This window comes from Scomber scombrus, chromosome 10 (genome assembly GCF_963691925.1).
Source record: "Scomber scombrus chromosome 10, fScoSco1.1, whole genome shotgun sequence".
Classification (NCBI taxonomy): domain Eukaryota; kingdom Metazoa; phylum Chordata; class Actinopteri; order Scombriformes; family Scombridae; genus Scomber; species Scomber scombrus.
Genome location: NC_084979.1, coordinates 5,361,825 through 5,650,182, shown reverse-complemented (window position 1 = coordinate 5,650,182; position 288,358 = coordinate 5,361,825). Strand labels below are relative to the sequence as shown.

General features: G+C 39.7%; 11 protein-coding genes across 19 annotated transcripts; 8 read left to right on the top strand and 3 right to left on the bottom strand.

The window, feature by feature from the left end:
- The first annotated feature begins 32,209 nt into the window (after nucleotides 1-32,209).
- On the top strand, nucleotides 32,210-84,519 carry tns2a (tensin 2a). Of its 6 annotated transcripts, none has more exons than XM_062427941.1 (28): nucleotides 32,210-32,442; nucleotides 46,480-46,585; nucleotides 47,183-47,220; nucleotides 63,620-63,658; nucleotides 64,165-64,203; nucleotides 65,356-65,405; nucleotides 66,270-66,450; nucleotides 66,757-66,807; nucleotides 66,926-67,048; nucleotides 68,544-68,608; nucleotides 69,062-69,145; nucleotides 70,689-70,801; nucleotides 72,628-72,688; nucleotides 73,196-73,271; nucleotides 73,661-73,790; nucleotides 76,095-76,160; nucleotides 76,342-76,458; nucleotides 76,754-78,340; nucleotides 78,594-78,759; nucleotides 78,980-80,187; nucleotides 80,304-80,435; nucleotides 80,577-80,672; nucleotides 80,826-80,903; nucleotides 81,108-81,185; nucleotides 81,663-81,831; nucleotides 81,964-82,032; nucleotides 82,313-82,342; nucleotides 83,049-84,519. In XM_062427941.1, the coding sequence occupies exons 1-28, from the start codon at nucleotides 32,314-32,316 to the stop codon at nucleotides 83,182-83,184; spliced, it is 5,217 nt and encodes a 1,738-aa protein (XP_062283925.1). In that variant the 5' UTR covers nucleotides 32,210-32,313; the 3' UTR covers nucleotides 83,185-84,519. The 6 variants fall into 6 exon arrangements, with proteins under 6 accessions (XP_062283925.1, XP_062283923.1, XP_062283924.1 ...); XM_062427939.1 differs by having other exon boundaries at nucleotides 66,267-66,450; XM_062427940.1 differs by having other exon boundaries at nucleotides 64,162-64,203.
- A 149-nt stretch (nucleotides 84,520-84,668) lies between these two features.
- Nucleotides 84,669-91,349, bottom strand: tmem106c (transmembrane protein 106C). Its single transcript, XM_062427944.1, has 8 exons — nucleotides 91,270-91,349; nucleotides 90,738-91,002; nucleotides 89,904-89,967; nucleotides 89,658-89,817; nucleotides 89,014-89,154; nucleotides 87,701-87,750; nucleotides 87,503-87,556; nucleotides 84,669-87,302 (listed from the first exon to the last, which is right to left on the bottom strand). Exons 2-8 carry the CDS (start codon nucleotides 90,949-90,951, stop codon nucleotides 87,134-87,136), a joined length of 852 nt encoding a protein of 283 aa, XP_062283928.1. The 5' UTR covers nucleotides 90,952-91,002; nucleotides 91,270-91,349; the 3' UTR covers nucleotides 84,669-87,133.
- Nucleotides 91,350-102,179: 10,830 nt separating this feature from the next.
- Nucleotides 102,180-112,703, bottom strand: gss (glutathione synthetase). The gene is made up of 13 exons (XM_062427075.1): nucleotides 112,579-112,703; nucleotides 111,869-112,010; nucleotides 111,313-111,458; nucleotides 111,004-111,079; nucleotides 109,537-109,676; nucleotides 109,002-109,118; nucleotides 108,527-108,607; nucleotides 108,123-108,200; nucleotides 107,923-107,992; nucleotides 106,131-106,325; nucleotides 105,654-105,735; nucleotides 104,621-104,810; nucleotides 102,180-103,881 (listed from the first exon to the last, which is right to left on the bottom strand). The coding sequence occupies exons 2-13, from the start codon at nucleotides 111,998-112,000 to the stop codon at nucleotides 103,758-103,760; spliced, it is 1,431 nt and encodes a 476-aa protein (XP_062283059.1). The 5' UTR covers nucleotides 112,001-112,010; nucleotides 112,579-112,703; the 3' UTR covers nucleotides 102,180-103,757.
- Nucleotides 112,704-113,040: 337 nt separating this feature from the next.
- zgc:103759 (U8 snoRNA-decapping enzyme) lies at nucleotides 113,041-117,927 on the top strand. 3 transcript variants are annotated; one of them, XM_062427078.1, is made up of 5 exons: nucleotides 113,041-113,071; nucleotides 114,359-114,490; nucleotides 114,634-114,674; nucleotides 117,027-117,252; nucleotides 117,351-117,927. In XM_062427078.1, the coding sequence occupies exons 2-5, from the start codon at nucleotides 114,359-114,361 to the stop codon at nucleotides 117,594-117,596; spliced, it is 645 nt and encodes a 214-aa protein (XP_062283062.1). In that variant the 5' UTR covers nucleotides 113,041-113,071; the 3' UTR covers nucleotides 117,597-117,927. The 3 variants fall into 3 exon arrangements, with proteins under 3 accessions (XP_062283062.1, XP_062283061.1, XP_062283060.1); XM_062427077.1 differs by lacking the exon at nucleotides 113,041-113,071 and adding an exon at nucleotides 114,105-114,179; XM_062427076.1 differs by lacking the exon at nucleotides 113,041-113,071 and having other exon boundaries at nucleotides 114,228-114,490.
- A 2,038-nt stretch (nucleotides 117,928-119,965) lies between these two features.
- On the top strand, nucleotides 119,966-148,335 carry arhgap4b (Rho GTPase activating protein 4b). Of its 2 annotated transcripts, XM_062426828.1 has the most exons (24): nucleotides 119,967-120,175; nucleotides 128,327-128,687; nucleotides 130,183-130,354; nucleotides 130,443-130,605; nucleotides 131,980-132,042; nucleotides 132,148-132,321; nucleotides 132,852-132,980; nucleotides 133,262-133,483; nucleotides 134,512-134,613; nucleotides 134,720-134,905; nucleotides 135,651-135,735; nucleotides 135,835-135,862; nucleotides 136,118-136,214; nucleotides 138,352-138,412; nucleotides 138,571-138,648; nucleotides 139,858-139,986; nucleotides 140,680-140,785; nucleotides 140,900-141,127; nucleotides 142,050-142,105; nucleotides 142,483-142,654; nucleotides 144,114-144,218; nucleotides 144,448-144,558; nucleotides 146,330-146,432; nucleotides 146,841-148,335. In XM_062426828.1, the coding sequence occupies exons 2-24, from the start codon at nucleotides 128,618-128,620 to the stop codon at nucleotides 147,066-147,068; spliced, it is 2,868 nt and encodes a 955-aa protein (XP_062282812.1). In that variant the 5' UTR covers nucleotides 119,967-120,175; nucleotides 128,327-128,617; the 3' UTR covers nucleotides 147,069-148,335. The 2 variants fall into 2 exon arrangements, with proteins under 2 accessions (XP_062282813.1, XP_062282812.1); XM_062426829.1 differs by lacking the exon at nucleotides 144,448-144,558 and having other exon boundaries at nucleotides 119,966-120,175.
- Nucleotides 148,336-149,854: 1,519 nt separating this feature from the next.
- On the top strand, nucleotides 149,855-154,578 carry cav4b (caveolin 4b). Its single transcript, XM_062427840.1, has 4 exons — nucleotides 149,855-149,995; nucleotides 150,669-150,913; nucleotides 152,259-152,446; nucleotides 154,182-154,578. Exons 2-4 carry the CDS (start codon nucleotides 150,674-150,676, stop codon nucleotides 154,363-154,365), a joined length of 612 nt encoding a protein of 203 aa, XP_062283824.1. The 5' UTR covers nucleotides 149,855-149,995; nucleotides 150,669-150,673; the 3' UTR covers nucleotides 154,366-154,578.
- Nucleotides 154,579-155,508: 930 nt separating this feature from the next.
- Nucleotides 155,509-169,922, top strand: fam50a (family with sequence similarity 50 member A). Its single transcript, XM_062426894.1, has 13 exons — nucleotides 155,509-155,753; nucleotides 156,576-156,660; nucleotides 156,964-157,063; nucleotides 160,832-160,953; nucleotides 162,860-162,936; nucleotides 163,448-163,514; nucleotides 163,652-163,713; nucleotides 163,815-163,891; nucleotides 164,470-164,524; nucleotides 166,485-166,533; nucleotides 166,647-166,717; nucleotides 167,396-167,506; nucleotides 169,427-169,922. Exons 1-13 carry the CDS (start codon nucleotides 155,643-155,645, stop codon nucleotides 169,433-169,435), a joined length of 996 nt encoding a protein of 331 aa, XP_062282878.1. The 5' UTR covers nucleotides 155,509-155,642; the 3' UTR covers nucleotides 169,436-169,922.
- A 42-nt stretch (nucleotides 169,923-169,964) lies between these two features.
- si:ch211-207e14.4 (interleukin-17 receptor D) lies at nucleotides 169,965-184,157 on the top strand. Its single transcript, XM_062426593.1, has 14 exons — nucleotides 169,965-169,994; nucleotides 170,238-170,342; nucleotides 170,481-170,564; nucleotides 177,038-177,122; nucleotides 178,017-178,175; nucleotides 178,778-178,896; nucleotides 180,431-180,554; nucleotides 180,823-180,861; nucleotides 180,992-181,137; nucleotides 181,282-181,356; nucleotides 182,034-182,100; nucleotides 182,423-182,593; nucleotides 182,711-182,883; nucleotides 183,609-184,157. Exons 1-14 carry the CDS (start codon nucleotides 169,965-169,967, stop codon nucleotides 184,155-184,157), a joined length of 1,926 nt encoding a protein of 641 aa, XP_062282577.1.
- Nucleotides 184,158-186,414: 2,257 nt separating this feature from the next.
- Nucleotides 186,415-194,969, top strand: sars1 (seryl-tRNA synthetase 1). Its single transcript, XM_062427761.1, has 11 exons — nucleotides 186,415-186,563; nucleotides 187,647-187,717; nucleotides 187,862-187,942; nucleotides 188,099-188,257; nucleotides 189,581-189,724; nucleotides 189,987-190,142; nucleotides 192,078-192,299; nucleotides 192,412-192,541; nucleotides 193,371-193,528; nucleotides 193,635-193,764; nucleotides 193,962-194,969. The coding sequence occupies exons 1-11, from the start codon at nucleotides 186,428-186,430 to the stop codon at nucleotides 194,126-194,128; spliced, it is 1,554 nt and encodes a 517-aa protein (XP_062283745.1). The 5' UTR covers nucleotides 186,415-186,427; the 3' UTR covers nucleotides 194,129-194,969.
- A 6,657-nt stretch (nucleotides 194,970-201,626) lies between these two features.
- LOC133988137 (glutathione synthetase-like) lies at nucleotides 201,627-210,880 on the top strand. The gene is made up of 12 exons (XM_062427689.1): nucleotides 201,627-201,761; nucleotides 203,703-203,848; nucleotides 204,113-204,188; nucleotides 204,602-204,741; nucleotides 204,840-204,956; nucleotides 206,110-206,190; nucleotides 208,415-208,492; nucleotides 208,975-209,041; nucleotides 209,196-209,390; nucleotides 210,101-210,182; nucleotides 210,347-210,536; nucleotides 210,647-210,880. The coding sequence occupies exons 1-12, from the start codon at nucleotides 201,627-201,629 to the stop codon at nucleotides 210,768-210,770; spliced, it is 1,431 nt and encodes a 476-aa protein (XP_062283673.1). The 3' UTR covers nucleotides 210,771-210,880.
- Nucleotides 210,881-227,823: 16,943 nt separating this feature from the next.
- pim1 (Pim-1 proto-oncogene, serine/threonine kinase) lies at nucleotides 227,824-232,073 on the bottom strand. Its single transcript, XM_062427682.1, has 6 exons — nucleotides 231,656-232,073; nucleotides 231,285-231,391; nucleotides 231,108-231,158; nucleotides 230,563-230,929; nucleotides 229,846-230,022; nucleotides 227,824-229,731 (listed from the first exon to the last, which is right to left on the bottom strand). Exons 1-6 carry the CDS (start codon nucleotides 231,735-231,737, stop codon nucleotides 229,517-229,519), a joined length of 999 nt encoding a protein of 332 aa, XP_062283666.1. The 5' UTR covers nucleotides 231,738-232,073; the 3' UTR covers nucleotides 227,824-229,516.
- Nucleotides 232,074-288,358: the final 56,285 nt, after the last annotated feature.

Sequence of the window (288,358 nt, the reverse complement as noted above, 5' to 3'; positions counted from 1 at the left end):
AGATGATTACCGCCTATGCTCTGCTAAAAATACAGCGGCGCAGCTCTCTGGTGTGCATGAATCTACACTAAAACGAGTCTTTCAGAAAGATGTTCCAAAGCCAAGTTCAACACGTAAAAAAGTGTCCAGCTTTGCCTATGATGAAGCAAACTATTAATCTTCATGATATATAGCAGAGCACATTCTTTTTCCTTTCACCGAAAGGACCTTTTTGACTTCAATCTCTTTAAAAGAAACAGTTTCATTAACCTTGGCATTCTTTGAATGAGTAACCAACTCACATTCCAGAGCAAAGGGTAAATGATTAAAACTGTAAATGGGACTGTGCTGCCCTGCTACTAAAGGTCTGTTACATGTCTTTCTATCCAACTGTCAAGCAGATCCCAGCTTGCATGGGACAAAGTCCTACAGAATATCACAAAAGTACGATACATTACATTTTCATTGGTTTTAAAAATGTCATAACTGTACAAAAAAAATTACCAAAGAAATTTCTTTTTTATTCTTCTCATTCTTTCTTTTTTAAATGCAAACTTTACTCAGTATTTTACCTACAAGAAAATGAAGAATCAGCAAAAACTACAGACATGTGTGAGGTGTAAAACCAGTGGAGTTTTTAGCAGCACTCAGTGCCAAGTTGGAGCTATAAACTTGTGTACTCGAGACCACAGACCCGGCTCCACCCTGACTTTTCTCTCCAACCTCGCTCACCCCCTGTCCACATAATGCAGGGTGGCCCATAGATTTATGGAGCATAAATCATCATTTTAACAAGAGACATGAAAGCCAGGCAAGAATATACAATTGCTGCTGTTGAGATAAGTCTAAAATAAAGAATAAAGAAAGTTAGCAACGCTTATCTGTCAGCTAGGCCAGACCACTGACTTTGGTCCATACTAATACCTTTGTTGCTTACTCCATGTTCATCAGCATGCTAGACATAGACTCACCCAGTACTTTATTTGGAACAGCAGTACACCTGCTTATTTATGCAAAATATTCCATCAGCCAATCATGTGCCAGCAGTGCAATGCATTCAATCATAGAGATACAGATGAGGAGCTTTTTTAATGTTCAAATCAAACATCAGAATGGAGATAAAATGTGATCTGAGTGACTTTGACCATAGCATGATTGTTGGTGCCAGATAGCCTAGGTCGAGTATTTCAGAAACTGCTGATCCCCTGGGATTTTCATGCACTACAGCCTCTAAAGTTTACTTAAAATGGTGTGAAAAACATCCATTGAGCAGCAGTTCGGCAGCCGGAAATGCCTTGTTGATGAGACAGGTCAGAGGAGAATGGCCACGTTGGTTAGAGATGACAGAAAGGCTATGAGAACTCAAATAAACAAACTGTGGTGAGCAGAAAGGCATTTCAGAAGACCATGGCGGGTTCCACTAAAAAATTGTTTAGAATAGTATAGTATTGAAGACCACAGCCAAGAATAGAAATCCGAGGATAGAGTGGGCACATGCTCACCGCAACTGCACAGTTTAAGACTGGAAAAACTTTGCCTGCTTTGATGAATCTCTATTTCCACTGAGACAGCAGATGGTAGGGTCTGAATTTGGCATCAACAGCATGAATCCATGGACCCAACTTGCAGTGTGTGTTGTGTCCAGGCTGCAGGAGGTGCTGGTGGTGTAATGGTGTTTTTTCTTGGCACACTTTGGGCCCCTTAATACCATCAACCATTCATATAATTAACCATTGTTTGAATGGCACAGCCTATGTGAGTATCTTCCAATGGTTACTTTTAACAGGATAATGCACCAGGTCACAAAGAAAAAGTCAAATTGGTTTCATGAACATGACGCTGAGTTCAATTTTTTTTTTTTACATTGTATTCATACTGTGCCAAATCACTTTTCACATAGAGAATTCAATGTATTTCAAAGTGTTCCCCAGTCACCAGATCTGAATCCAATAGAAAAGCTTTGGGATGTGGAAGAACGAGAGATTTGCAGAATCAATGTAAGGCGGCTGACTAATCTTCAGAAATTACAGAATGTGATGCAATCATGTCAAAATGGACCAGAATCTCAAGGGAATGTTTATCTTGTGAAATATATGTCACTAAGATCTTAATATGTTTTGAGGGCAAAGGAAGGCCCTACCCAGTATTAGTGCGATGTTCCTAATAAAGTACTCATTGAGCATATTTCTACCATAGGGTTTCATTGTGCTTACAGTAACTTACTTTATACTCTGCTTAAGCTCATTATGTCATGATAGAATACAGAATGTGTTTATGCTGGACAGATTTTACCACACAGCCCCAAATATCTTTACCCCATGAACATACAAACCACAGACATTTAAACAAATTCATTAATTCAAGATTCATTTAAAATGGTCTGTTTTCTTTCAAATGTGGTTGCCTCACTTTTAAATGCCAGACAGAAAAATCACTGGCAAATATGTAAATTATAAACCTAAGATGATGATGATAGAAAAGGCATCTGGCATCCAGATCATTACTGGTAGATGTGGTGACCTGAAACCTGAGTTGTACTGGTCAGGCCTAGCCTAGCGTAGCCTTTTGTTTGCTTTGCAGTGAGTATGGCAGCGTTTGATTTGGACAAGTCTGTGGTTAATCCTACTTTGTCTATACTCTAATTTATCATTCTATACATGTTTTGGTGGTGGATGCATTGGCTTACCCCAATGTGCAATTAGAATAAGTCGAACTAGACAACTAGTTTTAGATTCTTCAGTTATGAATTACTCTTACACTACAAACTGTACATTTGCTCTTATGGGAGGGGATCTAGTGCTGTAGTGTATATTTTTTTCTCTGTGCTCACCTGTGTCTCTCCCCAGATTCCACCCTTCCTCCTCCTCACTGCTGCAATGATTGTGTTAGTACAGCTGTGCTCACTTGTTCATCAGGGTTTGGAGAACAAAATCCAGGAGGGACGAGCAGACTAGGCCAGTGGGTCTGTCGGCAGCTTTTATGCTGTGTGTTGAGTGTAAAACCTATCTTCAACTCGAAATGTGTACTGATGTCGGTAAACCTTACTCCATTTTTAAGGGAGGGTGTTTAATAGTGCTTTGTCCAGCATTTGTATAATTTAATGGTTAACCTGTTTTTCTTTATCTAGTTCTTTCTTTTATAGAAAGTAGACTTAAGTTATCAGTCTTTTGTACATTTCATTTACATTGTTAATAAACTCTTGATTTTTTGTTCATAATATTCCATTTCCTTGCTTCTTTTCCCCTCCGTTGTATGTTTATTCTCGTATGCTGGATTAATTTTGGGGACATAACAATACTTTTGATTTTATTTCCTTGGCTTCTGGTTGGATGCTGATGTTGGATGGGATTCTAATTTATAGAAAGAACCAAATAAAATTGGGATCATTTTGGGACATTCACAAGGTATGTTTGGCTTGGGCACAAAACAAGTGGCAGGACTTTTGGCAAGATCAGTCGTCTCTCTCCTAACAGTTTTTCTAATGTGATAGTGTGACAGGAAGTCATGCTGTGGTTCTTAAATGGTTTTAATATGCTCACACTGCCAACTCAGGACAAGAAAAAGGTTTGCTCAAAGAAGAAAAAATAAATTTAAACCACCACCTGATTTTGATGAGTTTTTCATGATGACTATGACACTTTGTACAAAGGCCGCTTTATTTCTTTTCATTTAATCCCAGATAATCCACTTACTGCAATGTTATTTGTGAGAGGGCTCTAATTATAGAGACCTGTTTGGGAATGTTTTTTTCTTTTCTTTTTTTTGACAAGAGGAATTCCATCACAGGAAGGGAGGGTGTGCATTTAAAGAGATCCAAAGGTTGGAATGACCCTCTGTCATAACAGCATGCCCGGGAAGGGTTCACACACGAACATATACAAGCACACACACACACACACACAGTTCAAAGACACGCACAGGAACACCTGCATACTTCATTTTCCTGCGCTTTCCTACAGCACAAAAGGCCCATGTAACATAATCTTGACAAAATTTTAGCTTGTTTGCGCGGGTGACATCTCACTAAATCTCACTTAATGAGATGGAGAGTAAGAATGGGGTGTGACTCTGGGAACTCAACGACTGAGGCTTCTCTCTAATGGTTAGGAGTTGAACAAGGGGGGATTTAAGAAGGGAATGAGGTCTCCAAATATACCAGTGAGGGTTGGATGGGTCCCAGAATGAATCATCTGTAATGTTTAGTTGTTTCCCACATGATAAATAAATACTGTTTTTCTTGTTAGCATCTCCCAACAGGGCTGGATGGGAATATGTTTTAGATTCTCCCCATTCAGTTTCAGGCAGGATAGCTCATTAAATTTAGGACTGGATAAGCACAAAACAACTTAATAAGCACACTGTGGGTTTAAAAAAACTTTTTAAGCTGTTAAGTTTAGCAAACTAAAAGTGATTAAGGCTGGGAAAGATTTTCTTCATCACATTGGATCCAAAGATAATACTGTTTTTATTTATGCCCTTGGTCTAAATTGTAATTGTATATTTCTGTGAGTTAAAGGACAGTTTCACAATTGTTCACATCTGCCTTAAAACAACAGTCAGGTACCAGAATGAATATGAAACAGGCTTTTGTTGCTTTAATCATTCCTGACTCATTTGGCCAGCCAGCCAAATGAGTCAAATCAAGTCTTCTATGTTTCAACATTACAGTCTTTTTAGTGCCAAAGTCTTTTTGTTACTATACTTCCAACACAGCTGAACAGGGAAACACTAAGGGGGAATTTGATGCTAAAAATACTGTAAATGTGTCAGATATCACTTGATATGACTAACTCAGACTGCTGAAGACTCATATAAGCTTCACATCTACTTTTAAATGCTTTTTTGCAAGTCAGTAGGATTAATCCTCTGGGGACTACGAATGAAAAAAATAGTTGTCGTGTTATATTTCAGTCTGGACCAAAGCGCTGCATCTACAGACTGTCAATAGACCAACACTGCCACCTCTAGAACCATGCCGCCATTGTGATTAAAAAGGCTAAAAATACTGTTTATAACAAACTTATAAGACGATGGCTATTTTAAACAAGCATTAAAATATATGTAAAACACCAACTGAAAAACAAACATACTTTATCTACAGTATATGCAGATCACAGCGTCACAGTATGCTAAAGGTGTGGTGGATCTGTATCTATCCTTTAGTCTTTACATGAAACTTTTGTCCTGCACCTGCTCTGAACACAGGTGGAATAGTCACAGAGCTTCCCAGCAGAAACACAGCAGTCACTTCCCATTTCAGTCTCTCAAAGCACACAGTAGGCCTTAGTGTCATTATTCATCCCCCCATTAAAACACTCTGAGAAGCTTGTTGTTTGTTGCTTTTTGTGAAAGTCCTTGCTCTTAAATACCACAAGAATTCCTTCCGTGAAGAGGTATTCTCCTTGAAACCTTTTACTTGCCCATATATTCTCAGAGAAGAAAAAAGCCACAGGATGCTCACATGACATCATCATTTCACACAGGATGTTTTTTGGGATTGGGAGGGTGAGGATGGGGGTGACCGCTGAGTGGCAACAAACTCAAAAACATAGAAAGAACAAGAAGCGATTAATCTCACTGGCCGGTGGTGCACTTGTGGGTCAAAGGTTAGGTTCATTCAGGGATTCTGTTTAGCTGTGTTTACTCGGTTGCCATGGTAACATGCTGACAGGAAGAAACTGACAAATTGTATGCTAAACACTGAAGCAAACAAAGACTTGGGGTTTGTTTAGGTATTTCACAGGGGAAAGATCATATCTAACATCTGGGCCGCATATGGAGTGTCTGTTTTCCAAGTAAATCCTCGATATTTGTAAATGCAAAAAAATCTATTCAATTTCATGTGTGTGCCCCCTCTTGACTTTTAATGTCTGCTTTTGTCTGCTATGGCCAATTGTGCATGACGGTCCATCTATGATGTCAACAGAGGCCAGTCAGCGTCTATCATCACACTGATACCTCCCCATGACCTCACAGAGTGTGGAGGCAGTGACAAAACCTTCACAGTCCTCTGCAGGCCAGTCATGCATGACAGCTTTTAACTCCTGAGGTAGAAACAAACACACAGGTTCCCTGGCAGCAGTTTTCGCCAACGTTATAGAATAAAATACGATATGGGATTGTACTTTTTGTGTAATCTGAGTCTACGTCAGGTCAAGTATTAACAACTACCAACATCTAGTGGTAAACTTCCACCCTTTCCCCTATTCTTTAACACATCCTTTCCTGTGGAAGTGTTGTCCCCAAGGGAGCCACTTTTAGCAATGACTAATAGACAGGAAGTGCCACAGTCTGCTTCTTTCTTCTGTAAATGCTATACAGGATATGCTGATGGATTTCAACAAGTGCTACAGGGCAGGGCACTCTTCTCTGACATGACTTTCATTTCTGAAATAGATAGACAGACAGTTGATATGTGACTAATGGGATCTTACAGTCAAAAAAAGCCAGTTTACGCAGCTATTCCTCATTTGGCTAATATTAGCACTTCACTCCCCCCTTGTGTCTGTGTAACTCCAGAGCGAAACAAAAGTCTAGTCATTACACAACCCTCAAGAAAGCAAATAATACTCTTCAGCTGTCACAGCCTGAAGGAGAAAAAAGTATTTAGTTATAAATCTTCATTTAATCATCAGGATCTAAACTGTTTCCTTAATCCAAATCTCCAAAAACAGCCCTCCTCAGACAGCCCGTGCATGCTGATGAATTCTACCAGGTCAAGCAGCAGTGATGCAGCTCAGTGCTGAGTCTAGTCCTTCCCAGCAGCTGGCTTATTTGGCCTCGAATTACTGTGATATGACCAAAAAAGGCCTTTCAGTGCTCGCTGCTACTGGGAATCCGCCTTATCTCTCACCCACATGGAGTTGGACTGTTGCAAAACGCTACTAAAGGTCAACATGAGCCGCTTGGAAAAATTGCAACAAATGAGGAAGACGGGATAGGTTGGATAGGAGGTGACACTGGTCACGTGTACACATCGGGACTTGTGACCTTTGAAAGCAAGCTATGAAAATGATAGGATCATTCAGACTTAAACGCAAGTTGTTTAATTATTAACTAATCTGCCTGATTCAGAAGATGTATGTGGGAATGAGAAATACTGTAAAAATGTGAAAGGTATTTTATCTGTCCTGGTAAACATTTACAAACCCTGCCAATATCTTGATGTGACAAATATGGCATTTACATTATAAGAGTTACGACCTCATCTGAGGTAAAACCAGACGGCAATCTTTTCCTATCCTTTCCTATGTTAAATGTTCTGTCTTATCACACTGTGCAAACAAGTCCTTTATATGATGAAGAACAACTTCAAAAGAGTGTGAGAGACTGAGGCAGAGTTAGAGCAAACTGATTTAAATGATAGTAGACAGGCTGATTACATCCTCTGAAAGAGCATCAAACTTTCAGGCTTGGCCCAGATACTGTGTTCTTATGTAATCAGACTAAAGAGTGCTGTGGTCTTCCTGTGGTCTTTGGGGCCAACTTTGTGCTTTTGGACACAAAAACCTGAGGCTATGTAAGGGAGATTCCCGGAGTGATCTCATTGTAATGGCAGCCCGTTAAGTTGACCCCTCAATGTTTTGTCATGACTTTACCTAATCTGGTGCGTCTCTTGGGAGTTGGCTCACCTCTGCATAGCCACAGCTCCTCGTCCTGTTCAATTTAGGCTGCCTAACTTAACAACAAGCCATCCTTATAAGAGCAGAGAGGAGAGTCCAACTTGACCGTGCTTCCCATTTGGGAAAGTGTGAAATAAATAACCTTGTATTTAGTTCGCTTCTGACGCAAAACGTGAGTATAATGGTAAACAGATATGACAGTATTAACATTTCAACTTGCCTGGTTCAATTCATAATGACAGACGATCTGTTCCGTTTCAGGCCACCAAATTTCAAAAACTAGAACCAGATGTGTGATGCAAAATCAGACTGAAGAAAAATATCTTTCTACGCATCATTGTAATGTTGCCCCTCTTTTAGCCACTCTAGCAGCAGGGCTCTAGAGATGTCTATGTTGTTCAATTGCTCAGCCACTTTTAGACTGAATTATCTCAATATTGAATGGATTGACATGACATTCTATACATAGCATTCATGGCCCCCAGAACATGAATCCTGATCTGACTTTTTTATCTAGCGCCACATTTGGCTCAGAGTGAAATACTAAAAAAATTGGATGGATTGACATTGTGTTTAGTGGAAAATAGTGTGAATGTCAGCACTCTAACCTGCAAAAACCCTGCCTATACCTCAGCATGTTACTGTAGGATTGTCATTGCAGAATGTGCTTAAACCTGAATTAATTGAAGGTTTTTGGGGTAAAGTTGATGCTGTGAACGTAGTAATAATAATAATAATAATAATAATAATAATAATAATAATAATAATAATAATAATATAGCACCTTTCACAGAAATAAAATTAACAAGGTGCTTCACAGAATACAAAAAGCCATAAACCATAAAAAACGTGCATTATAGTTAGGTGCTGGGCAGGTATTGTATAGTTGGTTTATCAGAGCTTTTACTTTGCAAACAACTGCCTGCTGCTGCTGGAAACAATGCTGATGAGAACGGTGGGAGTGAATCACAACACTTAAGTTGTGGGCCGTAAAACCAAAACAATGAACTGAGGGACAGTAAAAACACTCCGTAGAGCTAAGAGGAACAGTAAACTCAGTAATCCCCCTTAGGTATGTGACTACTAGTGTTCCGCTTTCAAATTACACATTGTCATCTGACCCACTGTTGATATAAAAATATTGATCAGAGTACCCTTGCATATTAGAACAGCCTAGTAGAACTGCTAGCGTGTCGGAAGAGTCGTTGTCTCATTCTACACAACCAAGATATTTCTGAATAACCTTTTTATTATTTACAATATGTCACATACCTTCAATGAATACAGTATTTAAATATATATCTGTGTTGTCCATCCTCACTTGAACCACAGTATGGGAGTGAGGACCCACTTTAAATCTACTCTGGCTTCTTGCCCATAAATTTTAAAGACAAAAAGACATTTGTCTCAATCTAAGACACACACAGTCTAATTGGACCTCACCCAAGATAATGTCTGCCTAACTTAAAGCTGAGATCATTGTCTGCCTCCTCCAGACACAACAGTAAAGAAGAAGCCCCAACCAAGGCCTGGGCATGTCAGACAACAGCATACTGACATGTCAAATAATTGAAGGCTATTGAACATAAGCAGTTGGGTCTTACTACTGTATCTTATGTCGGCAAATTAAGGGTTTAGATGAAAAGAAATACCCACAGGTAATAAAATTGGATTGCATGACGTACAACGGTCTCAAAGAGGGTGTTAGTGTGTCACGTAATGCAATCATTACAAGAATGTTTGGGAAGTCTTTCCAAAATAATGATGTCAGTTTGTATAACCAAGCACCTTCCTCCCAATGACATCACTCCATGATACTATAATCCCACAAGCTTTCCTAGACAAGGGTTCACACAGTATGTATGTGTTCACAGGTGATGTAATCCACAAACCAGGCAATGGTATCAGCTTCACAAATATATAAACTGACCACTTTTAACTTGAACTTTAAACTTGAACAGGAATGGTCTGTGTTAGACTCAAATCAGGCTTAAATAAATGGGAGGCTATAAAAGCGACATCTGATTCCTCCTTTCTCTGATTCATGCCTTATTTCACTTCAAGCAGAATATGAACCAAACTGACATTTCCGTGAGCCGGACCTCTGGAAAACCTCATGAGACCTGTTTGCTTGCCAAGTGTGTTAAAAAAAAAAAGGAGAGAAAGAAGAGGGGAGTGGAGGGTACGGAGAGGAGAGACAAGGGAGTTTGAGAAAGTGTTGAGATAAGGGAAGAAATAATGATGCTGTTCATTAAATTGACTGAATGCTGTCGTAAGCCTTTCACTTGAACTGCTTCATGTGGTGCGTAATGACAAGGTTAATAAGTTGCACCTCTGCAGGGAATCATTGTAGAGCTATAATTCATTCATCAAACATTACAACAATGCTGTCAGAGTATGTCCACATGAAATTTAAAATTATTTTACCAGACATAGATTCCTAAAGCAATCATTTGAAAAATTTGGAGAAATACACTTATTTGTTTTTGGTGAGAATTAGATAGGAGGATTGATACCACTCTTTGAGCAACTATATTGCAATTAGCTTAGCTTAGCATGAATGAAAACAGCTATCCTGTTAACATGTTGAACCTGGTTTGTTTAATCCCAAGTGGAAATTTAGTTTCTCAGGTTATATGCTGGAACTATTTCTATTTTTAAGATAGTTTTTATGCTAAGCTAAGCTAATTAACTCCACACACATTTTTTGAGAAGCTAAATGGGCATTGTATCCTTATTTCACCATTGTTAGCTTACATAACTCAAAGAAAACCTCTATTTAACCTTTACGGTTGTACAGTTGCCAAGTCATTACCTTAATCATTTTGTTCATGATCCCATCAGAGCTCACAGTAACTCCCATTCTTACATTTATAGGCTCATTGTTTACAACTGTAAAAGAGTGCCGCCTTTTGTCATTTTTATGAGATGTTAAATCTGCTGGGTTCAGTGCATGTGGACAAATCCTCTCTCTTTTCTCAAGCTCTGTGTCTGCTTGCCTTATATAATGCTGACAGGGATGCCTTCTGTGGGGTTTCACACCATGATGCTACAGCAAATAACCCTGTCTGCAAGGAATGTTGGACACCTGCAGGTTTAAAAGTCTTTATGTACACACACGCATGAATTTTACCATCACACAGGAAGTTGTCCGAGTGGATTACAAGCATGGCATTAAGAGCCTTCCAGGCGCTAAATTATTAGTGTTTATTTCACTTCAACTCCTATAAATCAAATATTACAAAGATCATACTGTATCCTTCCGACCAAACTCACCAAAATATTCAATAAAAAACTTTGGAACAATTTAGCTGATTCACTTGTTCCGAATGTGCCGTAAAGGTTTGCAGACAATATAGTTCTTTCACTGGTTGGCCAGAGCCCAGCCTGGCTCGCCTAGAGGGGGTAATGTGGTTGGGTGAATTTGAATTTCTAAAAGCCCTTCAGTCCGAGTTCAGCAAAGAGTCTTTCTGAATATGTTCATGCTTAGGAATCTAAGGGATGACCCTGCCAGGAACCGCATAGTAATCCTACTCAAATCAAACCGTGTTTCACCCCAGGACGTGAAACTGTAGTCAGTCAATGCTGGAGCAGAACAAGATGCAACTCCAATTTTTAAACATTATCACTGTATAAATTGGTCATGGAGGTAGTGTGCACTATTTTATATCAATCTGGTATTTTTTATGTGTATTTTATGTTAATGTTTTTATATTTCTTTGTATTAAGTACAGTAATGGTGTGGAGGATGGAGTTAGTGTCCCATCCCAGTCTTTAACATTTGACAATTGCCTTTTTATTAACCATAACCATGATCTATTCCCAACCTTAACAAAGAGTTTTAAGTTTCCTAACCCTAACTATACATTAACTATATTTTATTTGCCATTTTTGTCTGGCAACAGTGTATGATTCTGACCACCTTCCAGATGTTTGTCTTATATTCCCTTTCCTTTAAGCTGTTTCTGTCTCCACCAATCAGGGGAAATATCCATCTCCTTAGCTTCTAAATGTTAACTACCGACCTAAGTTTGTTTGCTGTTTTGTACTGGGAAGGAAGTTCACATTGAGTTTGTTGGGGAGGGGTTTGTTTGGTTGGTTTGGTTTTTTGTGGAAAGTAGCTGCCTGTAGGGAAACAAGGTTGATGAGAGTGATGAAAACTTCAAAGTCAGAATACAGTTTCCCTGTTGTCGAATCACAAGGAGCAAACCCTCTCAGTTAGTTATTTAATACAATAAAATATTGATAAGTGCAGCAACAAAAATGTGTTGGTCCTTTGTTAGCAAATATTTAAAGACTATCAAAGATAATTATTAATGATTAACATCTATAGAAATTATTAATAAAAAATAATAATAATGGGGCACCACCCTGAGATCAGGAAGAAACACAGCCAATCGAATGATTCAGTTGCACAAAATGTACTAAGCTATTGATTTGAAACCCTGATTTGTAACAATAACCAATATTACCATAGCAACAGCAAGTTAATGTTGAAGGATTTGGGACATGGGTTATGTTAAGGAAAGTTTGTAAGATAAAGGGCTGCCAGGTATAAAAAGGGTTATTTTAAAAAAAAAAAAGGCCTTGTCGCTGGATGTGATGTATGTAAAGCATATAATCATCAACTTAGAAGTGTAGCTATACGCTAACCTGACTATAAACATACAACCATACATGTACATCAGCAGCTGGGTGCTAACAACCGAGGACTATGGGAAATTGAGTTTCTGAAGGACTCCCTTTATTTCTTAAAGAGTTAAAATGTGGTTGGCCTGTGAGACCCAACAAATGCATTAGTATTATTAGTAGTATTGGGCAGGTGTATTTACTAGGAGCAAACGTTGTGGGAGGACATCTGTTGCACCTCCTTCAACTGTTCATTGACATAACCTCAAACACATCTCAACACATCATATATTTTATTAGACCAGGTATAATACATTGTCACTTATTGTGTAGCTTATATATGCGTTCTGAATACAGATGAGCTGATGATGTAAACTTAATAGGTTTGATATAAGACTAATTATGAGCTGCTGTTGAAAGTTTCGGCCTAGAGTTCAATTGGGAGGCGATGATTGAAGCTTTGTCACTATTGCAGTTTAGTATTACTCTCTGAAAAAAGACTGAGTTTAATCTGGCTTGGTCTAAATAAGGTTTCTGGAGATGTGTCACTACATGACTCTGCCTAAGTTCAGTTTTTGGAATAAAAAGAAGTTCTGAGGAAAAAGTGACAGAGTGAAAACCACTCTGGGAAATTTTCCACGGAAAAGGTAGACACATAGCCAACACACACACACACACGCACACACACACATGCATGCGCACACAAAGCACAATAATTTATGTCTACCCATCTCCTTTCCAAGCTCCATGTGTTTTCAGGTTAAACAGTTTACTGGCAGATGTGTGGTAAAGACACAAGAAGAAGCGTTTCAGTAATTAATTTTGAACTTTAAGTTGGCCAGATACAGAATAAACTATCGCACACACACACATCGACCCATCATATGTTTTCAGTACAGGGAACTGTACACATAGTTCAAAAGTATTGTCTCTCTGTCTTTATTGATATTACAGGGGTAAAAAAAGGTCTTCTTAATTATCACGGCATTGGAAAGAATGTCATTTGTTACTAAAAACTCTTAAGTAAAGCTTTAGAAATAGGGCCAAAAACTTGCCACGGATATTGTACCACCAGTCAAGAATTTAGAGAGCTATCAAGCTCCACAAAATATCCTTCTGTGTGGTATACATCACAGCACTGTCAGGCTAACTAATACGTTTGTCTGGAGGTATTAAAACACACTTTCATCTGTATTAGTGTCAAGCTCTCTCTCTCTCTCTCTCTCTCTCTCTCTCTCTCTCTCTCTCTCTCACTCTCCGTCTCACCCACAGAAATGTCACATCCCCTACAATAAAGATCATATTTCCTGTCTAGCGCTGACAAGTAACTGACTGGTATTTGTGTTTGCAGCGGTTGTCATGACAACAGTAAATGAATGGGAAGTGAACTGTCCATGTGACGCTGCCTCGTCTGTCCAAACAGTCCAAAAACATATCAGGGTAAATGATGAATTTCTTTCACAATACTGTAACATTTCTCTGTATTCATTGAATAAACTTCCCTCTCTTTACTTATGTTCACCAATGACGCGACTAGTCAATTATTAGCCAGACAGAAAGCGATATGTCTAGTGGTGATCACCAAACAAAGTCAGGTCATGTTAAAAAAAACATTTTATTCCTGGGTGCAACATTAATAAAACATTTCAAACTGACAACTCAACAGTAGTTCAGACCTTTAGCCAATGCTGGAATGTGTGGGGGTGCCACTGTTGTCAAAACAATGATTGAACTGTTTGGGAGTTACTAAGACTTTCAGGCTTTGGTTTTGATGACCAGAAGGAAAAAATTGTGAAGGAGAAGAAAATCCTCTATAGCTGGTATTCTTTTCTTCTCTCTCGGCCTCCAATTTCAGGTTAACCCTCATCTTCATACAGACTTTAGCCCCTATAAGTGGACTTCCCCATCCAGACATGCATTTGCATGTACACAAAACACACAACTTGGCCTTTAGGAACCATGCAAAACCTGTTACTAAAGAGATTATGGTCAGGTTTTGGGCAAAACAGACAGTCATTGAGCCAGGTGGAAGTAAAATGAACCTGACAATCCTGTGGCACCTCACCTTACTCCAGTATCACTTCAGTCACAGGGTACAATACAGCCACAGAACACCTTTAGTCATTCAGTCAAAACTTTCATTCATTCAGTTGTATAATAGTAGAAATAGTTTAAAGAATAAGAGCCTAATACAATAATATGACATATTTTACCATAAATGTAACAGGTCAAGATGCATTAAAAAAGTACTAAGTTAAGCAGAGGTCAATAATAATTATCATGGTATATTGAACTGGCAGCAGAACAGACTGAAATAAACTGAGAGCAGAGGTTCAGACAAATACATCTAATGGAATAGTCAGTAAGTGAAATAGCTTCCAGTTTATTACTTTGCCTGCACTGCCCCCTAGTGACGGTTCGGTAAATGTGAAGGGAGGTTTTGCTGAGTTCAACCACAAGATGACGCTGTAGTACAGTGCCTGATGATGTGGTCTCAGGATTCACCGCAGAATACAAACAGTAGATAGGTAGGTAAAGTAAGAAGAAAACATCATGATCACACACAAATTAACATCAAACATGATTATCTAAAATTCATTCTTCACCTTGGAAACAGTTGATAATAGTACTTAGTAGCTATTCTGGATTGTCTTGCCCTATATCAAGGAATTTTGTACTTCAAAAATTAATAATAATAATAATAATAATAATAATAATAATAATAATAATAATTTGATTATGAGTTATATGGTGATTATTTTCAAAATTATCATTCAGCCTATAAAATGTCAGAAAATTGTGAAAAATTACCCATAAGTGTTTAATTTACAATTAAATAAAATGGAGAAAAGCAGTAAATCAGTTTGGGACTACAATGATTAACTGGTTATCAAAGTAGTTGCCCGTTCATATTCTATCCATTGACTAATCAATTAATCGACTAATAGTTGCAGCTTTAACATGACTGTAGATGGACCATGAGCTGAGGTTGTTATGTCAATTGCTGATTCAGAAGTCAATAATCAACTTCCAATGTAAACTTTTAAAGGTAAGAAATCTTTAAAGTATTCCCCCCAAAAAATTGCATAAGAGAACACCATGTAATGCAATTGAAAGGTCCAGAACAACTACTAAATGGACTACTATGTAAAGGAACTGTTTTTATTAAGATCAAATCTGTGCGTAGTCTAACAGATGTAGGTGACAAGAATCTCAATTGAAATTTTCATTATTCTCAATTCTGTATAGAGGCCAGTGGCGGCTGAATGAGAGAGCAGCCTCAGGTCATGTGCTTGTCAAAAGTTTGAGGGCATGCATTGACTCCCATTAGGCCGGCGCCCCGCATACAGGAAGTACATATAGAAATTAATAAAATACAATTTGGAATCGATTTATAATGAATGCTGTCTCTCACTCCATCTCTCCCTGCATCACTCTCTCTCTCTCCCTCTCTCTCTCTCTCTCTCTCTCTCTCTCTCTCTCTCTCTCTCTCTCTCTCTCTCTCTCTCTCTCTCTCTCTCTCTCTCTCTCTCTCTCTCTCTCTTTTTCTCTCTTTCTATCCCCCACTGCTCACGCATTGATGCAGCTACAGTTCACTATGCTACCACAAGGTGGGAAGACTGTTCTAGCAACAGCGTCACCATCACCGCCACATCCCTTCCTCTCTGTGCCACTCCTATCTTTTAGATTTTTTTTGCGAACTGCACCCCCCATAATCAACATTATAAAGTTGACTTCCTTCCCAACTGAGTAAAGTCAGATAGTGGAGAAACTGACTGAGCACTCAGCACTTGGACTAATAGACCATGACAAAATGATCAAAATGATCCTGTGCCTTTGTGTCTAAAGCCCAACGCAGCCTGCAATGTACCCAGGCCTATGAATGCAACCTGAGCGTCAACCTTCATTCTCTGCTGATATTTGTGATTGCTAGTGTGAAGACATGATAGTGGATTATAATCACAATAGAAGGGTCAGTAAAGTAATCTCATATAAAAGCTGTGATCAGACATTTCACTTTGTTGCAAGACATCACAGAACAACGAGACTGAAGGTTCTACACTGGAAAGAAACAATGTGCAGCATGTACAAACCAGACTCAAATGCTTCTGAATAGTTGGTTGTCTTTGAATGGGAAAAAGTCAAGCGTTTCAATCACGTGTCATCAGAAAAAGCATGCTGCAGTGTTACTTAACATACCACTCTGACTTTGGCTACACCAAAAAATGTACAGTAAAGCTATTGTTAAGGATGTGCAAAGAGGTAAAACATAAGCCAAAAGAACATGCACAAAGCAAAGAGAGTTCTAAAGAGAAAGAACTCTGTGATGTTTCTAATATATATAATCCAAGATTTCAGAGAGAAAAAATCCAAACCTCACCAAGATCAGTCAACCATTACAGCTGTGGAACACAACACAGTATGTCAGTATGTCAAGTGAGTATTGACTAGGAGTTTAGCAGACCATTTAGCTTAGGTGAATCAAAGCTCAGAATTTATGTTTCAAGACATTTTAAAGGACTTATCTTGTCTGGTCAACATGTTCAAGGGCCAACTGTGCCGTATAGAAGCAGGAAGGCCTACAGGAGAGTAGTGAGAGGAGAGTGGAGGGCTGTTAGCTTGAAAAATGTAATCATATAAGTGTCTGTCAGGCAGCATGTATGCTGTATTTTCCCCACTGACCACACCTTGTCACAGAGCTGAGTCCCTTTTCCTTGACGTTAATACCAAAACTATCATGGCTGTGGTAGTTTACTCCATGTGTGTGGGCCCTCTGGCTTTGCACATGGTCCTCAGGTTTATGTCTTGTTTTGGGCTGTTGTGTTTGTGTGTGTTTCCCTGTTCAGGTCCAACACCAATGACCTGCTGACTGACCATTTCATACCTTATATTCATATATCTGTCACAGACCAATATCCCAGTCATATCACAAGATTAATGGAGCCAATTCCAGCTAACATTGGGTGAAAGGTGGGGTACACCCTGGACAGTTCACCAGTCCATACTAGGGCCAACATAGAAGACAAGAAAACATTCACACCTATAAGCAATTTATAGTGAGCATTTAACCTAACCGACGTGTTTTTGGTCTATGGGATGAAGCTGGAGTAACCATACAAACTCACAGACTCTGTACTGTACATGAGGGCTCCAGCCCAGAACCCTCTTACTGTGAGGCGACAGTGCTAACCATAACACCACCACAGTGCCTCACACAGGAAATGCACGCCTGAAGCGAAAGGTCAAATGAGCTCAAAATGTCTTGGCTGGTGAACAAAATGGCAGTCAGAGAAGACAAAGATAAGATGAGGAAAACCGTAAACAAAACACATGAGGACAGGGAATGGGAGTCTGCAATGAGAGGAGAGGTGAGTAATGGAAAAATACCACAAAAAAACATTAAACAAAGAAAACATGACCATGTGAAACTGGAGGAGACATGACATAAGCAGGAAATGTCTTCATGTAACGTTCAACTGATTCTTATCTTTTCTGATTATCTATCAAAACACTTTCTTCTTTCAAAGATTAGTTTATATGGGTCTTATACAAAATATGTCAGACTTTACTGCTTCACCTGTAGATGCAGTATTACAGTAGCTGTGTAGTCATGGCTCTGCCAATGCAGAGGTGAACACCTGTTCCTGCCCTGCTTCATAACTGTTGAGGTGATACCTGGTCAATGTGGAATTGGTTGCTTTTTAATGTTTTTTTGTTTCTGTGCTGGTTTTAACAAGGGTTTTTTTCTTTCTTGTCATGTGTCTGGGTGTGTCCAGCATGGGTGTGACTCCCTCAGCCACCTACTAGGAATGTAAACATGGTTCATACAGTATTTACCTTTGTTATCTCAGACACTAGAACCAGGGCCTATATTTAATAAGCATTTTGAACTGGGTGAATGATAAGACAAACATATTCAAATAAATGATGGCTTCATTCACTAGTAACAGGAAATTATCTATGCAGACGGGGTCCACCCCTTTTACTCTACCCATCCAGCCAAAGAGCCCAGTGCCTTCAGCTGGGTTTAAAATGATTCTTTGAGTGCTAACATCATCCCATTCACCAGTAACAGTGGACTATCCCAACTGCCTCAAACAAAGGTTTGCTGAATTACCAGTATAAAAACTACATATAAACTATACTAACAATGAGCACTTTGTTCTAATGTTTATATAGTTGTGGTATGCATGCCAGTCACCCCTCTCTGTCATTGAGCCACCACTTCAGGCATACACAAAAATGAACTCAGAAATGATGAAAAATAGTTCATAATTCAGTACTACATAGTTCACGGTCATTTCACATTTTCAAATGTCTCACCTTGTTTTACACAGACTTTTAAAACATCACTGCTCTCATAGCTCTTAAACAACTGTGCCAATCACAGTTAAACATGATGACAGACAGAGTAGATTCTTTTATCAGTTAGTTGCTGTAATATAAATGGTGGTGGTCAGGAGAGTGCATTATGTTGCAGCCTGCAGCTGATGACTCATGAGTAGGACCTCCCTCTTTCTATGAGCTTCTAAATAGTCACTCAGCCAAATTTTCCTCACTTCTAGAAATGGAATGTTGCTGTACTTACCAGTTTGATTATTTGGGCCAAACTCTCCTCAGACTTACCAATTGTATTCTGTTGGCATGTTTACTGAATTTGTTAAGTGTGACAGGGTCAAAAATGCATGATATATATTGGTTTTTATATGACTTTGGCTGATATGAACTAAATCTCACACTCATTGACAGTTATTAACAAGTACCTATGTATGACCTGTATGATAGGCTAGCATTAATGGTGTCAGTGTCATAACGTTTGAACAAATTCATTGAATCCTTCTGTGTTCACATGAGTTTGCAGATGTGCTAGGCATCTAAATGTGTGTCATGTGACTGATGACTCTGTGTTCTTGTACATGTCAGAAAACTGACATGATGCTGGTCTGTGACTCGACTGACAGACAAGATGTTTGTGTCTGCTGTCACAGCTGACAAACTTAGCCGACTGAAGAACACATCATTAGGCTGAACTATTCTTCTCTTCTATTCTTTACTCTATTTAGTAACTGTAATGAGGAGGACAACGCCCAAGTTATACTGATGCGAGATGTGACCGTTTAATGCTTTTCTTTGCAATACATGATTGTAAACTGAACGTCTTTGAGTGTACAACTGTTGGTCAGACAAACAAATACTTTCGAAGATGTCACTTTTGATTCCAGGAAAATGTAACAGGCATGTTTCACTATTTGATGATTTTAGTTTTGGTTGAAATACAAATCCAATTCATAAAACATCAACTTTAAATTGATTACAGCAGAGATCAGATTTAATTCTACATTCATAAACCTCAAGTGAAAGCAGAAATCACAAACAGTAAAAAGGCTCTCAGCTGTTTTGTGTAACGTATGTTGGTCCTAAGTTTAAAAAAGATGTTTTTTTTTCTAATGCTGGAAAACTGATCAGAACTGCCAACACGTCATACCCCTTTCAACAAGTCTTTATTATATCAAATTCAAAGAAAAGCTCCAAAACCAACAAGGTAAATATGCAGATAGAGATAATGACCAGCACATAAATCCAATTAATTCATAAATTAGTATAAATAAGTGATTTCTCTTTGCAGTAGTCCGTCCAGCATCTGCAACAGTTCTCACTCTGGAATATCCTGGGTACTGTTACTTTCCTGTGAAGGAGAGAAAACATGAGATCCAACTGTTAGTGATTCTAATTGCGACCCACAACAAATATTCTAAACTCATATAACGATAAGAACTCTGTTAATTCTTTAACCTTCTTTTTGAAAAGCACAATTCAGATAGCAACAATGCAGACTGCAACAACGAGGCAAACTATAACAAGTTTGAGATGGCTCCTCTTGTGAGTAGCGGGGTCATGTAGAGGTCCAGCACTTGGTTTCATGGGATCAGCATCTGTGAGACAACAGAAGACAACAGCTTTGACACTGACATGAAAAGATAGAACAGGTACTGCTGCACATGTGCAACAATGTTATGTGAGCTCCATAGATCTGATGGTAACACACTAACATCTACCTGCACTTGTATGATGTCAAAATGACATGATATCAAAGAGTACAGGAGGGTGAGGGGGGTGTCTTTAGGAGAATGGAACACATAATAACATTATAACAACAACAATAATATACAGCAACACTAGACTTGATACCAACTGAGGAACCAAGACAGCCCAACACCCCATTACTCCTGACACACACACACACACACACACACACACACACACACACACACACACACACACGCACACACGCACACACACATACACTGAACACAATTATTTGACATTTTAAAATACTAACCCAAAACAGTGACATTGTACTCGACAGTGTACACTGTGTTGTTTTTAGCAGTAATCCATCCTTTGTAAATGCCACTGTCAAGGACCTTGGCAGATGAGATGTTGACAGAGCCTGTCATTGTGTCCGGTAAGAGTCTTCTAGCAAACCTCTCTGGGGGGTTCTGGCACACTTTGCCGTCATCCCACATCAATGAGGGTCTCTTGTTCTGGGCCTGCGCCAAAAGACCAGTGAAACTGCGAGATACCCATTGGTCCACTGAATTCACTCCACAGATGGATTTGTCCTCCAGACTTCACTGTTAGTGTCTTTGTCTTTATTTCACTCTGTACAACTGCCAAAATGACTGGCACTGAGAGAGAGAGAGAGAGAGAGAGAGAGAGAGAGAGAGAGAGAGAGAGAGAGAGAGAGAGAGAGAGAGAGAGAGAGAGAGAGAGAGAGAGAGAGAGAGAGAGAGAGAGAGAGAGAGAGAGAGACATGTCAATGTATGCTTTAGAAGGATACTTAACCCTAAATTGCTCCACAGTGTATGAATGTGTGTGTGAAAATTCAGTCCCTCTACCCCTTTTTTAGCATTTGGAGCCAGGTGGTACCAGCATTTCACTTTTTAGGACTGCTTGGCTTATATTGTGTTGTATTCATAAAATTGCCTGAAACCTGTTTTAATTAGTGTTCAATAAATTGTCCTTCCAGTGGCAGAATTCACATCTCTGTGTTTCATTATCTGTGTGGATCCCAACATCAATTTAGGCAGAGAGGGTGTTGCAACATGCTGTGCTGTGCCACACCTAAACACACACACCAGAGCTGTCACATGCTCTCAGACACCGTCTCACACTCACTGCCCCAAAAAAGGTATCATGATAAGCAAAAGGAACACATTTAGGTTTTCTGGGCCTTCTAACTCCAGGTAGTATAGTTCAATATTAAGACCCACTAACTTCTAACCAGCCTTGGTTACATATATACTGTATGCTACAAAGTCTTTATAGTGAATGACTGCAGCATCACTGTTCAGTTACATGTAGGTACTTGCTATGAAGAGAGCCCTGGTAGCAGGGGAAGCACTAACAATATCTGAAAAATAGTGAAAAGATGAGCAGGGTGGCTGGTTTCCATTTGTTGTTACAGTAGCGTAGACTACTCTTTTCTTTTCTTTTAAATTATTTTTGGCTGCCAGTCTTTTGGTTTAATGTTTGTTCCTTCAGATAACATCTGATCACATCTCTGTTGAACAGCTCCACCTGGGTGGCTGTGTTATAAAAATTGGATTTTATTCATTTATCTTTTTAATTGTATGTTTTATGCTTCCAATTCTTGCTGTCACGGATAAGGTCACACTTTCATATGCAGGTGTGTCACCATTCTATCTCTGCTTATTACTGAAGACAAGTGAAAAATACTGTTGGAGTTTTCAGTACAATCAACGTCTGTTCAGCAGCTTTAAGATACAAGTGTGCTACTACTGCAATAACTTGTTTGTCTAAAAAATCTAAAAGAACTGTCACATGATGAAGAGTTTCTGCACCTGTCTGAGTTCACAAGTTTTCAGCTTTTATCAAACAGAATGACATAATGACAGATTATCACTTGATCATAATAACAACACAGAAGTTTAGAAAGCTACTTACATAGAATTGCAATCAACACCATCCTGTTAGAAAGCATTGTGTAGAGCCTCTCTGAATGCTCCCCCCCCCCCCCCCCCCCCCCCCCCCCCCCCCAGGAAGCAGAGGGAAGGCAGAAGCAGAGGGAAAGTAAGAAAAATGAGGAAGTGGAGGAGGTAGTGCACTACTTTCAGAGTGAATCACGTGCATCTGTTTCTTCAACAGACACTGACATATTTTCCATCTAGTGCTTATCTTGATAAAGCATGTAACAAAGCATGCTTTATCATTAATGCATTAAAATCTCAGACTGCAACTGTCAGAGAAGTGAAATAATCACAACTTCTTATTTATAGCTCTGGCTGTCACAACTCTCTCTGCTAGAAGAAGTTCTCCTGTCTGGAAACTGCTCGTAAGTCTTCCTGTGAGGTAGGATTTTTAACTGTAATGATAACAATGTGGATCTGCCATTAAACTATCTCAGTACAAACATGGCCTTATAGTCATTACATGTTAAATGGCACATGGACTGTACACTTTTCTAGTCTTTTCCACCACTCAAAGTGCTTTTACACTACATGTCACATTCACCCATTCAACACACACACATTCATACACTGATGGAGCAGGAGCTACCATGCAGGGTGCCAACCTGCTCATCAGGAGGATCCAACTTTCACTCACACATTCATACACCATTGGTGCAGCCATCGGGAGCAATTTGGGGTTAAGTTTCTTGCCCGAGGACACTTCAACATGTGGATTTGAGGAGCCAGGAATTTTATCATGCCACAGCAGCAGGAGATTTTATAATTTCTCTTAATCAGCTCATCATGAGTCTGTTTTCAAGTGGCCCAGATTAACCAAAATGTATGTGAGTTTATTACTTTCTCATCTGCTGAAGGAAAGGCTCTACCACATATGTCAATCATCTTGTGCAAGTTGTTTGATCTTTCGATTGATGGATGATCGCTCTACCTCAAGAGCCACAGTCGTCCCTCAATACAGTAGTCTGTCAGAGGGCTGCAGTTCATTCACACACACTCAATCATATGATTGAACATGAACAGTAAATTGTGACTGTGAGAAAACAGTGCACACAGAACACAAACTATTCTATATGCTTTTGTAAACTAATACTTGGTAGCCTAATTTGGGGAAGTTAGTCTATAGAATTTAAGACAGAATTGAAGTCTATGAGTGTACATGTGAAGAAGGTCCAGATCTGAGCCTGCTGTGGGTGTGGAGAGATTTAGGTGTGTGGTTGTGTATACTTAGCAGGAAATAAAGAATGTCTTAAGTTCTTCATCCAACATTAGCACACACTTCCTAAATTCTTGAAACATCTGGTGTCATGGGTAACTTTGATAAAGCCTTGTAAGAATTCTATTGTGTGGTTAGCCAGAGAGCTTAGTATTGTTTTACTGTTTGACTCTGTACACCAAGTGAGCCTTTTTTCTAGTTAGTGTGGGGTTTTTGTTTATTATTTTTGGCCTTTTAAGACCCTGACACATTATTCACTTCCATTTCTGCAATTTAGTTTATCTCTGTCAATCATTTTCTGTACATAAATGTTCATCTCGCTTTTTAACCTCCCAAATATGCCTTAGTAGTAAAAAGGGAGAAAGAGACAACGATAAAAAAGAAATTGTCGGCAAACAATAAAACACTTAAACTAAACTTCAGCTTAATAAATACAAACGTCTCAGACAGGAAGTGGCTTCTCACAGATTTCAGACTTCTCTATGCTCAGAGATGTTGATGACAAAGATAATGGGGTTTCCGTCTTTGTACTGTATATCTTTGGGTTGAGGACTGTTGTGGACAAAAGAACACATTTGAGTTGTCATCTTGGCCTTTTGGAATCAGTGATTGACACTTATACAATTTTACAGATCAAACAATTATAACATATATAACAACGATTAATAGAGGAAAATAGTCAACAGACCAGTTGCTAATTTGCTAGTTTATATCTGACAGATGTAATGTGTAATGGCTCATAGAGTCTATTTGTGTGAGGCAAAAGTATGTGAAACCTTTCTTTCAATAACTGGTGTGACCCCCTTTAGCAGGAATAACTTAAGGAAGGACAAGCGGTTTGGAATATGAATGAATGAACACATAAACACATAGATAAAGTATGTCCTTGTTCCTTGTCCTTCATCTCCCTAAGCGTTTAGCCCGTACCTCCTTAAATATCAGTATGGACTGCCCCCTTCAGGTCTTTCAATGATATTTCTACATAATTCAGGACAGAACTTTGACTCAGTCATTCCAAAACATGAACTTTCTTCTGCTGTAACCATTCTTTGGTAGACCAACATGTGTGTTTATGGTCATTGTCTTATATTTCAGGACCCACTTTCTTTTGAGCTTCAGTTCACAGACAGATACCTTGACATTTTCCCGGTAGAACAGCTCAATCAATGATTGCAGGCTGTCCTGGTCCAGGACCCAAACCCTGATCCTGCCTCCACTATGTTTGCTCATTGCCAACCAAAACACTTCTCATTCATTTGGAGCTAAATCAAGGTATGTTTTCTTCATTCAAAAACAGAGATTTGAAACTTAAAGTCCAAGTTTTGATATTGAAATTTGAAGAATAAAAAGAATGTTTTTTTGTTTTTTTTAAACACCAAATGAATTATTTTATTTTGAAGTTATTAATTTTTGTCCAAATGCTTTTCTTTTTACAGTTTCAAATCTCATTTTTTCAAATCTTTCAGGTCAGTTTTTTTTTCAGTTTCAGACTTTTGACTCTGATATTACTTTGGGGGCCTGGTATGAAGGGAGAGACGATTCTTGTGATGGACTATATTGATGGCTGGTGTTCGTAACATTGGGACATACATCAAGGTAATGTGTTCAGGTGGAGGATTTGCCGTAGTTAAGTTAGAAGCATATGGCTAGCATTTGCTAAGTTAGCTTCAAACTATAGCTAGCTGTTTTTATATCGTTTATGTTGCAGCCAAGGACTCAGACACGAGCGGGAAAGTGAAGATTTCCTGCTTTAAGAAATAAAGACACTGTTAATTACAGCCCTGCTTGTGACTGAGTCTCAGTCTCAGTTTAACCACAAGGGGGCGCTACATGCTTACTAACATACACCAACTACTTTTATTTTCTTTTTTGGTTTGTTTTAATCATTTAAATTATGAGTCCCTCGTCAAAGACATTTTGTAAACTGTAAAAGGAATATAAGCCTGGTGTTATTTTTCAGAAATGCAATTAGAGATATATTTTATCCAACAACACATGGTCCAGCATTCCCCTCATTGTCCACAAAGTTCATGAGATCATCAACAAGTTTTTCATGCCACAGCCGCAGGAGATTTTATCATTTCTCTTAATCAGCTCATTATGAGTCTGTTTTCAAGTGGGCCAGATTAACCAAAATTTATGAGAGGAGTTTATTACTTTCTCATCCGTTGAAGGAAAGGCTCTACCACATGTTTCAGTCATCTTGTGCAAGTTGTTTGAATGTTACCTAGAAAACAAATCACATCTTAAAACCACGGTGAGGTTAACTGTGTAGCAGAGTGGAGCCTCTTTTATGTTCACACAGACCTGTGGCCCCAATTTCATGATACCAAGTTATCTAGTAAAAATACCAGCAAAAAACACTTGCAGAGTGATTTTACAACATCATTTCTAGACTTTTTCATCCACATTTTTGCTGATATTTAAAGTTCTTTAAAATGAGTAATTGATTTCATATCAACCCTTGGACAAATTCTGCTACCAATGTTATCCTTTCTTTTTATTTTGAGTGATTAAAAGCACAATGAGAGAATTGTTCTTTTATTGAACAGCTGCCTGCACTTAGATAAACTGTAAGCACAAAGACATTTTCCCAGCCTCTCCTCTCTGTTTCCTATGTTGGGTCCAATCCACTGGGATAGAACGTCAGCGGGTTCTGCCTAATCCATGTCAGGATGCCATCTCCAAAAAAAAAGAAATGGCTGTCATTGCCGTTGTGTTCTCGGAACAGAGGTAATAATCTTCTCTTTTTTTTTTACGCAGAAATGATATTGATTATGACCCTTGAAGTATGTGGATTGTATGTTGAGCTTCAGTCATTCCACTTAACCCCCTACAAAGAAATGATTTAGTGCCCAGCGCTGCTTTAAATTCAAGATTTTGTGTTTTTGTGACTATCAAAAAGCAACGGTTAGATATTTTAGGAAATAAGCTTATTTGCTTTCTTGCAAACAGTTAGATGATCTAATGCTTGACCTTTACATATGAAACTACAACCAGCTGGTAGTTAAAATGAAGACTGGAAAGTGGGAAACAATAGCCTGGCTCTGTTCACGGGAAGGTTCACAATTTTGGGTTGCAGGGGCCTAAATGAACAGTGAAAGAGGTTTCCCTGTAATCATTCCTCCTGTTCATACTGGCTTCTAAAGATCTCCTTCAAATGTACTTTCAATGTATGTGATGGACAAAAATGCATTCAAAAGTAGATGTGAAGCTTGAATAAGGCTTCAGCAGTCTGAGTTAGTCATATCAAGTGGATATCTGACACATTTACAGTGTTTTTGGCATCAAATTCCCTCATTGTGTTTCCCTGTTGAGCTGTGGTGGAAGTATGGTAACAAAGAGAGGGACTTTGGCACTAAAAAGACTGTAACGTTGAAAGATATTCAGATAAGCTTTTACATACTTTTTTGCAAAGAATGGGGACTGTGGATTTCCCCATCACTTACCTTGTATGTGCATAATGAAGAGATCTTCTAATGGTCAGTATGAACAGGAGGAATGATTTCCTGTTTCAATCTTCATTTGGCCTCAGGACTGTTGTTTTAAGACCAAATTTAAAAATTGTGAACCTGACCTTTAAAGCTAGAAAAAGTCCACATACCAGCACCTCAAAAGCTCAATAATTAACGTGTTATGTAATGTTTGTTTAGTTTTACTGGGGGGTTATGTGTTGAACTATGTCTTGGCTGTATGCAGCGTCTTCCTGAATAATCTGCTGGTCCCTGCACATAATAGAAGATAATGTGTTAGTGTAAAAATAGATTATTGTCTAAGTTGGTTCCTACACCATACTAAAGTGAATGGAAATGTCTGCCTTGCAAGAAAGTATATTCCAAAACACTACATAGCATTGAGAAATGTTCAGAGATTTGACATCACAGCATGTTGTTGTTGATGATGCATGCACAAAAAAATAGAAAACACTGACTGCCCTCGCATACAGCATGTAACACCATGTGGGATGCCTCATTTACTGTATCGGATGACGTGAGGAGTCTTTGTGTCTCCCTTGTTAACCAGTTTATGTGAGGCACTGATGGTAACAGTGTTTTTTAAGATGGTCAAGCAGGTGTGAAAACCGGAAGTTAAGAAAAGTCAAGAGATACAAAGTGTTGGAGATTATGTGGAACTGATAAAGCTGACCATTTCCATGTGTTTTGGGGCTGTCCATTCATTGGCAGCTACTGGCAGGAGCTGAAGAAGTGTATGGATAAAATAGTGAAGGTAGACCTTCCACCTACATTTGAGGTATTATACTTGGGGAAAGTGGACATAGATTTTACAAGATTTAGGGCCAAATATATTTATAGAATAATGTTGATTGCAAGCAAAAAAGCGATTACCAGAAAATGGATGAAGAATGAGGTATCTAAGGTTGAGGACTGGGTTGAGGTAATACACAATATATATGTGATGGAAAAGTTATCTTTCTCTTTGAGACTGGAGGTGGACAGATTTAAAAGAATTTGGGAAAACTGAATAGAGTACATAAAACCAATTAGGTCAGACTTTATCTGAGATGTACGACATGGGAAAAAAAACCCTAGTTCATAGCTACAGAGGTTGAAATATTCAGTTTCTTTTTTATTTATTTTTTATTTTACTATATTCGCTACACTGGTAACATGGTAAAACTCTGTTAGTTTAACTGGTCAAAATGCATGCTATGATGTAAATAACTACTATGTCCTGGGCATCATTTTATGTGTGTATATGAATAGGTAAGGTTTTCCTTTATTTTGATTCAAAGTAAAAGACTGAGGAAGAGTGTCATGTTTAATTTAAAGATACTGCATTTGAAAAAACAACAACAACTCAGTCATTGTGTACCAGTTGTATGCAGAATGTATGTTATAATGTTCAATAAAAAGAACATTTCAAAAAAACAAAAGAAAAAAGAAAAGTCAGGAAATTAAGAAAAAAGTTTTCAGTGATGAATTGGTAAAATAATATTGGCCAAATTTGAAATACCATAGTAACATAGCAGTAACCTCCTGACTGCTGTAAGAATTTGGCCTCACAAAACCACCCCTGCTGTACTGTAACTTACTGTAGATTTAAAGCATGAGTGATTGTAAACTTTTATTGGCCACTTTTACTGTGCTTTCTATTTGAACCTGTTGATTTATGCAGCAGAGGAAAGAGAAAGCAGCACTGGATACTATTTTCTAGCTGCAGGATCATCACGGTGATTTGGATATGACAGATTTCTAGCCTGGCTTGGCTTTTATTTCAGTTTCCTTCCATCCTTCCCATGATGACTAAGCTAGAAGAGCGAGACACTCTGTTTCCGGCTTTTGTATTCAGCGTGTGCTCGGTGTCAAATCTGACGTCAATCTCTAACACGAAAGTAAATCCTCCCGACGATGACATTTCAAGGTTTATCTGCACCACACCTTTATATTTTTCAGCAGTGATGTTTCAGTTTCTGTAATATCGTTGACTTTTTTTGTTTGTTTGTTAGTTTCACAACAGCTTGATTTATTATTTAATCCAATTTTTAAAGACCTGGTTTTTATTTTTTCCTGATCTTGAGCCTGTGACGCCCAATGTGGCACAGAGGGCAACACAAATGTGAAATATCTAGCCTAGCTTGATCCCATAACTTTTCTCCAGTATGTACCTTGATTTTTAAAAAACTTTTAGTTCAAGAACCAGATAAAATCCTGATTAACTGAAATGCAGCTTGGCAACGACTGAATGTGATTTAAAGGACAATATTTGTGATATATTTTTAACAACTAAAACCTAATGCACTGGTTTGTCTCACAATTCTTTTTTACTTCACTTCACTCCCTGTGGCACTCAGTCTATTGGTTTCCTGCTAAATACCTAAATATTTAAAAACAGCTCATCATTTCATGGCTTCTTTTTTTTTTTTAAAGACACTAAATCATTTCTTAAAACAGCTGGGCTTTGTAGTTTCAAGCGAACGTTACACAAAGAGAAGGTAATGGTACATTTGTTTGACTACTTTTAATGGCAGATTTAAACATGATTGATGCTTATGGCAGCAGGCACACAATATACTACAGTCCCCATATTCAACACAGAGAAGGACCATATCAACCAGTGCAGCAATGTGGAGTCTTTGACATGTTTTTAACATTACTGGACAACAATGGAGCTTTATAGCACAGAGGAATAAGATCTAGACCAACCAGACTTGTTCGGAGGACCAGTTTCTTTGTTGGTGTTGATGTTCTTGTTGGACTTGTTGACCTTCAACAGACTTTTCCTTTAAATATAAAGTAGCATTAAGGTATTTTTGCTCACTGGGGGGCAATAAGACTCCAAAACAAACCCAGAAAAACACAGCTGTGATGCACCATCAGTGCAGTATATCAAGCTGTCTGTATGTTGACTTGCAATAGTCCTCCTGTCCTTTCAGTCCTGTGGATCTTGCACTTAGTGAGATGTGAGCTTAACCAGTGCACACACACTCTGCATGGATGTCCTTGGTCTGCAGCCCAAGAACTACTGACACACACACACACACACACACACACGCCACACGTAATGAGGTTATGGGTAGTTCAAGACTGGCCCATGAACACAGATGCTTGGACACAGCGAAGGGGCCAAGGAGAGGGTGAGAAAGGCTTGTTTAGCAAAAAAGAGATGTGGAAGTCTGTTTAATAACCTTGGGAAAGTGTAACACATGTTTACAACCGCTGTTCATCAGCTTGAGAAGTGAACATACATCCTCAGAGAGAAGACGCTGCGATATGGAACAAGGCCTATAGATAATTTGAGTAGCGTCATCCCTGACATCATCGCAACTGTGTCTATTTCTGTACTCCTTTGTTTCTTTCAGCATTTGTTTCTTCAGAATACAATCCCCCTCCTTTTCTCACCGATTCTCCATATTTGGACTTGGTTTATCTTGTCTTTATAGCTCTATGTTATACTTTCTTTCCCTCTATCCCTTTGTCCTTTCCTCCTTATCAACACACCCCCCCCCCCCTGTTTTCATCTTCCACAGATCTCTCATTAATCTCCTAGGATCCAGACTAAAAGTGATTTCTGCCAAGTCTACCAACAAGTGCCAAGTATGTTGCAATAGGAGATGCCAAAAAAAGACCAAGTATTAGATGGTTTTGGTATTTGTGCCATCTACTTTCTAATCAGACGAAATCCTACTTTTTGGCTTTGACGTTAACTGTTCAGTCTTCCTAAACTAACTCCCGTCAGTCTCCGCGTTTTCCATATGCAAAGCTAGGAGTCTGAAGGCACCTGAGTTGATTACAAGGAGTTAATTTCATGGCATGTAAAACCAGGAGGGGGGTTTGTTGTAAATGCTGTCTGCACTCTGAGCTCATGTCTGAGACCTTGCCTGAAAGTGGAGACATACATCGAGGGGGAGGAATCACGAGAAAACGAAAGGGGGGGGGGTTGGCGTTGACCGGTTGGGTGGGATGGATGGATGCATGGTAGGGTAGGGGAAGGGAGGGTCGAGGCTGAAGGAAAGGAAGGACACCTGGAAAGCTTGTCTGGGGCAAAATGTCTGCAACAACAAAAAACGCCTCTGCGTTCGAAGAGGCGGGAAAAAAAAGAATAAAGAGGGAGACACAGAGAGAGAACGAGAGAAAAACAAATGAGAGGAAAGGGGAATGTAGAGAGTAAATACAAAGATGAGAGGAGGAGGAGGTGGGGCGGGGGGGTGCTTTTTTGGAGGCACATCAAGAATTTGCCTTTTAAGGGGTACAGTCTCACTCTTCCAAGCCTTGTGAGCTCTTGCGCAGCAGCCAAAACACTCAAGAGAGAAGAAATAAACAACAGCAAAGAGACTGTGAGGGAAAGAAACATGAGTAATGTTAATATTTTTCACACCCTGTGGCAATATTAAAATTGCAGGGGAACACTTTAAGTTTTATTTTTTATTTTCCATCACTATCGAGATGTAAATCATCTAAACAATGACGAGGATGCATCTGACTTTCGTAGATACGGCATCACGCATTGTCACACGTTAGGTGAAAGAGACCTTGTTTACCGGCTGTTGCATTGTAAACAAGGGAAAGCTCAGTCCGGTCTGAATCACTGGCTTACCAAGCATCCTAACAGCTGCCGTCACTGTTGTGGTTTCTTGGTTTGTTTTTCTAGACAATACCAACAGTGAGTTGCCTTAGCCGAAGGGAGAGACTGCCTGTATCTAGGAGCAGGAAACAGAGGGGAGCTGAGGAGGAGAGATGGGTGGGGGTGAGAACAGAGAGGTAATTGTATATGTAAGAGTGAGGCAAACCTAGTAGACGGGTAGAAGAAGGAGGAAAGGGAGAAGGGAGGCAGAGACGTGTTTCTTGGGATGGCAGGATTGCAAAAGAGGACGAAAAGGAGAGAAAAAGGGTGAAGGCAGGATACAGCTTTACCAGATTTGGAAGATGAATCATTGAGCATCAGCATTTGAGTCAAGGGTCACATGAAGGAATTAAAATAAAGTAGGGGAAACCAAGTGAACCTAAGAAAGTTAGGGGTGTGAAACAAAGAGGAGCAGTGAGAGGGGGTGGGGGAGGCAAAAAAACGGGGAGTCCACATGTGTGACTGCAGCAGGGCCGAGTTGGAGAGAGAGGTGTTTTTTAAAGTGTGTGTAGAGAGGAGAGGAGGGGGGAAGCCAGCGAGAGAGTGTATCCTCCCCTCCGTCCCCGTAGCAGCTAGGCTGAACGAGAGCCAGGAAAAGGGGAAGGGCCTCCCTCTCCTCCTATCCAGCTGACAAAAACAGCTGCCCAGGAGCCCAGGCTAGAGCCTGTTTAGAGGACGAAGGGGAAGAAGACAGAGAGGGAGAGAGGAGGGAAGACAGAAGGGAGAGAAGAGAGAGAGAGAGAGAGAGAGAGGAGGAGGAAAAAGTCCCCAAATCCAGGACCCCTTCACCTATATGGGTTGCGTCCTGAGTTCGGACTGGTGTGGGGAGGAAGAGGTGCAACCTGTGCCGGTGGTCAGAAAATCGTCTGTGAAGAGAAGGAGCGTGGAGAGGAGTGACAGTGGCAGGATGAGGCTGACGAAGGTCAGTGTGCATGCAGTGTTCACGTGTGTGTGTGTGTTTGTTTGTGTTTGTGATGAAATTACTGATAAATATGTTGACTGAAGCTGGGAATGCATTTGTTTATATTGACATCCATCCACAAAGTCTGTGTTTGTAGGCTAACTGCAATCTTTGACAAAAATGTATGAGATTTATTTATTAGAAATTAGTTGTTATTTATGGATAGGTGGAACTTAAGTGGAAATACACATAGTAGGCTACATTTGGCATATTATGCTACATTTATTAACATCTATAGTTATAATTGCAATAGCCTGTGCTCTTACAAAAATCAGTTATTTTAAAGTTTTACCATGAATATCTGAGAGGAAACAGCTGTCTTCTATTGAAAGGTCAAAGGTCAGCATGAGCTGGCAAATATCAGGTCCATGTGTCACAGAAGCGTGCCAACACATCTGTCATTCTTCTTTAATTTAAGAATATATATCTAGTATTGTGTTGCATGAACAGGTGATTTGGCACTAGAAGAAGTTGTTTTCTAAATTGGATTCTTACAGGCTGTGTGTGTGTGTGTGTGTTTTATTTGATAATGATGAAGATTATGTGGATTACGATGGCTTCTCCAAGCTGGGGCCACATCTGTCTAGATACAATAGCAGTGTTGTGATAGCCTAAGCATTGCTGAGGAATTACCATAATGTCAACAAAGGCAGTCTAAGTAGTTAGCTGCCTGAAGGGATCTGTGCTAATAGCCATCAAGAGAAGCTTGAGAATCTTAACTTCTGTGCACCAGTTTACAGTCATGAGTCCTGGTGGCTTTTTATCCAGATGTGGAAAGTTCTGAAGATGTTTGTTTGCATTCTAAAAGTGACACATGTCTTCTGGCATCCATGCTTGTTATCCAATATTTGTGTGTGTGTGCATGCTTGGTTGCACCACAGTCCCAGTGGCTCCATATCACATGCGGAGCAGCGTGGGAATATGGAGCCCTGTGGACTACGTCATCCTGCAGTAACTGACCCCTCTACATGGGTGTGGGAACCAGTTAGATCCCACTAGATGAGAAGATGTTGCCTCATCTATTTATGGTCTTTTTTCATGTATTTGTTTTTCTTGTTTATCTCGTTTTCATCCTTCTTTTTTCCATTTCTTTTTTGCAAACAATCATGGGTTGCATGAAGTTCTGTAGTTCATAAGCATCAGTATCAGCATCAGTGAGAATGTGACAAGAATATTAAGATGAAGCGTTTAAAGTCTTAATACCCTGGCAAACATCATACACATGCAGACTCATGCCAAGTACTAACTGGAAACACTTGGCAACAGGAAAATGATGTTCCACATGCATTTCTCAGTGTGATTACATAATTTGCGGATGATATGTCAGTAACACAGGAAAGGGATGCTTCATTTCAAGGCTTTTAACAAAATATCACAAAGTGAATCTCTTTGATACATTTATTGTACTGATTCAGTGATTTCAGTGAGTTGTTGAAACACATCCATCAGAAAACATTGGATTCTGTCTTGATTCTGTGTCTTTAAGGATTTGTTGGTATTGGCATTGCAGTATTTTACAAAGGTTGTATTTTTATCATTAGTTTCATTAGATTTCTCCATATCCTTGGCATGAATCCACATTATCTATCACCTTATGCTACCCAAATGTGCTTTCCATGCTCAACACATGCCAAATATGCTTCTTGGACAGCTGTTGATGTAGAGTAGCTGTGCATCAATAAACAGCTCTCTATAAATGGATTCTTGAAATAAACAGTTCCTGACAGTGAGCGTTAATAGTCTGTAACTGTTTTCTGTTTAAGTTCATATGGTAAATGATATGGAATTCATGTTGGACAGTTTCACAGTAGATGAGCCTTTGACTTGATTGTTCTGATCTGTCCCATTGTGTGTCATATGATCCCAAACAGACCTTTGGCATTAAAAGTTGAATGTGTTAAACATCTTGGCAGCCATCGTGATAAACATGTATTTAATTCATCTGGATGTGGAGCCAGGGTTTCAAGCCTGAGATTCATTAATGTACTCACTTGGCAGTTCAACTTTGATTATGAAAGCTTTTTCTGTCACAGCTTCCAGAGACTCTTTAAGCCACGCTAGCAGCAATGTCAGTCAGCTGGTCAGTCCAACACTTTGGTTCAGACTAAAATATCTCAGTAACTTTCGGATGGAGTGCCATGAAATTCGGCACAGGCATTCATGTTCCCCAAAGGATGAATTGTAATAACTTTGGTGGCCTCTGGACTTTTCATTTGGTGCCACCAAGTGAAAAATTGTATTTTTCCAATACTTTGGTTCATGACCAAATACCTGTAAAGCTAACAACATGGCATCAGCTAACATGCTAAATTAAGACAGCGAAACATGGTAAACATGTCTTGATAAATATCACTGCTTCAACGTTGTCTTTGTGTGCGTATTATTATGGTTGTCATCAAAGCACCACTGTGCCTCAGCTGCTTTGAGTAATTCCGCTCTCTTTCGACACACTGTTTGTCCCCGTCGAGGATTTAAAAAAGTAAATATAATCACGCCATTTCTCCTTTCTCCACCTCCTCCTCGTGGTGTCGGGCTGTAGAAAAACACTGAGACCTGGCATGGTGACAGTGGTTGTAGCATTATATGTATTTGTTCAGCCTCCCTGTAATTTCTCATGAGCAACAAAGTTTAGATTGGCCATGACCAACACTGAGGCCTTGAGCCACAGGCATTCTCTACAAACCCAACCCAACACAGGAAGGAACACTGACCGACCAGGCGTAAATATAGACCCCTGCAACAGCCAGAAGAGAATAGAAGAGAAAAGAAAGAGAATAGGAGTGATTTGTGCACTCCTGCATGTTAGCAAAAAGGTGGATTTCTATGTAAAGTCCAATCTCAGGAGGAGGTTGTCACACACTAGATTCCTGTGGCTTGAAAACAATGACCTGTCCCCAAACTGTGAGCAGGATTTTAGGAATGCCCGTTGTTGTGTGTAGTGGGCACACAGATGAAAACTGATAGATGGAAAAAGGAAAAGACATAAACCACTTCCTACCCCCACCTACCCTCCAAAATATCCCAGCACCGCCCTTTAAAAGAAAAACACCTCACAGCAAACTATGCATGAAATATTTTCTTCTCTTACTCGTAAAAAATGTCGAGCTTGACGTTCGTCCAAGTTTTGAAGAAATATGCCGAGAAAATGTGTTTGGGAATACGGAGAGATTTTTATCGAACTCCTCGGCACAGTAAACGCGAACATGTGCCTCATTTGTGTCATCGCTATCTCTCACCGTTTAGTTTGCTCTTCCCACCGCTTTCTCACTCTTTTCTTGCTCCTTCGACAGCTGCACCTTATCAGCCTTTGGCTTTAGCGCTGTCTTACACAATCTGTCCTCAAGTCAAGCCACACAGCCCCCTTTTTATAGCCTCCTCCCCTCATTTCCTCTTGGCTCCGGTCCCTACTCTGTCCACCTCTTTCTCATTTACCTCCAAGCTCGATCCAAGTCCCCCTCAAGCTTCCTCGAGACTCTAAATTCACTGTTCTAGACATACCAGACAAAAACACACCTGGCTTCCCATGCAATATTTCATGTGATGTTTACTTGACATCAAGCACCTTGCATTTGTCATTAGAGTTGGTCTGAGTATAGCCAAAGCTTGACTCACTCATCAGTCATTCCACTTGTCTGCCATATAAAAACAGCTCCCAATTCCACTCTTCTCTTCTCTGTCACAACAACTTCACCCGTTTCCCCATCTCCATCTTCTTTCCAACATGACCCTCCCCCACTTTACTCACCGACTCAACCCCTCATTCCAATCCCAAGCGCCAACTTCCTGTCTCTCTCCCTCTCTCTCTTTCTCTCGTGGTCACCCCAGTGTTTTGTTAGTCTCACATGTGGCCTCTCCACCCCTCCCATTACCTTTTTTTCACCTTCCTACTTTGTTCCCGGCTACTAAATCCATCTCAACTCCGTCCTGTTCTCTCCTCACTCTTCAACCATCCAAAAGAAAGAGAGCTGAAAATTCCACAAACAATGAAACTCCCCAAACTCTCCCAATCCATCAGTCCCCCTTTTCTATCATGAGCCGGAAATTCCTGGGTTATAACTTAGGAATGGACTGCATTACTGTGTATGTCATGAGTCACAGTCACGTTTTGCACTGATTGGCAGTCTTCATACCTGCACGTCAATCTAACACATATGGAAGCGACTAAGAGATTGAAGAGGCAGACAGAAATAATGCTCTGTGCATTAGGAGTCTGAGATGGAGGATATTATGGGGTAATAATTTGAGCATGGCAACTATAAAAGGAGGGTATTCCCATCTGCATACATGGACCTATATAGAGTATAATCACAACCATAAGCACATATAGGCAGCTTGGCCAATCATCAAAGCTTTAGATCCCTGTGTTTGACGTAAAAAAGGTTTTGGCTTGTTGTAATTATATTGAATCCACTCATAGCTGTTTGGTTAAGCCATCAAAAATGAATACATGCAAAGTTACATGATAGATGTTTTCAGACTGATTTCAATCAAGCATTGCCTATTGTTCAACTGTTTCAGAAAGCTGGTTGGTGTCGGTCTGTATTAATTACTGTCTGAAGCTGAGGGAAGAATCTCTGACTTCAGAGCATCTGTGTCCAATAAACATTATGATTGATATCAAGAGATGCTTGACAGCACAGCACAGCTCAGCCTCATCTGGAGCTTTTCTCTTACTTCACCACTAGGTGCTGCTACTAACACACTAGTCAGTCAGCAGAAGTGCCAATACAGATGCTAATCAAGGCACATCTGTGTTTGTGTGTGTTGGGGGTATATAATGAGAGAATCAGGGCACTGACCACACACTGCCATACATCTGACTAACATACTTTTGTTACCAAAGCAGGCTAAAGTAAGATTACATTAGTGTACTGCTTGTACACACGTCTGTAATGTTTGATGAAGGTTTCTTGGAGGATGAAAGAACAGAAGAGGGGGCCCAAATCACTTCAAACATATGGGGCTCATAATTAAGACCCCTTAATAGACTACATGCGTGTATGTGCTACATTTCTACATGTTTATTTACATGTTCAGATCCCATATGCTCTCTTATGATCTTTTTGGACGTGTAGCTATAAGTATGATTTGTGACATCATGACTAGTTTGGGAGCCAATCAGAGACCAGTATGCAATTTAAACAAGTGTTATGTTTAAACTTGAGGCCCCCAGTGCACATATACTGATAATAGAGTAGGAGACATCTTTTATCCAGCATTTAAACATTTGAAATGAAAAATGTCATAGCTCTAACAGAGTAGATGCCCCTTTAAGAATGTACTACATATTAGACTAAGTTTATTCCATTTTCATATGTCTTAAAACATGTTTGGAATCTCTTAACTACTGAAATGCCCATAATACTGGACATCTCTCACATATCAAAAATCAATCTATAAATAGCCTGCTGTACAGGTATCATAATGTGATAGAATAAACCACCAAGAAGGTTGACGTACATTCGTGATCGATCACCTTAATCCTGCTGGTGGGTCCTCTAGGAAATACAGTGAGTAATTCAGCCAATCGGGATCGGGTATCCTCACGCTCCCCTCCTGTTATCGCCCAATCAGGGGTCGTAACTCCAGTAATAGTACTCCCCACATGCTTTTAGCTGCGTGTGGCTCCACCCCGCAAGCCCTAGCACTGAGGGTGGACCGGAGTAAAGAAAACAAGTTATCTCATAGTCGCAGGCCATGTTATTGATGGCTTTCCTCAGAATGAGAGGCAGCTTTTAAAAAACCAGGGGGCTATGATTAGCGGGAAAATGAACAAGGTAAGCTCACAAAGTCTCATTAGTCTGGAAAGAGAGAGAGAGAGTTAGAGTTTGGTATTGTTTGTCTTAGATGACTTTAGTCAGTATTTAGAGTGTGTATGAAGGATTCAGGGGATGTATGATGCTGGTTTCATGTGGTGCCTGCTGCAGTTGCGCACTTTGGGAATATGACTGCTTTCTGTATGGACGCCACAACTTTAAAAAAGAGTTTCGACAACACTTTGTCAAATATTTAATGTTTGACTACTTCAGGCTGGTTTTATATTAAAACTTACTCAATACCATATGTTTTTGAAGGCGGCGGCTCCCTAGCATGAAAAATAAGCTACTGTACGTCTGCGCTGTTCAATTAGCTTTGATTTGATATTACCTCTTCACTTACACGTTCCCGCGTTTAGATACTTCATGTTTTTTTTATACTTTGTGGTTACAGTGTAATAGTTTTAAACCTCAGAGGGACTTGTTGCTGTTCTCTGGGAAGCGGCTCGGTGCGTCGCACTTCATTAAAGTGACATAAAATGTTCTGAATGGGGGTCATATGATGTATTAGCAGCCCCCCCCCCCCCTCTATCCTCAGTGTTACTGCGTCAGAACCAGTCAGTCACTGTTAATGTCGCTAAGTCATGTTGAAGGAGGAAAAAAACGGCGTCACCAATCATGTCTGCGCGCGTGCACGGTTTTGACGCAATAAGAGACGCTTTAATTAATAATGATTCTAATTTAAAGTGCGTAGCCTGAGCTATTTATAGCTTTGAGCTGATTTTTCTGCGTTTATCCACTAAGCTTGCTAGTGTGTAACAAACTGTAAATCTGAACTGACCAAGGAGAAGAGTTGGAGAGGTGTTTTGACTTTCCTCAGCACTTATGTCGATCAGTTTTTAACTTAATGGAGAACTAGGCTAAAGTTTGTTTTTTGTGTGTGACGCAATGTAAAATGTGCCAAAAAAATTTAGTTAAAGTTTAATTTGGTAAAAAAAAAGAAAAAAAGAGTGACTCGTTAAAGAAAAGCACATTACAGTAGAGTGATTGCAATTTGTTGCTTCCAGCCCTGTCAGATTGTGATGTCAAGCTTGGGTTGAGTGTGTGTGTGTGTGTGTGTGTGTGTGTGTGTGTGTGTGTGTGTGTGTGCTGTGCAGTTTTCCTAAGGGCACTTTTAAGATCACAAGTTGGCTAAAAGAATATGTGCTTAGTGTTTTGGTCCACACTTCATACTGTAAGTGTGTGTGTTAGTGTGTGTCTGTGTGTGTGTGTGTGTTTGCACGCCAACGCTGATTAATGACTCTTGCATGGCTCATACGTCGGCTAATTAGTGTTGGCTCCATATCACGATCCCTTGTCAGAGCTCCTATCCTGCTTTGCTGCATGAGGAAAAGTGCTATGGATTAATAATAAGATAACATTGTAAGACCCCTCCAACCTTTCCTTTACTGACAGCAGTGTGTTTCATTAGCAAAATTCATCCTATGTGAAACATATTTGATGCATTGGGTTAGCCTGCCTTTTCAGTTCAAGTCGAGAGATTGTGGTGAAGAAAAATCGCACTTTCTTGGAAAACTTGGGGAGGAAATAAAAATGAGTAATGACCCTCCAACAAAAACTACTGTTGCCTTTCAGCAAGGTACGTCCTGTATGCCCTCTCCTCCTTCAGACATGCTTGATGACTAATATAATACTGTTGTTGTGCTCCGTGTACAGCATCTATATTTCTATTTTTTGGGTGTAACTGAGATGTCTGACGGCCCATAAACGGCACACGAGGGCTGTGTTCGCTTGCATGGGAGACCCCCTCTTCGCTGCCAAGCCAAGAGGCTGAAAAAGAGGCTGTTTCACATTCCCTCAGTTCACATCTACAGTAGCAGCTATTCACCCTCACCTGGAAAATCCTGCAGTGTTAAAAGACGACACTGAATGATTCACACCTATTGCAACGGAGGAAGGAGATTTGGATCTGATGAGATCTGGTACTAACTAAAGTGTTTATAACCATCACTTAATTTTGATCCCCGGATGATGTCATTCACTTACTGGGGCCACATCACAGCTCATTTTTGAGGTGAAACAGATGTTGTATTTTGCCAGTAAATATGAGCAACTACAGCAGGGGGTGTTGGTGGCGGTATATGTTTGTGTGTGTGTGTGTGTGTGTGTGTGTGTGTGTGTGTTTGCAGCACAAGTCCTGGAGAACGGAAGTATATCACGACGGCGTACTGACCTCACCTCAGGAACAGGCAGTCTCTGTTCCCTCCACTGCCTGGCTGCCCCACCCTTCGGACACACACACACACATACACATGTATTAACAACACACACATGCTGGCCTTGATGCCAACAAATGATTCAGGAACCCAGATACCGGCCCATGTGAGATACTCTCAATGGAGGGTGGGATTTAAGTACACACACGCACAAGAAGTCACAAACACACCCATGAATGACTTTACGTGTGTAACCAACACACTATAATTAACAACCATTGCAGAATTAACAATTTGGGCTTGTGTGTCATTTGAAGATAAAGTGCAGTGCTGATTGACATTGAACTTTCCCCCTCGCTAAAATAGAGCCTTTTCTATTGAAAACTGAGGGTCAAGTGTGTAAATTCCTTCAAGGGCATTAAGAACCCCCCCCCCCCCCCCCCCCCCCTTATTGCAGCAGACTGAGTCTGTGATTGTCAATGGGATAACCTGCTTTGCACTCACACCATTTGCACACCAGATGCGATTTGACCTGACAAACGGTGCCCCCCCTTTATCCATTATAGAGCCGAAACACTTATTGAGTCAGTCAGTTGAGAGAAAATTAAGTAAAACAAGAGAAAATTGTAATTGTAATTTTTCACTAGCTTTTTTTCTGACATTTTATAAACCAAACAGCTGTTAGATGACTCCAGAATTTTCTAGAGTAATCTATAGACAGCATAATTGTTAGTTGCAGCCCTTATTCTTTATCAGTGAAAACGACAACCATAGTAGTGATGTCACAGTGCAAAAAGCCAATCAAATTTAAATGTAATTAGTTTAATTTGATGTACAAAATAGGTTCTGCGTGATCAAATAATGTTAAAAGAAACCAAGCTTTTCCTCCAGTGCCTCACAGCAGAGCAGACTGAAACACCTGCCGCTGTAAATAACAATCAAAAGATCTAAAGAGCCATTATAAGTGACAGGCATAGAGTTCTTCTAATGGTAAAATCAGTTTGAAAAAAAGACTTTCTCTTTAATGGTGCTTTCAATGTGTGCCCTCACTGACCATCTGCAGCTGAAGCTGAGGTCACAGTGTCCAGTCTTGCCGTCAGTAATGTACCACTCCCACACAATGCCCATCATTGTCTAAATATCAAGACTATTTTTAGATAGAAACAAGAGGGAAGGAGCAAGAGAGTTTCCAGGGATCTGAATGTGTGTGTGTGTGTGTGTGCATACGAATGGCTCCCTGTTTCTGTTTATTTGTTTTTACATTTGTATGCCTCCGCTTCTGTGTGCATCTCTTGTATATGCGTCCAACCCCCCCTTCATTCAATCCAGCTACTGTTCTTTGACAGCTTGGCAGACGTACAGCGAGGAAAGGGGAGGGATTCCTGGTTAGAAAGCATCTCTTTGACTCCAGAAACCTCTGGTTACCTTTTTTTTTCCTGCCAGAAGTCTAAAAATATTAGAAAAAGGACCTTCTTGTGTGCGTAGCAGATGTTGTAGAAGAGGTAGGGTCTGTCCTGGTGCACGGGTGGACACAGGCACGGGAAGAGGAAAGGGAAGGGAAGGTTGTCTGTTTCCACTGACTGTCTGCAGGGATACGCATCAGCACGTGAGTGTGTGTGTGTGTGTGTGTGTTGAGTTTTCTTCCTGAGGTCTCAGGTAGCTGTTTACATCTTTGTCACTTCTGTGGAAATTTGGGCAGGTCCCAGCTAGTGGAGGATGTGTAGTTTAAATGGACACTTGCACTGTTTGCTTGTGCAGGTTTGTCCATCACTAACAAATCAAATCAAGGCATATCTTTATTTTATTGTTATTTTAAATTCTCTTGTGATCTTCAGCTCATTTCTCTTCGGGAGCAGAAATGATCTAACCAGTAACAGCTTCTTTATTTGTTCAGAGACAGTGCTGAAGAACACATGTTTTACCAGAGGAAGATGTTTTTTATCTATTACAGCCGTGACAGTAATTACTATCCCGGGGACCGGGTCCAGCATCACAGGTTGTTCTCATACGCTCACTCTACCAGCTGTTTTCTTCTTCCTCTGCTGTAATCCGTGAAGTTGTTAACGTCCTTCACTGGGGTTTCCTCTGCTGGACTCCCAGGTTGAGCTGAGTGGACTGTTTCGACAGATTGGAACTCAGTTTTGCATCATGTGCACTTGTTCTCTGGATGTCTCCTCATGACACAGGACTAATACCAAGAAGTTTCCAGCTGTAAAACTGACAATTGTTGTGAAGGGGGCCTTTTGTTTTTCTTAGTTACCATAACTACACATATTAATATTAAATACTTCATAAATAAGTAAATAAATAAAGTTAAATAATGTGAATGTTAAAGTGCACCTCTTTTTTTTTTTTTACCAGGGTAGTGGCAACTGCAGTCTTAGAGATGGATTAAAAAAAAGGTTAGTCAGTCACTGTTAAAGGTGAAATCTATATATTTACATATTTTGTTGCCCTTAATGGCAGAATGCTAATTGAAATTATGCTGAAATTACTCTAACAAAGATGCCAGAACATCCAGCATCTCATTGGCAGATAACGCAACTATACCCCCCTGCACAATGAGAAGAAGATATGCCATAGTAAAAGGCTTTTGTTTAGTTATTTTACATTACTTAAGTTTTGTAACATATGATTTTCCAAAGAGCGGTATTTCTATGCACACCTGGCTAACACACTTATTTATGTAATTGAACAGCTAGCTACAGGTTGTATTATTGGCCATTATTTTACTTGTCTAAAAAAGTGTAATTTTGGTTGAATCCTGTAACTTTCCAAAGCTAATTTTCCACAGTGGTAATACTCCTTTTAAATTCTTAGTGTGCAGAGGATTGAGTTGCAGCCTGTATTAATTTGTTGAAACTATTCCAAAAGTTGAAAAATGTATCCACTACTTTCTGTAGGTCTCAGTGCGAGAGACTACAAAAATGGCAGAAAATCTGTGCTAGTTCTGGATTGAACAGAATCATAGCAGTAAATAGCAGTAAATGTGTCTCAACACAGTCAACTGTACAGTTGAAATAATAGTCAATTTCCACAGGGTGTATTACACATGACAACACTATCTCACCTCTACCTCCATTAAGTAGCTATTCTGGAGCTTTTGATCATATCACATGCTTCATTAGCAGATGGAGTTTTCTTAGTCGTCATGGAATAACAGGTGTTCAAATGTCCATTTTTTGGTGAACCTGAAGGACGTCTTGTCCATGTTGCTTTAAAATATGAGTTTATTCTACTAAATGGACCTTGAAGTGAGACTGTTTTGTCAGCTGATGTTTCCAAGGTCAAGAATGAAGTTTGCTTCAAGTGTTATGCTTGTATCTGTTTATTCCAGTTATTTCATTTAGGTTCTACATTTTTGATACCATATTTGTTTTCAGAACTTTCTCTGGATGAGGTTGGTGGAGAGATCAAATCTGAAACTTTTGGAAAACTCAGCGGTTGCGCTAAGCACTTGGCTAACATGTCACCCTGAGGAATAAGTGGTTGCTATGGATGTTGCATTTGATACAGAAAACAACTTGACAATTCTTTTAGTAATTTTCTACGCCTTTATCGGACAGCCAAGTAGAGATATGACAGGAAATGAGGAGAAAAACAGATGGGGGGGGATGACTTGCAAAGGTCCCCTTGCTGGGCGCCAAATGGGGACATTGCGGCTTGTGGTCGGCTCAAACCTCTGACGCCGCCAGATGATGTCAGGTGCATGAAATATAAAGTGGACTCGTCTACGTAAGTGGAGATTTACTTCGTCATCTCTTCACATGAACCCAAGCGCAGTAGCTTATATTGGTGTCGATCCATTTGAGACCTTATAGCACCAAGTGGCAGAGTCGTGACTGTCTAATCATGATTGTCAGCGGTTGGACTGCATAGTGGTCTTGTTTGTGTCTGAAATAGGAAGAATCCTGTCAGCCTCTTCTCTGTATTATATGTGTTTATCTCTCAGCCCACATCACCAATGTGGTTTAGCTGACAGTAACCGGTTGCTTTTTTAAACTCAGTGTGGGCCTCATGGTTGCACACACACACACAGATTATTGCGCAAGTTCACAGATGAGAATGAGGACATACTATAGATGGATCAGCAAGTACATGAAGGAGCTTGCGAGATGAAGCCAGGTTTTCTTTTGTGACTGTGTGTCCACCTCCTGATCCGAACACGCTTGGTCTCTGGGCCATGAATGTCAAGGCAGAGCTAATGAGCAAAGAATACATGAGGTAGCTGAACTAGTCATGAGGAGCGTTTGTTGTGTTTGGGGTTCAGGAAAGGGCGGACTTGGAGTAAGACGGAAGAAACGCCAAATCATGGATTTATCAAAACAGGATCAAGATAACGTAAGATAACACGAAACTTTAACGAAGCCTGTAGAGATTCTAGTCTGTTACTGCAGAATAAGTTGCTAAAATGAGAATAGGGCAAGTCAGACTGAGTCAAATGAAAACCCCATCGTAAAAAAATATGCAATTTCCGAAAGCAATGACTGCACACTTTTAAAGAGGGACGTCAATCTCCTGACCGCACCATATTACATAACAGACATCAAGCCCCAGAACCACCCACCAGGTCTACCTCCACCATCCACGCTCGCTGCGGTCATAGTACACTTGTACTGGAGCCACTGAACACGGCTGGCAGAGGGTGATGCCAGGCAGGCAGCTGTCCAAACACTGTCCAGTCCCTAGCGCAGAGTCAGAGCAGCAGGATAATGGAAAAAGTGTGCAAACAGCCCTATTTCTTTGTTACCAAGGAAGGAAAAGCACACAGGGAGCAAACAAAAAAGCCTTTATGTGTTTGTATCAGTTTAATTATACAAAACTATGGAAACACAGTCAGACAGAGTAGCTTCCACAGCATCATCCCTTTCTTACATATAGCTGTTTTTTCATGGTGATGACGTTCATGTGCGTTTGCGCTCATATTTACATTTAGGTGAGTGAACACATTCAGCCAAATGTTCTGAAAGAAGCACTGAGCCTGTTTCCAAGAATATGTGAGCTTCCTCTGAGCATGACATTGCTTGTTTGTTCACATCCCCCAGCCCACCCCCGTCTATTTCCCTCTTCCCTCCCTCTTCTTCCACTATGTATCCATGCATGAAAACATGCTTAGCAATCCCCGTACTTAGCCCGTGGTCATTAGCGTTCTCATGTTCAAAGCCTCGGTGAAGTCACGTCAGGCCCAGTAGTCTGCGGATCTGATCCCATGTTGGGAAACAAAGAGGCACTGGGCGGGAATGGCTCCCATATGAACTAATACACACATACAGTGATGTACACACTAACACACACACACAGTGACAAACATGGGGATAAGACAGGAAAAAGTGGTGAGACTTCTTTTATGTTCTCTTGCTGTCTTTTGGGAATTAGACCAACGCATGTGTACCTTTTTTCTCTTTCCGAAACCTTCGCACGCACACACGCACACACACACACACACACACACGCACACACACACACACACACACACACACACACACACATTGAGGATTATAGTGGGGTATGGGTGGGAACCACAAGGATTATTACTGGAAGACAGTTACACAACCAGAACAGAAGTTAAACAGGCAAAATCGGGAGAGAATGAATGTAACACACACACACACACTCACTCACACACACACACACACACACACACACACACACACACATACATTCACTGGTCATATGTACAGGTTAGAGCCGACAGGCCTAAGCTCCTGTCATTATTTCACTCCTATAACTCAAGCATTACGTTCTTTCTTACTTTCTGTCTTTTTCTTGGAAGGAGTCGCAGCAGTCAGACCACTTTGTGTGTCTTGTTTTCATCCTGTAAGTTCGAAGGGTTGACGGTTAACAAACCAGACGTAACGTTTGCCAAGTCAACCTCTTGGACGAAGGTCAAACAAGGATTCTTTGTGAGAGTTTGCAGGTCTGCATACTGAATTACCACGTCTGGTCCTGTATCCAATTACTAAGTTTTAATCTCATTTTCCTTTGTGTGTGTGTGTGTGTGTGTGTGTGTGTGTGTGTGTGAATAGGCGGGGAAGGGAGAGCCCCATGTCTTCAAAGAAAAGACCTTCAAGAAGAAGCGGCAGTGCAGCGTGTGTCGCCAGAACGTCGACAACGTAGGCTCCTTCTGCAGAGGTAAATGTATTACGATCATGTGTTACAGTTGAGTCACTCACAGCTGATGGACTCCTACAGACTTACGCCCAGGATGGAGGAATCAAAAGAAGCACACGCCAGCTCCATCATGTAGTGTTGTAAAAATAGACCCAATTGGACGTGTCATTCCAACAAAATTAGTAGTCAAAATATACAAAATTGCTGCTTTTCTGGAGCGCTAACGTAAATCAACTCCAGAAAGTACCACAACGATGTATGCTAACGGAATTTTTTGGAATAGTAAGGCCACATGCTTACATAGAAATCAATACAGCAGGTATCATTTTGGCATAGTCTTTGTGTGTGTTCCTCTTTAGAATATCAGACATACATGTAGTAAGAGGAGAGACTAATTATACAGTGATATGACAGGATTATACCAATATTTTACTTGGATTATGATGTGTAACCTGGCATTCGATGAAGATGGAGATCATAGTGAGCATGTTGACCTCACGACTTTGGATGTAGTTTTCATGCTTATAGGTAACATGACAATGCAGCTGCGACAGTACTCATTGTGTTTTTCTTTTTTCCTGTCATCCCTCCCTCCTTCCCTCTTTGCATTCCTCTTAGTATGCAAGACAGCCACCCACAGGAAGTGCGAGGCCAAGGTAAGGATTTAAAGTTCGTCTTCAGATCTATTTTTTTTTGTGAGTTCATCCAAAACAAACCTTTATTTCCCACAAACTGTGATGCAAACTGGGAATGAAAGGAATTCACATGGACTCAAGTCAGTGATCTGAGGACTATCTTATGAAGCAATGTCAAAACAATCGGATAATAAATATGATAAAGAATACTGGGAACATTTTGGGGTTATATAAACATTACACAGCTAAAATTAAGTTTGAAGCAGACTGCAGAAGTGGGAAGGAAACATGTTTTATCACTTAAATATGAGAAATATGAAACATAGTAGTGACAGGAAATGCTACTTGTTAGCTATAAATATACAGATAATATAAATAAGTATAGTGAACCTATCTGTCATTGAAATTATATAATCTGTCACCAAACATTTCTCTTGAGTCATCTTCTCTACGGTTGTGGTGATAGAAATATAATTAAATATAAATTTCATTACATTAACACAACATAATATAGTAAATCAATCAGTGTCAATGGCTGTATTCATTTAAAATATTTGAAGCTAATGTGCTCTGGTGCTCAACTCTAATTCAGGGTTAAGTTCAAATGCTGACCCACTGATCATGAGTCAGCATTTGAAACAGGCCATTGGGAGATCTGTGTTTGTTAGTATTAAAGGGGCGGAACTGGACAATAGGAATATATATAGGTCTTATCTCAGTTGTACAATTTAATAGTTATTCGCACAGTGAGGTGTGAAAAGTCCCATGACGGTGACACTGTGAGGGCAGAAGTCTTGAGATCTCCGCTAATGTGAAGGCAGCTCCGTCGCATTCCTCGCACAAACCCCTCCCTGCTGCCTCAGTGAAAGAGTCATTGATGGAGGGATGGTGTAATGAATAGACAGAGGGATGCAGAGGGGGAGAATGCCAACCAGTGGCCAGAGCGGTGAAGAGGAGGTAGAGGCTGAGGCAGGGAGCCTTGGCAGGCAGAGGGCAGAGGCATGCGGCAACGATGAGACTCATTCCTCCAGCATCCCTCCGTCCTCTTCTCTTTTTATCTAAAGAAGGGAGGAGAGCCCTCGGGATGAGTTCAGAGATGAAAGGGTGGCTTTGAAAAGGAAGACGCAATAAAAAAGTTAAATACGTTATCAAGCGTTTCAGTGCAGCTTATGATGTTATCCTTGCTTAGAGTTTACAACATGGTTTTCTTCTGGACATACAGTTATATTCTTTGTACTATAGTCCTCTAGCTGTTCGTTTCATTATGATGAAGTAACTTAAAGGAATATTTAGGGAAACCTAAACCTAATTATTTGGAAAATGCACTTATACACCTTCTTGCAGAGTTAGATAAGTAGATAAACACCACTCTCACATCTCTACGTTAAATATTGGATTAAACATTATCATTGGACGGAGGCAGGCTAGTGTAGATATTTGCATTCCCTAATTCGCTATAGACATTCCGTAGATAGGTTGAGTCACTAAACGGCAAGAGACATCTTACTAGTTTTTCTAATGTTTTTCTCCTTTTGGAAAGAAATCCTTGAAATGTTGCATGGATTTTATTAAAAATTCAGATTTATGACAGTTCTAGAGAAAGGCTGGACAATCCCCTTGTTGAGATTGATTCCAGAAAGCAGCAGGATGTTGTTTGATAGCTTCACTGTAACCATCTCATGCGTGGTTGTTAGACAGTGATATCCATCGCTACTGCCCAGGAAGGGAGAGGTCGGATAAGGCAGGGCGTGGGGGTCTGGCTGCTGTGTCCACGTTATCTAACCTCCTATGTGAAATACTACAAAAATTCTGAAATGCATATGCAGAGACACGGTTCTGTTATACACCTAAATAATGGATCTCAGCTGTCCGCCTTGCTTATTAGCTTTAGTCTGTCTTCAATAAAGAGAAACGTGGATTGTGCTTAACAGCTGTTGTCACCTGTGTTACAGGTGTTTTAAGTTCAAGGTCTTTACTCACTTGCACTTCATTCACATTTGGCAGTTTTTATATATAACCTCGTGTTGAATCAGCCACCTCAACCCTCCTACGTGAACATATTTACAGTCTATGTGTTTGTATGTGTGGTAACACACATCTGGGGGACTGCCGTCTGTCATCTGTAAGCTATCCTTTTCTCACCAGGGTTCTATTTACATTCACACCCAGCTGGCGTTGCCGTAAGCTTGGTGACAAATCCTCTCATTACCACACTGTCCAGTTTCCTGTCAATGTGTCTGCTGGTTATGTGGGAAAAAAACACATTTCTTAAACGTCCCTCCCAGAGAGAGCGATTGGTGGTAATAGTTTGACAGACTGTATAATTCATGTGTTTCTTTGCTTTTTCGTTGTTTTGTTTTGTCGTCCTCTCTCGATCTGCTCCCTAATCTTTGCCCACAAGGTCAACAGCCTCCAGCTGGCCCATCTCTATTCTATTAAAAAACGCCAGAGACTCTCTCTCACACACAAACAGAAGGCCATAAACAGTTTTATTTCAGCATGTTCTTCTCTCAGAGAACAGTTCCTCCTTATCTTGATCCCAAGTGGAAAATGTAGTCCACAGGGAATTAGGGGGTGGGAGAGGGTGAGTGGGGCCCAGGGGCAAAGAGATGGAGAGAAGGTTGGGGCAAGACAAAGAGATTGGGGGAGGTGGGGACAGTGCGAGGAGGAAGGATTAAAATTTGTGAAATGCAGCCCATGACGAGTTGACTGGGCTGTCTGTCTAATTAGGCAAGAACAGGCATTTCCGCCGGTCAGAGAAAAAAAAGTCCATCAGTGACTTACTGTCTATCTGCTCTGCTCATAGACTGAGTCACACAGGAAATCACAGCTTCACTGACTGATAGTAGAGCTGATTGGCAGAGAAAGATTCATAAGACTTATATGAAACACTGTGACTGAGTGAGTGATGGACATCCAAACTGACTGATGTGGTGACAGTTTGTAACCTAAGTATGGACTGAAGGTAACAGCAGAGTTGCTTTGTGTGATTAAAAGCACATGTTGGTGTTTCATTGGGTGTATTTTGGAGAGGAAACAAACCCAGTAAAACACCAAATGATTACCTTGGAAACCAATTATTAGTTTGCTCAATAGTGTTTATGGTTCAGAGCTGAATGATTTGACCAATCCGACCAATATTGCTAATGCTAACTACAACGTAAACTACAGCTTTAAATAAGATATGATTGTTCCAGGCTGTATCATGAACTTATGCTGCTTCTAAATGAATAGTAGCAGTGTAAGTTTGCTTGACTAACAACCAGTTTAACTTACATTTACGCTAGCTATATCTTTGACATCAATTAAAGTAAAGTATGTGCTTGAATGTTTAACAGGAGAACTCTGTTACACTGTTAGATATCGACAAATGCTTAACCTGCTAGCTAGCTGTCTGAAATGAACGTGAGCAGACACCTAAGCTAGATTGTATTAGCTATTGTGAAAAATGAAATATGATACAGTGGTGTTTTAGCATCGACAAAATTAACTTTGTTCTAAAAAAGAAAAAGAGAGCAAACAACAGCCAAGAGTTTCTCATTTTACAGAAAAAACATTAACTTGCTACAGCTGAGGACGTTTTCCAGCAACAGTTGACATTACAGCCACCAAAATCAACAGACGCTGGCTTAAACTTTAACTTCCAGCTTGTTAAGACTCTATTATTTAAGTTATAATTAAAATCATGTCTCTTGCCATTTGAAAATTATAATGTTGATATAAAAATGATTAATTGTCCAGTTCTAATGAGTAGACCAACAGATCCAAATTCTTAAGATTGTCCAGTTCATAGCACAGACTGGAAAACTGGTGAGCTGATAAGCCATCCTACAGATGGTGTATGTTGGCAGTGCAGGGCTGTGTATCACTGTAATTACAATCCCTGCTTCCCCTCCGTGTATCCAGTTTCCTCCTTGTCAGTCGTCTTATCCACCGAACATGTCAAAATACATTTTACATGAGGCTAAGCTGCGCTCTGCTCCTCTTTACAAGAAGAGGATGTACAATCAAGTACAGATAGATAGAGCGGAAGTGGGGGAGGACTCGGGGATGAGAGGAAGAACAACAAACCCCGCCTGATGTTTCTCTAACATAAAACCCCTTTCATCAGGACAGCTGTGGTTAGAGCCCTCCACCCTAGCCCCTCTTCGCTTTTAGTAAAGAAAATGCATTGTAGATGAAAGAGGCAGACCCAAAAAAACCCCCAATGTTTATTTCTCGATTGGAGCCGTTTTCTTTAAAGCCGTGGTGCATATATTTATTTTTTCATGGCTAACAGGCAGTAAATTCACTTCTTCCAACTCCATTCGACACACAAAAACTGCCCCGAACAAAGTCATACAGCAGAAACATAACATAGGAAGCGATGAGGAGATGGAATGATGGAGTAAAAAGCATAGTACGTGTTTTTCCAACATGCAGCTCAACATCACATTTGACCCAACATCCCCCTTACCCTTCAAACTTCCTATCCACTGGAAACCTCCTGGTCAGATCTCTTCCTGATGGTTGCAGTGATGTCATTGTTACTGAAGGAATATGTCACACATGTCAGCCACAGCTTAGTTTTGAAGCAGTTTTAAAAGGATACATCTGGTGATATTCAGTAACTTGCCTATGTCCAATCCCAGTGGTTCCTTCTAAAGATGTAAATCAAAAGCAAAGGAACAGTCCATGAATATGTAATTTAATAAAATAAAATAAAAACTTAAAGATCCCATTCAGACATGTATGAAGATATAGAAAGTACTCCTCACATACATCATTCGGCACAGTAAAGCTCAAACATCCAGCTGTAGTAGCAAGAAGAAAAGCAGAGGACTTGAAATCATTTTCCTGAAACAGCTGGATTTCGTACAGAAGTTTTACTCAAACAGGAGTAGAAAATGCTGATTTTGGGGTCTATTTTCAGCCTCAGATAAGATGCTTTACTCAGTATTTGTAAGGCAGAAGGATGTCATACTTGGGATTGACCCAGTGTTTTGGTCTATTTGTTGGATTTGTGAATAATAAGGAAACTAGACTATAACCAGCCTTATCTTGGTAAAAACAAAAAAAAGATAAAGTATGCACAGAGTTCTTGCGTTTGCTTAAAAAACGCTGATATTACTAATTCAATCAGTTTACTGTAAGCAAGCCTCTGACCCATTTCAGCAGGTGGTGGAAAGCATCACAGAAATGTTGTTTGGGGTGATGTGAGTGAGTAATCTCTCGTTAACACTTTGCGGCCTTGAGCTCAGTCCTCTGGTTTCCCCTCCTGCAGTTCCAGCACTTCACCAAATGTTCAGGGAGTCAGCATGAGTCATTCATGATAACAGCATCCAACTGTATCGTTTTAACATGAGCGGGACCGAGTCTGGCTCCGCACGGCTAAAAGGAGTCACCACTTTATCACGGACAGCTCTGATAATTGCAGAGATATGCCGGTGTGTTTTGAGTTCATGCTGTGTGCGCATGTGTGTGTGTGTGTGTGTGTGTGTGTGTGTGTGTGTGTGTGTATGTATGTGTATGTGTGTGTGTGTGTGTGTGTTTGTGTGTGTATTAGTGCGGTGTGCGGCCTTAACCAGGGAAGAAACAAGTGAGCGATGTTGATGAGAGTTAAAACCATAAGCATGACAGCTAACTTAGCCAAGTTGGTACACCGCCAGACCGCTGTGTGTGTGTGTGTATGTTGTGTGTGTGTATATACCAGCAGGGGCAAAAGCCAGACTAATTGGCCAGTGGGTTTGGTCTGTCTTGCATATAACACAGGAAGGGACAGTTTGGGTATCTCTGCTACCACGAATCTTAAATATTGACACCCACGCTGGTGCAGGACATGAGTCACAGATCTGTATGATAGCTACTGTAACTACTTGGCCTGGCTTTCAATTATTCACATTATGAGAAATCCACGGGAGAAAAAAAAGAAGCCTTATTGAGTTAAAACTTTATGAATTTTAATCTGAAGTTGGAGAAAATATGTAGAAACGTCTGATATCGATCTCACTAAATGTAACAAAAATCATTCCAGATGTGCGGCTGTGACTGATGGGGTATCCCTGCAGATGTGTCTTCTTGTCTAGCATCCTGTACATTTAAATTCATCACAGGACGACAATGAAGACTTTCCCTGCAGGGCCGTCTTGTGTGTGTGTGTTTGTGTGTGTGTGTCTGTGTGTCTGTGTAAAGGGAGACTGGCCCAGAAGCACCTAATGTACAATCTCTGTTTGAAGACTGTAAATACGTTTCTGTGCGTACGGTAAACACTGTTTAGGCTGCAGGAATGCTGCAGCTATAGAAAGAGGAGGGGACACGGTGCTTTTGGGAATTGTGTGTGTGTGTGTGCCTTCTTATCAGCGGGATGAATGACAGAGATGAAGTTGAGGGAAGCTCGGCCACAGAGGGCAGACAGGGAGGGAAAGACTGCAGATCTGTAATACTGCTCTGTGGTTGGTTCACAAGAGATTTTTTCCGTTGTTGATCTCTCCCGATCTCATCCCAGCTCATGTCTTCCTGCTTTGTTTATTTACCCGTGTTTATTTTTGTCCGGCTTTCCAGCTTTCGGCACTTGTTTTGCTCCGGAGGAGGATAAAGATAGGTGGCTGCAGTTTTCTGTGCGTGTGCTCCGGACGACCTCATGTACACGCACCCATGAAACCCTCCATGCAAGCAAGCAGCAACATGTGTGCATTCTTGTTTGTGTCTTCCATCTGCGCAGCTTTTATGGGTACATATCTTCAGTATATGTGTATGTGTGTGTGTTGTTGGTGTAGTCATAACTGTTGACCCTCAGCTCCATAACAGGGAATTGCATCCCACTCGGTCATTAACGCTCCACCGCAGGGACCCACGTGACCCCTGCAATATCTCCAGCCTCCCTCTCAGCTGCTAGGAGCGAGAACGAAACACGGACAGACAGAGACCCCTTTCTTTCCTTTTGGGGTCAAAAGAAAGTGTGGGAACAAGAAACAAAAGAGTGTGAGAGGGGGGTGAAACATGTGCTGAACAGTGAGAAAAAAATGTAGAAAAAGTAAGAAAACATAGATAAACGCTCTGCTAGCTGGCCTCACATAGAGAAAAGCACTAAAAGTGTGATATGGCACTTTTAGTGGGAGGTTTTAGGTGTTGGTTTTGCTTATCCATGGCCTTGAACCCCCTTATGTTAGGCTGTGTGCTTTCTGGTTTTCTCATGAAGTCCACCTTGTCATGATTAAGAGGCATTAGACATGTGGGGTGCATTTGAAGGATAGTTATACGGCTAAGCCAGGTAACTCTCAAAACTGCCATAAAATGAGTCCTGCAGGTTTGTGCAAAAGGGAGACCATCTGCATTTTTGACTGCCAGACATACATAAAAATGTTTTGTTTTTTTAAAAGTTAGTCTTAACATTAAGGCAACGCTGTCAATCTTCACAAAGGCGAGCGAACCTCAGCCATTTCTGTTGGATGATTCTCTTGGAAAGATGCCACATGGATGAAACTAACTTCGGAAATGAGGGCTCAAATCAGAGATACTTAATTGCAAAAGCATGATGAACTGTACTTTGGTAACTATTACAATAATCCTACTTGAGTGTACATATAACACACATGAGAACCACTTCCCGAATGACCGATCCTTGAGTGACATTCCGGTACAGCTGCAGTCAGCGAGCATGTGAAAAAAGCGGGATTCCTATCAGCTTTGTGAGAACTAAATTGCTCCCCTAAAGGCCTCCTTATATTGTGGGATTGTATATTGTGGATATTGTCTGAGGCAAGAGCTGACAACCGTGAGAGAAACGTGGTGAAATCTTTGGTTGCCAATCCAAAAAACATTCACAACTTCCTTCCGACAAACAAAGAAACCAAAAGACGTCACAAATTCAAGACGAAGTTCTGCTGCTGACCCCACATCTAGAAACTAAGAGAATATGACATGAAATGATGCAGAATGCCAAAATAATTGAGGCAGAACAAAAAATAGTTTTGTGGGACTCTGACGAAGGAGAAAACCGTCCGTAATTCTGCTGCGTCTTCGAAACTTAAGGGAAACACAGATTGATGATGACGCCTCTGCTCTCATATACACTTTTCTGTTTATATCGCAGCGCTACGGTTCGCCTCGCATTCGTCACAGCCCTAAATTGATATCGTACAGTACTGACACAGATTACGACCCTGATTTAATTCGGCCCATCTTGCACAGTTTGACATGCAGTAAACTTACTTGTTGCCGCACAGTCGAAAAGTGCCTCAACTCCTCTTTAGCAGGCTATGAAAAACAGAGTGGGGCAAGGTATTATTTTCCACCCACATAAAACCATAGGGCTTCAGTCAACAGGTGGATGTAACGTTATGTGAAATTAGATAGAGCGTGGGACTGCCGAGCACTTCACTTTGAACAAATTGGTATGAAAAAGCATTCCTGCTGCTCCCTTAGCTCCTTTTTTTAACATGATTTCAAGTGGCTCTGACAGCTTTTAACATGCATTCCTTTAACCGTTCATCCATTTGGAATTTGAGGAATGACAAGAAACAGGTTTAAGAAATAAAGATATACACCAGATCGCCTACACTCGTGACAAGCATGAGTCATGTTGCCTTAAATGAGCTCTCTGAGAGTGTAGTTAGCATCTTTGGTACATTAACCAGAACCTCTGTTTGAGAGGAGGCAGCTGTTATTATAACATGACTTGACATCAAATTAGCAGAACAGTAGTAAAAATGACCAATATCATATGCATATTTCCTCCGTTTTGGTATTCTACTTCTTCTTCTCTGTACAGTCTATCCTGTACACATTTCCCTCGGCAAAACACTGCCCCTCCAATCCCCTTCCGTGCCTCCTCTCAGGTGGGTCCAGCTGGTGACCCCCATAACATCCCTCCCACCCCCCCTTCTTTTCTGTATTCCCTCCATCTCTTTCCTCTGCCAGCCCTCTGTCTTCAGCTTGGAGGACTTTTATCCTGTTCCTCCTTACAGAACAGATGTTGTTGGGCTTCTTGGCATGAACTGCCTGCTTCAGGTCCTTCCACAGTATTTCTGTAGAATTAAGGTCAGGACTTTGACTTAGCCATTCCAAATTATTAACGTTCTTAGCTAGCTTCCTTAATTTAGAGCAGCTTGTGTGTTTGTTGTCTTTGTCTTTCTTCATGACGCACTTTCTGTTGAGCTCCAGGTCATGGACGGATATCTTGACCTCTTTTTCTGTAGAATTTGCTGGTATAACTCAGAATTTGTGGCTCCATCAGTGTTTGCAAGCCATCCTGGTCCAGACGCAGCAAACATGATACTACCGCCACCATGTTTCACAGATGGGATGAGGTTCTTATGTTGGAATGCGGTGTTTGCTCAGCGCCAAACAAAACGATTCTCATCAAAGCCGAAAAGTTTGATTTTGGTCTCATCCATCAGACATTTTTCCAGTTGCCTTCTGGCTCATCCGCGTGGTCATGAGCAAACCGTAGACGGCAGCGATGTTCTTTTTGGAAAGTTGTGGCTTTCTCTTCATAAGGCCAACCATACACACCCTTGACGTTCAATGTACCCTTGATGATGGACTCATGAACATTGACTGTAGCCGCTGCAATAAAGGCCTTTAGTTTCATAGATGTTAGCCTTAAGTCCCTTTTGACCTCCCACACTATTACATGCATTGCTCTTTGTGTGATCTTTTTTGTCCAACCACTCCTATTGGGGGTAACACTGGTGTTGAATGTCTTCCATTTCTAACCCCTATCTGCCTGATAGTGGACTGGTGGAAACCAAACTCTTTTGAAATTGTTTTGTAACCCTTTCTAGCCTGCTGAGTATCAGCAACTCCTCTTGTAAGGTCGTCAGAAATCTCCTTTGTTCCACCCAGACACACTTCCACCAACCTGTGTTGTGAAGCTCAGACTTTGACCGTGAAGACTCAGATTTCTCTTCTTTCAATAAATCAGGGCCTCCCAGAGTCACACTTGATTGTCATCCTATTAATTGAAACTCCTGACTCTAATTTCCCTTTAAAATCAATTGATAATCTAGAGGTCTACAAATATGTAAAATTGGATCATTTTCCTCAATAAATAAACTAAAAAGTTTAAGATTTAGGACTTATTTGTTTAACTGATGTCTCTTTATCTAGTTTTAGGACTTGGGTGGAAATCTGATCACATTTTAGATGATATATATGCAGAAATAGAGCAAATTCCAAAGGGTTCAAAAACTTTCAAGCAGCACTGTAAGACAGCTGTCCTCTGTGGCTCACTTTCTGATGATGGCGATGATGAAAGCACACAAGGTCATGGTCAGCATCGGCTCGCGCTGCTGATTTGTTACAGCTTTCATCAATGTGCTCTGATTGGGTCTCCCAAGGGAGTCTTAAGGAATGGAGAGACTATTTAGGCCGAAGGCTAACCATCAAAGAAAGTGCTGCGTTCAAATGTAACCAAGGAGCGAGAAATAGTTTGACCAGGGTCAGGACTGGTACACAGTTGTAGTGACTATCATGTCTTAATACCTACTCTAAGTGCAGCTATGAATTCCTGCTGTGAGAATGCAGGACTTTGTTTCATTGCTCTACAATTTATGATATTGTCCATCTCTGTGTTGCCTTTTAACTTATTTGTTAAATAAGCTAAAAAGAGACACTTCATTAAAGTATCTGTCTTTCCTCTCAGTTCAATTCTTGGAAGTAAAGGAGCATAAAGTTACACACTAGCTGCTTTGAATCATTTGATGCCTGTAGCACAAACTATACACAGTTTAGACAGAAATAGCTCATACTGCTGTACCTGAAATACCCGTGTCCCGAAGCAGAAGTAGTCGATGGGGCATTACTTTTCTTTTTCAATGAAATAATAATAATTTTGATTCGAACATAGCTCATGTAACCTCAAATGCAATGTAGAATTGTAGGTATAGTTCAACATATTTGGCTGAGGCTTAGATGAAAGGATTGATGTCTCTACACTAAATATGACGCTAGAGTCAGCAGGCAATTAGCTTAGTTTAGCATCAGCCAGAAGCAAGAACATAGCGAGCCTTTGTCAGTGCAAAGCTTAAAAATATACATACCAACAGATGTTACCAACCAAGATGTTATATTTGTTTCATCCAATATGAAAAAAGAAGTAAAAGCAAAAAAAATGTGGTTTTACGGTGAGTTACGAGCTGGAACTTTTTCTTTTGCCAGGACAGCTAAGCACTTAAGTAACAAGCTAACGTTACCCCGACTCCGTTGCAGAGTCAGCAACAGTCTCACCTTTATACTCAATATTTCCATTTATGCTTTCCAATCCAACATGCTTCCACACTTTTCTTCTCAGACAGCTTGGTGACATGATTCTCCAATCAGCACGCCAGTTTCTTTTGTTAAAAGCAGTAACATAATAAATGTACCTCATTTTCTTATCATATACTCTATTCACACACATACACTAAATTACTCTCAAACACACAGTCGCAGGCTCTCACAAACGTAGCACTCACATACCCGTTTCTCACAGTAATAACATACCAAGGCTACTACCTCACCCCCTAGTTATCCCTCGCTGAGCCCACAGCTCTTAAGCCATGCATTGAGAGGAGAGAGCTGTGCATTATCCATTAGCTATGCTCCTTCTGGCTTTGATGGATCAAAGAGCATGTAAAGAGCTAGAGGAGCAAGGGCCACTGCTGCAAAACAAAACGGACTGAGAGGAAGAGGACAGAAGGGCTGGCAGAGGAAAGAGATGGAGGGAATACAGAAAGGTAGATCAGGGGAGGGAGGGGGTAGGTGTTGTGGGGGTCAGGGCTCTGAATGTCACCAGCTGGACCCACCTGAGAGGAGGAAGGGAAGGGGAAGTTAGTGGCACTGTTTTACTGAGAGTGAATAAGAGGCTGGGGGAAACATGTACAACATAGAATGTACAGAGAGGAAGAGTAACAACAAAATAGAAATATGCATATTGATATTGGTCATTTTTATCATATTGGTTATAAAGTCTACTAATACTTTTCTCAAGCTACTTTAGTGTTTGCTTTGCCATTTATTAAGATGATTTCAGGCATGTCACCAGCACTTGTATCCAAAGCAAGTTAGAACAAGCGAGCGAGTGGTGGGTCTTTGTCTTTTTCAGGGATATTTGGTTACTGATGGACAGAGGGGGATCAAACCTGTGACCTTTTAGTTTTAAGACACTTCAAGACTGGCACCGTGAAGACGTAAGAGCAACGGTGGAGGTTTTAAAGAATAGTGAAAACGTTTTAAGAAAACAAGGTTGGAAGTCGGAAAAAGGTGAGAGGAAGCCAAACAGGAAGGGTTTTTATTAGAAATAGATTAGGGAAGAAAAGGCAATGGAAGAAAGAGGAAGGAGGTATTGGAGCAAATGGAGGAAGAGAGGATAAACAAAGGAAGAGAGAGGGTGATTAGGGGAAATTAGAGTGATGGACAGAACAAGAGGGACGAGGTGAAAAGTAGAGGGAGAGGGGAAGAGGTAAGAAAGGTAGTAAAGGTCAGAGGAAGAGATATGAAAGAGATAAGGACAAAAAGAAAAAGGAAGTAGAAAGTATAAGATTTAAAAGAAAAAGGAAAGCCACAAAACAGCAGAATAGGAAAAGAGAAAGGAGAGAAGAGAGATGCAAAATACAGCGATTTGAGAAAAATGGGAACAGAAGGAGAAAATAGGGAGAAGTTAACTTGCAACTGGGGAATAGGCGAGAGGAGAGGGAAAGGAGGCATGGGGGAATAGAAAGAGAGGGAGAGCAAGATGGGTGGAGGTCTATTAGCAGGAAGTTTGTGCGTAAGTGTTGGCCTGGGGAGATGGAATCTGGTGTGGTGTGTTTGTTCTGGCTTAGCAGCCGCCCTCTGCAGGCCCCTTCACTGGGCACCAGGAGAGAGAAAAGAAGAATTAACAGAGGAGAGGGAAAGACTGGAAATTAGAGAAATAATTTCATACTTTTGACACATGCAGGATGAAAAGGTGAATAAAGGGTGAAACTACTGAACACCGATACATGCTGCAGGGTGCAAAAACTGGATAACGGTAGTCATAACAACTTGAAATTCGAAACAATGTGGACTGTACTTGCGTGGACTCATTCCAGTATTGGCTGAGCGAGGAGAAACTGGAATCAGTGGGTGACTCCAGAAGGTTTTGATTTTTCTTATTAGAAGCTAGTTGGATCGCTGCATTTTCCAACAATACCACCAAATTTCATCACGAGTTCTGCGGCGTGGCTTTCATTGAACATTGTGCATAACATACAGTATAGCACTTGCCAAACCTCCCAGTTTTCCCAGGACTCTCCGGTTTACATTGTCCTCTTTTATGTCTTGGGTTATGATTTCTTCAGTAATTCAACTTTTACACAGCACACTCACTGAAAAAAGTATTTCTTTATCATCATAAGCTCTAAATTGCACGTGCAGTTTTACCGATCCTGATTAAGTGATATGATGTTGAACTTGATGTCCAGATTAAACGATGATGAATGATGAACGTGAAGTTGTGGAGCCGCATTTTTGTAGTTACGCAACATCACTGGACCGCCCTAAGTAAGATACGGTGGATAAATCTCATCCTGCCTTGAGTTTATTTAAGGTGTTTAATTAGAGGGAAGGCAAAGACAAAGACGCAGTAAATTCTCAGCACTGGGTGGAGGGAAAGTAAGAGTTGAAGACAGTCGGATGAATGGATGGAAAAATGCTGAGCAGGCTTAGTTGACTTTGATTGTGACTCAAGATGACAAGAGGATCCATAATGATACTGAGAGAGGATTTAAAGCCTTGAGAGGTTACTGAATTGTCTAGCCTTCATGGTTACCGGACCTCAACCAAAACTTCACTAAGACACTTCGTAAGTTGTTTTGTTGTTGATTTTTACTTGAAATCGTTGAGTTGACTTTTTTTGTGTGATTCGTAAAAACTTCGCAAAATCACTCTGGTAGCTACTGTGCTAGATTCGTAAAACAACATTCATCATAAACATCTATATTTTTATTCTTTCATATTCGTCGAACAATTCCTTTTGAAAGCACAATATCTTTCGGGTGGCAATAGACGATGTAAAGCATACAGAATTGTTTGATCCTCTGTTTTTGAGCGTGTCCTCTAACTGGTTTTACATCAAAGTGGTTGTATGATATCTGACCCCATGTTGCTGCTGTGTGCAGTGGCAGGGAACGAACATGCATCGCACGATACCTTTTCACCATGTTAGCTCTGTGGTTTGAGGAATTGTTTTTGGGCATTTAATTGTGACGTTCACTTATCTTCTCCACCTGTTGAATGTGGCTTTGCAGTGAACCGTACCGCTCTGATCTGAGATAGAGGTGCACGTCTGATAAAACACACTCGCTGAACCGGTTAAGGATTTTGCACTCAGCTTCCATTACATATAAAAAAATGTATTTGTCACAGCTGTACTGAAACTTAATGTTGAAAATGTATCTAGTTGTATTGCTAATAATAGTGGCAATTTAAGGTCATTTTCAACAGTTGCATTAAAGGTTAGTGAGGTTTGGGGAAGGTGCCTGTGTTTCATGCTAATCTTTAGTATGAGTGCATGCACAGCCAAACAAACAAGCATATACTTGCTCCCAATACCTGGTGTTCAACCCTACACCCGACTGTAGATGTGCTACATATTCAGTTTCTGCAAAACAGTGACACAGAAGATACCTTTCAGTCCTTCCGTCTTTCAGATGCCATGCCTGAAAGTTGGAAGGACTGGCAGTTATGTCGGCCTGTCCCAGATTGACACAGAAGACTGGGACAGGAAGGAGGTCATTCATGCCATGATTGTTCGAAAACGAGTCGTTAAGAGTGACAGAAGTAGGATACAGGATGTAATGTTCTGCTATTGCCCCGAAATCAGGTCCTGCAACATTTAGAGATCATGAACCCGATTGAAAAACACATTTAAGTTTTGTATATCACTGTACAGTCAAACTCACTCTCTTTTTAAACTGGGACTTTTTAGGATTGCAGCATTCACGTAAAAAAAAAAAAAAAGACTGACCTGATCCAGTCAGACTGAATTAAGAGAAATTAGAGCATTATGCAACCCAAACCTCCGTGGTGGTGAATCAGATTCAGGCTGAGAATGAAAAAGAACCACAACACAGAACAAGATTTGAGATTCATTTCATCTTCATTTACAGACGGAGATGGAAATAAACCATTAATTCTCAGACTTGAGTCATACAGGAACAGAGTCCAGTTAGTCATTTGATAGCTGATACTCAATCTTTGACTTCAGCCACACAACATGTCTCGATTTAGCTCTTTTATCTGTTCCTCGGCCTTCCTGTTGATGTCTGTAGTTAGTTACATATGCGCAACACTGAGTGACTAAGTTTGATTCTGAAGAAGAAAAGGAAAGAAAGATTAACAAGAACTGTACAACAACACATACACACAAACACACACTGTGGTGACACACCCCCAGGTTCAGGACCTGTGTAACTTCCTTTTTGTGCACAATGAGATTAAACAAGCCCTTGCCCTTTTCCTGTATCCAAATAAACAGTCCAAAAAGGGCTGTGTTGCGGGAACACTGCCTTGTATTCGTGTCTGTGTGTGTGTGTGTGTCCGTGTGTTGCGTGAGTTACGTAAGCATGACTGTGGCCCAAAGCCTCCTTCATTAGGGCTGCTGTTCAGCTCCTGCTTCCTTTGGTCACAGTTCATTGACCTGTAGGCCCACAACAGACATGGGAATCGGATGTGTCACTCTCTGTATGTGTGTGTTTCTGTTTCAGCGCTCCTCCAGCTGCACGTTCGGCCCCACATTTGCACATACTTTACATTTCGTAAACAGGCTCTCGAACATCAGCTGTACTTATTTGGCACTTAAGTGCATCAAAGTAGTTTTACAGACGCTATCAATCAATAATGTAGCTCTTAAAAATGACAGAGACATTCAGGCCTGAAAGTGGTGAAACAGTATCTTAATCTTAGATGGGCAACATTCCCCACAGTAGTTGACAAATGAAGATATAATAAGATAATGTCACAATTGTTTTTAGTTCCACAACACTGAGGCAGTCACTGTTACTTGTTGATGGTCCGAAATTCCTCTGTAATTCATAATCTCATTAGGACAGTTTTGTGTTTTCTTAAAGGACAGGTTCCCAGTTTTTCAAGTCTGTCCTAAAACAAGTCAGGTGTCTGTATGATGTAAGGTTAAAAAAAAAAGCTCACAAGTTAACATGTTATATATTGTTTGCTCATATTTCACGAAATGTTAAAATACTCCTTCAAGGTGAACTTGGGGTTGAGTAGTTGGACAGACTTTGTTTTTTTATTTGTGGCTTTTTCCATCTTTATCTTATTGTCTGAGGAAGCATTTGCTCTTAATCATCTCTGAGTGGTGACCCTGACATCTGCCCTGAAGCAAAAAGGATGTTTCCTTTTTTAAAATGCATGTGTGCGTGCATGTTTGTGTGTGGGGCTCCGTCTTGGATTCACATGTGTCTGTCTTTGTGTGTTCCAGGTGACCTCGGCGTGCATCCCAGCTCCCTCCAATGATCTGGTAAGTCCCCTTAATCTACTCATATCTTGACCTCAAAAGCTTTCTATATACTAGACTAGCTTCTCCCTCTTGGTCTATCCTTAGTTAGAAGGTATAGCTTTCCAAAACCACTGTATGGTTTCCTCCTGCCGAATTCCTTTTGGGAAGCCCAACCCTCAGCCCAGTTTGAGCACGGTTCATTCCCGGAGCGCTGCGGGATTCCAGTCCCCAAGAAAAAAAAAATGTTGATGTTGCCATAGGAAGTAGTGATGTTTATCCATTAGAGAGTCTGTTTGTTTAATTAACTCTCCTTTCCTTCCTCTGTATCCTCCTCCTCTTTTCTCCTTCTCTCCTCTCTCACCTCGTTTCAACCTCTTCCCTTTACCCTAATTCCTCTTATCATTCTTTTTGTTCCTCATCCTGCTTTCTCTCCCCCACCTGCCTCCTTTCTTTAAAATCCCCCTCTCCCATCTCCCGTCTCCTCTTTTCCTCTACGTTGTCACTCCCTCTTGCTTCGCATCCAGCAGCGCAGAGGGACCGCTCCTTCTCGACACATCCAACACCTGGTGAGCACATTTGAACCTCCGTCGTCTCTCCTTGCCTCTCTGTATCCCCCCCCCCGTATCCCCAGTGTCAGGCTATCTGTCTCGGAAATCGCCAAAAACTGTCAGGATTGAACCATTTGTGGCTTCATCAAATTTGATTTAACACATATTAAACAAACCAAAGTGAGAGCAATACCAGCTCTTAGAAGACATAATGTTCATTACATGCCATATTATAAAATTGTCTTGACAGGTTTGTTAATGATTCTCCTTGGGGGCTTGAATGCACGCCACAAATTTAATGACTACTCGTAAATGATGAGCTATCTATACTGGTATTTTAGCCTGATGGTGGCACGAAAATATTAACAGACGAGACACGCTAGAAAACATTTTCGTTTGTTTCATTCGAGTGAATTTTGATGCTTTTATGATACATCCATGGTATAATGTTAGGCACGTTTACCATCTCAATGTTAAACATGCTAAACATTTGCTAATTAGCTAAAATGCCACTTACCTAGCTAACAAGATCACTCTCATACTAGCAATGTTAGCACGCAATATTCATAAACCAAAATGTCATGTCAAACTAATTAGAAACTGTGAAACTAATTAGAAACATGAATAAAAAGAAACCTGTAGTGGACAGGTTTAAAATGTAAACATTTAACATGCTTACAAAAAGGGTATAAATGAGAGAAAAAATTAGAAACTAATGTGTTAAATAGTCACTTTACTCAATAATTTATGAGCATTTAGATGGCACAACACCTTTCTTCTCTCTTCCTTTCAAATGTTCATGTATGTATGTATTTTGACGATTCATCTTGAATTCTAGCTGACACTGTGAGCCCACAATTTGCCGTTAGCTAGTGAGCAGTAGTAGCTAGCAGAGTGATATTACAGGTCTTTGTTTACATATTGAAAATAGCCTGGTTGAGGTCTTATTTATTCATGTTTCCTTCATCCTCCTCCTCCTGATTAAAGCAGGTGAGGGTGGAGGCTAAAGATGCTCTGACCTTAATTTCACTCTGACGTGATGTTGGTGTTTACTGATATCACCATGATTAGGCCAAAGCACTAATAGACAAAATATGTGATAATCGATCGATTATTACATGTGATAATAATTTATTACTAATTGTATTTTTACATTTTGCTTTTCCACAGGGGTCCACCAAGTCTCTGACCTACACCAAACAGAGGAACACCCTGCCGAGGTAAAAGTCAACTCATTCATTCTGTTACAATGAAACATGTTATTGTAAGATGAGAAGATCAAATGATGATGAAGATAAGAAGAATCTTATTTTGGTATTGGCTGCATGTTTTATGATTTTATGATTTGATAAATATACTCTTTATATTGTTATGTACATTTGGAACTACTTCCCACTATGTAGTTTGTCTGTATTGTCTGTCTTGTCTGTATTAGTTTAGATTGAGCGGAGTGATACGCTGCACAGTGAAGTCATGGATCAAATTAGTTGTCTGTGTTATGGCACTGCTATTTTCTGGCTTTTTACTCAAGTTGCTCTCTGAAGAAGCTTACCCACGACTTGAAGTAGGTTTAATTAAGGTGACGCTAACATAAACCCAGTGTTACATTATTGAAGCTGTTTTTCTGTAGAAATCCCTTAATGCAAATAATGTCTGCGGGTTTCCACATCAGCACTGCTCTAAATTCTAATCAGTGTCCTCTTTGTTTCTGCCTTCTTTCACTTGTTCCTCAGACTAATCGCCATCTCTCCCTCATTCTTTCCGGAAGGTTTACTGTCAACCATGTGATGGAGCAAGCTGGCTTTTGATCTGACCCACATGTCACACTCAGTATCCAGTTTCTCTCTTTTCTCCCTTTTTTCCCTTCCTCTCTCTTTCTCTTTACCCATCTAGCCAGAGGTTTCATTGACCTGCATGAAGGAGCGCGTTCGTGTTGAGCTGATGCAAATGACCTGTAGTAACGCTCATGACCCATGTCCACCCTCTCTCTCTCTCTCTCTCTCTCTCTCTCTCTCTCTCTCTCTCTCTCTCCTCTCTCTCTCGCTCTCTCTCTGTCTTTTCTGCATGACCCGTTCATCCAGAAGCTTCAGCGTGGACCGTGTGATGGAGCGAGTGATGGAGCGCCACTACGACTTCGACCTCACCTACATCACAGAGAGGATCATCTCTGTCTTCTTCCCCCCAAAGCTAGAAGAACAGCGGTACCGGCTTAACCTGAAGGAAGTGGCGGCCATGCTCAAGTCAAAACATCAAGACAAATTTCTGGTGAGGGAACAGAGACAGTAGAGCAGTACAGTTACAGTAGCTTTCACAAGCAGTCACATAGTTTGTGGTATTTCGTGCAGTGGTGATCTTGCCTCATCCTTACCTTATTCGGTTGAATTCAGCTGCAGATGTTTGTTGCACAATAGACAGCAAAAGCCACAAAATACAGTTATAAACCAGCAAATAAGCAGTCTGTTTGTTTTGTTTTTTGTCACACCCATAATAAAATAAGTAAAATGGTAACTGGTTGGATACATTGTGTGGTTGGATGTGATGCAGTTATACAAAACATCCTTTCTATTCCAGCTCCTGAATCTGTCAGAAAGGCGCCACGACATCACCCGACTAAATCCAAAGGTAGAACTTCTTCTTCTCGTAACTCTCGTAACTCTGTGCTGAAAATTCTATTTGCGGCCTTTAATTAAATCTCCTCAAATCACATGATCCTCTCTCCTCCGTCTCCATCCACCTCCAGGTTCATGACTTTGGCTGGCCCGACCTCCACGCCCCACCGCTGGATAAGATCTGTGCCATATGTAAAGCCATGGAGACGTGGCTGACCTCTGACCCCCAGCACGTGGTGGTCCTGCACTGCAAGGTCAGAGTTCGGGGGGCCGCCTGGGGTTTTTCAGACGGACCCCCGTCTGTTTCCCAGGCTCTGAAACAAGCAGATGTATCACAATACAATAATGAGAACATTTTTATAGCAACATATTCTGAATTATGAATACTATTAATTTTCTAGTTTTTAATGAACACAAATAAACAACAGTAAAAAAGACAATTTAACATATTAAGTAGCTTACATAACAACTAGTTCAAGTAAAGGTTATATGAAAAAAGCAAGTGCATAAAGGAGGATGTAATATTATAATTTAGTTTTTAGAGAATATTGCAAGCATTTTAAAAATGTGACTTATGTCATCACTCTTGAAACAGACCTGCTACTCTATAATATTACCACTGATAATCCTTTTGCTCTAAGGGAGCATTTATACGCATTTATTGATTAACCTTCATGTAGTTGGTTGCCACAATATTACTAATTAGAAATGATAAACACTTTCCTTCCTAATTAGAAAAGCTTCTTAACAGGTGGTTTATTAGAAAGTGGTGGTACTTGTGATTAGCTGTGTGCTTTTATTACAATTCTTCCACTTAGCTGTGAAGTGTTTCAGATGACCACTTCATCTGATGCTAATGGAGAGATTAAGGCACATTGCCTGCTATTTAAAATGCAATAAATTGACCCACTTATTGCAAACATAACTTGAATGAAACCAAAATTACAGAGTGCACCATATAATTCAATAAGTGTTTTCCATGTTTGCCAGGAAATGAAATGTACAATCTATATGAAATTCTGTCAAGCTAGTGTTTAAATTCCTCACCGTAACGCATCATTTAGTGATTCATTTATGTCAACTTTTCAGGAAATCTGTGGCAACGTTAACTTTTCCGCAGATACCAGACACTGACCAGCTAACATTGAGGGCGACCGAGCTCCCACGGCTTGTCTGGATGTTTTATTTATTGGTTTTGGTCAGGAGAATTTAAATACTAAAACCAGACTACTTCTGTGGTCCACTGAGTTTCCAGAACATTCCAGCTACAGGCAATTCTTTCCCAGCTGTGGATCACGCCAGGGACGGGAATAAACAAGTTTATGTCAATAAAGAATCTTCCATTGAGGGACACACGCTGCAAAACAAGCTGTAATTTGTGCTCAACGTGTGCAGATTTCAGCCTGCTTACTGGTATCTGGAGGGGTCACACTAGGAATTGGAAGCTGGAATGTCTTTGGAATGTGTCAGGAAGTACGGAGCGCCTGGTGTGAAAAAAAAAAAAAACCCCAGGGAGCTTTTTAATTTGAACTCAATCTGCTTGTCCACATCCCTCTCTGTCCCTGCCTCATCTCCATCTCTCTGTCTCTCTTGCTTTCTGTCTCTATCCAAAAATCCACCCTGCAGCCAAAACTTTAAAACTGTATAAATCAGCTGTCTCCGTACCAAACCACAGAGGGGATGAAATCAGCATGTAACGACTTCATGAGTTTACACCACTTTTACTGTTGTTGTGTCTCAATCCTACAGGGCAACAAAGGTAAAACAGGCGTGATCATTGCAGCCTACATGCACTACAGCAAGATCTCTGCAGGGTGAGTGTGTGTGTGTGTATGTGTGTGCATGAAGCATCCAAAGCCACAATTTGACAGTTTCTTGTTCATCAGAATTTCTGCACATGGAAAATATTAAAGGTTAATGAACCGACGTGCAGAAACATATTTGATTTAAATTCCAATACTTCAATGCCCATGCCAAATATGACTACAAAATTATTACTGCGGTATATCAAGTGGCTGATGTGCGTTACTTCAAGTATATGCAGCACAATGATTTCCATTCAGACTTTGTTGATAAGTCATTTGATAAATTAAGCCCTGTGGATTTTTTGCAAAGGAACAGTGGAAACTGGTCTATCCTGTGGCCAGTGCCAGCTGTATCCTCTCCATGTACTTTCTGGCATCTAGAGTCTGGTGCAAGTCCCATGATGGGAATTGTTGGCTGAAAGTAATGTGTGCCTCTGTGTGTTTGCATGCATTTATGTGCAGGGCGGACCAGGCTCTCAGTACTCTCGCCATGAGGAAGTTCTGTGAAGATAAGGTGTCCTCTTCCCTCCAGCCGTCCCAAAACAGGTAGAGGCCACGGGATGATCTGAGGGGTAACTGGGAGGGGGTAAAGGGATGAGGAAGTGGGTGAGGGTATCCCACATAAATGCATCCTTCCTGCATCCTGTTAAAGGGAAAAGAAAGAGAAAACAGCTTTTGGCTTCAAGCAATACATCTGCACAACTGCTGGATTTGATTAATCTTTAACTTAAGGTCAGAAATGTTGTCATGTCAAAGCAGGAAAAGCACAGGTGTAAATAATAAATTGGCTGAATTCCATTCAGCTGCTTCAGTCTCATTGTCCTGTGTATTGGGCTCACTGTAGCATTTGGATGGAATATCCGATATAGCCACAATTCCTATTTCTCAAGATGTCTGCCATGAAAAAAAAGGGCGATGGAACAGTCCAAATAAATGCAAAGACGCTGCTCCTTGAGTGCAAAGAAAATGATTAAAGTAACGATAAATTTAGGATGATAAAGTGAAATATCAGAAAACAAAGAGTTACCATCCCAAATATAAGCAATGAAATCATTTAAAACAATCACAACACATTTTGTCAATAAAGAAAAAGTAGGCTAGTTTAACTGCATGTAACCATCTTTTTATTCATTGCAAAAAAAAGTCCAGTTGACAACACATTAGACCTTAGATAGCAGTTAAATAAATAGTTCAACATTTTAGGACATTTGTTTGCAAAAATGTTACAAAAACCACTTGACTTAGCAAATTAATGTGATTTAAATTTGATTAATTAACACATTATATCTTGGTTGTTATGTCCTTACACAAACAATTACAAATCTCCACTCCATCCTCACAATGACTCAGCAGGAAATCATTGACCCAGCCAAGAATGTAACTCCCTGTAAAACCACAACTTGATTTTTTTCACACTTGTGTTTGTGTGCAGATTAAACAAATGAGAGATAATGTGTTAATCAGTCAAATTTGGTGCTGCTGATAGGCAGTTTAAAATTTAAAAAAAAAGAGCCAAGCCAGCTGTTTCTCCCTTCGTCCACTTTTTATACTAAGCTATGTTATAAACTAGCTTCATATCTAGTGTACAAGCATGTGTGGTGTCAATCTTCTCATCTAACTCATGGCAAGATATCAAGTTTGCTCTTCCCCCAAAATGAAGAACAAGTCCTTTGGTTTCTTTTAAACATAAATATACTTTTGGAAATTCTAGACTCACTTACAGTTACCCAGAAAACTAGTGTAAAGAAAAAGAGTCAAGGACTGTCTTAAATTAACTTTAGCTTTGACATACGCATGAAATATTTCATCACCTAACAGTGAGATATTTTAAGTAAACAAGATAGTTTTTTGTTTTCTTTATACGTCCCTCTCATCCTTTTTGAAGAAACCAGCATTGCTGGCTATCTGGCAGCAGCATCGTCTGCTCCAGGGCTGTTTGCATTTTTCCTCTCTCTTTTAAAGATGTTTGTACTTGATCTCAGTCTCCATCTGTTATTGTTATTCCCCATTTTTATCACACTCATTTTATATCATCAGCATCTTTCCCTCTTTTGTTCCCTCTTTTCACTTTCTCTCTCTCTCTTTTAAGGTATATCTATTACTTTGGAGGCCTTCTGTCTGGGGCGATCAAGATGAACAGCAGCCCGCTTTTCCTCCACCAAGTTCTCATCCCGTCACTCCCCAACTTCCAGGGTGAAGGAGGTGTGTGTGTGTGTGTGTGTTTGTTGTTCAAAGCAAATCACATTTATCTTCCTGTCGCTAATGTATGCATCTCCATGGTTACATCCCAATTCCCAATTTGTGGCATTCATCAGTGTCTCATTCTTGGAATTTACTCCTAGTTACAAACAAAATTTAAGATCATTCCAGGTCGGTCATACGTGACATAGATAGATCATCTCTGTCTTCACTGTGGAGAAACACTTGTCTGACTTATAATGAATAATAATGCCCTAATGTAAATGAATAACTGAATGTGAATTAATATCTCTGTTACTGTCACATGAGTGCCTCCCGTCATGGATCGCTCTGCTTTAGAAAGATGTTTTTTTTATTCCTATCACAGTGCTGAGCTGCTCTGACGACACACTGTTATTACTAGTGTCTAACTGTTTTGGGTTTCCTACAACTGATTAGCGAAAGCAAGACTTCTACTCTATTTTTTGTTTTTGTTTTTACTGTTTCTGAACTTTTTTTGTGAATGAAACACACCCACAAGCAGAGCGGAACATGGAGCCTTATATGGCAATTTTAGTTAGGCGTGGATTATGTTAACGATCACATCACATGAACAGGTGGCATTTAGCAGACTGAAACGAGCGATTTACGACAAGTGCGAGGCAGTTTAGACAGTTTGTTTAATCAGACTTGGAAACGTTCCAGAGAAAAGTCTGAGTTTTAGGATAAGAATACAAAGATGTTCTTGCATGGGGTCCATTAATCTTAGAATGATACACCAGAACTGCCTTTGCTCAAGTCTTTTATCAGACAGACGTTTTCATTGGAAATCTGTCAGTTATTGGACACTGCAGTTTAATACTGAGAGGAATAACAGAACCAACGTAAGTTTGACATCAGTCCCAAGTTTTAGATTTCTTTTGTTTCTGCATCAACATCTCGTGGAAAAAACAATATTGGATGTGTAATATATTCCTCTTTTATTTGGGAGAATCTCTTCTTCACATATTTTAATCAACCATCAGAATCTTTTCCTTCCATGCCATGTGATGCTGAAAATCCAACTTTATATTTACAGAACTTCCACTTTAGCTAAAACATTTAAGATCCTAAATGATTTCTACAAACTATGAGACATTCTCATCACATCCTGGATTATTGAGTAATGAATTCACAAACTAAATATTTATAAATACAGACAAAGAATAAAGAAAATAAAGCGATTGCACAGCGTTGTAAATCCACCTACAAACTGATGTTAGGATTGGTATACACAGTATGAATAACACATTTGCAGATGTTTGTCAGACAGTTCATTTTAAGGGGAAACATGGAAAGGCGTCTGTTATGAGTTTTAGTATTAATATATGATGTTATTGGGCACTACGTCACAAAATATGTAAGAGCAAAGTATAAGGCAGCAAAAAACATTCTCTTAAAACATGATTGGTTAGTTTGTCTCTCTTGCATCTTCAGTGGAAGGGAAATTCAATGGAAACACAAGTCTGGGCCAGAGTCTGCTTCCATATTCTGCTCTGCTGTATGTGTGATGTGATGTTTGTGTTGGCATGATGCTCTAACATGCTTCCCTCCTGAATCACAGCAATCTTACCCACTGCAAATCTCACAGACGGTCACATTCACCCTCCACCCACACACACCCACACACACACACACACACACACACACACACACACACACACACACACACACACACACTCACACACACTCATTTGTTTATCTTTAATCTAATGATCATGTCCAGAAGGAGGGGGTGGCAGTCAGCACATTCCTCTGTATTCGTGTTGATAATGCTCGCTATGTCTAAATCTCTGCGTCTCTTTCCTCAGGTTACTACCCCTTCCTGAAGATCTACCAGTCCATGCAGTTGGTCTACACTTCAGGCATATAGTGAGTCTCTATCTCGCTGTCACACGGCCATATGATAAGACGCACAGATAAGCCGGAGTGTATTTGTTGGCTCGGGACTGTTTTCTTTCTCGAGCTGAGGTTACAACATCGTCAAAATGTAATTAAAAAGATGGGAGGGGGGAAAATTAAACAAAGGACATCATCATCTTCTATCAAGCTTTTAGCTCTTATCTTGTTTCAACCTTGCATATTTCTAACATTTCCAATTTAATTAATGGGACGCCAAAATCCGTGACCCAGCAACTTCAATTCAGGTTTTTCAATCAAAATAATGCTTAAATCACTCGTTTAAACAGATTATCGTAATTATACAAACACGGTCGCGATTATGTTAAGATTAGTTGTCCGCGGCAACGTACAAACAAACGAATCAAACTTTGTGTGTCAGTTTGTCCCTGTTTGGTTACAAAGTCTGTCAGCTCGTGTCCCATGTGTGTTTTTGTAGTTATCTAACAAGCTTGTTTGTGTTCTTTGTGTTGTCTACAGTGACCTTCAAGGCACTGGAGGAAGGCGACTGTGTGTGAACATCGAACCAGCTCTGCTGCTGAAGGGTGACATCATGGTGAGTTCACATGGGAAGGAAATGACAGAGGAGCCCAGATATGGGTGGGGTTGTAATTGTGAGTGTTCTAATGCAGAAACACTTTGCAGTTTTTTGTAAATGTTTCAATGCCAAAAAAGAACAATAATGAAAAGCTGATAGTCCTTTTTATTTTTTATAAAAAAAATAAAATAATAATAACCTGAAATTTATAGCTCATTCCTAAAATATAAATTTAAGTCTGACTAAGAGTTTGTCACTCTGTCACCACACATCTCATAATCATAATTTGTCTGCTTTTGTGCAGTTAAGGTGCTGGAACACAAAGCCTTACATTTACAGTCGCAACCCCACATTATGCTGCATGTAGTTAGATATGTGCTTCTGCCTCTCTCTGCCGCCCTCTGCAGGTCAAATGCTACCACAGGCGAGCCCAGACCGCTGACAGAGACACGGTGTTCAGGCTGCAGTTCCACACCTGCACCATCCACGGATCCCAGCTCTGGTTTGGCAAAGGGGAACTGGACGAAGCTTGTATTGGTACGTTTATGTAGGTGGTAGAAAAAGGAAGCGGCAGGTCACAAGTTAGAAATCACAGGCTGTGAAGTGGTTGATTTGTAGGTGAGAGGGCAACGTTTTGAGCAAGACAAAGCAAGTCACCCCTTTTAACCCTGTACTTATATTAGATAGAAACATCCTCTGGAATAGAGCAGGTATTCTGTGTAGCATGGGCCACCGACAATGACTACAATTGAATCTGCATCTTTTAAAATTAGCGATAATTCATATTTTTAATTATCACCCAAATTAACAGTTTCCCATTGCACTTTATAGTGTCTTTAAACAACAATGCAAAACAATATTAGGCAGGCAAATAGAAGAAAATAAAATGATGAATAAATACAAGTAAAGATTATGATGAAGTTAAAAACATTTGCAATCAATTAAAATAAGATCTGAGATAAGGCCTTAGAACAGCTGTAATGGCGGTCAAGAATCTAATTTTAAGGCATTTTGTTTGTGTCCGATCTGAAAAATCAGTTACTGCATGTTTAAAGTGTGGCTATGTAACTTTTACTGAAGTAATAATTATGGTAAATCCTTAAACAGAGTGTAACAGTAGCACAAGTTAAATGGAGTCTTGAAGTCACCAATCTGACCCAGTAATGTCAGTTAAATACAGAAATATCTATCCAGCTAGCTGACGTTAGCCACTGTAGGCTAACGGGTCATACCACACGAAAGTAAGTCTTTAACTGTGAAATCCCTCAGTGTGTAGACTTGAGCGAGGAAGCTTTTTATTTTTTAGTAGTTGTTTTAAAAGTTACATAGTTTCATGTTAAATGTACAAGAACAAATTACACAGCTCCCTGAAGACCAGCGTGGATTTTGCCTCATTTTCCTTCCTCTGAGAGTCTTAAATTGTCATTTAGGCACAATTTGTTTATACTGGTAGGATAATCACCACTCACACACACACAAGTAATAGACTTACATTGTGGAAATGTACTCACAGTGGTCTGGCCTCATAATACCGTGGTTGAACAAATCCCTAAACAGTAGTAGCTTAATCCCCATTCTGGAAATAATAACAGCTCTCTGGAGGCCAGTGTAGTGAGAAAGAGCTGCACTGTAGAGAGGGAGAGGGTTTCTGTAACTGTGCCTGTGAGGGTAAAGAAAGAGAGCGCTGGTGTCTACTGCTTAAATCCATAATAATCATGCTCATTACCTCATTTCCTCCTTGGTTTCATTTTCTGTAAAATGACAGAATACATGCAGCCGAGACGCACACCTGTAAAAATGTGATATTCACTCCGATACACTAAATGCAGCATTACAAATGTACATATGTAAGTCACACACATCTGTGGAAGATATTAGTATGTTTGATAGATTGGAGCAGAAATTATGTTTGATTCCTTTCTGGGGGTTCCCTGCATCGCAGAAGCACCGGCACGCTTTCATAAATCTGGCTCTCATAAGGATATGACATTTACATTTGGAGAATAATATATAAAACTCCATTTCCACCATAAGTTCCAGGTATTTTGGACCCAGAGGAACTAATCTCAGAGACTTAACTTGGATCTTTAAAGTCCCTGTTGTGGAGTCCTGTTTGCGTGTCCATCACCATCTGAGGAACCGGGTAGATCATGCAAATTAGACCCATGAGAAATTTAAAAAAAGATGGCAGCATTTAGAGATGGAGGATGAACACATGTTGTCCTGTTGTTCTCTGTATTTACTGAGTTGGATGTAATGAATGAATGAAAACGAGAAATGTAGAGAAGGAAAATGAATCAGAACCTCATCTGTCTTTGCAGTATAACATCTGTTGAGTGTTTGACAGTTTTATTTCTGCTTAGAATGTAACTGCTATAAATCAATCAGAAAATAATGCTCTCTCTCTCTCTCCCTCATGATCTAGCTATCTGTTTTTTTTTCTTTCGCTTTTTTTTTTTTTCAAGTACTGTACACGACAGTACAAGACAATGCCTTACTTTTAACATTAACAAACAAAGAGAAATGTCCCCCAGATTGATACGAAAGCACTGCCTTGTTTAAGCTATGCAAGTTGAAGAAGCCCTGAAAACCCCATACCCAAAGTTCCTCTGCTTTTGGAAAGTACTACCAATCTCCCTGGAACTCAGTTTATCTCTCCAGTGGAAACACAGGTGGAGGGACTGAGTTCCTCAAAAGGTTTTTAGTTCCTTGTGAAAGTTCCTGTGGCCGAAACACAAGAGAAAAAGAGAGCGATTTACTATTAACTTTGAGCATTTAAATATGTTAATGTACCATTCCCTCTATGTTTTGTTGAGCATTTTTTGCTTTTCTTCTCTCCAGATGAGCGTTTTCCATCTGATGCTACAGTAGAGTTTGTCTTTTCCTCCGGACCTGAGAAGATCAAAGGTTGGTTCATCACTTCAAAGTCCTCTTCATGTCTGTTCTACTTAAAAAGTTCAGTTTATCTTTGCTAAAGGGATAGAAGACAAATTGATGTAAATGCTGAACTGGAATCTAAATGCTTTGGGTTAAGGAAGGAAACAAATGCAAATGAATGGAAATCTAATGTGTGTTTTTCTTTCCTCAGGCCGCGAGTACCAGAAGAACGACCCAGCCGTCACGGTAGACTACAACACTGCTGACCCAGTGGTTCGCTGGGATTCCTATGAGAACTTCAACCAGCGATACCAGGACAGCCTTGAGGGTAACACACCAGCTGTTGTCTTTATATCCCATCTTAGCTCAGTTTGAGGTTGTACTGAAAGGAAAACTAAGTCAAGTAACTTTATTTATTTATACAACAATTTTAGAAGAACAAAAGATGACCAAAGTGGTTTACAGGGACTGAGAAATAAAATCAAATGAAAATACAGACAAAGCTATGAAGATCAAATTAAGTGTAGAATAAAATAAATAAAAATGGGATACAAATCCTAAAAATACAACAGCATTGCAGTGACTGTTCATTCTTCATTATTATCTTTGTCCTTTTGTCTCAGATATTGCCCACACCAAAGGCCCTCTAGATGGCAGTCTCTACGCTCAAATAAAGAAGCGCAAGGGTCCCAGCTCAGGTTCTCTTACCTCAACCAATGGCAGCAGCCAAGGTGGAGGCCTTGCAGAAGATCGGCCTGATCATCTCAACTCTCAACGTTCTGACTCCGCCCTCTCAGCCCATTCTAGCCTTTTGAACCAATCATCACAGCATCCTGACCGCCAGGAGGAGCCCATTCGTCCGCCACCTCCGACCAGACAGGAACGAGAGGATCTTGAGCGCCTTCTCGGAGGCATAGAGGGAAACCGGGACGGAGAGCGGGAGACCGCCATCTTGGATGATGGTGATTCTTTGCCCTCAGAGCGAACTGGGACGCTGAGGCTGAGTCGGTCATGTTCCTGCCGGGATGGTTACCGGTCCCAGCGCTGCGCCGAGCCCGGCTGTGACCGCACCCTCCTCATGCCTAATGGTTACTGCCTCGATCGGGCACCCGGCACCAACGGGCACCACGGGGCGACCCCTTCTGCCAGCCCCAACTCAGCTGCTCCACCGTCACACATGGATCTGTGCCAGCACTACAGCCCCCACCCTCACCCCCACCAATCCCTTCCACCTCCAGATCTGGTGTGGGATCGCCAGAGTGGCCCGCCACACCACCTGCACCGCTCCTGCTCAGAGGCTTCGTCATCTCGCCATCTCTGCCCTTACCCAACACCAGACCTCACCCCTCACCCTCACAACCACCCCCACCACCACCCCCTGTCTGCATCGGGTCGCCTCTGCTGTCGAGAGGACGACTACGGTCCCTACCACCACCCTCCTCCACCTCACAGCCACCACCATCCCCACCCGCACCACCCCAAACCGTCCACCAGCCCGACATACCATGACATAATGTTAATGGATGGTCTGCCACCTGCTGGCTGTCTTTGCAGGGACTGCAGCATCAGGAGGGAGGACACAGCAGCCTATCACACCCTGAGGCTGGACCGAGGCGACAGCTTCCATTGGGACAGAGAGGCGGAGCTTCAGCAGAGAGAAGTGGGGCTTAGGAGAGCCAGGGAGCCAGAGTTACCAAGAGGAGGGTCAGACCTTCACTGGGAGAGGGATGCTGGACTGAGGCGAGGCAGAGAGTTGTCCCTCCACTGGGAGCGAGACAGGGAGGCTGAGCTGCAGTGGGAGAGGGACAGAGAGGCTGAGTATTGGCACAGGAGGGCCACCGTAGCCTCCTACGGCCCACAGGGTCACGATCTCCCAGCGTTCACCTTCGACCCCTTGCCATCAGGTCACCCAGCTTATCCAGAGGCATCGAGGTCCCACGCTCATTCCCACCTGGACCTAAAGTACAGCAGCAGCAGCAGCGGTTACCAAACTCCCCGCCAGGTGTACCCCTGCTCGCCTTACCAGCCCTCGCCGTCTGAAAGCAGGGGCTATGCCTCAGGCTACCAGTCTGAGTCCACATCCCCACTGCCTCCCGCTTCCTCCATGACAGGGCCCTGCAGTCATAGCAACGGACAAGCCGAGCACAACCACAACCATCACCATCACCACCCTGACTCTCAGCAGTCATACAGCTCTGACTCACACACTGGTGAGTCATTTCAAAACAGAGTCACTCAGAAATGTGTTTTCTTTCCCCAATGAGAATTGGGAGGAGATGAATTATCCATAATCAACAACAGCATGCAGGCAAACATTACTGCTTAACTAGATGGATGCCGTACTCATTACTCACATTACTCACAGTTGCCTTTTCTTGGGTTTTTACACAGGAATCTAAATGATATCAAATTAACCAAGGTTACTTTTTGATAAAGTTGTGCATTGTTCCCTTCTATTCTCAGATGGCCTTCGTAGCTCTGGTGAAAGTATGGGGTGGAGGGATCACATTACCCATGGTTCCTTCAAGAGGATCCACAGAGAGGGCCAAGGCCCATGCTCCACACCTTCTGACATGTCTGGACCATCCACTCCTGTCCACACCAGCAGTCCTCTGCGCACACAGGAAAGGTATTCCGCTTTTACTCTTTTACTAAGTTAAAGAGTAGTGTGAGCTGGAAGGTTTCAGTTGAAGTCTGTATAAGTTATCATCATCCAACATCCAAGCCAGGGTAATAATACAGACTAGGCGTTTGTGGTCACTCGATGACTAGAGATTCAGGAGGTAGAAATTGTAGCACTAAATCACAAGGAGGTTTTTGACAGTAATATTCATGTCTGTCTGTTTAAGTCCTAGTCCAGGAGGAAGAGAGTATGAGATCCGGACCACGGACATCATCAGCAATGACTACGATGCGCCCCAGCCCCATGATGGACATTACCGTGGTGATGTTATCGTCCAGGAAAGCCAAAGAAGCACCACAGACCCGTCATCCCTGCCACAACCCGCCAAAGATACACAAGCACACACAACCACACCTATTCAAACAGAACCCCACAACCACTGCCCTGCACCAACAGACCCGTCCCCCTCCACGCCCCAACAGCAGCACTGCTCAGATAAACCCTCACCTTTGTCAACGCAGAACAATTCTTCTTTTGACTCTGTGACACCAGCCATATCAAAGCAGGGACACTGCCAGGCCCCTTCGTCCCCCGTCCATGCTTCAGCTGCACCAGATTTGCACCCCAAACCGTGCCCTCTCACTCTGCAGACCCCCCATCCTTCAGAGGCCGCTGCTCTGCCTTCCACCGTGACGCAGGCGGCATCACAGCCTCAGAGCCAGGTTGCCGACTCTGTAGGACCGACCCCGGTGCAGGTCAATGGACCGTCTGCAACCAGGCAGTCTCTCCCAGAATCCCCAAAACCCACACCCAACTCCACAGCCGCCCCTGCATCCCCCGCCCCGGCTTCACCGTCCCCCCCTCAGCCTGCATCCAGCAGCATGGAGGGCTCCCCCATCTCTGATAGCCCTGTTCCTGGGTTTGCCACCTTGGGCAGGAGGTTGATGTTGGGTGGTTCTGACCAACACCATCCGAACCACATCCAGCAGCACGGACCCCCGCATCACCACTACCCAGGCATGGAGGGACACACCGCTCCTCTGGACACTAACAAGAGGCAGTGCTACTCCTCTCACAACCCACAGCTCCACCCATCCTCCTTCTCCAACTACTCCACTATCTCAATACCCCTTCCTCATCCACAGCCGCCTTTGCCAGAGAAGCGTCACCCGCCTGCCCAGCCAGGTTCACCCAACAATGGGGTGGGGACTCTGAGGCCAGCAGGAGGCCATGCTCCTTCTACCTCCACTGCCAGCACCACCCAGCATCAGCACCATGTCACATTCTCCCCTACAGTGGGTGAAATTGCACCCCCTGCAGGCCAAAATGATGTAGTGTCATCAGTGGAGGCTGAAAATGGAAATAGGGTCAGTGTGAAGTTTGTCCAGGACAGTTCAAAGTTCTGGTACAAGCCGGGAATCTCCAGAGAGCAAGGTAGATCTGAAAGATGTTTTTTTCCCTAACTAATGACAAATCTGGTTTTCTTTCTAGAATTACAGTTTATAAAATGAATCATTCCTAACATGGACATTGGTTTTGTTTGACTGTAGCAATCGCAGCTTTGAAGGAGAGAGATCCAGGAACCTTCCTGATCAGGGACAGTAACTCTTTCCAGGGGGCTTATGGCCTGGCACTGAAGGTGGCTACACCTCCTCCCAATGTCAACAACCACAGCAGTAAAGGTACAAATGATTGTTTCTATCATTTAGACAATGAGATTTCATTGTCATCTTTTCGTTCCTACTGTTCAGCTCCATCAGCAGAATGTCCTTGTTTGACGATGATGTTTGCAGCTTGTTAACAGTTAATCTCTGTTTTTACAGTGAGCGACCCTCTGGAACAGCTGGTCAGACACTTCCTAATAGAAACAGGCCCTCGTGGAGTCAAAATCAAAGGATGTCAAAATGAGCCTTACTTTGGTAAGTTTAGGATACTTTCATGTATCATTCATTTCTAAATCCATTAGTATTAATGTGACAACTTAAGGAGAGAGTACTATTTATCATGTTGCTTATGGCAAATGAAATAAACTGTGGTTTACTCATCCTATCCATGTTCATCTGTATCTACAGGGAGTCTGTCTGCATTAGTCTACCAACACTCCATCACACCCATCTCTTTGCCCTGCGCTCTGAAGATCCCAGAAAAAGGTTGGTACTCCTAAAATTCATAGTTTTTTGCATGGCAGCCAGGATAAGTTAATGTAATAATACCCTCAGATGCATTTTGGATGCTCCTTTAAACACACGCCTTATAGTGAAAACCTCAAAGCTGCAGGAGATGCACTTTGACGATTTTCTAATGTATTAAGCACTTTTATCTGAAATAATTAAGTCTGATCTCCATGTTGTCAGATCTGATAGGAGATGTGCAGGAGGTTCAACCGGTGAGCAACATCAGCACGGCTGCTGACCTGCTAAAACAAGGAGCAGGTGAGTTCATCATCCTACCTTCTTTCTCTACTCCAGTCACATTATTATGTACAGTATATACTTATACATATATCCTCTCTACAGCAGTAGTCTCTAACCCTGCTTAATTATTAGAATAAGGTGTGTTAGAGTGGGGAGATACCTTAAACATGCAGGGCATTAGCTCTCCAGGAGCAGGGTTGGTGACCACGGCTCTACAGTCTCGGGTGTAGCTGTTATTTTTTTATACTGTTGGCCACTTGAGCAGCCTGTTATATAAAGACAATCTATCACAGGAACCAGAAACTATCACCTCAACCAATATTACCACAAATATCATATCAGAAACAGGAAAGATATTTTTAAAGCTGCAATTAATGACTGTAATAGACATAACTTCATGCAAACTTCACTTTTAACATAAGTTCATTTATTTAAAAGACGACACTATTCATGCTCATTCGCCACATTTCTAATTTTTGTTCCCTCTTCCTTCAGCCTGTAACGTCCTCTACCTGAACTCTGTGGAAACCGAGTCTCTGACCGGCCCCCAGGCCATCGCCAAGGCAACAGATGCTACCTTGGGTCGTAACCCGCGCCCCTCCGCCACCGTGGTTCAGTTCAAGGTGACATCGCAGGGCATCACACTGACCGACAGCCAGCGCAGGTAAGAGACATCACACCCATAAATGAATACTCTAATTCTTCCTTACAGTCATTGATTGATTTACCATTTAGCAACCTCTAGTTATTATTAACAATGGTCTCCTATGTGTTGCTTTATTTGTGCTGTATCTAGAGTTTTCTTCAGGAGACATTACCCAGTGAACAGCGTAACCTTCAGCAGCGTCGACCCTAAGGACAGGAGGTAGGTGATAAAGAGAAAAAGAAGTGTCTTATTTGATTTCATAGCTGAACTATAACTAACCTAAAATCAGCAGAAATCATAGACACACAACTGCAATCATTCATTCATTGCCACGAGCCCTCGCATGTATCTGGATCTCTCATTTGTCAGTGCGTGTGGATGTTTGTGAGCATGCCTGCTGCGGCTGAATCGTGCAGCTGCATCAGCTTTTGTTCTGCAGCTCAGCCTGCATGTGTATGTCTGAGTCTGGTTTCTGTTTCTCTCTCTCTCTCTGCTTTAGGTGGACTAACTCAGACCGCACCACTGTTAAGTAAGTGCTCTGTGTTTGGTGAATGAGAGGAAGTGAAAGTGTAGGCATGTGTGTATTTCAAAGAGGCTTCATATGGTTCATTCGAGATGTTAGAAGCCTCTGCATGGTGTGTGAACCTTGGCAAAATCCTTCCAGCAAAACATGATTTAATAATGAAAATCAAATCTTACATGACCCCATGTTACATCATACTAATTCATCATTGTAGTCAACTCTTAACCTTTGCTATTGTCTTTCTGTTGACCATGCAACTTTTTCCCTTCTGGGTCAAAATTGATCCGGTCTGGTTTAACTGTTTATAAAGCATAAGATATAAGTTATCAGACCTTTTAACCAACTTCATTCCAACTTATTACCACACATATTTTAGGAAATTATGCTCAATAGGCCTCATTTAAATGAAATAATAAATATTTTTTGAGTTTAAAAGAAAAGCAGAAAATATGAATTACTTTAACTAAATTTAAGATTAGAGGAAAATGTGTTGATTGGTTATCACAAACTGGTATATGTCAAAGTTTAGTCAGGATACTGTTTTGAAAGTATTTCAAATGTTTTAATGGCGGTCAAAAATGACCCGAGGACAACAGGAGGGTGATGGAATTGCCTTACTGATGAGACAAATTCACTATTTGTGTGATCTCATTAACCTCCGTCTTGTTCTCTCCTTCTTTTTCCTCACATCTGCTTTTCCCGCCTCTCCCAGGGTGTTTGGGTTCGTAGCCAAGAAGCCGGGCAGCATGGCAGAGAACGTTTGCCACCTGTTTGCCGAGCTGGACCCCGAACAGCCCGCCTCAGCCATCGTCAACTTTATCAACAAGGTCATGTTGTCACGCCGATAGACTAGGACAAAGACAGGAAACCAAACTCAGAGCACACGAGCAGTTGCAAGCAGCATATAGTGTAAACGCATTTACTGTACATGAACGCACCTGTTTGTTGTGCTGTTCTGAGTTTTGGGCGGCAGCACAAATTTTATGATTTCAGTCGGTTGAAAATATTCCAGATCGTTTCAGTTTTCAAATATATTTAAATATTGTTGGATGAAAAATAGACTAAATGAAACACTGTGTACAGACAAAGCCATGCCATAAAATGTTACAACTCCTCCAAGGATGAGGAAGCTTCAGGAGAAAACTCAACAATCCATCTTCTACATATAGCAGGGGCCTGTATCATGAAGTGGGTTCACTGTAAACCGAGGTAGACTGCCATGGTAACCTGTGCTGTGAATGCTACCGTGCTGCAGAGCAGATTCAGTTCAAATGATCACATTGAAGCCTGTCGACAGTACGCCCACTGGAAAAACTGACATGGACAAAAATGACTGAGCTTACAGTTAAGTGACAAGTGTGACAGAGTAGGAGAAACTTTTTATAGATCAATAGAAACACTCTGCGTGCCACAGTATTGTGTTTATTCTGAGTTTGACACAACACACTAAAGACTAACTGCTTTGTTTCAGTCAGATCAATGATATCAGAGATTTATTTCATTTTCTTCCAGCCTTTTTTTGCACTGGTATCTGTACTTTTACTCTGAAAGTAGCTAAATCAGCCTTACATTACATTAATTTTATTAAGTGTGTCATTTTGTTCATAATGAGACAAAAGAGGACCAACATGTATCAAATAAATCATCCAGTTATGGATAATGTAAACTATTGTCATACTTATTATAGCCTTAGCCTCAAATCTAGTAGTTGGTTGCTTTTCCTTTTCTTTCTATAAAAACAGATAAAGAACATGAACAAAACAAGAATACGTTTTCAAAAAGGAGCGGGAAGAAGTACACACTTATAAATTCCTACCCCTTGCTTATTACTCTACTCCTCCATTAACTCATGTATAATAAACAAATATCCCAAATGTATTTAAAACCAAAGTACTCACCCGGTGTCAAATAATAAATAATACTTTGACACAAGCCAATCATGTTTCTGATTGGCTTGTAATCAGGAACTCTTTTATGTGGACGTGCTCATAGGTGGATCAAAAAAATCCAGAGTAAACTGAGCTAACCAGTAATCCAGGCTTATTGAAGCTAGATAATTTAAAGAAAGTCAGACTTAGTTGAACTTGTTTCGTGATACAGACTCCTGGTTAAATGATGGTTGAACGCAGCTTTTTATCCTCTTGGTCAGGCCGGTGTCCGGTTGAACAACGATAGAAATACTGAAAGGAGCTTTAACGGCTGTGTGGAGCGCTTACAAAGAGGATCTTTCCTTGCACTTGTTCGAGGGCACGGACGCCCTATAGGATCAACATTTCACACATAATTAAAAACAAACAGCAGGTGTTTATATTTTGTATTTTTCTTGGTTTAAAAAAAAAAAAAAAGAGACCAAAGCCCTGATGATGATGTAATTTAGTTTCTATATGTAGAGGTGTTCAGGTATCCAGATGTATGTACAGCATATTTACAGCCACTCTGCAGCACCTTTACCATGTAACATACACAAACACATGTAATCACAATTGACAATCATGTTTTTTTTGTTGTTGTTGTTTCCATTCACACTTTAATCATCGGAGCGAGCGAGAGAAATAACTCTCTAACGAAAGCAAACACGAATGTGAGGTTCTTTTAAACTTTAACCAGTGTGTGTGTGTGTGTGTGTGAAAGAGAGAAGGAGAAGCGTGTGTGTGTGTTGAAGGGTTTTGGTGCGTTAAGGGGATTCAGGTGGATAAACGGTAACGTCCGACTCTTAAAGAAACGCGAAAGTGAAAACGGGGAAAAAGCTCGACGAGGAAGGACGTACAGTGTTAAAGCACCATTGCCGTGAAATGTTTGGCGTTCATTCACCGGGTCACGCTTTTCGTTTGGTGTGAGCGCGTTCATTATTAAACTCATCCACATGCACGACTGTCACTTATCCACACAGTTAACAGAGCGGAGACACACACAAGCAAAGACAGACGTACTTAACCAAAGACAAAGCACTCTTGTATTAATAAGCTTTTTATCCAGCTATATTTTTGTACTTATTGCTTCTTGTATTTTTTACTACACATTTATTTTAGTGTGTCGCCTGTTTTGGTAAAAAGCTAGAAAAAAAAAACACTACTTGTATTACAGCGATAATATATTGTGGTCTGTTTTCTCTGTTGATCTCTTATATTATGTAGTAATATATTTTCACATGCAGCTATAGGACCGCGTATGAGACATTTAAAAAAAAAAAGGAAGCGTTTTGTTTTGAAAAGGATATTCTGCTATTTTGTATGCAAAAAAAATGAAGAATAGAATTAAACTGAAAATGATGTGGTACCTAAAATGTGTCTGGGTTGGTTATTTTAAAAAAACAACAAACTAATTCTGGTGTCTATTATTCATTTTATTTATTCACAATCCACATGAATGACTTTTTTTTAGAACTTGAAAATATATACTGCCCTTTAAAAAAAAAAAAAATTAGGTAAAATCATTTCATGATGCAAAAATGTACAGAGAACTTTCCCTTTTAAAAAAGTCAAATCAATTTCTTTCAATACCTGTTTCTATGGTGGAAGTGGAGCTTATAAATATACAGAGTCATTTGAGAATACGTGATGATGTAAAGCTTCAGTCAACCTCTCTGAGATCATTTACTGACTGGTTTGAAATGCTCTGCGGAAGCGTCCAAGGTTTGATTAAGCCACAGAGGAGTTGAGTTAAATACACAGATGTGAATACAGATGTTACATGGTGTAAAATCTAGTGTGTTCTCAGTCAATCTTCTATCTGTTCCATGTCTAAATGCTGTTGGCAGGACATGCTGCACATCTGGACTGTACGCAGATGCTCAACAGAATATATTATATGAGGTACAAATGTGCTTTTCAGTAATTTAGCTAGGAGTGTCAATGAATAAAAAAACACTAACCAGAATACTCTCAGGCTCACATCAACACACAAGCTTTGCTGATGCCTTCAAGCAAATCTGGAAATCCTAAATCTAAAAAAAAAAAAAAAAAAAAAGAATCAGTGTGTTTAGACTTGCTGAGAGGTACCCCGGAGTAACTTTATCACTCGTTTAAAAACGTCCAAATTTTGTAAATGCCAGTTTCAAATTTAGTTAAATAACACAGCAAAAAGCATTAAGTTTATCAATGTGTATCATTTTCCAGATACTTTAAACACAATCCCTAAATGATCCCTCCTGCAGTTGCATTAAATATTAATTCCAAAACATCAGCAGCCTCTCAGTCTACGCAGTGTTAAAGTGTCTTCAGGTCGCTCCGGCTGTGCTGAAGAATGCAGCAGACGCAGACGGGAGCTCTGCAGGGTTAATTAAATTAAAGATCGCCGACTCTGGAGCTTCATTGTCAGCGAGGAATGTCAACCGTGATCCCTTTAAGACAAGAAAAAGAGCTTTCCCTCTCTTGACATTTGTCCTGCTTCCAAAACAGGGCCGGAGAGAGAGAGAGAGCTCGTTGTCGGTGACTCACTCGTTTGCCTCATGTGACTCATGAGGTCAGCGAGTTATGAAATAGTTTGAGAGGTGATGAGTAAGCAAAGCAGAATATCACCTAGCTGCCCTCGTTCCACGTGGCGAGAAAAACATTCGATTCCCTTCTTCTCTTCCCTTTCTTTGCCCATACTTGTTAAGGAAGACGCTTCATTCAATGGCACGAGCTGTTACTGTTCTGTGTAAGCTTAAGAGAGAGAAAAAAAAGCACCATTTGGGTTTTTTTTTGCTTCTGCTGGTGGTTCCATCTGCGAGAAGGAAAAGCAAAATCCGTCTGGGAAGTGTGTGCTGAATGATCCATCCCTTCCTCTGTTAGGACTGTGGTTCCCCCCTCCCCCCCGTCACAGCAGAGGGGGGCTGAGGGATGTGGCTGGTGAGCGGTTGGAGGAATGGTGCCAGTGCTGGTGGGTTTTCTGGTGGTACGTGGTGTTGGAACCGCAGTCTATGTAGCGATAGGCCTCCAGGCTGTTCTGGGAGGTTCGTACCATGTATGAGGTTTTCACCGCCGTCCTGAAAACAACGCGGGATAATACAGAAATGAATGAAAAATGCATCTTTTCCCACACATCTTCTCTGCTGTATGATTCAGAAGTGATCAGAATTTTCACACAAGCAGTGACCTAGAGGAAGTGGTTTGTGTAACATTGTTGCTTGATGTTACCAGCATGACACACTGATTAAGAGAAAATAACAGAAGTAACAAGACTTACTGCATAAACACCACAATGTTGTGGACCTTGATGCTGGGCATGGTGCAGAAGGCACTGGGAAAAGACACAAAGAAAGCTTTTAGCTGCTTGTAATGACTTGTGACTCATTTTGTCATTTACTCTGCGGACATATTTGGAAGATTTCTACATTACAGTGATTATCAGCTGTTTGGATAAAGATTAAGCAGAGGCTCTTACTAGACGTATGCTGCGCTGCTGCCGATCTCAACGCTGACGGTGTAGTTTACCTGCAGAAGGTTGAGAAACAACACAAACAAAGCACTCCTGTGTTATCATGGGCTGAAAGGGGAGTTACGCAATGACTAACACACAGATCAGATAAGCAGTGAAACAAAGAGGTGAAGAGGTGATGTGACCTTTTCCTGTTTATACTCAGTTTGTTGCTGTTTTTTTTTTTTACATCGGTGTGTTCAATCAGTAATCTAACAGACCACATCCTGTAGCCAGCACACCTACAATGTGCTGTACAGTGAGGATGACGCTCTCTTTGTATACTGAACTCTGTACAAGGAAGCTGTACTGTCTCTACAGCAACAGTGATACTGTTTATTATGTACACAAATACACAATATTCACTGTGCTTTTGTTCCTGGCCAGTGATGGAAAACAACTAAGTACTGTACTACTTAGGTGAACTTTTCAGGTACTTTCCATTTAATACGCTACACTACATCTCAGAGGGAAATATTGTACTTTCTACTCCACTACATTTATTTGACAGCTTTAGTTACTTTTCAGATGAATATTGGACACAATGGATAATATAACAAGCTTTTAAATACAACACATTGTTAAATATTAAACCAGTGGTTTCCAACCTTTTTGTCTTTTGACGTCTTACAAAAAGCAGTGTGTAGTCAGGCTCACATTTCACATGTCTATGAGTTGTTAACAGCTCCACCAAATAGTGATGTTTCCCTCTAAACTTCTCACATGGTTTCATTTCAATAAATGTTCAAATGATCCAATATTTCAGCAAAAAAGATTAGAGAAAAAGTCCAAAAACTGAAACACATTTGTGTATCAGAACTTAGTTTTTTTTTCTTTCCTCTCCCATTAATCATCTCACCTCCCCTCACATTTATCTGCTGACCCTTTGGAGGGGCCCCACCCCTAGGTTGGGAACCACTGTACTAAACTAGCTAACTGTATATAAAGTAGTGTAAACTAGCTCCACCTCCAGCAGCTACAGAAGTAACATCCTGCTCTAACACTGATGCTTCACTATTAATAATCTAATGATGTCATATATAATAATATATCAGTCAGAGGGACCAAACCACTACTTTTACTGTAATACTGCATACTACATCACTCATAATACTGCACTACTTTTACTGTAATACTGCATACTACATCACTCATAATACTGCAGTACTTTTACTTACATTTTTTTTGTAGGACTTTTATTTGTAAAGTAGTATTTTTACATTGTTGTATTGTCCATGTTACTTGGGTAAAGGATCTGTGTGCTTCTAACACCTCTGTACCTGTCTCTCACTGAGCGGCAGGATGGTGGTGGTGTTGTCCAGCTGCTGAGTCCCGATCACCGTCTTCATGTAGAGAACCTGACAGTTCACGCTCTGCACGAGCACCGAGAAGAAGTTTGGGTTGCTGAAGTTCAGCGTGCTCTGAAAGAAAGAAAAGTAAATAAAGTATGAAAAAGTACATGTTGAAATTAAAACAAACATTGCGCAACTTTTTTTTTGTGTGGTTAAAAGTACACCCGCCCTGTTTTTGCTCAATTGAAATTCTGGTGCTGGGTGTGTTTGTCAGCACGTTTACATGCACACACACACAGGAAGTGACAAGGAGAACAGCTTAAATTAGACTCTGTTACTTCTAGTTCAGGCGTCAACATCGTTCTACATCTTTGACACAGTTATAAAATAGCAGTCGTGATGATGCTGATCACATTTTTATCAGTCCTAGGACATTATGAGCTCATGGCAAAGTGCTGACAATGCAAAAAACATAGCAGAAGAAGAAAATAACAATGGAAGTCAAATGCAAGCCAAAGGCTGTGCTCCTAAACTCCATCACTTACCATTTACGCAAGGCTTTAATCACATGATATTTCTCCCACCACACATATCTTAACTGTTAGCGGAATGTGTCGTTTGCACAAACCTACCGTCATGTTCATGAGGACCCTCTGGTTGGAGTGGTCGAAGCGCACGGTCACCGAGCGAATCCCGTCATCCACCACGACCACCGAGCGAGGGAAGAGGAAGAAGGCCACGAGCGCGGAAGCCAGGAGGCAGACCACAACCGACAGGACAACATATAGTTTCCTACAGCAAAGAAAATATAGGTTCTATGTTTATATATATAAAAATAATGATACATGTTACAGTATATGTTGTAACTGGTTACTTACGTTCTTTGGGGCTGTAGCCTTTGGTCACTGTATGGAATCAATGCGACCAGTTCATTCACTTGACCTATCAGAAAAAGTGATAACAAGTGATGTAACATATCGATTAGTGTTTATCCTTAAATACTTTTGGATGCATGACAAAACCTGCAAGAGAAGCTGTGTCAAAAGTATTAAGTATATATTCATCATGTTACATTGCTTAAAAATGTTAAGTTTGTATTCTTATTCAGGTGTGTCTTCAAACAACAGTCAGCTGATCATATGAACGGTGAAAGAGGATTTCCTAGCTGTAATCGTTTCTCCTTCAAATGTGCTTTCAATGTAAGTAATAGGGTCCAAAATCCACAGGGTGTCCAAACAGTCATTTTATGCTTATATGAGGAATTCCCTTGTAGTGTTTCCCCGGACAGTGTTTACCTGTTGAGCTGTATGGAAGTATAGTCATAAAAAGAGGGACTTTGGACGACTGAAGCTTCATATTAGCTTCAGATTAACTTTTAAATACATTTTTTACACAAAAGGAGGAGGCATTATGAAGGGATCTTCTAATGGTCAGTATGAACAGAAGAAAAACATGTTTCAATGTTCATTTGGGCTTCTGTTGTTTTAACACAGACTTGAACAATTGTGGAACTGTCCTTTAAGGCTCCATACATAGTAATAGTATTGGCAGCTTGTAACATTACATGATGAGCCTGTGACAACCTGCCCATGACCGCACTTCTTTTTAACACGTCTGATACTGAATATGAGTGTTAATTGTTGCACCTGTATTAGTATAAATAAGGTAAAAGTATACTTTGCTGTGGTAGTGTTTGAACGCTTTCTTCTCACCTGAGGGTATCCGTCCAGTGCCTTGACATGTCGGGCATGTTATGCTGTCTCTCCCGGTGAACTCCACGTACGGGAACTCTGCTATGTCCTCCCGTCTACCGAGCCCATCCAAAGAGTCATTATCGGAGTCTCTATCCTCTCCCCGGTGCCCGGAGCTCTGCCTCTCCGGCAGGAGTGACAAGCTGCTGCCGCTGCGAGTCCACCGGTTCCCCATGGCGCCTGCGGACGGTCAAACCGGAGTTTGACACCGACTACAACGCCCCAACTGCAGGTGGACGAGAACGAGCCATTGGGAAAAAATAATACAATATGTGAGTAAACTGAATCAGGGGCAAAATGGCAGCTGTGATTTACAGAGACTGGCCTCGCGTCTGCCAATAATAACCAGTATAATGACGTTAAATTATCTGTCCCTGTGCTAGCTGACGTGCTAACAGGTGTTGTAAAAGTTAGCCTTTAACTACAGCAGACTGTAAGCGTCTGTAGCGGTAGTTAAAGCAGCTGCTGGTTTCATTACACACACTTTGCTTACCTTTCAGACTGAAGGCGTCAAAACTGCCATCACAAAGTCGTATTTACACCAGCACACACACACACTCATATACGCGCGCGCACACTCACACGCAGCCTTCTGTCACACCAGTGTCTGTGTGGCCTTCACGTGTCCTGCGTTACTTTTTCTATCCAATATTCAATCATCCGAAACGACTCCTTGGCGCATCCAAGAGTGGTTATAGCGTCCAGTAGCCACATTACGTCAAATTTATGGAGTCAAACAACAGCGCCCAGTATGTCAGGCATGCAAGTTATATTTATTATCCAGCTGTTTTGCCGTTACACACAATTCTACTAGTATGTTTGACACTGAATGGTTTATTAGTTCTTACGAGATACGATTAACACAAATCATACAGAAATTCAGCCAACATTTCAAATCACATCTTCCTCCACGTGGTTAAAACTTTCTTTGGTTTTTCAAATAGGAAAAAATAAAAAAAATAAAAAATAGGACACTCAAGTTTCCCGAGAAAGTGAAGGCAGTATTTTTACGCAGCTGCTTGTGGTGGGAGAGCAGCTGCTGCACTCTACCGCCCTCTACTGCTGTGGATGCAGGAAACACCTGCAGTGGTTTCAGAATTAGATACTGAACAAAAGGAGCATAACACAACATCAGAAAGTTTATTTTGTGGGTTTTTTTCCCCCACTCCAGCATTTACTTCACTCCACAGTTCATCCACCTCTTTTTTTCTGTGTTCCACCATTCTGATTGAAGGATTGTCCTGATGGAGAACACTGCACAAAACAAAGGGACTGGATTTAATTAATAATTTACCTCTCCAGCTCATCTCTCTCTCTCTCTCTCTCTCTCTCTCTCTCTCTCTCTCTCTCTCTCTCTCTCTCTGTCTGCAGCATGTTATTCTGAAGAAGAACAAGAAAGAGGAGACAGAAACAGTAAAAATGCACTGCTAGACATTACAAACACTTGATTTTTATAAGAGTTGGTATGAATTCCCTTTCATAAGCCATTAAAATAAATAAAAAATTAGTCACACACCTTGGTTTTGTTGTCCAAAATGTCGGTCCCACTCAGAAACAGGAAGAGAATGCGTTTGCTCTTCTTCTTCACTGCCTTTTCTAAAACAGTATTTATCTGTTTTGTGGGTGTGAGATGTGAAAGAGAGGTGACAGATTACATGTCATGCATCTTGACAGGAAACATACACCAAACATCATATGAATATAGAGCTCATATAGTGGATACAAACTTGGTTTCCCATGAGAATACAATACCAGCAACATTTAACATGATACATTAACATAATTCTATGTTTATTATTATTTGAACACTGCATATACTTTATAAAATATGAATATGTGCACATTCCCAGCCAAAATATATATTATATATTCAGTTTATTATTCATGATTATTTATATTCTTTCTAATTTTGCATCGGTAGTCTCTCTTAACTTATTATCGCTTAGCCTGCACACACACTTTATTTGCAGCAGTTAATATACGTTGTAAGTGGCACAGTAACTGCTAACTTTGAGGTTTTCAGCTGGTTCATCCAGCGTCTGTACTTTAATCCATCAGGGTGGAACACCTCTGCTCACCTAAGAAACTACAATTTAGAGAAAGAACCATACATGAAGCAAAAGGGAGAGTGGTGTTTTAAACAAGGAGAAGACCAAAGACAGCACTGACATGACAGAAAACCACAATATACATATGTATGAAATTTGTATTTATTTTGCTACAAGTCCAATTATATGAAAAACTCAGTTACATTTAATGTTGGAAGTATAAGTATCTTACACCTCTTACCAAACTTACCTTAAAAAATCAGAATCAATGTTTACCTTTACTGAAAAAGGGATCTTATTGTCATGTTCTGCAGTGTCACTTTCCAGATGTTCAAACTAATGCTCACATGAATAATGCTGATTGCATTTGAGTTGATGATCCACCCCAGCAACCGTGTCTAAGACGCTTCCAGTTCACACATCTTTCTCTGGGCATAATTAGAACACTCATTCATTGCAACACCTGAAACAAGACTTTCATAGAGGAGTTGAACCATTCACTAACAACAGATGATCTAATACAATAATGTGTTACAATAATGAATGTTTGACATTTCAAGTGAACAGTATTAACTTGGCTGCTGCAGTTCTTTAGAACCCATCATTTATCTTCTTATCATTTACTGTCAACACCTAAAACATTGCATCCATTGACCTATGTCCTGTCAATAAAATCATGATGGGATACTTCAGTAAAAACAAAGGAGAACAGTACACTGCTCAGAGAAACGCTGGTACATTTGTTCTGGTCTTGTTCACACACTGTACAGATGTGGAGTAAATGTATTGCTGATCATATTACACTCACTTTTCTTTACTTTGGAAGAAAATTATTGTTTGGATTCACTGAATACCACAGTAATCTTGGCTTGCAATTGTATTTGATTCATTAGTTTATCTTTTTATCCAAACAAAAACTAATTTCCTAGATATTACAGCTTTACAAGATTGTTATGTAACTGTTTATTTCCCTTATTTTGACCTTTATTTTCTTTCCATCCTTGGTTTCAACTGTGGTCCTTATTCTCAAGTTGTATACACAAGCACTTTAAACATGTTAACACTGTACTGTATACTTGACTCAATAAAGATATGCAAAACACAAACAAACAAAAAACTAAACAGTACACTGCTCAGCTGTCATGGTGAACATAATTACACCCAATAGCTATGTCCAAATTGCTACAACTGACAAGGGCATTTTAATTAATGCTGCCAACATACTTGTTTACATACAGCTATCATTAGATAGTATATATTGCACTTGGCATACTACACCACTGTAAATTACTGGTAATATGTTTCAGACCTTTATTCACCTGCTTAGCTAAGGTATACTGACTGGAAAATACTTAAATATGGCGAACAAACACAACAATACTGTTTAACAACTGCTACGGCCGCATAGTTTTAACATAAACAAACAGCCTAAATGTTGCTGTATAGTTAATGAAATTGATGCCGAACAAAATAGCGGTGTGGAGGAATTAATTAAAACATGTTTTATATTCTATTATTTCTATAACTCAATAAAAAATGTCAATAAAACAATAAATACTATGAATTTCCAATGAAGTCAGTTTAACGTTAGTAATGACGCAGGACGTTGGTTGCTATGGAGCGTCTATATTTGACCAACTTGTTCCAGAATCATCATTTCACTCTGAAACTTTGGAGAGAAAACTTCACTCGACGATTGTTGAAAAACTGTTCAAGCTAGCAGCGATTTACAAACTCACAGTGACCTCTACCCGACTCTGTTACCGGTTCATCATGGAAAATGTGAGAATGTAGCAGTTTAACATCATTAAAACACTGTTTTTTTTCAGCCGTTTTATTCGAAGCCTCAGCTGAATTTCGGCGTCGAGGCGTCGAATGTTCGACAGCAGCTACTGACTTTAATGCAGTGTCAAGTTTGTTCAGTGAAACATTGAAACTAATGTTACATCTACAATACTAAAGTAAAAAAAATCACTGTGTACACTGCTGACATGTGAAGACAGTAGCCTAAGTGTTCAAAGTCCTTCAAAAATAAAATATTGCTTATTAAACAGCTTCAGTAAATTGCTGAAACACTCAACACTTCAGTCTAACTTGTAAATTGCAAATTGATGGTTTAAAGATGCCAAAGTTTCTCCTTTCAAACTGATACTTCATCAAGATAAAGCCCTCATTCATAACTTTATTAGACAATTTATAAATGATCAGTATTTGTGTAGTTATGTCAACTTTAAAGTGATAGTGCTGCAAAAACAGAAAAACTGTTATTGCATTTGTCATGATTAATGTAATCAGACGCCCACATTACACTAAAGCAGGTTTCTCCTGCTGTAATCATTCCTCCTGTTCATACTGACCATTAGAAAACATCCCTTCATAATACACTTTTAATCTAAATGATGGAGGACTAAATCCACAGTCCTCCTTCTGTGGAAAAAATGTATTTAAAAGTTTATTTTAAGCTAATATGAAGCTTTAGTCATCCAGATGAGTCAAATCAAGTAGATATGTCTCAATTTTAAAGTCTTTTTTAATGCTAAAGTCCCTCTTTTCCTTCTGCCACCATCATCATCATCATAATTTGTTCACTCGAGTTGTGTTGTGGTACAGTCCCATTCTAATCTGTACATCAATGTTTACAGATGTGTGATGTGCCGACTCACCTCCATGACCACGTCTACTGGAGGAGAGAGCCCTCCAGGAGCCAGAGCAGCACCGACACCACCAAGGTAAAACACTTGACCTTTGACCTTTCCTGTCTGGGATGCAGACAGTAAAAGTGTAATTCCTGTTAGATGCTTATTTGAATTATTATAAGGAATGGTGTCTTTATTTTTTGTAACAATAATTATTACATTTCAGTGACTATCAGGTTAATTGTCCATAACATCAGTGAATATATGTTGGCTACATATTATAAAATGTTTATGTAGGATTGAGGGGAAAATTAACACTCACAGTCACTTTAAGTGTCATGTTGGTAACACTGGTACAAGTATGATGTTGCAACATAGGGAAAGTTTGAAAGCAACAAATGTAGACACTGAAACTGTCTTTTTTAAGACATCTAGTGGTGGAAGAAGTAAATAAAGTTGACAACTTATTTACTTTCCACCACTGATGATATCTACAGTGTGTGAACGTGGAACATTCATGAAAAAGAAGCATTAATGCTCAACAAAAAACAAAGAATTTGATTAATAAACCAATCAAAATCATTATTACTAATCAATTATTTAAGTTTTACATTCATTTATTACTCTTTGAGCCTTTATTTGACTTGAATTAATAGTTCTTGATACTTTTTACTGACATTAAAACAACATCAAAAAACATTCTGTAAAGTTATAAAGTAGCAAAAATAAAATCATCGCTCAGTTGTTGTTATGGGGTCATTAGTGTCACTTTAGAGTTCAGATCCTGCCTTTGTATCCTCTGACTGACACAGTGGATCACAATGGACTGAAGGTTGCATAATGGACTCAGTATCACAGAAATTAAACATATTAGCAGAAGGGGGGTTATTTAATTTCCTTTATCTTACATTAAAGTGATTATTTGAATTTGACCTGAAGAGTATCTAGTAAAGTTTTACTGTGGAAGTCAGTGGAGATAATGTAGAGGAGAGAAGCTTTGTTCTTGCCAAGCCTCAGTTCATGAGGATGAGATGGACATCAAGTATGAAGTAAGATTTTCATCATCAGTGATCATCAGATCAAACATCACAGGATCATCCCTGATGTGTCCCTGCTGTACAAACAGTACCCAGCACAAGATATCTGTTTACATAAGACATTACACTTCCTCCTCTCCACTGTTGCCATGGCAGCCAGTCACGTCACAGATCCAAGTTGTTAAGATGTGTTCCTGCTTAAAGAAGTGTAACTCCTCATATCGTCCTCTCCTCTTCTCCTGGGAGCAGCAGCTGTTTGTACTACAGGCAGCTGATCTACTGATTGTTTGTCCTCCTGCAGATCTTCAATCCGTCTGGACGATGACGTGTCATTTTGCCGACTATGCGTTTGGTTCCGCCACGGTGCGTTGTGCTTTACTCTAAGTCATAAGTAAGTTGGATGTGCGGCTGCTACTTCAGAGACCAGTGGGAGTGCTTGTATGATGTCCCCAAATGTCATGGAGTAGTCCTCAATGCTCAATACACCACTTGAGCATTGAGGAAATGCTCAAGTGGTTTAAGTAAATACCACTTGAGCATTTCCTATAGACTAAGTGTACTTGAAAACTCCTATAAATGTATTTTAAGGAGAAACAAAGTGTACTACTTAAATATACCCTACATCACACTTATAATGTACATGAAATGTGCTAGTAAGAGAGTAAAAGTACATTTGGGTTAGGTTTAACTCATTTTTTAAACTAATTTTACCAAAAAGTACACTATATTTCCATTTTAACCTAAGTGTGGTAAAAATATATAAAAAATATAATAGTATTTCATGATTTCAGTCTATTTACAATAAGTACACATCCATATAAATGTACTTGAAACATACATTGCAATATTTGAATACATTTTAAATACACTTAAGTACATATATACATATATATATATATATATATATTTCACCTGGGCAAACATTAGATACATGTTGCTGTGGCCAAAGTAGCTGTTCAGTAAAAGTTACAGTGCCACTTAAAGCAGCTGATTTTACAAATTCACTCAAAAATATGACTCCAGTATGTTTAAATCACAATGACTTGTAATGATTGAATGTATTAAGTAAGTCTACTTGTTTCATTGAGTCTCTGCCATGATAAAAAAAAAGGCTTCTGGTGGTTGTTTAATTATTAACAGTGTAGTAATAATACAGTTGGAGTCACCTCTGTCTATCTGTCTGTGTCACTAACAGGCTGGTGGGAGCAGGAAGAGATGGAGGGAGCAGGACAGCAGCTTCAGATCCTCTGAGGAGCCTCCGGAGAGAAGATTCCGTGAGGACGCTGCTGTCCTGTCAGAGAGGAGCCTCAGTCCTCAGCCCTCTACCTCTACTCCACCAGCCAGCCTGGAGGGTGTCCAGCTGGAGGTAAGCAGTCTATTCTGATCCATCATATATCTAAAGGCTGTAGCTGAACTAGTCTGACCTAGTTCTTCCTCTCCTCTGGCAGCAGGACATCCAGGTCAGAGTCCCCCAGGAGCCCGTGGGTGACAGTCAGCAGGATGACCTCACGGCTCCGCCCGCCTGGCCCAGCCCTTACGGACCCCAGCCGGGTGGACTCTCCCCCTCTGCTTACAATCTAATGGCAGAGATGGTGATGGCCTGGATGATGGACTCTCCCTACAACCCCGAGATGTAACACACACACACACACACACACACACACACACACACACACACTGCACACATTGCACAAATGGTGCAAACATTGTATCCCTTCTTTCTTCCCCTTACCTAAAAAAAAATATTTTTAAATGTATAAGTTTTAGCATATATATAAGTTGATAAGTTTAAGTTCTTCATTCCATTTTTTTTTTTTTAAATAAAGATAAGTTTTAGGTCTTTTATTCCTTTATAGTGTATTGATAAGTTTTAACCATTTTATTCCTTTATAGTGTATTGATAAGTTTTAACCATTTTATTCCTTTATAGTGTATTGATAAGTTTTAACCATTTTATTCCTTTATAGTGTATTGATAAGTTTTAACCATTTTATTCCTCTACAGTGTATTGATGCTTTAACCATTTTTTTCCCCTTTTAGTACATAGATAGTATATAGGTAAGTTTTTTCCCTCTTTTCTAAAAAAACAAAAAGCAAACCGTAGATAAGTTTTAGATAGATAAGTTTTAGATAGATAAGTTTAAGTATTTCATTCTTTTTTATTATATAAAAAAATAAAAAATAAACAAACCCTCATAATATATAGATGGGTTTGAATTAATGTATGCCATTTATATACGTTAGAACTGTTTATACATGTGTAATATGTAGGTAAGTTTGTAGGTAATTCATTCCTTTTCAGGATGTGCATAAGTTGTGTTACTCTGTTGTTGTTTTACACTTTGTTTGGAGAAAAACAAACATGATAAGTGATGGTAAGTCTTTACACACAGGCATGTTTAACCAAAGATTTTACATGTTTATTCACACTTAGTATGTAGACTAATGAGACTAATGGCTAAAAGGACAAAAGATGTTTAAGAGGGTCTGTAGACAATGTTCCATTCAAACCTTTTTACTGTGCACAGCTCAGTATTTAATGGAAAAGGAAGTGAAAATGTTGCTCCATACTAATTTCTAAATAACAACTACTTTATTTGTTTATGCCTCAATATATTAAATGATGAGAAAGTGTTTGATAGCTTATTTAACAAGTGTCTTGTTATGTCATGATATTACAATATGAACAGTAAGAAACAAATATTGTGATGGAACATTGTCAAAGGGTCAGGGTTAGTGAGGGACAGACCCTCCTAAACATCTTTCCTTCTGTTACAAAGAGTTCAACACAGCTGAACTCGTTACAACACAACAAATGGCAGGTTTTGAATCTTGCGTGGGACGTCGCACTCATGACTCTTCCAGTGACAACACTTTCTGACCAATCAGTGGCCGGCAGTCTGTTGACATGTCACATTTTAGTATGTATGCATTTTAGATAGTACCAGGTACCAGGTACTATCTCTAATAGAAAAGCCAAAAAAACGAGTCGAGTCGAACCGAGTAGTGCTAGAACTGTATAATGGAAAAGTCCCATTAGTCAGCAGTGATCAAATGACTAGCAGCTCATAGATGGAGTAGTAGAAGCTCTTAAAGTGTAAAAGTCATTTAATTAAACAAAATGATTTTGTAACTTGTGAATAAGCTAAATTGCTTGTATGTTTGACTTTGAATGAAAAGTAAAGATATTTAAGAGGGTCTGTAGACAATGTTCCATTCAAGTCTTTAGTTGCTGTTGTGCACTGGTCATTATTTAATGACTTTAAATGTGAAAAACATGATCTGTTAATGTTGCTAATTACCATCACCATACCACTAATGACCATCAAAGTTACTTGGTTATGCTTAAAGACATTGAATTATGCACAGTTGAAAAAAATGGCTGAAAACAGATCAGTGTTAACAGTTTGTTAATCTGGTGTCTTGTTATATCATGACATCACTATATGAAGAAAGTGAAACATATTTGGATGGAACATTGTCTAAGGGTTAGGGTTAGGGTGGGTTAGACCCTCTTAAACATCTTTCCTTCTATTTCTGTCAAACGTAGTAATATTAGCAGACATTAGTATGACTGATATTTCAGCTGTAGCACTTAAATTATATAATAATTAAATATCATTTGAAGTTCTTTATGGACAGAAAAAAAACATGTTAAGTTTTGGATGGGATCAATGAAGCTGATCCTATTTTATAATGACTGTAAAAGAAGGAATGGGTTTTTACAGGGTTTATGTTTTGGATGGAACATGGTGTTAGGGTTAGGGAGGGATACATCTATTGAGATCATTTAATCCAGAATTAAAGTTGCAAAAGGAAATTTGTCATTTTACACATCAAATATCTTTACATGTACTGGGCAGTACTACTGCATGTGTTTTAAACTGTTGTATGAAGTCCTTTGTGGCTCCAGAGGGAGCTGTGAAAAATCTGATGAATTCCTTCAAGTGAAATTAAATTGATTCAGTTTAAAAAGAGAAACATTAATTCTACTGATGAGCAGCTCAATTTAAAAAGAGGATTTAAAAAAGTGATGAAAAGTATGAGTGGCGATGTTATCAGTAGCAGCAGCTGTATCAGTAGTATTAGACACATGTCAGCTGTTGTCTCTGTAGTAATGACAGACTGTAAACAGTATTAGTAGCTGTGATGGACGTCTTGCTGACTCATCACAATCAGGAGTGATAACATTACTAACAACTAATAGTAGCATTTAAAGTGTTTGTAAAGACTAAGTTGTATCCATATTATTTAGTGTCTTGTGGTGAACTGGTCATAATAACTTTGTAAAAGGAGGAAAGATGTTTAGGAGGGTCTGTAGACAATGTTCCATTCAAACCTTTTTACTGTGCACAGCTCTGCATTTAATGGAAAAAGAAGTGAAAAATGTTGCTCCATACTAATTCTAAATAATAACTACTTTATTTGTTTATGCCTCAATATATTAAATGATGAGAAAGTGTTTGATAGCTTATTTAACAAGTGTCTTGTTATGTCATGATATTACAATATGAACAGTAAGAAACAAATATTGTGATGGAACATTGTCAAAGGGTCAGGGTTAGTGAGGGACAGACCCTCCTAAACATCTTTCCTTCTGTTACAAAAAGTTTAACACAGCTGAACTCGTTACAACACAACAAGTTTACATAGAACATTTAACTACATATATAAAGCAGCGCTAGTTGGAATAATTGTAGCAGCTCTATTAATAAGATAGTAGCGTAAGCAACAGCAGCACTGAAACATCATTCATCGGTACCCATCTACTAAGCATCAGTGTTTTAGTTTAAAAATAGTTATGTTTAGGACTTTTTTTTATGAAACAAGTTTTATAATTTTAGCCTTGTGTTGTAAAATGATAACAAGGAATGGATCTTGAATGTTAATAGGTAGATTGTTTGACTTTTAGACGGAGCCAGGACTGGAGAGCCCTTTTCCAGTATTCATGCTAAATTATGGTTGGGTCTTATTCAGTGTATAGACACGAGGGTGGTATCAGTCCCCCCCATATAACTCTGTAAGAATAAGTGCATATCCTAACATGTCAAACTATTACTTTCAGTGACAATTCTGTGTTTTAAATAATCTGGTATATTAAAATAAATCATGAGAGATAAACAACACTGTTACAGATTTTTTTTTCTTACATTTTTTTGATTGAGTATGGTAAGCAGTTTAAAAGTGTTTTTTTGTTTTGAGGGGAGTGACTTGGTTCATTTTCCTTCACCACATCTTCAGATTTTCAATTCATGTGTTACTGTATTACACAATCAGAGTATTAACCCTATGATACATTCTAATGCAGTGTAAGATCCCTTAATACTGTTTCTTTCTACATACTGTTGAACCTAATAAATATGTTCTTCAGACTTCAGGCACACTGCCTTCACCATTCAGTGATATTCAGGGGAAAATTATTTTTAAATTTTGAGGCACAGATTTATAAGACATACAACTCAATCATTAAAACCTTTTGCTGTGGTTAATGCATTATTTGATCCACTGTGTTAATGAATGTGAAGAGGAAATAACTACTAATGACAATAATTACAAAAAATGCTTGGTGTCATTTTAGCCAGCAAGCAAAATGTCACAGTCTGTATAAATACTATTTTTGCCAGTGTAAAATACCAGCTGTTTAATGAAACTTGATTTTTTTTTTTTTTTTAAACAAACCGAACATGACAAGAACCAATCCAATAAAAAAATTCAAAGCACTGCAGTAAATCTCGAGTATCTTTATGAAACTTAAAGTCCCCTCCACTCAAACATTTGACGAATAACTACAAGCATGAATCGTGACGTCACAGCTTATTTGGAGCCAATCATGGTCCAGTATTCCACATAGAGAAATGTGATGTGGAAATTTAAAGGTTCTCATGCATTTACACAAGTAGGAGAAACTCTGAATGCAGCTGTTAAACTGTTCATAAATTCTGGGACTAGATGACATCTTCAAAACAAGGTCATCTTTTCTTGTGGAAAAAAAAACATGTCAGACACATTATTATTCAAAGCAGAGTATTTATATGTGGACTGGACCTTTAACATAATCAGATTTAATTAAAAGGGTTGTTGGAGACTGTGATATACTGTGAGCTGATTCCTGACAGTAACACTGAGTGCTTTCATTGCTTTAGTGACACCAAACCAAACCAAACATGTTGTAGTAACACAGGAGTTCCACAAGATGGCCATGTTTCTAATGATTTGTATGCTTTATGTGCACACACAGACTCGTGCACCCAATTATAAAAATATTCCACCAAAAATCACTTGTGATTATGCTGCTGAAGAAGTTCATACTGAGACTTTTTATTATAATATTACAAGATATACTTTTGAAGATGGACAAATTAGAAATAATGATGCGTCACAGCGTGCACGTAATAAAGAACCGGTCTTAACTTCATTGAGGTAAATAAAGATTTTTTAAATATAGATTTTTTTAGACATAATTCTGAACTGAGCATGTTATGTTAAACATTGACTGCATTTTCCTTTTTTTTTCTTTTTTACAGTGCTACTATATATATGCCGCTCTTGAGTGTGTATTTGAGAACAGCACTCATCATATCATCTATTGTTAAAAAGTTGGTCCTCATTAACTCTGGAATCACCGACAGGGTTTCTATCATTGTACTGCAAGCTCGACAACCTGCTGGGCTTACACAGATTCCCTGCTGTGGTAACTTCATTACAATGTTTTTTCAAGATGTCTTTTAAACTAAAAAGTGTTATACAAGTGGAGTAGCTGCTTTAAGGAGAAGCTCATGCAGGTTTTAGAGAGAGAGAGAGAGAGAGAGAGAGAGAGAGAGAGAGAGAGAGAGAGAGAGAGATACATTAGTAATTCAATCCAGTCCCTTTGTTTTGTGTAGTGTTCTCCATCAGGAAAAACCTTCAATCAGAATGGTGGAACACAGTAAAAAAGAGGAGGAACTGAAGAGTGAAGTAAATGCTTTCACGTTTAGTTTTACACTAGAAATAAATCAAAGACGTTGTCACCACTAATAGCTGCAATTTCACTCTAGAGATTGGAGGCTGTGAGCAACATGTGAGCCTACACTCACACCACTTTCACTCCACCTATCTTGCATTAATTACATGTGGGACACATATTTTCACTTCATTGATTTGTATGCTGTAGCAGCCACAGTACAGTTACAGTGCGATTCAAATTTAACCTCTATTTCACTGGTGTCCTTTAATGATTTTGGTTTTTGTTGGAATCCCAGCAGATGAGTGTTGCATTGATTTTCAGACAAGGAGAGGATTGTCCAGCACAGCCACTCCTGCTGCTACACCACCATCTGAATGTTCTGAACTCTTGGTTCTTAGCAGATGACCGATGCACTCGTTCATCACCATGTCTTTACCCTGCCTGTAAAGTAAGAAAGACAAATGACAGTTACAACTAGTAAATGTGGAATTATTTCATGAAAACTGGACAGGATTAAAGGCAAGCAATACAGTTAAGAGACAGAACAGCAAAAGTTAAATTTTGGCACCAAAAATAGAATATGATCAAATAAATAAAAAAATTGGTGTAACTTTAAAGATAAAATGTCTTAAAGTGAATACATCCACTGTTAGTTTCGCTTAAAATCATTCAGGAGTGTTTCATAATGTCACTGTTTTGAACTGTAAACACAGTCTTTCTAGTCTGCTGGTTCTGTTAAAGTCTACACCAAGAAGTATCTCTACACAAAAGTACATAATCTATCTGCTTAAAATTAAATGATATGATAATTAGTGCACTATATCAGATTTGACTGAACTTTGGGATGTTTGCTTTTGTGCAGAACGAGTATTGTGGATTTTGTTCCGTGTGTCTTATAGCAGGCTGAGGAGTTAATCCTGCAGAGAGGAAGGATTACAGGGAGAGACTGTCTCTGTGCTTATAGGCAGCGAGTAGATAGACTTCATAATTCTACACGTATCCTTTAATAAACATGGTATTATACTCCATCTGCTTGAAATGCAGTTCTGAATAACTTAGAAACAGCTTCAGCTGACATGAACAAATTAATCCTGTAAGCAAAACAAGTTTAATCAAATCTCATCTGACACAAAAGCCGTGCACAAATAAGTTTTATACCAATGCAATAGTGATTACTGACCTGACATACACTCCAAATGCACCCAGCTCACTGAGACAGGTACTGACTTTGAGGGGAGCGTCTTGTCTCAGCAGGTAGTTCTGTCCGGGGGTGGGATGGATTTTATCCATCAGAATATAGGCTGTCCTCTCTGTACTCTCCTTCATTCCCTCCAGGACCTGACAGATCTCTGATCCATAGATGTTGTTACCTAGAATAACAACAATTGTAATGAAGTGTGGAAAACACTGAAGAACCTGACTTTATATTCCTATAGTATAGTATTTTACACACAAGAACTTAATACAAATACAACAAGCTGCTAGCTGGAATATCTTCGTATGACTGTGTGGCTCTGCAGCCTTACATGATTATTGAATATAAAACAACCCGGACCTGAGGCTTGAGTCAGACTTGCTTGCTTTAACAATTGACTTATTTAAAACTCCATATAACGCGAGACTCGTTTTGCCCTACAGTAATAAACTCCAAGTGTAATAAATACTGGATGGAGTAATGGTGTAAATGCTTCTGAGAGTATTTACCATGTAAGACACTGAGATAAAGGAGTGAAAGAAGAAAAGTCTTCAGAATTTATACAACTGCTTTATCATTCGCTTATCATTTTCTATAAATGTCCACTTCACACTGCTATATTTTGTGGTCTAACACAGGATTACTCTTTAAACACAAAACATGCCCTCTGTAGCAGTGCTGATTTCCTGTAGTTAATGTGGGCAAACTATTCAAACTATAAGTATAAAACTATAAATAAATAACAAAAGCTTAAAATATACTAGAACTACAACTGTGACTTTTCACCCTGACACACTTGTGACTTCACTTAAGACTTGACGCTAGCTTGCCTCTAATGATGTGAAAGTTGATCTGGACTCAGACTCAGACAGTTCTGTGACTGACTGTCAGCACAAAACAGCTACCTTGGTAGGAGTGAGGATTGGTAGCTTTCATTCTGCATGTATATCCTTCAGTGGAGGTAGGGACACTCACGCATGGGGAAATTAATTCACAAAATATGTTTCTTTTATTGTACCTCCTCCCTCTCGCTGAGGCTTCAGGACAAACCGGTCTGGTGTTGCCAAAGCCATCGCTACCGTTTCGTCTCCCTCTGAGCCCTGAAGACATACAACAGGAAAATAAAACATACCAGGACATGTTAGAAGAATGCAACAATCTCACTTTTATATTTTCTGTAGAAAATGAAAATGTTTTTGTGATATAACTGGAACAGTTGACATTTGGTTGATGTCTTATCCGTGTGTGTCTGATGCAGTCTGCTCTCACTACAAAACATTTGTTCTTAAAGACCCAGTGAAACAGAAGTTAGAGCATCTTTAACTTTTAGTGAAACTGAATATTTAGGCCATGTTCAGTTACAAAATCCTCACATCTGATTGGACTGCTAAAAACTAGGCAGGGCTTACGAGTTTTGGATAATACAGATAGAAACAGAGCTACATTCCATTTTCCGACTCCATGTTCATACTTGTGATGTCGTTATTTCTCTCACCATGTCAAGACTGTAGAGGCCAGCGAACGTCGCTCTGATCTGCTGCACCATGTCAGGCTGGTCGGGGAAGAACTTCTCCAGGACTTCAGGTCTGGCGAGCACCTGCTGGACCTTCTTGGTTCCGGCCAGGTGAGTGCTGATATCTGGACATTTGACAGCCAGAGAACGCTCCATCAGAAGACGAGTGTCCCAAGTCTACAAATCAAAAAGCATAATGTGTTTCTTTCCCTCTGGAAAGGATTCTGATACAGCCCATTTATTTTAACCAACAGACTCTGATTGAAGGTCAGTACAATGCAAATTATTACTTTATGTTTAACAAATCAGCAATCCATTCATATGTGAGAGAAACAATCATTATCAACATCATTCACATTTTTGTCAACTCAAAAGTGAGTCTGCACAGCATTCAGGGTGTTTGGTGCTTCATATATTTGCTCCCTGTTGTTCCACATTCATGACAAAACAGAGCACAGCAGAGCGTAATGAAGTTTGTTTTTCTTTGACTGTGATGGATGGGTGGGGGGTTACCCCTAGCTGACACTGACAGAAGAATAGAGTGGAGTACCACACAAAGCCACAGTGGATTTTCTAAGCTGCTAAAAACATGACACTGAGAAACCTGCATCAATATGCTACAGTTAAGTGGACCATCAGAGTCAGAATAAAATTCAGCAGACTATACCTTTCATTCAGTAGTGATTTCCTACATGGCTTTGGCTTGAAACCAATTGTAGTTTCTGCTCTTGTTCCAAAACAGTCATTTAGATAAGAATGTCTGATGATTTGTAGTTCTGATCAGATATTTACACTAAAATACAGCTCTGCACTTAGAAAATTTGCCTGAATTAACAGCCAAGAACTGTCTACTTTAAAATCTTATAAAGCTTAATCAAAGAACTGATTATTCTGCATATTCATGTCCAATGTGTGCAACTCTAAAGCCTCTTTCACACTGGACAAAAAATCCCACTAACACCCACTAAGATATGGCTTTTGTCTTCAGAGGGAAAGGGTACAATCAGCATTCATTCCTGGGTCGTCAGCTCTGATCGGCAGTGATGGAAACATGACACCCGAGTGGAATTTACAACCCTTTTCCGGCTGCTCTTTCATCTGTTTCTATCCGAGGAAGTCTGTAAACACATGGGCTGCTCCAAAATCACTGTCACTACTCCCTACATAATAAACACTGAATAGTTCACTCAGTAGTAAGCAAGAGTTCAGACACCAGCTAATGGTCGTTTTGTATCGTCACCATCAGCTGTAGAGTAGCCTGATAGTAGATTTCATATCTTTAAAATGTGGAGCAGTGCATTGTTGGATTCTGAAAATAGAAATCAGGAAGAATTGAATTATGGGTATCTGTAATCTATATCCAATCTAATTATTAACTGTTTAAACAACTTGCCATTCAGTTGCCTATTTTTAAGCTAGTTTACCCATATTCCAAAACCTGCATATATTCACTAATTTTGGTGAAAAAATGACAATGTTTTGATTTTCTCATTTGTCAAATCTACTTGCAGTCAGTTTTTACTCTGTTGCCAACTAAACTCTTCAAGCCGATTTCACCAGACAGGGATTAAGTTTAGAGACTGGACTTGTTTCTTAATGGATATTTTCATAGAGTCTTGTCTTTAGTTTAGGACTAGTCTTAATCTCTGTTTGAGAAAGTGGACCTTAAAGGTGGTGGAGTCTGAGAAAAAGAAACAGCACAATTTTCCATCTTAACTGCACTTCGTCAGAACATAAAATGACTAAAACAAGGAATAAAGAAATTAGGTAAGACCTCTTCAGAAATGTAGTTATCAGGCATGTAACCATTCCTGTAGTACACCACTGCAACCTCCTGGCCATCACTGAAAAAAAAAAGAAGAGTAGCATAAATGCACAGTAATACATCTCCTGAACATATATTTTTAATGTATGAATGTATTATTAGTTCATAAAATGTATTAATTTACATTTAACAGATAAAAACAGACTTACACAAACAGCCTCTTGTCCTGATCAAGAGACCCTTTTTTATGGACATCATCAAACCGTTTTCTTACTGTGGGAATTTTCCTGAAACACAATGAAAACGTGTGCAGCGTATTGGTTTTAAAAAAGCTTCACTTTTCACATCATTCACAATACAGGCCAACATCACTTTTACCCTGAGGAATAGAACAAATCTAGTATAGTGTTATACACGCAGGGGGAGACATTATAAGGTAATGGAAGCTAAGTATGTGAATAAACGCTAAGTGAACAGAAAGAGAAAGACAAACATCAGCATATTTCAGTTAGCCAGGAGGCATCAGGGAGTCATTGGGCATTAAAGTTAGCATTACTTTTACTTTCATATCACATATAATATTGAGTACGGCTGTTCAGCACTCAGTCCTCACCTCTTCCACAGTTCGTTCTCAATGAATCGCTGATCAAATATGTTCCTTTGGCTCTCTTCCACCAAAAACATGACGACTGCTCTGTAATGACAACAAGTGCTCCTGTAAAACACCCTGACCGCTATCTTAAAACATTATTCCTAACATTTGGATACTCTTTACAGTCCACAGATTTCACTGGCAACTGATCAGGGACTATTCATGCATTTATTTCTATAGATTGGACTACTGCAATGCTTTTTTCACTGGACTACCAAAGCAGTCACTTGATAATATCAGTCACCTGATCATATAAACATGATGATGATGGTAATTTTGTTATTGTACGATAAATCGATAATGTAATTATTGTGACAGGCCTAGCTGTAAGTTAAAGTGAGTCAATTGAACAGTGAGTGAGTAATGTCTGGAAATCCATTAGTCAATGACATGTAGTTTCATAGGATGTAATTCAGTGAATGTACTCATCTCCTACCTCTCTGATCCATAGAGCTCCCAGGCCTTGGCAACAGCTCTGGCCTGACCAGCTGCAGGGTTGTTGTCAGGGATACGCTGGCTCTCTTCAAGCCGGCCCGCCACGTTAAGGATGTGTCTGTCGAGCGAGAAGACAAATATTTATGGTTTACTACTGCCTTCCAGCCACACTTCCTTTCACTCCCTGTCATTTATTTCTCCGGCTCAATTAAAAAAGCAACAGCACACTGTCATCTGCTTGGGCAAAAGATTTTACACAGAGGGTGACAGTGATAATGATATGATATTATATGATATGGAAGACAGAAGAGGAAAAAGAGGGACGAACATACTGCATGAATTGGTTGACAGTGGACTGATTGTCTGCATAAACTGGGTTGCCATTTCTGTTGAGCTCCAGTAGGTAACCCATTTTGAGTTAAAGTGCTGATCACCAAAAGATGACACATTTTTTCATGACAGTTATGAAAATCATCACAAAACCCTCACGTTACAAATGAAACACTCTACAGGTGATTTACTAATGACTGACATACCTGTGTACATCTGGCGTGTGTGACGAGAGACCTCCAAAACTAGCAGCAAAGGTGTTGATCTCTATCTGCTTCAGAGATGACGACCCGTCTGCTCTCTGGTCCAGCATGTAGTCAGACCGATTGATACCCAACATAATAGACTGGAAAGAAGGCAGAGAATCCATTTTTAGATCACTTAGATCCAATAAAATATTCTGAAATGAATGTAATGATGAAGGCATATTGTTGAACACTGTTCTTTTGTTATTTTAAAAATGGGCCATGGGTGGTCAACAGGAAATAAGCCACATTTAATATTTTTCACTTGCATAAATAAGTACAGTAAACTGAGATTCCCAACTAATATCCAATAAATTAGTTTATAACTTACATAAAATGCTATTCCAAGTCTTTCAAATTCAGATTCCAAACTGTCTCCACATGTTTCTCTTTGTCCTGACCCTAAATTTCTCATCTCACCATCCATCTTAGACTCTTTACAGCTAGACTGACAGCTATTGAATAATCAGCCATTGTGAACGTGGACACTATCTGACTTGGCCTATACGACCTTTAAAAATGTGTTCTCCCTTTTGCCTATTCATGCAGTGCAAGTCTAAGGTGCCCTATTAGACTAAAATGTCATGGCTAAACCTTCAGTGCCAAATTTACTCAGCAAGAAAAAATACTTGATTGCAATAACAAAGAAGACAACTATTTATCATGATTTATAAAAAATAAACACTGGCATGTTATTTCTCATTAGCAATATATGTTTTTAGATCAAGTGTAACATCATAGTGGATAACTTTACAGCTTAAATTGTAAGACATGCTCTCAAACGTATATGTAATTATTCTCTATGTCCTCCATCTGAACAGTGAGTCAGTATTAAATCAGGCATAGAGATGTTGTTGAAACTTTGAAACATAATCACTAACACAAGCAAACATGTCTTGGTCCCAGTAAGATTCTTTCTAAATGGTTATTTTAAGACTGCAATGCAGAATTTTTACACTTTTCAATGAACATCTGTTACATTCAAGAATTTGTCAAACGAGATGACACAATGCTGATTAAGCCTTCTTATTCTGACAAGTCATTCCACGAACATTGTGTGACGCTCAAATCAATTTATCCACTGTTTTACAGTCACTACAGTAGCAACGAGGTAGGAAATGTTTTTTGTATATTCTCACAGCCAGAAAGGGGAGACAAAAGTCCTGAACTCGAGCTTTAACTTTATATCAACTTCACTTTTTGGGGTATAATTATTATTATGTTATTATTATTATTAGTAGAAGTAGTAGTAGTATTATGTGCAAATTAATTATAGTAATTTTTTTGTTCATGGTAAGACATCAAAGCCTCAGACCCCAAACTAACCGATTTTTAAAATAAAACAAAAAAACATCAGTGTCAGCAAAAGCTCAGTAATTAACTTACATGTAGATCTACAGAAGCAAGTTTTCACATGTGCTCACATACCTGAGACCTTCCTTCTTTTAGGATCTGTTGGTGGATCCTGAACAACCTTGCTGTGAAATCATCAACAGCAATGGTGCTATAAACAAAGAACACCACTCTGTGAAAATCCTGAGAACCATTTCAATCAATATGTTGCTTGTAAATTCTATTAATAAATGTTATATGAAGATATATCCAGTCAGATAATGTAGAAATATTGTGATCTTTGAGGGAAACCTTTGTTATGCTGCTACTTCAAACTACACAGTATAGCCTAACATGCGCACAAACTACACAGGACAACATCAATATAGTGTGTACATATTTTACCTAGCAAGAGCCTCTTCCAGAAAGGTTGAATCCTGGCTGATCTTGTCCACCAGTATGTTGTAGTGTGTTTGCAATGACAGAGCCTGGAGGAACACGGCTTTTGGCACAGGCGTAGGGAAGAGTGTGAATGGAGCGTAGGTCACCAACTGAAAAACAAAATAATTGTTAGTTTTTTCCCCCGCCAAAAACACAACACAGGACATAATTTGCCTACAGGGGCTTAAACAAGGATCTGTCCGAAATCCTGCACTAAGCAAAACAAATTCCTAGCATGACTTTGCATTGAACAGGCCTGTTTTAACAGCAATAGTGTGACAGCACTGTGGTGTCGTGTCCTCTGTTATTGGCTGCGGCTCATTTTGTCAAATCAGGCAAAATCCTTTTTAATTTGCTCAACAAATCAAAGGCTGTTTTTTTTCTTAAATACATTCAAATTCCAACAAAGCAAAACATATTTTATTGAATACTGCATGTATGACAGTATGTTTCATGTCGGGCAATACTAAAGTATTATGCAGTCATGTTCAGTGTAAAAGTCAGTTAAAAAAATTCTCACCTCTGATGAGTTAGGCTTTTCTTGGATCCTCATTAGGACACCTTGCAGAAGCGCTGCATCTTTTGCCACATCTGCCAAGTCTTTTATTAACGTGGTATTCATCAACACCTCGTTTGGTATACCCTGGGCCATTCTCAGTCCCCTGAGACAATTAAAAAAAACTGTTAAAGTCAGTGACAAAAGAGGAACAAAAGTCCAAGAAAACACAGGGGCGGGGAACACATTCACTACAACTAATGGCACTACTACTGAAATAATGTTAAAAACTGTTGTTGTGTAGAAACCTGTAGCACTTATTTTGCACATGACTTTATCAGAACGCTTCACATAAAGGCAGAAAAAGCTCTAAAGTAAGCAAACATAAGTTTTTGCATACACAAGACTAATTACGGTATTACACTTACGAACATACCTCTAAGTTGTTACAGTGTCATTAAACAGTGCATAAAGACTTAAATGTATTAAACAAGTATTTATTATTTCTCTAAACATATTTTAAGTACGTAGGTTCACAACCCTGTACGTGGACTCACTCTCTCTCTATATATATATAATACATGCAGTGTATGACCTATGTACACAGCTCACCGTCGGCTGCTGATACATTAGCTAGTTAGCTGTCAACACTCACGCTAACATGTTTTCCCGGGCTTGGTGTCCCATTTGAAAGGTTACACACGCATAATGTTTAAGTCTGACAACAATACTACCTTCTGAGGCGCACTTATATCCTTGGTGAAGCTCCAAGTCTTGTTTTTGGCAAAAACAAGGCTCCGCTGCCACACTAACACCGTCATTCACGTCTATGAAGCGGAACTGTACTGTGGTCTCAGCATTCACGCTTCACCACGGAGTGTCTCCAATTGGCTGGACGGAACACGTGGTATACTCTGCCTGAGCCAGAGAGAAGTACACATCAGTCAGATTTTAGTGTTGCTCGGCTCCACGGTTCAGGTGAAAGTGCCGTGCTGACTAACAGTGACACAGCAGTTTAGTGAAGGCGCTTGAGCAGAGGCGTTACTGTGTGAAATAATTTTCCTAAATGCGTCCCAGTTTACCTGCTCGGGTGGCTTTCATTTCATTTTAACAGAGTAGCATGCTTTAACCCGTTTTCTAAAAAAAAATGTTTTTATATCAGAAAAATTGCTTTATTTAATCCAGTTGCCTGAAAAATCACATGGATGGTTCCATTCAACAATCTTTGCAAGTATAATCATCACTTCTTTCATTGAAACCAGGTCGAAATATTAATGAATGCAGATAATGAGAATATATTTAAGAAAACAAGCAATATAGTAGCAGCAGCAAAAGAACATGAGCTGGCGTGGCAGAAAATTACTAACTGAGTCAATGTGTGAGTATTAATGGGGGAAAAAACCCCGTTTTGAATCGAGTGGTCCACTTATTCAACATTTATATTCTGTGTATGTATGTGCACGGCAGACCCATTTAATGCAGACCCCAACAGGTACAAAACGTAGGCCTACTTGGCAGCAACTGAATATGAAATATAAAAATCTAGCTCATACAAGGTATAATTTCATTACAAGCAATTGTGATGTTGTTTAGGCTGCCCTACCTCATTAAACAATATTCAGTGGCTACATTCAACGTGTGATGTATGTCAGTAGTTATGCTAGTTAAATCTTCTAAGCAAAAAAGGAAGTCAATTTTCAGCTAACCCAACACAACCAGTATTTAATATTGTATATTTGAAAGCAACACCTAAATGCCTTTATACATACAACACTACAAAGTGTAAACAATCCAATACAACAACTCTCCCATAAATTCTATATTTATGAAGTTTATACATTTTCAGATTTTATTGACATTGTCAAGAAGGTGATAATGTTTTATTTATTAATGAAGTCATAGTGATTCGTAGTGGTGGTGATGTTGTTTGTTTTCGAATAGTATGTCATGGTTACATATTTATTTCAAGGGAGGACTTTCAGATTTGATAGTTCATGTAAATTGTCAATATCAACAATTATCAATATCAGAATAAGAAAGAAAAGATAAAGAAGTGAATAAAAACAACAACAACAAAGACACCAAAACATTATTTTAAAATGTATTGTAATTATTGTAAAAGATATTTGCAATGAGCTACATAAAAAATGCCTATCCAGGATAGGGACTTCCCTAGTTGTCACCCTCCTCCACACCAGCAGAGGGAGCTAAAGCGTTTTGATACAAGTCATGAAGATCTTCCTTTAAACTTCCTGGTTTTACACACTGCAGCTCTCCATGAGCTTTCTGAATGCAAGCCCACAGGTTTTCAAGCTGATCATTTGGTTTCAGGCAGGTCTGTGCAAAGAATTCATTGACTCAGCATGTGAGGGAGGGAGAGAGGGAGGGATAAACAGAGAGAGCAAATATATTTGGATGGCAACACATGACAAGGGGCGCTCATCCATAGAGATCAGAAATCTCTGAACTGTGTCTGTGTGATACTGCCCTGTGTGTTTGTTTGTATACTTGTAGATGGCGAGTGGACAGCTGTCGAGGGCGGAGGCATTGGCGTGTGCAGGCTGTAGGCATGCATGCCACGTGATGCTCTACTCTGACACCAAAACTCAGCTGTTTGGAAAAATTCCCATTAAACATATCATACTGGTGAGGAGGAACATGTGATCAGGTGTCCTGTAGGAGTGGTGTAGGAACGGAAATGGAAATGTCTCTTTCTTTGAATGCATCTTTATGTTTTCATGAAAAAATGTAAATCTCTGGGGGTGTTTATGTGTGTTTGTGTTCCACAGATGCAGATGCGCTTTGATGGTCTGCTGGGTTTCCCTGGCGGGTGAGTCTATCCTGGTGCTGCTTTTGTTATATTCTGTCATGTGCACAGGTACATGTAGCTCACATTTGTCTCCTTTTTTTCAAATTTAAAAGAGGAGCCCTGTCATAAGATATAAACCTTTCTGGCACAGAGTAAACATTCAAAACTTGTCACTTGAATACACATACCACAAGGGTAAAATATGCATGAGATAGATTACTGTTGAAGCGGCCTTATCTTGCTTTTAAAAACCTGTAATTGTCAGACACATTCTGCTTGATTAGTATTCAACTTAACATGAGTCACTTGTGCCTTTTGTATCTGTGATTTTCAGTAGTTGCTGCCAGAATTTCTAAGGGCTCATTTGCCAACACGGTAAAATTATGTAACAAGGCAAGAAGAAAATTCTCAAAAGTCATGATTACATATGCAACACAAAGGAAAACTGCATTAGAAAACAGTGGAGTCACTTGGGCCTTTGTATCTGTGATTTACAGTAGTCTCTGTAAGAATCTCAAGGTATTATTTGCCACCACAGCAAAAATTACATAACAAGGAGAGAGTCGGAAAAAGGGTGATGACAGTGTCCTAGTTACATTCTACATATTAATTCTGTTTTTCGCAGTTAGTACACAAAATCTACATACTTAACACGTTTATACTGACAGGAAATCATACAATAAGTGCTCCAATGCATGTCAATCAAACTGCAACTTTGGAATGCCACTGTCAATTGAAATTCAGCAAAATGTTTAACATTCAGTAACTTTTTTTGTTTTCTCAGTAAAAGTGATTTGTTTTATTCATATTTCATTTTCATGAAAAGAAAGAATTGTAATAACTTTGGTGATATAATCATTTTTCACCCAGCACCCAACATAGTAAACTGCTGCTGAACATCCGCGTGTTAGCATTATCATCGTTAACATACTGAGAGTAGCATTTAGCCCAAAGCTATGCCTCACAGAGCAGCTAGCATACCTTAGACTCTTGTTTTCTCAATAATTTTTAAATTTATTTGTATTTCATTTCCATGCAAGAAATAAACTAGTGTACTGTAAACTTTGCTGATACTGTCGTTTATGACCAAATAGTACTAATTGGCAAAAGTTAGCACGCTGACACGCAAAACTAAGATGGTGTACTAACATGGAAACCTGCTGCTAATAATCAGCATGTTAGAATTGTTATTGTTAGCATGCTGACAGTAGCATTTAGCTCAATGTTATTCCTCACAGAGCAGCTAGCATACCATAGACTTGTGTTTCAGTATTGGCGCTGAATTAACATGTTGTGGACACTACAGCACTCATTAAATTATGTTTAACAACACATTTGCTTACCAATGTCGATAAGTATTGCTTATAATGAAAAGTTTTAGCCAGATATAAAGAGAAAGGTTAAGCAGTAGACAATACAAATGCTTGTGAGGTGTTTCTGCTATTTTGTCACTCAGTCATATGACATGGGCTCAACTCTTGGATTTAAAGATTGAAATGTTCAAATTTTCTGTCTGTCTTAAACCAGCAGTCAGGTGTCTATGTGAACAGTGAAACAGGTTTTCCTCACTGTAATCATTCCTCCTGTTCATACTGATTATCAAAAGATGTCCTTCAAATGTGCTTTTAATGGAAGTGAAAGTCGACATAATCCACAGTGTGTCCACAGTCATTTAAAAGTAGATGTGAAGCTAATATGAGGCTTCAGCAGTCTGAGTTAGTCATATCAAGTGATATCTGACACATTTACGGTCTTTTTTAGCATCAAATTCCTTCTTAGTGTTTCTCTGCTGAGCTGTGGTGGAAGTATAGTAACAAAAAGACTATAATGTTGAAACATAGAAGACTTGATTTGACTCATTTGGACGACTGAAGCTTCATATTAGCTTCAGATCAACTTTTAAATACATTGTAGCACAGAAGGAGGACTTTGGATTTTTTCCTCCATCATTTTAAGTGTATTATGAAGGGAGGAATGATTACAGCAAGAAAAACTGGTTTAATGTTTATTTGGGCTCCTGACTGTGTTAAGACAGACTTGAAAAATTGTGAACCCGTCCCTTAAGTTGTATTTTCACTAATGCATTACCAACAGATACTGATTAAAAACTTGATATGGTAGTTTAGTTATTGTGTGCTATTTCAGAACATTTTCACATGCCTCTAACTTGAAGATCCAGTGGACTTGTGACTTTCTTGTGACTTGAGGCAGGAGCGGCTGCTGTTGGCCTTTTCGAAACCCAACAAGCATTTCAATCAGCTTGATTTATTCACTTCTGCTCTGAGGAGTCACAGGAGAGCAATACAGCTGACATTGTTTATCTACGTTCATATCTGATTCTGAACTTTGACCCCCACACCTCCCACGCCTCAGGCTCGTTAACCCAGCGGAGGAGACCCTGGAGGGAGGACTGGGCAGGGAGTTGCTGGAGGAGCTGGGTGTGGCTATTCCTGTATCGATAGAAGATCATGTGGACTCTTGCTATGCCCCTGAATCCTCCCGTCTTATCACTCACTTCTATGTGAAGAAGATGGAGGAGGAGCAGATTAGGGAGGTGGAGAGAGCAGCTGCGTCCACAGCAACAGATCACGGGCAGGAGGTAATGTGTCTGTGTGTCTGTGTCTGTGTGTGTGTATATGTGTGTGTGTGCTATTCCTCATCACCTATCTCTCTCTTTCTCTCACTCTCTCTCTCCAGGTTCTGGGAATGGTCAGAGTCCCGCTCTACGTCACAAAAGGCGGGGGAGGCCTTTCCTCTTTCCTGTCGCACTCGTTCATCGGCAACGCTCGCTCCCAGCTGGTGGACGCTGTGCTGCGCTTCAACCTGGTGGACCCCGAGGAACTGCACAAAGTTCTGGTGTGTTCCTTGAAGACACACGCGCACACTGCAGAGGACCTGCAAGCAGCCCTCGCGCTGACGGAGGCGAAGAGGAAACGGTTTTGAAATACACCTGCACGTGTACTAGCACATCCTCTCGAGCACGCAACGAGATGCAGTTTATTGCCCGTCAGCGACGTGGCTCTTTCAACACAAACCTTCACTCACACACACACACACACACACACACACACACACACACACACACACACACACACACACACACACACACACACGCACACTTAATCCGACACACACACACACACACACACACACTGTCATACTGATTCTGAGCTGGTGACTCATAATTAACTACTGTGCATCAAACAGTTTGGGGAAAACATGATCAACTGCTTTACCATTAATGGAAATAAAATCATGTACACTGTCAATCATATTCAAGCATGATATTTTTTTGTAATTTAACTCCTCTGACTCATCTGTGTTGCTGATAGAAAACACCTTATTTTAAGTCATCATATTAAGCATTTATAGGCAGTATATTATAACACTCTATAATGCAGTTGTTTGCAAATATAAGTGTTAACTGGATCTGGCTATATACAGATAATGACTGACAGTATAGTAACCGCAGTGTTAATATGTCTTCACACTTGTTGACTAATAGTGTGCAACTGCACAACTACATTATGTTCCCTATAAACCATAAAACCATATGTCAAATGTTTATATGCTGCTTATAAATGTGAAATAGTGGGAATTAATTGCTACCACAAAATGAATTATATGATGTTAAAGCAATTTATTACGGGGATCAACACCTTTATATCTATTTGATCACACCTTTTTATATCTTAATGTTGTGAAAAATATGAGTGATTTAAACAGGGACTCGTGACACTTACTTATCAATCTTATCTTCAGCAGCTTTCAAGCACTCAAAGTAACAGACAAAAAAAAAAAAAAACACCCCCGTCACAATACAAAATGTGAACAGAAACATAGAAGGCATCACACAGGGCTCTACCACCTTATATGGTAAAAGAAAAAAAGGCTGTCTGTGGTGCCAGGATCAAAAGAGGGCACGACTTATCAGAAAAATACCCACATCTCAATCAGGTAGAATTTCTTCTCCTGTCTTTGTGCGGCTCCGGGTTTTTCTTTTTGTTCGTGAAGTTGCAGCACAGTCGCCGTTGCAATCCGAGGATTAATTACGTCCGTGACATACTATATAGCCTGCAGCCCAAGATTTGATTCTGTTTAAGTGTACCCTCGGTGCACATAACACGCCTGCGCCAGATGTTAGTAACCTCATTCCCAGACAATATTGCTGGCGGTGAGCATGGGCAGACACGATGCTGCCCTAATGTTCATGATACCTACTGTACATTTACCAATTGTACAATCTATCCAATTCTTTTTTTTTGCAGGTAAATCCAGCTGACATCTATTACTGTTGTGATGCAGAAACACAGAGAATGCAACACTTCTTTATCTTATATTCATCAATCGTGCACCAGGTTTACTACATTGCTTGTTTGATGAATCGGGCACATGAAAGAAAAAGGGATGAGGGATGCACTCAGCTTTTTTTAAATTCATCTTTAGAATACAAATAGATTTCATTATTGCATATTACAATGTCCACACATGCAGATTGACTCATCTTTTGAGCAGGTGTTAATTGAATTAGGGATGCAAGTGGCCTGCAAATCATTTATGAAGGAGTGTGTGTGTGTGGCACAATGTGATCTGCTGTCGATGGGTATCTGTTGATCAGAGTGTGTTTTTGTCATCTGTCAAGGAGGAAAAAATGCACCGCATCCGGTGCAACAGACAGGAAGCTAAGGAGACTGGTAGTGCGAAACACTGATGTCTGTGGTTGTTATCATGTAAATGTGTGGGTCTTTGTGTGTGTGCGTGCTTCAGGACATGCCTCCTTGAAGCATGCATATCTGCGTGTGTGTGTGTGTGTGTGTGTATCATTGCATCTTGCACAAGAGTGTGTGAAGAGGAAAAGGATACTGTCATGTGATGGCGTTGTAAGGGCGAATAATACAAGGTCATCAGAAAAACATTTGGAGAGAGAGAGAAAGGGATGGAGGGAGGGCAGTGCGGGCGAGGGCGAGGGATGGAGATGGAGAGAGAGCGGGAGCGAGGGATGCTGAGGGAGAAAGACGGTATATTCATAGCAGCAGCGGTATTTATAGCAGCCCAGAGGAGAGGAGAGAGCTGGGGGTGTGGCTTGGGTTGTGGCTTTCACACTGCTTCACAAGGCAGAGAGGCAGAGAGAGGGAGGGAATGGGAGGAGAGAGGCAGCTCTGGAGCGAGTAAGAGAGAGAGAGAGAGAGCGGGGAGGCTATTTGGCGTATTTGGCAGGAGAGGGAAGAAAGAAAGAAGGGAGAGGGGAGGGCTGTTTTTTGAGTGTGTGCCTGAGAAATGAGAGAGCGAGCGAGCGAGCAAGAGAGTGAGAGGGAGGGAGGGAGGAGGGTACTGAGCTGAGAGAAATCTGTCAGATTCAAACACACTGCTCTCTCTGTGAGTGTGCGTGCGTGTGCTTGTGTGTGAGAGAGAGAAAGAGAGAGAGAGAGAGTGTGTGTGTGAGATAGAAAGAACGAGGGATGAGAAGAGAGGAGGAGAGGAGCTGAGGAGCAGATAGAGACAGCAGAAGACCATAAAGTCAGGTATGTACAACTGTCACGAATCTAATAACAACCTGTGTGTGCAAATATATTTACAGTATGTGTGTGTGTGTGTTTGTGTGTATAAGAGTGCATGCATGCTTGTGTAAATGCGTGATTAAAGTGACCATCTGTGTGTGTTTATATATAGTTCAGTGTTTTTAAAGGGACACTGTATTCACTTGGGGGGGTTTTGTAAGTGGACAAATGGATGTAGGGTACTCACTGTTAGGGGTATCAATTATGTAATATGTGTGCACCATTTTCAGTGTTGATGCACTCTGTGTGTGTGTGTGTGTGTGTGTTTACATGCTTGTGTAATTATGCTTAGGTGTCTATGTGGCCATTGTGTGGAGCCCTGCTACAGTGTCTTGGCCATATGGGGTGATTTACAGCCATTGTAAATATAACTCAACACTGCTGTGCTGTCACAACGGTGGAACCTTAATTCCCCTTCCTGGCTTATCACCTACAATGTATTGACAGCTGTTATGATGGGATGAAGATGAGCAAAGACCAAAAAAAAACAAAACAACAAAAACAGGCATCTCCTCAGTAGCATTCCCTTTGTGTTGTTGGTTTACAATGTAACGACAAAGATTATGATGGTAATGTAACAGAGCAACACGAGCTAAGACGTTGTAACCTCAAATGCTCTTAAAAGACGACCACATTTTTTTTTTTTATCTGATGAGTTTAGTTAAGCCTCGAAGGAGATCCAGAATCAGCATCAGGTTTATCTACTAAGACGTACAGTGTGTCTGTTCTCAGATTAGGACTGTCCATTATGGATGCACGTTGATTATAATCATAGCAATGTTGGTCACATGTTGAAATACTGTAAAAACCATCAGAAAAACAAGCTGCAAGTCCCAGTATGTCTTCTTTGTATCAATAAGGTATGTATTTCAAGTGATGCTTCTTTATCTCTACTTTCATTACACTTACATTACATTGCAACAGAGAGTGGGATCAAAACCAGCAGTGCAGTAGAACCGACACTAAATGGATCTGTAATTAACTGTCGTAGAAAAATTTCAATGAAAACGTTGATATAGAACAAAGTAAAGGCTTTTAGTAGCGCCTTAGGAGCGGATGTGGCCAGTCTGACAGCCTCTCTCCCCTCTCACACTGCCACACTGTCGGGCACTGTTTTCATTTCACTTTTTTAATCCCCCCACCCACCCCCCTTTTTTTTTAAAGTTTGCCCTCTTCCAGAACCTACAGGTATGCATTCTGCAAACACTACCTGTAAACGATCCATCCAACACATAAAACTCCACCACTAAGACAGCTGTGGAAATTTTTTGGTGCCCTGGGTTGAATTTTGCAGGCCTGCCTGATGCAACATTGCCCCTCAGTGCTATGTGCCATGCCCGAATCTGAAAGGCACTTTATATCTTGTATACTTACTAATCTGCAGTGCCCAAAGCTGTTAAATTCCACCCTTTTATCATAAACATGCACCCTTTTGCTATATATGGTCATACTTTCTTTTATGTGATGCATTATGTGCAGTTAAACCTTGAAACTAGACTGTGGTGTGTATTTTGGTGGTGAGTACCAGGATACTCACCACCAGGCAACTGAAAACTGTCTGTGATACTTGAAGGTATACGGGGTAATTCTCTACAGATGGGGTATGAGTGAAAACCTGAGGTAGCATATATGATTTCCTGTTTGCTATGGGAGCTGTGGCACAAGAAGCACCTCAACAAGAGAGAAATAGAGAGAGAGTGTGTGTGGCAAGAAGCAAACTTTGTCAGTGATATGTTGAATTTGGACTTTGCAAAGCTAATCTCGCATCGCATTATATCTCATTACACGTTCTAAATAAAAACCTTGGGGCCGGATCCAGCATGAAGGCCCTCTACCTATTGTAGTGTCACTTTGGCTGTAGGAGCTGCTTTCAGATCTGCCTTGAAGTCTGTTGCTGCGAATGAATGAGCTGATGTGTCAGTTAGCTTCCTGTGGTTTAAAGTTGATCAGCGTTTTGTGGTAGCACGGCTGTGGGAAATTACAGTGTCAGGTTTTGATTGGTTGTGTACAAGTCATCTCTTATGTCATTTTCTCACCTAGAGTTTGATGAGAAGATTGTTACCATTCTTATGCCTGCAAGCTAAATTTGTTCCCGCAGGTGTTTAATTTGTGTAATAGGAACTAAGCTAGCCTTGCTCTGTCCCATGGTGACAAAATCCACCTAACAGCATGTCTTAAGTGCACTATTCAAGTTTCGCTCAAGGAGAAGTCTCGTTCTGAAACCTAGATTTGAGATACTGTTGAAATATGCTAATTATCAGTCATTGGTGAATATTTAACCGATTTGACAACAACTCAACTTTCACGAAACTTGTCCTTGAGCATGACTCGGTTACACACAATAAAAAAACAGACCTGATCAAGCGAAAGATAAAGAGAAACGTATTATTTTTCAGTATGGTCCTTTCCATAATGTCATCAGACACTTGTAATAACAATCTGAACCTATCGGAGCCAAAATAAGCACTTTTAGTGGACGTATGTTGACAGGACGCTATTGCCCCAAAGGATTACATTACAGCCCGTTTCACAGCTGCCGGCTGAAACGCTCTCACTCAATACTGGACCAATTTCAAAAATTGTTGTCCACACAAGTCACTTAGACACAAAAAGATTGGAAAATAGGGTCCAGGTTGAAAAATATTGAAGATATGACATCAAATATCATGTTTGTTTAATCTGTGCAACAACAAGAAAAGGTTGTGGTTTTATGAACAGTTACTCCAACAAAACTAAGCCAAGCTAAGCTAATCGTCTCCTGGATGTAGCTTTGAATTAGGCGTATCAACTTGTAACTCTCAACAGAAAAGCATATGAGCAACCCCCAAAAATGTCATATTATTCCTTTAAGTAAGCAGCCTGTTGTTGGAGGAACCTGTACCATTATAGCCAGACATTCCATCCATATAACATAATTTGATAAAGAAATTACATAACAGAGGCCAGCAGCTGTTGCTCCATAATCAGTTGAAACTTATTTAAATCACCTACTGAAATAACCTCAGGTCATTATGAGGTCTGTAGAACAAAAGCTCCTGTAAGCAGGTCTTAGGTCTGATCTGTCATTGATAACTCCATTTCATGTCAGAGCAACACCTACATCTCACTCAGTAAAGTAACATGGTGTACATACAGTATGAATCACCCTCAAATGCTTTTATACAGATTTTTTCATTGGATTTTGTATTCAGCATGAAGCCAAACAGAATCGAGCAATCTCCTCGCTTCTTCCAGCTGTGAGCTCCATCTTCTCCCAATCATGTCTCTGCCTATGAGAGCCTCTCCAATCAGTCTGTCAGACAGATGAGTGTCACACCTGACTATACCTGACTTGTGTTCACAGCGGTGAATGTAAAGCTGTAACACGTCTGACAGCGCAAATTAGCATAAGATCATGCTCGACACTGTCATGCATCCTTTTTAACATTTCACTGCTTATCTGTGAGCATACTGCACTGATAAAGATGATTCTGTGCGCGCCGTTACTGTTTCCCAAAAGTCAACATTTAGGGAAGTGAGATCATCTGGCCACGGGTCTCGTTGACACCCATGTGTTTTGTTTTGGGTTGTTTTTTTTGACACTGCATTACTAATGCTTTGGCTTTGCTCCAGGTTTGCAGGGATCGGGAAATGATTTTCTACTCATAGGAGGCCGCTGTTAAGTGATAATGCGCTTGTAAGATTTTTTTTTTTTTTTTAATGAGGACACGTTTGTATATCATAGCAAGAAACATGACACTAGATAACGTTCTACACTAACAGGGTCAATGTAGCACACTGTGGTTGGCTCTCAGCGATGTCAGGAAATCCCCATACAGAATCGGCCATAACATCAAACACAATATCCTTCTTGTATCCTGTATTGCTTCTGCTGAGTGCTTCTTTTTTTTCTTCAGAAGAAATTAGTGGAAAATCCCCTCAGTGGCAATAAGGATCTATCTCAGTGTGCCACTTGTGTCCTCTCTTGTCTTCGGTCTATTTTATATTCGCCACGTGTACCACATGACCTCCTTCTTTCAATTACCTCGACTTTAAGAATGAAACACTGTTCTCTGATAACCTCTGCCTCTATGCCCTTTTTACCCTTTTTTTGCTTCTCCCCCTGTCTCGGTTCTTCTTAGTCTTTTGCTGAATCTCTCGCAGCCCCTCCTCTCGCTTTCTCAGATCATTTACATTCGCTTTGTTCTGTGCAGATTAAGGTCGCACGCTGATGAAGGCCTTCGGGAGCCTCCAAGGTCTCAGGGCCCTCTTAACCCAACTCTTAGTAGCAGAAATCTCTCTCCATTTGTTCGTTGTACTTTTCCATTTACTCTCTAGCTCAGTCTGCAACTGTCACTGCATCACATCCACTACACAGTTTTGGCTGAGGAAATGAAAGTAGACGTCTAAGAGCACTTATTACATTCTGACTGATAAAATGAATATGCAACATAAAAAGATTCCATTTACTCTCCATTCTCTGAATAGATACAGCGCTTCTAAACAATGCATTGAGTCTTTCAAAACAGGCATCAACTGTGGGTTACAAGAGACCACATTAAACCAGAGCAGTATTAGGCCACCTTATATCAGGTTAGTGCTAGAGTGTGTGTGTTTTTATGGTCAGAGTTTTGGTTCAGTTACTGTTTTGGGTTTTAACCAAACCAAATAATTGCTTGCGGCTGATTGAGGAAGATTGTTTCCAGTGGGCACCCATTGCAGAGAGCGGAAATCTGTTGAGAAATTTACACAGGATGTGGAAAGCGAAGTTGCCTCTGTGTGTTTCTCTATGTGAAAGTATAAAAACTCATCAGTAGAGCTGGCACTGAACATCCTTGCAAACAGCCGTGTCTCATGCAATGTGAGCGTTTATTGTAATCATGTGCATGTAGTAATAATTTGGCAAAACCTTGTAGATCTAGGACACATCTACTGTACCAGCAGTGCAGAAATCCTTGAAAACACCCTCTTAATTGTACTTCAAGACATAATCTTCTTTTAAAGGGGTACTCCAGGGATTTAGTATTGCATTTTGATTTATTCAGTATTGCAAGGGGTGAAGCAAGGTTGTGTCCTAGCTCCAGCACTCTTCAGCATGGTGTTTACTGCCATGCTGCAAGACTCATTCCACAACCACATCACTGGGATTAGCTTCATCTACTGTTTTGAGGGTGGGCTATTCAGTCTGAGGAGAATGCAAGCCAAAACCAAAGTGGAGGAGGTCACTGTTCAAGAACTTTTGTATACTGATGACTGTGATCTGGCTGCTGGCTCAAATTAAGAACTACAGGCCAGTGTGGACCACGTCTCCTCAGCTTTTAACAACTTTGGCCTATTAATCAGCGCAAGAAAGCCTGAAGTCCTGTACCTGTACCTGTCCTGGGAACCCTACATTGAGCCAACCATCTTTGTGAACTACCAAATGCTCCAGCCATTGACAAGTTTATGTGCTTTGGAAGTACCCTGTCTCATGTTGTGCAGATAGATGATAAAGTGAACATCAGAACTGTCAAGGCCAGTGCAGTCTTTGGATGTCTGTGTGACTCTGTATGGAAAAGCACTGGCATCAAGCAGGAGACAAAACTGAAGTTCTACCAGGCTGTTGTATTACCAACTCTTCTATATTGGTGCAAAGCCTGCACAGTCTACCAGGGCCATGCCAGGAAATTGAACCATCTTCACCTGAGCTGTCTGAGGAAACTGCTGAAGATCAAGTGGCAGGACAGAATCCCTGACACTCAAGTCCTTAGCAAGGCCAACATTAGCAAGGCACAGCTCAGATGGATGGGCCATGTGACCAGAATGCCCTGCACGAGACTGCCAAACAAGTCTTCATTGGCAAGCTGAAAAATGGCAAGCGAGCACAAGATGGCCCCGCAAAGCATTACATGGATAACCGTGAAAGCCTCCTTTATGAGTTTTCGATTTGATCTGAAGTCAAAGATGTTGAGATAGGTGCAGACCTCTGTGAGAGCAGGACAAACTCCTGTATTATGTCAAAGAGGCAGCAGTGGAAATCTGCCAAGAAAGGACTTGCATCCGCATCCACCCTGACCTGACCAGTGTACCATGGAGAATTCTGGGCTCAGTTTCAGATCGGTCTGTTCAGCCATCTGAGCACTCACCAAACCCCAACATAACGAGATGTGACATGGTCATCACCAACTATGATGAACAAACATGAGTATTGCACATCCATTAAATTGAAATGGTTGAAATCAATGCAGCAGAGGCCAATATCTTTATTTTTAGTTGCCAATTTCGTCCCAAAAGTGCTGGATCATACACTTACCATAATGCAACTGATTCCCAGTCTTTTCATTAGACTCTACGACATATCTTAAAAAGCGGATGTCTTTAGTTGATAACGCATGCTTTCATTGTCTCCGTAGGCAATTTTAAGTGACTTACAGTTGGACCACTTCCATGGCTTGGATGGCCATGAAGCTCTCTTTTGTTCTTATCTTATCTTTTGTTATCTCGTTTATTGATTATAAGTCAAAGGTTCAAGCCTGTCTGCATAAAAACAGAGACAGTCGAAAGTTGAATTATTGTCGTAACATTATCCAGAAATCTCCCATGTTTCTATGTTGAGTAACTCTCAGGTGATCATTAAAAGAAAAAAACTGACAGGAGAAATCACAATGGGGGAAAGAATCGAGTTAACCCCATTGACTGTAAAGAAAAAGAAAAAAAAATTAAAAATGGACATAGCCACTGGGACGTCGTTCATTGGTTTGTGGCCTCCCGTTTTGAAGCCTTGAGTTTGGCTTTTTGACTTTTGTCATCTTGGATATTTGGAGCCAGGAATGACAATATTTAGACCAGAGGGTGGCACTGACCGTAACGCCAGCTGCTAGCTTGGTTAGCACAGTAGCACACATTGTTAATGCTATTTTTCACAAGTGAAAAACAGGCTTAAAACCATATTAAAACAAAATGTACTTACTGGAAACTGGAACATCTGACTTCTTAGAGGGTCTTTTAGTACAATCAAGCACTGAACAAGACTTTTTTAAGTGACCAAATGTTACAATTTACTTTCATGATTTAAAAAATACAGTAAAATAGCGGCATCTATGCCTATATTCTGTGAATCTGGAGGTACACCATAGTTATGTTACCATACCAGTGTTGTCATCGTAGTAACAACTTGTCAATCACAACACAGTTATACATAAAGCATACCCTGATTTATCATCTATTTTACTCTAAATAGGACCATAATTTACAAAGTAAACATCATGCTGAATTGAAGAAGATTTGCAAGTGGGGACCATAAACTCAAGTGAGAAGTAGGGTAGCTTTCTGATACAATCAGACTTCTTTATGAAGCCTGTAGAGTCGCCCCATGCTGGCTATTAGAGAGAATGGCGGTTTAAGTCACTAGCCACTTGGTTAACCCTGTTTTACATTTACTAGTGTTATTCTTTCAAACTTATCCCCCCAGAGACACATAAGACATTTTCTCAGACTGAATAATAACTCTCATGATGCGTAAACTATCTTTGATGTGTAAAATTGGTGTACTTCCCTTTTTAATGTGAGTAAACAACATAAGTAAACCGCAGAGCGATGGTTAAAATTTACCAATATATTAGCAAACCACAAGTTGAGCCCAAAACAGATCACTTTCAGGTTTTAAATATTTTACATCCTACTGTGACTCTAAATGTATCCACTTTGTCTTATTTCTTTGACAAATCCCATTTGACTTTGTATAGGGACACTAACAATTTCAGAAGCTTGTTTGTATGATCGTTACCTTTAGGGCCATCCCCAACCTCCGACCTTGAGGCACTGAATGTCCTTCATTACCGCTCTTACTCATCACCTCTCATCTTCCCATCCCCCATCATTCCTCCCTCACATCTCCATCAGTCTGCCCTCTTACTGTCCGTTCTGTGCTCTGCCCCCCACCACGCTGTCCCTCCTATTAAATCTCCCTTCTCTGGTGTCACTGTCCCTTTCTGTCTTGTCGCCCTGGCCTCATTTGTACCCTTCCTCTAGCTCTCTCATTTTCTCATTCTGATCTCAGTAAATCTTCCTCTCTTGCCCCCTGTTGTCGTCTTCCATCCATCCACATCCTCTCCCTCTCTCCCTGCTCTTACCATTATCCTCTCTTCTGCCGATCAGGACAGTTTACCTATGGATCAGCGTTCAATCCAGAGACCCAGGGGATTCCATGGACAAAGCGACCCCGACCGACTTCCCTGCTGAGGACAGCCAATCGACAGTGATGCTGATGTGCATGCAACTGTAGATCTGCAAGGCCAAGGGGTCAGGGGTGAAAGGTCACAGACTACAAAGCCGGAGCAGGCACTGAGGTCGAAAGGTTTCTGCAAAGGCGACTGTGAGGCTAAGAGAAGAATCGGGGGTTCAGGAAGAAAAGGGTCTCATTGACAAACGAGGGTCAGGGGGTCAAAGATGATGACATCACATGGAAAGCTGAGGAGGGAGAAGGGGAGTCTCGCTGAGTATGAATCACAGATGAAAGGTAAGTCGCTCTGTGCGCATGTGTGTGTGTCACGTGCTTGTCTCTGTGTACATCCGTGCCCTTTATTGCACCTCTGTTTGTGCATGTGCAATTACTTGCATGCATGAATACATATAAGTCAGCAAATTCATTTAGCATTCATGCATAAACGAGTGCAGTTGTTCCACTCAGTCATCCAACCCAGCAGTCACCCAGACTCTCTCTCTGAATATATTTGTGCACACATGTGTACTCAAACATACCCATGTTGTCAGAAACGGATCAAATCACCCTCGTTTGAGGACAATCCATGCAAAGAGTTTCTTAAATCCTCTCGACCTGTAAAGGAGCAAAGATTCCTTTAATCCAAGTGAAACCATGAACATGAACAATATTGGCATTACAAGATGCCACATGACAACAGCAGTGTGTGTGTGTGTGCGTCCGTGTCATGTGCTGTGTTTTGGAGGTTGCATGCCGTGGCTGGCTTGCTCTGTACTGTACTACAAGGGTGTATTTATAGCAGTATTAGTGATGCTGTCTCCTCACATCCAGTCAGCCCCGAGCTGTGTACTCACACAGAGACAGAGAATAAGAGTAAAGAGGGGAAAGAGGGAGCAGGCAATGAGTGTGTGTGTGTATATGTGTGTGTGTGTGGAGGGGAGGAGGAGGAGGGGGGAGGTAAGGAAAGAGGTGCAAGAGAGGTGAGAGAATGATGTTTTTATTACACTTTTCAAATCGGTGCAACACTGGAGTACACATGCTCCTTTTTAAACCTTGCATTTAATCTTATGTTTATACTGTTAATCAGCTGTCAAGTTACTTTGTAAAACAAAGGCGATCACACACACAAAAACACACGAATGATTCAATCTCGTGCCCTAGAAGAAAGACTTGTTATTATTGATTAGGAAGTGATTTGTTTAACTGTGTCGATAAAGGAGATTATTCAGGTGAAAGGTGCAATTTGAAAAGTGAAAAGGCACTGCTATATTTTATAATTTTATCATTTCTTATGAATTAAATTATTGTTTTATTGAATGATATCTCAACACATCATGAGCAATAATTACAATATAGTAGTCATGTAGTATTATTATATGTTGAAATAGGTCAAATAATGCCATGTAAAGTAAAACAGTGTTAGATATGTTACTATATACCCATGGTAATAATAAACTGATTGTGTTTGCATGTATTATTTGCAATCACAAGTGCAAATCATTAGTTTCATATGCATACTGTTTACAGATACTACATGTGGATTAAGTGTGATCTACATGTATTATTATGTATGTTCATGCCCCTGTGGATGATAACAAGATGGTCATGATCATGTGATCGCTGTGTTCATCCATGTATATTCATGTGTGTTCTCGTGTCATTCCCTGTGTTTGCATATGTCAGTTTGTGTGTGTGTGTGTGTGTGTGTGTGTGTGTGTGTGTGTGTGTCTACTCTTATAGACATGTATTTGCTTAAATGACTGTGATGTCTCTCTGTATCTGTGTGTCCCAGACCTGCGGGCCCAGCTGACAGACCAGATCAAGATTTTAGACTCTCAGGTGGAGGTGAAACAGCAGCAGCTCTCAGACCTCTCCGAGTTCCTCCGCCGCCGAGGAGACATTGAGGCAGAATATGCTCGTGCTCTCGACAAACTCACAGAGAGGTTCACCCACAAGACTAAGAAGTAAGCGTGTTTCTTTTCTCTCTCTCTGGCGTTTCCTAGGTGTTTCATTATGGCATATTACAGTAAGGACTTGTGTTTTTTTCTCCAGGAAGGAACAGTGGGGTCAGTCTGTGTGTCAGGTCTGGACCGTTTTGCTGACTCAGACGCGTTTAGAGAGTCGTGAACATGCAGCGCTGGGTGACACCTGCTGCAACACACTCACACAGCGGCTGGTGCACAGTACTGAGGATACAAACCGCCTGCACAAACGGGTGAGTTGGAGAGGGCTGCTGTCGTTTGTACGAACAGACACACTGGAAACATACACATATACACACCTTCGCAGGAACAGTTCCATTAATAGCCATCACACATGCCCCCCTCTACCCAACCTACTTATAATCCATCTTGAAGCAAAAAAATCTTGTTTTTGCATTTTGAGGCTTATGACGTAGGTGGTCATTTCTATCCTAAGAGGTCATCCTTCTATTAGCTATTTATATCTATATAACATTTTGCTGAGAAAATTCAATGCTGAGTGATGTAGCAAAACTTCAAGAGACTGTTTTAAGCAGCATTAATATTAAGATCATTAATATTAAATGAATGATGTGTGCTGTTGATGATTTAATGACGTGTAATAAAAAGGAATATTCAGGAATATTTTGGAGCATAGATGAAGAAAAGATGGAGCGGCTTTCTAATGTTAGTGTCTTTATGTTGGCAAATTTAGTTTTTAATGTCTGGGGGGAAAAGTCTTTTTTTGTTTAATAGTGGTATTGAAAATCACATGTGATGCAGGATGTGGTCTTTTTTGTTTAATGGTGTCTTGTAAGTGTATGACACAATAATCAAATTATTCAGAAGCACTCCAGTTGTAAGAAAACAGCAATCTTGTTTGATAAGACTTCTGGTGACTGTTAGAGCAAAGCAAAATAAGCAGACTGTACAAAAATCAAGTATCATTAGCAATCAACTTCCACTCTTATCAACAAACCACATTCTTCATTTCCTGTAAGAAAAACAAGCTATTAGTGCATAAATTCATAACCATAGATTTCTTGGCCTGTTATCTGTCGAGGTGCCGCAGTGGCATCCACAGCGTCTTTCATTCTACACAAGAGTCATCTTGCTCAAATTACTGGTTGTCAGACTCATTCTCTGTATGTTATCATGGTTAAAAATGGAGCACAATTTTTATCATGCCTCTTCAGAGCAGCTAAAAGGTGTTGTTGGGCCTGACGCCAAGAGGAGAAAGAACTTTTAAGCACTGTAAGCACTCTATTCAACGCTTAATTGCTAAAAGTCAAAGTGGCACTATGCCGTTGTACTAGATTAAATTTAAAAAAAAAACATTGATACTGGCTAAATGAGAGAAAACACATTATTTTTCGACCAGGATTTAGTTGCTTAAAATGAGCTGAACAGTACAATTGTAAAGTGGTGCACCACTGTTGTTCTGTAGGGTTATTCAGCTTTGCTAGATTCATATTTAGTTAGCAGACATAAAAGACAGATTCCAATTTAACAATAACTCTTAGAGTGAAAGTGAAGTACTATATCTCTCAAAATGTCAAATTATTCTAATAAAATGAGGCAAAAGTGTTCAATGTTTTTGCCTGACAGTATAACTATGCACATTGCAGAGCAAAGAAGTTGGTATCCAGATGCAGGATGAGCTGCTAAAAGTCACCACTGAGCTGCAGACGGTGAGCACTTGATAATAATAATTGTAATAAATAATGTAATAGACACCGACATGGACGATGCTGACAAGGAGTTAATGTGTTGTTTGACGGCATGTGCGGATGAAGGCTCTGAAGACATATAACCAGTACCACACAGACTGCATGATAGCTGAGGGGAAGCTGAAGGATGCCGAGCGGTTGGAGGAGAGACACACCGGAAAGACGGCTGAGCTCGGCCCCGGCCAATTAGTGGGACAGAGGCGAAGTTCTGTCAAGAAGATGGAGAGATTAATGGAGAAGGTGAGTGTGTGTAATAGTGTGTGTGTGTGTGTGTGTGTGTGTGTGTGTGTGTGTGTGTGTGTGTGTGTGTGTGTGTGTGTGTGTGTGTGTGTGTGTGTGTGTGTGTGTGTGTGTGTGTGTGTGTGTGTGTGTGTGTAAAAGAGAAAGAGAAAGAACAGGTCACAGGAAGTCTTGAAATGAGTTTTTACACAGGACAGAGCATTTCCTGTTCCTGTTGTTCTGTCTGTGTGTGTTTAGATGTACAGAATTTAAAATTCAATAAAAGCCCATTGTCTTTCTATATTTTTTTTTGGAGTGAAATGGGCATGTGATGCTCATATATCAAAATGTGTCATTTTATCCACACATGCTCTTAGTTTTCTTATGAATGCAATCCTCTCTTGTTTTGTGTGTGTGTGTGTGTGTGTGTGTGTGTGTGTGTGTGTGTGTGTGTGTGTGTGTGTGTGTGTGTGTGTGTGTGTGTGTGTGTGTGTGTGTGTGTGTGTGTGTGTGTGTGTGTGTGTGTGTGTGTGTGTGTGTGTGTTTCACAGAGGCAAGGCAGAGTGCAGGAGAACCAGCTGAAGTGTACCAAGGCTCGAAATGACTACCTGCTGAATCTAGCAGCAGCCAATGCAGCCATGAACAAGTACTACCTGCAGGACGTCAGCACTCTAATCGACGTAAGAAACATGCAATTTGTGTTGTGTGTGTGTGTGCTTACGAGAGTAAGATTGTTATTTTCAGCTACCTTTTTGTGCCATTTTCACTGCTATTTCCTGAAGAAAAACTGAGATATTATGGCAGTTGAAACGACAGTAGAAGTAGTGCAGATATTTTTGAGTTCATAAGAACTCACAATCAAAAAATATCCCTTTGTTCCCTCTCCTGCTCCATCTTTGCATGCTCGCTCCCATCCATCCACCTCCTCCTCTTTTCTCTGCCGTTTCCCCCGTCCTTGCAGTGCTGTGACCTGGGTTTCCATCTGTCCGTGGAGAGGGTCATGAAGTGCTACCTGACCTGTAAGTGGCGCATCCAGAAGACGGAGGAAGCGGGGCTCAAGCAGCTGGAGTCTGCTGTGACATCCCTGGACCAGGGTGGAGACAGGGATGCGTTGCTCCAGCAGCACGACACAGCATTCTGCCTTCCGTTTAGATTCAACTACCACCCGCATGAGGGAGACCAGGTAAAATCACTAACCCTCTGCTAGTAGTGAACGGTTTACTAAATCCCTCCCTCAAAGAACAACTGTCCATTCACAGCTCAGCAGCTGTAAAAACTAGGGATGCACCGAAATGAAAATTCTTGGCCGAAACCGAAAACCGAAAATGAGGAAACCAAGGCCGAAAACCGAAAACCGAAACACCGAAAGAAATTATTATGCCAATTATTAGTACCATTGCATTTATGGCTATGACTGTGTACTAACCTCACTAAAATCAAGGCATTGCAATTCAAAGAATAAATCAATTACAAAAGTATGAAAATATTTATTTAGCAATGACATTACAACAATGCACAATATAAAATGAATTTAAGTTATCAATATCACTTAGTGTCACACTTGGTGGAGGGTTGCGATCGGTATTGGTCTAATAAGCAGCAACACAGAGCTATAAGCACGCTTTACTCTCACACGCGCTGCATTTATAGTCACACAAACACGCACACCTTCTACTGTGCTGTGCGCTTCTCCGTCTCTAAGCGGGTTCTCCACATCCATCGCGGCCCGGATCATTTCTGGTGCTTGCTGCTTTAATCCCACATCCATGTAATGATCTTTATAACGCGGATCAAGTACAGTCGCAACGAAGTGCAGAGGATCCAAATAGATCTCAGTGAAACGTGTGGTCACAGACTCTAAGAGTGTACTACACTTTAGTGCTGCAATTAAAGGAATAACGTCTGCTACAGATGCATCAGAGAAGCTGATCTCTTTAGTTAGCTGTTTCGGCCGTGTTGTTTCGGTGATAAAAGTATTTCGCCCGAAAACCGAAAATGCACTTTTGGGCCATTTTCGGCCGAAGATTTTCGGTGGCCGAATTTTCGGTGCATCCCTAGTAAAAACTGCTGAAACATTGGTCATGTGGCTGTAATTAGAGTGATATTCGCTACGTTAAGAGTTTGGAATAGTGTTTTTGTATCACCTGTAGGAATCTCAGGAACCTCATAATGTCATATTGTATCATACTGTATTTTGTGTGTGTATTTCAGGTGTGTGAGGTGAGCGCGGAGAGCCAGGTGAGGTACGAGATGGAGACCAGGTTCCAGCAGCTTCAGTCTCGACTTGCTGCCGTTACCTTGGAAACAGAGGAGGTTAGATAATCATTCAATGATCTATCCATCCATCCATCCATCCATCCATCCATCTCTCTCCATGTGTCAAAAATTGAACTCTAAACAATTTCTTTCTCTTTCTCAGGTCAGCAAAACACTTAAAGCCACACTCACCGCCCTGCTGGACAGTATGTGTGACAGCGACAGTAACCCTTCCACGGACGTGCCAAGCAGCCAATTGCATGAGCCCCCCGTAGGAACCGCCGCCCCAAAACTTACCCTTGCCAAGCGTCGAGCCAATCAGCAGGAGACAGAGACCTACTATTTTACAGTGAGTTATCACAGCTGGATAGAAGCCGATTGATTGTAGATACAGTATCTCCAAAAATATCTTTCACTCGAGTATTACAGACATATATCAGGTTGATAATGTCCTCTAAATCCAAATTTGACATTGGCCAGTTATATATTCTTTAATTAATCAGGGGAAGTTGTGAGTATTCTCTCAAATAAGTTGCTTGGAAATAATTTTATGGTTCTTTTGTATGGTACATAACATTTTAGAGGTATTTTCTAACCCAAAAAAGATTCAATTCAACACTGTGTGGAATCACTAAATCAGTAGTTCATTTATTTCTTGTTACTTTCTCACAGAATTTAAATAAACAGTTAATTTGTGGATATATTTACAATTTCATTAGAGATTTCATTTGATGTGTTTGTACATCATTCAGTTTGAATAGGTACTTTTTAGTTGGCTCTAAAGGATATTGAATAACTGTATGTGCATCCCAAAGAGAAACAAAAATGCAGAAAGACAATTTAAGTGGTATCTGTCACACTGACACAGTTCCTTAAACAGTTTGACTGCCTCGGCTTCCGCATTAAACAAGGGAAATGTCATTTTGGTGGAAATGAATCAGTGGTTTATTCATTTATTTACTTATAACCCTTTGAAGGAGTGATGGTATTTGGCTGGACAATTGAAGTTTTGTGTAGCAAATGTATATATTATCATGATCATTGCAGATTTCCAGAAAATTCATTATTTTAACTCTTTTTTTTTTTTACTGTAGAAAGTGAAGGAGTTCCTCACCGGCAGTTCTCTGACTTCTAAACTTCAAGCCAAACATGATCTTCTACATGATGCCATACAGAAAGGTACAGATGATGCCTAGATGTTTTTAAAATGATGCCACTGGTATTTGGTCCCTAAACTAAACCTTACTATTTCACTTGTATTCTGTCTCTTTCTTCCAGCCGAGGCCGTCGACACCGACCCGTCCAGGTAAACAGTGTATTTACACAGCTGGGACTAAAGAGAGTATGACTGAGAGAGACATAGAGAAATGGAGAGAGGAGAGCAGAGGAGACAAGAGAAAAGGATTGAACAAGGCTATTTTGGACAATTTATACATGACAAGCTGATTTTTGAAAAGGGGAAAATACATAAATTGATACTAATGACAGCAATTAGAAAAATATCTTTAGATCTTGAGTATGTTAAAACGGCATTATGCAGTTTATCTATTATATTTCCCAGAACGCAATGTGCTCGGTCAGTACGTGTACGGAAGTCCAGACCTGTTTCCCAATTCTGCCACAAACTCTTCACCACAGACATAGTCTCCTACATAGAGGTAACACTCATACACACTCACACGAACACACACACACACACACACACACACACACACACACACACACACACACACACACATATGCATTTACCCCCTTTTTTTATTTGCCTGCTGCACTGCTCTGCACCTCTGTTCAACCCACTAGGGGAAATAATTCGGTAAATCCTGCCAGACTGATGCAGAAAAATGGGGGGGTGGGGGGGATTGTTGCAGCACATGCACACACTCACAGTCCACCCCCCACCCCCCCAGTGTATTAAATGCTGCCTTCATGTGTACAGTCATGCTTATGGCTTATTGCTGGCTTTCTCTCCTTTCAAATCCACCCCCCCCCTTCCTCCCCCTTTTATCTCTTCCTCTCTTGTGAAAGGGATTAAAATGCACTGGCCTCTTTGCTGCCTCCTCTCTCGACTCCTCTATCGAGTGTGTGTATGTGTGCGTGTGCTTATGTGCGCCTCTTCCCACTGCTTCTAAATCTTTATGCCCTTATTTCTTACTCTCCCATTTTCTAATCTATGCTTTTTCTCTGTCTCTACTCTGCTATGCTTGGGTTGGTGCAGAAGACGAAGGAGAATGTCTCGGACACAGGTACCAAACCTCCTCATTTGTGACTGCTTACAGTATATGATCAGGGCAGCTACACTGAGGTCATGTCATTTGTATTTCTTCTGGAAAAGTAACTGAAACTGAGAGTAGTTTGACCTAAGTGGAAAAAGGCTCATTTGCTCTCTTGACAAGAGATAAATGAGAAGATTGATACTGCCAGTTTGGAGGAATAGCTAGGCTTTGTTCAAAAGTAACTAAAATTAGTTTGTTAATTCCCCATAAAACCACCATTTTTCATTTTTACATTTCTGTTTTTGTACAGAAGATGGAGCCAAGTTGCGTCCCCCTCTTTGTGCTAAATTAAGCTAACAGGCAACTGGCTCTAGCTTTATATTTAATGGACACACCCCCGACTGTATATAAATATGGATGTAGCAAGGTGTAATGTCACCCGTCGGTTTGCATTGGAGACAGTTTGAAGCCCAGTGTTGCAGCTTATAGTGAGCACCATCTTATCCATTTGGAGCCAGGACCTTCCAAATATGGGGTGCGGGGTGTTGCTTCGCTACCTCAGAGCGGAGTGAACTCTAGCTTACTGAGAATTTCGAGAGGTTGAAGCCAAGATAGAAGTATCTTACAGTGCAATGCCACCGACAATGCTCTGTACTCAGTTATCCTGAGTACAGAGCATAATTATTTTGAGAGCACAACAGATGCTGGCTCTAATGACTCCTATTACAATACCAAATAAATGTTTTAGTCATTATAACCTCAATCTCTAAATTAGGCCCTGTAATATGTGTGCTGGTTGTCATTTCATTAATTATTGCTCTGTTAATAAGATTTGTAGACTTACAGTAGTTTGATGTCTACCATGTGGGTGTTGATTGACAGTTTTGATCGACAGCTAGCAAATTACTTGACTATGATACCCGTCCTGTTAGCACAATTTAGCTAAAGTAACTTATTAAAGGGTCCGAATGTAGTGATTGAGACCATAATGACTTGAAAAGAGACTTGGAAAAAAAGGATTTACTTAGTATTTCTAGAAAGAAGTTGATGCTTTGAATGGGTCAGTTGGAGCCAGCATCTAGAGGCCATTGGTGGTATTGCACTCTAAGGTACAGTCTCAAGCTGTGGTATTTGCTGCTTGGGACAGATATGAGACTTGTATTGATTTTTTCATTTAACCTAACTCTTGTCAAGAAAGTGAATGTCTTTCACTTTGTATTCCTTTGACCATGGTGGATATGTTTTCATATCTTTTCTTCTGAAAGAATCTCCTCGAAAGAACTCCTCTATTTAAGCGGTATTTCAGGTTACAGCAGGGGCATTAAATGATTTCCATCTCGCATCAACCCAAACACACACAAAGCATTTAGTCACTTTATCACTTCAGTATTCCGTAGCTATTTTAAACCATGCATTCATTGTTTCCCTCACATTTTATCTCCCTTTGCATGTTTTTTCTTACTGTGGCTGTTATTTTCTATATTGTTCTTGCCTTCGTCTTCCCATGGGTCTTTTGTTACTTTCTATCTCGCTCTCTAACCCTCTCATCTCTCCTTCTCTAATCACCTCTCTTATTCAGAGCTCTGGGCAGCAGATTCCTGTGGTGGTTGAAAGCTGCATCCGTTTCATAAACCTTCATGGTGAGTCAGTCTTTATGCTATAGCACTAAACCATGCTGAGGGAGCTTTGGACACTGAATACATGGAAGTATTTGTGTAAGTGTGTGCAGTCATGTGTACGGAACATCAGGCATTTATGAACATTTGAAATAATGTGTGTTTGTATGTTTTTCTTTCAGGTCTCCACCATGAAGGAATATTCAGAGTTCCTGGATCGCAAAGGGAAGTCAACCTCATCAGAGATGCATTTGAGAGAGGCAAGTGTTTACCTTATCTTAGAACAATCTTTCTCCTATAGAAAGGGCTATCCAGGATCTATACTGGTCCAACCTTTTAGTAGCACCTTGTTGCTAATCTCCAACAAACATAATTAGGGGGGCGAGAAGCCAGTGGGGGGGGGGGGGGGGGGTCATGTCCTTTGTGGTGCACTACTGACTTGTACTTGTCAGTTTGTGTGCCTGCACAAATATAAAATAGTGCAAAACTATGACAGTGTTACACCCTAGACTACACCCAGGTGAAAGGACGTAGCAGCAGCCCTTCGGTTCAACAGTGGAGTTAGAGGTAGAAGGGAGTGTTTGGGGTTAATTTAAGGCCGGCGTAGGTTGTGGAAAAGGCAAAAACCCCTAACCTCACCAGTTGAGCACGGGGATATGCATGCGCTTCATATGTGAAAGCAACACAACAGTGTTTATTACTGAACTCATAAACACCCACAACTTCCTCTCAAGGCATAAACTTTAGTTTACAGTAAGCGGTAAACAGGTCCACCTCTCACCTGTTTTAAGTTTGCCACAAGTGTCCCATCTCCCTGCTTGAATTTGAGTCATTCCGTGTTTATTTCATTGTCCACCCCCAAAACATCCCCAGTCACCAGTCCGTCAGAAAGCCAGACCGCCATCTCTGAACCTAGTGCAGAGTGACAAGCAGTACCAGGATGCAGAGAAAGCTCAGTATCTGACCTGAAGCCAAAGGGATGCCTATAAATCTATCACTGATTTTCACTTCTGGGAGCCAAGTTTACTTCCACAGATAACAGATTGTTTTCCTCTTATTGTCAAAGCATTTGATTTATTGATTACTCTCAAGATGTGCAAATTATTTCAACAAAATATAAAAAATGCTTCTAAAATACAAGTCTAAGTCCAATATTTTGTTTCTGGTATAGTTTCCACTAAATCCTGAGGAAGTAAAATTAAGCGTTTTTTTTTTTTTTTTTTCATACATGTCATTGCATTTGTTTAGCTAACGTTGTGTTATTGATATTGATGTGTTCAGTTTTTGTGTTTTTGACTTGTGTGATATCCTGGGTTTTTTGGCACTTTTGGGACTCCATACAAACATGGTCTTGTTGCATGTATGTATGTATTCAAACATGCCACTTTATATTTATATTGAAATAAAATTCCATCTACAGTTGATACATTGATATATTCATCTCACCTGTCTGTTTTACCTTCCTGTAGGAGAGGATCCTCTGTCCGACAGTGAGTGTGACCTGGACTCTGTGGCCGGTGTATTGAAGCTTTACTTCAGGGGCCTTGAGCCTCCTCTCTTCCCTTATGACAGCTACTCTCAGCTGCTGGAGTGTGTCCGTAAGAAACCCTTTATATATACTTCCGTGTCCGTGTGTGTTTTCAGATGTTGCTAACCCATTGGTTTCACTTGGGTTTTCAAGTCTGCTTTCAGTTACTTATTTATATCATTTGGTTTCTGGATGCTTATTGCCCTTCAGTCAAGCTTTCTTCTTCATGTACAGTAGAATGTACATGAAGAAGAATGAACCCGCGTCTAAGCTGCCAATTATTTAAGAAATTCTCCCCAACAAATGCATGTACTGTTGATGCAAGGTAGTGCAACTTCTACACTGTGACTGTTTTGTTTGCTCTCTGTTGTTCTCTCTCTCTCTCTCTCTCTCTCTCTCTCTCTCTCTCACTGTCTCCCTGTTCTTCCTGTAGGGTATACCCAATTCCTTCTTTTCCAGTACAGAAACTCTGACTCACAATATTTGCACAGCTAACCAACGTTGTAAACCTGCCTGCAGGTTGTTTACTCCCCATAAATATATGTATATATTTCCTGTCAGGAGCTTAATAAATCAACTCAACCACCACACCTCAGTAGTCACAACATTTCTTTTTGTGAGTCTTGGAGACGTTGGAAGACGTTTGTGCATTGGGCACAGTTTCAGTTTAATAAAATGGGAACAAATAAAACTTGTTATATCAGTTGCTCCCCGTTAAGGTTTCATCTTGCTCTCTTTCTCTTTCCCTTTTTCTTATTATCAGAAACCGAGGCGTTGACGGAGAAAGCTGCCCAGATTAAAGCGATTGTCTCCACCTTCCCACGGCCTCTCCTCATCGTAATGCGTTATCTTTTCGCATTCCTCAATCAGTAAGCCACAATATAACCCGACGTGGGATATTCATCACTTGCAATATCAGCTACAGTCACGAAATCTTGCATCCATGCCAAAAATAACTATTGTGTGTGTGTTTGTTTTCACAGTGTGTCTCAGTATAGTGATGAGAACATGATGCAGCCCTACAACTTAGCCGTTTGCTTCGGTCCGAGCCTGCTGAGGGGGGTGGAATCTGATGATGCTGTTGCTAGGCAGCCACAGGTCAATGACCTTGTCAAAACTATGCTCCTCCAACATGACACCATTTTCCCTGGCCAATCAGAACTACCAGGCCCGGTCTACGAGAAGCACATGACACTGGAGCAGGAATACTGGTGAGAGATGAGACATTGATATAAATGTATTTTCATTTTTGCCTTTGACAGCTGACAGTGCCTAGAGACAGGACACAGGGGCAGAGAGAGGGGCGAAACATGCATCAGAGGTCTGAGGGCAGAGTTGAACAACAGGCGCTGTAGTTACATTGTATGCATCTGAACCAGGAGGCTAACATGGCACCACATAAACATATGTATTAGTTATGGTGTGAAATGCTGTTAACTTCAATTATATAAATGTTGCAAACATTAGCTTGAAATCATGGAGCCTTAAAACTGACACATTTTGTAAAGAAAAAAAAGCTGTAATAATAATATAATTTTTTCACCTTTACCATCAATCAGTTTGGAAAACTAAACGTTATATTTTTTCATACACTCCAGTGCAGTCATTTACTGATGTGTCCATTGATGTCCTGTTTTGGGGTTTTGGGACTCCATACGAAAATGGTCTATATTTAAATGCAATTTCATCTACAATCTACACTCATTTTCCTGATAAGACTTAAGGTCTAAATCAATGATTGACTGGTTACAGCCCTGCATTGCTCCAGAGATTTTGTTTGTAATGTTAGAATTTAAGTCTGAAATATTTCCAAGTATGTAGAGTAGCTTCCCCTGACCTCAGCCCTCTTTTTTCATAGTTCATACTCAAGTTTATGCCAGGCCAAAGGCATTTCTCTGCAGCTGGCAATGCTTTGTGTAAAAGACACTTAATACTATTAAGCTTGGGGTAGTTTCAGTTATTCGGTCTGTTGTTTTCTACAGAAAACTGTGGTTTAGAGGGTAACTTTTGTAACCTCATGGCGGTTTCAAATTTTCTAAGGAAAGTGTGGCATTGCATAAAACTCTGTCTGTGTCGCTAACAGAAGAGGAACTTTGCTTGACCGCTGACTTTATTTTTACTGCTTGTCTGCAGTGAACCAATCACAGAGGAGGGAGATGGAGAGACTGAGCATCTGCCCAATGAGGATGGTGAGGAGTTATTGTGTAGCGCGCACACACACACACACACACACACACACACAACAGACAAAGACTTCAATGAGACATAGGCGACTAACCACTCACCGTACTTCACATAAAGGCACCACAGATATGAACGTATATCGAACCTTACATTTACTCTTTTTTGAATTAGCCCTTTAATTTATAACCCTCAGCATACATGAATCATAAAGCTTTTGTATCAGATTAATTAAAGACAATTAATTTGCCTGAGTTGATTGTAGCTGTGTGTGTGTGTGTGTGTGTGTGTGTGTGTGTGTGTGTGTGTGTGTGTGTGTGTGTGTGTGTGTGTGTGTGTGTGTGTGTGTGTGTGTGTGTGTGTGTGTGTGTGTGTGTGCGTACAGAGTTGGAGGCAGTGGCTATGTTCGACTACACGGCCAGATCTCAAGCCGAACTGTCATTCAAGCAGGGAGAGATTCTTATCCTTCACAGCAAGGCCTCATCTGATTGGTGGAGAGGCGAAGCAGGAGGGCTCAAGGGTCTCATTCCTCACAAGTACATCAGCTTGCTGGAAGGGTGAGTGACGTTTCTGATTCTGTTTCTGCTTCTACCGGCCATTCAGAACCACGGCCAAGATACAATTCTCCTGATGATCTAAGTTTTAAATGGACTGTTGAGCACTGGCAGATTTTTATGTGGCTCTTGGTTTCCAGAGCTACTTGTATTTACCTCCCAAATGAGTCAAATAAAGTTTCTTGGGTGCCAAATTGCTTGTATTTGCCCACCAGGACGTCCCTACAATGGAAGCTAAATCAGTTTTTCCCAAGGACGGGAGAGATTTGTTTAAAAGAGCCAAGAACAACAAGAAATACTCATTCCTTTTTTTTTTCTTTTTTTTTTTCTTTAGTCAAATTTTATCAAATTTTCATGACCACGGAAGATTAGAATGGGTGGAATGTTTTTATGAATACCACAGTAACAAAGCTACATTTACTATAAAGGAATGGCCTGGCATTTTGGGAAAAATGCTTATTTGCTAGATTTGAAATTAGATGAGAAAATATGAAAGATTACTCTCATATGTGTATGTAAATGTAAAGTGGTAAGCTTTACAGGTGTTAGCAGGTGAATTTTGGCCAATGTAAGCTAAACGTCTCCTGGCTGTCGCTTTATATATAACAGACATATGTAAGAGACACACAATGTTCGAAATAAGCAATAAACATTAAATTCATTCTTTTTTTAAATCACCTGATAAAAGTGCAGCTTTGCGACAAGCAGGATCTCATTTGTTGTTGTGTGTCAGGTTAATGCAACATGATTTCACACATGTGAATATCCAGGTTTACAGCAGTTACAAATAGCAGCTATTGGAACAAGTGATGGAAAAATAGATGTAACAGAAATGTTGCATCTCAGCTCTCCGCACAGTCTGATACCAAACCAGGGCCAGCTCAGAAAAAGTGCCTGAATGTTGCCAAAATCACACTGAACAGGTGCCACAGTTTTAAATCGTTTTGGAACCACTGGTTTAGACAATCAGAGTATATTAAAACATCCATTTTTATTACATTTTAAATGAGTTTTATATTCTGTTCTTGTGTGTGTGGGTGTTTAAACTGCATATCTAACTCTTACACCATTTCAGATAGGTAGTGTAGAGGATGTATGACTAGAATGTGTAAATACTGTATAATACAATATGATATAACACCACTAAAAGCAATAGACTGAGAAATAGCCATGAATTTGAATCAGAGCTACACAGTCTCAACAAAAATTGAACATTACAAATTTCACAGAGGTAGTATTTTTGTAGGGTGATTGCATTTGTATTTAGTTTAAGTTTCTGCTGTATTTTTTTAGTCTTAGAATAAATTCAATAAATGGCTGCACTTAATTTCACTCCTGCTTCTTTTCCGTCCTGCAATTACTTTGTCACTGAATGATTATCCCATATTTAAACTTGTACTGGTTGTTCTTTCTGCTGTGAAATATATGCTCAATATATCTCTCTCTTCTTCTTCTCCCTCAGGTCAGAGCGAGGGAAAAGAGAGGAAGGAGGAGGAGGAGGAGGAGGAGGAGGTGGCAGCACTGGAAATCTGACAGTAGAAGATCCACAGACGGAGAACACAACTCGGTATACACACACACACACACAAACACACACACACACATGCTACAATGCACAACTGCACAATGCCTTCAGACGAAGACGCGTGTAGTGATAGATGTAGAAGGAAAAATACACATGCGGTCAAAAATACTCACTTCCACATTATTGCATGCAGCTACACGCACGTACAAACTGGCTCACATGAATGCACACGGCCGCACAAATTACAAAGTTTCTGTGCGCGTCTCGACAGGATGCGAGTGAACAGTGACAGCGCTTCGTTGCCAGGGAGACAGAGAGGAAGTGAGGGGAGCCCCAATCGAAAGCAGCCGCCAACCTCCCCGGCCACACGTCACCTGCCAGTGTAAGACAGGACTCACACCTCAGACACAGTGCATATATCCATGTAATCTGTACTGTATGAATATACTGTACATCCTGCATGACTCATCACAATATGTAGAGGTTTGTAGCCTCTTCAGATATAGCAGATAGACTAAACTAAAGGTAAAACATTCAGCAAAAGGGGGAAAAAACAATCAGTATTTCTACATTGACAATAAATCAAATGACTACATGACCCCTTTACCTCTACGGTGCATTTTAGCCTCTTTTAGCTAATTATTTTGGCTTTATGGCCTACAAGCTAACTGTTTTGGCACAATCTCACCACTCTAAATAGTGTTTTCAGCCAAAGCATGAAGCTGTTTTCAGTGTAAAAAAGCTCTCCAAATCCACTGTAACACTGCTTGCTGAGCAGCAAACAACAGACACAGTTAGCAACTAGCTGGTGGATGTAGCAGAGCCTTTACGGCGTGAACACACCGAAGAGCCGCGAAAAAAGCAGCATGCCACAACAATATCATTTTTCTGCGACGGGGGGGCGTTTACCTTTAATTTTTTGTCATTCTGTGTGCCGCAGTAATAAAAACTACCAAACTTTATTTTTTCAATGGAAAAGGAATTATTTTAAATAATATTCTTGATAAGAGATTATTTGCACCACAGAGAGACACGTCACTCTTTCTGTTGCTCTGGTTTATTTGAGGAGTAAAAGGCGCTGCTCTGCCCGTCTGTGGGTGCATCACAGACCGGGAATGATTATGATGTCACCTAAGTGCCTGACATAAACAGGCTATCCAAATATTGACCCACATGCAAATATAACATCTCAGTTCAAAACTCACTAGTCACACTGAGCAGACTGGAAATCTCTGTCCATACAGCTTCTGTTTCCGCATCACTATAACTGTACAACACGTTGTAGTATAGTAGTCTATGTGATGTGCAGAAACAGTCACAATAAGTTTATCTTCCATTGTTAAATGTGTTTTGGGCAGTAATACATTTATTGAAACATACTTATAAACATCAGACGACTCTGTGTATCGATTGGCTGCAGGTTTTCTCTCGCCGCACAAAAACTATAAACTATTCAAAACTTTATTTTGGCCGAGAGACTGCATGGCTGCTCGCCGCAGGCCGCTTTTCACCGCTCTTCGGTGTGTTCACGGCGTTAGCAGCTAAGAGCCAGTTATTTCACTCAGGAGTTAGTGGAGAGCAAAAACAGAGCTAAAAAAAGAGTATATATCAGATTTACATTCATCAGGTGGACACAAAAAAGACTTCCAATGAGTGTTAATGTTGCTCCATAACTGCTAGATGTGTAAATAACAAAAGTTGCTAACATTAGCATATGAATTTAAAAGCTGATATTTTGTTTCTGCTGCCCCCAGGTGGCCAAAAATGAGTTATTACAAGTTTAAAATTAACGTGTTAACGGTAATCAAATATAAACCATAAATACTACACATACCAGCTAATGAAAGGCACCATTTCAAACTGTTCTGTACAAAGCATTCAGCAGGATGGTAGTGGTGTTGACAAGTGCCAATTTGGTTCTTATGGGCTGTTAAAGAGAGCCTACTCTGCATTTAATTTTGATCTCTGCTATGAGAACAACATATTGTCAAATTTTCAAACCTATATTGCCTTTAATGAGTCAGACGTAAAGCTTTAGTAGCCAAAACTATAACAGTGTTTAGATCATATTTGACAATGAGAAATCAGCTTTTATCTATATCTTGGAGTGACCTGTTTTGTCTTGCTTCTGTTACCTTTTACCCGTATTTCAGGTCTCAGGAGCGAAGACACACTTTGGACACTGTAAGACCGGGTGGCTTCAGACCCCCAGACAGACCTCCATTTGTTCAGGCAGAAAGATCAACCGTGGACAAGGTTAGTAGTTCATCGTCATGCTACAATATACTGTAGATATGCCACCTGCAATGCCCTCAGCTAATTCTGTTGGCCTACTTTCTGGGAATTCAGTAGACAGATGGACAGACATCAAAGGAGGCTAGAAACACATTTAGGTGGTGTAACACGTTTAGGTCCTGTGCCAAAAACCAGATTTAATTTGTGTTCTAGGTAAACTCTGCTGAATCCAACCCACAACATAGACTGATACAAAAACATATTCTACAAGGTTTAACCTCTTGGAACAGGCCCATCGTTTGGTATTTACATAATGTCGGCTTACAAACTACCTGTTGTACCTGATTAATCTCCTTCTAAATGAATGTGGATGGCCTTTGTTCGGTTAATTTCATGTTTCCCACATTCATACTTCTCTCTGCCCCTCAGGAGATGATCAGTCGTCAGATGAACTCGGTGTTCAAAGAACTCCTGTCTCGCCAGCCTCCCATGCAGTTGCCAAACCTCGCCACCACTGCTGCCCCTGCCACCCCTGCTCCCTCTTCTTCTTCTTCCTCCTCCTCCTCCTCCACTTCCTCTCTTCCTCAAGCTGCCCCTTCTGCCAAAAAAGTAGGATTCGGCCTGAGAGGACGGGCCCTTTTCAGACCAGTGGACTAAGACAGAGGAAAGGATGACTGAAATGATTGATTTATTGTTTGACGATGAACAATATGCTGATGCCTATCATGCATTTGGTGAAGATCTTGGTTTATTTTTATGACACATGTATAATATTTGCGTCTCTGCCATCTCATAGTGCCACTAGTCTCAGTGCCGTATTACAGTATGTCTAGTGTGTCTGTTTTCCAGCCGGTTTTGGTCGTTTTTATGTTTTGGTCTGTTTTTGTTCTCCAGGCTTTTGCAATTTTTTGGAGAATCAAGGATGTGACATCACCAGTGATCACACCAGACGGACCATTAATAGTGGTTGCCATTATACTTACATTTACAGCAAAAGACTTAAGCTGCCCCCTAGTGGCAGGTCTGAGATCAGCTCCTCCTCATAATGTTTATTTTAAAAAAAGAAAAACTGATCTCGGGCCTGTGTCTAGGAGTGCCTTCACGCATTTGAACTCCTCACATTAATTTCACTTGAAAAGACCTGCTAGGTCTGAACCCTGCATATATTGTGTTACAAAAATAGTGATCCAAGAAGATATTTGCTGGGAAAACTGTATGCAGTGGGCTCAATATTTTATAGCAGCATGCAGTGTTAGCACACAGAGAAGACACACACACAGATGGAAAAAACACATTCCCCTTCATATGTGATACATGGCCTGACGCACAGGCCAAAACTCAGGGCTTTTGCAGAGTTAGAGACGGGCTAACTCAGGTTTGGCTTTGAAGGAATAAGTTAGAGAGATTTCTCACTCAGGGCTTTGGTTGACTTGCTTTTTCAACTGGAAACTGTGCCCTAGCCTCAAGAGCCAAAATGCCCCCCCCCCCATATCAGAGGATTCGACGAGTTCCTCTGCTTTTTAAACTGTGAACGCAACGGCGACATTTTGGAGCCACAATCGAAAAACTCTTGTCTCGTTCATCCATGCATTCTGCCCCCCCCCCCCCTCCTTTGACAAAATATAGCACCATCCACACATCCCATTCAAATGTGTTTGAGGATTTTTTTGAAAGTGAGGTGTACAATGTTAATTACTTTGACTCCAAAAGCATTGGAACTGTTTTACATATATGGCATCTCCCTTCTGTCGTGTTTCAGTATCGGAAACATAGAAGTAGTCTTATTTTCAATGGAATCTGCTTCTATGATTAAAACACCATGTTATTCTGGATCATTGTTTGAGGATGTCACTGAATTTACTGTGTCAAATTGTATATGTGGTTAAAAAAAATATGAATACAATAAAGATGATAAAGTGATGAATGATTGAGAGGGTGTCCGTGTTTTTAAATAGCAAAAATGAAGGGTCAGATCTAGATATAGAACAAACCTACACACTCACATTCACTCACAATGAAGTCAGAGCTTCCATGTGTAAATTTAAACTCTGTAACAAACGTAACTACTGTCTTCTAAAATCTATTAAATAATAATTTTCTTCACCATAACATTAGCCAGTATGAGTTGCCTGCTACAACAGAGCTGGCATATTCTTAACTTTTGAAAGTTCATTTAAGTTCTTCACTAGATGTGATTTGGAACAGCCAACTGCTGCAGTGTTAAATGTGAGTTGCATCATATATCAATTGGTAACAGTTACATCCATCTGATAATCTGAACACCCACCCAAACAGGCTGCAGTATGTAAGTCATAAAGTAAATATAAATGCTGTTTAAATTTAAAGGGTGTGTAAAATGTAATGGAATCTAGCAGTGAGGTTGCAGATTGCAACAAACTGAATACACTCCTCTTCCAAGTGTGTAGGAGAAACTACTATGGCCATAAAGTTCAGGAAAATTGCAAAAAAAGTTTGTTTTTGTCAGTTCTGGGCTACTGTAAAAACATGGCAGTGCCACATGGAGGAGGACCCACTCCCTGTGTAGATATAAAGGACTCATTCTAAGGTAACAAAACACCAATTGTCCACTAGAGGCCACTACATTCTACACACTGCACCTTTAATTGTTTGTAACATATTAACAATGTTCTCCTACAATATAAAACAGATTTTAACAAGTAATCCTTTCACATGTTAACTACTTTGTACAAAAGTGAAGCTAATTTGACTTATAAATGCCAAAGACTGGGCAGGGGTAAGAAACAAAGATGGTGGAGGAGATGAAAGACTGAACAAAAAAGATGAGAAAGAGAAAGAAAGAAACTGATGGAGAGAGAAATGAAGATAGGAAGATAGATAACCTAATAGCTGCTCAGTCAAGCATCTTTCTATCTTATCATACCAAATTCCAGGACAGTAAATGACCATTTCATACACTAAAATGTATTTTTAGTTATTGGCAATTTTCTGTTGCCATTTATGAGAAGCAGTAGTATATATTTTTATATGTGGACCCCCACCCTCCACCCTTCCATGCCACCTCTTGCCCCCATAATGGTACTGTTATATTCTGACTCACCGCTATGTAAAAGTATTCAACAGTCAGTATCTTAGAGTGAATTTGCACGTATCCACTGTATCATTAGTTTGTGTGTGCGTGTGTGTTTCGTTGTTTCAGTTTCTGCACTCCAGTGTTGTAACGTGATCTTTTAGACCCATCCGCTCCTCCTCTTAAAATAACCCCTTTCCACAGACACACACACATACACACACACACACACACACACACACACACACACACACACACACACACACACAAGAAATAAGAGGCACTGTACCACATTAGCACTTCTGCCGCTCCAAGTCAGTGTCAAACAGTGTAGGTGCCTGTCTATGTGTGTGTTTGAGCGTGTGTGTTCGCATGTGTACGCCTCTGTCCGGGTTCTCATATGCCAAATCAGCTCCGAGGGACATTGTGATTAAGCGGTTGAACTGATCTCATTGACATTTTAGATTAGCACTCTCTGCAGGGCTCCCCTGCCCCGTCTGATGTCACTGATACAGGATTAAGATAGCTCTGTAAGGTAAGTCTGGCACGAGTGATTATTTCTACTCTTGATGACCTTCTTGTGAATCTGCTCTGATGATTTCTTTACAAGCATATAGATTACAGCTATATTGTGCCACCTTGCAGCATCAGTATCATGCATATTGTCTATCTAATACATGCAAGTTGGTAAAAAAAAAGGTCTTTAAATCAACCGTTAAAGACTTTTAATCAATGTGGCTTAAAACTCCAAGTTAGGATTGCATTCAGCAAATATTTTTGAATCCTTCATTCTTTTTTTATTTAAGTGAAAGTCTTCACTCCAATTTAGCACAACAAAAATTGGATTATAAAGTTATATGCTGTGTATTTTCCTGAGTTGAATGCAGATTGACTATATGCATTTACATTTTACCAGTGTCATTTTAAAATTACCAGCTGCTATTTACAGATTTTGGTGTGGCTTCTTTTTTTGGTGGCTAAAGAACAGGTGGAAGTGCCAGTTACACTTGACACGCCTGCAGTCTGTTGGAGGAGTGTGTGTGTCTGTGTGTGTGTGTGTGTGTGTGTGTGTGTGTGTGTGTGTGTGTGTGTGTGTGTATGTGTGTGCATGGATTTGCAGCATGAATATCAAAGTCAAGATCAGAAGAAAGCGATCTTCTCTATGTTCTTCTATCTTTCATGCATTTTAAAAGACGTTCTTCCTGCAGTGAGGATGATGATGGTGAGCGATGACTGTCTGGTGGAGTGTCGGATCGATGACAGCGATGAAGAGGATGAGGGAGAACAGATAAACACTCCCCCTCCTCCTCCTGAGTTTGCATCCAAAGCCTCCACTCCATTGTCCAAACCCCCCACCCCTCCAACAGCCCCCGCCACACCCACACCCTACCCCACTCCTACCCCCAGCTTACTTGTCAACAGGGACCCTTACGGCATCAACCAGCATTTAAAGGTCCCCCCCCCCCCCCCCCCCCCCCCCCCTCACTATGAATCAACAATGTCTGCATGATCTCAGTTAGTCATGGTGGGGGTATTGAAAATGAAATCCACATTTCCTGCCTGTCACACAGAGAATGTTTAACTTTGAGGTCAATAGTTTTTTTCTTTGGCTAAATATGAATAATATGGTGAGATTAGATTTTTATTGACTTTAACTTTCTGCTTCATCTGTTATTAATAATAACGATGTCCAAAGCGCTACAGTATTTGCTTTTCTCTTTAAAATTCCTCCATTCTCTCCCTTCTGTTGTATCCAATACAGCTGGGCCCTTCATTTTATCTACAATAAACACTTTCCTGGTCAACAATCCCACAAAAAGTTATATTTTCACAATTTGTCCCTAGATCACTCAGCTCTTTTAAGCATAATCAATGCCTTACTGCTGTATCTAGACTCCTGAAATCATGCCATTTCAATTTCTGTTTCAATTAAAAAACGCTGCTGCATTTTATAGAGGCAACCAATCCATACTGTGGGATTATCTCAGAGTGTGTAGTAGACAGTAAGAATAAGACCTTAGAGTGGTTACATAGCAATCGTTTCAATTTTTACCTGCAATGTTTATCTTAATTCCTCTACTATTGTCTCCTGTGGTGTACCGCAGGGTTCCATTTTAGGACCTATTTTATTTGTATTTAAAAAAAGGTTCACATGTGGTCTTTTTTTAAGAAAATATAACATTGCTTACCGTTTACGCTGATGACAAACCGCTTTATGTTTGCTTAACATTGGGTGAAGCACTTGACCTTCAGTCTCATCTAAGTTGTCTTGAATTGCAACAGGGGTTTAGGTCAATAGACATAACAAATGTCTCTCTTTTGGAGATCTTGAGACCATCTTTTATGCTTTTTTCTGACTTTCTTGACCACTGTAACCCTTATGTGGGAGTCAATCAGTCATCACTAGCTCACCTGCAGCTGGTGCAATATGCTTCTCTTCCTTGATTCCCTGCAAAATGAGAGAAAGTGTTTTTAAAGCTCTGCATGGACAAGCTACATCTCCAATCTCCTCAGCCCCTGTTCTATATCAAGACCCTTCCAATGCTACTCCTAGGCATAGGAACCGTTTACCTTACCTCAGCTTTTTAAAGTCACATTTGAGTCCTTAATTATTAATATAACTATTTAAATGTATTTGAACTTTGTTTGTTAGTTAATTAGCTATTTATTTTCATTTCAATTATTTAATTAAATGTTTAATTTCTATGTAAAGCATAACATATCAAAACAACAATGAGATCTATAAATAAACTGACTTGACTGACTGGAACATCCTCTCTTTTGTTTCCTGTCTGTAGGTGGAGGTCAGTGACGTGCTGGCTGAGCCCGCCACGCCTCGCAGCATAGACGAAGTGTGGTTTTACAGCATTGTCGGCTTCGAGAAGGCTCGTATCTGGTCATACCGCTGCCTCTCACTGCTGTTTGCCGTGCCCTTCGCTCTCCTCTGTGGCATTTTTCTGGCTGTTCTCGCCTGTCTACATGTCTGGTAAATGCATTACAATGTACACTAATTTACCTAATACCAGAACATACACAATAACAGCACAGTTGTTCTAAGTGGGTCAGGTCCCAAACAAACATTATAATGTAATGGGTCATATTGAGCAATAAGTGGCCAAATCACTTACAGCTTTTTTCTGACTTCTAAGAATAATACACATTCTCTTAAAACAGTAGTTTGACACTATTTGCCTTTTGTGTCTCCAGAGGGAGCTGTGCAAAATTTGGTAAATTGCCTCAGGTGCAGTTTAGATGAGACAGTGTCAGTTGGGGCAGAAGACTACACGTTTAACAGTGAAAATACTTTGGGTGTGTGAAGGGAAAAAAAACAAGTGAGGTCACCAAACATGTGGAGCTCACTCCTCAGCTGGAGGCTATATCGGCTTGTAGCACTATTAGAAACTAGCTACTTGCAGATCGCACCCAAATATGTACAGATCATAAAATGTAGTTGTATTGTGGTTAATGTGGGTGGCAGGTTTTGGCAAGGAGGAGGAATGCATATGTGGCATGCCTGCTGCCAGAGATAAATCATCATTGTTTATCTGATGTACTTCTCAGATAACATGTAACCACATTAAAAAAAACGTAGACATTTACATAAACTATGTTATGAACAGATTAAATAAGCAATACATATCAAAATCACTGTATTAAAACATCTGTTTAATATGCAGGTAATCTCAGCTGACATGACAACTCAGTGTTGCTAAGTGTCACACCACCCTTAGCAGAAAATAAAGTCTCATCACTGACATAATTAGTCTGTGAACGGCTTAACAAACAGGTTTAGGTAAACAATAAAACAGGACAAGGACCTGCAGGATGTTCTCTCTCCACATCAATAGCATGTCCCATTATAATACCCAAAACCTGTTTGGGGTTTTGTTTGTCTGTTTTTCTTTGTATATCTTAATTATAAGCTTACTTTAATTGAAGAAAATTAAATACATTTAACATATAATTTACTTTTATTTATTGTTTATTTCTAGAAAAATGATTTATCTGTAAATCTGTTCAGCAACTGTTGGCACTGAGTGACTGGGAATGAGCCTTTATTATTTAACTTAATATTGATCAAATATAGCCTAATATGATATGTTATGATATGATACGATAAGGTACAGTGTAATATGATACTATACCATACCATACCATATGATATGATACAATACCATATGATACGATACGATACCATACCATACCTTAAGATACGATACAATACCATACCATATGATGCGATACCATATGATATGATACCACACCATACCATATGATACGATACGATACCATATGATACCATACCATACCATACCATATGATACGATACGATACCATATGATATGATACGATACGATACCATACGATATGATATGATATGATATGATATGATATGATATGATATGATATGATATGATATGATATGATACGATACGATACGATACGATACGATACGATACGATGCGGTGCAGTGTGATACGATTCGATACTATACAATACAGTACTGTGGTGTACAATATGATACGATATGATACAATACAGTGGGGTGCGATACGATATGATACAATATGATATGATGCGACATGACACAGTACAGTGTGATACGCTACGCTACAGTGTGGTACGATACGCATACAAACTTCAAAAAAACTAGTTCCTCCTCCTGCTCAGTTTTTTTGACAGTTATTAAACTCCCTCTCTCTCTCTCTCTCTCTCTCTAGGTTTGTAGTACCTTGTATACAGCTGAGCAACACCTTCCTTCCATGCCTGAGGTCATTGTGTATATGTGCTGTCAATGAATTCATCTCTCCCCTGTGTTCGTCTTTGGCTCTCTGCTGCAGCCAAATCGCCATTTCACTGTCTAACAAGGACTGGCATCAAATGAAGGAGAAAGAGACTGTATGAATGTGAGACATGAGTGAGTGAGTGAGTGAGTGAGTGAGTGAGTGAGTGAGTGAGTGAGTGAGTGAGTGAGTGAGTGAGTGAGTGAGTGAGTGAGTGATGAGACGAGTGGCTATTTGATATGTTTTCTATATGTAAAGCTAATTCATAAAAAATGTATTATTATTATAATTGTTTACACTGATTTCAGATGCATGTCTGAGGAAACTGTACTAACTGCCAATAAAATAGATGTCAAAAAATCCTTTATGTTGTTTTTTTGTTTGTTTTTGTTTTAACCATTATGTGAATTGATTTTTTTACACAGGAAACACATTCAAAAATTTAAGATAAATTGCATTTGTCATTCATCAGTTGTTGAAATATGTGTAACACATGGATCTCAGATGATGTTGATATTCTAAAATTGTTTGCAAAGAATTGCAATGGCAATTATTATGTAATTAAAGTAATGTATCAAGTAAAGGTAAAGAAGCTTATCAAGTGTTGGTTTCAGCTTATCAAGTGTCAGAATTTTCTCATTTAAAGACATTAAATTGGTCTTTGTAAAACAGATTAAACACTCATAACAATGACTTAACATTGAATGCAGCTCTAACACCTAAATGGCCATAGCTATTTTTTTACATATGCATTTTGGCAATTTAAATATTGAAAATATCCAAATGTTCTTACTCTTGATTGACTTGTGAATATATTCTTGACAATTTACATATTTAGGTTTTCAGATTAGGTTTTTAGATTAAGAAAAGAAAAGAAAACAATTACTAACAAAAGAGAAATGTGCAAAAGGAGCCAATAAAACCCATAAAGGCTTGTCGAAGTGACCCTCCTATGATGAGACATAACACACTACTTTAGAGTAAATAAATGTAGACAAATACATATAAAAGCTAAACAAAAACATTAAAAAAAAAACTAGTTACAAGTATAAGGAAAAAGTAAGAAAATGTACCGATGCATAGAATATGATAATGAGAGAGGTTATGATGCTGTATTATTTAATTGATCCAGAAAGAAGCTGCATAAAACTTGTTTAATCGTTGGTGGGCGGGTTCATAATTACGAGGTTTCATGAAGCACCTGAAGGCAACATTATATAGTTTCGCCATTACCCAGCATGCACTTCACCGTCGCCATATTTCTTGTTGTGGTGCACCGGGAGGAGTAGCTTCACACTTCTGAACATTTTGGCGTTTATTTGAAGTATTTCTCTTCTTTTTCTGTCGCTACTGTTTTCAGAGTTCTTCTAAGAGAGCTTGAAACACAAAGAAGACAACATGGCGCAGTACAAAGGAGCTGCGAGCGAGGCTGGAAGAGCCATGCAGCTGATGAAGAAACGAGAGAAAGAAAGAGAGCAGCTGGAACAACTGAAACAGAAGATAGCAGAGGTTAACTTCTTACCACAGATTATAACGTGTTATTGCGTGTGTGTGATATTTCCAAGAGATGATTTAGACCTCTCTCTTTTGCCAGAAGTGACTCATAGTTGAGTGTCAGTAAACACAACGTGAGCAGACACGTTCACTGACTTCATGTCAACAGTAAAGTCAGTCAGAGTTCACACAACTAAAGTTACATTTTTACAACATTTTATTCATACAAAGTATCACTCATAACATGTGTGACACTAATGCAATAACAAAACAATTAGGCATCATAATGTTGTAAAAAATAACATGACTTCACTTCAGTTTGTTGATACAGTCAACATGGTAACAGGATAAAGTCAGGGTTAAAGTAATGATGATAATAATAAATAGCTAGAAAAATAATTTCAACAGAAAAGTCAGACAATAAAATCAAATCAGTGCACTGAAACAGTAAACTACACTGGGAATTTTATAATTATAAATAACTATAACTAACTAAAAAATACATACATTTCATTTGAATTAGGAAAAAGGATCAAATATACATTAAGTGCTGCCTATATATAGCATATAGCATATAATAGCAACACATATTGGACAACATATACACTGATGCCGATATCTGCACGTATATGTCTCTGATATATCTGTATCTCTGTGATAGACCAATATCAGCCGAAAGTATTGGCTAACCGATCAATATCGATCGATATCAGTTGGGCTCTAATGCCAGTTGTATGTGCTAATTTCTTTTTGGTTATACTTTTACTTTACTAAAGGATCAGAATACTTCTTCCACCTCTGCTTCTGTGCTGTAACATTATCTCCGTTTTCTTACAGGACAACATGGTCAAGTCCAACATTGATAAGAAATTCTCTGCTCACTATGATGCAGTGGAGGCAGAGCTCAAGTCCAGCACAGTCGGTAAGTATGTTTGTTGTTGCGACTCTCCTGTAAGCTGAGCTGGAAATGCTGGACCCAAAAAGTTCAGTATATGACAAGGTTGTCTCAGAAAGAGTGAAGCATTACAGCTGCACTCACAGCTTAAGTAATGACACTTTGCAAAACTGCACCCCCAGGAAAGCAATATATAGATGAAACCAATTATTTTAACAACGGCATGTGAATTTAATTAATCATATACTGTATTTGATAACAGTTTTGAGACTATATATCCCCATGAGTCTTGTTGTGAGGCCTGATTCATGTCTTTTATGTCTCTATCAGGTCTGGTGACACTGAACGATATGAAGGCCAAGCAGGAGGCGCTGGTGAAGGAGAGAGAGAAGCAGCTCGCCAAGAAGGAGCAGTCCAAGGAACTCATGCTGTGAGTTTGCTCACATTCACATTCCGCTCACATTCAAACTGTAGTTTCAGTAGTTTTTACTGTTTGGTTTAAACCAATTCAGTTCGGTGAGGCGTGAAGACCAGCGAGGCTTTCAGACCTCTAATCTGGCTGATGGCCTTTTCATTTCTCATCATGCTCCTTCTCATTTTGCTTTCAGCCTACAGCTGCTGCATGAAAACACATTTACTGTTCTGGTGCATATAAATTAATTCATGTTACATTTCTGGGAGCAGAGACACACAATTGACTCCCTGAAATTTTGACTCGACACACAAAATAAAAAAATACATGGCTCCAGCTAGCAGTTATTTTTTTTATTAATTATTCTGTAGATTCTTTTCTAAATAATTGATTAGTTGTTTGGTCTACAAAATGTCACAGAATGGTGAAACATGTTGATCACTGGTTCACAAAGCTGAAGGTGACGTCCTCAAATGTTTAGCTTGTCTCAAAGTTTTACTGTCATAGAGGGCTAAAAAAAGAGCAGATATAAGAGTCTTATTAAGTCAGAGAATTTTGACTTTAAAAAAAATCGATTATCAAAATAGGTGGCATATAATTTAATAATTGACAACTTGACTGATCGTTGCAGCTCTAAGAAAATACACACCCAAGTCTTACACATGATCTCTCTTTCTCGCCATTGAGTTAAAAAAATGATGGCCAAAAGTATGTGCACACGTGCATCCATATACTTGCCTGGAGCACTTTATCATGGTGTGTGTTTGGCTTATTTAAAGTAAATCTCTATGCTGCAGCACTCAGTGATATGTTAATATGATAGTTTACGTCAAACTTCGTGGCAGCAGTTTCCTGAAGGGCTTTTCCTGTTTCAACATGACAGGCCTCATCGCCCAACATCTGTGCCTGATATCATTGGTGCTCCTGCAGCCAGATGTCAACATCTGGTGGAAAGCCTGTTAAATGCTGCTATAACAGCACATTAATGCCCGTTACTTTGAATGATATGTTGAGCTATCATGCATGGGTGTAACAGCGCGTGTCTACATGCTTTCAGCCATGTAGAGTACAAATAAATCATATATCATATACAGTACTGTGCAAAGGTCTTTCACTTTTTAATTTCAGTGTTTACTTTCTTAAAAGGGGGTTCAATATAAACTGACACTGATGTAGTGAGACAGAATAGAAACAGTTTCTATCATAGTTCAGTGTTTTGCAAAGATTTAGTTTGAGGTCTATTAGAGGACGTTACGCACAAAAAAGTGCCTGAGGTCATTCAGGAACTGGGTAGTTATATAGTTTTCAAGCAGATAATTGTCTTATTATTAGCTTGAGTTTGAGTTAAGAGTATATCCACATAATTTAGAAATAATTAGTCCCCAAATATACACCCATACCTGAACTTACATACACACATTTATACATATATATACATATACACATACATTCAAATATATATCAATTCAGCAATAAAACAGCAAAACAAGTAGATGGATTCAACTTTTAAAAAAACAATATATAATAGGAAAAAAATAAACAATAATAATAATGATAATTATTATAAGCAGCTTTTTATGTATATTTGATCCTTTTTTAGTCTTTCAAATTTAATGTTTTTTTGTTCTATGTGTTTTTTTATTTATAGTTATAATCATAACATTTCCTGGGAAGTTTTCATTTTTTACAATAAAGTGTATTGTTTAAATATAAAATATCACACCTCCATTATATATCTTTGTCACAAGTGTTTGTTAACCACATTTGAGGGATCATTGCAAAAAATGTGTGTTGAGATAAATATATATATTCTGTAGGATTATCGGCAGATATATCGATATCAGAACTTTTTTACTCCCTAATATTGGTATCGGCAATCTGTCCCAAAGATCCAGTATCAGTCGCACCCTACTATCAAGACATCTATATAAATAGCTCTGCTTCTAGTAAAGAACTAATTATGTGAATGAAGAAATTTGATGTGCTCCAAGAATTGTCTTTGATGTAGAGCGGCAACGATTAGTCGATTAGCAGATCAGCATTTTTCAAGCTAAAATAACAAAATATTTGCTGCTTCTCAGACAGGAGGATTTACTGCATGTTTTTACCATATATGATAGTAAATATAATGTTTAATGAATAGAGAACAAGCAGTTTAAGGACATCACACTGTCAATTTGTGATGGGGAGCCTTTCACTTCTTTTTGATTTAAAAAAAAAATAATCATTGGTTGCAGCCCTACTTTGCATCTTCATCTCACTGTTCCCAATGTGGTTTAGACTTTGTAATAATTGTAACCTCACAGGCCACACAGCTCTTGATTTGTGACACGTGGCTTCCAAATTCAAGACAAGTACGAGCACAGAATACAAGCTGACCTCTGTTTCACTCACAATTTTTTAATTTTAAGAGATATAATCAGCAGTGAGTGGCATGAAAAATCTAAAGAAAACAAAAAAACCCAAATAAAAGCAAATGACTTGGACGTTGATAATGAGCCTAATAAGGCTAATAAATCCCTCCATTCTTCTGCTGTACCTCCGGCCAAATGACCTGATTCCTCAGCTGTTGTTCTTTGCTTATGTGAAAGAGCTGTTGCCAGGCTCCTCACAACAAAATAAAACCAAAATCACACCTGTCACACCTTTCATTGACAGTGCCAGGGTGAGTGCAGCAGCGTATCTGCAGTCATGCCAACATGCACCCTGTTTCTGTTTCTGCTGAATGACAGGAGCTGAGCAGGCATAGGCTTGTTTAACACTCCTGGGAAAAACTTAAGCTGTTGCTGGAAGTGGAAGTGCTGCTGGTGGGCCAGTAGGTGGCCGTCTTCCCAATACCAGACTCACTGTGGTCATGTTACTTATGGCAAAGAGTAGGGGGTTCCCTGGTGGCCTGACTCTCTCCTCATTCCCACCTGATCATCCCCCCTGTGTATTTTTGCAATTGGCTCAATGATTCCCTCCCCACTACCCCCTCAAACGTGTGTGTGTGTGTGTGTGTGTGTGTGTGTGTGTGTGTGTGTGTGTGTGTGTGTGTGTGTGTGTGTGTGTGTGTGTGTGTGTGTGTGTGTGTGTGTGTGTGTGTGTGTGTGTGTGTGTGTGTGTGTGTGTGTGTGTGTGTGTGGTGAAGTGTACTGATGCCAAATGGCTGTCATGCATTACCCAGCTAAATAAATGGCTATATCAATGTAATCCATGATAATTATTGTCATCATCAAGCTGTCAAGAGGAGAACCAGAATCAGGTTTTTTCTGGGTACAAGTTCAGCTATTGTTCAAGAGACTCTTTAAGGACAGTGGGCTTGTGTGATTCGGTGATGGGCCAGTTAGTCAGTAAATCAGTAGAAGAAAAAGCAAAAGAAAACACAGGAGGTGAAGAGAGACAGTGGTAACAAACAGTTAACCGGTTTAACGAGCAGCTAATTTGCTTTTGGTGAACCAAATAACACACACACACACACACACACACACACACACACACACACACACACACACACACACACACACACACCCACACACACACACACACACACACACACACACACACACACACACACACACACACACACACACACACACACTTACCTTCCTGCCAATAAACATGCACCCAACACCTGAAGCACTTAGTCTCACTCTCATCTACAGCTACCACTGATTTCCTTTTAGTGTGTGCTGTGTGTTGAAATCAGAAAGAAAGCGTGAATACATTGTGCAGTGATAGTATGTGGTGTGTGTGTGTGTGTTTCGGTTGATAATAATGGCAATTTTATTTCTCTCTCGTTTGCAGCAAGCTCGAGAAGCAGAAAGAGAAGAAGAGGAAGGAAGAACAGAAGAGGAAAATAGCCAGTTTATCGTTTAACCCCGAAGACGAAGACGAAGAGGAAGAGGAAGAAGAAGAAGATGATGATTGTGAGTATATTTATTCATTCCGTTTATTTCAAAGAGACCAGGCAAGTTAGTTCTCATGCAGTGCAAACAGATTATATTGCTAGTCTCCAACTCTTGTCCTTATTCAGGCTTTTAGCAACAGAAAGAAAGTAAGAAAACAAAGTAAACAGGTTACAATCAATCAATAAATCAATCAATCAATCTTTATTTGTATAGCACCAAAATCACAACAAAGTCACCTCAAGGCACTTTACACATAGAGCAGGATCTAAACCGTACTCTTCAGGTTTTCATTTTAAAGAGACCCAACATTCCCACATGAGCAGCACTTAGCGACAATGGCAAGAAAAAACTCCCTTTTAACAGGAAGAAACCTCAGGCAGAACCAGGCTCAAAGTGGGAGAACATCTGCCTCGACCGGTTGGGGTAGATAGGAGAGAGAAGAAGAATAGGAGAGGAGAGAGAAGCACATTGAAAATCAACATTGAAGTTAGAAGCTCTGGGACAGGAAACCGTCATCCCGTCGTCTACAGGCCCAGATTACCTGTGAGACGAGAAAGCACAGACAACTCCGGGGAAGAAGTTTAGGTTATTGAATGCATTAATAGTATATGAATGTTAATGGATATAGATGGATAGAGAGAGAGAGAGAGAGGATAGAGGAGCTCAGTGCATCATGGGAGTGGGAGTCCCCCGGCAGTCTAAGCCTATAGCAGCATAAACTAGGAGCTGGTCCAGGACAAGCCTGGCCGGCCCTAAGTATAAGCTTTACCAAAAAGGAAAGTTTTAAGCCTACTCTTAAAATTAGAGAGGGTGTCTGCCCTCCGGACTGAATCTGGGAGATGGTTCCACAGGAGAGGAGCCTGATAACTGAAGGCTCTGCCTCCCATTCTACTTTTAGAGATACTAGGAACCACAAGTAGGCCTGCATACTGGGAGCGCAGTGTTCTGGTAGGTTCATAAGGTACTATACGCTCTTTAAGATATGATGGAGCCTGACCATTAAGAGGTTTGAAGGTAAGGAGAAGGATTTTAAATTCATTTCTAAATTTTACGGGGAGCCAAAATGGGAGTAATATCATCTCTCTTTGTAGTTTTTGTCAGAACGCGTGCAGCTGCATTCTGGACCAGCTGGAGAGTCTTTAGAGACTTGTTAGGACAGCCTGATAATAATGAATTAGAATAATCCAGCCTAGAAGTACCAAAATGCGTGGACTAGTTTTTCAGCATTATTTATTCCAACCCTAACCCTAAAAATACATACAGCTCTAATTTAGCTTCAGGTAGCCTTTAATACTTGTATTAAAAACCATAATATCTTGATTAAGCACTGACTAAAAGAGACCAACAGTGCTGACAAACACTTTCAGATGTATGCAGTCTCTCATTTTTCAGTTCAGATAACCAAGATAATTCCGTCCTAAATCAGTCTGGCTCAGTCTAAACCAGAGCTTCATCACTAATTAAAATAAACAGATTAAAAAACATCAAATCTTGAAACAGGATCTTGCAGGGATTAAAAATGACGGAGAGGCTGTTGTTGCAGCATAAAAGCTCCTTCCCAAATAAAATGTGTTTCAATTTGGAAAGTTTGGTGATTTGTTGCGTAAGTTTTAGAATCAGTTGCTTTTTGAGTTTTCTTTCTTTTTTTTCCACATTCACCCTCTTTGTTGCCCATTTATTGTAGTCATTCTAAGCAGTGATAATGCGCCTGTCATACTGTTTGTCACAATGATTGTCAACCGTAAGAGGCTATTCATGTCACATTGGTTAAGCAAGTAGTGTCCTCCATTCCTCACTGTGTACGTCCTGAGTGGAGACTGCAGAAGTGAGCGGCGCCGCTTATATGGAATTAAAGGTAAATAACTCTGGCAGGTATTTTACAGCTCATTAATAATAAGATAAAATGTTTGAATTTGTCTGACAGATTTTACTTCAAAGAAGAAGAAACTGGGGAAAAATCCAGATGTGGACACAAGTTTCCTCCCCGATCGAGACAGAGAGGTGAGCTCAGACGCAGTCACGGCATCATTTCTCTACTTTGTGCCAGAAGAAGATTAATTAGAACATCTGTTACTACTTTTAGAGTGTTACATTTTTTTTTTTTTTGCAAGACGTGCAGTGTGCTTATTATAATTACATTTTAGGGTTGCCTTCTGGCTGCTATTTGAGTTTCAGAAGCCAACACCTTTATTTACATTCTAGGTTTTAACTGTGCAACAGGTGGATTTAAATTCCTGTTTTACATGGCACGCTGTAGAAAAAAAATTCAAGCCAATGATTACAGTAAGAAGTAACTATTGATGACTAAGTAAAACCAGCTAGACTAACAATTCTCCATGTCGGCTGTATTTCTCCAATCTACATTTCACACCATTGAAACTACCACACATACTGTATTTTCGTTGCCGTAATCATTTGTTTTTCTGTGTGTTGAGTCCGATCTCTAATGTCATATTAACGCAGCACGATGCTCTAATATAAACTGACATTCTCCATTCATCGATGCGTTCAGGAGGAGGAGAATCGTCTCCGAGAGGAACTCAGGCAGGAGTGGGAGCTCAAACAGGAGAAGATTAAGAGTGAGCGTCTTGATTATTTGCACACACACATAAACATACACACACCTTGCTGTTACTGTAACTGAGTCATGCTTTAAGTCATGTGCACACTCACGCTTACTCTCAGTTCAAATACTGATTTATATCTTTGTTTTCAGGCGAGGAGATAGAGATTACTTTCAGTTACTGGGATGGATCCGGACATCGTAAGACTGTCAAGGTAAAGCAATGACTACATGTTCCCCTTGTAGAGGAGTTCAACACAGTGGATACCCTCATCATGTTTCCTTTCATGTCTTTCTGTGTTTATTTCCCCTGCAGATGAAGAAGGGTAATACCATCCAGAACTTCCTGCAGAGGGCCCTGGAAGTCCTGAGGAAGGACTTCAGTGAGCTGAGGTAAGAGAATCTGGCTTTATTCTGATTCTGTCAAAATTACTATCCACAACTTTTCTCTATGGTACAACTGTGGCACAGTACTATTTGATATTACCACTCAAATCAAACTCACACACACACAGGGCCTGACCCATACTGGATTTTATTTTATTAGGGAGTGGAAAATAAAAAGCAATATTGATATATTGGCTGATTATTTTTTATATCCAGAATATATACATAAACACACAGGTTTTTGAAATGAATTAATGCCTTTATTGTCATTGCAGGTTCGAAAATGTGCTGTCTCCATTCACTCTGCTCAAAACACACACTCACATACACACACATAAAATAGAATACCTGTTAAATAAGGTAAAATATGATCATAAAGTGCTGTTAAAAAAAGGGATAGGCTAAAGTGCATGTGCAGTTATTGCACATAAATCCATGGTGATGCAATTAAGATTGTTGTGGTGGTCATATGTGGTTATCAAACATATAAATGACATCAGTGCCCAGAAACAGTAAACTATTTTGGTCATTTTTCCTTCTCGATAATATGCTTAAAACTGATTTCTTCTTCCTTCTGTATACAGGTCCGCTGGAGTAGAACAGTTGATGTACATCAAAGAGGATCTGATAATCCCACATGTGAGTAAGCGAGCGCCTGAATGACACACCCTCAGAAACCTGTAGCTGAACTATCTCCTCAGTTTGTTTTCATTCGCTCCGTTTCACTTCACCTCATTTAACATTTAAGTGTTTGGACAAATTCAACACCTCTGATATGCGTCTGTGTTCACAACACAAAGGACATACGTGCCTTTACAGTTATGGTAGCGGGTCATGTCTGAACAATCCCCATATCCACTTTTACTTGCATGCACAGACAGAAAAATATGCGTCTTGTTTCCACTTCCAACATCAGCGTAATAAACCAGCGCAGTGCCCGTTAAAGACGTGCCTGTTCTGGCTGCTACTTCAACACATAATACAATGAATGCAGTTAATACACCAATAACACAAAATAAACTAATATTCTGTTATAAACAAGTACACTTATAGTAAATAGTCTTTTCTCATTTCAAGTAAACTAAAATAAGGGCTGTGTTTAAAAAATAAAATAATGTGCATCCCAAAATAAAGTGCATGGATCATACTGGGCTATTAGATCGGATCCTATTTTCTGTGCTTTTACCTGTAGTGGCGTTTCACAATCGCCACGGTTACGGAGCATATGAGACAAACTGGTTTTGTGGTCCTGTGGAAGTAACTTCAGTAACTTGATGGGTAACTTCAGTTATTGTGTAATGGGCTTTTGAGCGCTTCCTAAAATGAGGATGACCTATGCTCAACCGTGTACCTGAACGCCTCCTGTGAAAGTGGTCCATTCACTGCTACTGTTGTTACCTCCGATCTAAAGAACTGTGGAGCTTCACAATTTCCACAGTCTCCGATATGAGCCAAACTCAGCATATGAGACGAAGTGCCTGAACACACACACACACACACACACACACACACACACACACACACACACACGACTACAGTCGTTGTGCATTGGGCTCTTAGCACTTCCAAAATGCAGGTGACTTACGCTCAACCATGTACCTGAATAACTCCTGTTCAGTCACTCGCTGCTGATCTGCTAAACGTACATTCTGTCTAGACACGGGTTCAGAGTGTCCACTCTTGTTTAAAGGCACAGTTGTTGTTTTTTTGTCTACTTTCCTTTCATTAGAGCACTTTTCTCTGACTCGTGTCACGTCTCGTCTCTGGTCTCTCCTTCACATTCAGCAGAGCCCTGAAGCTCCACCCTGCTCCTTCACAGAGCACAGTGGCGTAGTTCACTAATATTAAGTTTATTAATATTAAATGTAGTGCGTAAGGCTGAACAATTATGAAAAAATATCTAATCGCGATTATTTTTGACTGATATTGCAATTACGATGTGATTTGCGATATCAAAGGTAATTAAAGATCATTTTTACATCACTTTTCATTTTCATTGAAAAACTGATTAAAATGATTTTTGTTGGGATCTGTACAGAACAAAGATGTTTTCTTGAGCCTTTAACAAAAATTGCGCCTCCTGTGATTATTTCAGTCGGCCATATTGTGATTTCGCTACAATTTCAATTCATTGATCAGCCCCAGTATCTCCATTGTTCGGATTGCACCAAATTTGACACTGCACTCCCAGCCACACACCCGCCTTGGTGTATGGCTGTGTGGAGTCCATAGAACGACCGGTTCAAGAGATACGCAAAGGACATACATACAGTGATTCCTTCCTTTAGTAGAGAGATATATATCATCCCTATCATCATCTCTTTTATACAAGGAAGAGGAAGTCAGTTAAATAAACTTTGAGACACAGTAAAAACTATTTTCCTCTTGTGACAGATGCCAGTAAAAGTGTCTCAGACAATTATTCAGATATAAGACACATGCTGAATTGCTCTTTTAACAGCATGAATTCTTTGATGTGATGTATCACTGTTTTTTTTAATATCCTGGTGTGATTATTTTTATGGTTTTGTTTTTCATTCGTTCAGCAGCTGTGTGAGTTTTTGAAATCCTTAATATTTTATGTCTTTGTTCCAAACAGCACCACAGTTTTTATGACTTCATCGTGACCAAAGCCAGAGGCAAATCTGGTAAGTGAACACCGATAGCTTTCAGATATTCTGAACTGTAAGTAGCTGTTTTTATGTATGTATGTAACATATGGAACAATGTGAGGTTGATTTACCCCCCCCCCCCCCCCCAGGTCCTCTTTTCAGCTTTGACGTCCATGACGACATTCGACTGGTGAACGACGCCACAGTAGAGAAAGACGAGGTCAGGATTAAACTCACTCACAACTCTCGCATTCCCTTATGTGCATTGAAACAGTTATTGCAATAATTACAGCAACCAAAAACTGCTCCATTGAACATCTGGGTACATGAATATTGGTTTAAGATAGACTTGAAAAGGAGCACTTTGGTAGCTGAGTAATTACCATGCATGCCACATTAAGGCAGCGTCCCTGGTTCAGTCAAGGGACCTTTGCTGCAGGTCATTCCCCTCTCTCTCTCCCTGTTTCCTGTTGGCCTCTCTGCCACCTACTATCAAATAGTATTTGATGTTAGTATTCATAAATGGGCCACAAATATATAGTTTAACGTTTTAGAAACACTCAGTTATTCCCAAAAAAATAAATGTTACTTAAACGGAAGATAACAGTGCAGTGGTTTGGGACTATTTTAAGCTGCGGATTAATACACATTTATCGCTTTACTGAGTGTTTCTGGCAGCAGGATGGTGCAATTTGAGTCGAAATAAACAACAATGTATGTGTGTTGATGTTAATGTAGGAACATGGCAACCAGTCAATACGTGTTAATAGAGTCAATTCGTTTAATCGGAAAATAGAATAGAGCAGATTTATTCATATTTCAGAGAAGGGATTTGTGAGAAGAAAATACATTTTAAAGCCATATTAAAGTTAACCCAGTTGTTTTCTCTTTCTTAAAGTCTCACGCAGGTAAAGTGGTGCTGAGGAGCTGGTACGAGAAGAACAAGCACATCTTCCCCGCTAGTCGCTGGGAGCCGTACGACCCCGAGAAGAAATGGGACAAATACACGGTGAGGATTACTGCGCGTTTAAATGACGGAGGTTGACAACAGCCATTAACTGCCAGTCAGAGGCTCAGTCATCAGTTCTGTTGAGTTTTAAGGAATTTAACCTTTCCGAGGAGGCTCTGAACTCAGCGTAACCTCGCCGTCATTGCCTCTCTGTTGACGTGAGAAGCTTTAAAAGCTCGAGGCTCCCCAGATGTACTGTTCATCCTGACTGAGATACCGAGAGGCTACATCACACAAACATGTCGTCATTCGCCATGGAGAAGAGAGGGCGGGGGGCGGGGCTACAATTGAGTAATATAATTTATCTGTTCTATTCATGCCATTGTATCATGACTACACTCATTTCTGATTAAGTCTATTTGACATCTGAAATACTTAAGAACATGCTGGCAGAAAATAAATCAAAACTGAAAGTAGACTGGATATAAACAAGCTTTTTAGAGTTTATTCCATTTTCCCCCAAGAGCGCACTAAAAAACTCAGCCAGCCAAAAATACGAATAACAAATGACTGTAGGATTCAAATCACTTTGTTCCGCTCACACAAACATTAGTAATCACTGACCGTGTAATTGATTTATTTGTAAATTTCGTGCTCACAGTCAGTGGAGATTTGTTGGCTACATCTACCATACACCTCTACAACCAAATGGCAATACGTCAAAACACACTCATCACTATGTAGTATACACAAGCTGGATGAAGGAAGGAATGAAAAGGGAAACAGATGAGATAAAAAGGAGATTGTCAAATAGAGGATGAGAACTCCTCAGATACTCCACTGACAGTCGTGTTCAAGTTTTGTAAAGAGAAGACAATATGGCTCTCTTTTAAAGTATGAAGACTGGATTAGTGCTTGTTTAATATAAATGAATCCACACAGTCACTTCTATATGTGACCTCAAGGGAGATTTAAACTTTAACTTAATTAATTGTTGCCTTTTTCTAGCTGGAACTACCATCCATGAACAGAACATTTGTTGCCCACCCACTCTGTTGTTTTCACTCATTATTATTCAATTATAATATAATTGAATTTCTCAATAGTTTAAATGCATTATCTCATCACTTTCTTCACATTCCACCATGATGAATGTGTCACTGATACAAGCCAAGACCCAGCCGGATGTTAGCCAATAATATCAAGCCCATTTCTGTCTTCTTTATTTACCCCCCAAACTTTATAGTGTTTGTTTCTGTCATATGACATATTCTCACTTTCTTTAACCCTTTACATACTGTTCATATTCTGACTCATAATTAGTCTCTGCACCGATTCACATTCATAATCTTAATCTTATGGAAAAAACACATTCATAATCACTATTTTATTTGTATATTTGCATATATAAAAATGTGTATCAAATGCACACAAAAAAAAAGTATTTTATTTCTGATTTTGTATAATGTGGTTCACAGTAAGGAAAGTACAGCTAAAAGAAATGTGTATTTGATGTTTTTTTACAGCTCTCAAATGTAAAAATGGGTCAAATTTGACCCTTAAAAGTATATAAGGGTTAATGCAGGAGGCAGTGACCTTTTATGATAAATAACACATTCACTTTCAATGATAAACATGTCATGAAAAGTATTGGAAGTATGAACTTTTTATGACTCCCCTTTGGCATACTGAACTGGATGAACAGCTTCGCTCCAGCTTGTTGCCTGTATGACTGTTGTGGAGAACCCTGCCCCAGTGTGGAGCTGCCAGCCTGTTCCTGCAGGGGCACGCTCCCTTCTCTCTAATCACACAAGCCCTCAGTCCATCCAGATGCCTGGCAAACACACACACACACACACACACACACACTTTGTATATCTTAATTATAACCTCAGAATTGCAATCATCGGAGCAGGGACGGATCTGATTATTTATTGGGAGTAATGAAGCATTTAATTTTGATGTGTTTTTGTGTTTCAGATCCGGTGAAAGCGGCCGTCTCCTCCCCTCTCTGGAATCCTCGATGCAAACATTTCTTTCTTTCCATCCTGTTTATACTTATGTTACAACATCAGTGCTTCATTACAGTTTGATATAAACTATTGATTCATGATGAACTTTTGTTTAAATATTAGCCACCCCCTCCCACACCCCCTTCCTCCTCAATTTGCCAGTGTAATATTTCCTGTGAAAAAAACTCCACATTCATATGTATATAGCTCATTAATATGTTGTAGTATATGTGCTGAATAAAAAAGAAACTCACTGGGCTCAAGAAAAAAAGTCTACATTATTTTAGCATCAACGTTTGCATGCATCTAACATACAGGCAGTTTGGGTAAGTACACACGGGCCCCTGATCAGAAAGGGGCCCTCAGGGCTTGCTCCGTTCTCTTGATGTTGATAATTATGATCACTGTCAAAAACCTAGTATGTCCAAAATATAATATGTGAATTAAAATCTTGAGTTACATGGTTTCAGTATCCAATCAGAATAAATTAAGTTATTTGGGGGGACATGAGTTTCAGCCCAAGGGCCTCTGTGGGGGTACTAATGCAAATTTTGAACATTGAAATTTTGTTTTAAAATCTCTTGTTGAATAGATGTTTATGTGTGTGATGATGTGGAATGTTTTTTGGGTGTTTTTTGTTTTTTTTTGTCTCCGGCTGTTGACCGAATGTGTTTGGCCCCGAAACTTACCCCACTACCTTCTGTTCCTCCAGCACAAATTGCGCTTTAGTTGGGCAGCGCAACTGTTAAAACACGCTGTCTGCACCTCCGCCCTTATAGCCTCCAGACACCACTCCCCCCTCTGCCTCCTCTGGTTCCTGTCACTCCTCTCTCACGCACCGTCGAGGACGCATCCAGATCTCACCGTTGTTACCCCCGCTGAGTGTATTAAACGGTGGCCCTTCAAGTCTTCTGTGAGTGTGTTTGTGTGTGTGTGATTTTTAAAGCCCTGGTGCTCAAAGCAGAGGACAGTGTCATGTTGGCTGTAGCAGCATGTGGACGGTACTTCTTGTGTTGTTCCAGCTCTGTCGGCCGCTCCGGGCTCAGGATGATGTCTCAGACGCAGCCATCACTCCTCAGAACTGCACTATGAGCTGTGTCCAACAGGTAAGCTTGACTGTCAGCTTAACACATGATTTCTTACTTTGTAACACACAACTGTAATATTATAAGTTTCCACAGTAACAGTAGTGAAAGGGATTCAAATATCCAAAAGCAATTACGCTGCGTAAATGCGTCTTTTTATCAGTTCAGGGTTGTGTGCGCTGCAATCCAAACGATCCAAAAGATAAATGAAGGATGGGGGAGTAAATGAGGGAGAGTTGGACACTTTAACAGCTGGAATTAATGCTATTATTTTGAATTTGTCTCAATCAAAGTTACAACTAAAAACACCCGTTGTGAAATGTGTGCGCGCAGCAAAATAGTACGACGGTACAGGAATGTGAAACCTGTCCAAAAACACGTGTTGTGCCGTAATATGCACCTTTGTAGTGTAATGCCCCCCTACGGCAGGGGTGTATAATATTGCTGAACACAAAGCCGATTCAGAATCACCTAAACTGACATCAACCAGCTGAATATCCTCTGCGTAAAACTGGGAATGAAGCGCGCCAACGACAAGAAGCCTTGAAGCCGCACACAGCAGCACTGGATGTTTAACTGATGCTGTTATGGGACTTTGAACCATCACAAATCCTGATGTGAAGGACATTTGCACCCTCTCATGACAGCTGGCCTTCCAGATGTGATGGTCAAGGTGTGTCTATACGCCCAAACCTCTTTTGGGGGGATTTATTTAGGCTGATTTGCACCAGTAGTCAAAATAATCATTTTCATTATTGGCAAAAGACAATTAAAACAAATAAAGGGGTCAATTAATAGGCTGAAACTAAATGATTTGAATTGGAGGAAGGATGGTTTAGATCTATTTATATATAAATCAAATTATATTTTTTAGGCCACCCAGATTCATGTTGCTGGTGAACTGAACAGCAAAGACAAACATATGTCTTCTGCTGCTGTCAGTTATCAAACAAGAGAGCTTCTGACAGCAGAATGTCACACAGATAAACTGCCTCTGTATCCACAATCAGCCAGCCATGATGAAATTGACTTTTTCCCCCGCATTTGAGACAGACCCCGAGGAAAAGAAAAAGAATTATTGGACCATTTGAGGTCAGGATGGGTGGGGAGGTATGAGGTCGAGACTCTGACCCAGTTCTCCAAAACATTGACAAGAAGCAAAATACCCTTCTGATCCCATCTGACACACCTGTGGAGCAGTTTTTTGCTTTAGTTGGTTTGGTTTTCACCTCTAGAAGGAGAGCAGAGGTTTGACGAGCTGCTGCTAATGACATACAGTTTTTGTTTCCTTATTTAATAGTTGAGCGCAGAGAGACTGGACACATATCAGCCTTAATGTAGTGTTTTATGCTTTATATTTAGTAAAACCATTAAATACTCTTTATAACAGAATATGCAGGAAAAACTAGTTTAAACGTTTTATTTTTTTATAGTAATATAACAAGTAACAACTAATTACTTTTGATGCCAAGTAACAAGTAAAGTTTTTATAACTTTTTTAAGGGGTAATAAGTGAAAAGTAACTTAGTTCACATCCTGAGTAAATTGCTAAACTCTGTTAGGCCTCTGGTATAAAAGCACGCTCGTCTTCTGGAGCACTTTCATTTTATATCCTGGGTGGTCTAATCCACGAGGATTTCATGTAGTCAGACTCCCACTGCTAAAGCACACCTGGATTATACTCTGAGTGAAGTCTGCTGGTTCTTCTCCAGCACTGTTTCTGTGGAGGAGCTGCCAAGAAATGTTTTATTTTAATGTATTCTGGGCTGCAATCAATAAGAGACAGAATCTGATTGTGTGTGTAAATATGCAAATTCACATACAGTCATACATAAGTGCATAAAAAAGAGGCTGATACTTAAATATAACAGATGAATACAACACAGTAACACAACTCATAAGATTTCTGCAGGCTGAGGATAAAACATAAAATGCATCAAGACAGGATATAAAAGCAACTCATGGCAAAATAAAAAGTAGACTCAAATAGAGTAAAAACAGGAGAATATAAAGTTCCAGCGCAGAATGATATATTAACCGTAAAATTGTGATTTAATAAAAAGCAGATGCAAAACAGAAAAGTCTCAAGCTGTGATTAAAATGAACAGAGTTGGAGCGGCCGTGCAGTCTTGTGGGACTTTGTTTAGGCTGAAGCTGCAGTTTATAATACAGATACTTTTCATAACATGTCATATTTGATCTCAGAAGATAACCAAACAATACAAAAACAACATACACATCCTGTACCATGTTCTTATGTCAATGTTTATGGCTGGTTGTATTTTTTCATATTTGTTCAATATGTCATTTTCACATTTTTTTTTAACTTGCTACGTGGTTTTTATGTTGTCTACAGCTGTTTCATAAAAGCATTGAAATATAGTCTTCACTTATTGTTTTATGAACGTGTAAATTCCTCTCCAATAATAATAATAATATAGGGTTTTTTTGCTCTAAACATAATTTGAAGTATGTTAAAGTCGACCAGACCTTTACATTTTTGAGCCTTTAATTAAATACATAATGAGTTTGTTGGTTTTTTAAAAGTAGTCTCATTTACAATTCTTATGGCTCATCGTAGTTCATCTTTTAAATCTCTTCCTCAAACTCACTTTTATCGTATGGCTTTTTCTTAACTGTTGTTGTGTTATAATTTAATGTATATTCTCAATGTTTTTACTTTGGATATTTTACTTGCATTCTGTTTTAACTGTAAAGCGCTTTGTAACTTTATTTTAAAAGGTGCTCTAGAAATAAAGTTATTATTATTATTTTTCATGAGCTTGCTTTTTGACTTAAGCAATTCCCAAAGATTATCATTTTAGTTTGTAAGAGTCAAACCAACTCTTCAGTATTTCCACTCAAAGAGCATAATAATGTATAATCCAATCCACTTTATTTATATAGCACAATTTTAACAAACACAAGGTTTTCCAAAGTGATGCACAACAAGATAAAACACAATAAAAAGATAAAGTACACAATAGAGAGATAAACTGTTTCAAGAGCCAGGAAAACCACCACTGCACATTATTGATTTTCTATTGTTTCATAAGGCTGTCCTAGTCTTAAACTCATAATGCTGTTCACACATTATTTTATGATGTGAGGAAATAATGAAGTATTTTATACAATATTTTTTCCAGTATTTCAGAGATGTTTAAGTAGAGATTACACGTCTGTCTCCAGCTTTATATACTGTTGTTGTGACTTGAGCTGTTTTCACTTTGCTAGCCACTTTAAACCCATTACTTCTTCTCTGACAACAAAACCTGTACTTAAAGGATTGCATCAAATTTTTTCCAGACCAGATTCTGGCTTTGGGTTTTACTCGTTTGTTTTACAACCTTCTATTAGCCTCAGATCGATTTTGGAAACTATTTTCTCATTCCAACAAAACTCGAGTCCACGTCGTTGACCACAGATTGTTTCCTCCTCTCTCTCTCTCTCTCTCTCTCTCTCTCTCTCTCTCTCTCTCTCTCTCTCTCTCTCTCTCTCTCTCTCTCTCTCTCTCTCTTTCTTTTGGCTCCCGCTGTTTTTGCACGTTGGGAAAGCGATTGTTTCCAGGAACCTTAAAGTGTAATTTTTGCTTTTTACTGTTTGTTTTTGCGATCGTGTTCAACCGTTAGTGGTTACCAGTTTGGAATGTGTTAGAGCCCCTCTAGAGTTACGACATAAATCTGAGGGAATAACCTTTTTTCCAATTTGTAATCTTCTTCTTAATCTTTGCTTTCTTAATGTGAGTTACTGGAACTGACTTGATCGCAGATACATCTGATGGGTCGTGAGTTAAAAGTATTGAAAACAGAAGAAATACATTGCAGCTACACAAAATAATGTTTTGTTTTTTTTAGACTTTCTTCTCTTTCAGAACTTTTGCTCATGAGTTTCTGGATATTTTTTATAGCTTAAATCCTCCTAAAGACAAAAAAAGAAGAAAAACTCATTCTTGATTTAAACAGGGTTAGGAACCAATGTTACCAGATGACATAACCTACATGCTATTATTCTCAGACAGAGCTTTATTACTAAACCATCATAAACTTGAGTCTCGTGGCCTGTGTTCAGCCTCTAGCAGAAACTTGTTTATGTCCATATTGAAGAACTACATGCACAAAGAAGGAATGCACAGCTGTCAACCTGGCTGAACTCTAAGGTTAGTGTGTGTTCCACGGAGCGCTGCTGTGACTGACACACGCTGTTGTTGTGATGGTGGGCAAGTTTCACTTGTTCTGTATTGAGTTTCTATAATTTAACCAGTGTGTATTGAGTGTAAACCACACCGAGTTTTACACTGGAAACATTTTTGCAGGTGTTGACTGTTATGATCCTTTTTTAAAAATCATTTTCACTATTTCATAATCCCCCGAGCTGCCACAGAATACTTTTATTACACAGTATGTGTAATATGGGATTTATTTTGGCTGTATTGAAAAGTCTTCCACTTGCTGTCAAAGTGTCAGTGGAAGAATTCATTTCTGCATTACGCTTTAAAAATGTTGGTTGTGCTCTCTCATCAGCTCGCATGCAAGAAAGCATTTACACTACAAAGAGCTTCTGACAGTCATTACCTAGCCTTACACACACACATGCACACATACACACACACACACACACTCTACCTCTCTCATGCCTGAAGCAGAGATACTATTGCTTTGTTTTCCCCCCACCTGTCAGTCTAGTTGTGGTCTTCTAAACCTGAAGGACAAGTCTGCAGTTTGTATCGAGTGTGTGTGACTTTTAACTCGTCCTGTTTACTCTGTTAGAACTTCGTAGCAATGGTTTGACTCAACAGTAACAAGATTCAGAACTCACGATGGATGCCTCTTAATATGCGTTAATGTCAGGAACATCCAGAAACAGAACCATATCGTTTTATCATCACTGTGGTTCATGCTCCCCCCCCCCCCATTCATTCGTTCTGACTGCGCGGTCAGTGTTGATGGATGGTTTGAGCCGTTTATGTAAAGTAAGTGCAGATGTTTGGAAATCAAAGAGCCTTTTTCGGTCCGTGCTTGGCTTGTTATACACTGCGGTTCATTCATCTTGTGGATGGACACTTCAAATACGCACATCCTCTCTTATGATATATGGAAGTTCGGACGTGACTGCAGCTGTTGTTTTTTTTTTAATGAGTACATTTTTGAAATATGTTTCCCAATGTGCTCATATATCCACAAAAGGTCGCAGCATAGTAACAGCAATTTGTCAAAGCGGCAGATATTTGGAGAGTACAAGGAACACTCAGCACAGTTGATCCAAAGCGCTTTACAGCACACATAAAGACCAAATTAAGGATATGATATCAAAGAAGAACTAATAATATAAGTCAAATAAAATGAAAAATAATCTAAATCTCATGAAGAGCATTGTTAAAGGCATCAGTATCCTTCACTGACGGTGCATTTCATGAAATTTGGGGGCTGCATAGCTTTCAGAAACCAATCAGAAACCAGCTTGAATGTCAGATCGTCATTCGTATTTCATATTTTGTAAAGGTCCAAAACTGTCAGACACAGCGCACCCAAGTCCAACATCAGGAACTTGCGGTGTGGTGAGGTTTCAGATGGTTGACTGTTCGACAAGTACCTCAGTTAAAGCATACTAACACCTTTACGTAAGGAAGAGTTAAAGAGTATACATTTGTTTTAAGTTGACTCTTGAAAACTTCAATAGAAAGGGAGGTATGGCAGAAAGAAGGGAATTCCATAGTTTTGGGGCAGCTTTTAAGAAAACCACGTGACTGTAGCACTTAGTCCTGGATCTCCAAACAGACAGGAGGAGTCTTTGGTCAAAGGTCAGGTCTTGGACAGGATCTCTGCAAAAGTGAGCGTTCCGTCCTTTTTGAGCTTGTTAAGAACATTGGCAAGTACCCCAAGTTAGATCAGAGAAACAGTGAACTGATCTAAACTTGGAAAACATGTGGAGCTTATTAAAAATTGATTTAAGTACCTGATTCACATAAATTGCCAGCTTAGATTTTAAAATGACATCAAGAGTAGATGAAGTGTAAGAAACACCTCATAAAGCAATACACTTCATAACACCACAACCTGAAACCTCCATGACTATAAAGTTGAATCAGCGCCTCTTTAAGGCAGTTTCAGTACATTTCTTTTAATGATGTTATTAATTGCGAGGTATACAGCTTTTTCCCCGCTCTTTAAATTCTAATTTCGCTCTCGGGCAATCAGAGTGTTTTATTCCACATTCTTGTCTCTAACCCAATCCCCTACACTCTTGGCAGCTGAACAAGGAATGTACACAGTCCTTGACTTGTTTTGACCATTTATCTAATTTAATGTGATTTTTAAATTGAGGTTGGCAAATGTACACATGCTCTACCCTCTGCGTGTTCATACATATTTTAATAGTTCATGTGACCTTTATGTATCCAAATTGTTCAATTGACATGAAATTGTTTTCAATGTGCAACGATAAAAATGCATCTACAAGTGCTAAATCTAAATCTGTTTTTGCTATCTCCTCTGCAGGGAGGTCCTGGATGTGAATACTGCAGAATAACCAGAAATGATGTGAAAAGCATTCTGGGCTTTAACTCCATTGAGGCATTTGGAAGTAAGTCTGGTTCAGACAGGCTGCACTCACCAGCCTAATGCTGACTAATTACACTGATAAACTGTGTTAAAGCGCCAAATACACCTACAAACTAATAGGTGTAGTCTGATGAGAAGATAATGTGTTTTACCTCTTCCTCGTAGAGTACCCTGCTTGTGATGAACTTAATTCTTAACACAGCATTAGCATCACAATGAACAGATGTCACATTGTTTGCACTTTTGGATTAGCATGCAGGCAAACCTAAAGAGCAAATAAATAGACGTATATAAGACCTGTTGTTCTTAATGAGGTCATGCGAAATTAATGCCAAATGTATTGCTGCGTTCCATTTACCTCAGAAGTTGGATGTCGGAGCTGGGAATGACCTCACACCCGAGTATGATTTGTTCCGGTTTAGAAGTCATAAAAACCAGTTGTAGCCAGGTTAGCCAGGTTAGCCATTGTTAGCGATACCAGTTAATAAAAACACCTTTCGCTTTATTTTGCTCATACAAAAAACTGTAGCAACACGTCCACTGATAGAAGTTGGTCAGTGCTGTGTGTACGACTGATTTAATGAGACACAAATAAGACAAAACTTCCAATAAACAGGATTGGTTGACCCACCACTTGGGTCCAGAGTAATTCATGGTCCCCATACTATGAACCCTACTGACTTGGGTGATCTCCTGACTTCTCCTGTAGCCTAGCACCACCAAGTCAAAATGTGTCCGATACTTTGGTATTTACTACATTTACATACATAACAGTACATTGTGTTTCTAGCTTGGTCATTGTAATTAAGATGTTAGCCTGGGTAAACATTACCTGTTAAACCTTTTCTTTTTACATTACAAGAATATCTTCCCACGGATGCCATTGAGACTTTATGTCTATGTGGACTCTCCTCAGGTTGTGTTCCATGGCCATGTTTTGAGCTGCTCGGAGAAAATGACCCTAAAATCTGTCAGCACTACGTACAAGCACCCAATGATGTGACGGTTGAGCTTGTAGACGATCCAGACCCTATATCTGATACTATTGTAATCTCCTGGAAGCCCAGTTACTATGGTACGTCACATTTACCTTACATTTTCTCATTTGGCTTTGAGTTTATTTAAAGTGAGTTACAAGACACTCGAGCATTAGACAACAGCGATTTGACACGGGTGGAGAACTAAAAACACTCTCCTCTGTATTTTAAAGCAAATTAAAGTGAGAATGTGGGTGTTGCAACTGTTTTAAGGACACAAAACAGGAACACATTTCTAAATTGGGTAAGACTCCTGCAGTGGATTGGTTTTAAGACAGTTTTGAAACTCATTTATCATGTTTGACATGAGTAACCCTCCCAAAGTAATTTTTCACATCAAAGTCTGACATGAACAAGATTTATTTCAGGTGGCTTTCATGAGAATTGTTGAAAGGTTTAAACTATGCCTTGCACAACAAGAATTCTTTAAAGTATGAGAGACAGCTGTTCAGACTACTTCAACTGTATTATTGAAGCTTCGAGAGGTAACGACGTAACAGATTTTTTTGTCGAAAGCTTAATTGACTATGCATGGGAGTGGTGCGGCACAAATATGTATTTAACATCAGAGTATATGCGACATAGACGATGGGTTATGTTGCGACGGTGATTTCACAGTCTGTTTTTCTGTTCGCTGCAGGGATCGCCTTCCTTCGAGGCTTTCAGGTGTCTCTTCAGTCTTTGGGAGGGTCCAGTGTTGCTTGTCAGCTCTTTCTCTTTCACCGTAACCTCTCCCTCCCGACTTCACATGCTCAAAAGGTAGGAGGGACCCCCCCATTGCTTTGGCCCTTTGACCTCTGTTGCGGTATGCTGTTTTTGACATCTCCAAGCTCTCACGGTTTTTTACTCACAGGAATGTTAAAGTTAATTACTTCAACGAATAAAATGTTAGAGGTTGTTTTTTTTAACCTTTGTTTCACACTTCAAAGTCCAGTGAGAGAGGAAACATGGGTATAGTGACCTGCAACAAAGGTCCGCAGCTGGAATTGATCTGTTTTTATCTGAAACAGGATTATGTGAACTAATTGAAGTTGCCAGTAGTCTTTAAACAGAAACATTTCCTTAAGGTTTTGTGGGATTATCTCTTCTTTTGGCTGTCACGATTTGATTTAAGTGCTGCTTTCTGTGTGTTTTCAGTTTTAGTGTTTTTGGGTGAGATCATAGTGAAATCCCCCTCCACACAACTGAAAATAACCCTCATCCTGTGAGAAAACAGCTGTGCATTTTACACTGAAGATTTAGCAAAAGCTGTAAATATCACAAGAGGAGCCATGTAGAGAAAAGCCCATTATTCATGAAGCCTTTTATTACAAGTGTGTCCTGCAGGACTTCACATACCATATGTGAAATCATACACCACACTATATTGGATAAGTAGACATGTAAACGCTACGTGAACCAGTGGTAAAGAGGAAATTAGAGCCACGTTGAGAAAACATCCAATGAGAACATCAATGTAATGGATACAGTGTGCCATTGTTACTCGCCACAGAAACTTAAAAAAAAATGCTAATTATCAGTCAAAATGAATTTTTATGGTTATAAAGAGTCTTGATGAATGTGGGTTTTCATATTTATGTTAATTCAGAGAAGCTAATCCACTGAAAGAGAGAGAGGCAATGTTTTGGTTTTACTTTGAAATCATCATCAGGAGCAGGGTGGGGTCAGGAAACGGCAGGGAATACAAACCTGTGTGCCAGGAGATTGCATCAATTTAGGCTGATGATGTGTTGCAGTCCCACGCAGTTTGAGACGTAGAACGATACATAGTCACATTTTTGGTGACTCAACAACAGGAGCGGCAGTCACAATTAAAGGTTGTTTTTTTATTTATTAAAGATCTAGCTGTGTATCCATCTGATGGTAAATTTAAGTTATTTTAACCTTTCTGTATATATATATATATTTAATTTTTCTGATTAAAAATTACAGGACTTCATCTGGTAGACAGTTGTGTCAGAAAATGAAATTGAATAAAAGGAAATGGAAACTGGGAATTTCTTTATGACCTTCATATTATTTATATTTTACAGAATTTTAAATTACATTTTTAAATATTTTTTCTTTAAATATATTTTAAAAGGAAAATAGAATTATTCATTCATAAGGAAATATGATGCAAACACTAATATATTACACAATATATCTTTCTGGCTATAAAGCAGTTAAAATGGATTCTCCTCAGTAGTTAACAAAGCAAATGTTAAAACTTCTTATCAACAAAACCCATGTGTGCAGAGTGTGCTTAAAGAAACAACAAGGTCATAACTACTACTGCTGTTTACTCCTGCAGGTGTACAAGTCGGACCCTTTCGCCCGCCTCTCCCTGGGAACCCAGTATGCTGTTACGGTCATGGCTCTGCCAGTGCCTGAGGAGTGGGAGAGGTTCTACCACAGCAAGATCTTTTCCACACGCTGTAAGACTCCTGAGCCCCAGGCCAAATAACATCTCATAAGACACACACACACACACACACACACACACACAAGCACACATACAAGCATGTAGAGTTTGTGGATTCTTCAAGGTAACCAATAAAATCCACTTCTGCTGGCTTTTTAGTGCTGGTGATAGTCGTTAAAAGCTCTCATGCTTGTCGACACTATACAATTTCACTTTGGCATCACTTTTTCTGTAACAAAAAGTGATGGATTTATTTTAATTTGCACATTATGGTTTTACAGCGTGTGCAGAGAAGAACGGTCTTGAGCAGTGCAAAAAAGGTGAGAGGAAACACACATTCACATTTTCACTGTCTCCCGTATTTCCTCAAAAAAACTCCAGTCTGGTGCAACATCTGCAATGCCTTTTGATTTATTCTCATTCGTCAGTATTTTCTGGTCTGGTTTGCAGACTGGTATCCCAAACATGTTGAGATCCAGCAGAAAGGAACCGTCATCACTGTGACCTTCAACCTTGCTCCGTCAAACCTTGGCATCAAAAGCTACTTCTCATTGTGCTACGCAAACGGCATGAAGAAATACATCGAGATAACTCCTGTGAGTGGCTCTACCTTCTGTAGCTGTAAATGTTGCTGCTTTGTTTTCATTTGGTGGATAAATACCATACCTCTGTGATTTACATTACAGTACATAGATCAACTTTAATAATTGTATCATTAACAACTGATTTAATTTCCTTAGAATACCAACAGAAACAATACTCACCACAGTTATCAGCTGAAGGACCTCGAAGAAGGAACCAATTACACTTGTGAGGTAAAATAAAAGTGGATTTTGGATTTTGTAATATATAAAACTACAACCACTGCCACCAAAAGACATTGAATTAACAGTTAAAATAAATAAATAAATAAATAAAATTGTTAAAAGTTATTTGTTTCTTTAACATTTCTTGTAATTTCACAAGATAATCTCAAGGTCCATTTATTAGCTTTCCACCACATCTCATGGACTTCATTGGCAAATGGAGTTTGAACAGTTGTCCCAGAGATGGAAAAGTTATACAGAACTCTGTGAGATGGGGTTTAATGTTCCGTAAAAAGCAAGTGGACCTTGAGGTAGCTACCCTCATCAATGTTTTTATATTGAAAATTGATCAAATCAGGGTAACCTCAATTGGGATGCTTGTAGCGACAAGCCCACAGGGATGTGTCACTCAACTCTGCACTTTCATTCAGCCTTATGAAGCACTTTAGCGTCTTTAAGCTCAATGTGAATATTGGATTCCAGAAACTCCAAATTAATGCAAATATAACCTCATATCTGCTGTTTGGTATCAATTTAAATGGTAAAAAAATAGCCTATGTCAGTGTTTTGTTGTGCTGCCTCCTAGTGGCCAAACAATGAATTCATGCAAGTTAAAAATTATTATGTCAAAGTACTATTTCCAAGGTCGAGAATGAACTTCACGCCCAACATTTCTTGTGTCACAGATTGCAGCTAACGAAATGGATGCAGTGAGGAAAACGTTCAGTGTTCAGGTCGTGCAGGATCGAAAAGGTAGTAGAGGTTTGTTCCTGCTGATCCACACAAACAATTAAGATTTAAGATTCACTTTATTGTCATTTCATTGAGTATTTGCATATGCAGAATGAAACGAAATACTGTTTCTCACCAGCTCATGTCAGTGCAATAAAAAGGCAATAATAAATAAGTACTAAGAAATTATCATACCATACTTAATGCTAAACTTAGCTAATCTCCATAAATAGCATACAGACATGAGAGTTGTATCAATCTCCTCATCTAACTCTCTGCAGAAAAGCCTATAGTTAAAGGTTTTTACATAATTGTCAACCAATCACAACTGCCCTTTCCTCAGATGAAGCCATGCCACCCTCCGCCACTCACGCCTTGGCTGTGGCGCTTCCACTGAGCCTGGCTGTGGCAGCCATATTTGTAGTCTTACTGGCCGTTCTTACCAAGAACAAGCCATATCCGTGGATGAAGAAACTCTACATAAAACCAAATGCAAAGACAGATCAAAGCTTGGGTAAATGTTGCATATCATGAAAGTAAATGTAATAAATCATCTTATCACTTCCTGTTTGTCTTTGCTGTTACCTCAGCGTGTGAAATGCAACCAGATTTCTTTTTGTCACCCGTTCAGATATTATCAAAGAGCATCAAGAGAGCCGGGCCCAGGAGGAGGTTGTAGTAATGCCAAGACACAGAATGACCCCTCCTCGTCTTCTGATTTGCTACAGCAGCTATGACGGACCTGCCCATGTCAAAGCAGTCATGCAGTTGGGGTCCTTCATACAGCAGCACATGGCCACTCAGGTAGTGGACTTCTTTGTAAAGAATGTTTGTGGGGTATTTCATGCCTTTACAAGATGGCAACAGTTGAGAGATGCTAGGAAACAAGAGAAAGAGATGTGCCAAGGGTACCTGGCCAGATTTGAACCAGTTTATGTTCGATATCATAAGGTCAGATCTCATTTACTAAATCTTATGTTTGTAAGATTTAGTCTTAAAAGGATCATATCATGGGGATTGAATCAGATAGGTAGAAACATTCAGACATATCCTGATATCACTATTGTGAAATCTTTCCAGGGTGCTAATAATATATTCTTTTCAATTATTTGATATGAGATAAGGGTGGGGGTCAACTTCTTGACACCCAGGGGAGGCTAGAAGAACCCTAACCCGCTGCTCCTTTGCATTGAAAGGAGCCAGCTGAGGTGGTTTGGGCATCTGGTAAGAAGCCTCCTGGATGCCTCCCCTTAGAGGTATTCTAAGCATGTCCAACTGTGAAGAGGCCCCAGGGCAGACCCATAACATGATGGAGGGATGAAATATATCCCCCCTCGCCTGAGAATGCCTTGGGATCTCCCAGGAGGAGCTGATGAATGTTGCTGGGTAGAAGGATGTCTGGGTTTCATTCCTCAACCTAATGCACCACAGTGACCTGGCCCTGGAAAAGCGGCAGACGATGGATGGATGGATGGATGGATGGATGGATGGAGATCAGCTTGTTGTCAACCTGTATTTTTTCTTCCCAGGTGTTTCTGGACCTTTGGGATTCTCTCAGTGCGGCTGAGGAGGGCAGCATGGCCTGGCACTGCCGGCAGATTCGTGAGAGCGACTTTGTCTTGGTGATCTGTTCTCAGGGCCTCAACTACAGACCTGAGCTCCCACAGCAAGAGAGTGGTGATGAACATGAGGATGAAAACACAAGGCTGCCCTATGGGTCCAACAACTTCAGCTCCGATGCAGCTGTCCACCTTATTGGAGAGGAGGTGGGGAGAGCCAAAGCCAGAGGGCAGGACCTTTCCAAATACATGGCAGCCATTTTTGAGTATTCTGATGAGACGGACATCCCCACTGAACTGAGACTGGTATCTCACTACACGCTGATGAGCGACTTACCGCTGCTTTTCTCCCACCTCCATGGAGTGGCTCTCCATAAGCCAGGAGGTTACCTGAAAATAGATTACATCTCAGAGGAAGGTTTTACTAAACTACCAGCTGGAGCTGCTTTGCAGTTGGCTATCTACAAGGCTGGGATGGCCATGAAAAAAAGGGAGCCCCCTGTGGAAGGAGGAGACTAAACACTAAAAAAAGGAATCCACATATTGTTGGTAACATTGAAAGACTGCACTAGTCCTGTCACTATAACTACTTTTGTTGGACGATGTATTGTTTCAGAAATAATCACGATAAACGATAATATTGTCATTTGAAGATCATTTTATACCACTGATATAATGATAACGTAATAGCATAATAAATACAAGGGGGGCGGATAATATGAAGTGTGGCAATATTGAGGTAAAAAACATGATCAAGATCATGTCAATCTATCATATCTATAAGCCGATATATAGACATGATGATGTTGATAATTATTGTGACTGGCCTACACTGCATAGAAGATAGAGGATGATGGCCAAAAACCAGCTGGTTCCATGTCTGGCCATACAGGACGATGTTTGGGAGCTCACAACTGGAGGGCGACCGTACATACACAATCCACAAACTACTATTGACATTCCCTCAAGCAACTGACCAACTAACCACCTCTTCTTCAGCTATGCTGCAGTGACAGCCACTGAGCACTATGACCTCTGATATGTATTGATGTATTGTGTGTGTACAGGAAGGATTTGTTCAAAAAACGTCCAGTAATGTATGTAATGGTCAATAAAGCTATTTAATCTTACAAAATGTTAAGTATTAAATGTAGTATAATATTTTCTGTTCATTTTATGTAAAAATGTATCAAAATATCATTTGTAATATACACACTGTACATAAATAAACTATTAATCTCACAAAGTAGTTATTCCATGAGAAGGTTTGCCTTAAAGTGCATATTGAGCAGTATATCCATGCATATTTAAAGCCATGCTTATAGGCTATTTATACATGTACACATCTACATTTATATAAGAAAGGAGTAACAGGTCCTATCATTTTTTTCATTTTATGCTGATATATTACTCATGGATAAATGTTGTGAGTTGTGTTTTGTATTGTATTTGTGTGACAGTATGGATTTTCTTTATATCCGATTATCTAATAAAGCAAAATTAAAATGACTTTCTACTCCACTACATTTATTTGACAGCTTTAGTTACTTTTCAGATGAATATTTGACACAATGGATAATATAACAAGCTTTTAAATACAACACATTGTTAAAGATGAAACCAGTGGTTTCCAACCTTTTTGTGTTTTGACGTCTTACAAAAAGCAGTGTGTAGTCAGGCTCACATTTCACATGTCTATGAGTTGTTAACAGCTCCACCAAATAGTGATTGAGGGCAATTCAGTTCTACAGCTTATACAGTCCACACACACACACACACACACACACACACACACACACACACACACACACACACACACACACACACACACACACACACACACACACACACACAACACACACACACAACTCTTACAAGCAAGCAGCAACATGTATGAGGCAGCAGGTAAGCAAATGGGCACAAGGAACACAGGCAGCAAACACATTCTAGCACCCTCACGTTGCCCATAACGAAGGATAAAGCGGGGAGCCAGGTGGAAAGAAAAGAAAGATTTAAAAAACTGTTATAATTCACGCAAGCTTTAAAGAATGTGACGTTCAAAAATCAAAGATTACATAAAAAAGTCAAATATATGCATACTACATCACTCATAATACTTATGTACTTTTACTGTAATACTTTAACGACATCACTCATAATAATTATGTACTTTTACTGTAATACTTTAACGACATCACTCATAATACTTATGTACTTTAACTGTAATACTGAATACTACATCACTCATAATACTTATGTACTTTTACTGTAATACTTTAACCACATCACTCATACTTATGTACTTTTACAGCAATAATTTAACTACGTTTTGCTGCTAAAAATATACTTTTATTAAGTAGGAGTTTTCATGCGGGACTTTTAATTGTTGTTGAGTACTTTAACATTGCTGTATTGGTACTTTTACTTTAGTAAAGGATCTGCAGACTTCTTCCATCACTGTCAAATGCATTATGTAAGACTTCATAACCCTCTGGTGCTAAACAAGATGTCTTGCTGATGCTGTGGGTTGCCAGGCTGGAAGAAATCCTATGATATTTTGTGTCTAAAAATATATTTAGTGACACATCAACCTTAACTGAATACAATACATTCGATTGAATTTTAATTTGTGTGTGTGAATGGGATTGGTTTATGATTTATAAACTTTAAAAAATTACGTTGTTTAATGAAGTAGCTGTTTGGCTTAGTTCTGGCACGACCTGGCATCCCGGTGGTGGGAGGCGTCATCACTGTGAGCTCAGTCATTCTTCTACAGGCAGCGTGGAAAGATGGTGCTCGACTTGGACCTGTTTCGGACCGATAAAGGTGGCGACCCAGAGATCGCCCGTGAGACTCAGAGGAAGAGGTTTAAAGATGTCTCACTCGTTGATAAACTGGTGGCTGCAGATTCAGAATGGAGAAAATGTAAGCGCCTTCCTGTTCATGTTACTGTAGCTAATGTTAGCGTCACGTCAGCGTGTATTCGCCGGTGGAGAGCAGCTAACGCCAAACTCCATTACAAATCTAGGCATTTTCAATGTTAGTTTGGTAATACAACAAACTGTTAAAGCCTAACTGCGAGATTGGAATATCTGACACATGTTGGGGACTTGTTCTTCCATTCGGCTTCTTCAAATGCAAAAACAGCACGTAAAAAATGCACATTTATCACAAATTACCTTTAAAATGACAGCGCTCTGCCGCCGCAGTATGTTGACGGCCGCCACACTGCAGTGGTGTATAAAGCTTTTCAGAAAGTTAACTATACATTCAAGTTTTACCATTTTATCCATGCCGAACATACAAGTGGACACTATTTAAACAGGGCATACAACAATTTATCTTTGACCAGAAGCGAATGACTTTAATTAAGTTTGACACAAATTGTATGTCCAGGTTTGAATGGAGTTTGGTTTGATGCTCACGCAATTGGGGCTAATTTTAGCAAAGCTAGCGCAATTCAACGATACCAAAATGAGCCATATGGTTATCCTCTATATAGCTAACCGTAATTAACTAACACTAACCTTCTATTGGGACATTCTAAGCTGTTTGTTGCTACACATTTCCATTATTTTAAAGACATTTTTAATACGAAATGCCGGCTAATGCTGGGTTAGCTTAGCGTTGCCGGTTAATAACGTGCTATCTGATGCAATCTCAGCCAGCACCATGTCAACTGAACCTCGCCCTATAGTTTAGCTACTGACTGTATTATTATGATCCAGCTCAATGATGCCAGAGCTTCTGTCAGTTTATTGCTGTTACTATTTAAGTGATAATAACAGTTTGTTTATATCTTGATCATTGTATTTGGCTGTGTGAGGGTGAATTGATCCTGTCAGCAGGTTACTAGACCTGCTCCTGCAGCACACACACACACACACACACACACACACACACACACACACACACACACAAACACACACACACACACACACACACACACACACACACACACACACACAGAGTTCCATGATTCACTGACTGTCATATACCTCCCAACAGGCCGCTTCACTGCAGACAACCTCAACAAAGCAAAGAACCTCTGCAGCAAGAGCATTGGGGAGAAAATGAAGGTACAAAGAACATAACATGAGTGAAGTGTAAAATGAAAGAGGTGTCTAGTATGTGTCCATTGTTTTAAATGGAGATACCTGAGAAGGAGTGCAGCAGTTTTAAACTGTGTTTCCTTTCTTTAACTCCTCATGTTGTGAATGCAGAAGAAGGAACCAGTTGGGGATGATGACTCTGTACCTGAAGAAGCACAGAGCCTGGAGTCCCTAACAGCTGAAACACTATCGGTACGATTTTTTCCCCGCCTGTGTGGCAGCATTTTTACATGTCATTAAACAAATTGGTATAAAGACAAACATAACTTAAATCCCACAAATTGCTTCATTTGTTTCTTTGCTCCTGTTGTTTAATTTGATGATGTTTCCTCTCCTCTGCTTCATCAGGCCCTGACAGTTACCCAGATCAAGAAGGTGCGTTTGATGGTGGATGAGGCGGTGGAGAAAGGTGACAGTGAGAGGTTAAAGCTGGAGGCAGAGCGTTTCGTTTACCTGAGGGAGATCGGCAACCTCCTGCACCCATCTGTGCCCATCAGCAATGATGAGGTGGGTGTTGTTTTTACAGTAAAAGTACAAGATAAATTACACGGATTGGATTTAAAAAGACATTTGAAGTGGCTTTTGTCTCTTTTTTTTTTTTTTTTCAAATGTCAGTGCCCGACCCTTAAAATTACTGATGTTTCTTCACACTGCACTAAGATTGAAATTAATGTGATAATCTGAAACCAAAAGAGAGAAATTTATATTTCAAGTTCTTTGGTTTTGTGATGGCGCCCCCTAGTTTTGCGTTCATTCAATTAAACTTCTTTCCATTATCTGTCTACATTGCTGCAGATCTTATTTAAATCCAGCTAATTAAATCTTATATGAAAAAATAACTCTACTTATTATTGTGGTTACTTTAAAGTAGAGCTCAACTGATATGTTGGTCAGCTGATATTGACCTATCACAGATATGTTGTCTGATATGCACAGATTTGATTTGATTTTTTTTTTTACACTGTTTTAGTTCTATTTGCAACATTTAACTTATATTTGATTATTTTTTTAATTTAAGTTTAATATATATTTACATGTTTTTTCTTGTTCTGTTTTTTTATTATTTCTTTTTCTTTTTTTCTGTTATGTAGTCTATTCTACATGTAATTCTTTATTGTGCTTCTTGTACAGCTGTACTGATTTGACTGATTGACACAATTAATGCATGCAGATTAATCCAACAATTTACACACTTATGACTTATGGAAAATAAGTTTTTAAATTCTGTACAGAAGAGGAGAGACTAACTTGCATACACCCAAGTGAACATTCTATATAAAGATAGGAAGAGCTACAGAAGCCTAAACACATACTAATGTCTCCTCCTGTTAATATGTCTGCATGTACACTCTGCCCCTAACTCTTTAACTTAACTTCACTCTTTTACAGAAAATCACCGTTGCCAATTAACCTCTACAATACCATAATATAGGCCGATAATATGGGTTGACCGATATATCGACCAGGCTCCAATATTCTGTAAATATGAAAGTATCAGCCAATGTATTGATATTATTATATTAATTAATTGTTATATTAATTATTATTACTATTATTATTATTTTTACTACATAATATCATAATTGGCATCAGCCTCAAAAATCCAGTATTGGTCTGTCCTTACTGTGAAGGAATGGAACTATTTTCATAACCCTAACCCAATTATTATTCTTTTTTTTTTGCTCTCCAGAGATTTAGATGATATTCCCTCAAACTACTTTTTATAGCCTGGTGACAAAACTTTTTTTTTTTTTTCAACAAAATTGTAATTCTTAGAGATGCTAAATGCTTGGTAAATGACAATATGATTTATGTCATCATATGAAACAGGATGCTGACAATAAAGTGGAGCGTACTTGGGGCGACTGCACCGTCCAGAAGAAGTACTCCCATGTTGACTTGGTAGTCATGATTGATGGCTTTGAAGGAGAGAAGGGAGCCGTTGTGGCCGGGAGCAGAGGTTACTTTTTGAAGGTAAGTTTAAACATAAGCTGCAGCACATATACACACACACACACATACACACATACACAGTACATGAAGGAGTAAGTAACCGCTGGCAAGCACAAACAGGCCAACATTCTTTCTCCTCATAGTATTTTTTCCCCACCAAAATGACACATTTAATCCCACAGACCCACCCAACAAAGAACCTGACGTTCTGCTTTCTGATCTGCAGATAGAAGAAACCAGCTGTTAAGATGTTTTCTCTCTCTGTCTTTTGTGTTGTCTTCAGGGGCCGCTGGTATTCCTGGAGCAGGCCTTGATCAATTACGCCTTAAGGATCCTACATAGCAAGAAGTACACCATGCTCTACACACCATTCTTCATGAGGAAAGAAGTCATGCAGGAAGTCGCCCAGCTCAGCCAGTTTGATGACGAGCTGTACAAGGTACAGAAGCTTTTTAATCGTAGTTGATCATTGGCATTGGCATCACGCTTTAATATAAATGTATAGTACTCTACGCTTCTCTAGTCCAGCCAGAGTTCAAATTCATGGAGTCCCAACACGTGCTGCTCCAAAGCTGAAATCAGTATGAATGAAATAAGTGTGAAGACCTTTTGAATAACAAACAAAACCCAAGTTAATGAATTAAACCAATTTTCATGATGTAAGATTTAGCACATATGTCATATGATACAAAATTAACCACAGTAATTTCAGACCTGCGAACCTGTACGCATTTTGCGTAACAGGTATGCAATTTGACATCTAAATACGCTGGTACGACTCGCCTCTCTAAACTACGCAAAAAGCTGACATGTGAGTTCTGTGGGAAATATAATGTGCGCGTGCAGTACTCATGTCTGACAGCACGATGCAGCAGCGCGGTGAAGCAGTTTCCACCAATCATTGTAGAGTAGCGGAGAATAACGAGTCTGTCGAACCTATAGCGTAACATCCCCGCTCCCCCTGCTCCCTGCCTCCTCCCCTCTGCCTCCCTCCCCGTTCCCTGTTCCCCTACTCGCTGCAGCTGGCAGTTAAAAAGGTAAACTGTGTTTCCGAGTCTGTGTGTCAGCAGACCTGCCAGCTTTTGGTAAATGTGAACCGTTAATAACGTTACTTTCACTGTGAAAACATTCGAGCAAAGTCTATGTGAAAAAAACATAGATTTGCGAGTTTTTTTTGCCACTATCATGGCAGTTGAGGAAAAGACAGGGAGGGACAGAGCAGCAGACCTGACAAAAAGAAGAGGGTCCATGTCTCCCCAGAAGTTTTTTATGAAATATCAAGAACAGTGGCCATGCTTCCGACCCTTTAAAGTCCCATATCATGAATTTTGCTCAGTGTGCAATTATGATGGACATAAGCCACCAGGGATCTGCAGGTAATATATACATTAGCCTCAGTGATGTGTGCTTATGTGCTGTAACCCAATTTAATTATGACATTCTTGAAAATAAAAACACATATTGCAATATAAAAAATAAAGTATTACCATTTTAATTAAATACGTATTAAAATAATTTTAATTAAATAAGCATTGAAATAATTCAATGCAGTTAACTTGTGGCTGTCAGCACAGCTAAGGCACTGTGTGCAAAGCAATGGAGTTGCAAAAGTCTGCGAAAAAAGCCACATGACACAAGTGGTACTCAAAATATTTTGCCAAGGTTGGCAGGTCTGTAATTTCAAAGAATATTTGTACACAGTAAGACTGAAATAATTAGATGTATTTTTTAATGAATTAACTGTAATTTAAAAACTTCAGCACAGTTTAAGTTTGAATTTTTGATTTTCTCTTATATTCACCAGTAGAGGGCGCCTTTGTGCTTATCAAACAAGCAGAGCACCCACAGCATGACCACAGAGCAAAGCTTACTGTTTGTGTAGCACTAACATCTGTGGACATGATGAGCCACAATAATCAGATCATGAAAGTCAGATACCGGCACATCTGTAGATGTTAGTGTGTCATTTTTAGATCCAGAATCTAAATCTGATGTCTGATGACGATGACACAGCAGCAGCTCGCCTCGCTGTGGCAAGTGTGAGCGTCTACCTCGTGGACCGGTTCTATTTGACATTTAAACATGACAATAAATCATATTTCACATGATAATTATCTTGTTTTTTGGCTTCATTTCTGTCTAGTCTGTGTCTGTCTCTCTTTAACGTACACTTATTTTTATCACCTATAAAAAAAACTCATGTTTTTCTATGTTGTGGTTTTAACGAATAACAGGTCATAATTCACACTGTTTTCCCGGCTTTGAAAATCATCGTCAATCATTTTTCCCAATTCTACCACTTTTCCAGGTTTTCCACAAGAGTCCAAACCCTGTCCGTCCATTGTCCCTAAATCTCTCTGTCTTAATATCTCAGGTCATCGGCAAAGGCAGCGAGAAGTCAGACGACAACTCCGTGGACGAGAAGTACCTCATCGCCACCTCCGAGCAGCCCATCGCAGCCTTCCTGAGAGATGAGTGGTTGAAACCCGAGGACCTGCCCATCCGCTACGCCGGCTTCTCCACCTGCTTCAGACAGGAAGTGGGCTCCCACGGTAGAGACACCCGCGGCATCTTCAGGGTGCACCAGTTTGAGAAGGTAATGGACTGAAAGTGGTGATTTTAAATTACCTTTCAATTAAGTAAAACAAATTCCAAGCTGAATTTCATCCACAATAAAGAAATATATATAAATGTTCTCTCCTCTACAGATTGAGCAGTTCATCTACGCTTCTCCACACGACGGCAAATCCTGGGAGATGTTTGACGAGATGATCGGCACAGCAGAAGAGTTCTACCAGTCTCTTGGCATTCCTTATCGCATAGTCAACATTGTGTCTGGTAGGTGTGACGCACACTCGCTAACAAACAGCAACTTAAATTCACACGTCGGCCTTTTAAACTGAAAGCTTCCAGAATAAAATAAATCAGAAAGTCTCTAAATGTCTAATAACAAACCTAATTCCCATCACACATTCCAGTACAGGCAACTAGTGCTTGTTTGTAGTTTGAATAAATGGTATATACAAGCTGTAGCAGTAGTAGTGTGTTTGATGTGTCAGCAGTTATCAATATTAACCTCAGTACTTCCTGCATCATTCACAAGTGCTGTCTGAGGAGCAGGACATTTGAAGACATTTTAGGGGGTAAAAATCATAAAGAGGTAACTGATTACCTGGAAAAGGTTTCTAAAAAAGTCCCTGCTGTCAAGGGACAAAAATAGCAGATCAATAGAAAATAATCAATTGGGCATCATTTTCACAATTGATATATTACACTAATTAATCAATTACTGAACCCTTTCAAACAAAAATGTCGGCTTTGCCGCTTTTCTGTCTTAACATGATAGTAAATGATGGATTTATGGAGTTTAGTTTGGAGTTAGGAGTTTAAAATTCAGTATGTACTTTAGAAAAAGGCAATGCTACAATAGTGATTTTAACTTTAAAGTTCACCACAGTGGTGACTTTAGCTCACCAAGAATGTTTATAATGTCCCATTCCAAGTATATATATATATATGTATATGTCAATGTGATTTAAGACAAGTGTTCTTAAACAGTTTGCTAACAACACCTGTGGTCTGTTTTAACCTCACTACAAAAACACCTGTTGTGTTTAGAGTTGTGAATAACATCAGCTAACCAGTTACTGCTGTCATGTTATCGTAGGCGCCCTCAACTACGCAGCCAGTAAGAAGCTGGACCTGGAGGCCTGGTTCCCCGGCTCCGCTGCTTACAGAGAGCTGGTCTCCTGCTCAAACTGCACCGACTACCAGGCCAGACGCCTCCGCATCCGCTACGGACAGACCAAAAAGATGATGGACAAGGTGAGCGCGGCCGGAACTTCTTCTTCAAACCGCTTACGTTCTTTTAAAAAAGTATTGCTCGTAATTATTGCTGAACACGCTCCCTCTCTTCCTGGTTGCTACGCAGGCAGAGTATGTGCACATGTTGAACGCAACCATGTGCGCCACCACACGCGTGATGTGCGCCATCCTGGAGAATTACCAGACCGAAGAAGGCATCGTCGTTCCAGAGAAGCTCAGGCCGTTCATGCCTCCAGGTGAGCCACCATAGAGCTCTAGCTGCACATTAAGTCATTGCATCCCCACTCAAGTCAACAGAATCAGCATTGAGTGATTTGTTTAATTTAAAACTTTGACACTGCAGGTTTAAATTCATATTTTGTACCTTTTTGTGCTTTTTGCATTTCTTTATTTAAATTCATATATTTTCGTCCCCCTGCTTCGTTTCCTCCAGATATGTCCGAGATCATCAAGTTTGTCAAGCCCGCCCCGATCGATCAGGAGATGTCCAAGAAATCCAAGAAACAGCAGGAAGGAGGGGGGAAGAAGAAGAAGCAGGGAGGAGGAGGAGATCAGAACCTGCCCAACTCCATGGAGACCATGTCCGTCAACGACTCATAAACGCCGGCGTACAACAGTGTCGCTTCACCGAGCTCACAGATAGAAACCGATGGAACAGAGCCTCACGCAACGGTTGGCTAATTAATGATAGATAGTTAGAAGCTGGGGAAACAAAACTGAAAAAGCTTATAGTGAAGGCTATATTCCATCTGCGTCTATCTTGATTGGACAGTGTCGATCATCTCAGCTGTTCCTCCTCCTCATTCACACAAAACAAAAGGGATCGTTCTGCGCAGCCACCAACAGTCAGAGACTCTCCACCTGTCCATCTGTCACTCTCTCACATCCACAGCAACACTGAGCCTAAAACGAACAGATAATGTAATATAATATATGAATCAACAGCTTCCGTATGGCTTCACAGCAGTTGGTAGTTTCTGTGACTGGTGTTCAGTGCAAATGAAACACCGTAATCTGTAATAATCATCCGAAAGCGGGGCTTCTGAAGTATTTTATATAACTGATCTAACTGAACTCTTTCATTAGTCGTCTCTTCAAGAACAAAACATCATCTAGATCTCTTCTGTAGAACTCTGTTAATGTCTGAAATGGCTTTAAACTACATTGCAATTATTACAATTAAAAAATCCAGCTTGTAAAAGTGATCAGGTATTTAAACTGTCTGTCTTAGGCTATAAGTTTTACCCTCACGTTGCCTTTTACCATCATCATCAATTTCAACCGTTGTTGCTTGACGTCACAGTGGATCATAAAGCTGTTCATTGCAGTATGTTATGATTCAGGCATCGTCTGTATGTACTTGCTAATATAAAAGGTATATATATGATTGCGGATTGATTCAAGTGGAAGTCACTGTAAAGGAATATTAAATACAGTTGATATGGAAGTTCTGTGTCTGTGTATTCTCAATGAGACTTTTATTTTTAGGGAATCGCCCTTCAATAAAAAAATGTATCAATGATACTGGAAGCACAAGTAATAAACGAGAGATAAGTTAGACCTTTCAGTTTCTAAATGACCACAAAAGACTTGACAACCATTCATTTGTAATGCACTGAGTTGACATTTATGTACCTGTAAATGTTAAGATACATTTTTGAGTCATATTGTAGGGATGAGCTCGGTATCGGTTGAGTTCACGAGAAAAAGCAAAGCCAATTTTCACCTTGCGTTTGCCGTCAAGACCTAAATACACTAAAAAAAGTGCAAAGTAAATAATGACATTTTAAAAAAAGGAATTGTAATGGTTGCCTTTAACCATTGTTGCTTGATTTCACAGTCGATCATAATGCTGTTTATTACAGTATTGAGGTATTGTTTCTATGTACTTGCTAATATAAAGGTGTGTGTATATATATATATATATATATATATATATATATATATGATTGAGCATTGATAAAAGTAGACTTAATGAGTTTTATGTTTTTAAAGGGTTTCCCCCCCTTCTGTTAAACATATTTGTAGAGAAATGCCCTTCAATAGACATCCTTCAATGAATAATGAAATGTATTTGACCAATGACAGGTAATTTAGACCTTTCTGTTTCCAAATGACACCAAAAGACCTGACACCCATCCTTTTGTAATGCACTAAAAAGCTTCACTCTAATGATGCTGTTCATTACAGTATTGAGGTTTTGGTATGTACTTGCTAACATAAAGGTATATAAGATATAGCATTGATCAAAGTGGAGGTCAGTTGTGGGTCTTCTCAATGAGTCTACATGTCTTTAAAGTTGTAAAAATGTATTACTGCAAACTAAACGTAGGGTTTTTTCCCATTCTGTTAAACATCTTTGTAGAGAAATTCCCTTCATCCTTCAATGAGTCATGAGTAAGGTAGTTTCTAAATGACCCCAAAGGACTTGACACCCATCCTTTAGTAATGCAATAAAAGCTGTTTCACCCTGGTTCAGCAGTATCAGTGTATTTACAATAGTAAGTATTTCCGTCCTGAGTTATATACCTGTAAATGTTTGACATCTTTGAGTCATAATTGTAGGGATGAGCTTGGTATCAGTTGGGTTCACAAGAAACACAACGCCAATTTTCACCTCACGTTTGGACCTAAATACACAAAAAAATAAGACGTCAAAATAATTTCAAAATAAATAATGACATTTTAAAAAAGGAGTTATAATGGTTGCCTTTAACCATCATCATCATTTTCAGCCACTGTTGCTTGACGTCACAGTCAATCATAATGCAGTTCATTACAGCACTGAGGTCTGTATGTACTTGCTCATATAAAGGTATATATATGATTGAGCAGTGATTACAGTGGAGGTCAGTTGTGTGTCTTATCAGTGAGTCTATATGTCTTTTAAAGATTCATCATTTTCATAGGGAAACGCCCCTCAATAAAATGTATATATGAAGCTGAAGGCACAGAGGATATCTGATAAACGAGAGATAGTAGACCTTTCAGTTTCTAAATGACCACAAAAGATTTCAAACCCATCCATTTGTAACGCACCAAGAAGTTGATTCACTTTGGTTAAGCGGTTGCAGAGCATTTACAAAGGTAAGATGAATTTACACTATTTCTGTCATGAGATAATTTAGACATTTCTGTACTTTAAATGTTTGTTTGAGACATCTGTGTGTCACAGTGCAGGGTTTGGCTGGGTATCAGTCGGGTTCACACCAAACCCGAAGCCAATTATTCTATCTCAGAGCATATCTATCAACCTGATGATTCGCTCCCTAAATGACCATTTTTCATTGGCTTCTTACAAGCTGAGAGAATTCTACATGTGCTGGAGGGAAATCTACAGATTGTCGTGGATCAAGGTTGAATCACTGTTTCATGTTTTGATTTTAAAAAGCAAATCAACATCTTACATTTCAACACTGACTTATAGATTGCGTTCCATCATAATTCAACACTGTACACAAAATTCTGACCACAAACTTTCCATGGGGGGATTATTAAATTATACAATTATAAAATGTGTATTTCCTGGCAGTTGTAGTCAAATGTACAAAGGTGTATATTAGTGACAAGCTCAATCTGTGCATTGCTCTCAAAATTGTGATTGTTCTGCTAACGGGTTATTAATATCTTTGTTTGTTGCTGGATATTTTTCTAATGTACGTGTTACTCCCCGGCCGAGGGGAAACCCTGGTGACTTCAAAGTTGATTCCAGAATTGTTACAGGCAAGCTGGAAATGATAATGTAATTATGGAGGGAGACTTCAACCAAGTTAGGGATTTATGTATGGATAAAATATCAAGACCTAATCACATAGTATGTCGTTCATTCAGCATCAGTGCTTCAGCAGGAGTATTGCACAGCTAATATTTACAGCCACATTACAGCACACAGTGCAGCGGGCCACAAGTTCCTATCTGCATTTTTGTAAACTGAGGTCAATTTTTTTTTTTTTTGCTGTATTTTGCAGGTCAAAAAAAAAAGTTCTTTGCTGCATTTTGTAAACTGAGGTCAGAAGTTCTTTGTTGCATTTTGTGAATTGTAGTCAGAAGTTTGCTACCTTTTGCAAACCGAGATCTGATGTCCTGGTATGTAAATTGTCTTAATATTCACATTTTAAGATTAGTAACATTGAAAAGCACTATATGGTGTTCTAAGCTCCATTTTATAAATTGACTTAAATAACTGTTTTAATCTTAAAACACTTGCTCGGCTACTTGTTTTAATTAAGTCTGATGTGGTTAATATGCTGATCTTTTTCACAGTGGTTCAATTCAATTTCCTGGTTGTTTCTTGTACAGTATATTCAATCTTTGTAACACTACACTGAAATATGTATAGCTGAGTTCACTCAAGAAGTTGTTCAGCCATTGAAATTATTATTTCAATTATTTTACTTAAAAATGGATAGTTTTATATGGGCCTATGGATAGATAGATAGATAGATAGATAGATAGATAGATAGATAGATAGACAGACAGACAGACAGACAGACAGACAGACAGACAGACAGACAGACAGACAGACAGATAGATAGATAGACAGACAGACAGACAGACAGACAGACAGACAGACAGACAGACAGACAGACAGACAGACAGACAGACAGACAGACAGACAGATAGATAGATAGATAGATAGATAGATAGATAGATAGATAGATAGATAGATAGATAGATAGATAGATAGATAGATAGATAGATAGATAGATAGATAGATAGATAGATAGATAGATAGATAGATAGAGGGAGATGGGAAGTTCAAACCAGCACTGACTTCCGTTTGTGTGATCATATTTTACTTTCTCTCAGCTGACTTTTCTCTTCCCACATGATTGTTTACAATGTGATGGCAAGAGTTTGTATGTTTAAACCAGTGTCAAGTGGTGATACAACTCATTTTTCATAAAAGAGACATTTTTTAAAAATTCAATTTTATTTATATAGCGCCAAATCACAACAGAAGTTATCTCAAGGTACTTTTCAGGTCTAGCCTATACCCTTAATCTTATCAAAACCCAACATTTCCCCATGAGAAACCTCAAGCAGAACTGGGTGATCATCTGCCTTGACTGGTTGGGTTGAAAGAGAAAGAACTTAGAGAGAGAGAGAGAGAGAGAGAGAGAGAGAGAGAGAGAGAGAGAGAGAGAGAGAGAGAGAGAGAGAGAGAGAGAGAGAGAGAGAGAGAGAGAGAGAGAGAGAGAGAGAGAAGAGAAAGAGAGAGAAAGAGAAAGAGAAAGAGAAAGAGAGAGAGAGAGAGAGAGAGAGAGAGAGAGAGAGAGAGAGAGAGAGAGAGAGAGAGAGAGAGAGAGAGAGAGAGACAGTAAAGCAATGTAACTGGGCTGGTCCAAGTTGTAAACCTACTCTTGAACATAGACAGGGTGTCTACCTCCTGGACTGAAACTGAAAGGTTTCACAGGAAAGGAGCCTGATAGTTGAAGACCCTGCCTCCAATTAAACTTTCTGAGTCTCTAGGAATGACAAAGTTAGCCTGCATTCTGGGAGTGCAGTGTTCTAGTGGTACTGGCAAACCAAGAGTTCTTCAAGATATGATGGAGCCTGATCATAAAGGGCTTTGTAGGTAAGGAGAAAGATTTTTAAATTCTGTTTTGGATTTTTACATGAAGCCATTGCGCAGAAGGTAAAATGGGAAAGATATATTTTTCTTGTTTTTATCAGTACACGTGCAGCTGCATTCTGTACCAGAGAGAGTCTTCAGAAACTTGCTAGGGCAGCCTGTTAAAAAAGGATTGCAATAATCTAGTCTGAAATTAACAAATGTGTGAACTAGTTTTTCTGCATGTTTTGAGACAGGCTGTGTCTACTTTTAGCAATGTCGAGTAGTTAATAGGAAATGACAGGTCATCCCAGTCTTTATGTTCTTAGGACATGCTTGGAGTTTAGTTAACTGATTGGTTTCATCTGGCTTCCTTGAAAACTATAATTGGGTATCATCTACATAACAAAGAAGATTGATGGAGTGTCACCCAATAATATTACCTAGAGGAATAGTATTGGTCGAAGCCTAGAACTTGTGGAACTGCATGTTGCATGGAGGATTCATCATGAATGTGTATAAGCTGAAATCGATCTGATAAATAGGACTTAAACCAACTTTGTGCAGTTCCTTTAATACCAATTGCATACTCCAATCTCTGTAATAGGATGTGATGTCAATTGTATCAAATGCAGCAATAATCTCTCTTTTGGGGAAGATAGGTCAACTCAGGCAGATTATATTTAGAATAAACATAATCTGCCTACCTCAGGCTTGTGGAGATTCGTATAATTACAGTTTGGGACATCAAAATTGTATGAATTGAGGCATTCAGCCACCTTGATTGGCAGGGTCAAAAATGATTTTGGAAAAAGATACTGGCCAAGGCATCCCAGATGAGTCTTTTGGTAGAACCTTCTAAGCTTCTTTAAATGCTTTCACATGAAGCACAGTCTCAACTTCTACTTAATAATCAATAGAAGTTACTGGACTCCCCTGTAAACTGGTAAAAGTAAAACTAAAGACAATGACACATGCTGGAGATGTGATAAAGAGCTAGGGACTCATGTGCATCTGTTACTTTAAAAATGTGTGAAAAGAGATAGTATCTTGTCAGGAACACATTTACGCAAAAGCCCCCATTTGTGTCGATTTGGATTGTTACCAAGTTGTATAAAGTTGTCGGACACAGGAGGTTGTGGCTTTGCTTGTCTATCTGCAGCTTCTGGACCACCCATTGAATTTTGAATGTTTGTTTAACATAGTTTTTTACTATCCCATTTTCTTTAATGCACTGTAAGGAGCTGGTGAGAAACGACTTTTTGTTTCAGCCTGTGTATGCAAATACATGTGTGTGAAATGACAATAAAGAAATCTCTTTTGCCAAGGGATAAAAGTCTGGTTTAAATTGAAAGTGAAACATTTCGTACACAGTGTTTCAGACTTTTGACCTTTCCCAAGGCACTGTTCAAACTAAGAAGAATGTCACACATCCAAATAAACCAGTGGGTCTGGTGCAGGATGAAAGGGCTCAAAAAACAGATAATTACCTGCAAACTGAATAGTTTTAAAGCCCCGAAGAAGGTTTCATTTATTTGCAACATGGCATGCTTCAAGAAGCTGTTCTTCAGAAAAAATACCCAGGACAGGCATTGTGAGGTTTGTATGGTGATCAAATGCTCCTATGGCAAATAAGTGCATTCTATCAGTTGATTGGTGACTACCTATGTTTTTGATGTCCATGTGGTTTAGTCAAATTTAAAGGGGTTAAAATAAAAATATGAAAATAAACGTATGAATAACTTGCATACATTCTTTTTTTGTGGACCCAGCATACAATTTCTGCTTTTAATCCATTTTGAGAGAATATATTAGAAGATTATGGCAAAATTGTCTAAGTGGTGTAACCATAAAAACTTTGTAACAAATAATTAAACTTGCTTAAAAACACTAAATTCTCAATAAAACACCATATCAACTAGTTTGGCATGATCTTACATTATAACTTTTTATATTAAATAAAGGTAATGGAATACAACTGTTCTAAATATTACATTTAATCTGGGGAATCATGTCAATCAGGAAACATTTCAAGTTTTTAAAAATGAACTAATTATGTGTATAAGTTCACTTAAATACACTGTAGGTGGATAACATATTTAATATTTAACATTCATTTGTCATTTCACATTTTGTTTTTTGTTTTTAATTGTGCAAATGTCATGTCAAATGACATAAAACCAACAAAAATACAAAATGTACATTTTACAAACCTGATGCTGCTTTTAAAACTATTTTTAAGATATTTTCTCTTCTTGCCAACCCTTAATTGTCCCTGGCCCATATAGGGTGGGCTCCATAGATGTTCAGCTAGGCATGCTCTGATTGGCCAACTATGGTAATGCAAAGTTTTATTGGAGGATAGTATTACCCATATAATCCACTGGAGCCCTCCCCCTGTTGTAATAGCAGGGTTACAATACCTTCACCTTCATTAACCCCCACTTGGCCCTGTGAGACATTGCTGATTCCTGTTCTGTTTCCTCTGTGAAATGTTTTTTCTTTCCTCACAGGTTACTGCCTTTTGCCTCTACACCCACAGCGATGGCAACACGAGAGTTTCTCCAGCAGCTCATCTCAAATCCTGACAGACTAAAGGATTTAGTGGATTATGCAAAAGAGACTGCTTTTCAACATGGGCTTATAATACGGACACATGAGACCCCCAATTCATCAGAGGTAGGGGGAATCACAACGATTTTGCTGTATAGTTTAATTCATTCTAAATAGTTTCCAATAGATGCTGATATAAAGGGCCTTATTGTCATCACAAGCAGTGCTCTGAGCGCTGAAAAAAGGGATTTAAGAACAATATCTGTTTCTGGCACAACGGCAGTCAATCTGCTGCTGCTTTGATGATTTAATTAAAAAGAGCAAACTAATCACTACACATCACTACATCCGCTCAGCTATATTCACCTGCACTCAACCCTTTGGCACTGCAGCACTGCAGCACTTCTGAACCAAAATAGTAGGTGCGCTTGGAGATGCCCAAACTGTCTGTGCGCCCAGTCTAGGTGTATGTCTATATGTCTATGTCCAATACCCGAGTGGATCTGAACAGACCCGAGTGTAATCTATCGGTTCTGATCATTTATTAAATCACGATCACTGCAGGGGGGAAAACGGTGTGTTTAAAGGCTAAAGGAGAATGTAAATTGTGAAGAGTGAAGAGAGGAGGGAGGAGGAAAAAGAAGATAAAACCCACTGACATCACCTGTTTGCTCCTGTTTTATTAAATAGTATTAAAAAAATACAAAACTGTAATAAGGGAACTGAGGAACAAGATTTATGCTGTTCAATTAATTTGGGATTTCTACATTTTGATTCACAGATAGGCCTAATAGCTTATATGTATTAGCCTGAAATGTATAATATATACAATAAAACCTTCTGTAGTAAACTGGGCCATGGATAGATACTATCTTTCTATAGGTACTACTACGACATGCAGCCAGTCAGGTATGTTTGCTTTGTTTCATACTGTATTTACATTGGTTTTCATGCCGTGCCTACTCTATAAATAATGTATGTTCTATACGTTCGTTCACAAATACACTCAGGGTGTGACTGCATTAAAGAAACAAGACTCACCCCTGCAATACACACCTGTTTTATAGCACCAACTGTGTCTGTGTCTGCATGAAGAGGAGCCACAGTTACTATTATAACAGACTATTGCTCTTCTTTCACACTGCTGCTGCTTCTTGTATGTAATGTATTTAACTATCAAGTCAAGTCAAGTCAATTTATTTATAAAGCACTAAAACAGATGTTGACTAAAGTCCTTTACAGAGAGATTCAAATATGATTGATTGATTGATTGATTGATGGTTATAATCAAACAAAACCACAGTATCAAAAATAGAGAGTCAGATAAAGTGCACACATAAAGTGTGCACACATACAACATGTAAATACAAACAAATAAATTCCTAATCCTAATCGCTCTATTTATTATTTTTACAACTTTGAATTGCTCTTATTCTTTTATTGTTTTATTTCTGTGTATTTTATTATTTGATTCACCATGAACTATTCTTCTGTGCCTCTGTCATTACCTCTGTGCTCCTCGTTGCTTTACTTTTATCTGCCTTGTTTGGTTTTATTTCTTCTGTAAATCACACACATACATATATATATATATATATATATATATACATAATTAATTGTGGTGTTTTTAGTTTCAGCCAATATTTATTTTTCTTTCTTTTAAAAGAAAATCTCCCCAAGCTGTGTTCAGAGAAGTATTCCACCAAGCAATAATGACATAGCCCTATTATATCCAGGGTTTGACTTATTCCAGTCAAAGCACCACTGTAAAACTAGGCAAAAAAAGAATATATGAGTGTGGTTGGCTGCTCCATGTATTATGATTTGATCTCTTTTCAGTTCAGCAACAGCATGGATGTGTTGAACTAATGTCTGCAAAATCAAAAGTACCTTTGAGGCAAAATCTCATCAACATAAAATAATAAAACTTAAAATAATACCTGCAAACAGTATACCACTGTGTAACTCATCATGTTAAACTGAAAAACATATCTTGATTAATGAGAATGTACTAATCAAACCTGTATCTTCCTTGTTTTTTTCTACATGTGTATCATCTTTCTTCAGGTAGCAACCTACGCTCCATTCACACTCTTCCCCACTCCTGTGCCCAAAGCTGCCCTCCTCCAGGCTCTGGCAGTGCAAACTCACTTCAATACCCTGGTGGACAAGATCAGCCAGGACCCAGACTTTCTGGAAGAGGCTCTTGCAAGGTTGACATGGATTAGAATATGTTGTTGAATCCTACAGCCACAAAGCAAACAAACACAAATAAAATGACTCTCTGGATTATGTAGAAGGTGGTTTTGACAGTTAATTATGCAGCTTTTACCAGCCACGATTTTGCATGAAATGAAAAAATGGTTTAGTTTAGTCTTTACAACTTCAGATGTATAACATAAAATGATATTTAAAAGTGCAGTGCTTCATCGCCGAAGTCTAACGTTTGTGATTATTGGTCTCCTTCCACATCACAGTACAATCCAGGCAGATGACTTTGCAGCAAAGTTATTTGGCATATACAGACAAGTGCAGCAGGAAGGACGGACACAGGTAAGAAACTTGATAATTCAGTGTTAATAGTGTAAATAACCTGGCTTTGAAACTGTATTTGAACTCTTAAAGAATAAAGCTTGTGTCATTTTTCTTACTGTCAAGAAATCCCATAAAAGGACCAAAACTATACAAATGTGGTAATCCATGTCTCAATACTTACTGACTTCCATACTTTGTCTGTGGCTCTCAGCCTCAAGCCTATTGGTTCCTACTGGAGATGTAAATCTTTCACAAAAGGTCAATGTATGTGGGAAAATGTATGTGGGATTGAGGCAAAATAAACACCTGTATTAAACATAGTAGCAGACATGAAACAACATTAAATGAAAAAGGCTTGGTAAGTGTTGGAAGGATTGTCACAGTGGAATGTGGGCAAATGCGAAATGTAACTTTTAACATCTTACTCCTAGTCCATTGTGTTGGGTATGAACCGGTCTGACTATATGGTGGACCAGAAGGAAGATGGAACACCTTCCCTGAAGCAAGTAGAGATCAACACTATCGCTGCTGGTAGTTTTGGAGTGTCTGACCGTCTGCCTATGGTGCACAGGTATCTGAGGACATTTGGTTTTAATTCATTGGTTATAAGTTTAACCAAAAAAGTGGTATGTTAATCAAAAGGTCTGGTGTGCCCCCCTTATTTGTCAGGCTTGTACTGCAATCAGTCGGTCTTGTGGAAGAGAGCAATCGTGTCCAGGATACCAACAGGACTGCTGCAATGAGTGCTGCTCTTGCCAAAGCCTGGGAGCTCTATGGCCAACAGAAGTAAGTGTAGCGATGGTAGAGATCTACGTAGTGCATGTCAATGGTTCTCAAACTTTTTCACAGCAAGGACCCTAAACTGATTCAAGTTAGACCATGGGATCATCATCGGATAAGATTTGTACTTTAAGATGTTTTGTCATACATTCTGTCGTTGTGTAACTTATGGATGGTATTAGAATGAAAATACATTATTCCCTTTTTTGCTGGGGACCCCTTGGAAATCCTGTCAGGGCCCCTGGGGGTCCCCAGATCCCACTTTGAGGACCATTGCTGTATGTGACATAGAAAATATTTAGAAGTCAAGAAGATCTCATAGCCATTAAGAATTGCAGTTTTTGCTTGATTACATACATTATTAGAAACATGTAACACTAAAATTTTGTTCTGTTTCTTGTAATAAATGAGTTTATAGAAATATGGAAATCTGGTGCAATATTTATTCTAGATTTGAACTAAAGAAAGATAGGTTCACAATTTGTCATTTGTCTTAAAACAATAGATAAGTTTCCATTTGAACTATTTTTGTGCAATGGAAACAAACTTAGCCTTAGACAAAAATAGCAGCAGATGAGAACATCGGTATACATTGATTTCTACTGTTTGAGGTTTGACTGTAGTTCTTTAATTGAAACATCTTGTTGTAGCCTCTTCTTCTGCAGTGGTTTAATTGAAACGGAGTGGAGAATTGGCGCCACCTAGTGTTATCTTGATATACCCAAAGCCAAATATTCACATAACAGTAGTGGATGGAAAGGCACATTAATTCACATTTTTTCAGCTAGTTTTCTAGATATTGTTTGTGCTATATTTTGATGGAAGCTTGATCAGTGCTTCCCTGTTGACCTGCAGTGGAGGGATAATAACAAAAGAGATAATTTTGTATTGTATAATTCACAGATTTTGTGAATTGTGGATTTTGTCACTTACATGAATTGGAGGAATGATTACAGCAAGCAACACATTTTTCAGTGTTCAGGGCACGTTACTATTGTTTTTTTTAACAGACTTGAAATATTGTGAACCTATCCTTTAGGGCTATCGTTTTATTATTTTGCCTAAGAGATAGATAGAGATTCTTTGTTTAACTGTATTTTATCTTTATCATGCAATAATAAATGACAAATCACTAACAAACTTGATTGTCTTTCTGCAGGGCAGTAATTATGATTCTGGTTGAGGAATCCCAGATTAGTAAATTCAGTCATCGTTGCATTGAGAAAGAGCTTTGGAACAGGTAAGGATGAAAGATTTAAAAGATATGATGACTTCTTTCTTATTCTGTTAACTGGTTCTGGTAGATTCCAGAATCCAACACAAGTGTCAATCCGGCCTTAGCCGGGGTACAAATCAGTCCCGTTCCTATTGGTTTTTTGCTATTTCTATGATGCTGCTTGAGTTACAAGGACTACTATGTTACGTAATAATAATAATAATAATAATAACAACAACGCAATAACGTATTCTTATAAGTGGAGTCAGTATGTGTTAAAGAGGTCTCTTCTCCTCCCAAAAATGTGTTAGTATCTTACAGAAAGTCCCAGCACTGTGGTAGATACTTCTCTCATTATAGGCTTTCCAGATTAGCATTTTTAGCAAATTAGATAATTATTAGAAAGCAAGAGGCTTTACAGAAAATGTACTTGATTAATTGGATGAGCAATGATGATACATTTTTCACTTTAAACAGGCTGTTGTGTTTACATTAGTATCACAGGTGTTTTGATTTTATAATGCATATGCAGCCAGTTTTTAAAAAGACAATGACCCACTATGCTGTTTTGAGCTCCTGTGTGGATCATACTGAATATTGAAAGCAAAGGAAAACTGGACAGTGATCTGAAGACATTAGAAAAAAGGTAAAAGCTAAGCATAAGACCATCTCCAAAGACCTTGATGTTCCTGTGAACACAGTTGCCAATATTATTAGGAAGTTTAAGGCCCATGAGATGCAGCCAACATCTCTGGATGTGGTCATGAGAGGAAAATGGGCCCGAAATTGAACAGAGGGATTGTTCGAATGGTCAAGAAAGAACCAAGGAAAATTTCAGTACAGGTCCAAGGTGATCTTCAAGTTCAAGATAGAATAGTTTCAAGTCACACCATCCATCACTGTCTGAATGAAAACGGGCTTGATGTTAGAAGACCCAGGAAGACCCCACACAAAAAAGCAAGACTGGACTTTGCCAAAGTGCATGTTGACCAATCAGATTAAACACATTCATCAAATAAGACTGGGTGTTACAATCCTGAAGATTCATCACTTTACCTGCCAGCATGGAGTTGTTCTTGGGTATCACCACCAGATGGAGCCACCATTGTGACACACATCATTAGTTGTGTAAAACAAATTTGAAGCTTTTTGGAAGAAACAATTAAGCCTTCAAAGAAACGAGCAGGTCTAGTGATGTTTTGGGGTTGCTTTGCTGCCTCAGACATTAGGTGCCTTGAATCTGTGCAGGGCTCGATGAAATCAGAAGATTTTCAATGCGTTTTAGATTGAAACATACAGCCCAGTGTCCATACAGCCCCAAACATACATCAAAAAGCATTCAAGAGTAGCCTGCTATGAGTCCTGGTCTGAATCCTACTGAACATCTAGTGGAAAGAGCTGAAAGTTGCAGTTGGGAGGTGTCACCCAAACCTGAGAGAACTGAAGCAGTTTGCTCAAGAAGAGTGAGCCAAACTAGCTGTGGAGACGTGTAGAAACCTTATTACACATTAGCTGTGCTACAAAATATATAGTTAACAGTATTTTTGGTCACACCATTCTAATTAGTTTTAGTGTATTGAATAATATATTAAGTTGTATACCAAAAGTAAAGTTTCAGTTATATTCAGTATGAAATTAAGAATAATGGATACAATATACTTGTTAGTTTCAACTTGATACAAAGAAAATAATGGGGGGGGTGGGGTTTAAAAGGTGGAAGGGTAACAATATTTTCGGGCTTCTCTGTAAAATCTAGTAAAATCTGTTTAAAAAAAAAGAAGAAATAGAGAAAACAACTCACAGATTTATTTTCTATCAGAAGTCTACACTAAATACATTATTAATTCAAAGCATTTCATCGGTCCTATGTAAGGAGATAGCAGAAAAAAGAGGCTATTCTAAGAACGCATGAATCTTGGGGTCAAATGTGCAAAGATCCTGTTTTCTGAGAATTTATGCCGGTGCATCTTCAGTAAACAACGGTTCTAACTGACAAGGCGAAAAACTATACATCACACATCAGCACTTAAGCAACACTCTCAACAACATTAACCACAGCATCACACATTATATGAAGGTTTCAGATCTCAAGTGGTTTCCCATTCTGTGAAGTAGAGCAAGCATCTTCCAGAAATTCTCCCTCAACAGTTCCAACAGTTGGATGTTTCAGTTTCATTGTGCAGAATGATGTACTGTATGTATTTTTAACATTAACATTAACATTAACTTTGTGTCTATGTGGTTGCAGGAATATTCCTGTTATCCGCAGGAGGTTTGAGGAGGTGTCCATAGGAGGGTCTCTTGATGGTGACAAAAAACTATTTATGTGAGTTTGCATTTAAGTTTTATAGTTGTGAAACACGTAAACAATTCAACTGTATGTCATGCATTTGACTATATACAGAACTTGATCAAAGGAATGGTTTGACACCTGTTTGTTAGATGACACCACTGTCATGTCTGTGTGTTAAATATGAAATCAAAACCAGCAGACAACCGTCAGCTTAGCTTAACCAAATTCTAAACACTATCACTTTTTTTTTTGCTGTAACTATTTCTTGGCTGAGATGTAACAATTAGTAAGCTTTAGAAGTGACGGAATCAGTATGTGTTAAAATGGGTGATAAGAGAGTGATTTAGTGCATTTCCCAAAATGTGGAACAATGTCTTGAACTGTCTGTTGTTAGAAATATTTTATTGTGTGACTGGTTTTGGCCCCTTGTTCAGAGCAAGGGACATGTCAGTTCCTTTAATTGTGTTGAAGACATTTCTGGTAGGTCTTAACACTGTTAAACTGTTACTCTGCAGAGACGGGCTGGAGGTAGCCGTTGTGTACTACCGCTTCGGCTACATGCCAGACAACTACACTGAACAGGTAAGATATGAATGTGAATATTCCCTAATATTTATGTTACCTTGTTTTTTGGAAACTTAAGGGCAGCCAAAACAAGCCAGAAAGATTCACATATTATGAAGCTAAGGTAGATAACATGAGTCATTTCTAACGCAGAATTCATGTATATATGTAGAGTTGGGAGACTCGTCTTCTGATGGAGCGTTCTCTGGCTGTGAAATGTCCGGATGTCGGCACTCAACTGGCCGGAACCAAAAAGGTCCAGCAGGTGCTCGCCAGACCTGGAGTTCTGGAGAAGTTCTTCCCCGACCAGCCAGACGTGGTCGAGCAGATCAGAGCGACTTTCGCTGGCCTCTACAGTCTTGACATGGTGAGAGAATGACTGCACAGTCGTTACATCCTGTTTTCTTGAAGAGACATACAGGTCATAGATGCTTCTTACCAGAATGCACTGTATGCATCCTCGAAGACTGATGATGATTGAAACACTAATCATCATAAAAAAAAGAGATGGGAGGATGGAGGAATTATGTGAGATGTCACCACTCACTTCAGCATCATTTTTAGGAGATGGCAATTACTCATGACAGTCAGCATCTCAAATGTCCTGTAAATGTGTAGCAATAAGTTTTACAGTTTTAACCTTTAAAAACTGTTTTAAAGGCATTTAAATTGTATGGCACATTACTGCCACCAACTATTGATTTGTGGAATAGGATGAACTTTTCAGCAGAAATGTGTATTGCAAAACAGGAAAAACATAAAAACATCACTCCATAATGCCAGCAGTGTCCAAAAACCTCACAGGGTACTTTTGACTTTGTTAAAAATTGAAGGAAAAGACATAATGCTACAATGTTATGTTCGGCGTATTTTTTTATAGACTCTTAAAAATAGAACATCAATCAAATATGCCGACTGAAATATTGTCTTTGTTCAAATCTTACCATTTTAATTTGCACTCTAATAATTATGCAACAGAGGCATGAGAGTAAGAAATGCTGTAGCTGTTCCTGTCTCTGGTATGTTGCCAAAAAAAGAAAGAGAGTAGTTTCAAGTTTTCCTTTCTTTGGGCTCCAGGGTCCAGAAGGAGACCGGTCAGTGGCTATGGCTTTGGCTGACCCGGAAAAGTTTGTCCTGAAGCCTCAGAGAGAAGGAGGAGGTAAGGTGACATCAGCATACCACCAGAAAAAAACTAGCACATGATGTGAGCTGGTATTTTCTTAGGTGTTCTTTAAGATGTCCATTTGGTGGTATTCCCACAGGTATCATTGCAAAAAGAATAACACTACACATGACCTCACATACTGTATCTGTATTCTTTAGGTAACAATTATTTTGGAGACGATATTATCAGAGTACTACAGGAGGTTAAAACTGATAAAAGGAGAGCTGCTTATATTCTAATGGAAAGGATCCGACCCAGAACAGAGCCAAACATCCTGCTGAGGAAACAGCTTCCAATCACACTCGCCTCCGTTTGTTATGAAATCGGAGTTTACGGAGCCTATGTGAGGTATAGTACACACAGAGACTTACAGATGAGGCATGAATGACACACCCAAAAAGCATCATATAAAGACACAGACAGTTTGATAATCATATGAAATGTGTGTCTTTATACAGGCATGGTGGAGAAATGGTTCTCAATGAGGTTTGCGGCTACACTTTGAGGACTAAGAACAGTGAAAACAATGATGGGGGGATAATTGGTGGAGTGACTGTGTTTGACAGTGCATTTGTCATCTGAGCAGTCCCTGACTCCTGTGATTCACAAGGCATCAACACGAGCTGTGGACCACCATCAACCCAAAGGCGGGAAACACGAAGTGAAACAAATTCACAGAATTTAGATTTATGTTTTCATTTGACAGTATGAGGGGGAAGAAAGTGCCTTAACACATATATTTATTTGTAGTTATAGTGTTGTTTTCATTCATGAACAAAAAACATGTTTAATCAATAAGCAGAAGGCCGCAGTTTGCCTGACTTGACACTAGATGGCAGTAAAACCAAAGGCATTTTCACACATGACACATAACAGGAGATCTTCAGGGTTCAAGCAAGGTAAACAAGGCAACAGAGTTCATGTGAGATAAGCCACATGCAAAAACATTGAGATTCAACAGTGCAGGAAGGACATATCAGAGCCACTGATTCCCGTATACCTCACAAATGCACCATTTACATACCAATGCAACAATAGTTTCATCTTGATTTTAAATGTTTCCTTAATTTTAATATAATTATTCTTAAAGATTTTCCACATGCAGTGAACAAGAATGATTTCAACTGTAAAGGCAAATCAAACCTTGTTATAAAGTCATTAGTAATACATGTTCTATAACCCACTGCATAGGATGCAACCCAATGGAGAAAAATCTTACTTACTACCTTACTCAGGTATGATGAAAACCTGGCAGCTGTACTTAATGAATCTTATTGGCATCTTCATATTTTCTTGTTTTTATGTTTTACGATGATGTGCATACACACTGTAACTTTGTCTTGATACCAGTGTCAGCAGATAAGGGATCTCTGAGTGTGTGTTTATGTATGAATATGAAGGAATGGCTAACAACTACATTAAAATTAAGATTCAAAGCAATACAACACACCCTAAACATTACCATCATTTCAAAATAAAGTCTTCCTGTTATTTGTATTCACATCCTGTTTTTATTTCTTAAATCTTTGCTGCTGACTGGAGAGTGTGACAAATTCCAGAATGTGTTTGGGGGGGTCATCAAACAGAGACAAGGGTCATTGCCAGTGAGTCCTGTCAGCAGCACAGCATCTCCCACAGGAAACACTCCAGCTGTTTTACTGCCGGAGCCGCTGAAGAAAAACACCTCTGCATTCTGTTCCCTGGGAGAGGCTGAATTCAAGGTTACATATATGATTTTTGGCATCTACCCCAGTTTACATATAATCTGGATTGCCTCCATTTTTTTCTGCTTGTGGTGTCACATAATAGGAAGTTCAAACCAGTACCGACTACAGCGTGTGTCATCATGTTTTTTTTCTACTAGCATTTATCTTCCCACATGATTGTTTACAAGAGTTTGTGGCATTAAATCATTTGCCAGTGTCAAACGAGGACAGCGTTGTTTGAATCTAACAGCCTGCTGATGGATTGAAGTATGCTCCTCCTGATCTTGTTTTACATTTGATCAATTTCACATGATCCTGTTAGGAAAACAGTTCGGCACCATTGAAACGGCAACGGCAGTATTATGTTTGTTATGTTTTCTCTTTAAATCCCAATACGCAGCTTGAACTGCTTACAATCCAGCTCCAGACCAAACATTTGCAGTGTAATAAGCCAGTTACACAAGCATTGGCCCCGTTAGGCAGTGACCTCTCTCTCTTAAGTGTGAGTAGAGAGTACGGATTATATGTGTTGTGCAGGCAGAGGACAAGGGAAGAGAATCAGGATGTGGGTCATGGCAAGATGGAAGTGGGTCAGAGTCACCCTGCTCTCCTCTGCTCTGGCTCTGTAACAAAAAAAAAGGAAGGTAGGGAGCAACGACGTCAGCAAGATTTGGATTTCTGTGTGTGTGTGTGTGTGTGTGTGTGTGTGTGTGTGTGTGTGTGTGTGTGTGTGTGTGTGTGTGTGTGTGTGTGTGTGTGTGTGTGTGTGTGTGTGCTCATCTGCTGTATGGGGAGACAGAGAAAACAAGCAGCATGCCAGGCAGTTGTTTTTAGCCACATAGCTGTCCTTTTTTCACTTCCACTACATCCTATTAACAAGAATAGCTGGAAGTAAAAGCAACGCTGTCAGTGGCTGGAAAATGTGCCCCCCTGGCTCTTATTGTACACCTTTGCCATTTACTTCCTCTACCGAGACCACGACTCCTAATTTCCTACTCTGGTATCAGTGTTGGCTTTCCTTTGGGGATACAAGAGAACATTGTTGAAATAAGCCAACAGCTGACGTCAGTTTACCTTTATTATCTTCTGTCCAGGAAAATGCAGAGTTACCGGTATCCCACTCATAGCTGGGCTAAAATAGGCCTATCTTCCTTGAGTAGGACAAACATTCTTCTGCCAACTTATTCAAGCAAAATTAAATTTGAACAAGGATATCCTGTTCAAAACTTTCATTGTTTTTAGCCATGCTAGCTGCAGGATGATCCGTCTTTTCTTGTAGCGCCACCATGACGCTGACATTTTTGTTTTTTAGTGAAATGTCTCAACGACTATTGAATGCTTTGCCATTGACCTTTAGGTCAGACATCATGTTTCCCGTTAGGATGAATTGTAATAAATTTGGTTTCCAGAACCAAATATTATTATAGCTGTGGTCTAATAAAATGTAGTTTGTTAAGCACTAATAAATGAGCAAATGCGTACACACTTAGATGTTAAATACAGTATACAGATTATATCTGCGAAACATGACTATGTCTTTGTGTCATTGTGTATCGCTATTAGCATGCTGACGTTAGTATTTAGCTCAAAACATTGTTATATCTCAGCTTCACAGAGCTGCTCGCATGGCTGAGTTGTTGGCCGGGTCCAAAATCGCTCACTCATTCACTCATTCAATATTTCCTATGTAATAGACGCTAAATGGTTTACTCTATAGAGAGCAGCAATTAGAGCTTCATGATCATGATCGCCATCATTTTACATCGCACAATGCTTTTTATTTTCATTCATTAAATTAAAGTGTATTGCATTGCAGAACTGTTAGTAGACAGCAGTGTACATGCCATGGACTATGTTTGAGGGAATTCAAATAAAATGGGAGAGGGTAAAAATGATGGACTATATAGGAAACAGGGAGTGATTTCAGGCACAGCTTTAGTCTTGTTCAAATGGAATTAAATTGTAAGGACTTCTTACTATTCATTGCACACACACAAACATGACCTTGCAACACTCTCTGAACTGTGACCTTCCACATCCGAAGTCACAATTGCTAGTAAAAAAATGACTGAGTCATATGTTCCTAAAATTCCTGGAAACACACACAAAAAAAAAACAAGCAGCATATTACAGATTCCGGTCACTTGTTCATTTTGTTTTTTTTATCTGACCCTGTGACCCTCTTATGTAGCAATTATATACAAACAATTACGCAAGAGTTTAATTCCCCCCTTACACTCACTTTTCCTGCATAATCCACATTGGTCTTCTACTTGTGCCCTGACAGATGTAGACTGCTGTGTTCATGCGCATCGTGATTTGAGAGCAGACAGCAGATAATACTGTTTAGCACAACCTTCCTATCAGGATTAAGGTGTTTGACTTTTATACCTGCCGCTCATTATCACCATCTGTATATATTGCGTGTGCATGTGTGTCGGCTTTAACTGTTAACAGTGTCTCGTGCGTGAGTGTGTGTTTATACTCATATTTGTATCATCGCCCGGCTTGTTTGCATGGTTTGTGGTTAATTATCACCCGCTGCTCTGTCACTACCATGCCAGCGTAATATCCTGTCTACTGTTGTGAATGGATCCAGTAACTGTTAAGACAGTGACAGACAATTTCAACACGTAGGAACTCCTAAGTACATTCCAGCTACAAATACACACACACAAATATAACGCTTTGTCCACTCAGGTTGGCTCACAGGAAGCAGAATTGTACAGCTACACACACACACACACACACACACACACACACACACACACACACACACACACACACACACAGACACACAGACACAAACACAAACAGCCAGCAGGAAGAGTCAAGGTCAGTTCCTGTTTTTGAACCTTTTCGAGTTCTTCATTACTATTAACTGCAGGCTGCATAATCCCCCAGTTTCCTCTGCTATTAATGACTGATTAACAAACAGCGCAATGGAAAGTTCAGGGAGTACAGTCAGGCGTGCTTTATATAATTGATGGTCAGCAGCGACTGACAGGCTCTCCCTACTCAGCAGTTACCATCAGCCTGACTGGAGCCGGAAAGCCTGTGCGCTAACCGACTGTGTGTAAGCGGGAAATTCATCGCATTATTTTATTCACTGCTGGAAAATGATGAGGTGTTTAAAGACGGAGACAAAATATGTTACGAATATGCAGCTTGATCACCAGGAATACTCATTATATCGGAAGTGCATACAATTTTAATCAGGATGTGTGTCTCCGTATCAAATATGGACCAGGTGAGACAACAGCCAATCAGATCCCAGGGCGTATTTTGTAAATGTTCAGTATTTGAAAAGTGAAGACATCATGGAGACGCCAACAACACTCACAGTGTGTTCTGTTTAGTTGTGAAGGACATTATGACACATTGGGCTGTATCTCAATAAAACATGTTTCTTCACCTGTGTTACTTTCAAGTATCATTATTAATCATGAATCATCAAATCATCACAATAACATGGTTGAGAAATGCAGTATATCAACATTACTGCCAAGTATCTGTTCTCCACTTGGATTAAACCCCCCCCCTCCTCCCACCACCAGCCTGCACTAGCAAGCAGAAGCTTGAGTGTTGCCACATCACTGTTTCTTTATTGGTTTTTCAGGAATGAGGAAGTGTGTGAGGCAGCATCTTTACGGGAAGCCGGCGAGTGTGCGAGGGAGGGGCTAATGGGAATGCGCGTGGGCGCGGAGGTTATGACAAATATTTGTTAGGACACACAGGAAGAGAGGACGAGAAGGAAGGCAAAGTGCAAAGGTGGGACACTTTAATTGCATTTCAGGCAGGGTAATCACATTTTTAATCTTACTCATTCTGCCGCCTCTGTGGACCTGCCCTTCCTTCAGACTGTCAGTTACTCTCACTACTTGCAGCATCTTGGCAAACCTGATGCTTATTGTGAAAAGAAATTTCATGTTGAAGGGTTATTCAATAAAGGAATTCTTGTAGCTTGGGGTAATGATACACTATGTTCTCTTTCACAATGCCATGAAGAGTTGGTAAAATATGTTCCAGTTGAAGGAAAGCATAAGTAAACAGACACATCACACATTAGACAGAATTCACATCAGTGACATGCACTTGATCTGTATACCAATGCTGTGTGTGTGTGCGTGTGTGTGTGTGTGTGTGCGTGTGTGTGTGTGTGTGTGTTTGCTGTATGAAAAGAATCTAGCTTCCTCACCCTTCGACATGCATTGAATGTGAGGTCACTGTGTGTGTGTGTGTGTGTGTGTGTGTGTGTGTGTGTGTGTGTGTGTGTGTGTGTGTGTCAGCGTCTGCGGTTTGTATTTTTAGGTCCATATCTGGTGTTGCCGTTTTCTCACTCTGACCGAGAGAGTGAGAGAGGGAGAGCGGGCTGACCTTCTCCCTTAAAGGACGTGGCAGCAGCCGGTGCGATGTGTAAGGTGGTGAGTCAGCCAATAGGAATGCAGCACTCCCCTGGCATCTCCTGGAAGCCTCCCACAAGTTCTCACAGAGAGATGGAGAGTTTGAGTAGGGAATTCTTGGAGGGATAACCCTCTGTTTCTGCTTATTTTTTTCTTCTTAATCCCATCTGGTGACATCTTGGCTATAAAATTCTGTTTTTGGTGTATTCTCATGAAAAATCCTCCTATTAGGAGATTAACAATCACCCAAAACCAGGATCAAACACACTCCAGATACTCCACTTTGAGCTAACATAGGCTTTTACTTCAATGATCATTAACATAAGCACCAATTTATTTGAAACTCGTTAGCTCCACCCAGATTTCCCAACTACGTAAGAAAGTTGAACCATGTCAACCTGATCACAAGCCTGCTTGTTTAGTTCTTTGGTTGTTGCCACTCCTTTAACTTCAGGTCTAACAGCTCAGGAACCAAATACCAACAGCAGCTTCTATAGAAACTCTAGTGATGCTGCTGAAGCTAAAAAGAACAGTTTCGTCTGGGTTATTTTGGCATCAATGTATCTGATGTACTAAACTATACTACTGTATTAATTGCTTCCAAGAGTAGTTCCCAAATTGGGGAGTAAAACGCCCATTTGCTGTCTTGCAGAGACTCTCATACGTGTTCGTTAAGCTAGGAGGCAGTTAGCTTAGCATAAACACCTGAAACAGCTAGCCCGGCTCCCTCCAAAGCTCAACAATAGGTCTACCAAGACCTCTACGTCTCACTAATTAACAACTCTGGTTTGTTTAATTCGTGCACAAACAGAAATGCCTGGCAACTTCGCGATGACAGCAAGACTGATGTTTGTTTACAGATTAAACAAACCAGATTAAAATGTAAATTTGGTAAAATATAGGGTTGCTGGTAAGTGTATTTTTGGACTTTGGACGGAGCCAGGCTAGCCATCTCCCTAAGCTAGCTAATCACCACCTGGCTTCAGCTTCGTTCTCGGCGCACAGCCATGAGAGTGGATTGTATTCTCTGTCTATCCTTTGACCTCATGGTGTTGTACGCTGTAAGAAATGTAAGGTCCTTTGAGGCAAATTTGTGATTCTGGAATATACAGTATGAATAAAACTGACCACTTGACAACTCCTCATGTTAAGTGTGCAGTAGTTGTACATTTATAGGCACAAGAAAGAAAATGACATAGCACTGGTCATGACATTAACTTGAACAAACACAGTCATGAATGCAGAACAGAACCCCTTTTTCGGCGATGTCCTCAGAATCCATTCTGCCAAACTTCCTCAACCTCCCCTTCCCATAACCTTTCGGATTCAAGACTCGGCTGCCTCCCCCTCCCACAGCCTATCAGCTGCTCAGGGAATTAGCCAAAGAGAAAGTCAGGGTCACCCCCGGCTCAGACGAGTTACTCCCACTACCCTGGAAACCCAACAAGCATCCTGGAGACAAACACAGAGCCACTGAGCTACAACAGTGAGTTCCTGGACTCCCACAGATACCAGCCAGGCCTGGGAAATGACTCATTGAAAATGTTTTAGCAGAGACAAATAAAAGAGAAGAGGCTGTTCAACTGTGTTTGGTGTGAAGCTCCAACTGGCACAGAGCTCGTCATTTCTTCCTTAGCTTGACTGTCCACTTGTTTTCTTCTGGCAAACAGAGGAAAGTTTCACTCATCTCTAGTTGCTTGAATACTTGATCCTAATGAATTTCCTCGTAAATGCTGATATGTCGATAAAACTATTGACATTTCTGGTTTGTTACAACATGGGCGTCATTTTTCGATTTTTAGTTGCAACTATTTATAATAATATTCACCAATGCTAATTGCTAAGATTATGGAACATGGTGACATCACTAAAAACAAGTGACATGGCACAGAAAACAACAACGACTAGGTTAGCTAATCTTAGAAAAGAAAAACTATATGCATGTAGTTGTACATGCATATAGTGTTCCTATGCACTGAATGGTTATTACAGACATTTCATGTGTGCTCAATTTTGGTTTTGCATCAACCAATATGGCTAAAATGTTTGCTGTAGCAATTTTGTTGTGTTCCCAAATCTTAGTTACTTTAGAGAGTACAGTGGTATCATGACTAACTAACACAATTTTAAAAAGAAACTGTTATTAACTGCATATGTTTTTAAGGTCAAGTGATGTCACTGTTGCAGAAATTTGAACTAACTGTCACAAAAACTGAAACTTTCTGCAGTAATGTCAAAAGGCCTGCATGCTCTTTGATTCCCATGATCTCTTATCAGCAACTGTGGTGTTTTTTCTCTGAAACTTCAGCAGACAAACTGGTTTGCAACAGGAGCACTTTCACAATATGGTGATATTTGTATGTTTTATGAAGCTTGCCGACAACCGCAACCGTCCTCATACCTCCAACCTAGACCTCCTTACTCCCTCCATGTCCAGGCTTGTTACTCATGGAGGTGTAACGTGGCCAGGGATGGCCACAACCCATGGGATCTAGCGTAGCCGTTGAAAGAGTGCTGAGGTGGGGCGGAGAGCAGTACGCCCTCTCTCCCATTATTAAGTCTGACTCATTCACAAAAATGTGAAAACAAAGTCAACAACACAACTGCCTTCATGTGACTACAAGTTGAGAAAGAGAATGACTGCCGGCTGTCTTCTTATGTGGATGAACTTGAAAAAGAGAAGTATATGCACAAGACAGAGAAAAACATTCTCACCTAATGAGGCAATAAATAACAGCGCCATGGGAACATCAGTTGATGAACAAACGCTGCGCCGCCGTGCTTGCTTTCATTAATTTCACACTCTGTTGTTTTCTATTTGTAATCAATCTACTGTTGTAATCCTTGCAGAAAATACAATTATCATCATGAGTGCTCTGAGAATACTTTATTGCTCCGTGCTGAAGCTTTACTGAGGATGTATAGGATGACTTCTGCAATAGCTTACAGTACGTTGCAAATTAACATCTTAGGGATAATGCAGTATTATTTACAAAAACATCAACAGGGTGGACAGGTTCATCTGTACCAACACTGGTCAGTCCATCTCTTTTTTGTTTTATATTTGTTCTTACAGATTCATCTTTTGTTCCCTTTGTTTAGTCTACTAGGACCAGTTTATGGGTAGGTCTAACTGACACTGTACAAAGGAGTGTTGTTATTGGCCTGCAAAAATATGAAAAAAACCTTATAAGAAACAGATGCAGCATCATTTAGAAACTGCCTGCTTGAAATTTATGTTTAAGGGAACAGTTTGACATTTTGGTAAAAATCCGTATTTGCTTTTTTGCTGAGAGTTAATGAGGAAATAAATACTGAATATGAAGCTAGAGCCAGCAGGCGATTATCTTAGCTTAAAGACTGAAAGCAGTTTTATAGTTGGAGTTATGTGCTGGGACTATTTATTAGCTGGACTCAGTCACTTTGTGTTCCACAGATTTTTTTACTTGAAACATGCTTCTATTTGTGTCCAGATTATACAAACTAAATATTAGGTGAAAATTAGTGAAAAATTAACGATGCTGTTAAAAGTTGGAGAAGGCTATTTCCCCCTGCTTTTAGCCTACTTTATGCTTAGCTAAGAGGCTGCTAGCTTTTCTCATCTAACTCAACAAGAACACAAATAAGCACATTTCCCACAATGACAAACTAATATGCTTTTTCTTCTCTTGCTAGGCACTATTATGTTACTTCATGTACCTGTGACCTAATGAAACTTATTAGAACCAAGGGTTTTTGCACTTACTCTTGAAAGCTTTGGGTGAAGTATGATCTTGTGTCCAGCAGTTAAACTGTTAACAGCTAAAAATAAATATTCTCAAATTCATATAATTTGGTTTTTTTTTTTTTTTTTTTTGGAGAAGAAAGAAATGACATTTTAAACATGTTCACATTGTAATTATACTTTTTTTATGGAAACATCAGACATATCAGATATTGTTCCAAGCACAATATTTATATATGCATGTTTGGAGGGGTCTTTAAAAGGCAACTTAAGTTACAGTCTTTTTTGTTTTTTATAGAAGGGGCTCAATTGAGGCTTGATTAGCAACTGGTGGCCATACAGTAGTTTCATCCACCCTCACCGCTACATCACTGTGTGTGATTCATTCCAGTGTGAAGGGATGGAAACTGTGAGCTCCTGATCTGTGGAAAGTAATTTTCAATCTGGCAACAGACAAATACTCCTTAGAGCCTAAATTTGATTGAGCGTAGCAGCCAGGACGGGCCGACAGTCTGGTTCCCGAAATCCTCCCCCCTGCACTTATGGATCGACTGCCAGACGAACAGAAAGGAAGACCAGGGAGGTGACATCTGGAACACTGTGTTGCTCCATGAGGAGACAGTTGTATGCGACCTTTACTAGAGCACTGTACCCTTGATTCTGCTGGAACAAGTGACACAGACACTGGCTGGCTACCATCCATTACTCACTGACTGTGTGTGAGTGTGTGTGTTCCTGTACTTCTGCCTTTATGAGGGTTGAAGTGACCTCATGTAGACAGAAAATGTGAGGGGAATTCTCCCAAAATGAGGGCATTTTGCACCGGTTCTCACTTTAATGAGGGTTAGTTCAGAGTTAGAATTTGGCTTCACTGTTAAAGAAGCACTTCTTATTTAGCAGTACTAAATAAGCAGGAGTGTATAGTGTGTTCACACTGGGAAAGTGACAAAATTTAGTCCCACAATGCAGTGCTCAATGGAAACTAGGGAATGGAGATGCAGGAAAGAGTGCACATATACGCCTCTTAGCATAAAACAAGCTGCAAATAAAGACTGAAATGGATTCTTAAAAGTTGATGTCTGAAAAATATATATAAATATGAATAAAGATCAATATTAAAAAATCCAAGGAGAGAAGGTGAAATGTGCAGCTACTGGTAGGGTTCCAGTTTTACACCATGCACCATGTTCTCACTCTTAACTTTGTGTTTTAACACATTTTCTGCAAGGATGAGTGAGCCAAAACACGACTGATTTGGAGCAACATATTGTATTGAACATGTGCCCTTACATCTTAGAACTGACATCTGGTGTCGGGGCTATTGGGTACCATATGGACTGATCAAACTGAGATGGTTGTAGTGCTGCCATCTCATATAAAGGGAAGATGATTTTAGTTGGCACTGGAAACTTTTAACGGGAAAAACAGACGATGATTATTACAAAAAATAAACCCTAGGAAATTCAACAAAAATAACTTAAGCCAAAGAAAACAAACAAATAAATGAAATCACCAACCTCACTGCAAACTGCCACCTTTTCTCTTCTCTACTCCATCTCATTGACCAGTGGCCAGCCCTTTACCCTCTCAGCCACACCTGACTCGAACATCTACTCAGGTTATCACAGGGTGAGCTACACTGATACAAATATATAAATATATATAGGTATAAATATTTAGAACTGCATTGATGTAGAATTTGTGGTGACAATCACATTTTCTATGGTGACACACGCACCCATGACTGTGACAGAATGTCATTTGACAGAGCCTAATGACTCACAGCTAATGATACACACCTGTTGTCACTGTCACTGATGAAGCAGGTGATCTGTTCTATCATCACAACGCCATCATCAAAGAAACATGAAGCCTTATATCAAAATATAATATTGTGAAACTACAATTGACTGACATGACTGATACAATAACAGAGACATTGGACTGAAATGAGTGACCCTACTACACAAAACACTAGTAATGTTAGGAATCAGGCCCCATGTAAAAATGGACAGGAGTAACATTTTAACAGTAGTTTAATCTTCAACAATATCATGACCTCATCATATGTTTTTAGTCATATATGTCGTTAAATATTTTTAAGAGAAAGCTTAAAACTTATCTCTTCACTTTAGCCTTTAAGTCACTTTAACTCTGTCATTTTCACACTGAAGTACTTCTAAACTCCTTTTAAAATGTTGTATTTGACTTGATTTTATATATTGTATATATTCTATCTTTTAACTAATTTTACTGTGTACTATTTTAACTATTTCATAGTTATTACTTACTGTTTTTATTCCTTCTCTTTCTTTCTTTTTTAAACATGGCTGTATGCTCTTTTTATGTCCCTTTTAATGTGAAGCACTTGGTGTGTGTAATTTCTTTTGTTGTAAAGCACTTTGAGTTGCATTTATTGTTTAAAAGATGCTATATAAATAAAGTTATTATTCTTATTATTGGTATGATTGGTGTAAAATAATAACCTTAGGAGTTACTAGAATGAACAACATGAAAATATAAAATAAAAGCATAAATACCTACATTTAAGTAGAGTACTTGAAAATGTTATTAGGCTTAGTTTAGAGTCAGTGGTTGCTGGGAGGTATGTAGATTTAGATCAGTTTCTATTACATTTTTAATTTCCTGTCATTCATGATTGATTCTTTTGTTTTCATCTGTAGCACATTCTTTGGGCAGGTATAACTGCATAGCATAACACTATGTTTGATGTTGATGTTGATGCTTAGGCATATACAGTGCATGTGCGTCTTGGCCGTGTTATTTCTCAACATCGTAATTTACCGGCCAAACCACAACACACATGATTTCCCATTCATCTGTGAGTACATGTGCCGGAATGTGAAAAGTGGGGCCATGGTGTATTGATGAAGCAGAAAGATAGGCAGTACACAAACACATAGAGATGGAGACAGAGAGAGAGAGATAGCGAAGGGGGGGTCGCTGAAGGAACTTCCTGACAACATTACCCAACAGCTCTGCGTCTAACAGCAGGAACAGAGGACGATTATGCAACCGCTGGGCTTTCTGTTGCTTTCTCCCAGAAAGAAGGTGTAACACACGACTTACGGGAACGAGACGAAGATGAGCCAATCAGCTATTAGTTGTGAGGCGGTGAAAAGTCTCTGGCTGCTCCTAGACGAACAGAAGAACATTTATGCCTTTTTATATTTAACTTACATTTTTCACTGTGACTGTACTTTATATGATTACATGTGACAAATAAACTTAATTGTATATATTGCAACAGGGGCTCTGTGCGATGCAGCTAAAACAAGCGACACATTCATCGACTCGTGTGTCTCATTGGGGAGACACAAATGAGTTTTCAATGCGTCTTTTCTACTAAAAGGCTAAACATAGACTGCGTTCTTCTGAAATGTGTCCGGTAGCTATTTCAACGTGTCCCATTTTTTCTGATGACTCAGTGTCGAGCAGTCAAATGAACTCGTAGGGGAGGGAGGAGAGCGGAGTGACTCACTGCTCATGCAAATACTCAACTCTGTATTTGACTCTGAAGACAGTTTGCATAATTAGTTCGACCACATGTGGGGGGAAATTGTAGTTAACAAACGATGAAAGTATAAAAGACAAGAAGAAGATAGCAGATCTGAACGCAATTGAATAAAACTTAAAAAAATCTATCACTGATGACCTATTGCCCAATTTGCCAACAGAATAAAACCTTTAGATGAAAACCTTCTTTGCAGCTTTTAATGCTACACTTAGAACCGCAGCAACTTCTTGGCTGCATTTTAGGACGTTCACACGAACACGTGCCGACACTCAGTTTGATGCGGTTTGTGGTTCTCAGAATGAGAGGGGAAATGAATGGCAGCGTCATTCGTGGAAACTACCTGTGGTCTCCGACACACACATCTCTTCAGGGAAATTGTATGTTGTCTGAGGTAGCTGAAGAAGAAAGCCAGAGTCAGATCAAAGGATTACTAGAGGAGGTAGAGGAGGTCTGACACTAGTTATTGAATCCCCGCTGGAAACGACATCTTATTTTTATGCCTGGTTTTTTTCTGTGATGACCTAAGTCTATTATTATGTGATGTAAAAATACGTACAGCGAGCAGTGTGGGACCGCTGCAGAACTTGCATACATTGGCGACTTTAGAAGGTGGATGTGCTTTGAAGGATTAAGCTGTATGTTAGCTGCAAGGGCTGGAGGCTTGCACAAGCTGATTGGGAAACAGATATCAGGGATAGACTAAGGATTAGACGGTGTTCAAGGAATGTGACCCCCCCAGAGGCTGCCTGCAAGTGTTAGTAAAACCGTTGGGATGATCTTAACTTAAAGACTTTATCACAGATGAGAGATGTTGTTTGTACACATTAATTACTCATGTGTCACTTATGCAGCTCTGCCTAAATTGAAAAGTTAAGGTTTAATAACAGTGTATTATGACTTAAATTGAGCTTTTTTTTAATCAATTTTGGATGACAATTCAGGGGATCACCAGGAATGTGACTGTCTGCACCAAGTTGAATGGTAATCCATCCAACTGTTGAAGATTTACGATATAATACCATCAAAACATTTCACTTAAAAAGAAAAATGTCAAGTTAATAGTGGCACTAAAAAGTCAGTGGATTACCAAGGTCGGTGGACGTCCTATGGGGATCATGAATGTCTGTACAAAATGTCATAGCAATCCATCCAGTATTTATTGAGATATTTCATTCTGGACTAACGTGGCAGATCGACAAGGTTTGACATTAAGCCACAGTGCTAGCACAGCTAAAAAAATATCCTTACAGAGGCTATGATCAATATTTTTATGTCAACGATGTATCAAATGACAGTGTGTAATGTTAGAGGTGAACCTACAGGGAATTATCAGCCACTCTGCAGTTCCTTTCCTAGACTGTATACAGAGCTTTATAGCGACTTTTAGCTCATTGTTTAGCTGTCTGGCAGCAACTTTACTGTCTTGCTTCAATCTCAATATTCTTGTATCATAGCAGACAGATGTTTTCACAGACAAAGCTCCAAAAGCCACTGTACACAACCCGCTGAGCACCCAATGGCAATCAAACACAGTTAGCTGTAAATTAGCTGGTTGACATTTAGTATTTAGCAGCTAAAGAGCCAGTTATTTCCCTCAGGAGTTGGTAGAGATCAACAGAGCTAAAGCAGAGCGAATATTTGATGGAAACACAACTCCAAATCAATTATATTGTTACTCGGTAACTGCTGGATATTTTAAACTGTATGTTAAATATGCAAAGTGTATGCTATCAGTTAGCAAATTTAAAGCCATAATTACCGATTTTTCGCCACTTGGGGGCAGCAGATACAGAGTTGTGAACACAACATTGCAAAGCGCCTTTTAAATTGATATGGCGAACTTGTCAGTAAACAGTTGTCTTCTGAGACATCCAGCAGATACAGAGCAACATTAGCATTCATTTAGCAGTTTTGTCTCGGAGAACCACTCTGTTTTTGATCTCCGCCATCTCCTGAGGGAAATATCTGGCTCTTTAGTTGCTTAATGGCCCCGCTGTGTTCACCAGCTAGTTGCTAACTGTGTCTGTTTGATGCTGAGCAGGTAGCGTACAGTGGGTTTTTAATGGCTTTTAACTGAGTGTAGTGGCTTTTAACTGAAAACAGCTGCCTGCTGCGGCCGAAAAAGAAATATAAGAGTAAGGTTGCGGTAGAAGAGACCAAAACTATGAGCTGAAAGATGCTAAACACCTCTGTAGAGCTGGGGGGAACTTCAGATGCTTTATGGAGCTGGCACAATGGAGGTGTTTTGGCTTCCATCTGCATTCCTTTATTCAAGTCCCCATCCATCCATTGGAATCACAGCTGGCGAACACATTGTTTTCACTTGTCAGGCATTAACTGGGGCTGATGGGAGCAGCGGTGTTTCCAACCTCCCATGTAATTTGCTGTTGTGTAAATCTTGGTTTCACCGTTGGTGGGGTCCCAGCAGCACTGTCTCGAGGAAGATTAGTGTTGAAGCCAAGAATCCCATGGGAACATCGCAACTGATTAAACCTACAACTCTTATCTATCCGAGAGAGCAGATCCATGATAGGTTGATGACTTCTGGTCACTATCACAGCTCAACTGTCTAGATTGGCACTGAAGAGCATCTGTACTTTGTTAGGAGGATTAAACCCATGAAGACAAGCTTGACGGTAATTACTTTATACCTAATAATACTATGTGGAGCAGAGGTGGAAGAAGTAAGGAGGGTTTTACTTTAGTAGTGATACCACAGTGATATTCCATTGCAAGTAAAAGTTTTTTTTTTTTTTTATTACTGATGCATTAAATCGGGCCCTCCAGCAACAACATTTGGCCCCTGAAGAAAGCTGAACTTTTAACTTCCATAATTTCTCAAAACTTATGTCATTTTTTCTACTACTAAGTCTACTATTACATCTCTAGTCTGGTAGTGAAATACAGAGGAAACATTTTCATGAGTAAATTTTACCAAATTTGTGTTAACAGAAGTTGCTCTGATTCTGTTGGTACATTTACTCTCTTATAAAGCCCTGAAATAGTGTATTTATCAATTATATTCTTAAATTAATCAATAAAAAATGTAAAAGTGAACAGTGGAAAAATTCAGACCTGTGTTGCCTGGTTCTTTACCTATGTTGGCCCTTCTCCACACCACACCCCACCCCATTGAACAGTGAGGAAAAAATTGAATTGTCCCATAATTGAACCAAATTGTTGACACCTTCATTAACAAATGATGTGAATTAAAATGCTTTAGTCTGCTAAGATTAAGCAAGTTTTACAAATTTATACTTACATACTCAGTAACTTGAAGTTTAAAATGTGGTAGCAATGAGTACTAGTTGGTTTGGTTCGGGTGCAGTAGGGACCTCAAATAGTTTGATTTAGCCATGTCATAACATATAATAATGCTTTTTCTCATTTGAATTACAGATAATTATATGTTTGATGTCAAATCTGGGTCTGCAAAATAACTGTAGTTGTCAGATACATATAGAGGAGTAAAGAGTACAATATTTCTATCTGAAATGTAAGTATAAAGTAGGATCAAAACTGTACGTAAGTGCAGTACTTGAGTAAATAGACTATTATTCTTCAGCACTGATGACGAACAAGCAGTGCTTTGTAAATCATTAAGAAGTGACAGCTCCTATGTTAACTTTATCATCTGTTAAAACATTGTAGATTCTCCATTCAAACTTTTAGGAGTGGCATGTTTAACGAAGTTAAAACCGGATATGACTCATGTTGTTTCTTGGAATGAGAGTGTGTGCTCTGCCCTCCGTCGCCTGCATGTGTGAGCGCTCTGATAAATTCAGGTTATTCGCTGGGTGATTTTTATGTCATTCAGCCGTGTCGGATCAATTCGACCAAATCCAATCCATCAAGGCAGTAACTTGACAACATAAAGTATCTTCTCATACAAAGAGTCATTAGTAAGGACACCCTTATTTTCTTTCTATGCTTTAATATGACACAGGAAGTCCATTTTTAGAGTTATGAGCTTGTTTTCTCTTTTCTGTGTATGTGTGCACCATGCCCCTTATCGCTTCATCTGTTTTCCACATCTGCTGCTTTTCTAGTGAAATGTCACACAGGAAACCTATTGAGAAAATTGTATAACCTTCTGACCTAGAAAAGAATCTATTTATGTTTTAAAAACTGACATGTGTGGTGCATGTAGCTGGGATGAAACCTCATTGGGTATTTCTATCCAAGCACACTGATGATGTCTTACCTATTATGACATTTGGTTTCATGTATTGTGTCACTTAAAGCAATGCGAGTGAGTCAAGCGTCATAGTTAAAAAAATATTTATTGAAATCGTATAAAAATAGTTTCTAACATAATTTACAATTCTAATTTGAATGGATGAAAAAAAACAACAATCCAAGCTGCAATCATGCAACCAGAAGATGTTTCTCACTCCCTCTCTCTCACACTCACTCACACACACACACATACACTCAAAACATTCAGAATTCACTCGCTCTCACAGCAGACAGAGTAACAAAACCAGTCACCAATCAGTAGACGTTCAAATGTTTAGATACATTAAGATGGAAGTGCTTTCAAGGACTATTTACATGTTATTTACATAACATACACAAACATACACACATCTGCTCTTAAAAAAAATAAAAAAATTCAAGCCATAAATATGGTCAAAAAAAAAAAAAGGATTCATCTTTGTTTGTCTTTCTTTAAATAATCTGTGGGCCCTTCAGTGACTGCGGAATGAAACATACTTACAGCCGAAATTCTCTCATAAATAAATAAATAATAAATGCCGTGACAGAAAAAAGCTTGTCGAGCGACGCGGCGATAATAAATATTGTTATTATTTACAATTCTTGTCCCCACCAAATTTTAAGACCTTTTGTGAGGCACTGTTTTAAAAAAAAAAATTAAAAATTGAAGTGAAGAGCAGAGGATGTTGTATTCTGGTATGGTTTTGCATTGTGGTGTGCATTCAGGTGGGTGTAAATGAGTGGTCGCCTAAGCAGTGTTTTTTCATGTGTGTATATAACACAACACGGGAAAGAGGAGGAAGCAGAGGTTTGTAGAGTAGAGTAAAGTAGAGGTGTATGCTGTAGTAAAAGAGAGTGAGGTAAGTCCAGTGTTTTCTTTTTTTTTTTCCTTTTCTTTCTTTCTTTCTTGTGTTATGATTGGTTTGCACAGGTTGCCGCCGGAGCTATGAGGTCGTCTGGTTGCTAATGACATTGGAGTAGTAGAAGTAGTGGTAGTAGTGGTTGTATAATGGCATAGGCTTTACTGATCTAGGCCCATGAGTGGAAGAGAGGAAGAAGAAGAAAAAAGACAACAGCAGTAAACAATATAAAGCCTTGTGAAGAGTAAATAACAAAAAGGCCATCAAGAAGAATAGCCTGTTTGCTTTCACAAATTCAAGTATTTTCAGGGTCCCCCCCCCAAAACAATCTCACAGAAGGCACTTTTTCAAAAAATCAGGCTCCTCTTTGCCAACGTGTCTGCTCTTCCCACTCTCTGTTGTGACACAGAGGAAAAATAGAGGGAGGGAGCAGAGTACAGTGTAAGGAGAGGTTACATAACGCGGACTGTCTGTCTGCCATTAAGCAAAACAGCGAGCACGTGTTGCTGTGTTAGCTCGGCTGCGGGAGTCCGTGCATGCAGAGCGCGCCCTCCTACAGACTGATAAACACCCGTTTCCTACATCAGAGTCCAGTGAGGATGATGTTCTGATGCTGACGTGAGTCATCGACTGGGAACCCAGCAGTTTTGGGTGTGAGGGTGGAGGCGAAGGGGGTCTGGCCTTGCACGGGCTGAAACCGAGGGGAGGTGGTTTTTGTCACAACCCTCGGTGTAGTCCTTAACACCTTGAACTCGTCTGCACTGAGACTGTCAGCCCCTCCTCCTCCTTCTCTGCTTCAAGTCTATTACATAAGTCTTTTTTTTGTAATAGTCTCTCTTGTCAGTACAGTCCAGCCTGGAGCGAACTGTTTGACACCCATCACCGAGCCACTGCGACGGCGGAGGGGGTGAAGGCGGTGGGCTCGTGGCTGATGCTGTGCAGCCTGATCTCTGTGGCCGTCTTCTCTGTCTGCACTGTGGATGGGATGACGGAGGAGGACGTGCTCTGCATCCACGAGTGGTTGATGATGTCCTCGAAGGACGGGCGGTCAGCCGGTCGCAGAGACAGACACCACTTGATCAACTGCTGGCATTCTGGAGGAAAAATAGAGGGAGGACAAGCGATGAGTCTAGAGCAATAAGCTGATTATGAAATATTACACATCCATGATCAAAAAAACTATGATGTGAACTACAATGTGAATTTACCTGTAGAGATTCTCCTCCGGAAGAGCACCTGTCCTCTCATGATCTCCTCATCGTGTTCGAATGGGATGTCCCCACACACCATGTCATACAGCAAGACACCCAGGGACCAAACTGTAGCAGAGCGCCCATGATAGCGATGGTATTTGATCCACTCTGGCGGGCTGTACACTCTCGTGCCTGAAACACACACAAAAAAGGGAAAAAATCGTTAAAAACTGCAAGCTGGTGTACACATCAATCAGTCAACACAAAACAAAATCTTTGACCGGCTGATAATCCGTTATTAGATGTGTTATAAATAGAAAATGAAAGCCAGGCTGAGGGTGTTAAATGATTAACAAAGAGCGCGGATTTATCAGCTGAGGCTGTTATCTGAGCTCAGGTGCCAGTGTGTGTGTGTGTGAGAGGAGTGTGTGTGGGAGGGGGAGCAGACATGTGACTTTGTTTACAAACTTTGAGTTGTAAAAATACCACTTCCTCCCCATGGGGGGCGCCAGAACGCAGGCAATGCTGCACAGTCTGAATTTATAGGCTGCTATGGGAGGATGTCAGGAGATGACACAGCCTAGGAATTTCTGCTGGGGGGAGTTTGGGGCACATTATATCCTAAACTAGAGGTTCACTGGCCAACCCAAATATCTATGGTGCTCAAAATAAGACAAACCCTACTATGTCTAATAATAATAATAATAATGGATGCATGCATGTGTGACTCACCATCAAAGTCTGTGTAAATGGTGTCCTTCAGCAGGGCTCCGGAGCCGAAGTCGATGAGCTTCATCTCTCCTGTGCGGAGGTCGATGAGGATGTTCTCATCCTTGATGTCCCGGTGCACCACGCCGCAGTTGTGGCAGTGCCGCACGGCCTCCAGCACCTGGCGGAAAAAGCTCCGGGCCAGCTCCTCCGGTAAGGCACCTTTCTCCGTGATGAAGTCAAACAGGTCCTTGACGTTCTCCGGTCTCTCCATCACGATGATGAAGCTGTCCGGCCGCTCATACCAGTCCAGCATTTTGATAACACCGCGGAAGCCCGTCCCCACTTTCTTCAACAGCACGATCTCCATAGGAACCCGAGAGCCGTTAGGCTGAAGAAATAACGATAAAATAAATAATTACTTCACATAGAAATGCTAAAATAATGCAATTCAACCCAAATATGTTCAAATGAGTGTATGTAAATAAATAAAAAATGTCCATATATATATAGATAATATAACATGTTAATTAAGTAGCTATTAATAATAATAATAACACGGTTCTTACCAGCTCTCCCCACTCAGAGACCCGGCCCTTGGCTACATGTTTGACAGCAACCTAGCAAAGCAAAGAAGAGACGTCGTCAAAACACAGAATTCAAACGTACAACATAAACACGTAAAGCAGGCGGTTAAACATGAAATACTGTTTATTATTATTACGTAACACAACGGGAATACTAACCGGAGCTCCGTCGGATATCCTCGTACCGGTGTAGACGGTGCCGAATCCGCCGCTGCCCAGCACAGCGCCGACCTGGTAGAGCTTCTCGAAAGGCTCCCTCTCCTTCACTGTAACCATATAAACACAACCGGTAAATACACGCTATCCCTATGGAAACCACGATAGCGGCAATAGCAATACGTCAAAATATAAATAGACTTCTAATTTAGTCAATAAATGAAAGGAGGGCATCAATTAATTGCCTGTCCTTGAAAATGTATCGAATATTTATTCGAGCATGCGGACTGAGTCACGGTGAGCGGGCTGCCAGCCATTACTGCAGCCTCGTCCTCCATAACAACACAGCGGAGAGAAAAAATAGGGCGTCTAACCTTGATGAACTTGAAGCTGGATCTTCGCCGGCATGTCTACGGGGGAGATGTGGGTCAGAGAATTGAGCTTAGAAAGCAGCATTCCTTTTGAGAATATCCACCACGGGTAAACGATGCGTGTGTCTTCGTTTTTTTGGCGTTAAAACTGTATTTTTATTCCGTTTGTGAGTCTCTCCCGGCTCCCGTGAAGCGAGTAAAGTCCACGTTGCAGGAACAAAAAATGCGGTGGGGATCCTCTCATCCGGATAGAAGAAAAAACACCGCGTTTGTTCCAAGGAAAATATGGAGAAAAATCTTCGTTCCGACTTTGGATCCCTGAGTTCACGTTAAAAAACTAACGCGAAACCACAGCTGATCCCGCCGTGTTTTGTAAACAGTAAAATGAATATAAACAGATAATACGGTGTACAATCCTACACCTCCCTCAGACACCGGCTTTGGAAACAAGAGGCGTGGGGGAGGATGTTTATAAGCAGTAGTAAGAGGGCGTTGCTAGACGATGACGTCCTTAGTCTTCACCGCCTCTTTCCGCTCTCTGGACCAATAGGGATGCAGATACGCACAAATAAAAATAAACCCTACCGGCCGGAGACAAAACGTGGCGGGAATCAAAACGCGCCAAAAAGGGAAGGGTGGGGGGGAGGGGGACTAAAGTAATAATTATGAATTCGCTTTGGGAGGGAAATGCAAATTCAAAGTTAAGTGCACCCCCCTTTCTAATCCCGTCTCCTCCCTTCGCGGGAAACTGAGTGAGGGAATACAAACTATGACCAGACTGGTGGACTTTACAAAAAAGGAATGCACACTGAAACTGAATTTATTCCATTGTGTTCCAGTTGCAAGCCTTTAAACAATTATTACATACAAATACACTGAAATATCGCAATGTTGCATTTTCCACATGTGCACTCTTTCTTCTCATGTTGTGTCTGCCTTTGAGAACACAAACAGACTTGTTGAGAGTTGTTGGTGGTTGCACTAAAAGCATCCACATGGCACAATGAAGACATTTTGCACCGAGGAGACACAACCTGGGAGCAGTTCATCAATTGCATACCAGCTATTCTAACCCCCTGCCATTTACCTGATTATTTTTACATTAAACACAGAGGTTTATTGGCTAAGTGAAGTCCAGGACTATAGTCTTTATTTGAGTTGCCTGACAATGCCTCTCAACTGGCTGTGCATCAAAGCGCGCCGGGGAGAATAGGCGCATTCCACTCATTCTTTCAAATTGGGTGGCCGCATTTGCAGCCGTTCACAGGATGTGGGAAACTAGAGATAAAAAGCCTTCCATTTACCCCCCTCTTCCTCCTCCTCGCTATTCTCCTCCCCTTCTTTCTGTTCCTTCTCTCTCAGCCCTCCTTTTCCCACGTGGTATTGTCTGAATGGCATGCTCCCTCCTTCTCTTTCTTTCTCTTTCTGCAGTTTAAAAGTAATGTTTTGTTTTACATGCATGGAAAATTAACAGTCACAAAGTTGATATATATAGTGCATCTCACTGATACTCATGTGACTGTGTCTCCCTATCAAACTGGAGGAGAAATGATTAATAAATGCTTAATTATTCTTTGTTCATTTTAATGGACTTTTGGCAGCTGTACTACATTTAATGATAAAGACTATTCTCCTGAGTCACTACATTTTTGGTTGCATGTATGAGCTGTATTAAAATTCTGTATTAAAATGCAGCTGTGTTGACAACATGAAATTTGCATGAAAAAAATTCAAAGACAACCTTAATAACCCTAACATTTAGGTAAGCGTACTTGTAAAGAAAGGTTATGGGAACTATTTCTTGTTGACAGGTCAACCTGGCTCACTATAATGAAAATGAGAGCATAGGAGTGTTCATACTTGCTTTTGGACGCCTGGGGCAAATTCCTGTGATGTTTCTAAATGTTTGAACGCTATATGCAAAGCAGGTGCTGACACTCCTCAGCATCGGTGTTCCTATTCGTCACCTTTGTAAGTGTTATTTCAAAATAATTCCACTGGTTTGTTTGTGTATGACTGTGTGTAAAACTTGAGTATACAATGAAGTTGTTTTTTAAAGGCTCTTCTATTGCTTTTTATATGACTGAATTTACAGCTGAGTGTGTGAAACACTTAGGGTTTTTATTGTAATGTTACAGTAGCAGCACCGGTAATAGTAGTGCAAGCTTCAGTGGTTTTATAGTGTCCTGAAAGGTCCAGAGAGGAGTGTGCACCGAGTTCGTGCTCAGTCAGGGGCATTGGAGAGGTGTGTGAAAACGGAGAGATCCAAAGCAATGAGTGTGACAGTGACCGCAGGCCTATGAAATGCCACCGGTGAGCGCATCTCTCCAGTGCTGCAGATATCCCTGCTTGCATGATCAGCACAGCTCAAATGACAGCCACCTAACCACATGTGTCAAGAGGGGCAGATTATTAGTTGCACTTCTCTCTTTGGGACCAGCTGTTCAGTCCAATCGCTGGAAGTCTCAGTTTTCCCCCTGAGGAGATGGCAACAGCTTCTTACTGTAAAGCGAGGATATCCCCGTTTTTTTAAACCAGCCTTAAATCTGGGGAGCTTTTGTCACAACCACTAAAATTTTTGCCACCCTTTTTTTTTTCTTTTTTTTTTTTACATATTGGCCCCACACTGCATATTTAGAGGCCACAAAGGAAAACAGCACAGTGGCAAAAGATTTGGCTTACATAATATTTCTTTGAATTACTTCCTCTTTCTAGATAAATAGAAACCCTCGCCACAGGCAGGGAAGTTTCACAACACCAAATTATAATTCTCCATTTAGAATGTTTGAGTGTAATCGATAGGTGCCAAATTCCCCGGAATACATCAGGTTTCTGCACAGAGACATCTTATATTCTGGCATGTTTTCTATAACTTTTTGTGTGATGGAGCAATAAAAAGTTGCTTTTTATTTAATGTAATACTCTGAACAGCTGCTGTTTTGTGGTAGAGTTTTAACATTGTTATATCTCTCGCCACAAAGGTTTGATGGCTGGATAACTCATACTGTATACTTATTATCCAATGCAGGTAGCACATGTTCCACTTGAACTTGTTTCCTTTTCGTGCAACTCTGAAGTTTAACTCTATGTCGCAAGTGCAGCTTCCCATAAACCTTATCTACTTGACACTTCACTACACCCTTGACCCGATAATCAACCTCCGCCCTTGATCACAAATTTATACGACACTTCCGACGTAACATATTAACCGAACACGCATTTCCTTTATAGTTGACGATTCAACTTTCCCCCAGTCCCCTGTTTCTCCGTCTTCCTCTCCTTCATTCTCCCCCTGTCTTCTTGGATATCATAAAAGGCTCAACCACTTGTCTGCACTTAAAACACTTGATCGTCCATCAATCACGACAATCCGGCCAATCACCTCTCCAGCTGTCCGGGCAGATCCCACCTGCTGCCACTCTGTAAGTGGCAGGAAAAACAATTATGGAGTTGGACGAGACAAGTGTAGGCTTGCGCAGGGTGGGTGTTTAAATGGCTCTGGATACCCTGAATTGATTCAACAGTGAATAATGGATAGAACGTGGTAATGTGTTTTAACATATCTATGTGAGCCACCCCAAAGTTCCAGCAGCAGTGAGATATTCACATCCTAATATGCAAGAAAACCTAATTATGAGACATTCTGATTTATTTTTATGGAAATGACAGCTGTAGTTGATTAAAACAACAGCTTACAGCCTAGTGATGACTGTGTTAGGGGTTAATGGATATTCTATCACAGTCATTTTCCTGTGATACTTTCAAATATTTCACTTATTAACATCGCTGCCAGAATTGTCGTTCATAACTCGGCGCTGCAGATGTTTAAATATTCCCAACTAAAGGATAATTGCTGTTTTTATATCATAATTGCTTGAGGCATTGTGAGCCCTACAATGGTCTGGGATAATATTTCAACTGTAATGATGGTAATGCAGATAAATTGCATTCTCTTAATTGATAGGTTTGAATGAATTAAACCATTTGATAGCAGTAATTAGAATCATACGTGTATCAGGTTTAAGTAACAACACACGCATGAATTTTAAATAGAAATATGAGTGACAGTAAAGACGACACTCATCATAACAAAGCTATTATGTATGCAAAAAGGCTCTTTTCGCACAGGCATAATAAATGTAACCATTAAGCCATCATCTTCTTGAAAACGCTAATGCTACATCACTCAAAGCACCCTACAAGTCATCTGTATGCTTTCAAGTGACAGCCCGTCATCCTGGAGATGTGATGGGAAGTGTGGTCTGCAGGAACGGAATGGAGCCAGGTGTCTCATGGTGTTGTGCGTGCCTTGACAGTGATTGACAAAGATTACCCCATAATTAGAGGAGGGCCGTAATACTGTCCTGCAGCTCAGGAGGAGCAGCCTCACTCCTCTTACACAAACAAAGCCTGCTCATGTTATTTATGTTGATTGGGTTGACAGACAATGAGACCTTCGGGATTAGCATTAGTTAGTACTTTAGATGTGATAAGTCGGGAATTTATTGATGAATGCAAGCATACACACACACACACACACACACACACACACACACACACACACACACACACACACACACACACACAAACACAAACACAAGCAGATATATCAGTTATTTTGGTCCAGAGATCTCCTGGTTTTCTGTTTAAGCGGTCACCGATTGTTGCCTCATTGACCAGCTCAACGCTGATCTCACTGCACTGAAATGTCTGTATAGAAAGTTATGGTTGGCAGCTGCTAGCTCTTTGAACACAGGACCCGGAAGTCGCTAAGCCGACCACCCCGTGCTGATGCACGCTTAAAAAGCATGCGTACACAAATAAACACACAAATGCTGTAACGTTATCTGTCGAGCTTCCAAATTAGGCGCAAAGTCTTTTTAACTCTCCCCAAATAAGGAGGGCATCGGCATGTGTGAATGTTTGGGTGTGGGGGGTTGGGATGGCTGGGGTAAAGGGGGGAGGGGTTTGAGGGAGGAGGGGGTTGAGGCACGGAGGGGTTGAGCTAGGGATGGGGGTGAATTATTTTTAGAGGTGTCTTAAAGGAAGAGGGAATCACTGTGCGGTGGGTAACCTCCGGTGTGGCCTGACCTCTCCTCAGGTAGACCCGTACCCCTCCTTTCCTCAGGTCTTGAGAGGTCTTGACCAGGAGGGCCATGAGAAAAGGCTCCAGTGGACTTCAAAGTCAGACCTATGTGGGAAAGCCATACAAAGGGCCTGTAGAATACCCTAGGGGTCACCACGGGTCAACTTTCATGTCAGCACAAGCCTGGTTCAGGGTCAGAGGTTATTGGCATACCTGTCCAGCGCCACTCAGACTGTTCTTCCAGGAAATTATCCCCACTTGTCTCAATTAGGGGTTCCAGCTACTGTGGGCACAATGTTAGGTTTGTTTATGGCTATTGTTGTGCTTGTTATGGAGGAATGGGTATAATCTGTGTGTAAAAGGGTAGGATGCTTTCAAGGCTGCCATTGGTTACCATGACAGGATTGTTTTCAGCTTCAGACTTGTCCTTGAGGGAGTTAAGAGATGTGACATGACTTCATATCCTTAGTTAACCATATCATGTTGTGGTGAATTGCAGGTCATGTTACAAAAAGCCCCTTTCAGAACTGGAACAAACACTTCCTAAGAGATGCTTCTAAAATTATTTGGACTGGGCAAGTTCATGCTCCAGATAATAGTTTGTTTTTTAATGTGAAATATTCTTTTAAAAAATGTTAATCATCTTCGGCATCTCCTGCTTGTCAAATACAATTTATTTTTCTAGAACATCAAAACAGGGTTCTGATAGAATCAAATAACAGTCTGACAAATTTTTAAAAAATATGTAGAACTAGAGTAGCAACAGTCTTAACAAGTAGGCCTAAGCTAGCAGGGTATATAACTTTAAAAAATATATATTTTTTAAAAACTACAATACTGGGGCTAACTAGTGTAAGATGAGATTTATTTTCATGTAAATAAGGAACTATATCACAGTACGCAGCTTGTCTGTAGTGTTTAGAATAGTGACAATTGGACAGAGTAAGCTAATAGTTAACGCTAACATAGACCAGTGTTTTCAACTAAGTTGTGGAGGTATTGTGACTAGCGAGCTAGTCAAAGCTAGTAAAATATGCTAGTGGCAGTTGTTATTTTTGTCAAGTGAACCCATGGTAACTGTCCAGATATGAGAAGCCTCTTTGTTTCTGAAGTAAAATACCTATGTCAAAAATCACATAAAATGTTTAAGTAATAGCCTAAATTTTTAGCTAAGTTTCCATTCAAATGTAGACTTGTTGTGTCGTCTCTTCAGTGGCATGGGAGTTTCACGTTTAAGCCAAATGCGTTGTGTACGTCATTTAATTGCTAAGTCTGTTTTCTTTTTATCGAAACACCAACTTTTCCACATTTTAGTGACTTTTTTGAATTAGACATTATTAAATGTGCAAATTGAAAAGGGTCCATGAAAATAGGTTGATGGAAACGCACTAACACACATATAGTGTGCCATGCCAGAAGGGAAAACTTCACAGACATAGCAACAGTTGCTAAGGCGGGGGGAGATTAGCAAAGTACCATTTCTGCCAACCAAACCAAACCCATGAGATGATGCTTGTGATATGTAGCACCACCTTGGCTTTGCACCAAAACACTCTCAGCTCAGCCCTTCCAACAGTCAGGATAAAATGGATAAATTACACTAGGCGGACTTTATTTTTCAGGCCCCCTACACGCACATTTTGATGTTTGGTAAATAAACAAAATTGCTTTTCACCAACCACATGAATATTATGGACAAACTGGTCTAGAGGTACTGGATCAAATATCAAACTAAAGGCAAGACTCTGACAAAAGATCATCATATGATTTGAATTGAGCAACATTTCAATCTTCGCCAGGCGTTGTTGAATCACCACCACAAAGCAGAACAAGCAATAAATAGACACAAACACGTCACTCAGGTTATTGTGATCTGCATGACTGACAGTCGATCTACTGTCAAGCTTTACCAATCAGTGCAGAGCTGGACAACACTGTTTGCCATTCCCACATGTCTCTGTGAAAAGGGCAAAAACAACTAGAAACATCAAGATTAGTATTATGCAGGCACATATTAACTCTTACATACTGTTCATATTCTGACTCATAATTAGTCTCTGCACCAATTTACATTAATAAATTCCCCATCAGTCATTAATAAAAGTTGTATTAATCTTTAATGAGGCTGTCAGAGAGGAAACAGAGTGTATCCTCTTTATTTATGGAAAAAAATACATTAACACTCAATATTTTATGATCGAGGAGAACATTTGATAGAATATGAACATGTTTGAATGGTGTGTTTTTACATTTTGTACATTTGCATATATAAAAATGTGTATCAGGTGCACAAAATAAAATTAAAAAAAGCATTTTATCTCCATTTTTGTATACTTTAGGTCACATTAGGAAAAGTCAGGCTTAAAAAATGTGTATAGGGTGTTTTTACAGCTCTCAAATGTAAACACAAAAAAGGGTCAAATTTGACCCTGAACAGTATGTAAGGATTAAATAAAACACACATCAGAAGTTGAGTAAAATACATGGAAAATGCATAGAAAAATAGAAGTTTCATGTTAATGTAAGTGACTGGAACTGTTTTTCCATTCATTAAATCCAGTGATAAATGGAACAACTTACAGCAATAACAGAGTAGTTTTTTCCTAAAGAAAGGAAAGGTTATTGTCTCCATATTTTCTCAGTGATGCAGAAAAATCCTCAATATTTTGACTGGGTTCATTTGACACAAAGCGGTCATGCATTATGTCATCAGTTTTGTCTAACTTTGCAGGGTCAGATGAACAATGGTAGCTTGTGGGTCCAGAGGTTCTGTGAAAAAATCATTCTGGAAAAAATCATTCTGGAGGAATCTACAGTGTCGAGTCTTCAGTTGCAGCTGGTAATTGAGGCTGATTTGTGGGCTTTGAAACATAACTTGTGTTAAGCCCATTGGTACCAAGATAACATTGTGTTTACTTTAAAAAAAAAAAAAAAAAAAAAGAACATTGAAATAAAGTTTTAGATCTGGTATGAGGCCCTAAGCATGTGCCTAGAATGCCTGTGCATAGATTTGGCCCTGCCAATGGTGGTGTAATGGGTCTGAGGTTCAGATAGAGAAGAGGGTTGACCTGAGGGGGGAGGGGGGTTGAAAGCCATGTGCCTTTGGAATGCGAATAAGAGATAGGAGGAATGTGCTGAACCAGGAAGAAGGCTGCTTGTGTCACCTTCCCACGGAGGTTAAGAGGAGAGAGGGGTGGGGGCAACGGGTGGGGGAGAGGGGGGGGGGAGGTTGTTGTCGAGTGGGGATGGGGGGTTGTACACATTTATCCACGTGGGAAACAGACAGTAGTGACATATTAAACTCCCCGATGCACAAACAGCCCAGTGACACTGTTGCCAGTCACTGTTAAAGAATGTTGGTGGTGGGAATATTTCAAATTTCCCACAAGGGTAGACAAGGCGACCTTACCCTTTCTTTACGTTTGGCAATCAGCTGGACTGTTTTCATTCTGTGGCAGCGTGAATAGAAGAGTTATTCATGTGGGAAGCAGGTTACACTGATGTTACCTATAAATAGCCCTGTGGCAAATGAATAAGTCTCCCTGGTTTAACTTATGAAACACTGAAAAAATCCCTTGACTGTAACACTAGATTTCTCTTTCCATTTTTAAAGTTTTTCACTGTGGTTTGTTTCTCTCTATCCACCACCCCCACCCCCCTCCTCTTAACTCTTTCTTTCTCACCCCCCCCCCCCCTGTTTACAGTTGATTTGCATTGTGGCCCAGTGAGTGGGATAGGGAGTTATTGTTGTTGTCGTGTTGGAAGAGGGGGTTTTCCCACCAGTTTCTCTCTCTCTCTCCTCCGGTTGAATCAAAACACTTGTGTGTTGCTGTGTTGTCGGTGATGTCATGGCCCAGAAACTACTCAAAGCTGCTTCCCTGGGAAACCCCATATCAGGAAGTCCAGACGATTCTTTTTTTCTTCCTTCTTGATTGTTATAGCAGAGCAGCCTGGAAGAGACTGTGTGCTTTCTGATTAGGTTCCCATACACTGCCGGTTGAGATGGCCAGGATGAACCCGCTGAACTCAAACTGCGGGGCTCGGCTGCTCAGCTGCCCTGCTTTTTGCATCGCTTTGTTTTAGTATAAACAGATGATTTTTGGAGCGTATCCTATAATGTTAAGATATCCTCCCGCACTAAAAAAACACTACACTTGCCAAATATTCGTGCATTATTCATTGTTTTGTTTAGTTAGTTCTGTATTTGTATTCAAGTAACCATTGGCAACAAGTAGTTAGTACATTATACTACAGCTAAAACATTATACATATCTTTATGTAAAAAAATTCCAACATAATAATAGTAAAATATTGTTAAATCATAAGGTCAAATCGCCCAATTCCTTATTCCAACTTATTACCACAGCTTTTACACATATTTTATAGTCAATAGACTAGATTTAAATGAATTGACACCTCATTTTTGAGGGTTAAAATCATGACATGAAGTCCTGCAACAAGTCTCTAGTAGTCTGAGCAAAAGGCTAACGTAAGCGCTCTGTGACCATTGGTACTTATAGTGATATTAGAAGCTATTTTTACTGCCTGACCACAAATATATTATTCACTTATTTTATTGTATTCATTTTGTAAATTTAAAAAAAAAGTTTTTCAATCTTGTCTATTTTATTTGTTTTATATATCGTATCTAGCTTTTAAATCTAGTTTTTATTTCACTTTATTCTCATTCTCAAAATTCTTATATCTTGTGTGCATTAGTCTTATTTTTTATGGTTACTGTCTACATTTGTTTAGTCTTTTAATTGGCTTGTAAATCATCTGTGAAGCACTTTTAATTGCACTAACTTGTATGAATGGTGATGAACAAATAAAGTTCCATATTGCACTGATCAAATTCCCAGTAACCTGCTACTGATACTGTTAGTTGGAAACAAACATTCCCGCCCACTGGAAAGTAGAGGGTGCTACCATTGAATAAAAAAATACATAAAACTTCTATTTCTTATTTCTGGTCATTATATTTTTGACCATATAAGTAAAAACAGACACAAAAGATAAATATACTGATTCCTTAGCAAAATATCAGCGTGACTTTAAAAGGTCTGGTGGTGCACAGAGAGCTTGTGGGCGTGCTGTGGATGAAATGATAAGAGCTGCTGAGGTCGCATGTCAACAGCTCTGTCTCCATTACACATGAGCAAACTCTAGACCTACGGATGAAGACGATTTTAAAGTTGAAAACTCAGGAAAAAGCTACATAGAAATGGGATTATTTCGTCAAATTGTGTAAATAAAGTTTTATAAAGATTTTTCTGCAGCTGCACAGTCAAAGGAGTGAAACCTCACTGATACACAACACCAACAAAACCATTTAATCCCAAACTGTTCCAGCCCGATTATTCATGTTGAGAATGTTGAATATTCAGTGTCCCAGCTTTGTAAAATGAACTGTATTTTACAATGTAAATCATGAATCTATTGTATAAAGTCTCTTTCACATTGTAAAGATGAGCTTTTTGGACCTGCAGTGTCTGATCTTTAATGAGTGGATTTACCTTTGAATGACTGAGACACAAAACATCACTCTGCTGGCCTCACCCACCATGGCTCTGGCCTCCTTTCTTTGCTGGTCCTAAGCACGTGTGGCCAGCACATGCTGCTGAGGGGCCTCCCAGCATGGCTATCACACTCTAATGTGTGTGTGTGTGTGTGTGTGTGTGTGTGTGTGTGTGTGTGTGTGTGTGTGTGTGTGTGTGTGTGTGTGTGTGTGTGTGTGTGTGTGTGTGTGTAGCAGCCTTGGAGGAAGAAGCATGAGGAGTCGTTTGTCTATGCCGTTTCCCTGGAGGGAAGGGTGGGAATGCGAAGCAAAAATGCCTTTGCTCCTCACCTCCTCATCCCATCACTGTTTACTCTTAACCCTTCTCATCTTGTCTTTTCTGTACTTTTTTTTTCATTTCTTCTATCTCTATCTGTTTCCTGACTACATCCTGTCTCTATCGCAGAATGACACACGCTGCATTCTTCACATCTGATGTTTTTCCCTCTCTGATAGAAATGAATGAAACTACCACCCACTTAATGGTGCTCTTGTAAATAAACATCTCTTAATTAGCGCCAGGCCCAAAAGTCATGTCATGTCCTGTCCTCTTTTTTCCTGCAGCAAGGATCACAACATCCGGTATTCTCTACATACACACTGTTGAGGAAATGAAGATCTTTGATCCTAATCCTAAAATGAGCAACATATTTTGTCTTTTTCTCAGATGCACTTGGCTTTATGAATGACAATGAGCTTGAATGCACAAACCAAATGCATTTAGTTCTTTCATTTAATTCTCAGCCGCTGACCAAAACTTCTATGGCTCTGGCAACCTTGAGGGTCGCTGTGGAAGTTAATAATAGAGGAAGCACATGGTGAACCACAGCAATCCAGTCAGTATACAACAGCTGGTTAGCTGCATGAATCATAGTAGTGACTGTCACTGAAAACTTCTTTTTTTTTTTAAACTTGCATGAGATGGGAAAGATGGGAACATTGAGTTTTTTTTCCCATAATCTGCTTAATATTACCCACTTAAGCAACTTGGGCTCAAAATCAATGTTGCTCATTTAATCAAAATACTGGAAAAGCAAACATTACGGAAGAAAATGAGCATTTTGCGTGATTTATTGTTCATGGGTCTGTAACAAATAAAGGATGGCAGGATGAGCAATTCAAAAATATCTTTAAAATAGTTTTAAAAGCAGCATCAGGTTTGTTAAAATGCACATTTTGTATTTTTGTTGCTTTTATATCATTTGAAATGACATTTGCACCATTTTTTACCAAAAGTAAGACTGAATGCTCCTGAAAATGTCAAATGGTGTAACCACAAAAGAATGATTAATATTAAACATTTTATCCACCTACAGTGTATTTAAGTGTACTTATACAAATAATTACTTCATTTAAAAAAATGTAAATGGTTCCTGATTGACATGATTCCTCAGATTAAATGTAATATTTAGTACAACTGTATTCCATTACCTTTATTTAATATAAAAGTTATCATGTAAGATCATGCCAAACTAGTTGATATGGTGTTTTATTGAGAATTTAGTGTTTTTAAGCAAGTTGAATTATTTGGTACAAAGTTTTTATGGTTACACCAGTTAGACATTTTTGCCATAATCCTCTAATATATTCTCTCATTATGGTTTAAAAGTAGAAATGTTGTGCATGTGCATGTGTGCAAGTTATTCATACGTCCATTTTCACATTTTAACCCCTTTAAATTTGACTAAACCACATGGACACAAAAAAAAGTCATTGACCTTATATGAGATATCCAATTTAATGTCAAATACGCTCTGTTTTATGAGGAGGAAGTCCTTTGTTTTACATCAGACCATCTGTTTACTCTGCTGTTCTCCCACAGGTGTCCGCCTGCTAAACTCACACCGCTTCAGATTATTGGACGGGTCTAACAAAGCCTACCCAAAAACCGTCAAGTCTTAACAACGCACACGGATGTGTAACTTTCCTTTTACGCTCCTCACACGCCATAGCTGCCACTTGTGCGCAGGGAAGCCTACTATAAACACAGGCCGCTGATGTGAGGGGAACGTGGGAGAGGCACGGCCTGGAGTCCCAGCCTTTGTTTACATTCTCCGACCCTGACGTCAACACGGAGCGGAGCAGCCGGGTGGATCAACAGTGACCATACGGAAGAGTCCTGTTTACTTACCTGGGAAAATGACTGTATGACCGTGCTACATCTTTAGCAAACAGGAGGAGGCGGGGGTTAGAGAGGGGGAACACAGAGGCAGAGAGGCAGAGAGAGAGAGATGGGGAGAAGAAGTTGATATGAGACAGATATGAGGAATAATGTAATACAGAGGAAGAAAAAGTAAAGAGTTTAAGCCAAAAGGAAGTAGTAGAAAAATACAGTGTGATAAAAAAGGGGATGCAGGGCAGCAGTGAAGCAGAGGGCGAAAAAACGATTCAGTCTGGGTGTGCTAAACAAATATAGGCCGTCAGAGCAGAGCAGTGCTCTGGAAGTCCCATCAGCCCGAGTAAAGTTCGTAACCTGAGACACCGGCAGACGTCAACAGCTGACACAAGAGATTTCCATTTTGCAACTCCAAGCTTGGTTAATCACCCTTCACTCCTTTTGGTTCTCATTTCTTGCCTGTGTGTGTGTGTGTGTGTTACGTATCTCCATTCTCACACACAATACGCCCTTTAATACATACACACACATACTGTCATCGCTCCTGGATCATTTATTCGGATTCAGGTGTGGTAGCAGTGATAGACTGTTGCTACTTTTCCACTTTGGCCTTCTCTCTTTTGCAGCCGCTCCATCAGTATTCATGACAAATGTGACATTTATGATTGGACTGGGAGGTATTGTCCTCTGGGCTCAGTTGAAAGACTAGGGCTGCTGGTTCTCATGACAGAGGCCTCCTCTTATACAATGTATGCTGACAGCTACAGGCATCAAATATGTGTGCTTTACCTTTAACTTTCACTGCAGGTGAGCTGTTAAAGGAATGAGTAGCCTCACCCAAAAAAGCTCCACTTCTCTGTCATTTCAGAGCCATAACTCAGACAGATTCAACACATTTAACCATGTGCTTTCTTATGCTATCAGTCATGCATTGTCATGTCAGTAGTTTAAAGAGGAATCCTGTTCAGGCAGGTGGAGAGTATTAGGATGAACTGAAATAACACTCTGCCATTGATAATCTCTTCATTCAACCTGCTGTCACAACTTCAGGCCCTTGAGCTGATCATCTGCCCGGTTATGTAACTTCGCTCAGGTGGAGTAGAAAGGCTGTTTGACAGCTTATCACCGTGCAGATCTCACACAAGAATTTCAGCCATGCACATTTCTATAAATACATAAAACTATTATAATGTTAACTATTATAATTTGACCATTTCTGACAAGATTCTGAGTCTATGTGCATGAACTCTTTAGTCAAGATATTAAACACAACTCTGATTTCTGAAAAGCATGTCACAAAAGTAACATTGTGGCTGGTCAACGTGGAACTCATTTTCACTGATTTATATACTGTCAGGCAGTTTAATCTACGACAATACATCATATTTTATAAACACATGTAGAGATACATCCATTTGACTTTTTCTCCATCTGTAACTCAACTCAACTGATACAGGATATTGGCTTCATATTAGCGCTCTGTTTTTCATATTCAAAATGGATATACCTCACTGTGTGGAACTCATTAGAATTAAAAAAAAACATATATATATATATGTTCACATGTGGTGAGGGAATGAATGTGTTGAATGAATGTAATTGGGAAGTGGAAAACAGACTTTTGTAAACATTTTTGATATTGACAAGAAAACAGCTGTATTTAATGTGGGTCACTCACAGATGTTTTTTTCCTCTTGTCACTTCACTTAACATTAGACACTTGACACTTGACAACTGCTTTCACACTCATTTGCTAAAGGGTGGGGTTTTTTTTTTTGAGGGGGTGATGGGGAACGGAAATTTCTCCGTGATCACCTTACAGTTGAAGCATGATTAGCGACACGATGGCTCATTCAGGTGCCAAATCGTTGTCCAGTATGTAAGTCACACAAGTGCGATGTGTTAACGCCAAGCTTCCATTGCACAAACACTGAGAATAGACCCACCAGTGAAGTAGGAAACATCATGTAAGCAGTTAAACATTTGAAATAAAACATATTTGCTTATTCATATAATCTGGATTTATCAAGGAAGGAAAAGGTTAGTCATTGTGTTTTGCTTAGGTTAATAGCAGAGCATTGTTATATGTTTTAACACATGTCTATTGATACAGTACCATCCCAATATAAGATATTATGAAAACAGAAGAGACACCCAGTTCCTAAATGCAGGTGTTCTTATGTTGAGTTGTGGTGTTTGACAAGGAAATTATGTGTTTATTCCCAACATTAAAGCCACTAGTATAATAAACTGCAACATTTGGATAGTTAAGCAACATTTAAGCAACATAATAAGTTACATAGACAGTTACAGACATGAATTCTGCTTTATTCTTCTCTACTCAATATATGATACAGGAGGGGAGTGGAACACATTATTCATCACTCCCTAACCTTGATGAAAGGTCTCTCAGCTGTGTTTTTTACTGATACTAGATGTTCTCCATAACAGTAAAAAACCTCCATACACAGTGTACGTTGTGCAGGACAGTGTGTGCATTTCCCACCCACCCACACAGAAAGAGAGAGCAATGAAACAGAGACACATAGTTGGATAAGATAGTCAGAAGGGGGGGGGGGGGGGGGGACATAAGAACACGATCCCCGTTAGTGAGCAGTGTGTTCCGGACAGGCATTTAGGAGTATTGTATTTAATGGATAAGATTACTTGCGATATTAAAGAGCCAAAAAATGAGCTGAACTGATACTTGTCGGCCTTGTTAACATTTACCCTTGTTGCTGGGTCTGTGTGACCAGAAGAAATGAAATCATCAGACAAATATTCCACTCAGGTCACTGCTGCTTTGGTTGCATTTTTCACATACTGGTGTAAAATCTACTTATGGATACAGTCATAAGACGCTTAAAAAGGCAAGATACTGTGGATATAGGTCAGCAATGAGCAGATACAGATATTCATGTATGCCAACTAAAATGTACTTGTGTAAAAGTCAAATTTCTGATTTGATGCAATGTTCCAAAAAAGCAGAAGTGCACTAAAATATTCTCAGTTAAATGTCATGAGAGTAGGGGTTGCAACTATTGTTATTATTATCAACTGTGGGTCATAAAATGTCCACCTCAAGTTCCCAGAGACCATGATTAGACTTAAAAAATGTCCTGTTTTGTCTGAGCAACACTCCAAACCCCAAAAATGATCAGTTAATAACTTTAGAGTAGTACAAAAAGCTGAAAATTCACATTTGAGAAGATGGAACCAGATCATTTTGCTAAAATAAATTGTTTGAAGAGGCCATATTATGCTTTTTTCTGTTTTTTTGCCATGATGTCGGATGTTAAACATGGTCAGAGTTCCAAAATTTGAGATGAACGTACAGAGAAATGCTTCCTCCAAGTCTAAATCCAGGGTTAACCTGCTCTGAGTGCTTTTTATGCAACAGTTTTCTTTCTTTTCTGACATTCGCTCATCCTAGATATCGATAAACACCTGTCCCTTCTCTAGTCTTGGTTGCTATGGTTGTTGCTAGGGGTTTTTCCATGTATTGTTTGCGTTGCCTACTCACATATTTTGGATTGAATTCCAGCTCAAACATGTTCAAAGGTTTCTGAAGAAAATTAAAAAACTTTTGAGGCAGTTGGACCTACCATCCACATGCTTTCCAAAGAGTTGAAATAACTTGTAGGGCAGGGTTGTCCTGTTAAGTTGCATGGCTTGCTAATGGACATAGATTGTTCCTTTTGTGAAGTGCATGTCAGTGTCAGTGGGTGAAACGCATGATGAAACCTTCAAGGTCTTTCATGAATGATTCATCGTGTCTTTCATCACCTTTACTTCACTTTCCATTTGCAAGTGTCTGCTCTTCAGTGTTCCCTCGGTATGAAACTGATACCAGAAGTCCTCGTCATAGGAGTTCATTTCACTTTTTGAACACTGGTCCGAGAATTGTATCACTGCGATACTTGTTGACCTGAAATAGCTGTCACTGGCAGACGCTGGAAATTCTGCGGTGTTGAAATATTGATTTTCACATGTACGGTGCTGAGGAGGAACTGGGCTGACAACAGAGATATTAGTCTGTCAAGAGTCCGGAGGGCTTGTGCTTGTTACAGTAAGTCTTAGGCTACATCTACACAATGCCAGTTCCGTTTGAAAATGTATTTTTCCTCTCTGTTACCCTTCGGCTCAACAAAGTGGATCTCAACAAAGTGGATCTATCTGAAAATGTACAGTACCCAGTTTTTCCAAAAGTAGTGACACATGCCTTCACAAGTACGATCAGTCGCATCGCAGCAGTTAAATTAAACTGAAACAAAACAAAAAAATAGTGAGAAGACTGGAATGTTGGTCTTATCTGTCCCAGTGTTGACATGGTCTCAGGAGTAGAAGAGCGTCATTGTGATTGGGCAGTCTGTCCTTCACCTGGTCGGTCTTGTTTCAAGGCCCCTGGGGCAATGGTGAAACGTCCTTCAATAGATACTGAATCCCTTCAATCTCTAGTGCTGCTCTGTTGCTGACCCTGACCTCTGACCTCCCTGTGAAGCAGGGTAACAGAACAGAACATCTCTCCTTTAGGGATCAATAGAAAAAGTAAATGAGAGTGGGGTGTTTTTTCATGGAAATGAAGCATTTCTCCGGGGAAATTCCTTTTGGATTGCCTCCTGGTCAGGACTCTAAATGGGTTGTGGGCTTATTACTGACGGATCCCCTCATGGTAATATGATTTAATGAGCGTGGGTCCCAGGGCAAGAGACTAAATTTTAGATTTAGAATGAGAGATTAACAGGGCATTAGGTAATATATGACCTTTATCGACTTCTGTTTTAATGGCAGTTCTTGAAACTTTGGGAATTTGTGGTGTAGTCCAGGTGATCGACAAAACCATCAACACTCTCAAGATGTCATGGTGTTTCTTTTCTTTAGGACAGTAAAAACTTGCCTCATTGCACCTTTAGTATTATATTAAAAAAGCATGCTATTGTTGAAGAAGAGGTTTCTGAATAGCAGTGTCCTCTTTCCTGGAATCAAATGAAATTCTTCCCTCTTTTCTCTACCGATGCTGATCTATTGATGGTTCATCCGTCACCATTTAGCATGGCAACCGATGAATGGGCTTCCCAGCGTGGAGCCAGAATGGTGTCATCAAGGGCGAGTTCAGCCATGTGAAGCTCTGACAGACTTCTCTAGTGACAGCGTGGTCCCAGCTCACAGTCGGGCCACACACAGACAAAACTCGCGCACTGCAGGCTGCCGCACAGTACCCGGCTCATTTGCATGAACTCACAAACCTGTCACGCACGTGCACGTACACATGCACGTGCACAGAGGCTTATGCAGCTCTCTTGTGCTTGCGCGCAGATACAGTATAGCTCGTTCCGGCTGCAGAGCCCAGCAGGACTGGAATGTGACCTATTGTTACAGCAGCCATTTAGCAACAAAAGCGGATCACAGACAGTTAGCACCACAATGCCTCCATGCTGATCTGTGCAGAAGCCTCAGTGCTACTGGCTGCTGTGGCACCCTGCTGAGCCCATTTAACTACTTGGGAATCAGGTCGCTTATGCAGCTCATCAATTAATGATGCTTTCCCAACAATTACTCTGGCAATCACGTAATGACGGGAAAGCCGAAGCACCGAGGGAGTTGAATATTTTGGATACCTGGTGGGAGCTTTGTAACTCGAACTGAATGTCGAATATGCAACAGAGCTGAGCTGAATGAATATGACGTATTGTTTGTCGTTTTGTGAAAGTGAATAGATTCTGACAGTCAGGGTTAGCAGTGAAAGCACACAAATTCCTTCAGTTCATGTGGATTTATAAAAAAACACATACTTATGTAGGCAAGGCTATATTTTCTTACAATCTTAGTGTCTTGAATTAAAGGATAGAGTCACGAGAAAGAGAAATGATTGAACTATTTAAAAATGTGTCTGCCATATACACTAAATAATTGCCTTCTAATGGCTCTTTACTAGTTTAACCTCGGAATAAAACTGTAAAAATATTCAATTCAATTTCATTTATATAGCAACAAATCACAACAAAAGATATCTATTCTTAAAGCACTTTTCACATAGAGCAAGTGTACACCGTACTCTTTAGGTTAATTACAGCACCACAGTGACATAAGCAATACTGTTGCAGTATTGGGAAGTAAAGCATACTTACTAGAGGTGCAATGGTTACTTAATTAATCAATTGGTTATATCTTTTTTAAGAAAATACTATCCAAATGTTTGGATTCCAGCTACTCAGATGTGAGTATTTTCTGGTTTCTTTAGTCTTCCATGGCAGTAAGCTGAATATCTCTAGGTTGTGGATTGCTGTGGACATTTGAATACATCAGTTTGGGCTCTGGCAATATATGGTAAACAAGTAATTGATCAATCAAGAACATGACTGAGATGAACCGATAATGAAAATAATCATTAGTTGCAGCCCTAATACTTACCATGGTAAATGGACTGTACTTATATGACACTTTTCTTGTCTTTTTGACCACTCAAAGCACTTTTACACTACATGTCACATTCACCCATTCATACACTGATGGCAGGAGCCACCACACAGGGTGCCAACCTGTAACTTAGTATCATGCTGCAATCAGCTTCTCTGCGTTTATTGGACAGACTGGTCCAGTAGGTATTAGCTTGTCACAGGAGCTGCAGGTGGCTCGCTTCCAGCTGAAGAAGGGAAATGTGACCCAAGTTGCATCATCTAAGATGGCTAACTTATATATATCCACTGGTAGGATACAGCATAGGAGGCGGGGCTCCAGGTATAAAATTGCCCAGATTGTCCAGGATCGTGGGCCTGCCAACAGGTGTGCCTGATTCTTCCACCAGCTGAGCCAGCTAACTTAGGTTTAGCCTTCTGCTAACTTGAATGCGATTAAAATAATTCAGTCATGTAGCTCTTCTAGACTTTCTAAATGATATTGGATGAAATGGATCGAATTTGATAGTGAAGTGAATAATTTCATAGTGGTGGTGGCGCTCAAAAAATGTATAATTTACAGATCTCTCTTTCACAATGTAAATCTATGGGAAAGAGTCTTTTTGGTCTCAATAGCATCACGTGACAGACATGGAAGTTTCAATTACATGGTTAGACCACTATGTCAAATGAGGGCTTGGTTGTGACGACCAGACTGCTGCGTGCAGTCACTGAGGCTAACACTGGTCAGTTAAATCCTCTAAATTGTAGGCTTGTTCCTTGTTAAACCACAATATCCCGAGTTCTATTTCTACATGTGTTAAATACAGAATGTGATGTGGAGGATTTGAAGTAGGTGGGTAGGTTTTTGGATGGAGCTGGGCTGAGTAACCCAAGTAGTAGAATAATTGAACAAGTAATATAACCATTTACTTTTGCTATTGAGTAATTAGTAATATTTTTCAATGAGTAAATGCACAGAATGTTGTAGAATTTCACCTAAGAGTTCGACACAATACACTTTTACACTATTTCTGCATTAGGCTCATACATGATTGAATTAAAGTGTTTCTCGATATTTAAATGAATGTATTTTAGTACAAACTGACTCACAAACATAAAAACAATAATAGATTATTGGCGTAATGACACATAAAACACTTTGGTTTCATGCCCGTCACATTAGGGAAGAAGCTGTCGTGACATAGGGGGAAACAATGCAGAACAGCTGCCTCCAAGTCAACAGCAACACCCTTTACTAGCGGGTCATTGGCTATCCAGAGGGCCCAGTATGAGGAAGTGACTCTAAATTTGCGAGAAGGGAACTGGAAAGCAGTTGTCAATGGGGATTTCTTCTAACCTAGTTTCCATTTGTTCAACAATGGAGTCCGCTGTGCTGTTTAAAAGGAAGTTGGTGTTATTATCAGGTGTGACACTGACGCTCACGTTGAGGTCAAATCCACATCCGGCCAGATGAGCGCAGGTGTATCAACAATATGTATTTTTTAACATTATCTAGCCAAGGACAGGACTTTAAGTTTGTTCTTTTTTTTTTTAAACTAATCTCAACTTTTTTAGACATAATTCAAAACAGATAAATAAAACAAGCCTGGCGCTGTGAGAACAAAACACTCATTGTAAAATATTATCCTATCATTTCCACTTTGCCTGGAGGTGCTCAGGTATAAACCATATCTCATTATGTGGTGAGGAGAGATAGAACATGCTGTGTGCTTTTACTCTCGTCTAAAATGAACAGAGAAGATCAAACGGTTATTGATTTACATGTGGAATGCTTAGACAAGAGGTTTTAGCACTTTGGAAACAGATGCAGATTTTAAAACCAGGAAACTGAAGCACCTGCATAATGAGAATGGTTCTCTGGGGGGGAAAAAAAATGGGACTGAGGGTTTCCGCTTCATTCCGACTGAAGAGTAAACAAAGAGTGAAGGAGGAAGGGGGGTGGTGGGAGGCAGGCGGAAATTGATAGACAGATAGAGAAATAGAAGCAGTTAAAAAAAAAAAGACAGATTGTTTTAAGAATAGGGAAGTAGACCTATACAAGGGCTTTAAATTGATGTTTTTTTATGTTTTACACCCACAACTGCACCACAACACTTCAGCGTCCACTTAAAGACAGTCAAACAAAAAAAAAGAGGACGTGACTCATGCACAGGCAGGAGTATGAAAACAGTAACGGCTACATACACACACACACACAAACAAAGACACAAACACAAAGGCACAATAACACAAACACCCACACCTCTTTATGTTTATGACTCACGGTGCAAGTGTGAAAGTAAAGTACCAGTTTACAATACATCTGCACCTTTCAACCACATGAAAAGGGGCAGCCAAACAAAGTGCATGAATCACATTAGTGGATACCTTACTTGGGTGTGTGTGTGTGTGTGTGTAAGAGTGTGTGTGAAATGGGATAGGTGGGTGTGAGAAGAGAAGAATTAGGGTGTGGCAAATTTTTTTTGTCAATTTGGATAAGCGCTTTGGCTTGTAACAATGTTTTGTTTGTGCAAGGAGATGAAAACTTAATTGTAGTTCACACACACAGCTCTGCCTACAGACATATTTCCAGGATAGACTGGAATTGGAAGATGTTCATAGAGTCATAAAGGTTCAAATATGCCTATGGCAAAGTACTCTTTCATGTTCTAATGTGGTGTATAAACCACACAAAGTTAAACAAACTATTTGGAGCTTAAGCCGATCAAACCTTGAACTTTACTCTTATATCAAGATCTCAAACTAGTATACTAACTGTCCAACTTCTATCTGTGGACATGTTGCTATGCTGTTTGTATGAGCGAAATACAGCGTAATACGCTTTTATTAACTGGTATTGATATCAATGGCTAACCTGGCTAGAACTGGTTTTCTGATGTCATTCCCAGCTCCGACTTCCAACTTTCGAGGTAAACAGGAACGCAACATTATATCTCTGACACAGTTGAGCCAATCACAGTGAAGACTGACTCTTTTTACTTGTCTGGATGGTTGCAGAGGAGCATGTCGTCAACGTTAATTAGAAATAGATAATAGAATCAATCAATAATGAGAGAATCATTCGGTGAAGCCCTTTATCCGAACGAATCAATAAATAATTATACTCATGTTGTCAGAGGTCACATCATGGTGTAAAAATGCATTTGCACTGCAGTAGATTTCAATAATTAAAACATGAAACGTAAAAAGAAATCGGATAAAAAGTTCAGGTCATGATGCACAGGATTAACGAATATGACGTTGCCAACATAAACTGACAGAATAGTGAGTTATAACCAACCAGACTCATATTTTATAGCAGCCTGGTGTCATTTGCACCTGATTTAATGAAGGTAAACACAACCACCATGCAGCACTGCAGATTCAATCAACTAAATGCAGACTGCTCTACAGACAAATTGCTTCAACCACAATAAGCGTAACATTTTAACGGCGATTTAGACGCATCCACTGGCTAATTATTTGCATTTCAAATATTTTTCCATCATTGCAGCACATATTGCAGCATGTAATTGGTTTCCTCTTGTTGATAAAATCACCAAAGTTGCAGCAGAGTGATTGTGCACCACATACATACGTGGTTATCTCATGTTTAACACCTATTTTCCGCCTAACTACGCCAAAGTTATAATGGGTTAGGGTTAGGGTTAGCATTATCTGAGGAATATGAATGTCTGCACCAAATTTCATGGCAGACATTTGCTATATATATATATATATATATATATATATATATATATATATATATATATATATATATATATATATATATATATTGGCTATATTTCTTTCTGGAAGTCTAAGCGGTGGAACGACTGACTAGCAGACAGACTGGTAAAGCTATCCCTAGAGCCATGTCACTATCATGGTTAAACAGAGAGAAAAAGTTCAATTAAGTCCAATTAAAAAAAAACATCTAAACAGAAACAGAAGTGACCATGGAGACCTTGTGCATGTAAGTGAAAGCATGGTGTTATCATTACCATTGATACAAAGGGTCGATTTGCATGGGGGCCGCCCATAAACATGTGTGCTGCCGTGATAATGTGAGAGTGCTGGGACGCTTCTGTCTACCAACTGACAAGTCGGGCACCTCAGAAGAAAGATTGTGACCACTTAAGAGAAATATACTCTGGTCCAAATCAGGCTGATTGCACGCAGCAAACTATTCAGTGTTCAATGTGGCGATGAGTCTGCTGGTGATTTTCCTACATGTCTAACAAGAGATCTTGAGGTAATCCCACCTCATTAACTGTCATCCAGATGATTGAAGCCAATTATATCTTATGAAACCAATAACCTGAGCTAAAGGTTATCAGTGTAATACCATAGTAACTGGCCGCTCTAGTGTTCTGGGTGTGACTCCAGAAGCAATAATCAGACAGAATTGGCAGAACACGGTGTATGTGCCGCAGATCTGGCATTCTGACATTACCACAGGCTGCGGAATGTGATCTCTATGAGCCAAAGTGTGTATTCACGAGTTAGTAAGTCTATTTGAGTACGCATTTGTATTATTTGTATGAGGTTTTGAGATATCGGTTACAAAATTGCTTCATCGAGCATCAAATATGTTCATAAAACTAAGATATAGAAGAGAAGGAAGAGTAAGTAAAGCACGTAATCATTATGCTATCATGCCAGTAAGAAAATAAAAGCAGCACACGCAATTAAACAACAGAATGGAAAGTGGAGGTTATAAATAAATGCATGAATCACACATTTTTTCTTTTTCCTTTTCGTGCACATTTTTGTTAATGTCCAGTATGACATGTGAAGGACTTGTTTTTCTCCCACCTCACTGCAGTCACATTTGCAGCCAGTGGTTGTGCATACAGTGTTTCTTCATAATAAAACACACATCAACGCCTGACAACTTAAAAGATGATTCTGGTATTGTATAACCTGGTTTTTATTGTTATTGTCTTCTGCCATCACTGAACCAACCTTGAACTCTTGGACTCCATTATTGATGCCATCACATCACTAATTTGAAGGTAAAAGGTTATCATACCGGAAATGGCCCATACTATAACGATGAGTTGGGTTGTAAATAAACAGAACTGTAGATTTGCATGATAGGAGTGATTGGCTGGAATGCGGCAAAATCTATGGTCACATTTTGTCGAATTGAGTCTTTGTATACATTTTTAAAAAAAGAAGTGAAATATATAATAAATAGCCAATAAACCACAATGCAAAAGGCTCCTTTTTTCATCCAATTAGGGTTTGCAGAGCAGAGTTGTAGACTTTGTTTTTTTTCTTATCGGTAAAACTCAGAGTACAGGTACAAGTTGGATCATGATACAGGTTTATATTAAAACAAGGTGTTCTGCCAATCGTTGATTTATGATGGCAGTATTGACTGTCAGCACAAATTGGCATTGTAAGTATTTGCAACAAATTGCCGACGTCTTCTTTTTTTTATCATTCTCTAAATACAACTGTAGTTTATTAATTCACTTGTAAGCTGGGTGCATTTGTTGTAACTGTAACTGCAACCAAATAATAGAGCTTGACAGTAAGTTAGCTAGTCCCTAATAAAGCTTCATGCTGGCCTCATCTCTGTGACTCATCTGCATGTGCTCGGCAAACACTGTCGAATGTTTCCACAGAAACAAAGCAACATTTCCACTCATTCACTACCAACAGGTCATAGAGGGGTTTGTTTACATCCAACTCCCTCCCCCTCCTCCTCCATCTCCTCCTCCTCTCCTTTTTTTACGCTTGTCTATCTGTTGTCCAGCTGACATGTGGCTGCCTCCTACTTGTTCTGTGGAAGCCCCAGCCCATTCTTATCTAGCCCTCCCACTTCCAAAGAAACCAGCACGCCCCGGCCCCTCCGCATGTGTGTATTTGAGCGCCTGTATGTGTGATGTGTGTACACAAGGAAGGAGAGGTGCTATGGGCCGAGTGATATTGCACATCCCCGTCTGTTTGTTTATAATATTGCAACCATGGTGGCCTGCAGTCAGTCTGCTTTTCCTGGAAGAGGGCCGCTGCCCCTGTCACACCTCCATGTTCATGCCGCCGGGGTGTTTGCTAAATTGAAAGTGATGAGCCCTTCTCTAAGCCCCGGTGCCAATTTTTTTGATTAAGCAGTCGCATTATGGGCTACATCTATAATGCATAAGTGAGGAAAAAATCCATCTAGATGCAGAATATTAACAGAGGCAAGCAAAAGGTTTTTTTCCCTGCTTTGGGAAAGAACAGGGTTATTTTGCTTTATGACTTATGACTCGTATAGTTCCTTCCCTCATTAGATAAACATGGACTCTGAGCATGCACTGTAAACAGACATAGCAGGGGGGGAATCATTTCATAAAAGGTTTGGAAAATGTAGGATCTGAGTGATTTCTACTTGGAATTCAAGAGAAAGCACGAACGAAGTAATTTACACATTTTGACATTTCATCACAATGGATTGTAATATTCCAAGTCAACATTTACCTCCTTGAAGTGTTTGGTAGCCTATTGCTTGCGATGCATACCATATGCTGTGATTCGACTCTACCATGACCAATCCAATAACAAGCAACAAAGAAGGAAGCAGAAAAATCAAAAACAGGGAAAGATAGTAGGCAGGTTTGGGGAAAAATCATCGGTTATGGCAAATAAGGTATGTTAAGCTTTGGTTAGGAAACAGAAGACATTTGAGAGGTCACAGCAGGTGTGAATAATAAAATCAACGATGGCTGAATTCCATTTAGCTGCTTCAGTTTCAGGGTCCCTGTGTGGTACATGATGACTTATGGAGACACATGAAAAGAACAGAACCTTTGTTAATGTTATCAGTAACACCTGTGCTTTTCCTACTATGAAAAATTGAAATGTCTGATGTAAAAAACAGAAGAATGTGGTTATGTTTTTAAAAAAAAAAGGGAATGTAAATTGGAATATGGTCACAGTCTAGCATTGAGCACATGCGCAACATTTTAAATTATAGAAGAATTGTGAAAGGTACAACTTTCTTCTTTAAAATCTGTAGTTTCTCAGAATAACTAGGAAAACAAATTGCACCATATAACTTTACAGTAACACTTGATTGCCAGTTCATCAATATGGCACTTAAAGTTGAAGAATACCACCAATATAGACCACCAGGAATTTGGTGGATCTCACTTTCAAATGCTTTTGATTAATCAATGCTTCAGTTGTGTTTATCAATGATGTCATTGATTTTTTCCAATGACACCAAGAACCATACAAATGATGCTCTTTTTCCTGAAGCTATATTGTGATGGGACAATAATATTTGATTGTCTAAGTAATCAATAAGCCTGTTTTACACGATACTACTTTGGAAAGAGTTGGCAATATTGCTATAGGTCAGGAATTGTGCATATCTTTTTTATCACCATACTTAAAGAACTGTATAATTCTAGCAATATATGACATTTTAGGCACGACCCCACAAAGTAGAGAGAGATTGATAGAGTAGAAGTGGCGCGTTACAAGTGTTTTCATACAGTATCTACAACGATTTTAGAGACTACATTTGTGTCTGTTGGCATCAAATGAATTTAAACAATTTTGTTAGAGAAATGGTCACCCATGGAAATAAAGTGATTGTTGAAACTTTACATTGTCAAAATCATTGCTGACATTTCTGGCAATAGCCCCGTTTCCACTGCAGGAACTTTGGGGTAATTTTACAGGGTCGGGGCCGTTGGTGCGTGTCTCCATAGCAGGAACCTCCCCCTGAATGACAATCTCCTGGAACTTTTACGGGGGCTAACCGAGTCCCTGCCTCAGGTAGGTTTACTCGGTGCTGATTGGGTATACTCAAAGCGGAATGTGGCGTCAACAGAAAGCGCTAAAATAAGCAGCATTTTTAAAACCCAGCAGAAGAAGAACATTAGCAGAAAGCGTCTACACCGCTGTAAAAAATGTTCATAGCGTCCACCGCCATGTACACGAACACACAAACGAGAAATGCGGAAATCACCTCAGCTCCTCCATGTTTACCTCCTCGTTGTCGTTTTCTTTGTTATGCTTTCGACGAGTCGCCTCTGTGACGTCACGGTCAGAGTCCGGTGGGTCCTATCTGGGTCCTACTCTGCTATAGAGACACAGCGGCCTAGAGGACCGGATGAGAGGACATTCCTAAATTTTACCAGAAACTTCTTTAGTGGAAACGGGACTATTGTGTTTGATTTTGGTGTCAGGAAGCAGAATTGCTTTTGATCCACCTGAGAAGAATTACTTTGGGTTACTTTGAGTAACATGGGTTATCTCATTATGTGATGAATGTCATTTTATGATAATATGATGCCACCCAAATATTAGTATCCTTCTAATGCCCATTTTCAGTGTCATTTTAGACTGATTTATACTGATGGTATTCTTGATGGTACTTTATAAAACAAGAGGACCAAAACACAGGTGATGATTAAACAAATGCTTAGAAAACATTTTCTTATTATTGATGGACTTTAAGAAAACCTGACTAATCCATAATCTGATTTGCAGCACCATGTTTAATGATCTTTTCAGGTACGGTGTGATCAATGGAGTCGGTTATTTCATCAATCAATTCGTCACGCTTTCTGAATTTTGGGCCCATAGAGCATGCAACACTGCTGCTGGCCTGGCTGGCTGCCTATTGGTTGGCTCTCCGCTTACTAGAATGGGGATAAAATAGTTGAATCATGCGACTCCTCTAGACTTTTGAAATGTGCTCGACCAAATGGATCAAATTATGATAGTGAACCAAGTCATTTTGCAGGGTTTGTGATGCTCTAATGTATCCACCATTTTCCAGACTCTCTTTTTCCAATGATTGGGTGCTGGAAAAAATACTTTTGGGGCCAGTGTGCATCACATGACGGACCCAGAAGTTGTAATTACACAGTTTGGCCACTATGGCGAACTGGTGGGTCACTTGCGTTCTGGTAGCGCGCAGAGCCCAAAACACAAGAACTGTAGTAACACATGTAAAATGGAAGAAATTGCCTTGTAGTGTAAAAAATATGCCTTGGATTGCAATTACGAATATATAGGGCCAATGGAACACCAGCCCACGTCCAACTGGAAATTACAGCTGAACTACCTCCTGTGTAGACAAGCTGTTTTTGAGATTTCAGTCTGTATGGATCAAAGCCTCACATCGACCAACCAACTGATGGACAGGAATGAAAAGCAGGGGATATTTCACCAGACCGAGCTCATCATTTCAAGCTGTCTGCCAACACACATCATTTCCAAAGAAAACGTCCTCTTACTTTCTGCTCGTATATCAACTGTTAGGTGCTGAAAAACATATGGGAATGCCATAACTTTATGTGGGGAGGACACTGAGGAGATTTAGTTAGCCTTTTACATCGGACTACTCCCAACCCCTCAGCTCTGGCAGAATGCTAAACAATGATGTCAGTGCATTCCTCAGGCTTCAGAGACATTCTCCAGGCAGCACCAGTGAGCCTAAAAGGACTTCTCACATTAAAAGCCAAAACCCACCCTGCAAACCAAGCTCACGTTTAAAAAAAAAAAGGTGTTATCTATACAAAGCATGAGTGCGTTAACACATAGTGCATTCCTTTATATCCCTATAGAGAAGTCCTCCTCTTTATTTCAGCTTAGATAGGTTTTTCTTTGAACATCTCAAACTTCTCTGTTTTTCATTAGACCTTTTATTGTTTCAAATGTAATGAATAGTCTCAAATTGGTGTTAAAATTGATGAGAATTGTCGGTTTGGTAGCACTACATGGAATCTACTCTTGGTTTTAGTTGGCTTCTGCATTCTGTACTACATGGAGATTAGTAAAAATTTTGATTTTAGGATCTAAGTCAATATTTGGAAGATGTGGTGTAGGCCTACATGTTGACCATGTAATTGAATTGCAGCTTCACTGGTTCAGGACCAATCAGGACCCCTAGATGCTGCTATTGATTGATTCACTATGCAATTTGGCACCATCATGTTGAATATGGACTTTAGTCTTATTTTATGGATGTATGTATGTATGTATGTATGTATGAGTGTATGTATTTGTGTGTAAATATGTATGTATCTGTATGTATGTATGTATGTATGTGTATGTATATATTTGTGTATGTATTTGTGTATATATGTATGTATGGATGTGTATGTATGTATTTGTGTGTATATATGTATGTATGGATGTGTATGTATGTATGTATGTATTTGTGTATATATGTATGTATGGATGTGTATGTATGTATTTGTGTATGTGTGTATGTATGTTTGTATCTGTGTATGTATTTGTGTATATATGTATGTATGGATGTGTATGTATGTATGCATGTATGCATTTGTGTATGTATGTATGTATGTATGTATGTATGTATGTATGTATGTATGTATGTATGTATGTATGTATGTATGTATGTATGTATGTATTTATGTATGTATGTATGTATGAGTGTATGTATTTGTGTGTAAATATGTATGTATGTATGTATTTGTGTATATATGTATGTATTTGTGTGTTGTGTGTATGTATGTATGTGTGTATGTATTTGTGTGTAAATATGTATGTATGTATGTGTATGTATGTATGTATGTATGTGTATGTATGTAAGTATGTGTGTATGTACAGTATGTGTTTATATGTATGTAAATATATATATATACTTATTTTTGATACGTTGTTGTATCTTACTGTATTTTCTTGTATCGTATTGTTCTTATTCCCTGTCCTGTGTTTTCTATGTGTGAGTTTGCACCATTAGAGTAGCACTTTTTAATTGGTTGTATGCTGGCCGTACAATGACAATAAAGGCATACTGATTCTGATTCTACACCCCTCATCTTCCTGCATTTCCTACTGCCATCTCTCTACTGGCTCTTTTTTAATAAAGCCATTTTAAAACAATACCCCCAAAATACTTTAAATAACATTTTGTAAGCTTTTGGAAGACAGAAAAAGAAACCTTCCATAATAGTGAATTTAATAAAAAAAAAACCCCCAGCAGATTAATAATTTCCCTCTATTTGAAAAACTAGGCCAGAATAACAGTTTTTCTTTCCCCCTCAGTGGATTCTCCCTATAAAACAAGAGTAAAGCTCTTGGTGTTTGGTGCAGGATGGCTAGTTAGAGGCATGTTGCTACAGGTCACATTCTTTCCAGGAAGACACAGCATCTCCAAGGTAGTGGGGTCTGTTTCATGGCCATGTCTGGTTAATAATGCTTGCTGCTCTGCTCTGTCTCACCCTCACTTAGGCCTCAGCGACTCCATACACAGCTGATCCAACACACAAACACAGAGACGCACACATGCAGGGGCGCATTCTAGTTTGCCTCTCCCTTTCTATCAACTCGGTGACCTCCTTTTTTTACTGTACAGCTGATATTTTCCCTCTCTCGCTCACTCTTTCTCTCTCTCACACACACACACACACACACAAATGCACACACACACACACACACACTCGCTGACCCCTGGCAGCTGATTCCCCTCGTCCCTTCCCAGAATTTAGTGAGGTGATGAAAACAGCTGCGGTGCTGATCTCAGTCCAGACTGACCAGAATTCCTTTGAATCACAGCTGAGATAAACCCAGATGTTTTATTTTCTTTAACTTTATATCGATTCCACGGAAACCTCCTCATCGTGACTTATTACCATCAATGATCATGACAGGAGAACGACTGAACAATGAAGGACAATTAATTAAGCTGGCATCGGCTGCATTTGGCTGCATCTCGAGCTTGCCCCGGTAATGGGAATGAAAGCTTAAATGGACTGTGAAAGCTGCTTCTGAGAAAGATGGCTCAACTTTCAGTCAAAGTGGCGCTGCTTGTTTTTCTACTTTTTTTTAATGTCATAGTGATACTCAAAAGCTGCAGAACTGAAATGATTCAGCTTTTACTTTCACTGTGACTGTACTCTGAATTAAACCACCCGAGAGCTTTGCACACGCACAACGCCTGACACACACGCTCCCAAAGACCCCCTCTGAAAAAAAAAGAAAAAAAGGAAAAAACAACAAATGACTCCCTGGAAAGCTCACATCATATGAATCCAGTCACACTGCCTCACCGCAAACACAGGCAGGGGTAGGGGACGGGTAAGTCCCTCACTATGCATCTGTGCTGCGTTAGCGCTGCAGGGTTTTTCTAAACAATCCCCTCTCTGGATGAGAGAATAATTTTGCAGCATGCATTTGGAAAACTGCAATAACTTTTGAGTGTGTAACGTTGCCCTTATATGATATAATAGCTGACCACGCTGAGCAGAAACTCAGACAGCTGCTGTTTCTTACTCTAGTGAATGTGTGTGTTGCCAAAGCAAGGACAAACAGGATACTGGCGTCTTTTACAATGCATAGAGCAGCTGCAAAGTTTCTTTCTTGCAGCTGTATCCTAGAGTCGTGTTGCTTGGAGATTTATTAGAACATGCCCTGTCTTCTTTTATCTTGTTCCTATTAACTTTAAAGAAGTTGTTTAACATTCTCAATACGCCAATTTGCTTTAACAATGAAAGTGAGATGAGTGTCAGTGTTGATTATTGAGCTTCAGACGCGCTGGTAGATGAATTTTGTGGCTTATAGACATAGCTAGGTCAGCTGTTTCAAGACTTTAAACTAAGTGAAGCTAACTAGGCTGCTGGTGGTAGTTTCATATTGAGTATACAGACATATTGAAAGCGAGAGAAAAAAACGCTGAAGTATTTAACAATATGATATGGGATATGCATCATTTAAAAAAAAAAAAAAACCCATCAAAAAATAACCCTTAAACCTTGCTGTTAAATCCTGAGTGATATTGAAAGAAGAGATAGCAGATGATATGAGTCGACACAGTCGTTATTAGCCAGTGTGATTGTAGAGATGATGATCTTCCACGCTGATAACTAACCGCTAACAGACGCGCTCTCTACTTGGCTGTTGTCTTATTATCAGCTGTATGGATAACTACAGCAGCCTTAACCTGAGATGAACCTCGCTGTGGGTTTCTGTGGTCTATTTTCTCAAGCTGTCTAAAACAGCCCAGTGGTTTTCGAAATACACTCATCTGCTCGCTCGCTCTCTGCTTTTCCCCGTCTACTCCTGCTCCTCCGCACCGGCCCTGAATGACTCTGTCTTCCTCTCGTCTGTCTCCATCTGCTATCGCGTCTAGCAGTCTGTATTCACCTCTGTCTTTGTCTACCTCTCTTCTTCTGCCATCGCCATCTGCTATAGACTCTCTCTCTCTCTCCCTCGCTCTCTCTTTTTAAAAAAAAAGAAAATCGTAGTGAGCATTGCTCTCCTGCCTGACCATCTCTATTTGGAGAGTGTTCATACTTATCGTACTTTATATATGCAAAACCAACTTTGATATATACTATATAGCACTCGGCGCTTTGAAATGAATCTAAATGACACTGATTTAAACATGGATGTTTTCAGAAAGCTACAAGCGTGTTTGTTTACTTATTTATGGGGTGGGATGCCCAGGCTTTAAGAGTTTTGATGAGGTTAATAGTATGCGGCTCGAGACATTTTACAGATGCAATGCATTCCAAGGGCTGCATAATTGATGAGTGCATGATGACTGAATCCACCTCTGAGAATCACCCAGTTTAACCCCTACGACTATGAAACCACACAGGAACTTATCTATCGAAGTGACAATACCACCAAGCAGAAAAACAACTCTGTCACGTATCTCTACTGTAACCAAATACTCAGAAAACAGCAAAGTTTTTTTTACAATGGAAATCGTTTTTTTCTCTGCATTAGTTGACCAAAACATTGCAGCTGGTCATCAAGTAGCAACTATCCTTCCTCATTTGCAAATGAGCTGTGGGCTTTGGGGCCTTGTGATTATGGCTCTATGTGGCTGCAATTGATCTTTCACACACAACAGCACTAACACACACACATGCGAACATGCACACAAACATTACAAAACATGCTCTCTCTACCTTTATCACAAGGGAAAAAACCTCAAAGTAACTAATTACGAAAGCGCAAATCCAGAAACAAGAACCGCTGGATGTGAATGTGTGAAAACTCACCACAGTGCAATAATCATTGCATCATAATTGAATAGGTTGTTCTCTGATATGGTGCCTATGAAGATAACATTGTTTTTCACTGCTTGCTAAAGCATACTGTATATGACACTAGAAAAATCATTTGTTTTCTGTCTGCAACAGCTATGCTTGAGCTCCAAACAAAAGCTTCATCTCATTTGGTGTTCCCCAGGGTCAGTTTTAGGCCCATTATTGTTTAGTTTGCACTGGTTACCTCTGAGCCAACTTATCAAGAAACCCAATGTGTGTTACCATACTTATGCTGATGATATGCAACTCTATACATATTAACATGTCTCTCTGTAACCTGAGCCCTACTGACACACTTTCAGAGTGCATCAAGGATACCTAGATGTTTAGTTGGGTTTTTTATACAATTAAACAGGGACAAGGTGGAAGTCCTGCTTACATACATTGATTGTTTGGCTGGTTGGTTGGTTGCCGGGTTGGCTGGCGGATTGGTTGGCAGGTTGGTTGGATGGTTGGTGGGTTGGCTGGCGGATTGGTTGGCAGGTTGGCTGGTTGGTTTGTTGTTCCTTCACAGGAAATTGCTTGGTTACAGCAGCTACATTCACACATAAGATATCCACATGTAACACAACATAAAAACACATCACTATCTAATGGAAAAACTAAAAAGTTATTACTAAAAAGAATCATACTAATATATATGTATATATGTATGTAATAAATAATTATAAAATACTCAGTATTACTCACAGTAAAAGTGCCCTGCAGTATCTAAAAAATATTTTTAAAAATTGAAAAAACTTATTTGTCACAACTTTCTCTGGAAAGTGTCACATAGCTCAGCAACCTGCAACATAAAATAGTGATTTTATCATTTAAGATATATCACAAAGGTAAGGAGCATTTTATCCCAGTAGGACAAAAAGTGCATTAATTTGTTTTCTAATCAACTAGACTGCTGACAGGAATACCTACCAGAAAGTAGCTGCTTTAACTAGAAAGCAGAAATATGACCACGACACCTGCGCTGAAGTGGTTACACCAGCTTCCAGTACATTTTAGAATTGATTTCAAAATGTTAATGCTTGTTTTTAAGGCCCCACTAGGCCTATCATGATAACTACCTTTGTTGGACGATATATTTTCTCAGAAATTATTGCGATAAACAATTTTATTGTCATTTGAAGATCATTTTATACCACTGATATAATGATAATGTAATAGCATAATAATGCAAAGGGGGCGGAGGATGGAATTGGAGAGTTGGGTGCTACACTTCGCCTCGCTTCTGCAGTCTCCACTCAGGACGTACACAGTGAGGAATGGAGGACACTACTTGCTTTGTCAATGTGACATGAATAGCCTCTTAGCTGCTAATGTGAAGTGTGGCAATGTTGAGGTAAAAAAAAGATCACAGTCATGTCCATGTATCATACAATAAGTCCATATATAAATTATGTCGATAATTGAGTTATTTTACAATAAGTCGATAATGTAATTATTGTGACAGACCGTGGCCCCTACATGGTCTGGCAGGATCTTTCTGACATGGCTGTGAGCTATGAACCAAGGTCATCTTGAACAGTCTGTCTGGTTACTTACCGGGTCCCCTCGAAAACTGGAGAAACTGCTTTAAGCTTTTACGCTCAAAGCCACTGGAACATCTTACCTTCAATATTAGGTGTGCCCAAAGGCTATCGTCTTTTAAAACTAGACTCAAAACACTCCTTTTTAGCTTTTGTGTCTTTCAGTGTTTGGGTTTGCTTGGCACACCAAGCCTTCGCAACACACCAAACACACAATAATACAGGAGTCTGAATCCGCCTTCAGACGTAACTCAGAACTCACCCTAAAACTACAGGTCATTCTGTTATTTCCCTTCAGTCTCATCCCCTCCCTCTTGTCTCTGTAGGTTTATGAAGCAGATTCATGAAGCCAAAACATTTTAAAACAGTGTGTCTTTGTGTCAATTGCATTCTCTCTCATTCTGTCTGAACACACAGTAAGACATTTTGAATAGCTGTGTGACAATAGTCATTATTCTCATAGTCAAAAGAGGTCTTTATCAGGTACAACAGAAGTCTAACAAATGACCAATACTGTTCTTGTGAGGAGGGTCCCCCCCCGCCCCCACACACACACATACTGATGCATTAATTCAACCCTGCCTGTAATCATTACAAATACACTACTCATAATAAAAATCATCAAAACAAAGTGGTTACCATGAACACTGAGGGATTTTCCCAAACACATCTGTTCTGCATCTGTTAAACCTGCACAGAGTAACAGTGGTGACAGAATGACAGATAAAGAAAGTGGAACTTCATCAAAGGCTGCGTTAATCAGAGCATCACTCAACAAATACACGTGTTCAGCAGATCTCTGCACTAAACAAAGGCAACAAAAACAGAAATGATTAGACGTAATGGGCCAACGGGTTAACAGATCCAGTTCAGTTCGGCTGAGGTCAACATCAAAACTGGAGCTCTGCCCATAATCCCATCTGATCTATGCTGCGGCTGAGAGCCGTCTTCAAACCCTAATCACTTCTAATAGAAACATATTGGATACTCAGTGCTCTATCCTCTCTCTCACTCACTTATGCACCACATTTGTCTTCCTTTCTTGATCCTCCTCATCCCCTACCAGCTTCAACTCTCTCTCCTGCTGTTTTCTCCTCCTATCCTTCAGACTCCTTGCTGAGTGTGGATGCCTCCTTCTAGCTCTGGCCAAGGATCAGTTTACAGTATTTCAGCTTTTCAGGCAGCAAATCAGCCAACAAATTAGTCATTCAAGATACAAAATAAAGGACACAAGCAGCTATCCAACCAGCCATTTAGCAAACAGGTAACAGCTAAATTATTCCATATGTTAATAGTCATTGTGTTGTTGTTTTCAACAAATCCCATAAAAAGACCAAAGCTACCAATAAAATTTCCCTCTAACAATGTGTGTAGCCAAAGCCAGACAGCTTTTCAATACCACAGAGCTCAACTGTTGCCCAAAAAGGATTAAAGAAACACATCAATGAGTCATACTGTTGTTTTGGGTGACATATCCTGTCATTATGGTGAACATGGGCACTGTAGTTTATTTAAAGTCAATCCCACATACACCGTCCATACTGCTAGAAATACCCACTTGAACACGAGCAGGAGTCAGTGGATGAATAGTCCCTAAATTTGCTCTATTACAATAAATTATACTGCAATGCCCTTTTAGGAAAAAACTGGGCTTTTAGAAAAATGAAACTATATATCTATGAGCTGTTTCTAAAAATTTATGTGGGGAGGTTTTGTGGGACGGACGTGCACACTGATGTTTAATATAGAGTAATGCCTTATCCTTGGCAAGTAAATTCCTGTTTTAAACTCATGCCTAAGTATAAAACATGTCATTGACAGCAGTGTGTGTCTGAGGTGACATAAGATTTAGCATGCTAAAGCTAAAACACAGGACACGGACATGTTCATCAAAGTGGTCGATCCATTCACACATTTACTGACCAAAAGAAGAGGACTTCACTTTCACTCTACAAATACATGTGTTCAGCAGATTTCTGCACTAAAAAGGCAACAAAAACAGAAATGATTAGACAAAATGGCAAAGGATGATATAGTTTTGCTAACTGTTTTAGCATTGGCGTTTTAACAAGACTACATCTAAGCTAGTGTCTCTGTGAGGCTGTACTGCCACAGCGATGCTTTGAGCAAAATGCTAACGTTGGCATACTAGCATGCCCACAAAGACAACGCAAATATACAGATATTTAAAAAGTTTGTTTTTCATGCCCACTATTTTAGTTTTGAGAGTTAGCAAGGTAACATTAGCATGCTAATTTGAAGTTCAGCTGAGGCTAATGGGAATTAATGTCTGTTCATGTTACAGCAAACCATCCAATAGCTGCTGGAGCAAAGTGATTAAGCTACCAACCAACCGACAGACAGACACTGCTTAAAGACAAATGCTTTAGTGATGGCAATTGGTGCTTTCATTGGTGCACACTTGGCTTTGATTGTCTAGTCTTTCATAGTCTGAATCGACTACCTGTGCACTGTACTGCGCATGAGGATGTTATTTGAGAACAACCGGATGATTCAAAGACAGTCTAAGGCTTGGATGTTTCCTGTTGAACAATGATCACAGCTAGAATACTGTGTCAAAATACTGTATGTTATTGATTTCAACAGCTCAACTACTTAGGTGTGACTCACAGAGCAGTTCCACAACTCAGCCTTTCCAAACAACACTGTCTGGGCGAGTCAGTAATACAGTCATCCAACCAAACATTTTGGCATTAGCCTTCATTGAGAATGTGAACCAACTGGTCAGCCAGTCATTCAGTCTGTCAGTCAATTGGTCATTATTACAGAAAACCATTAATCCTGTCAGTCTCCAGAGACAGCAGTGCAGGTGTAAGTCTCTCCCCGCATCAGGATATCTGCATGGGCCTCCTGACAGCAGGTGACTAGAAACCTGTCAACACACTGCAGACCTGATTGGCTGATTCACAGACACACACACACACATACACAATCACACAGAGCCACAGCTGTTTGTTTTGGAGAGATTAGGAAAAAGGGAGATGAAGATATATTTTCCAACTTCTCTCAGCCTGTGATTCAGATAGAGATGAAGGGAGAGGAAGGGTGAGGTATCGTCTCGTGGTCGGAGAATGAACTCATTCCCCCTCAAGAAAACACTCACAGACAGGAAGACAGAGAGAAAGGAGGAGAAACAGAGTTGGGATAGATGTAGGTCAGGATGATGTGACACGCAGGGGCCAGACGTGGTTTTCCAGACAGACTTCAAAACCACCAGCAGTGATGGAAACAATGTGTTGCTACTTGGTCTCGAAACCACAAAAATTCTGCCGACAAAGCCTTGGCACAAACAGGCTGCTGGTGACTCTGCTTGAGAAATATTTCAGGGCAGGAGTGGCTGTAAACAGCTGTGCAACTGGTTGTTCCCCATTTGCTTCAGCTTTCAAAACCCCTTTCTGGAGTAGCTCTTTTTTTCATATTTTTCATATAAAAGAGTGCAATGATTGCTTCTAGCACTCAGGGTGTCTTTACATGTAAGATTTTTTCATCGTCATCTGAAACGAGAAGAGCTTGTTCTTGGAACACTTCAGCACTAATCTACAGTGTACTCTCAGATATAAAAGGACTGAAAATTACATGGCGGGTGATGAACATTTAGTGTAGAGCATTTTAAGACAAGGTGCAGCACTACAACACAGCTGTAAATGCAAATGTACTGCAACAAGATAAAAATCCTTTTCAGAACTGAAATGTGGTGAAATCAGCAGCTGTAAATGCTTTGTTTCCTGTGCTGCTATTGCAGTTTTTTTGGCTTTTTTTTGCCCATTTAAGCTGTAACAGGAAGAGAAGGATTGCAATGGACGCTGTCCAGGACCACATGGCACGCTTGGTGACCTTCCGTGAGAGGAAAAAAGCCCAGACTGCAAGTCCGAGTTGTTATATATTCTACTTTAGTTTAGAGGGAAGAGCACTCTGCACAGCACTCTGTCTGCATGAAGCAGACTTTCTCACGACTTAGTAGTAATGGTGCAACCATCTGCTACCAAATGACACATATGGAGAATTGAACTCTGAAAACACATCATCACTAAAAACTACTTCATCATCAAAACTTTTGGTACTGTTTTACGTTTATTTAACTAGTGGGCTGTTCTGAGGTTGAAACAAGCCAAGTGACATGCAGTTTAGGTAAAGTACCAACAGGTACAGGTGTTACACATTACACTAACGACAGCTCTGCTCTGTTCAGATGCCCCAGTAAATCATGACTGAGCCTGCTGTGACAAATCAATATGCCCTTTGTAGAAAAGATTTGTATTAAATGACTTGTACTATATTTTGTAGAGTAGAACAGGACCAATCAGTTGAACAATAATACAAATTAAACATACAAATAAAAGTCGTACCTTTGGAAATTTCATTCAGTTTTACGTTTGCTAGACACAATTTTAAATCATTTTGTATAGTATCCTCATATTGATACTAAAGAGTCCTTCAGGGTTGAATAGATTATGACGATGTGTAATTTTCTTCAGGTGTTTACTTCATGGTATTTTATCAGCTGGTGCACATATGTAGGCTAAAGGGGTAATCCTGACTTTTAATCCCTAGTAAAAGTCAAGCTCCAAGAACACTACAGCTTACTGTACATGACCCACAATGCATGTCTTTCTTTAGGTCTCCCTTTCCTATTGTTTTTACAGGCTGAGTGACACTGAACTTGTGTATGTGTAAAATTAGACTCATACAAAATTAAATAAAAACTAAAACAACCAAGCAACATAGTGTATTCAAAGCTTTCCACATACACACATATGTATATATATACTATATATAAACATATATTTATATAAGGGGATATAGCCAGGCCACTAAGGAGTAAATCACACATAATCACAGCTCACCATCCTTCTACCCATCGAGCCGGCATGCTCAGCTAAACATGTAGTAAACCCTGATTAATGAGCTCTCATGCAGATCCACTTCTACACAGATACCAAATTGGTCCCAATGATGAATGAATGAAAGGTGGATTAGGCTCATTTGTATGTAACATGGATTAGTGCGGCAGGTTCAAATACTATTTATACTTGCTGACACCAGAGGCAGGGCCAAGAGAGGAAACCTCTGGCTCTCATTAGCTAGTGATAGTCTGTATTAATCCCAGGTAATCCTGTCTCCGTCCGGCCCTGACCTTCATTGCACTACAAATCCAGCCTCTTGTTACTACTATTACATTTCTACTGACTGGAGTTTAGTCTATTGAGACAGACATACATTTGTTTTCCTAACAGTTCAACACACAAACCAGAGCAGAGTGGACACAAAACATGCCAACAGAGCATGATGTGTCTGCTGCATGGTTTATTTTAATAAAATGTTTGGTTCTGCTACTTTAGTTTTGCATAAAGGAAGTGCTATTGATATTTGTTTTATTATTATAATTTTGTTTTACTATTCTGAGGTTCTAGCACTTTGCTTTACATACTAATTTACACTGTTGCTGCCCTCTATACTTGACATGTATATATACATACATATATATATAGTTACAAATAAAACTTTGAATGCAGGGCAGAGTATTATATTGCATTGTATTGAAACTTTTTTCAAAAAAGTAATGGGTATGACAACCAGCACCCATGGTCGGATCTACCATATGGGCAATCTGAGCAGAAAGGTGGCCTCAATGATGGGAGAAAAAGAGGGGGGGGGCTGTACAGAAATACAACACAAGGTTTGGTCCATTCTCTTAATGTCAATAATTATGATCACCAGTATGTCCAAACCAAATATGGAGTTATAAGGTTTCACCTGACAGTAGCATTATCCAATCAGAATAAAATAAAATCAGATTAAAATAAAAGTTTATTTGGGGGACATGAGCTTCAGTGCTCAGGGGCCCCTAGGGGATACTCCAGCCTTGCCACCACCTCAAAAAAGCACAAATTCTTCACACTCCTGTAATTGTTTGTGAAACCAATCCTAACTGTAATGGTCCAAATCAACACATATGTTATATTGTGTCTAGGAGTGTAGGCAGATAATACCTAAATGTAAACACACCCCTCCTTTGCATACCAGCGGTAAAACTGTTACATCATGAACGAGACATGAACGTGACATGGTGACCTTAACATAATCCAATAACAATACGAAATCCTTTGTGAGCATATTATCATTAATGTTGGAGCCAGATGGCCCGCCTCTGTGTGTGTATGTGTGTGTGTGTGCATGTGTGTAAGTGTGATATTGTGTGCATGCGGTTGGTTCCTTGGAGGTCATCTTCTTTGCAGGAGTGTTGTTGGTGTTGTTGTTACTATTTGGGTGGCCAGATTAGTCAGCCCTGCTTTCCAGGAAGTTGCACCACATACACAGAAGTGGTGCATTCTGTAAATGTACACACAGGCCAACCAAGGTTTATAGAGACTTACACGAAACACACAGGCACTAAAACACACAGAGGGAGTTCCCTGGGGGGACAAATGAAGATCGGGGGGTTTCAGTGTATTTGAGTGCTGAAGCTCTACATTCATCATACGAATCACCACCAACAGAATCGTGTTAAAATTATTCGTGATGCAATTTTTTTTTTAAACTTCATGCGAATGCAAGGTTAGCACACGCTGAATATAAATAGTAAAAAAAACTCACTGCATTGATTACTTGCTTTTATCACACCCCCGACAGGCCCCTTGGGGTTTTTTTTTTGTGGACTTCAGAGCTTCCTGTTGGTAAACGCAGAGTTATGAATGCTACAAAAAAAATAATCCTAGCTTCAATTTACCACTTCAATATGGATTGCCTTCAGTTATCCCACTAGTGAGAGCTGTAACGTTTACACTGGCGCCCCTCCAGCAATCCTAGAAAGATTAACTGTAACCTTGTGTTTGAATGTTAAAACAGGTATCCAAGCAAGTGATGAATAATAAAAAAATTAAGAGAGCCTCTTCTTCGAAATCCACGTCCAATCACATGTAAGCACATCCATCCAAGAAGCATTCATATTCATTGTTGCTCCCTGTCTGTCTGAAGATGCATGGAGTTTGATCAATATTTCAGGGTGTGATATATGTCAGCTGTAAGTTGCACTGTGGGTTGATGTGTACAGTCGCGAGGGTCCTAACAAGTCCACAATCCATCTCCCAACAGGCGGCCTTCACTGTATGCATGCATGCAATTACTTACAAAAACATACACAGAATTAATCAGCCTGCTGATTTACTATGCGCAGGTAATGAGACGCTGACAAAGAATGCGAAGGCAGGAGCGTATTTACATTTTTAACAGTGGCAGTTGATGGACTCATCATACATGCACGTTGGAATGATCCACGGATGTGCACACATATGGATGCATACCGTTGAATCGCAATTAAATGACTCCACGAGTTGGATGCACCCCTCCCCCCCATTGCGGACATATAGACTACACACAGTTTGCCTACTACGAGCATAAAGAATGTTCAACGTGCATTTCCGACATCAAAAGCCGGGGCTGCTCCATCATAATTGCTTTCCTTTTATGAGAGGAGTGCACTGTGAATAATAAAATCTCATTGGTAACAGCAGGCACTGGTATATGTATATTTGTATGTGTGTATGTGTGTCTCTTATGCACACCCACACACACACCATACACCATACACTATCTACTACGATATAACCATCCATACTTGCACAAGCCAAGCTCACAGTATGGTGCATGCATACACACTTGCATACTAATACAGCATTCTGATACTCCCTCTTCCTGATTATGCTGTACTACTAAAATTCCCTTTATGCAAGTAATTACCGAGGAAAAATAATTCAATTTATGTATCAAGCTTGTGCAATTTTTTTTGTCTGTTTAAATGAAAGATTACATTGAAGTCAAACTGAAATTCATAAGAAATCAATATACTGCATATATCATGTGGTTTTGGTTTGACTTGTGTACCTATTTGGTGAAAACTGTCCCAGTGATACCAAATAAGGTATCGGTGTAAAAGTGTTTTCAAGTGGAGTGAATTTTTGGTTCTGGCTGTGTCTGTGCTGTAATTTGATTCGTCCAAATTTCCGTGTGGGCGGGCATTAAAATGGTTCATAATGTCATTTCGGTTCCAACTGTGGATGTGTTAAGAGAGCATCCTGAGAAAAGTGTAATGGCTGAGGGATGAAACATAGTGAGGGGAAGCAAACCTGAAAGCTAGAGAGCTCTTTGGGTTTATGCACTTGGTTAAAAGTTTTTATTTGAGTGAATGTGTGCCATCTTGGAGTCTGGTATCTAGTTTCTAAAAGGTCAAAGCTCCAGCAACACTTGTAGTATGAAGGCTGAAGGCTGCAAACGTATTGGTCTAACAATAAAGTTGTTCTGTATACTACAAGTGTTGCTGGAGCTTTGACCTTTTTTCCGTTCTTCGTGCACCTTGGAAGTGGGTGAAGTTGTGCCAGAAACCTCTACTCTAGTATCCGGTTCCTGTAATACATCCATGGTTCCGACGGACATACCAGCAGTGAGGCTGAAGTTGTTATCCGTTCCTACTGTGTGATTTGTAGGAGATGCTGATAACTCAGTAGGTGTTGAAGTTACATGAACGAATCATTCAACTTTCATGCTGTGTCTCAAATTGCATATGTCTGTATTTATTCTTAATATTTTGAGTACAGAAGTGCGTTCACACTGAAAGTATGAAAAAATGTGCACTCAAAATGGTCAAAAAAGTTGAGTGTGTAACTACGAGGGCTGGGTAATTATTAAAAAATTACAATACCAGTACCAATCCAAGTACCCTTAAAGTGATACCAATACCAACTGAGTACTTCATTCAATCCCCATCATGTGAATAGAAGCATTAAATTACATAAAATGCCACCACTCCTTCACATCTAAATTTGATTTAGAGGACTTTTACACAAATGCATTTAGAAAGTCTTCAAAGTGGGCCAATCACATGTCTCATTACATTGAAGAATGCTTGCACTGATTGGCTGTGAGCAGGTCCATACAAATAGTCATATTTTCTAGCTCTGATTGCAAAAAGGATCGATTGCAGGTATCGTTTGACGGGAGACGTTTCGATTTGGTATTGATTTATTTCGGTCAATACCTTAAAGGTATCGAGTACCGATTCCCAGCCGTAATAACTATGGACACTTCTCACCCCCAATGGTCGCCATCTTGGCTACGTAGCGGAAGGGGAACAGACATTGTACCTACTACAAATGCATTATACATGTGTTTGTTGCACTAATCACCACTATACTGTTGCCACACATCAGCCATCAGCCATCAGTAGGTTTATTGGGTTAATTTAGCAGTCTGTAATGATTTGGTACCGTGATTGCTATTGCTAGCTCGCTGACTGATCTAATCGTCATTTCCGCACAAGTGCGCAACGGCCGTGTTTGATTTGAGACAACACTAATCTGTTGAAATTTGTGCACTACACAAGTAAGTACATAGTTTACACATGTGATTTGAGACACAGCATCAGAGTGGACATTGGTTAGCCTAGCTCACCAGCTTGCACTTATCAAGATGTTTAATGTTGTAAAGGGACAGATGTTTTAAATTGCCAACGGTAAGTCAGCAGCACTATGTGGGCCTATTGAGCAAGAGGGAAAAAAATGTTGGCTCAAAGCCTAAACAGGGCTATGATGTGTCCAACAGATAGCTTATCACTGTTTCCTCAAATATGACAAAAAACAGTAGATTACAGTGTATATATATCCTTACACAAAAGGTATTTTCAATTCAAACTTCGAAATAGACATGATCCATTATTGGATGAACATTTGTGAGGCAGTGTGGATAAAAGCCCTGATCCTCTGCATCGTTTGTTGCCAAATCAATACCGCCAACCCTGTTAGATATTTAACCTTCGGCCTCTCATCATCGTACCCCCTCGCGAAAAACACTCACACAGTAAATTAATGTCAACCTCTGTAGACCCGTCCTGGGAATATTGCTGATGCGTTTTACCTCAATGTAATATCAGGGAGCATGTCAGGTCTGAGGCTTAAGATACGGAGAATAATCCTCCTTTAACCTCTTGATGGAAATGACAGACGTAGACAGACAGAATAGATTGACATGGTGGAGGGAAAGAGGAGGGGGAGGCAGGAGGGAATGAATCAGAGAGTGAGAGATAGATGGGGACAGAGCAGTGAGTCCTCTATTAGCAGGAATCCTGTGTGGTGATGTAAGGAAACTGCACACAGCATGTTTAATACCAAGCCGTTGCTTAGAAGTCAGGGAAAATAACCCTGATGATGTCATCTTGGCTTTGGCTTCAGACTCCAAATTTTTAACAGAAAGCCTGTGTTACAAACTGGAGGTAAGGATTTGGAAAGATGTGGTCTATCTAATGAAATTGAGTTTTAGAGCTTGAACCGTTATATGGACTAAAAGTCAGGATGTCTGGGCTTCTACTGCTTTGATCATTTCTTTTTAGAACTTTGTGGAAGTATCCTTTAAATACCTGCCAAGTCAAAATTCACAAATTTCCCTCTCAGCATTTTACAGTCTGTGCAGCATATGACAGCCAGACTCTCACTTTGGATAACAAGTACAAAAATGAGACAAAACATGGGTGAAAAAATTCCCAAGAAGATAAACAGAGGAGGACATCTGTCTTCCAGAACATGCAATAGATCAGGGGAAAGTGCAGGCCAAATGCTGGTAAAAACCTGTTTTCTGTTGCAGCTTCGCTTTGTGGTTAAAGGTGGAGTTCACATTAAAGATGTCTTATTGTTTGTCATAATGGGCTGGGGATGAGTAATGTATTCTTACTGAAACATTTCTTTGTATTTTCCCATTGTAATGGTTCCTTTGATTATATATGCTTCCTTTAGGTCATTTGATTTGATCTAAATTAACACTTTGAATTAAACTGGTTAATTAATTGAAGTCCTAATGAGCAGACTATTGGAATTTTTGATTATGCATCACTTGAAAGTCCTGATTGCACACACACTTTTTTGTAATTACACACTTGTGGGGCCCCTCACTGACATAATGCAAACCCTTACCCTAACCTCATTCTGATACTAAGCTTAAAACAAATAGATGAGTATTTTTTTTATACTACCAGTTTTTTGTATTACTGATGCATTATGAAATATGATGGATTTTAATACTGTAGCAAATAATACTGACATACTTAAAGGATGGGTTCACAATTTTTTAAATCTGTCTTAAAACAACAGTCAGGAGCCCAAATAAACATTAAAACATGCTTTTACTTGCTGTAATCATTCCTCCTGTCCATACTGACCATTAGAAGATCCCTTCATAATACACGTACAATGGAAGTGATGGAGGATCTGAAGCTAATATGTTTGGGGATTTTGTACCCCATCAGTTACATTGAAAGCACATTTGAAGGGGATCTTTTAAAAGCCAGTATGAACAGCGAGGAAAACCTCTCCCACTATTCACACTGTTGTTTTAAGGCAGACTTAAAAGATTGTTAACCTATCCTTCAACCCACAAAAAGCCCTTTGAAGAAGTGAAGATACAGGAAAGGAAAAAAAAGAAGAAAACTCAAATAGGTCCTCACAAAGACAGAAGTACAAGAGCCCACACACATATATTCACCAGATCTCTTATTTGTCAGCCATGCTTGTGTGAGGATGCTGATAAAATGGACACTACATGAAAATTCTCCATCACTGTCTGTTTCCAATTTAAATCACAAATTGTATCCACACGAGTCTTTCCTGGTAAAATACGTCCTGATCATCCATCATTTTGCAGTCGGCGTAGGAGAGAAACAAAGCCATCGACGCTGACAAGATCAAACTGTCACGCTTGCTACGACTAATAAAAGAGGACGCCTGGGAAACGGAAAACACACACATATAAATCAGTCACACTGAAAGAGTACATCCCTCGTTACAATACACCGTAAAAAGGTAAAAAGACTCAGTTATTTGCTGTTGTATGCATGTGTGAAGTTGTGCATTATCTGCTGGGGAAACACAAAAGAAGTTTGAACCTTAAATCCATGCAGGCTGATTAATGCCACATTTACATGAGGAAATGCGTGTTTTTTTTATCTCTTTTGTTTTCTCATTGCACTTCCACGTTCCGTTCCAGCGATGACATCGTCTCCAGATAATGCCCGGGGCTTTCATTGGTTCTTGTCTATTGCCAGCGTGTCTTTAATCAGATTTGTGCAGATGGCATGTTAGGTCATTCTGTTATATAGTCACATATGTATGTACACACACATAAAAGTACAGGCACACACACACACACCATCTGAAATAATGGGTCAATTGAGGACAGCATATCCTCAGGGCAAGCTTCCTCCCTCTATTTGGTGCATCATACATAAATAATGCACTGAGAAAGGAAGTTGAAGCTAAATGATCCAGACTGAATATATGTACTAAATATGCAGTATAGATGTGAGTTTGTGTACGCATGAGAAACTGTGTATGTTGACATAAATTCATGTCTCACACTTGATATACTGTGTGCAACCTGGAGGACTGTAAACACTATTGTATCTCTTAATGGTAGTGGGAATTAAGACGCATTAAAAATGAAGTTCCCTGTCTTTCCAGCTTTTAGATTTCACTTACTGTTACTATGGCAGCTGTTGTTACAGACAATGCAGTGCAGTAAGACTAAAAGGCTAGTCAGAGCTGTTTGGTGGAATCCCTTTCCTCCCACACCTTTCCGACTTTCCGACTGTATCTGGCAAGTATGAACAAGAGGAATGAACTTCCCGGAACCAACAATCTGACATTTGCATCCACGTCATACTGTGATTTGGCCGGGAGCGTATAGAGTTGAGAAATCAGCCAGGGTTTTTAAGTCCTTTCTCCTCTTCAGTTTTGTTCATTGTTTACACTATTATTTACACACTTCATGTGAACAACCAAATGCCTTCCGGGAGAGAATGACGGCGCCTGGAACAACTTTTTGATTTGCAATAGGGTCAAACAAACTACTTATTTTCTAAATGGTAATACTTATATAGGGCTTTTCTAGTTTTCTCGACCAGTCAAAGCACTTTTACACCACGTGTCACATTCTAACATTCACACATCATTGGCTCAGCCATCGGTAGCAATTTGGGATCAAGTGTCTTGCCCAAGAACACATCGACATGTGGACTGGAGGAACCGGGAATCAAACCACTGATCTTTCAAATGGTGGCAAAAGACAGCTAACATTTGTTTGCAAATCATGGGATTCAGTGGGAGTCTTGAAATTGAAATAGGTCTATTTTAAATTTCACTGAATGAACAGAGGGTGTAACAAGACTAGATCAAAACCGTGTATATGGTTGGACTGTGAATTGTGGCCAATGTCCTGAAACAGCATATTACATGACATGGTTAAGCAATGTTTGAGTTAAAAAAAAAAAAGAAGGTGAGTATTAAGGTTACTTCGCACTTATATCTTGGATGTTTGATTTATTAGAAACCGTATTTATTTCAATTTGAATCATAACTACTCTTTCATCTGTTTTCTATCTATGCCTGTAAACATATGGCCATTATGTAGGATTAGCATGCTAGGCTAACAGTCCGCCAGCTGTGTGACTTTATGTCTGTGTTGCAACTTCTTAATTCATTCATTTTAAACCAGCAACGGCAAATAGGAAAACTTCAACACTGGGGACTGCAGTCAGTCAGTCAAGGACAGACATTTGAGGTTACAAGGCTGTTCCATGGTCAGTCCAGCTAAAAAATAAAGGATTGTGTGAATTATGTGAATAAACTCTGAGTTGAATAAACCCTGACTTATTAAGTAACATGCCATTACCTCCTGAATCACTCTTTTGTATCTCTCCACAGAATCAAGGATGGATTCTTCACATTGCCACACTGATTGCTTTTGCTAAGAATATTTTCAGAATGGTTGTACTTGACCATGTGTTAGACAAAAAGACCGTAATACAGTTATAAAGTCTATTGGTACAAAGAATGAAGCAATTAATGCTTTTACCAAGCGTGTTTTTGAAAGACTAAATGCAGAATTCCTACAGTTCCAAAAGGCAGAAGAGGAGGTTTAGAAATGTTCTTGGTCTGCTGAACTCATTCACTAAGTTTACATGCACACTGATTTGATACATGTCATATTCTTTTTGTACATTCAGAAATAAGCCTTATTCTGATTGTCTAACATGTTGGATATGCTGATTTTATTTAGTTCTAGGAGCATTCTTTGAACATGTATAAAGCGTATTCTGAATATGTGTCTCAATAAGGGGTTTTCGTGCAGTTTGCAACACACTTCCATTTTTCCTGTTTACCCCTTCCCAGGCATAATGAATGCTAGAATTATTGTATTTAAGTTGGAGTAAATGGATTTACTGGTAATTTAATCGCGCAAATCAAAGTAGCTCAGAACACAAGGAGGTTCTATACTAAAATATGAGCAAATACACTTGTTACACAGAGGGAATTAGAAATATAATGTCCATGGCCGTCCCCTAAACTTGACAAAGGAGTCATTTTAGCCCAAACCATGATGTTTTCGGAAACCTAACCGACACATTTGTTGTGCCTAAACCTAACCAAACTTTAACCCTAATGTCATCACATCATAAAACACACATGAAGGCATGGAAGGCACACATAAATGATGTCATCCTGTCGATAACTGCTGACAGTGGCACCATATCTGAAAACTCTTGGAGGGCTTGTGGGATAAACAGTAGAACTATGGCATTTACATTACATTAAAATAATCTAAAAGGAACGTGTACTTTCATGTGTTTGCTAATGCAGCACCTTGTTGGAGGAAACTGAATTGTGTCGTGGGAAAAACTCAGTCAGGTTCAAAGTTTTTGTTGGACGAACTTTGGCCTGAGCCCTGTATAGAGGCACCCCCGCTGAGCCTATGCAACTATCCTATTCAAAAGAGTGAAGGCAGTGCGTTTTTCACACAGGGCTAAAGTATGACTAAATCCAGCCTTAGTCACTCCAGCATTAAAAGGAAAGGCTGTAGACAATCAAGACTGATGCTAAACCAGATTGCACGAGCCCCTACTGCTCTCTTTATTACTACCTCTGATCTTGAGTCCTCCCTACACTTTTCCAGCAAAGTTGTTTCATGACAGTTGGACGTGTCCCAAAGCCTGAATCCAGACTAAAGGGGCCAACCAGGTGAATTAAGTACACATTTCGTGAGATAGTATTTTCCTGGTTTAACCTACATTTACAACAGCACTTAAATCCTATTGATTGTGCACGATGAGGAGTCTACCAAGTCCACCAATCTGCAGTAGTAATGGATCCTTTTTTCTCTCTCTCAGTCAGTCAGTCAGTCAGTCCTCAGCAGGGTCTAGAGTCTCTCTACATTACACACTACGCTCTTTGCATCTCTTCTCTCTGCAAAGTGGTTCAAAGACGAGCAGCTTGCCTTATCGACTTGACTTGTTTTATGTTTTCTGTAGAGACCGAATCAAAGTGCTGCTACTTAAACGCAGGGAAAATTCATCTTCTTATCCCCGGTGCACAAATTTGACCTGATACCATCTGCAGTCTTCAGAGATCAAAGGTTGATCCCCGCATCTATGAATTATACATAGTCAGACATGTGGCGTGTCAGAGGTTATTCATGTATGTAAGCAACGAAAACCTGCCGGAGCGTCGCAGGCTTTTGCCAACAGAGAATGCAAAGCTCTGCAGCATTTACAGTTCAGGATGTATACATTAAGGTGACAGCATGTTGGACATATACTTCTTTCGCTTCTAATAGAGTGAGAACAGATAACATGAGAATGATTTACTATACATTATTGACTTAGAAGTACAAGCTGATTAACGGTAATGTCAAAATACAATCAAGCCATACATAATGAGAATCTACTTTTAATTAGACATGCAACAAATAATGAATTAGTTGATAGACAGACAATCTGCGACAAAGTTGTTTCAGGTGTTTTTCAAGCAGAAACATCACACGTTTTCTGTTTCCAGCTTCTCAAATGTGAAGATTTGATGTTAACGTCATAAATTGTGTTTGGCTTTGGGTTTTTTTTGGTTGGTCTGACAAAATAGGACAGTTGAAGACTTCACCTGAGGTTCTGGGAATATGTGACAAGTATTTTCCCCCCATTGTTTCATTGCTGTCAATGAAACTGATGGGTTGAAGCAATGATTGAATCAAGAAAAGAATCACTTCTCTAAATGGATTAAACTGGTTAACAATACATAGGCCTACATATTCGACATTTTCTCATAGTTGTATAGCAGTGGTACAATCAATAACCCCAACCGACTGAAGGGTTTAAGCTTTAATATACAGAAAAAGACTGAAGAGCTTTGATGAATATAGATATCATTAACTGGAATAACTCTTCTTCTTTGCAGTAGACTTCTAAGCAACACTTCAAAAGCAGCAACTGAATTTTGCCAAGAGGATGAAGTTCTCGGGCTACATTAATATGGCCAAAACAATTTAATTTATTTGTTTTTATATATTATATATTATATAATTTATACATTAAACTCAAAACCATTAAGCTAAAATGGTGTGCATAATTTAAAGTAAAGTATTGGGCTTTAGCAGGAATTCATCTCCAAGTAGAACATATTCTTCCCTCAAGTTATCAATGCTCTTAAGAAACTCCCTCTGAGACCACAAGAGCCGCAAACCATAGGAAGAAGCAACCGGAATAATGATTAGGAATATATAGAAGAAAGAAAAAAAAAAGAAAAGAAAAGAAATACCACCTGCTCGAAGGAGGAGGAAATTCCTTCGGCGTCTATATAAATCCATTTACATGCTGCAGGGTTAATTGCCCTGAGCAATACACATGAGCATCACCTGCAGAATTGGAGAAGGAAGAAAATGCTGGCATTTGATCTCTCCTATACCTGCATGTCTATACATGGGTATTCCTGCTGGAGTACATACTAAAGTACTGTATGTCTGGGAATACAATCATCAGCTAGGCAGCGTTTTAATTTGAGGCCAATCTGAAAGACTGCGACGTCGGTCTCACCGCGCATAATGAGTATTTGCGTTAATCACAGTCATTTTTTATGTAGAACGGCCACTAAACTCCTTTTTAGCACTTTATCTTTAATGGTTCCCTAATAACAATAAAGGCAACAGAGAACAGAGGAGAATTAAGACCAAATCTTTGAGGTCCATATGGGTATTTCATAGATTGCAGGGTTTTTAGCCTCGGTAGCAAATCTTGAAGCTTTGATGTTTAATTTCCTCCTTCACATAGATTACATCCACGCTGAGCTGGCTACATCTGAAACAACAACATCCAACGTGCGTCCACAGCGTTTACACAACCCACTTACTCTGCTGAGTAGGTCTGTTTCCTCTCTCCTCTCTTATTCTGTCCTTTAATACAGCCGAACTCTGCATTGAAAGTCAATTCAATCACAATTATATGGTCGCTAAATCGTCAAAATTCGTCAAAAACTTCTAATTGTCCAATTCGCAGTAGCACGTCTTCAGATTCATTTGGAAATTGTTCATTTTGACGCCTGATCGTGATTTAGTTTTATTCATTTAATTAATGGTGTGAACTCTGGTCTCTGTGGGTAAACAGTGGGTCGCCGTTCATTAGGGGTGTGAAATCTAACTGGACCACATTGATTACTTTCAAACGCATGATAATACTTTGCCAGAATAGGTGTGTTTTCAGGCGGGATTTAAAGGTGGAGACGGAGTCAGAAGTGCTAATGTCTGGTGGGAGGGAGTTCAAAGGTGGAGGCCAGATCGGCTGATGGCTCTAGACCCCATGGTGGTTTGAGTTGGCAGATGGTGCAGAGAGCTGGATGATTGCAGGAGGGTGTGTAGATATGAACAAGTTCGGGAAGATACGATGGTGGCAGGTTATGAAGGGCGTTAAAGGTGAAAAGCATCAGATTGTGATTGGATAAGAACATCAGAGTAAGCAAGTGAGCAGCTAAAACACAGGAAAACATTTCTTCAGTGGACATCTTAGGGAAGATTTAAGACTTAGGATCGCCTGATGATAATTTTGTGGCTCCAATTTCCTTTGTAAGTCCATTAGTCCTACTACTACTACTGCTACTACTACTACTACTACAGTACTACTACTTATAAATATTACTATTACAAATACAACAGACTAAAAGTCAGGGTGTTAACTACAAGGAGAGCCAGAGGGGAGCTTGGCTCTTCTTCGTAAGACACGAGCTCCCCGGAAAACAAGATATGTGAAATCGAAAATTTCGCATTTTGACGATATGGTTATTTTGCCATGCGTTTCTATTTTCTGCATTTTTATTTTCACTGATCATGTGTAAAATGAGTATTATGGATGTAAAATTCACGCATGATGGTTAATCATCATCACAAAAAAGTGAGCTTTGCACACTGCTGATAGCTATGTGATTTTTACATCAACAGCTGTGATAATGTTATGATGATTTTAGCTAATCTGGAGAAAAAAAAGTTTCATCTCAGATTACATTGTGAGTTTTTGAAAATACTGGTTTAGGTGCGTTCAGGAAAATGGAGAAAAAAAGAAGTATTTTCAGGTTTAACCAGTGGAGTGTGGATCTGATCTCAGCCCCATCTTATTGTTTGAGGTAACGGCCACCACCCTTCACCTGCTCCTCTCTCTCTCTCTCTCACCTCCTTTCAGTTAACCCCAGCGCTGATCTGCCTGCTTGTTCTGCGTGCTGCACGTCTTACGGAGGAGCTTAATGAGGAGGAAATGTTCATATCGATATGCAGAAACACACTGACATGTTCTCCATATGCACGTCCACAGATGCCATTAATAGAGGAAGCTAACCTTGAGCATGTATAAACATACAAACACATGTACATGTAGAAATTCACATTCATATATCAACACACTATCTTTGGCAGAGGAGGCAAATCAAAGCAAAGCCAGGGAAGCTGCCCAGAGGCACAAACCTTTGCCCGCTGCATGCTGGTAGCTAGTACTGTTGCAGTGAATAGATTAAAGTGCTTTACATGTACAACAGGCAACGGAGATGGGAAAAGCTAATACATCTTTAGCTTAAAGACTATGCATGCTAGAGGCTACGTGGCACGCATGGAAGCAACGCCAAGTGTGTGGGCATGTGATTTTTTAAGTGTGTGTTTGCGCGCATGTGCTCATGAGTGTTTTTCGGAGTGTATGGAAGTGTGTGTGTGTGTGGGGGCGAGAGAGAGAGAGAGAGATGGAGGAAATGAGCAAGGGGAGTGGAGTGATAGAAATCAAGAGGTATAGAACAGGCGGGGGTCTCACAGCTTATATTGTAGCTTTAAAGCGAGGGAAGGTAATGACATTTAGAGGATGCTTTTTTTTTTTGTTATGTTATTTGTTGAAATTCTCTGTTCATCCTGACAGCAATCAATACGTCAAATGCTCTGACAGTAAAAATAAAATATCCAGTATCTATGGCTGGCACAGGCCTTTAATTTAATTTCACAAACGGCACTTTCTCATGTGCAATATCAGTATTTCAGTTATACTATGACTTTCAGTTCAATGGTGCAATATATATATATATATATATATTTCACATCAGATTCAAGTATATTATCATTCTAACAACACTAATATTACTCTTGAACATAATGTTACTATTTTTTTTACTATATATATTTTTTATTACTATTGTTTTTATTGCTTGTGTCCTTAATTATTTATTGTTCTCTATTCTTTTTATAGATGCTCTTTATATTTGCTGCTGTAATGCTGTAAATTTCCCCTTCATGGGACTAAATAAAGGATTATTTGATCTTATATTACCTACCTGTCTACAGACAGCTCAGAAAGTTTCGAGGAAGGGATGGGACTCCTTGAATTGCAGAAGGAGAGAAGAAAAAGAAAAGGAAAATCAGCAAAGATGAATGAATGTGTGATCATCGGGCTACTGCCTGTCGAAAACCAGACGGCGCATAATCTTATCAACAATGCCAGGGTGAGAGACTTTCAGAGGAAGTGAACTGAAGTGAAATGAAACGCAATATCACTCGAATTCAAGCAGAGAGTTGAGATACTCGTTACTTTAGTGGCAGACTTTAAACAGGTGAGAAGTGCTCCTATTTACAGTCTACTAAAGGTTGTCATGCCATGAGAGGAAGTTGTGTGTGTGAGTGGGTGTAGTAGTAAACACTATTGTGTCTGGTGGGAGGGGTTTAGGACAGGGCTGAGGATGGAGAGCTGCAGGAGGAGAGCTTTATTTTGAAATTCTGTTTCTTTTGACTTAACAGAATCTCAAACATCCTGCACCTGGCAGGCTTGAGGTGTCTCTGTGAGGCGTGTGTGCTCACTAGTGTGCACGAGTCTGTGTGTGTGTGCGTGTGTGTGTGTGTGTGTAAATGCTTTAGTAATGTTCCTTTTTTGTGTGTGTCAGCTCCACAGGGGGGATAAGCCACCTGCTAACTCCTCATTCACTGACCACTGTCACGCTTTCAGCCTATATAAATATATATGTATGTGTGTGTGTGTGTGTGTGTGTGTGTGTGTGTGTGTGTGTGTGTGTGTGTGTGTGTGTTATTTGCTTGTGTGTGTGTTTGCATGCTGTCTTGGGTGCAGAGGAATATGTGTGTGTGTGTGTGTTTGCATGTGTAATTATCTCAATTCATCCTGCATGCCACTACTCTTCTACATCGATAAGCAGTATTTAATGTAAAAAGAGATATATAGATAAAATAGAAAGTATGAGCTCTCCCATTGGATTTTATATTTCACATTCACCTCTAGTATGTTCATTCTTCCAAAAAATATTGACAATTGTATATTTTAGGTGAGGATTGAGCTCTTTGTTTGATTCATGCCTTCAGACATTTTATCCTACAGTTGGCTTTACATCAAAATAGTCCAGATAAAATGACCCGCCGTGCTCATCCATCATCCCCCGATGACAGACAAGTATCTCGTCTGTTTGCTGACAATAGCTCATTTTTCACCACGGTGCACTTCATTTTGCAAGAAAATCTCCCAAATGTCATTTTTCAACATTTCCCCCCCCCCCCCCCCTCTATTCCCCCTTGAAAAGCAATCTTTCTAATGCATCAGAAGCACAGAGCAGAATGATATTTGCATGTTGTTTTTATTTAGCTCTTTGCTTTTGCATCAGAAAGTGTGGACCGTGCCCTCGCCAGCTGTGCCTGTTATTAAAAAGATTGCTGGTTTTAATACTGCGCCAAAACCAACGCCGACGACCTTCAGATGCAGCGTGTGGACCGGGAGCATCTTGGAGGAGACTTAAGAGCTCTTACTTAAATTTGATTGGGTGGGAAATTCCGAATAGGCTCACAGCCACCAATCAATGCAGTTTATTTATTATTTTTTTTACAGTCAGCATTTCTCCAAGGAGATCCCTCACTTGTGTTTCTGGACACTGGAAATCTTGCTGGAGTAGTCAGATTTAGGTTTGATAGAAATGTATGTGAAGGGTAGTGATGAAGGGATGAAAAGGGAGGGGGGAGGTAGCAGGGTGGGGGCTGAGAAAGAAGTGGCGAGTGGGGAGAGGTAAAAAAGGAAGGAAGAGAATGGGAGTGAGAGTGATGATGGAGGGGGAGGGTGTGCGTGGGAGGGGGGGGGGGGAAACGAGCAATTGAACAAGGTATTCGTAAGGGAGTAATGGGGGTTGGTGTGTGTATGATGTGCACGTATATATGTATGTGTGTGTGATGGGGGATGGGTTAAGTCTAACAGAGGGGGCTGGGCCAATCAGTAGTAATGGTTAGTGGTTGCATGTGGGAGATAAACGGGCAGGGAGGCGTTATTAATGATAATTAATAGAAGACGAAGGCGATTCATGGCTCGTCATTCTCCATTTAGAAAAGCTATGAAGATTGAGGTGTCAGTAGTGCTTCTCATGGGCTGGAAATATCTGTAGAGACATGGACATAGGGCTGTGTCAGGGGCGGCTACATAAAAAATTAAAGAGCGTGGCCTTGTGAGGTTTTTTTTTTTTTTTTGGAGCAGCCGTCTGATTGGTTAATGTCTACTGGACATGCTATGAACGTGTGTACTTGCAAGGTCATTGGCTGAAATCCAGTCATCTCTTGTGGTTTCATACTTTTCACCATCTCACTGTTTCTTCTGAAGTTTGTCTT

Bases quoted from the DNA above. Each gene is read 5' to 3' on its own strand.
- arhgap4b (XM_062426828.1), top strand. From the start codon at position 128,618: ATGATGACATCACATGGAAAGCTGAGGAGGGAGAAGGGGAGTCTCGCT. The intron at 130,606-131,979 runs GTGAGTTGGAGA...TGCACATTGCAG, and splicing joins CAAACCGCCTGCACAAACGG to AGCAAAGAAGTTGGTATCCA. The intron at 144,219-144,447 runs GTATACACACAC...GCGTCTCGACAG, and splicing joins CAGACGGAGAACACAACTCG to GATGCGAGTGAACAGTGACA.
- si:ch211-207e14.4 (XM_062426593.1), top strand. From the start codon at position 169,965: ATGAGTTTCAGCCCAAGGGCCTCTGTGGGG. The intron at 169,995-170,237 runs GTACTAATGCAA...CCGCCCTTATAG, and splicing joins GCCCAAGGGCCTCTGTGGGG to CCTCCAGACACCACTCCCCC. The intron at 182,884-183,608 runs GTAGTGGACTTC...TTTTCTTCCCAG, and splicing joins AGCAGCACATGGCCACTCAG to GTGTTTCTGGACCTTTGGGA.
- LOC133988137 (XM_062427689.1), top strand. From the start codon at position 201,627: ATGGCAACACGAGAGTTTCTCCAGCAGCTCATCTCAAATCCTGACAGA. The intron at 204,189-204,601 runs GTAAGAAACTTG...TCTTACTCCTAG, and splicing joins AGCAGGAAGGACGGACACAG to TCCATTGTGTTGGGTATGAA. The intron at 204,957-206,109 runs GTAAGTGTAGCG...GTCTTTCTGCAG, and splicing joins GAGCTCTATGGCCAACAGAA to GGCAGTAATTATGATTCTGG.
- fam50a (XM_062426894.1), top strand. From the start codon at position 155,643: ATGGCGCAGTACAAAGGAGCTGCGAGCGAGGCTGGAAGAGCCATGCAG. The intron at 155,754-156,575 runs GTTAACTTCTTA...GTTTTCTTACAG, and splicing joins TGAAACAGAAGATAGCAGAG to GACAACATGGTCAAGTCCAA. The intron at 163,515-163,651 runs GTGAGCGTCTTG...CTTTGTTTTCAG, and splicing joins CAAACAGGAGAAGATTAAGA to GCGAGGAGATAGAGATTACT.
- gss (XM_062427075.1), bottom strand. From the start codon at position 112,000: ATGGCCCAGGGTATACCAAACGAGGTGTTGATGAATACCACGTTAATA. The intron at 107,993-108,122 runs GTAAGTCTGTTT...TTTTTTTTTCAG, and splicing joins CAGGACAAGAGGCTGTTTGT to TGATGGCCAGGAGGTTGCAG. The intron at 103,882-104,620 runs GTCAGTAATCAC...CTTACTTTACAG, and splicing joins GCATTTGGAGTGTATGTCAG to GCAGGGTAAAGACATGGTGA.
- tmem106c (XM_062427944.1), bottom strand. From the start codon at position 90,951: ATGGGGAACCGGTGGACTCGCAGCGGCAGCAGCTTGTCACTCCTGCCG. The intron at 89,968-90,737 runs GTGAGAAGAAAG...TTTTTCTGATAG, and splicing joins CACTGGACGGATACCCTCAG to GTCAAGTGAATGAACTGGTC. The intron at 87,303-87,502 runs GTAAGTCTTGTT...CGTTGTTTTCAG, and splicing joins AACATTGTGGTGTTTATGCA to GACGGCGGTGAAAACCTCAT.
- zgc:103759 (XM_062427078.1), top strand. From the start codon at position 114,359: ATGGCGAGTGGACAGCTGTCGAGGGCGGAGGCATTGGCGTGTGCAGGC. The intron at 114,491-114,633 runs GTGAGGAGGAAC...TGTGTTCCACAG, and splicing joins CCATTAAACATATCATACTG to ATGCAGATGCGCTTTGATGG. The intron at 117,253-117,350 runs GTAATGTGTCTG...CTCTCTCTCCAG, and splicing joins CAACAGATCACGGGCAGGAG to GTTCTGGGAATGGTCAGAGT.
- cav4b (XM_062427840.1), top strand. From the start codon at position 150,674: ATGATGATGGTGAGCGATGACTGTCTGGTGGAGTGTCGGATCGATGAC. The intron at 150,914-152,258 runs GTCCCCCCCCCC...TCCTGTCTGTAG, and splicing joins GCATCAACCAGCATTTAAAG to GTGGAGGTCAGTGACGTGCT. The intron at 152,447-154,181 runs GTAAATGCATTA...CTCTCTCTCTAG, and splicing joins CTCGCCTGTCTACATGTCTG to GTTTGTAGTACCTTGTATAC.
- sars1 (XM_062427761.1), top strand. From the start codon at position 186,428: ATGGTGCTCGACTTGGACCTGTTTCGGACCGATAAAGGTGGCGACCCA. The intron at 188,258-189,580 runs GTGGGTGTTGTT...CATATGAAACAG, and splicing joins TGCCCATCAGCAATGATGAG to GATGCTGACAATAAAGTGGA. The intron at 193,529-193,634 runs GTGAGCGCGGCC...GTTGCTACGCAG, and splicing joins CCAAAAAGATGATGGACAAG to GCAGAGTATGTGCACATGTT.
- pim1 (XM_062427682.1), bottom strand. From the start codon at position 231,737: ATGCTGCTTTCTAAGCTCAATTCTCTGACCCACATCTCCCCCGTAGAC. The intron at 231,159-231,284 runs GTTAGTATTCCC...TTGCTTTGCTAG, and splicing joins GGATATCCGACGGAGCTCCG to GTTGCTGTCAAACATGTAGC. The intron at 230,930-231,107 runs GTAAGAACCGTG...TTATTTCTTCAG, and splicing joins TCTCTGAGTGGGGAGAGCTG to CCTAACGGCTCTCGGGTTCC.
- tns2a (XM_062427938.1), top strand. From the start codon at position 32,314: ATGGGTTGCGTCCTGAGTTCGGACTGGTGTGGGGAGGAAGAGGTGCAA. The intron at 64,204-65,355 runs GTGAGCACATTT...GCTTTTCCACAG, and splicing joins CTCGACACATCCAACACCTG to GGGTCCACCAAGTCTCTGAC. The intron at 69,146-70,688 runs GTAGAGGCCACG...CTCTCTTTTAAG, and splicing joins CTCCAGCCGTCCCAAAACAG to GTATATCTATTACTTTGGAG.